The sequence below is a fragment of the Thermobia domestica genome, chromosome 10, assembly GCF_964235325.1.
Source record: "Thermobia domestica chromosome 10, izTheDome1.hap1.1, whole genome shotgun sequence".
NCBI lineage: Eukaryota > Metazoa > Arthropoda > Insecta > Zygentoma > Lepismatidae > Thermobia > Thermobia domestica.
Genome location: NC_137463.1, coordinates 246,486,674 through 246,737,716, shown reverse-complemented (window position 1 = coordinate 246,737,716; position 251,043 = coordinate 246,486,674). Strand labels below are relative to the sequence as shown.

The 251,043-nt window shown below is 35.6% G+C and overlaps 2 protein-coding genes across 8 annotated transcripts; both read left to right on the top strand.

Annotated features, from left to right (window-relative positions):
- Positions 1–13,464: 13,464 nt before the first annotated feature.
- Positions 13,465–56,835, top strand: LOC145662196 (WAP, Kazal, immunoglobulin, Kunitz and NTR domain-containing protein 2-like). Of its 2 annotated transcripts, XM_081727528.1 has the most exons (5): positions 13,487–13,631; positions 28,504–28,788; positions 38,675–38,857; positions 42,930–43,187; positions 56,640–56,835. In XM_081727528.1, exons 1-5 carry the CDS (start codon positions 13,568–13,570, stop codon positions 56,789–56,791), a joined length of 942 nt encoding a protein of 313 aa, XP_081583654.1. In that variant the 5' UTR covers positions 13,487–13,567; the 3' UTR covers positions 56,792–56,835. The 2 variants fall into 2 exon arrangements, with proteins under 2 accessions (XP_081583656.1, XP_081583654.1); XM_081727530.1 differs by lacking the exon at positions 38,675–38,857 and having other exon boundaries at positions 13,465–13,631.
- An 11,285-nt stretch (positions 56,836–68,120) lies between these two features.
- Positions 68,121–215,987, top strand: Dlg5 (MAGUK family member discs large 5). Of its 6 annotated transcripts, none has more exons than XM_081729465.1 (28): positions 68,122–68,369; positions 77,922–78,089; positions 83,981–84,107; positions 92,995–93,121; positions 96,335–96,575; positions 100,864–101,028; positions 108,195–108,356; positions 114,448–114,690; positions 118,979–119,166; positions 120,733–120,887; positions 121,629–121,845; positions 124,469–124,604; positions 129,087–129,217; positions 131,582–131,735; positions 147,448–147,573; positions 152,663–154,189; positions 160,078–160,253; positions 165,128–165,304; positions 169,753–169,894; positions 172,485–172,608; positions 174,369–174,627; positions 179,492–179,653; positions 182,281–182,405; positions 183,467–183,689; positions 187,365–187,603; positions 195,131–195,360; positions 199,699–199,918; positions 201,125–215,987. In XM_081729465.1, the coding sequence occupies exons 2-28, from the start codon at positions 77,952–77,954 to the stop codon at positions 201,229–201,231; spliced, it is 6,021 nt and encodes a 2,006-aa protein (XP_081585591.1). In that variant the 5' UTR covers positions 68,122–68,369; positions 77,922–77,951; the 3' UTR covers positions 201,232–215,987. The 6 variants fall into 6 exon arrangements, with proteins under 6 accessions (XP_081585592.1, XP_081585591.1, XP_081585588.1 ...); XM_081729462.1 differs by having other exon boundaries at positions 179,489–179,653; XM_081729464.1 differs by having other exon boundaries at positions 77,919–78,089; positions 179,489–179,653.
- Positions 215,988–251,043: the final 35,056 nt, after the last annotated feature.

Here is a 251,043-nt window from a genome sequence, read left to right as displayed (position 1 = left end):
AGGCATTGAAGGGTCAAAGATTTCAGTCTGACGCTGAGGTACAGGACGCTGTGCGTAATTGGTTTGATAGTCAGCCGTCCAAATTTTACATGGACGGCATTTGTAAGTTAGTGACACAGTGGGACAAGTGTCTCAACGCTCATGGTGACTTCTTCTGAATAATATTTTTAGTGCACGCTAACCATAGACGCCTCTAGATAGTGTACAAGTTTCCGCTCGAAATTAGATTTATTTTATGAATTATGACCACTGAACGGGTTTCAGTTAATCGCCCCTTATACATATGGGGAACATGTGTGAGGCTAGTAATGCAATTCTAAGAAATATGATTCTCTCCTCTCTCATTGGCTTCGCTTATTGTTTGTGTCTCTGTGTATGACAATGCATTGCACTGAAAGTTAACTACAACGTTTATCAGACTTCAAACGCATCAGAATCACAGGAAAGATAAGCTACATATTTTTCTCATGAAAGATCGTCAAAGTTTAATCAACCTGTAAAACTTATCGTTTAGAACATAAAAGATACAGTTGAGTTCAAACAGTGTTTTGCAAGGTTCAAACAGTGTTCTTTTTGCATAGACTATGTTGAAATACCACGTAGGAAAGATAAGTAAATGTGAAATTAAATTTAAAATATTCGAAACATGTTATCTTGATTAAAAATGTCACGCGGAGAATAAAACAAATAAATGATTCGAACTCAAGCAGTGACCATCGTTCATCAACTATAAATATTCCTCACTAATGGTGCAGAGATGATATTTAAGAGGCTTCGGAGTAGTGTTGTAAAAAAACGGTTTTTTTTCTGTGAAGTTTTTTTTAATAAAAAACATCGTTCTTTTTCGTGTTTTTTTCAAAAGTCTGTTTTTTTCTGGCAACTATTATTTATTGATTTATGTTGCAGATTATTGAAATAATCAACAGAACTTGAGTCGAAGCCCTCGTAACTTACAAATCGTTTGTTTCTTTGCGCCTATACGAGCAAAATTGTGTGATTATTCCATTCGGACCCAGGTCATTTTTGGCGTTTTCCTACATTTCCAGTTAGTGACTTATTGCTCAAAAACCATTTATTCGATTGACATCATTAAGACCTTGTTTTGTAGAAAATGGGTGTGGCTATTTTTTAGTGTAAGTTGCATTGCAGTGTTCCCAATGGGTGGGAAATTATTGAGCGAGATGAAGGGGTGAAAATTTACAAAAAGATCCCTAACCGAATTTCAAATTTTTTTGTATCTAGCACCACTGCTGCTGTATGGGTTCAAGTCACCTAAAAAAAGTTCTTTGGTGTCTTGACAAGATACAGTGAAATCTTGAAGTCGCTACTTCCATTCAAAGAGAGAAAGAAAAATTCTCTGTCGTCATACACAATAAATTTTGACACTTTTTACGCCTCAGAAGCAAAAATCAACAGATGTGCCGGGGCTACAGCTTCTCTAATTATCCTATTGAAACTCCTTATGGTGCGTTCTTAGGGCAAAGAGGAAGCTTTCAGGTAGTGGTACGTTTGTTTCAATGTAGTCAGCAAGAAGGTAATGATAGAGGAAAAAAAGGAAAATTTTCCGAATTTTTAACCTAAAATCAGGAATTAATTGTTTTGGCTGAACAAACTGCAATCAGACAGACAAAAACTATCTGAAAATAAACCTTAGTACTCCAAAAATATATCCTACAAGTACCATGTCGATATCTAACAAAGCAGGCATGAAATTAATATATATATATATATATATATATATATATATATATATATATATATATATATATATATATATATATATATATATATATATATATATATATATATATATATCATTCTACCTCAGAAATTCACCATTTCCAGAACAGGGTTTATTATAAACCTCAACTGTACTTCCCCTAATTATTCTAGTGAAACTTTTTATGGTGCGCTGTGTAGGCTACGGACGAGGCTTTTAGACACTGGTGCGTTTGTTTGAGTGTAGCCAACAAGAGGGAAATAATAGAAACTAAAAAGGGGTTTTTCCAAAATTTGCCCCTAAAATCTGGAATTAAAATTTTCTGTAGCTGGCAACACTGCTATCAGACACACACACACACACAAACTATCTTAAAATAAGCTTTGGTATCCCTCTAATATATCCTACATGTATTGTGACGATATCTAATAAAGTAAATATGTCGATAAAAATATCTCATTCTACCTTTAAAAAATCACAGTTATCTTTCCAATTAGAGAACAAGGTCTACTGTAAACTTCAACTCTACTTCTCCTAATTATCCTATTGAAGCATTCTATAATGCGTTGTGTAGAGCCAAGACGAGACTTCCAGATACTGGTACATTTGTTCCAATGTAGCCAACAAAGAGGGAAATAATAGAGACAAAACAGATAATTTTCCCAAAATTTCCCCCTAAAATCTGGAATGAAAATTTTCTATAGCTGGTAACGCTGGTAACACGAAAACTATCTTAAATTAAACACTGGTACACCACTAATAAATCCTGCAAGTATTATGGTGATATTTAAGGAACAAAGCTTCTAATTACCAAAAATATATTACGGTAAACAGAAAAGTAGGGAAAAGCTACAAAAATCAATGGTTTAGCACCTAAATACGAATTTTTCGTGCGCCCCCTAATTGCCCCATTGTAACGATCTGTACTTGCGTTTGTTAAGTAAGGATAAATGTTCGATTGGCGTAAGTTGACTTGCACTCGGACTTATAGGTACGGATTTATAAACAAAAATTTCGTAACAACAGGCATGATCAACAATCAGAACAACAGGCATGATTATCGTTTTTATATATTTTAAGCTTCAAATTCCTCGACAGAATTCGCGACGACAAGAGATTTTGAACCGAATAGTAACATGAATTCCCTGCTTTTAGTCGACATTTAATTTCTTCGTAAATATCATTTTCGTCTGTTAATATTGATCCTAGATATTTGAAACTATCCACTTTATCAAAAGTATTATTTAATATTTTAACGCGTCCATAATTTGCTGTATTCCGATCACGACGCACTTCCATGTATTTAGTTTTCTCTGCATTTACTTCTAAAAACATCGTTAGATTTTCACTTCATGAAACTTTTTAAGACAATATTTATTGCGGCCAATAAATTTTACGGCTAAACAAAGATGTAGGAATAAATGGAGTATGTTTTTATGAATCGGAAAATATTCATGACTTTTAATAAATTAAAATTTTAAATAATAGAATGGGATATTTGTACTCTACGAACTCGATGTATGTTTTCTGCACTTTGACTACATACACACACACATAGACAAAGAGAGAGAGAGAGGGAGAGGAGTTGAATTGAGATGATTTTGGGTTTAACTTCCCTTTCAGCAGCGAGACTATATAAGAGGGGACCAACTGATTAACGTGGAATCCGAACTACATGAGCTCCCGCTGGGAATCAAAGCCAGGCCTTCCATGCCAAAGGCGCGTATGCTAACCGCTTAGCAACGAAGGAGTTTGCAGAGGAAGAGAGAGAGAGAAACACTGTGTAAAATTTTACTTCCCAACTTGAAATATTAAAAAAATTTCCGGTTCCTGAAAGCTAATTGGAAAATTATAATTTGTTGCTGACTAACTTTCCTCTACAGAAATTCAATTTTGTAGTTCTATGTGTAGTTAAATATAGTGGAAAATTTTCCACCTAACATCACTATACATAATATCCAAAATTGTCCGGATTATGAAAAGTTTTTCCACTTGTTTCTACATCGTGATGAAAATTTTCCGATTCATGACAGTTCCTTTCACTTGTTTCTACAGAACAACAAAACTTTCCGATTCACAAAAATTGTTTTACTTTTTGCTTCAAAATGATGAAAATTTTCCGACTCATAAAAAGTTCTTCAATTTTTCCATACAAGACAGAAAATATTTCTATTCATGAAAAATTGTTTCACTTGTTCCTACATAGTACTGAAAATTGTCTGAGCCGTGAAAATTTTTAGATTCTTTAAACGATCTTTCACTTTTTAACATTTCTATACATGAATTTAATCAATTCTATGATTGCTGAAGTATTGTTACTTGATTACTGATATATTTTTTTTAGAACGGAAAATTTTCCGCAAAAAATAGCGGAAAATTTTAAACCTCACATCCCTATTTCTGACGTCAGAGAAACAAGATAGAGAAAAATGGAGGGAAGCGATCCGTAAAGACTACCACATCTAACTAAGAGGAGAGGTTTTAGAAGAAAAAGAGTGTTCACGCAATATACTGTAGTAGTAGGTTGCCAGATTTGTAAAATCAGAAAGTAGGACACTTTGACTTTAAAAAATCACTAAAAAAATGGGTTTTTACCGAAACTTAAGTTTGATTACAGATTATATCAAACAGCACATTTTAAAGAAAAAGATAAAACATAAAGATAACATTAATACATTATTAAAGTAAACTAATACAAAAAGTGCAACTGCAAAATGATGACTCACTAGGAGACACCAATACTAACGATAATTTTTGTCCGTTTGAGCTGCTTCTATCAATGATTTGTCACGTAAGAACCTATTATACATTATGGCACACAAACATGTTTCAGAATTGCCATCACTGCTATAATTCATACAGATTTGAAGCAGAGATGGAGTGGGTTAGTGGGTCGGTAGGTCAGTGGGACAAGTTTTCTGAGTGGGCCAGTGGGTCGTGGGTCAACAGCATGTGACCCGCTGTGACCCACCACCCACCATGACCCACTGCGACCCACCACCCACCATGACCCATTGCGACCCACCACCCACCGTGACCCACTGCGACCCACCGACTCAGTATGATCTACCGACCCTCTACGGTATCTTCTGAAGACTGGTAAATTTGTCTCCGTTTTACTTTCAAGACCTTCATTTCCCTTCCTTTTCCACTTGTTTCTGTCTACTTACCTGAGGTGAGTATATCTAACCAAGTGAAAAAAGAACTTCAGGCACTTTTGGATATTGATATTTTTAATAGTAATAATAACAATAGGACTTACACTACAACTTGACTTTCGAGACCTGTGAGTTTTTAGAGCTAACTACTGGAAAAAATACATTTTTGAATCACTGTAATATATAAATTATTGTATAAAAAATTGAATCTAACTATGTGTGCCTGATCATCACGGTCAAATTGAAAAGTCAATGAAATTACTTTTGGTATATAGTTAGGCCTTAATCCAAACTGGGATGTTATATTGCTTTTATTATAATGCATAATATCCTAAGGAGGTAGTGAGGATCCGAATTTTTGCGTTAAAAAAATGAGTATCTCGCAAACCGTTAAACTTACGGAGCTGAAATTCATTGTATTAACTCTTTATTGAAAATAAACAGTGTGTGTCCTAGCATTTTTTTAAATTCTCCTTTATGTGTGTGTGGGGGGGGGGCACTTTCTATATATGGAAAATTGGTAGTGAGTTGGTTTGTAAAAATGATCGAAAACGATCGATGTTATTTAAACAAAAAATACAGTGCTTGGCTTCATATATCCATTGCTTTCTGCTATAATAATTGCTGAAGCTTATGTTTACTATATGGAGCGCTTACAGCGCAGGGCAATCAACCCATAAAGTTCTGAGAAAAATAGGCATAAAATTTGTACTGTAAGCTTAATTACACGGAAAGAAGTTTGGATTTTACGCATAATTGTATGGAAAATTTTACACTTTTTTCCCTTTAAGTTGGTCTACCTACTTTGATTTGGAACTTTGAAATTTCATCCTTTTTTTCCACTTAAAAGTATTGATAATTCAACAAGGAAATAATTATAGTATGATAATTTAATTGAAATTCATCATAATTTGGCACATGGCAAACACTAGTGTGGTAATTGAAGTTGAAGAAGGAGGGAAATTCCCATTCACCTCTGAACACTTTCCAGGAACCTCGTTCCCTTTCGCTTTCTAGACGGGGGAGGGAACTTGGTAATGGTATCAAACCTTCATGTGTAATTACAAAAATTAAATTTATAAACAAATAAGAAATCAGTTTATCAGGCTTTAATAGATAATTTATTCACAAGATTTAATGAAGATAGATGAAGTTTCTGTTCTACACGGGTCGACATTGCCAACTGACATGGTCGATATGGAAAAGATGTTGTATGGTGATAGAGAAATGATACTTCTTCAGAAGTATGTCAAACCTGACCAAGAAAAATCGTTATCAGACTTAAGTTTAACAAGTAGATTGTCGATGAGAAGTTGCAGAAATCGGGTAGAAGTATTATCAATTTCCACGACAGAGTGCGAATGGGGATTTCCCCTTATGAATTTACAGATGACTGATATTAGAAATAGACTAAGTGCTCAATCATTGTCTAACTTGTTGCTCATCAATGTTAATGGCCCACCGCTAGACAAGCTCAAAGTAGACGAGCTAGTTATTTCTTGGCTGAAGGATGGACATCATTCCACTGCGGATGATTTACCGCCAAAAAGTTACCAACAGGAAATAAATCCGATTTCAGATTTGTTTTAAGGTGGAAAATTATGAGTTACGGAAAATGTATACTTGTATTACTAATGGCTTATTTGTGTTATTCAACTTTGTACCTAATTTTTAGTAAGTCTCTTCTTTGCTATAGGTAAACTACTTTGAATAAATATTCATAATAATTGCAATTATGCATATTTGTAACTTAAATTTAACGTGGTGTTTTAGTGATTACACAAATTACAATTATGAGCATACTTTATGGAGATGCTCTCACATAGGGTACCCGAGCACCTTTATACCCTATGAACAACTAATTTTTCAAGTCTTTTGTGAGAAAAATACTATGAACTGAGAAACCATAACCTTTTCCATATTGTACAGGGGTATTTTCCTTGCGAATAGAAGTTTCTTGTGGAATGCGTTCAGAAATTAACACGTGCAAGAATACTCTCTTAGTACAAGTATATTTTAGGCACACACTAATTTCCCCCCACCTCGAACTGTTTCAATTTCCTCACTGCCAAACACTTTACCATTTTATATCGTAAAGGTCAGATCCACCGTTATTGTAACAGAGTGGTGCTTGTGCGATTGACTAGAAATTCAAACTCCGATTAGTGACAATTTCACAGTCTTGTTTTGTTACAAGTTTAAACTCTTTAGTCAGTTCAGAAGAGGCCGTGGATCGTGTTCAGAGTTGATGACGATGGATTTTGGTGAGTCAGAGTAGGTCAAAGTGGATGAGAGTGGTTCATGGTGGGTGGTGGGTCAGAGTGGGTCACGGTGGGTGGTGGGTCATGGTGGGTCATGGGTCAGAGTGGGTCACGATGGGTCGTGGGTCATGGTGGGTTGTGGGTCAGTAGGTCGTGGGTCAAGTTTTCATTGACCCACGCCAACTCTGATTTGAAATTCAGCCTTCACAGTATCAACAAAATGGAAGGTCTTACATAATTCTGTAGCCGTAATTGTTTCACTTTCCTGAGAAAACGTTCTAGGAAAAAATGTCTCCAAATTCTTCGAAGTTGAAGCACTGTTCACTTTTAATTTATGATTAGTTGTCTCCGTATGTTTAAAAAAGCCACTCTTTCCTTTGCTGGAAATCTCGATGTCACAATAACAAATAGTAAAATATGCATAACGATTACCTTTTGCACTTTTCCGTACACATGGGAATTCATTTTCAGAATAACTACAAGCTCTTTTTGGCATTTCGTCAAATTCTTTCCGTTTATATTCGATTTCTTGAGCCCTAAAAATATTTCATAATTTATACGGTTTACCAAACATTGTTAGGGCCATTAAGTCTAGGAGGCTCAGGTGAGCAACCCACGTAGCCAGAATGAAAGAAAGTGGAAATGCTTTCAAAATTTTAACTGAAAACTCAATCAGGAAAGGCCATTAGGAAGATCTAGGCGCAGATGGAAAGAAAATAAGATGGATCTTGCAGAAATAAAAATACAAAGTAGAAACAGTATCCAGTTGGCTAAGGTCAGAAGTCAATGGAGGGCTATTATGGATGAGCCTCTGGGTTCCATAGGCCATAGAGTTAGTTGAACACACAAAGTTGTACTCCCTGCAGAAGTCAAATCTAGAACACACACTTGAAAGATATCTATTTTCTAAAACTTTAATTACGCAATATATAATCTTCTAACCAAGTGCGCTAATAAGTATAAGACCGTGTTACAATCGTCTTTTGTCTGTAAAGCACATTGGAAAATTAATTATCTTCCGTTGGTCTTTGGTCTGTATTCGACAATTTCCCTATATTAGGATCAATATTAGGTAAAGAGCTAAAAAGTTGGCATCGGTGAGCCAATGATTGGATTCCATGTCCAAAAAAAAAAAAAAAAAAATCCATGTGAGTCTACAATGCTAAAATGTCTTCAAGCTAACGTTACACCAGCAGGTCATCAGGGAAGCTCTTCCTTACCAAAAAGTCGTCGAGATGCCAAAAGTCGCTGAAGAGACGTCAAGAAAATACGGTGGGTGAGGGTTTCATACTGAAATTCTTGGAGAATATGCACTGTACGGTACCTTGAGCGATATGTGAGGGTGCATTTGCGTGCAACATGAGAACACCACGTCTGATTACCATTGCTGGATGCTTCTGGACAAGCTCAGTGCTGTAACGGTCTGCAGTGATAATTTCGCCGCCAAGGAAACACACACACACACACACACACACACACCATACAATGGATCACCCTTGCCACGGACTACTATTACATCAAAACCTTCTGTGGATAGTGAAGAGGTTTGGGAAACTGTCCTACACCATCCAGCCATTGTCCTGGCCGTTCATGATTGTCTTGACGATTTATTTTTCTCATCAAAAGTGACAATCTAATGCAGGAAACAGAACTCGCTTAGCTTCAGACAGCAATTCTTGTTTGTTGCAGGGGCGTCATTTAGGGAGGGCAGGAGGGGGCAATTGCACCCCCCCAAGAGTATGAGTAATACATATACTTTAATCGATTGCTTACTAATATACTAGTACAAAACGTGAAAGCCTTATGTCGGTGGTGCTCTTGCCCCCCCAAGCGAAGTCTGAAATGACGCCCCTGGTTTGTTGGTGTCAACTCATGTGGCGCCCATGAACCTAATTTTCCCACTTTATCAATTGCACGAAACCACGAAACCACAGTGGAAAGATGTATTCCTAAAAGTCTGCAGTCGCAAGCATACTTATATCCGACAGTCCACTTCCAGGGTGTTTCTGGGAAACTCAACAGAACGTGCTTGGCTTGTAGCTGTGGGGCTCATTTTTCTGTGTCACCGGCTTGAAAGTTTATAAGCTAACGGGAATGGTGCGTTCATTCACCACTACTCTAGTCCAAACGCACTATTCATGATTTTCGCAATTAGGTGCACAGAATACCCAGTTTGAACTTGTAAAGAAAGATGGAAAAAACACTCATAATTGTGTTTTCTATGGTGCATTTTTACAGGACTCTGTTCAACAACACACTGCCTCATGACTAAATGGGCATCCGAGCCTTTTTTCTAAACATATACGGAGTTTGTGTTAACGTACGCGTGATCTCGGTTCACCCATGGTTGCATTACAGAGGGTTTTTTTCTTGCATCCCCAAACGTAGAATTGAACATTTGAACCGCAACGTAAATATATATCACAAAAAAAAAAAAAAAAAAAAAGGAACACTAAGGCGTCTGTAACCGAAAATGTGGTGGAAGAAATTATATTCTGAAAGACGTGAGAAGGGAAAAGAGGGAGGTGAGAAATATTATTATTGCTAACTGATAATACAATGGGTCATTGTGAGCTGAGGGCCATAGTGAGTGGAAGTTTCTCAATTTGTGGCAAGCGATCATTCAATCAGTGTTTCTACTGGCATTGTTACGTTGGGCTTTGATTCTTAATCTTCCCGGATGGTTTGTTGGCTGGATGTCAGTTTAACGACCCTTTCAGCATCGAGGCTATATAAGAGGTAGACCTCAGTTTAACGTGGGATATGAATCACATGAGCTGTATACCTTATACATATCACCACTGTCAATCCATTGGTGGATGTGGTCTCAGCAACACTTTTGCGTAACCATCTATCTTATGCAGTGCGCTTTTCCACGTAATGTAAGTATGTAGTGTCCTGTACTGTAATAGACAGCTTTTAAATAAATATTACGTTTCAAGAAAATGATCTTTTTCTTAAGGGGGCAGACTACTAAATATTTTTGAAAAGCTAACAATTTTTCTTTTGCCAGTTTTTCGTAAGTGGAAAGAGATAATGAAATGTAACTTACCTCAGTAATAGATAATGTTATTCTACACCAGAAAATACGAATCGGAAGAATTTTCGATGTTGCCTTCCATAGAAATTACAGTGTGATCAGAATTTGAATTATCCAAAAATGTAGGTTATGGCAGCGACTAGAAAAATGAACTCAACGGCAATTGATGACTTATCATGCTGTCTGAGTTTATTTTTAATTACTTTTAAATAATATTTGTATTTTAATTACACTGATAATTAAAAATTATTTATTTTGTACTCTTTATTAGAAAATAAATACAGAAATTTTTGTTGGGGCACAGGGCCGAGTTTAAATCATGTGCGGCCCTGGTTCAATGATTGTGGCAGTAAAGTAATACCAGATTTAAAGATTTAAAATAAGTTCTACTACGTTGAAGCAATTCTCAAGTGCACACAAGTACATCGGCAGCCTTAATTTCTTGAAAGGAGTAAGTAGAGGGGCTGTGGAATTCTTTGGGGAGGAGCAGCTATATTTTTGTAGGCCTATATGCTCATATAGGCAAATCTATAAGATCAAAACTAGGGGGACAGCCAGAACCCAGACTATGATAGGTAAAATTATTTTTGTCATTAAAAAAAATTATTAAAGGCCTAGGCCCCCCGGTTCCGGGCTAGATCCGCCACTGCCTATATCGAAAATAATAGTTTTTGTATTACTTGACCTACCTCACAACACAACGTGCTCGAAGGGAGATACAACGCCACGGGGGTGTCCGCACCATTGTCTCCCTTCTAGCATCATCACTATTTGTCATTTCTCCTCTCTCTCTCTCTCTCTCTCTCTATCTATCTATCTATCTATCTATCTATATATATATATATATATATATATATATATATATATATATATATATATATATATATATATATATATATATATATATATATTTCTCTGATTTGAACTGCATTGGTGAACCTGGTTTTCATTGAACTTTCTAAAGGAAGTTATAGTTATTGATCGTTTTTCTATTTATAACCCAATCTTCGACGTGAATAATGATATGCATCTCTTTCAGACACATCAAGAGTAACATGGGATCACTGGGTGCAGGAGACTTGGGTTTGATTCCCAGGCCGGTAGCCAGAACAAAACTGTAGGGGGATTAGAAGTTAGGGGGTGCGATCCAACCATATTATAGTTCACCACATATTATAGTTCATTTGCAATCCTACCGTGAAATTTTAGGGGGGCAGTAAAAATTTAGGGGAGCCGGCCCACCCTAAACCCCCTTAGATACGGGCGTATTGATACCCAAATTAAGCTGTCTCATTTTAGCTCGCTGCTGAAAGAAACACTAAACTTAAGTCCAATCAAGTAAAACGTGACATATAAATCTAACAGTTTTTACGTGTAAAAAATTTTTAAAACGTATGTTAATTTGGATAAAAGAGAACCCAATAGCTTGTTTGATGAAAAGCTGTAACTCGTTTAACAACTCTGAAAATACACCTAAGACAAGTAGATATGAGCGGTCTATGCATATGAACAGGGTCGGCCCTAGGCAATTTACCGCCCTGTGCAATGCCAGCATTTCCCGACCCAAAGAGTAAATCTTAAAAGCCATGATTTTAAGTATTTACCATAGCGTTAATGAAAATATGGAATTCACTGAATAATTATAATCGTAAATTATTAATAAAAAGTGTTCACACTCTGAAAGGCCTAAACACTACAAATACAATCTCGTTGGGTCTTTTTTTTTCTCTAAATAATAATCTGAGATAGAATAAATACGCCTGCAGAGGAAATTATGATAATCCTTTTTTACAGAATTCAATATCAAGCTTCAATCTCAATATATCACTTTGTAATCCCAATGCAACTAGCTCTTTTATATTTATTGCTTAATTTTCCATCTACATCTGTTAAAAAGATTTAACCCATTATTCCGCAGTGTTGCTCTCAAGCAACACCGCATTCTATTGCGTTATCCGCACGAATTATAACTTCAGTGATCATTTAATTGGCATTATTGCTTTCATAATAATATTCGCTATGGTAATAATATTCGTAAACATGATTTGCGGGTCACTTTTTTTTTTTTTTTTTTTTTTTAGATAATTCTATCTTCGTCAACAGCGGACAGTCAAATTTAGTATTGTAGAAGCTTTATCTCCTACGTTCTGAGAAAGTTCTTTATATATTTCAAGGAAACTGTTGGTAATTACTGAGAGTATTCTTATGATATTTTACCATAATAGGGCAATGCTCTGCTCAGTAGCTACACATAAGACCTATTTTATGGCAATGTTGCTTTGAAATAAACACCCTGTGCTTTGTAACCAAAGTACCAAAATACTTTAAAAATTACCAAATTATGATCAGAAAGACATGGTTCAACCCTAAAAGCAAACTAAATATTTTAATAGTAATGCTATGAATGCTTGCTGGCTTCCACCTTCAATGATAAGAAACATGTTTGTGACAAAGACAAGACTAGTTTTCATATCAAAACTGTGACAACTAATTAAATGGAACAGGTGTTCTCTGTTCGAGAATTGAGTTCTTGTATTTGACAACAATCAAGCAATTCATGCTTGATCATTTGCTTTAGCACTGTCATGTCACCTTAAACTAATGCGACCTTAACATGATTTATGAAGGTAGCATTCAAATAGAAAGTCAGCTTAATAAATTTAACTACTATCATCATGAAGTCTGTTTCCAACAAGAAATATTTATTTTAAATAATATAGTTATGAAAGATTTTGCCGCTTCCCTAAACTTGCCATCCCGTGCAAATTCACATATATTGGAGCCGGTCCTGTATATGAGCATACCATACCGGAGGTAGTAGCTAACTCATTACGAATTTGACTTTGCATTAATTCTGGAATAAGATTCGCTGTTACAGAAAGCTATATAGTCTTGCTTCTTCAACACTTAAACAATGCGCCCTTTATAAGACCGGAGGTGTCATTTCGTACCCGACTTCGCAAATATTGCGGAGCATAACGGAATGTAAAATACGCAAAAAATAAATAGATAAATAAACAAATAAATTGTAACTGCTATCTCTATTGTCTCAAACTAAAATGCATATTTTGAATTGCGATGACGCAAATAGTTAATGAATGATCGCACGAGTCTCTCCATATAGCGGTGTTTTGCATTATACTAGTTCCGCCACTGCGATAACTGCTTTGGGCTCTTTTTCCGCAATAAAATTCATCTCTATACTTACACGTGACGTAACATGTAAATATCCCATCGTAAGATCAAAACACAGGTGATCATCATCACAGACAACTTTATATCATAAAAAAGTTGTTCTTGTTATATTGCGCATGCGCCAAGACCACTTAAGTCACGCCTTGTTTTTGTTTCGTCGCATGATCTCGTTACGAGCCAAATAAAATCAGTCATGGAGATCCTTGGATTATTACTTGTGTTAATTTCACCTGCATTATCTGTTGACGCTTCCTCTGGTAAGTAGATGGCGCTTTATTTGATATTCTATCATTTTTCAAACTGTAGCAAATTCTGTTTGGTTAGTAATACTGTTCTTATGATAATATTAATATTAATTTAAAGTTGGATGTTGTATCGTGAATGAACAGAAGTGAAATATTGGTTGAAATTTGGCCAACGACAAGACCAGAAGATGACCCGTTACTTGAGGTCATTAACGCCGTTCGCCCAATTTCAGACCATCATTCCGAGGTTTCAACTTTCAAATAGTGAACTGACAGCTTAACTTCGCTCAGTTGCCAAGAGATGTCGTGCAGGTTTACATTACTAAGGCTTCACTTCAGTAGAACCACAGTTTAAAAAAATAAAGCCAATTTTTGAATAATATTATATATTTATGGAGCTTAATTTTGTATTTTTTAACTAATGTATTTTTCGTCGGGATGTTATTTATTTATTTAAAAATCTTTTATGTCACTGGTCATTCTAAAGTCCGTCCATTTCAAATAGGAGATAATTTTTTTTTAATGTCTCTCTGTTGAATACGTAAGTTCTGATAATTATAATCGTTATAAATTCTTAATTCCTAAATCACGGTTTGCAAAGGCAACGTTCCAACTGTAGCGGGAAAGAAAGGCAAGTGAAAATAATACTGTCCGTTTTCGATGCATTCTGAGCTCAGTGTCCGCCTAACCCAGCGTTTCTCAAACTGTGGTCATCGAGGACTGATCTGTGCTCCCTCGTTGGTATGTGAATAACGTAAGCACGTTTGGCATGGGAAACTCGAATTCGTTACCTGGCGGAAGCTTCTGTGGTTCGGATCACTTTAAGCTATAGGTCCATGTCACATAGCCTCGCTGCTGAATGGATGCTAAATTCAAAAATCAGATCAAATCGAGGACTGAACTTGTTGCTCTCAGTTTGAACAGTAGTCCCGAAATTCTTCATCCGCCCATTCTCGGTACACCCTGGACATAGTTGCACATGGGAAGCCGAATTCCTGCACTACCTCCGAATTCTTTTCTTTTTTGTTTTAGTATGTTTTTAAAAGGCGTTCTTCCCCAACTACTACTCATATTCACCCCGAAAATCCTCGACTAGTTCTCGGGAGTATGTGAGATGTCGTCGTTTCCAGTGTTCGTAAATTTGGTGCTCAAATTTAGTTTTACAACGGTTGTGGAACAAAGAATTGCTAAAAAGATTTCAAAAACTATTTTTTTTTCTTTTCATAATCTTCTGGTTTTTCCCTGACCTTGAAAGAAAACGGTAAAAAAACAGCTTTCTTTTTTTTAAAAAAAAATCCGTTTTCTTCGATCGTTTTCAACATTAGTTGTTATATTATTCGCGACTGTGTAAAAGGTGTAACTGGAAACCTGTACATTTTGTCTCGGACAGGAACGTAAGCAGGAATTCGTTTCGGGGGTGGGTCCTCTTCAATACGTGGATACATTACAATTTGTAAAGTCGCCTGTAAAAGTCGTAATTTCAGGAGTCTAACATCCAGGACCCACCCACTGCGTACGTCCTTGGTTTCGGCAACTTTGTACTACTTCCTATACGGAAACATTTTACTGATACTTGAGTCGCCACTGTAAGTTGTATCAATATGAAAATTTGATGAATCAAACTCACAAATGTACTATTACGTTTGCAATGCTTCTTTCTTGAAACGTAATGTATATTTAAAAGCTGTTTATTATAGTACGGGACACTACATACTTACATTACGTGGAAAAGCGCACTGCATAAGATAGAGGGTTACGCAAAAGTGTTGCTGAGACCACATCCAGCAATGGATTGACAGTGGTGATATGTATAAGGTATACAGCTCATGTGATTCGTATCCCACGTTAAACTGAGGTCTGCATCTCATATAGCCTCGATGCTGAAAGGGTCGTTAAACTGACATCCAGCCAACAAACCATCCGGGAAGATTAAGAATCAAAGCCCTCCGTAAGAATGCCAGTAGAAACACTGATTTAATGATCGCTTCCCACAAATTGAGAAACCTCCGCTCACTACTTCTAAACCCAAACTTCTACAGACATTTAATGACACCCCTTCATCTTTGCTATTGTCTTCATATCATCCACTGTCAGATTCACACCATCAGCCATAACTTGGTGAGTACCATTGACCTCTAAGTCCTGCTTGCTATCTTTGATTTTTCTTATAGTAATTTCTAGAACAAAACTGAATAATAATGGAGACAATGCAACTACAGGGTGCGGCACGTTAAACCGGCCCGTCGTAATATTCTGATATATTGTGTTTTTGGCAACACTTAAATAATCTACCTTCCTACCAAGAGATGGCGTGTCGAGGTCGGGTCGACTTACGTGACCTGCAGCAGTCACGTGCAGCCGCAGCCAGTGAAACTTGTCGAAACCAGTTGAGAAAAAAGGCCTCGTTGTGTTAAGCCGGGTGAGTGTCAATGTGTGATAATGCCGTATTCGATACCCGAGCGTGTTGTCATTGTTGAAGGGTTCATTCTCACTGGATCTTTTGTGAAAACAAAGAATTTGTTTCGGGAGAAATTTCCAGGACGTTCTGTGCCAGCAAAAAGCACCATTCAGGAATTGATTGAAAAATGGCGGCGTACAGGATCGGTTCAAAATGCTCCCAGGAACAGACGACCATCTGTCTGCACACCTGAATTAAAGATGCAGGTGGAGGAGATAATGACAAGAAGTCCTCGAAAGTCAACCAGGAGATTGAGTCAACAGGTTCATGCGAGTGAGAGAAGTTGCAGACGTGTTTTAAGGGGACTGAAGTTAAAACCGTACCGGATAAGTGTTGTGCAAGAACTGAAGGAGCCTGACCTGCAGAAGAGGGTGCATTTCTGTTCATGGCTGTTGAGCAATGTTGCCAGTGGTTTCTTGGATCCACTAATGCTCATCATGAGTGACGAGGCGTGGTTCCACCTGTCTGGGTACGTAAATTCCCAAAACAACCTGTATTGGTCGACAGAAAATCCACACGCAATCCACCAGGTACCCTTGCATGATGAGAAGATTGGTGTTTGGTGTGCCATTTCCGCCACACGCGTTATTGGGTCCATATTCTTTGAGACGACAGTGAACAGTGACGTGTATATGGGAATCCTGGAGGAGTTTTATACACACTTGACCGAAGAGGAGCGTCAGTTATGTTACTTTCAGCAGGACGGTGCAACATGCCACACATCAGCTGCATCATTGTCTCTTGTGCATGAGATGTTTACACCAGAGAGGACAATCAGCAAAGGTTTGTGGCCTCCTCGGTCACCAGACTTATACACGTGTGACTTTTACTTATGGGGACTGTTAAAGGGAAGAGTATACGAAACAAATCCACACACAATTGAAGAACTCAAGACCAGGATCCAGGATGTCACCAATAGCATTACAACACAAGAACTGACAAGGGTATATATGAATCTCCTCAATCGTGCTCACATGTGTGTTGAAGTGGGCGGAGGACACTTTCAGCACCTGCTGTGAAGGCTGCTGTGAAGGTGAGTAGTCATATTCAATACATTACATTTCATTTATGTGTTGTAGTTAATCATATTCAATACATTACATTTCATTTTATATGTTCACTTTACGGGCCGGTTTTACGTGCCGCACCCTGTATTTGTTGCAGGACATTCTCGGTGTGAAAGCTCGAGGACAAGTATTTCCTATTTGAAATTTAATTTGAGATTCACTTAAACATATTTTAATTAATCTAACTAACTTTTTCGGTATTTCAAATTCGATAAAAAAAAAATATCCTTCTAACAGAGTCGTAGATCTTTCTAAAATCAATAAACAATGGTGTATCGTGTGATGTACGGTGGTATTGCATTCCCATTTCTTTTCGTGTATTTGACGAATGGTAAATGCCTGATTGATAATTCATCAATTTAGCCAAAATCCTCCAAATATGATGTTTAATAATTTCATCTGCATATGAATTCAATCTTGCTAACAGTGTATTTGAGAGGATTTTATAGTATTTTGACAAAAGAGAGAGATGCCTTGATAATTACTAAAATCAGTTTTCCCTCCTTTCTTGTGAATTGAGACAATTAATTGATTCTTTCCACTCTTGTGGCAATTCCTCCTTGTTCCAGATTAAAAGAATAAGTTTGGGTATCTCGTTCCACAACTTCACTCCTCCAGCTAAAATTAACTCAGCAGGAATCTCGTCTACACCCGGAGATTTGTATTTCTTTAATTTCTTTATAGCAGTTTCTATTCCTGTTCGGTTAGGCTCTGGAATATAGTTTTCTTGTGTGCATTTTACTTTCTCCACGTACAGTTATGTCCAAAATGCTATTCTGTTGTAGAAACATAATTTGATATCGATTTCTCTCGATATTTCTTATAATGTTATTATGTGTATAATCGGCAAAGACATGCATGTGGTAAAGTTCATGTCAAAAGAGCAATAAGTAAGAACAATATAACAAAAAATAACTTTCTTGTCCATTTAGGAACATTTTGTTTTACTCATTCTAATTTTCGTTTTTATAATTCTTTTCCTATGAAATTTACCACAAGTATACATTTCCCGATTATACTCATAGTAACAGTATTAGAAGCACCCTGCAAAATCACTATCAAATTATACTTCGACAACAAGACAGCTATAGATATGCGACAATCATATCGGGCATGAGTGTACATAATTTTTTAGTTGCATCTTGAGCAAATTGTCAAAAATATTTCCATCTATTCAAAATGCTATCCATATTCGTGAGAATTGTGCCGTCCGCTTTCTTTAATATAGCTGTAGTGCGAGATTGATAACCTTTCTTAAATTCGTTGTTACCTTTATACAAGTCCTGAATATTTTTGTTTTTACTATTATCTTGAAGTTCAACAATTCGAACTTGCAAAAAAAATCACGTTTCTTTGTTCTAAAGGTTTCTGAAGTTTCCCACCTGATATCAACGAAATTTTGTGCAGTTCTATTGTTGGGATTTTGTAGTCAAAGCAGTTTTCATGTTTTCTCTTCCATGCTAATTAGAGTGCATTCGTGGTCGAACCATCGTTTGTTCCTATGTATTTTAGAGATGGCCAGAACCGGTTCCTAGTGGAACCGGTTTTCGGGTCTGAACGGATCCGGTTCTAGAAGATCTGGTTCCGAAACCGGTTCTTCGGATCCAGGTCTGAAACCGGTTCCCAAGATCCGGTTCTGGAACCGTTTTTCGGATCCAGGTCTGGAACCGGTTCCTAAGATCCGGTTCTGGAACCGGGTTTTTGGATCCAGGTCTGGAACCGGTTCCTAAGATCCGGTTCTGAAACTGGGTTTTCGAATCTAGTCCGGAACCGGTTTCAGAACCTGTTCTAAAAACTGGATCTCGCGGAACCGGTTCCGCCGGAACCGGAACTTCGTGGCCATCCCTAATGTACTTTTGCGCGCTCTATTTTTCTTTTTTTTCTTGAAATTTTAATGCTGTCGCTAATTTCAACCTAAGTATTTGTGCATTCTGAACTCTCTAAAACGGAGAATTTATTCGGCACTTCAATTTGGTATTTCGTTCTCGTCTGACCCTCTTCTAATTTCTTTAAATTAAACCTCTCTGTTTCCAGACGCTGAATAATTCTTTTTTTTTTTTCAACGATAATCTTTTTCTTATAATCGCTGCTGTCTGGTAGAGGTCAGTCTCAATCAGCTTCTTTACATGACCTAACATCAATTATACCTTCTTTTATCCACTAAAACGTGATCAATTTGATTTATGTGTTTTTCCGTCTGGTGAGGTCCAAGTATATTTACAAACAGGCCCGTATCCACGGCAGGTAAGGGGAGCAGCTCCCTAAATTTTTACTGCCTCCCTAAAATTTCCACGGAAGGCTTACAAATGAACTACAATATGGCTGGATCGGATCCCTCTAACTTCTACATCCACCCGCTACATTTTGGAGCTGGCTACGGACCTGTTTATAAATGTCACGACGACGTGAGAATTTCGTACTCTTCACAATAAGGGTTTGGACGTTGCAAAGTTCACTTACTTTCCTTATGCAGGCTTTCGATCCCATAATCGGTTTGAAAATAGCTTCTTGTCCTATCTGCGCATTGAAATCCCCTATAGACTGGAATTTTAATATGGTATCAAGGGAGTTGGTGAAACACACGTTCTACTTCGTAAAAACTGCCCTTTATATCGTCATCGTTATCTTCTGTTGCAGCATGTATAGTTAGAAGCATTCTAATATCGCACCACCGACCCTGGAGAATAATAAAGGAAGGTCTATTACCAACAAATTCAATCCGTTTAATTACTGAACGGAAAACCCTGATTCTAATTGGTGATTTTTATTTCCTTCTCCTTAACAAAACATAAAAGTTTCGGCCTGCACCATTAGCTTTCTTTCCCACCTAATTTTCTGTACTCTTATCAGATCTATCCTGTAGTTCTCTAAATTACTTGTTACCGGTACTAATTTTAATGCGCCTGCCCTATAAAGACTTCTTATATTCCATGTTTCATATCTCATATCCATTTTGAATGTTTAACTATCATAATAAATCAATTAAAAAGTCTGAAGCATCATAGATGTTCACAGTCTTTATATCTTGTCGTTAGGATTAGAATTAGGAATTAGATTTCAGGGCTTTCAGCAACTATGGTCATGTTAGGATTAGGATTAGGAATTAGATTTCAGGGCTTTCAGCATCTATGGCCATGTTAGGATTAGGATTAGGAATTAGATTTCAGGGCTTTCAGCATCTATGGCCATGTTAGGATTAGAATTAGAAATTAGATTTCAAGGCTTTCAGCATCTATGGCCATGTTAGGATTAGGATTAGGAATTAGATTTCAGGGCTTTCAGCATCTATGGCCATGTTGGGATTAGGATTAGGAATTAGATTTCAGGGCTTTCAGCATCTATGGCCATGTTGGGATTAGGATTAGGAATTAGATTTCAAGGCTTTCAGCATCTATGGCCATGTTGGGATTAGGATTAGGAATTAGATTTCTGGGCTTTCAGCATCTATGGCCATGTTGGGATTAGGATTAGGAATTAGATTTCTGGGCTTTCAGCATCTATGGCCATGTTGGGATTAGGATTAGGAATTAGATTTCTGGGCTTCTGCACCTATGGCCATGTTAGCTCATTGCGTATGAGGGTTGACGTCCCTTGGCGATAACACTACTCGGAGAATTCGGGAGGAAGAATGGAATGTGTAAGGAAGAAAGCAAACTGGACCTGTAAAAGATTTTACATTTTTTCGACTGAGTATATTCACCGGGAATCGAAGCCGGAACCGCCCACACCAAAGGCGAGAGCGTGAGCGACTACGCTACCCGGGGTTACTTATGCCTCGTCATGTCGCAACAGTTCTGGATGCTCATAGTGAAATCATGTATTACTGATTCCTCTACAAGGTTCTTTCCGTCAGTCACATGACACACGGAGCATGAATATAATCACACTTATACTTTAAGCTATCTCTCTGCCACATTTGGGACAGCTATCTTTTTTCTTCTTGGTGCTGCAGTTGTAATGTTCAGTAGTGTATTATGTTTTGACTACTACATACGGTTGGCAGACGTCCGGCTTTTAGCCGGACCGTCCGGATTTTGGACATAAAAATTGATGTCTGGCTTTGTATCCAAGCCCGATGTGCCTTTGTCCCCCTATTCGGGTTTGAAGACTAATTAGTAAAACAGGTCAACAAAATTTCAAGATGTATAAAATATTGCCAGTACGAAGATAGGACAAATAAGTTATTAGTACCATGACTTTATTAAATACTTGATCGCGAGACACTACAGTACTGTAGTTTGTGAACCCAGAGTGACGATATTGACAAATATTGAATACTATATTGACTGACGATAAACAGTTGATCTGATAACCTGTAATTGTCTCTCAAGCGCGTCTATAAACTATATATGATCCAGAATATAATTTTAGTCCTATTTCTTAATAAGAAGAAAGAAAGAAGATTATGGTCAAGTTTGTGATATATTTTTAGCGCTCAAGAAATCGAATATAAACGGAAAGAATTTGACGAAATGCCAAAAAGAGCTTGTAGTTATTCTGAAAATGAATTCCCATGTGTACGGAAAAGTGCAAAAGGTAATCGTTATGCATATTGTACTATTTGTTATTGTGACATCGAGATTTGCAACAAAGGAAAGGGTGGCTTTTTTATACATACGGAGACAACTAATGATAAATTAAAAGTGAACAGTGCTTCAACTTCAAAGAATTTGGAGACATTTTTTCCTAGAAAGTTTTCTCAGGAAAGTGAAACAATTACGGCTACAGAATTATGTAAGACCTTCCATTTTGTTGATACTCTGAAGGCTGAACTTCAAATCTCTATGAATTATAGCAGTGATGGTGATTCTGAAACATGTTTGTGTGCCACAATATATAATAGGTTCTTATGTGACAAATCATTGATAGAAGCAGCACAAACGGACAAAAATTATCGTTAGTATTGGTGACTGCTAATGAGTCATCATTTTGCAGTTGCACTTTTTGTATTAGTTTACTTTAATAATGTATTAATTTCTATATTATGTTTTTCTTTTTCTTTAAAATGTGCTGTTTGATATAATCTGTAATCAAACTTAAGTTTCGGTAAAACCCCAATTTTTTTTAGTGATTTTTTTAAAGTCAAAGTGTCCTCCTCCTTTCTGATTTTACAAATCTGGCAACTTACTACTACAGTATATTGCTTGAACACTTTTTCTTCTAAACCTTTCCCCTTAGTTAGATATGGTAGCCTTTACGGATCGCTCCCTCCATTTTTCTCTATCTTGTTTCATATCCACCAGGACTGCCGTCAGAAATAGTGATGTGAGGTGGATTCCGTTCCGGAAAATTTTCCGTTCTAAAAAGCAATATCAGTAATCAAGTAACATTCCCCAGCAATCATAAAATTGATTAAATTCATGTATAGAAATGTTAAAAAGTGAAAGATCGTTTAAAGAATCTGAAAATTTTCATGGCTCAGACAATTTTCAGTACTATGTGGGAACAAGTTAAACAATTTTTCATAAATGGAAATATTTTCTCTTATATGTAAAAATTTAAGAACTTTTTATGAGTCTGAAAATTTTCATCATTTTCAGGCAAAAAGTAAAACAATTTTTTATGAATCGGTAAGTTTTATTGCTCTGTAGAAACAACTGAAAGGAATTTTCATGAATCGGAAAATTCTCATCACGATGTAGAAACAAGTGGAAAAAAACTTTTCATAAGCCGGACAATTTTGGATATTATGTATAGTGATTTTAGGTGGAAAATTTTCCACTATATTTAACTGCACATAGAGCTACAAAATTGAATTTCTGTAGAGGAAAGTTAGCAACAAATTATAATTTTCCAATTACCTCTCGGGAACCGGAAAATTTTCTAATATTTCAAGTTGGGAAGTAAAATTTTACACAGTGTTTCTCTCTCTCTCTTCCTCTGCGAGCTCCTTCGTTGCTAAGCGGTTAGCATACGCGCCTTTGGCATGGAAGCCCTGGCTTCGATTCCCAGCGGAAGCTCATGTAGTTCGGATTCCACGTTAATCAGTTGGTCCCCTTTTATATAGTCTCGCTGCTGAAAGGGAAGTTAAACTCAAAATCAACTCAACTCCACTCTCTCTCTCTCTCTCTCTCTCTCTCTCTCTCTCTGTATATATATATATATATATATATATATATATATATCGAGTTCGTAGAGTACAAATATCCCATTCTATTATTTAAAATTTTAATTTATTAAAAGTCATGAATATTTTCCGATTCATAAAAACATACTCCACTTATTTCTGCATCGTTGTTTAGCCGTAAAATTTATTGGTAATACAGTGTCTTAAAAAGTTTCATGAAGTGAAAATCTAACGATTCTTCATTTAAAAAATGTTTCAAAAACTTCAATGCGTTCTTCCCTCAGAATTCACCTTTGATCTTACAATATTAGATTTCGTCAGTTTAATATGCATAAGACCATTTTCTGGAAATAAACATTTATTTATTCATATATTCATTCAGAAGAGAAGTGAAATATAACTAATAAGGAATCTGATTTGTGTAGTTGTTCTTCCAATAAAATAATAAAAGAAACATAAAAAGCTACACTATTAGCGCTGCGTTCTAAAAGCAACAAGTAATTTCATTTTAATTTACAAAATAAAAACATATTTCTTATAGTGTATAGTGTATATATGTGTATATATTTCTTATAGTGTATATATATATACGAGGGCCATCCGGAAAGTGGTATCCGTTTGTGCAATAAAGACACAGTAGTACATGTTAACAAATATACACTTTTCTATTGGAAAGAGCATACTTTACACTACTTCTCCACATAATCACCAAGCAAATTGAAGCATTTGTCATACCGTGTGACGAGTTTTTGTATTCCAGTGTCATAGTCCTCCGCCGCCAGCGTATTGAGAAGTAGTCACGCCTCGTTTAAGTTCTTCATCGCTGTCAAATCTTTTTCCCGCCAGAAAGACTTTTAGCTTCGTAATGAGATGAAAATCCGAACGGGCCAAGTCGGGGCTATACGGAGGATGGTCGAACGTTTTCCACTTGAATTGCTGCAGAAGTTGTTGTGTTTTAGTAGCTGCATGGGGCCTGGCATTGTCATGAAGGAGAATGACGCCTGTAGACAATAGACCGCCGTCGATTTTGTATTGCCTGCCGTAATTTCTTTAATGTTTCACAATACGCATTAGCATTAATTGTGTCTCCACGGGCCATAAAATCAATGAGCAGTACACCTCGTCGATCCCAGAATATGGTTGCTATGAGTTTCCTGGTGGACGGAACTGTCTTGATTTTTTTTTTGGTTTGGTTGGTGAATGAGCATGATGCCACTCCATGGACTGTCGTTTACTCTCAGGTGATGTATAACAAACCCATGTTTCGTCCCCTGTAATGATGCGATTCAGGAAAGAGTTTCCTTCATCGGAATAACGTCCCAGAAACGTCAGTGCTGCAGCCATACGCTTGGTTTTGTGCTCATCTGTGAGCATGCGAGGGACCCACCTTGCACAGATTTTTGAATAATGCAGATGGTCTTTGACAATTTCATGAACAATTGTTCGAGACACATTAGGAAAATGTTCATAGAGTTCATCAATTGTGACGGACCGATCGTTCCTCACGCATTCGTCTACTGACCTCAGCAGTTCGTCTGTAATGACATATGGTCTCCCTGAACGCTCCTCGTCGTGTGTACTCCCCCTCCCCATGTTGAAGTTGCGACACCAGCGCCAAACAGACGACTCGTCCATCACATTGTATCCATACACCTCCTTTAATTGGCGATGAATTTCACAAGGTCGAACGTTTCGTGCATTAAGAAATTTAATCACGGCCCTCACTTCACAACTGGCGGGGTTCTCAATTCGTTTAATCATTATAAACGAGCACAGACACAACACAGGCACTGCTAGCGTCATGCAACCTCGCACAGAGCAGGCAGACAAGCCACTGACGCGGTCTGACCTTGCCCAGCGGCTCCCCGAGTCGTGAGCGCTTCATGCGGCGCAAACGGGTACCACTTTCCGGATGGCCTTCGTGTGTGTATATATATATATGTATGTATATATATGTACTTGTTCTATCAAATCGTCATTATTTATAATACATTTTTACATAATAATAGTAGCTTTACAATACAAATATCTGCTCTAAGATGTTGATTATACAAAATTCCAATATTGAAATTATGATTTACGAGTGTTAAACACAATAAAATCAAAGCATTTTTTCTTATTTTCTGTTACAAAAATAATCTTCATAAGGAACTTTTATGTAGTTATTTCATTATACAGGCAGGCCTACATGTGAAGAAACAGTGGAATTTTGTGTTTCTGACATTCATAAATTCACAAATGTTTATTTTCTATTTCTTGTTACATTTTAAATATTGGAATGGGATACTTGTTCTCTACGAACTAGATGTATGTTCCCCGCACTTTACACACACACACACACACAAACAAACACCCAACTTGAAATATTAGAAAATTTTCTGGTTTCCGAAAGCTAATTGGAAAATGATAATTTGTTGCTGTCTAACTTCACAGGAATTGAATTTTATAGCTGAATGTGCAGTTAAATATAGTGGAAAATTTTCCACCTAACATCACTATACATATCCAAAATTGTCCGGATTATGAAAAGTTTTTTCACTTGTTTCTACATCGTGATGAAAATTTTCCGATTCATGAAAATTCCTTTTACTTGTTTCTACAGAGCAATAAAACTTCCCGATTCACAAAAAGTTGTTTTACTTTTTGCTTGAAAATGATGAAAATTTTCCGACTCATAAAAAGTTCAATTTTTTTCATACAAGACAGAAAATATTTCGATTCATGAAAAATTGTTTAACTTGTTCCTACATAGTACTGAAAATTGTCTGAGATATGAAAATTTTCAGATTCTTTAAACGATCTTTCACTTTTTAACATTTCTATACATGAATTCAATCCATTTTATGAATACTGAGAAATTTTTATTTGATCACTGATATTTGTTAAGAACGGAAAATGTTCCGGAAAAATATAGAAGAAAATTTTCCACCTCACATCACGGCTAAACAACGATGTAGGAATAAGTGGAGTATGTTTTTATGAACTGGAAAATTTTCCGGAAAATTTTCATGACTACAGGACAGACAATTTTTCGATTCATGAAAAATTGTTTCACTTGTTCCTACATTGTTCTGAAAATTGTCTGAGCCATGAAAATTTTCAGATTCTTTAAACGATCTTTCACTTTTTTACATTTCTATACATGAATTCAATCCATTTTATGAATACTGAGGAATTTTTATTTGATCACTGATATTTGTTAAGAACGGAAAATTTTCCGGAAAAATATAGAAGAAAATTTTCCACCTCACATCACGGCTAAACAACGATGTAGGAATAAGTGGTGAATGTTTTTATGAACCGGAAAATTTTCATCACTGGTCAGAAATATCTTCCGTCACAGAACCAAATCACTTCTTCTTTGCTCGGTTTCGCGCTCGTTTCCTATTCAATTTTATATCATCCATCCAATGAATACATGTTAAACAGATCTTCTTCTTAAACGTATAAACCATCGGAATAGATGTCATTTTTTCCATTACTGGTCTCACCTTTACTGCTCTTCGGATCACTTCATTCCTAATTTTGTCCTTTTGTGTTACTCCACACATCCACCGCAGCGTCTTCATGTCCGCAACATTAGACTTCTGTGGTTCAAACACTTAATATCATATCCTTTCAGAACAAAAAGTGATTTTTATGCATATATATCTTAATATACGAAGCATTTCCGAATGTAAGTACCGTTTTGAAAAACACTAAAACAGGTTTGTTCAAGCCAAATTTATTTTTACATAAAAGAGCACGCCTTAAACTACTCTTCGACATGTTTCCACCAATGTTTCAACATTTGTCATAGTGGGTGACTAGCTTGACCAAACCTTCCCCAAAGAAACATCCCGCCAGTGAAGACAACCATAACTCCACAGCAATTTTTTTTTTCGTCGTCATCACTTTCAAAACGCTTACCGCCGAGCTCGCGCTTTAGATGCAGGAACAAGTGGTAGTCACATGGCGCCAGGTTAGGGCTGTACAGCAAATAATCAAACTGCTCCCAACCGAACTGTCGGATTAACGTTTGGATGGCACCAGCAGTATGGGGACGAGCATTGCTATAGAGTAACACAACTCCTTTACTGAGCATTCTTCTTTTTTTGTTTTAAATTTCACGTCGAAGTTTTCTCTGAGTCTCACAGTATCGTTCCACATTGATGGTTTCACTCCTGGGTACGAAATCAACCAGTAAAACCACTTTCCTGTCCCAGAACACTATGCACATGAGTTTTTGTGCTTACATTGCCGTTTATAACTTTTGCTTTGTGGGAAATCCTGTGTACCGTCACTCCATTGTTTGTTGTTTCAATTCTGGGGTGATATGGCGAAACCACGTTTCGTCACAGTCACGATTTGGTTTAAAAAGTCCTCTCCTTCCTCACTGAAACGTGTGAGGAATGTCAAAGCACTGCCAAGTCGTTTGGGTTTGTGGACGTCTATGAGTATTTTCGGAACTCAACGGGAACACAGTTTGCGATAACATAAGCGTTCGTTAACAATCTCATGCAAAACATTTCCCGAAACTTGAAAAAAAAAAACTAATCTGAAAGTATTGTCATTGTACACCGTCTATTTTCACAAATTTTCACATCCACTTTCCTTACCAACTCATCAGTCATAACAGAAAGTCACCCACTTCGTGGACATTTGTCCGCCCTTCGTTGAACTGCCTCACCCATTTTCGCATCATTCCATCACTTATTGCATTTTCACCGTAAGTCTCTAAAACTTGACGATGAATTTCGACAAGCGTTACGTTTCTTGCTTTCAAAAACCGGATAACAGAACGAATATCACAGTCGGCGAGTTCCGCAATTGTTTTAAACGTTATAATGATCACAGAACACCGCACACTCGCGACAACTCAACCTTACTGGCGTCAGTGGAAAGGCAATGAACTAGTGAAACTAGTGCGCATGCGCGGAGCGCCGACGCTAGCCTGCGATGGCGTTCAAACGAAACGGTGCGTACTTGCCGGACACTGTTAGGATGTTTCGTTGAAGAAGGTTTAGAGAAGTTAGTCACCCACTCTGACAAGTGTTTGAACGATGGTGGCAACTATGTCGAAAAATGGTTTAAGGCGTGCTCTTTCATGTAAAAATAAATTTAGCTTTAACAAACCTGTTTTAGTATTTTTTCAAAACGGTACTTACTTTTCGGACACGCTTCGTACTAAATTATTTTTCCTTAATACCTTGCTCGAGATACAGGCTAAGCCCCGAACCCCCTTGCGTACGCCACTGATAGAATGCTTGATATTTTGTTACTTAGTGAAATGTTTTACAATTATATTTTCAGTTCTCAGAGAAGACTTTGCAATCCTTGCTAACTCAGGCTCCAGCATTCAATTTCATTGTCGAGTGAAACAAGAAGTAAAGTTTCCAGGCGACCCTTATTGGTACCACAACGATGACCTTATTGTCAACGATCACCAGGACACCAGGCGAGAGATTTTCCTCTTACCTGTAGGACCTGACACTGTTACCACAAAATTAGTGGTGCATAATATAAGTGACTCCGATTCTGGTAAATATACGTGTGTTGCTGGGGACTCACCATGGATAATGTTAGTAGTTAAAAGTGGTAAGTAATAATTTGTTTCTGTCAATCAGAGCAATTCCTATATCTCGTTGAAAAGTCTTGCAATTAGGTAGGTGTGTAGCTAAAAAAGACCCGAGACTTTTTACTTGAAATTTGATCACATTGTGTTCCTGAGATCCTAAATAATGTTTTCAGAAAATTTTCAGACTGCAGTAACCTCAAAAAGTTGCCCAAAATTACGATGGAATGCACCAACTATGGGCCAGGTACATAAAAGGCCCACGGGTTTTCGATTTAATTTTGATCATAATGAATTCCTGAGATCGCGAAATGTGTTTCCATAAAATTTCACACCGTGGAAACCTAAAAAAATTGCTCAAAATTTCAATAGGATTTAATCTCTATGGGCAGGGTAGATAAAAGGGCCCGCGGCTTTTCCGTTTAAATTGCATCACAAAGTGCAAATCAGGTTTCAAGTAGTGTTTTAGAAGCATTTAAGTAAACAAGTTTAAATTTACAGAAGTTCGTTCAAATGACAACTACAGTTTATGAGATTGCAAAATTTAACGTGTCATACTATCAATAATTTTCCACTGTCCAAAAATTTCTAAAAACGCTGCGATACATCACATACATAATAAGATCAAACTCACCAAAAGAAACGCAGACTTTCTTCATTATCACTTGCCCCATATAAAATGAGGTATGCCCCATATAAAATGAGGTATGCCCCATATAAAATGAGGTATGCCCCATATAAAATGAGGTAGGCCACCCGCAGCAGAAGACAAGGGAGCAGGTTGCTCTTCCTGGATTTTGGAAAGGTGTTCTAGGAATACGCATCAAGACAGGCTAACTTGCTTAGTCACATACTATAGTAGACTCTACTTAATACTATATTAAATACTAGAATTCAATACGTAGTTTAGTGAAGTTAATAAAGATATGTGCCTAACAGTTGAATTATGCCTGTATTATATGCATACATGCTTCAAAGCGTGTGTATGTCTTTTGCCCTCGTTGGTAAATACCCTGCGAGCATCCCTGGAAATACTTAAAATAGATTTTCTGCACTATTTTTTAGGTTTCACGGTTTGATTTTTTTTTTTCGAAAACATTGTAACTATGAAACCTGAGCAACACATTGTGATCAAATTGCAATCGAATGATTCCGGGTCCTTTTACCTATCCGACACGTAGGCGGTAAATTCCATTGTATTTTTGGGCAAACTTCTTGCGTTATCTGCAGTCTGAAATTTCCTGAAAGCAGTACTTGGGTTCTCAGGAACACGTGATAAAATTTGAACCAAGAAACAGTTGGCCATTTTATCTGCCCCACTCCGGTAATTCCATCGTAATTTAGGATATATATATATATATATATATATATATATATATATATATATATATATATATATACAGGGTGGGCCATTTTAATTAATCCACGGAAATATCTGAAAGATGATAAAACATAGAAGAAATTTTTTAAGTACACGTTATATATTGCTAAGGGGGAAAACCAATTCCGCCAAAAGTACCCCTCCCCGCCCCCCGTAAATGGGGGTAACGGGGGGTAACTTTGAAATGTCAAATGGGAACATGGGTCGAGTAACACCTCGTTCGAAAGGTCTTGGAAAACTAAGTAACGCTATACCAAAAGATGTTTCATATTGTGCACCAGTTTCAAAATGGCAGCCATGATATGGTTCGGAAACTCCAGTACCCGTAGTATGAAAACCATGGAAGGTAAATGAGTGGAACAAAATTGAAATACGTAAATATCATAGGACATATCGAGTGGTGTGATCCCTGTGATCCTAGTGGCCTCCCTAAAGGGGTCTTGGGGGCTAACTTCAAAATTTCAAATAGTAACATGAGTCGAGTGGTACCTCGTTCGATAAATCTTGCAAAATCAAACATATTGCAGGAGAAAACGATTGAGGTGAAATGGTAGTGTTCTCAAAAGGCCGCCGAAACATAGTATCCGTGTCAGAGAAAAGGTTTAGTACCCGTAGTATGAAAGCGATTGGAGATAAATCAACAGAAGAAAAACTGGAGTAGCTCCAAGGGCCAACTGATAGGTATCCGGGGCCAACTTGAAAATTTCAAATAGCAGCTTGAAGCGAGTAACATCACGTTACATAGACAAATTAATATCAAACAGCTTCTGTAAGAAAATTTTCGACATGAGACACCGTTTTCAAAATGATCGCAAAGACATGGTGACTGTGTCTAAGAAAACGTCTAGTGCCGATAGTATGAATACGGTTAGAGATAAATGAAAATAACGAAAATTAAATAGGAAAACCACGGAGGCGTTCCAAGGCTCGAGAATAATACAACAGAGATAAAAATATTAGAGTAAAATTGCCATAATGTATAGAGAGAAATCCAAGTCCTGCAAAATAATCTCTCCCTGCGCTCTGTATGTGAGTGGGGTGGAAAATAACAGTGAAAGTTCAAACGAGAACTCTACTTTAATTCGTAAATTAAGGCTAACCTTACAAATAGGTATGGTGTGGTTGAAACATTTGTTTGTAAGGATGACGCTGTAGTGACTAAAAAAACAGAAACTTTTATGCATTGCGTGCTGGTTATTCAGAAAGCATTTCGGGGATATACGTACACACCGTTTCGTCCCTCAAGCTCACAATATGACATGAATGCTAATAGTTAATGAAAATGTAACTGTGGCCATCCGCGTTAACTTAGTGCACCAATTCTATATGCATGAAGTCTGCCTTCCAAACAGCATTGGGTAGGTCAAGCGTACGCCCGAACCGTTGTCCGATCGGACATTGAAATTTTGAAGTTAGCCCACAAGCCCCTTCAGGGAGGCCACTGGGATCACAGGGATTACATCATTCGATATGCCCTATGATATTTACGTATTTCAATTTTGTTCCATTTATTTACCTTCCATGGTTTTCATACTACGGTTACTGGAGTTTCCGAACCATATCATGGCTGCCATTTTGAAACTGGTGCACAATATGAAACATCTTTTGGTACAGCGTTACTTAGTTTTCCAAGACCTTTCGAACGAGGTATTACTCGACCCATGTTCCCATTTGACATTTCAAAGTTACCCCCCGTTACCCCCATTTACGGGGGGCGGGGAGGGGTACTTTTGGCGGAATTGGTTTTCCCCCTTAGCAATATATAACGTGCACTTCAAAAATTTCTTCTATGTTTTATCATTTTTCAGATATTTCCGTGGATTAATTAAAATGGCCCACCCTGTATATATATATATATATATATATATATATATATATATATATATATATATATATATATATATATATATATATATATATATATATATATATATATATATATATACAGGGTGGGCCATTTTAATTAATCCACGGAAATATCTGAAAAATGATAAAACATAGAAGAAATGTTTGAAGTAAACGTTATATATTGCTAAGGGGGAAAACCATTTCCGCCAAAAGTACCCCTCCCCACCCCCCGGAAATGGGGGTAACGGGGGGTAACTTTGAAATGTCAAATAGGAACATGGGTCGAGTAATACCTCGTTCGAAAGGTCTTGGAAAACTAAGTAACGCTGTACCAAAATTTGTTTCATATGGAGCACCAGTTTCAAAATGGCCGCCATGATATAGTTCGGAAACTCCAGTAGCCGTAGTATGAAAACCATGGGAGGTAAATGAATGGAACAAAATTGAAATACGTAAATATCATAGGGCATATCGAATGGTGTGGTCCCTGTGATCCCAGTGGCCTCCCTGAAGGGGTCTTGGGGGCTAACTTCAAGATTTCAAATAGTAACATGAGTCGAGTGGTATCTCGTTCGATAAATCTTGCAAAATCAAACATCTTGCAGGAGAAAACGATTGAGGTGAAATGGTAGTGTTCTCAAAAGGCCGCCGAAACATAGTATCAGTGTCAAAGAAAAGGTTTAGTATCCGTAGTATGAAAGCGATTGGAGATAAATCAACAGAAGAAAAACTGGAGTAGGTAACTGACGTAAGGCACATCGAGAGGTGTTGTCGGGGTGACTCCACTGAAAGGTATCCGGGGCCAACTTGAAAATTTCAAATAGCAACTAGAAGCGAGTAACATCATGTTACATAGACAAATGAATATCAAACAGCTTCTGTAAGAATATTTTCGACATGAGACACCGTTTTCAAAATGATCGCCAAGACATGGTGAATGTGTCTAAGAAAACGGGTAGAGATAATACGGGTAGAGATAAATGAAAATAACGAAAATTAAATAGGAAAACCACGGAGGCGTTCCAAGGCTCGAGAATGATACAACAGAGATAAAAATGTTAGAGTAAAATTGCCATAATGTATAGAGAGATATCCAAGTCCTGCAAAATAATCTTTTCCTGTGCTCTGTATGTGAGTGGGGTGGAAAGTAACAGTGAAAGTACAAATAAGAACTCTACTTTAATTCGCAAATTAAGGCTACCTTACAAATAGGTATGGTATGGTTGAAACATTTGTTTGTAAGAATGACGCTGTAGTGACTAAAAAAAGGTGAAATTTTATTTGAATGGTAACGCATATCTGTATGGCTAAGTATGATTTGATGCGAAAACAGAAGGAACGTTATACGAAAGAAGTTGTCGAATAATGCAGTTGCTGGAACTTACAAACGTGTGAATTTGCTAATCTCCGTCGCCACAGAAACTTTTATGCAATGCCTGCTGGTTATTCGGAAAGCATTTCAGGGATATACGTACACACTGTTTCGTCCCTCAAGCTCACAATATGACATGAGTGCTAATAGTTAATCAAAATGTAACTGTGGCCAAGGGCGCCCATGTTATGGTTTCCAAGGGAGGCAAGAAAAAGCGACATTTCAAATAAAGTTTCAAATTTTGCTGTAGCTATTCTAAAAATTCTATTGAGTTTACGATATTCCGAAGCACAATTTCCTCTAGGGCGGCGGGAGCCCCCTTGCCCCCCTTATGGGCGCCCTTGACTGTGGCCATCTGCATTAACTGAGTGCACTAATTCTCTATCCCTGAAGTCTGCCGTCCAAACAGCATTGGGTAGGTCAAGCGTACGCCCGAACCGTTGTTCGGTCGGACATTGAAATTTTGAAGTTAGCTCACAAGATCCCTTCAGGGAAGCCGCTGGGATCGCAGGGGTCACATCATTCGATATGCCCTATGATATTTACTTATTTCAATTTTGTTCCATTCATTTACCTCCCATGGTTTTCATACTACGGCTACTGGAGTTTCCGAACTATATCATGGCGGCCATTTTGAAACTGGTGCTCCATATGAACGAAATTTTGGTACAGCGTTACTTAGTTTTCCAAGACCTTTCGAACGAGGTATTACTCGACCCATGTTCCCATTTGACATTTCAAAGTTACCCCCCGTTACCCCCATTTTCGGGGGGTGGAGAGGGGTACTTTTGGCGGAAATGGTTTTCCCCCTTAGCAATATATAACATTTACTTCAAACATTTCTTCTATGTTTTATCATTTTTCAGATATTTCCGTGGATTAATTAAAATGGCCCACCCTGTATATATATATATATATAGGTTTCTGCAGTCTGAAATTTTCTGGAAACACTACTTGGGACCTCAGGAACACATTGTGATCAAATTTGAATGAAAAACCGCGGGCCCTTTTATCTACACACCTACCAAATTGCCATATATGAGGAGGTTGCCTAATTCGGGAAGGAGCATGGGAACAAAAGTTCAATGATAATAATTAATTTCACTTTGTTGAGTTGAGTTTGCGTCACTTGAAGTTTGCAGCCTATTCAAGATCGAAATTTTTAATCTTTGAATCGATTTGTAAGTTCAGTTGTACAGTTCTTATATATTTCCTGTTTATTCTTTATTCTTTACATTTAAATTGCAGAACGAAGGATTCCGTTTGGTCCATATAAAAATGTGAATCCCTATTCATTACACTTACTTAAGTTGATGTTAGTTTTGTCATTTAAATTTTGAAGCTGATTCGATATCGAAATGTAACAATTTCAACCAATTTAATCAAAGTGAGTGCAAAGAGCTCCTTTAAAAAGCGTAGAATCACATGTTCAGTTTTGGTCTATATAAAAGCAAGTGAAGCAAATTATAATTTAAATTCGCCGTTGCATTTTCATTTACTGCGTCAAATGTGTTCATATTTGTCACGAATGTTATTATAGAAGGTGTAAAGAATAATTTCAAGGTGGTGGGTATTTTAAGATTCAATATTGTATGTGTTATTCTTGTATCCCAATATTTGAGGATGCCAGTACCCTAATGTGGAGAAAAATGAAAAAAAAATAAAATCTTTGAATGTAACGTTCCACGATTGTGCCTATCAGGCTAAGTGAGACGGATGATTAAGGCAAATGAACAAGGGCGCCCATCAGGGGGGAGCAAGGGGAAGCGCTCGCCCCCTCTAAGAGAAAATCGTACTTGAGAATATCGAAAGCCCAATAGAATTTTTACATTAGTTATAGGAAAATTTGAAACTATATTTGAAATCTCGCTTATATTTGCCCCCCTCTTGGGAAGCACAACATGGGCGCCCTTGCAAGTGAATGATGATGGAAGAATTGGTGGAATGCAAATGTGGCACGAAACAGGAGTTCTCGAGAAAACACATGGACAGGATGTTATCCACCGCAAACTAACTTGGCCGGGGATCCTACGCACCAAAAGTTAGCGCTCTATAATGTGGAGGAAAGGAGTATTTCTGGTTTCTAAGAATTCGTTTACCGAAACTCCTTCATATATATATATATATATATATATATATATATATATATATATATATATATATATATATATATATAATATAGGTTGGTAGGTAACTCAACCGAAAAACTTTGGGAGGCAGTTCCTTATACGAGATGGAAGAAAAAAAGTTCTAATAAACATGGGTCGAAAACCGTCTCCTTTCAGAGTTATGAACTACCGAAAATTCGAAATATCACGTTTCAAAACGCCCTGGCTTAGAAACTATAGGATCTATTCCAAGCGGTTTAAAGAATTACACAGGAACTGGTATACGCTCTATCTAAATATCCATGTTTCAGAATTCACCGACACCAGCGAAACGAACGCATCATTAGTACTTAAAGGAGTATCCCTATACTTCAACTTCCTTTTTACAGTTCCTTTCACCGATAACGGAGGGTGGTAAATCATGGAAATTTAGATAGAGCACATACTAGTTCCTGTGTAATTCCTTAAACCGCTTGGGATAGGTCCTATATTTTCTAAGATAGGGAGTTTTGAAAAGTGATTTTTCGAATTTTCAATGGATCATAACTCTGAAACGAGACGTTTTTCGGCCCATGTTAATTAGAATTTTTTTTTTCGTTTCATATAAGGAATCGCCTCCCAAAGTTTTTCGGTGGAGTTACCTACCACCCTGTAGTCCTGTCCGTTTCCGTGTATCCGTGTGTTCGTTTGGAAGAGAAAAATCTCAAAGGCTATTTGCTGGATCACTACCAATTTAGGTCAGGGTGAAAGGGGACAAAAATTAGGAATCGATTTGATTAATTAATTAAGGTTATAAACGGAAGTGGTAGAAATCTATCGTTTCCGGTTTTAAGGTTAATTATTATAAAGTAAAAAAACGGTAGTAGATAGCAAGCGGTTGCCTGCAATCAATTAAAGATCCCAAGAATACATTCCACCTGCAGTTTAATATCTGTACTGAAACTAGATGTATTAGAAATAAACCAGTTCAGGTTTTAACGTTGATCGCTATAGGGTAAAAACGGTAACAGCTAACGGGGAGCAGATTCTTTTTAAAATCAATTAAGCGTTCATATATTTCCACCTTGACTCTAGTATCTCTATTGAAACCGGAAGTGGCAGAAATCAGCCACTTCCGGTAGTAATTGTGACCAATTTAGAGTACAGAAGGAAATAGAGAGAAGCTGTTTTCTGGAATCAATTAAGCTTCCCAAGAATATATTCCATCTCCACTCTAAGTTCTTCATTAAAACTGGAATTAGTAGAAACCTACTTCAAGTTTCGGTTTCAGTATTAAATGAGAAAATAGCACTCCATACGGACCAAACTCCTTCACGTGAAGTACACGTGACACTGCTACTTTTAAAGAGTACTGTTTACCAAAACTCGTTTACCTAAAGACCTACTTGATGGGTCAGTATCGATTTTGACCAGCGTTGGAGAGTCAATAGTTGGGAATATTGTTCATTGGTCGAGATGATATTCAAACCGGAAGTGGTCGAAATAAAACCATTTCTGGTTTGCACGTGGTCGTTGTACAGCAAAAACGGTAATAGATAGCAAGAAGCAGTTGTCTGCAATCGATTAACATGTCAGAAACACATCTAGCACACACCCTTAACTCTTTACTAAAACAATCCACTACAACTTCTGGTTGTAATACTGATTTACATAGAGATGAAATTCTTCCGGTTAACGTCCCACACTTATGCCCTTTCGTTCAAAAGACTGCATAGTGCATAGTCCGTCACAGTAGGAGATGTGTGTTACAAAGAGGAATAACTTTAGTGAGTAGAGTAACATATAAAGACGTCACTTGTTTACCTCTTCCTTCAACTTTTCTTTGACTCATTCGCATATACAGTGAGACCTCGATAACACGAAGCTGATGGGAATAAACAAAAATTCGAGTAATTAAGATTTGAGTTATCAAGGTGGCGTCAACAAAAATTCGAGATATCGAATTTCTGTGTTCCTCATTAAAAGTGACTATATAAACTATATAACTGGAAGTTCTATTCATTCAACCTCTATAATTCGAAATTTTATTCATTCAATCTCTATAACTCGAAAGTTTATTTGTTCAACCTCTATAATTCGAAGTTTTATTCATTCAATCTCTATAGTTTGAAGTTTTATTCATTCAATCTCTATACCTCCAAATTTTATTCATTCAACCTCTATAACTCGAAATTTTATAAATTCAACCTCTATAACTCGAAATTTTATTCATTCATCCTCTATAACTCGAAATTTTATTCATTCAACCTCTATAACTCGAAGTTTTATTCATTCAATCTCTATAACTCCAAATTTTATTCATTCAACCTCTATAACTCGAAATTTTATTCACTCAATCTCTGTAACTCGAAATTTTATTCATTCAATCTCTATAACTCGAAGTTTTATTCATTCAACCTCTATAACTCGAAATTTTATTCATTCAACGTCTATAACTCGAAATTTTATTCATTCAATCTCTATAACTCGAAGTTTTATTAATTCAACCTCTATAACTCGATATTTTATTAATTCAACCTCTATAACTCGAAATTTTATTCATTCAACCTCTATAACTCCAAATTTTATTCATTCAACCTCTATAACTCCAAATTTTATTCATTCAACCTCTATAACTCGAAATTTTATTCATTCAACCTCTATAACTCAAAGTTGTGATAGTTTCTTAAATTAGATAAGATGACTAGTAAAAATAAAATACTGTAGGCAGGTCTTTCATGTCTAGACATCAGTAAAATACAATTACAGTACACATTACCATCAATGACAGGACTAGCAACAGTGACAATTACGTAAAAGCATAAAGCTATAGTTTCAAGTTGTCGAAGTCACATCAAGAGAAATTCGAATTATAGAGGTAAATTTCGACTCGTACAGGTTCGCAAATACGAAAGCTCGAGTTATCCAGGTTTTTAAATATGATTATGAAACCTTTAAAGATCGACTTATCGAGGTTGTAATTTTTAAACGTTCGACTTACAGAGGTTATTTTAACATTAAGTGTTATGGAGTGTCAAAGACAATATTTTTATTTAAAAAATCGACTTATAGAGGTTCGAGTTACCCTGGTCCAACTGAAGAAGCATTTTATCATAGTTTATAGATTGCTATCACGATTTCAGAGTGCATATCAGGATTTTGCTTACCCTGTACCTATAGGCCTAAGTTAGATTTGACCTTATTGTTTCTCTATTTTGTAGCACATCAGGAAAAGCCTTCGTCAATACCACGACTAAAGCCCCGTGGACAAACATCGACTCGCTTCTTCTTCGACGCTGCTACAAAGAAATGTAAACCTCTTCAGTTTCCAAGTTGTCACAGGAAAAGAGGCACTTTCCGGACACTGTATGCTTGTCAAAGGAAGTGCATACCAAAGAACAAAAGTAAGCAATCATTTATTCATGGTTGATGGATCTCTCTTCTGTGTTTCTCTTACTCATTTTTAGTCCCAATTGCAAATTTACTTCAAGAGCTTGTACTTCTATTTCTGTTCTTGTATTTCTTCTTACAAGGCAGGGTACCCAGGTGTAACACGCCGATTGTGATAAGATTGCACAGACATAAAGAACATCGAAAATGAAGCGACACGTATTTTTTATATCGGCCAACAAGCACATTGAAAGGGTCAAATAGGGGCATAAAAATGGGGTCAAAATGAGATTATGTGGAATATAGCGAGAACGAGAAGAGATATCGGAAAATGTTAAATGTACGAAATACTACCCATAGTCGACGCAATTCAACGAGGTAGAACGCGCCCATGAGAAGAGAGCAGAACATCCGGAAATGGACCAATCACGTGTACAACATGGTCACAATATGTTACGGAAATGAGCGAAAAGGATGATAAGGAGCAGGAAGAAAGAAGAAACGAAAACAGAAATTACGTATTTTTGTTTTGGATGCATATGTTGCCCATATGCGAAAGGGAGGCAGATTTATCTCAATGCCCCAAGATGGGATAACACGCAGGAAGGATTCAAACGCCGTTATATAGACAGCCAGCGAGACAGCACTGCGCAGTAGGTTGCATATATCGCGTAATGAGATCAGCGATGAAATGGATGTTGTAAACGAAAATGTGTGTAAGCAGTAGCAACACAAAAACAAAATTGTTACTAATACTGTTATGTTGTACGCGTATTTTTGTAGTGATATAATGTTGATACTCATGTGTGGTACTGATATTAATGTTGCTATTTATCTTACGTATGTGGACCACCTGCTATTACATTCTACTGTGCTATGAATTTTTGTTCCCATTATCTGATATATGCAACCCACTGCGCAGTACTGTATCGCTGACTGCCTATACAAACGGCGTTTGCATCCTTCCTGCGTGTTATCCCATCTTCGTGCATTGAGATAAATCTGAGTTTTTTTCGCATATGGGTGATGTATGCACCCAAAGCAAAAACACGTATTTTCTGTTTTCGTTTCTTCTTTCTTCCTGCTCCTTATCACCCTTTTCGCTCATTTCCGTAACACATTGTGACAACGTTGTACACATAATTGGTCCATTTCCGGATGTTCTAATCTCTTCTTATGGGCGCGTTCTACCTCATTGAATTGCGTCGACTATGGGTAATATTTCGTACATTTAACCTGTTCCGATATCTCTTCTCGTTCTCGCTATATTCCACATAATCTCATTTTGACCCCATTTTTATGCCCCTATTTGACCCTTTCAATGTGCTTGTTGGCCGATATAAAAAAATACGTGTCGCTTCATTTTCGATGTTCTTTATGTCTGTGCAATCTTATCACAATCGGCGTGTTACACCTGGGTACCCTGCCTTGTTAGTATTAAATGGTTAATCCGTTCTTAAGCATTAACATATCCTATGCTTCCTTCTACTTCCGAATTATCTCGCAAGATATCAACCTGTGGCCTAGGGTTCCAAACTCTGCACAGGAAGTCCAAAAATCCTGAAAATTTTATACACACTTACTATCCCATAAGTTTGTGTGTGTTTTCTTTTATCTCAGATTTACGCGTATATTTCTTGTGAAAAATGCCAAAACTTGGGGGTCACTAATTTGAGACGCTAACATTTCGCGCTAATTAAATTCCTTCAAGGGTATTATCAAAAGAAAATGAAATCTTACGTCCCACGGTTATGCCAATTATTTTTGTCACTGAAAAACGACGGGGTTAGGCCTCCCGGCCCCGGCCTAGATCCACCACTAGTTTTACAGTGATTATTGTAGAAAGAATGGAGTCAATTTAGTACTAATCACACTTAACAGGTGATCAGTGTTGATTCTTTTATTCTTTTCTGTTTTCAACCTAACAAAGCGAAATAAAAGCAGCAACAAAATTATTTGATATTTATGGCGGTGTCCCGGTAGTTTGTGAATGTATTACGAAACAACAAATTACTGTCATTATCTTTTAAGATATTGTTTATCGTCACTGAATTTATAGGCTTATCGTCCTTCAATTATGACGTCATGCAGTGTAATGGATGGTTAAGCAATGCCAATATAAACAATTTAACCATTTTCATGGTACGTCGATATAAGATATATAGTGCATATTCTACTTGTTGCTGAAAAAGGTAATTACTTTAATAAAACATGGTACACACATAGATAGTGAGAAAGGTTTAGTATCAAACAATCATGCATGATTTCGTTGTGAAAGATAGTGGCAAGCAGATAAAGGGTTTTTGGAAGTTATATCGGAATTGGGGCAAAATGGTCCCTTAAAATTGTACTGTACAGGGAACAAAATATCCCGTGTCAAATTGAGCAGGGCAATATATTTTACCCTGTGAATAATATGAAGTCAATGCTGCCTGTGATAGAGTGTGTGTCCTTGTTTTGTCATCTGTTGGCGTGTTAGAGACCTGGTCGAAAATTTTTAATAGCCCCTCTATTCCACTTCGTATTTTCTTTTTCATTTAGTTTTATTTTAGTATTATTTTCGTTTTTATAGTTTTCCACTCATTGTTTTTATAGTTGTAGAACTTATTGTTTCATTAACATTTTCAATGAATAAGGAAACTAGCATTTTCTTATCGAAACAAAACATAATTTTGGTTAATATGTATATGTTCCAAGGATGGGGCCATTTTATCCAAGGGGTTGGGGTAAAACGGTCATTCACAATAGATCCATTTATTTGCACATACAACTTGTTTGGTGAAACTTTCACTTCTTCCACCTATTTACATATATAGAAGAAAGAATAAAGAATATTGTACTGCAAAATCATCGACTTTCTATTCATAGCAACGTTGCTATTTCAATTTCAACCTTTACGGGAGGTGTCTACTATGCCGCCACCTTCCCTATAGTTTTACGAAGTGATATGTTCTTTATAATTATTCTACGAAATTATGAAATTTCAGAATACTTCGTTAGCAAAATGTTGATTTTTTTTGTATATTTGTTTATTCTTATAAATTACTGAAATCACAGAACATTCATGTTTACACAGGTAGTTAAAATTATGATACATATAAGGACCTTATATAGCTCCTAACAAGTCCGAGATTGAAAAAAACGATAAACCAGATGATATGAGTGAAATAAAACCAAAAATAGTTGATATGATAGTATATTTGGACCACTTGGATGCCAAGTAACATATCTCCAAAATTGTAATTTTTCAGAAGACAACTTTCATTATCTCAAGAAAAAATCACACTACTTTTATGATTGCAGCCAAAAACATGATTTTAAGGTTTACTTTCTAATGCTGATAGGGAGCAATAAATACCTAGTACCGTATAGGGTGATTCAAAAAAAGAACGTTAAATTTTCAAAAGTTAAATAATTTCATGAAAACATTTTTTTTTTAATATTTATCTAATTTAATACTAAACTAATGCCATTTTAGAATACATAAAGTACAATTTTAGTAAAAGGTGACCACTGGTTTTGCCAGTGGCCACCAGTTACTATTTGATACCAAAATGATCACCATCCCCTTAGGTATTGATCAACACCAATATAAACTCTCTATGACTTACCGTTCCCGAGATATTGGTTTCGATTTCGGGAGATTTAAGAAGCCACATCTCGGGATAAACCAGTGGTCACCTTTTACTAAAATTGTACTTTATGTATTCTAAAATGGCATTAGTTTTACTATTAAATGAGATAAATAATTTTTAAAAAATGTTCTTATGAAAGTGTTTAATTTTCAAAATTTCCCGTGTATTTTGAATCACCGTGTATTTTGTTGATGCAATTTACACGAGATGTTTAAGTTCAAAGTTCTGTCCTGCAAAATTTCCAATTTGGAGTTACATCTCTTGGCATCGAAACGGTCCATTTGTTACCTTTTCCTGCTCCCACGTTTCTCTTCATCGACCCTTATGTATACCATGTATTATTTTTGTTTCCGTAAGAAAAAAAGGTCAGATTTGTCATTCTGCAGATTGCACCGATTAAGCAAATTGTGCAGTAATATACTATTTTTTATTCTTTTTTTTTAATTTGAAGATGCTGTAGCGAATTGCACTGGTCCATTGAAGGCGAAACGTTGCAAAAATATTCCGAAATACCCTCATTCTTTGCTGTCTTCCGATAGTGAGGGAGAAATCATGGAAAGAGATGACGAGTGCGCAGACTTTGTGAAAGCTGGTTGCAGAGGAAATAAAACCTTAAGACGTCGCTGTAGGAACAAGTGTTTGATAAAAGTCTCAGTGATCAAGAAACAAAGACGACAAGATGAGTCCAGACAAGAGAACAAAACAAAAGGTAAGCTAAATTATTTATTTTTTTAAGTTGGGATATCAGTGTCAGACTCAGTCTTTATCAGCGGCGTAGCGTAAGGGAACGCCGGTATGCCCGGCATCCCCTATTAATAAGAAAAAATACGTATTTCATTGTATATAAATTGTTTGCTTGTAATTATCACAATTATTTCCACTGCAATCTTCTGGATGTGCTCTCTCGCCTTACTTTGATAAGCGGAACCTACGCATGCGCGTCACTCAGATGCACATTTTCTGTCTTTCCTCTTGTCGTATGCTATGTTCCTTGGGCATCCAGGCCTACTGCAAGAAACGGGGTTTTCGTCTGCTTTCTGTGGAGTGCGCATGCGCAACTACTTGCTTCCTTAACTCCCTTCACCCCTTGCAACTCTACATTTTGCTTTAGATATACGCTGGCATATCTTCAAGTATTTCCAACTCCATCTATTTTGAACTAAGCTATAGTTTCTGTACAGAACGTACGAGCGCTAACGTCAAGGAAAGACAACAAAACAGAAATGGATAGTTCAATGCCTTTTTGAAGCATGTCGGTTATGTAAATAATAGTATAAAAATAGTTATACTTTAATCGTAATTAAATGCATCGTAATTGTAATCGTAATTAAAGGCAAACTATTAATCTTCATCATAAATACATAGTATGTCCAGTGGGTGGCCAGAAATTCTTTGAGGGAGCTCACACACACAAGCATAAATATAAAGCATCCTGTAGAATCACGGTCACCGATCTGGTAGACCAATAGAGCCAGCATTCTCGCCCCTCGCAAAGATTGATTGGGCCCTTCAGTCATTAGCACATATCCCGAGGAGATGCGGTGGACATGTCTCCTCCATCCGATTTGAAATTGTGATGATTTGTATCCGAACGCCACAAAGGAAAGTGGGATGAAATTGTTTCCCTTGACTTGTTTCATTTTAAAAAAAGAATCGTGTTTTTTAATATTTCATTATCATTTATTATTGTTAGTCTTGTTTAATTCCTGTAACGATTCCTATAATGCTATTGTGATCATCATAATTTTGCTCAAATAAGAGTATTGTTGCGCCATACATAGTCGATTTTCTTTCATAGTTTTGGGGAAGTCATTATTTATATTATTACAAAACAAGTGTCCTAAAATTTTAATGTGGATCATTGTGGATGCGTAAATAGAAACATATCAATTATAAATATGCATGTATTCAGATTTCAGAATGTGTTCACGACACTTGATACGTATCACAATTTTATCTACATCGCCTGGTATATAATATACAACAGGTTCACCTCAGAAATCAGATTCATCTACCGTAATATGAGTTTCATCACCCCTCCCCCTAGAGTAAGCCTCAAATATGCCCTCCTCCAAATGTTGAAGACAACTCTGATCCTCCACAGCATTGTTTTTCAACTTCATAAATATTTTGAACATCGCTTTAAAAAATGGGAACGGTCTTACCCGTTCCCCGAACGTTGAAGACAGATTTGCGCCCCTGCCTTCAGTATCTGGATATCTGACAACGAAATACATACTCAGAAACAGGCCCCCAGAGCTGGTTTAAGTGTTTTCTATTTACATCTTCAAATGATATACGTATATACTCAGGCCCATATTCACGAATGGGCGTCTGAGTTTCGGACTCAAGATAACAAATTTCTAGGGGTGACTTTTTAAAGAACGAGATTGAAGTATGGTATGCGGAGAAAGAAGCTGCCCACGAGAAAGAAATAAAGGGAACTATACTGGAAACAATGTTCATACAACAGCGGGGCCGAGTTTTCTAGTCACACGGTAGTGGTAAGAAGAAGCTGAGACAATTGCTTATTGGCTTCTGACGTAATCCACGCATTTGCTTCTGTATGTCCCACTAGGCCACCAATTAGGGGGCCTCAACCTAAATTTTTTACAACCCTATATTTCCCATCGGTATAGCTATGTATTGCTGATTTTAGTAGTATTGTATCGCACAAGTGTCTAACTTTGGCATCCCCATTTCGGAATACCACGCTACGCTACTGGTCTTTATTCCTTCACCTCAAAAAAATTCTCAACTTTTCACTTGACAGCTATTTCGGTTCAACTTCCATTAAGCCACCAGAAAAGAAGTACCGGAAGACTTTGCACATTAGGAGTTACTTGGCACAAAATATGAAAATAGTTTCACAGTCCTCTGTCGGTAAAACCATGAACTGTAAAGAGAAAGTTTCAACTGCCACCGTAACATAGAATATGTAACTGTATTTTGGCTATAATATTGGCGGTTAACATCAGTTCTAATTACCGGGAGGGTTCATTGTTGTAGAGGTATAGAAAGTAGTCATTGTAAAGGCCGACAAAATTTGAAAGATATCACCTACAAGAATTTCTGTCAAAGTTAAGTCAGTTTCGTAGAATACTACTGTGTATAATGGGACTTTGATGCAATAGTTGAAATTGAAATGTGAAACGTTTTAAAGTCATAAAAAAGTAAAACTGGGAGAAGGCGGTTTCAGCCTCTACTCGGGGTTACTTTGCACCGATCCAAAACACTTCTTAGGTACGAAATTATTACTACTGGAATCTTCTGCATTCTAAATTTAGGTAAATTTCTTATTTAAGTAGATGCTGGAATGAATTTCTTGTTGGAAAATAAATTATGAATAGTGGCGGATCCAGAAAAATAGTTTAAGAGGGGCTTCACTCACAAAAGCTACGTTTTTTTTTTTTTTTTTTTTTTTTTTAAGAAATCACTAGACTTTTGGGGGGTGGAGGCTTGAAGCTTATACGCATAGTAATGTCTAACATTAGATTAAAAAAAAAGAAAGAAAGAAATCATGCAGTTTGAGTGGGCTTCAGCCTGAAAGTTCCAAACCCCGTAAATCTTCCACTGATTATGGTTGGGATGATATTCTTGGACATAAGGAATAACCAAGACAAATAAGTTCACGGTATTTTTTTTCTGTTCCTGAGTTGGCATTTTTGTGGGACCTATGCTAAACTATGAGAATGCGGTTCCTGTGCTGGTATCAGAAAATACAAAATTTTATTTACAAATAGCGATGGTTCATACTAAGTACTGGTACCAACAGCATCATTCTAATTTCAATGTTTGTAGAATACATGCAGTTTTGTGTAGGAAGTGATATCTACAGGGTAGTCCGGAAGTGAGCGTACCCCCTTTTAATTTCAACAGTATAGTGTTAGTTATGGTAGAATGTCTGTACACAGTGACCTTGAAGTCGTAAGAGTCAAAAACATCGGAATGATCACCATCCATGTCGTAACACAGCTTAATTCTGCGCCAAGTTCTCGCAGATGTTTTGAGGAGATACTCCGGAGTCATAAGGGTGAAGGCGTGTTCTACAGCTGCTCGTAATTCCTGCGTTGTGTGATATCGAGTGTTTCTTGCTTGTTGTTTTACGAAACCCCAGAGAGCATTGGTGACAGACCTAAAGAAGTTAAGGTGACAATACAATACAGTTTAGAATAGTTTCTGTGTCAATCGATGAAACTCATCCAATATTGATCAGATTTTTCTTTTTTTCTTTTTTCTTTTTTTCTTTTTTTTTTTTTTACGATCTTAGTATGCATATGCCCCATTACTGTGTGCAAGTCTTCGGTTCCCTACTTATGGACTATCAAAATTAAGGTTAATCTTTCCGAAACGAAAAGAAAAACCTCTAATTGCTGTTGAGATCAAAAATATGTGCAACAAGCCTATTAAATATTAATATGAACAAGAAAGTAAGTAATGTGATTGGTTAGCCATGTGGTAAACGTAATATGTGCTTATAATGAGGATCTGCTTTTTAAAAAATCAATGGGTGATTTTTTTCCGACTAGGAAAATTTACAACGCAGTTTGTGATGTCTCTATATTGTGATGTCTCTAAATTTAGCATTCATTTATTTCAGTTCACACTTCGTTATATATTTACCCTAAGTTCGGTTTTGATGTAATAAAGAATTACTTAAACATAATTCACTAACTAACTGTTCAAAATGATATAACACAGAATACGATATATGCGAATTTATGTATTTTTCGAAGATACTTTAACATTTACCTTTCCAATTTTTATTAAATATCTTCTTTATAAACGAATATCCACACATTAACAATGGCATACCTTTGATGTTCTAAATTAACTGTAAAAACAAAGGATGTTATAAATAGAGGATCTGTCCATATGTATAGTTATCCTATTAAATCGATGAAGCCAAAAAAACAACCGAGCATCGGCACGTCTGATTGGCTACTCTCGTTTCCATCATCGTCTGATTGGCTACTTTCGTTTCCGCCATGATTGTTGGCTCAAAACATTGCGATCCTATTGGGCGGAGTGGGCAGAGTAGGGGTGGGGAAACTGTGACGTATGGCTTCAAGATTTTGTTGTAAGGGCAGATCCTCTATTTTATAAGATCCTTGGTAAAAATCCTAGATATTCATGTCTGGCCCAAACTAAATAACATAAATAGGCAGATCTGGCCATAGAAGAAAATCATATCATACGTTACGGACCATTGTCCATAGTAACACATACATATTATCTTTATAATATTGATTTGTCGATTACCGTACTATTTATTAGTAGTAAACAATTCCAAAGGGCTCTACGATAGAAGCCACAATAGTAAACTACCAGCTCTCCACAGAGATAGCTGCTGAAGAGATAGTATTAATTTTTAAAAAAGTCCAAATGATCTAGGATCCTTAATCAGCGTTCAAACTCAAACGAACATAAAAGTCATCACAAAGCCAGTAGTAAATGACATTAACAAGGCAAATTTTCGGACTATATTTGAAATGCAGAGTTGCGTCTTCTTCGAGGAATAATAATGTAAAATAAATAGAAATGTTAATCAAAATTACACAAAAGCGTTCCATGAAATAATAAATCATAGAGATAGTAGGCTACCACGTTTTCTAACGTGGATATGATTTCATTAATAGAAAAGTAACAGAAAAGAACATAAATAACTTAAACAGTTTAATAGTTAAATAGAATTGTATAGATAGTTTAAGCCAAAATCATTAAACCATGTAGTGACATATGACGAGGATTTAAGTTCAGACCTTCATTATTTCTTATCTAATATATTTAAAGAAGAAATTAAGCATACCTCGCAAAACATAGCATTCAAGCACACCTAATAAAAAGAAATTTTGCAAAGAAAATTCATTTATGGCATTAAGTGATGACTTTTGACGAAAAACATCACATTTATAGGCACTGGTTTACTACGTGTGTATGCTGCATTGTTCTAAACCTGCACTAATAAAAATATTCTCCAGCCGCATTTTTTTCACGCGCTACCCAAGCCAACTGTCTTAAGTTAGTCACAAGGAAGCGAGTGACGTTAGATTTACATCGAAGTTGCACCACCCGATGTGACGTAATGTCACGTGGTATTATCACGGGGGTCAAGGTGAAAAAATCGAGGCCTGCAGAGCTTCTAGCTTCCTTCACTTGCTGACGCTCGTTCAGCTATGTTTCTAAGTAAATCACTTTTTATGCGTTATATATTAGGTACAAGCACAAATGAGTATTATTTTTTAATCATTTTTTAATGATAAAAGTGTTACGAATTTTTTTTTAAAAAATAAAAAAAAACTTTCTTTGTGCTGGGTTTGAACCCATGCCAAAAGCCTTGTTCAAACCCGTGCCGTGCGCTCGCATGCTCGGCCACGAGGACCAACAGCAGCTGGCGTTTGATTTCTGCTTTATGTATGGTACTTGGTGAGACACACATAACTTCAACCAATCAGAACCGTGTATTTAGCACCTATGGCTAGGATCGAGCGTGATTAAAATATATGCGCTCCAGCCAATAAAATTAAGAATTCACTGTTTGTAGTGTTAAAATAAACTTACAGATGCGCTGAGAAAATTTATCATTTATTAGCTATGAGTGGAAAGAAACCAGAAAAGTGAGTGGTTGGGATGCTGACATGTAATAATCCAGTTAATGTGCACGAGACAGAGGAGTATCCTCTCTTGGTTTCTTACGTGCCAGAAATGGTAGCTCAGCAGAATGTTAGGTTATTCCTGTTAGCAGGGAGTAATCTACACCCCCCTAACACCCCTCCAAATTTCTTTACACACACCTCTGGGTGGAAAAGGAATACTCCCCCAAATCCAATTGTATCAATCAGTATCATATAGGTTATTTATTACATCAAGTTAAAAAAGGTTTAGCGTTTAGGAAAGCAGGCAATATTCTTATTTATTTATTTCACTTCAAAATACGAAGCGACCTCGTTCTCATGTACGGCTTCGAGAACCACACGACCTCATTGTTTCGGGCGGTCTGGGTTCCGCTGTCGTTTCCGAGAAAAGAGATTGATGGACAGATACAGATGACTGAAATTGGCAACGTCTTGAGCGGTCATTCACCTACGTCCTCCTCAATAAGGAAAAATGTGACAATATAGTAATAAGCTTATACCAGATTCAGTTGGTAAGTGCTACTCTCCAACAGGCTCGCAACTAGAGGGGGGTTGGGGAGGGCCTGGCCCTCCCTAAATTTCTCATGTCCCCTCCAGACCTCAATACAAAATGCACAATTTAGGTATTTGTAAGAAAATTTTTAATGCCTTACCCCTCCTAACATATTCATGGCCCTCAAAGCTCTGTGGCTGGTTTAGAGCCTGCTCTGCAAGTGGTGTATCAACGGACGGATGTTAGAAGGGTGTAGTCAAAACGTTTTTAGAAATGAAGAGATCGATTGAAGTAAGAATTATATATATTTTAGACTGAGTCTAGTGTTATGCAGGAACGCATTTGGCGCTAGCTTAATTTTTTGTAAAGTATATTTTTATTCACGTAATTCATTGAGTGAACCAGGGCTCATAGCGAGTCACTTTTTTAACTAAAATTTACTTTTTTCAAGTTGGCCACTAAAAGTTTTTTTTTTTTCAAATTTGTCACTAAAAGTTACTTTTTTGAGAGGTAAAGTGACTTTTTCGTGTGATTTATGTTTTGCATTGGCAGTTTTCTGAGAAAAATATAAAAACAAATGGAAAAAGGCAGAAACTTGTTACTCATTACTCTTCAGAAAGCTTCAGTATGTGAAACAATCAGCTTCATTCTCACTTCAGCTTTTATTCTTTCTAAAGCACAGTGGACGGTTGGTGGATGCTTAAGTTCTCAAGGTGGGGTTGAGAACCCTTCTGTGTCTATTCTTTCTTCTATCATAATAATCTTTTAGTTTTCTCTCGTAATAGTTAACGCTCCGTTCAACGTTTTGTGTGTATGTTTGTGTGGTTCATCATGTTCGTCTTGTGTTATGCTTTTTGTATGTTCTTCTTAAGAGTAGGTGATGAATTTGAATATTTCACGTTTTTGAGAACTCTTAATGTGAAGTTAAATGTAATGCCTGGGATGAAGAAATTCTGAAATAGGCCAGAACTGGTTTCACTTACTCAGAAGCTTTTTATATCTACTAAGTCTGCTTACCGTAACTACAAAGCATATTTTGAAAACCTAAGAAAGGAGGAATCTCAAAAAGAAGAAGTAAAGAAGAAACAAAACAACAAACAAAGAGAGCGAGAAATTGACAAAGGAAAAAAAGGGGCATGATGAGATTTTGTGTGCTTTTGGTCATTTTTTGGTCACTTTTCAACTATTTACAAGAGACCAGACCACTATGTGCCCTGGAATTATTAAAATAAGGGTATATTAAAGAAGACAAAAGAGTAAGATACAAAATATTTGTAAATTGAAAACTGGATTTCTGGAAAACAACTAAATCAATGAATAATTTCTTATGAAAGATATTCAGAGCGAATAACGTAGCCAAGAAGGGCAGGAACGGAGATTAAGAGATCAAATAATATAACAATTAACGTTAACTACAGGGTTAGAATATTAAAATAATGAAATTGGTACTATGTACAGTATTAATTACTAAACGAATGTGATTTCAGCATGGGACGAGGGAATTTTTTCTCAGTTAATATTTTGAAACTAAAACTAAAACTTGCTGGGGGTGAATATGTAATCAATTCACATGTAGGGGAATTATTGGGTAAAATAGTAAAGGTTAATTCCCAATACAGTGAAACCTCTCTTAACGGACATCTCTCAATAATAGACATCTTCATAAGAGGACAAACTTTCTTATTCTTCCATGCCATAAATATATGTGGCGTGGTATTATGAGAGAGAACCCTTCCTTTTAGGGACACCTCTCATTTACAGACAAATAATCGGTTCCACCGATGTCCGTTTTGAGAGGTTTGACTGTATTACTTAGTTTAACAATAATAATAAATGCTCAAATGTGTGAACTTACTTTATTGAACCTACCACTGCGAAGAGCTGATATTATTATTATTATTATTATTATTATTATTATTATTATTATTATTATTATTATTATTATTATTATTATTATTATTATTATTATTATTAGAGGAACTGTTCCAAAAGTGGGCCCCTTTAAATTTAGATAAATTACACAAAGCTAAAACAGTATTGCTTTAAATGAATTACATATTTAAGCTAAAAAAAAACAATATTCTAAACACTGGAGATTCAAATAGAACGAAATACGAATGTTTAAAAGACTTTATTAGAAGAAATTGAAACAAATTCCTAAAAGTAAAGAACAAACTAAAAGTGAACTCAAAACTTAAATATTCCACATTCTACTGGCGGAAATAGCAAATCTAAAATACTTTTTTTTTAACTACAGCACAATTTTTCTATTAAACTAAACTTGAAAACAAACTTCTAAACTGAAATATTCTACAGGTAGAAAAAAGGAATCTAATCATTTCTCTTCCTTCGAGCTGTTCATTTGTCACAAAAAAGAACTATCAAACTTCAGAACCACAACTTCCAAATTAAAACGTGATAAATGAAATGTTTCACATAGTTAAGTTTGCTACTGACAAAAGTCACAAATATAAATGTCTTTGTCTGCCCCAGCACAATCTACATGGGCCCAGTAAGAGCACATGGCACACTGGACCCAGAGTTCACCTCTCGTATCACTCAAAAAATTTTCCGTGCAGAACATGCAGGTAGCATCATCATCTGTGGACGGTGTTTTTCCAGGTGGAACGTTTACAGTTGATGATATTGTTGATACTTCACTTATATCAGATATTGAGTCACAATCAGAATTACCTTCCTTGGTTCCTCCTTTCAACTTCAACGATGTGTTTCCTTTTCCTGGATGACAAGATGTTGATACTGCCTTAACACTACCATGCCCTCGGCCTCGACATTGTGTTGTTGTTGATTTTTTTTTTTGTTTCACTCGTTGGCGTGTTTCCATCGCTTTCTTTAATTCAGACTTATAAGGTGGCGAGGTTAGAACAGCGGTGATGCTTGACTTACGTCCTCTTCTAGATGTTCTCTTCGTGAGTCGCGGCACTGGAGAGATATGGAAAGGGCTAGTTTGGAATGGCTGAACAGTCGTTTGTTCTTCTTGTGATGTAGAACAGGAACTTGGAGCTTGATTTGTCCCAAACGTTTCTGGAGCAGAGGTTGTACATTGATGACAGGTGTGAGAAGGTGATGAAGTCGAGGGTTGCATAAATGGCGAGGTATGGCGATCATTGTGACGACAGTCCTGTGTAGTGAAACCGTTCCCACCGTAATCTGCTTCTCTTTCACCCGGCAAGTCGTAATAGGAAGGCTTGTCCTTACTTTGAGCGTCTTCTAAGAAGTCTGCATCAGTGAAGGTATCCTTATTCATTGGGTATATCCCCGTCACTCGAAACCCATTGATGGCTCGTTCAGCCGTCTGACATTTGATGTAGGCTTTTCCAAACAGCTCCATCACATCATATGCATTAACAAGTCTGTTGCTGTGTTTTAACCACTGTCTGATTTCTTCGTTGTAATACACTTTCAATGGACCCATAAACGTCCTATCTAGGGGTTGTATCTTGTGTGTAGAATGGGGTGGAAGGGAAACAATTGTGATGTGATGTTCCCTGGCCAAGTCAATGATATCAATATTGTGGGTGTGGCTGTAGTGACCATCCAAAATCAGAACTACGGGTTTCTCTTTCGTAGGTTTCACTGTATCTATGAAATGTTGGAACCATTTCGTGAATAGATCGGTTTGTATCCACCCTGATGGATGTACTGTCACAATTGTTCCTGGTGGAGCACCTCTCTCAAGCTGACTGTTCATATTTTTGCGAGGGAAGATAACCATTGGTGGAACATATGACCCTGCTGCATTCATTGCGATAACAATCGTAATAAGAAGCCCACGCTCTGCGGAGGTAAGAGATGCCACCTGTCTTTTACCGCGTAAGCCAATAACTTTTGGTATCTTAGATTGGACAATTGCTATTCCACTTTCATCGACGTTGTATGTTCTGTCCGGCGTATAATGTGCTTTTGCATACACATCTTCAAGAAGTTCATAAAAAAAATTTGTGTTGTTTTTGCTGAAACCCAGTGCCCTAGCATAAGACGTCCCTGTAGGTTTCCTTTCCGAAAGTGTCTTCTTGTGTCGTTTCAGGAAGAGCTTTACCCATTTTCTTCCAGCTATTTCTTTCCCAAAAGGATGTTTCAGGTTATTTCGTTCCGCTAATTGTAGAGCCATACGCGCAAGATCTTCACGGGTAAGCCCAACGTATGCAGCTTCCATGGCTAAACAGTATTTTACAAGCTCTTTTTCTATTTCAGGACCAAGAATTGTTGGTCGACCTAGTTTTGTCGCAGCCGCCATCAGTGGATTTCCATATTTTTCTATGGACAACCTTTGAAGAGTTGCTCTGGGAACTTGAAATGTTTTGCTAGCTTTCTTCCAACCCATAGTTTTCTTTTGTATGGCATCTATGGCCTTAGCCATGTCATTTTGATTCCACATTCTTAGTTTCGTACTTCTTTTGGACATTTTGGTTCCCTTGAAAGCTGCAAATAAATTGCATGAGTCATGAGAATTTGGTACGAAATATATTTTTTACTTGTTGTACACCATAATAGGGGGCTCGCTTTAGGACTGACAAGGGGGCCTACTTTACGACCATACGTGTTTTTACTTTTGCTCCAAATTATTTGTCACCCCTACGTCCAAATTACTAGTTAATTACATAAAAACATACCTCTTACCATTAAGATTAAATAAATAAATAGTTGATTCACTTACCTCTTTACTAGCTTTGGAAAAGAACACTTGCTCGCTGGAGCCCCAAAACTTTTAACTGCGTGAAAACTAGCCACGTGCTGAATACAGAACAAAGGATTGACTGATCAACACAGGAACCAGCGCTGCATGTGGCAGTAACGATAAACTATATCTCAGCGTATTTCTAGCATTCTACGCTAATATCCGGAGCAGTAATCGAGGGGGCCCACTTTATGGACCCGGGCCCGGATTTGGTACAGTTCCTTATTATTATTATTATTATTATTATTATTATTATTATTATTATTATTATTATTATTATTATTATTATTATTATTATTATTATTATTATTAATAGTAGTAATAGTAGTAGTAGTAGTATTGCAATAGTTGCGTAACAAAATATACTGTTTTCTCGTTTGAGTCTGTTTAAAAATTATATCACTATTCTGAGAGCACACCCCCCTTTTATTTTGAACACACCCCCAAGTAAAAATTTCTGGCGTACTTACTGCCTGTTAGTAGCGTGTTACGACATAGCGAGGCCTTTTTACAGGGTCACTCCAACCTAGATTCCACTCGAACTCACCAGGCTTGAAAGTAAGAATTTCAAGGTACTGTTCAGATGGGGATTATCCAGTATCCAAGCACTCTTTACAGAGTTGCCTTAACCTGGATTCTGCAGTATACTCCTTCACTAGGTGACCCACTAACTTTTTATTGGGTTCTACAATTTCTAAGATAACGCTCTGTTAGTACTGTACAGCCAGACTATGTTTATAGGGTTTTCCCATCCTGGACTCCGTGGTGTACACTTCAAGAACAATGTCAAAATCTTAACCCGAAGAATTAACTTCGACTGTTATCTTACTAAGCAGATCAGTAGTTGATGGGCCAAATCTGGGCTGAAGCCAAGCTTCCAGAAACAGGTTTTCAAGTTGAGGCAAACTTTAACCATCAGGTTTTTAAATAGGCCAACAGTTTCTGGGTCGAACTCGGGCAGAGAAAAGGTAAGGAATTATCTTATCTCTGGCTCATAATCGAAGTCATAAAACTGTAGCTCAAGAGCGACTCCAGGAGCAACCATAAGAACGATTAGAAAACTCGTAACACGAGTTTATAAAGGGTTTTATTGGTGGAAGCAGAGATATGCACGAAACCAATTTACTTTCTGGTTGCAAAGGCGTGATGACCGCAGCACAGAAGTGCAGAGGTTGAGCATGCATAGTGTGCAAGGGCTTCGTGTTCGAAGATCATAGACATACCAATCGATATCTTTCACTGAGTACAACAAAATGTTACGCCTCAGTTTAAAAGCTTATGCGAAGTTTTCGAGAAAATCGGGAAACCTAATTATTTTATAAACATATAAATTAATGCTGAACAAGAACCACGCCACCTATTAAGATGAGACTAATCGTGAAATATACCTACATGGAGCTCTTTGTTATGACATTAACAAGATTAGAGTACATAGTATGGTTCATCAGATAAAGTCCAAAATTATGATTAACTCTTGAACTTTATTTTCTATTTTACTAAAATATTGCCCAAAGAAAATACATGTTTCAGTTACTATATCACATCGAGCTTAACCAAAATGACTTGCCTAAGGATAAATTTTGATGCGTAGTTTCCGAGAAAATTGACAACAACGAATTTTTGTTGTTGTTGAGTTTGAGTTTAACGTCCCTTTCAACAGCGAGGCTATATGAGATGGAACCTACTGATTAACGTAGGACACGAACCACATGAGATCACGCCGGGAATCGAACCCGGGTCTCCTACATAACGAACTTTTGTGGCGCTGAAAAGTATTTAGTTCGTTACCAATACTAAATTATAGTTCTGCTGGAACAAATTGCTTATAGCAATATTTACATGTACTGTATATATGTAATCAGAAAACGACTATTAGGAAGACCTAGGCGCAGATGAGAGGACAATATTAAGATAGATCTCGCAGAAATAAGAATATAAAGTAAAAACTGGATTCAGTTGGCTAAGGACGGAAGTCAATGGGGAGCTTTTGTGAACGTGGCATTGAACTTCCGGGTTCCATAAGCCATAGAGTTAGTTTAGTTAGTTAATTACTATATATGTATATTTACACCAGTGGCATACGCAATAGGCGTCGTTTCAGAGTAGAACTCCCCTTTGAACATGACATTATGAAAAGATAAATATTTACTATATTAACTTATATAAGTTATTTCCGAGTGCTTGAACCACCGCTTGATAATAATGTGTGTATGACACTGATTGTTACAACCTAGAGCACTTTCTAAGTTTTTCATATTCCTTGTTTTGAAAAGATGAGTAATTTGTGGTTTTGTCGAAGTAATGAATAATTCTGTTGTTTCTTAACTTTTGCAGATAGAAGATATTGTCCTGTAATTAAACCTCTTAGTCGTATCCAATCAAGATGTCCAGATATGTGTGGCGAAGATGATGATTGTTTTGGGGATAGAATATGTTGTCCAAACGACTGTTTTGGTCACTACTGTTGGAAAGCTACTCAGACTTAATGTACCTTTATTTCAAAATAAATAAAAAAAATCCTCTCTTTGTACATTTATTTATTTATTTATTGTAATGATTCTATTTCGGTGTAGATTTATTTTATACTTTTGGGAGAATGTTACTCGTCAAACGTACAATATTTTTTTCCTTGGGAAATTAACCACTTACCATATTTCTAACGGCTGTTTCTTCAAAAGTGTAGACAGGATAATTTACTAATTTATTTTATTTTGAAGAAAGTTTTAATCAGTGTGCGAATTGGGGGGGATAAAATTAGGCCAAAGGACATAGTCTGGAGGTTCAAATTTCAAAATGAGACAATAAATGCCTTACCCCCCATATATATATATATATATATATATATATATATATATATATATATATATATATATATATATATATATATATATATATATATATATATATATATATATGTGTGTGTGTGTGTGTGTGTGTGTGTGTGTGTGACATCTGTAATAAATAAGAGATTTATTAATTTAATAAATCTGCCGACAATAACTATGCACATATATATATTGTCTGACATACACACACCCCAGTAAACCTTTCTGAACGTGTTTTAATGTTGTACTCACTCTTGTCCCCGTAGCTCTCTAAGGTTTATTTAGTTAATAATTCGGCTTGAGCGATAGCCATGATCACAAGCATATGTTAATTTTTCCACTCATATTGAAAGCTTCCACTTTGCATTAATACATACAGGTTGCGAAAAGAAACCTACTTCAGTCTTGTGAAAACCACTAAAATTATCAGTTAAACCGGACTTTTTTTTTTTTTTTTTAAGAAAATCTAGATATTAGCCTATCAAATAAGAAATGGATTGTTGCTGGTCCCGATTTCTCACATCATGGTCAAATCGAAGGCCAAATATTTAAAATCTCTCAATTCAAATTTCGAGCTTGTGCTTCTACTTCCCGCTAAAGCTGTGCTCATCACGATTTTTTTTTCTCCAAATATCGATTCCGTGATGGGCACGGAAAGTCAACACTTAAAAATTACTTTACTGTTAGGTTGAAGATGAGTTGATTCACTATGCAACGTTATTAAATGCAACGTTATTCAAATAAAGTAAAACATTACACTGAAGTATTTCAGACAACATTAATTGCGTGGACAGCAAACTGTACAGCGAAAAGATGGAAAAATGAAGGATTAACTTTAAAAAAAAAAAACCGCTCCAGTTGAAATGCTTGTACAGACACGGACAATGACACGGAGAACCAGTCGTATTAACAAATGCTGAAACAAATCTTGAATTATTCGCTTATTCACCTAAAAATCACCTTCATTAACATGTCTGCTCACTAGGAGCGTATCCCCCAGCGTGTACGTTAACATATACTTACGAGAGAATACCTATATCTCAGATTTTGAGTACAGTTTCAAAAGTTCATTTCCGTAAACTGTAAAAGCAGTGATTACTATGCTAATTATCACAAATTAAATGCAACTTTTGAGTTGCATACACACAACCTACTAGGGAATGAAGACCATGTGCTAACAAAGAGTACACTGGAAAATGAAATAACATGTTATAACAAAAATTAAAATAAGATGATAATCGATACAAATATAGAGGATGAATAAGACATATCCGAACTTCGCCAAGTATGGTAGAAGAAGCTATTTGTTTACTTCTTCTTGGCCAACCGCTAAGAACATTTATAAATTTATACGTGGCTTTGTTATACGCAATTAGTACATTCAAATTCACAAACGATGACGAACTGAAGGGTACGAAGGTACAGTTGCAAGTAACAACCGTAGTCATAATAAAATAGTTCTACTAAACAACGTTGAAAATAGTGGGTGATTAGGTGGTAAGTAGAAATGACCAAAACTGAACAGTTTACATGGATCATTTCGAAATACAGCTAGAAGATTAAATTTACAAGAAATAACAAAAATCAGTGAAATTTGGAGTTATACTAAGCATAGTTTGAGGGGGAAAGCGAGCATCCCCGGTGGGGATACTTCAGCTGACTTCTTTGGGGGGGAACAAAATGTGATTGAGGGGGAAAATCCCCCTCATCCCCCCCGGTAATTCGCACCCTGGTTTTAATCAACCCAAGAGATTGACACCTATTTGATTTACTGATCACCGTGGATGAAATTGAAAGTGTTTTAAAGAGAGGTAGGGTGGTCAGGACTTTTTGGAAAGGCTGTACGTACTCCTAATTCAAACATAATTCAGCCAGATAAGAAACTACTAGTTGGACAAACCTTCTTCAAGTATTTGATACAAGTATCGTGTTGATGCTGGTAGAGTAGTGAGTAATTAAATAGATAACATCCACATACTCTGGTGTAAGGTGAGTCAGTCATTTGGAAGTAGGCTTGAAAAGGGTCTTATTTTATTTTTGACGACTTAATCACTTCCCTAATTCGATTTTGGTACTTTTTCTTACAATCGCATTTTTGAGTGGGAAATCAGAGTGTATAAGTTATAATGAAAAAGTAATAACATAGTATTAACTAATCTCCGTTCCTCCGTTATTTGTACCAGTTCCAGTTCCTTTAGCCCGTATTTTCTGCATTTTTCTCTTGTACCGAACTTTCCTGCACACTTGTTTTTCTTTCAATAATACGTATCAAAAAATGAACACTTTTGTATGGTTCTCAAATAGTATTGTTCTGAAAAGAATAAAATTTCAGATTATAGAATTGGTTTAACAAATATAGCGTTTATTGAATGAACACATTTTCAATCTATGGTTCCAAAATGCCAACTTACAGTAGTCCTTCATCTGAAGTCGTTTTTATTTTAAGAGCAAATTAGTTGTGCCCATAGATTTAATATGTAAACTAGATGTTGCATAAGTAGCCCAAATGGAACGAGATTTTTTCCGTTACTATCAGAGACGAAGACAGAGTGCAACAGGCCTCGAACTGTACCGTAATTTTAGAACGGATAACAATTTCTAATCAGCCTCATTCCGTAATGAATCGCGTCAACGTAACACAAAATTTGCTATGTTTACAGAGGATTACAATCTATACCTATATTTAGTGTGTAAAGTGGTTGGTGGATGTTGCATGCTCCCTTTGCAACGAAGTGCAGAACAAAAGATGACTGTACCTCATTTTCAAAAAAGAAAAAAAGCTACAGCAATTTGAGAAATGGTATGTAATTTACAACGATATTTACATGTGCTACAACTTGTTTTCCTTTTTTATTAAAAAATATTCACGATTATAACACAAGAATTCTGTCATACTTTAACCGGATAGAGCTCTATTATAGTTTATGGAAAATAAGGATTATTTCCTTCAGCTACTATCGTGTTTTCGAAGATACCATTTGCTTATGATATTGCGTCTTTCTAAACCCCATTCACCCGCAAAATTAGCATTTAATATTGCAATACTCAGAATAGCAACCAGATTTGGGAATTGATGCATCTTTTATGTTACTTTGCGATCCGCAAAGTTTCCGAACACCATTACAGAATGAGTTTCAAACATTGGTTATAAAAACCTAGAGAGAAAAGAAAATTGCACATCAAACTCTATCAAAATGTTAATTAATTCGTCAAATCTTGAAACCGGCTGGAAAGGTAAGAAATACGGAGAAACATCAATCTCCCTTAACCAACCAAAGTAATTATGTAGAGTAAAGTGGGGGAATGTCAATCATTTAAGGGAAAATGTGTGAGAAGGGAAAACTACTTGTTGTAGGGTAGTAATTAATGTTAAAATATATTTATCAAATATTTTGCTACAAATTGCTGCTTCTATATTGTAGCTCACAAGAAAGAGAAAGGTGCAATATCGTTTGTTTTCGGAGGTTGCATTTGATCAGACTTTCCCCGATTTGAGGAAATTCCGATAGCCATTTAGTAAGTATACACAATACAATAATGAACAAAAACAACGCAAAACAAAGTATCATCTTGTGATTAATACACTTTTATGACTACCTGAAGTAAAGAGTTCGTTATCTTTTACACTTTTTTTTGTAATTCATTGTTTTAAGATTATAATTCACAGAGACAGTTCTGGCGGCTAAGAAGTTACAGTATATAATATAGCAAATTTGCAAGTGGATTTATTTACATTGCAATTTGTGGTCATAAAGAAATTATCATTAGAAGACATTATTGTACAAATTAAGTTTTATTTCTTCATCCATCGCAAGTCTTACCCCTTGCCCTATACCTCAACAACCGAATATCGATATCGAAAATTTAGGATGTCGATATATTCACGATATCGAATGTTGATATACGTCAATATCAATATCGACCATATCGATATATAATGACATATCGCACAGGCCTGGATCTGAGAAATGATGCAATAGTAATAATAATAATAATAATAATAATAATAATAATAATAATAATAATAATACGAATTTATAGAGGAAGCTTGAAACATTAATTAAGTAATTTTCGAAATGAACACGAAACTTGATAGTCAAATAAAATACGCAACTTTCGATAGAACTGTAAATCTCCGAGACACATCTAGGATAATGTCAAACGTTTAACACATGCTTTCGGTTGAATATTCGGTAGTGTTCATTGCTTGTACTGATCCGAAATACATTCTAATAAGCCCAATAGGTAGCGTAGGTCATACGTTCCATTTCAGACTACTAATGCAAACTGAACAAAAAGAAGGGAAAGAAAGAGATCTGAAACATCCTATATCAAAAGTCCTAACTGTATCATAATGAAAAGTTACAAGTGTTCAAAAGAAAAATTGGATGTTCTGTATAGATATAGCAGACCTTGCATGTTTCAAATTTCAAATGTGAATAAAACGCATTGAATTATAGAATGGAAACGAATTTTGTGTCAAACTAACAGAAATAAAACTTGTTTTGAAATAACCAAGATTTCTAGTCAAGGGGACATTTTCTAATCATCTCGGAAGATTTATCTGTTTTGAACATCTAGTGTCGATTTCATCTATTGCGGATATAACGTAATTCGCACAGTTGCAGTCATTATTTTATGCGAAAACACTAGCGGGGAATCGAACCATGATTCTCCACATGGAAGTCTTGCACGATAACCTCTACTCCACCGATTGCTTTACCCAAACTTTTTTTTTTTTAAAAAAGAGGTGTAACTTTTTTTTTCTGAGAATGATAACACGAAGAATGTATATTGCAGATCAATGAAGTGTTTTGAATGCCCTGGTAATTTAATTTCCTTGCCTTTTCCCAACCAAGATTCGTAAATCATCTCTATCATGATTCAGATGTTTGCTTCCACATTCTTAAAGATTGCTCGTCTAGTGTGAGAAGTCAATTCTACAAGATCACTTTGTAATAATGAAATAAAATAAAGTAAAAATAGAGCGTGAATAGGATATGATCCTAGGTTAGATAACTGTACTGCTTGTAAGTCCGTTACGTTACCCCTACACTATCATCCCACATGAAACTAAAACACAAATATTACTAACTTCAGCTTTGGAACGAACAGGCTTCTTCCTATAAGGTTATTTACACCAAAATGTATCGTGCCGCACATAAGTCCTTGACCAGGTAGGAGGCGCGGTGGCTCAGTGGTAGAGTGTTCACCTCTGGTGCTTGGGGTCTCGGGTTCGATCCCAGCCCCCGCCAAGAGAACTTTGTGGTGGACAAACACCGTGCTCGTGGGTTTTCTCGGGGTTCTCCCGTTTCCTCCCACTTCCTTCCTTCCACCATTCCACTCATCTCTCATTATCACCGTCTCCTTTAGCCTAACCGGCATAACCGTGGGACGTAAAACTTAAAGATTTCATTTCATTTTTTTCCTTGACCAGGTAATGGCGACTTCTTAGGAACCAAATGCAGAGTATGAGAATTAAATCTGTTATATCTGTAGTTTGGTGTAAAAAAGATACTAAATCGTAAACCAAAGGTTTAAGAAGAACTCAAGTAATTAATATAAACTATGCCAGATTATTGACTTATAGCATCATAAAAAAAAATACGAAAGACGTTTTCAAACGAAGAAACATAACGTATAACTTCGTAAGCGGAGGCAAAGAAACCTAACGTAAACACAGTAAAGACGAATCGTTTAGCGGGTTGTGGTCATGCTTCAGTGGTCAAGGCGCCTTGCCACTAATCTTGAGGTTCTAGGATCGGATCTACATCAGAAAGGTTTTTCCTTTAGGATTTTTGATGGCGATTGAATGGCGATAGTACACGTTTGATTATCTTTAGATATTTGAATACTCGGATGTTTCAATACTTGAACTATCAAATCTTCAGGAAAAATAATAGTAATAATTATAAACTAATAATAATAATAATAATAATAATAATAATAATAATAATAATAATAATAATAATAATAATAATAATAATAATAATAATCTCGTAGAAGATTAAAAGTTAGAAGCTTATTATCGCTCAGATCATACCATTATAAGCAGAAACGTGACTTTTAGCAAAAATATTTCGGTTTTGGTAAATGTTGCCAGCCAGAAGAGAAATTTCTCATCTCGTCTCTAAAACAAAACAAGCAAAATCGAGATGAGAATTAAGATTTTACATTCGAAACGGGACAAGGTTAACTTAAATTATCGTCTCGCTCTGGAGATTAGAATTGAAACGAGACGACAACTATCGTAATCATTTCTCGTCTTATCGTTTTTTCCCATAAAATAATAACTGCAATTCTGCGAATTACAACGTTATATCCGCAATAGATGAAGTCGACACTGGATATTCGGAACAGATAAATCTTCCGAGATGACTACAAAATGTCCCCCCTCTTTGGTTATTTCAAAACAAGATTTTATTTATATTAGTTTGACACAAAATACGTTTCCATTCTATAATTCAATGTGTTTTATTCATATTTGAAACTTGAAACATACAAGGTCTGCTACATCTATACGGAACATCCAATTTTTCTTTCCTTACTTTTTTGTTCAGTTTGCATTAGTAGTCTGAAATGGAAGGTATGACCTACGCTACCTACTGGGCTTATTAGAATGTATTTCGGATCAGTACTTCCAATGAACACTACCGAATATTCAACCGAATGTATGTGTTAAACGTTTGATATCATCCTAGATGTGTCTCGGATATTTACAGTTCTATCGGAAGTTGCGTATTTTATTTCACTATCAAGTTTCGTATTCATTTTGAAAGTGACTTAATGAAGGTTTCAAGCTTCCTCTATAAATTCATATTATTATTATTATTATTATTATTATTATTATTATTATTATTATTATTATTATTATTATTATTATTGCATCATTTCTCAGATCTAGGCCTGTGCGATATGTGGATATATCGATACCGTCGATATTGATATTGACATATATCAACATTCGATATCGCGAATATATCGACATCGATATATCAACATCCTTAATTTTCGATATCGATATTCGGGGGCGAGATTCACTTGCAAATTTGTAATATTATATACTGTAACTTGCCAGAATTTTTCTGTTTCCGAAAAAAAAGAGAAACAAAAAAGCATCTGTCAAAAGCAACTGCTTCGAACTTTGAACTAGAATTTATGTTAAGAAATTTTTTGTTCCTCTCTCTCTCTCTCTCTCTCGGAGTTTTCCATCCCATTTTGGCCTACGGGCCCGCTCATTGACAAAAAGTGCTCACATGACCATTATATGCAGCATGCTCTTAGCCAGAATAAGCGATTTTGAAAAGGGATAGAGTTTTTGTATAATAGTAATAATAACATTATTATTATTATTATTATTATTATTATTATTATTATTATTATTATTATTATTATTATTATTATTATTATTATTATTATTATTATTATTATTATTGCTTATCAAAGTATAAAACAGCTCTCCCAGGCGAGAGAAAAATTTTAAAATTTCTATGTTGCCCACCAACCTATGGTTGATGTGAAAAAGAGGAAGATTATTACATATAACAATTGGGTTTATAACTAGGGTCCCATCTCTTTATCTTGCATGGAAAGGCCGCATATCTGCTACGCCACTAGTGTTCCTTATTCTGTGTTTGTTTCTCTTTCTGTTTAGTGTGGATCTTTATTTTTGTGCTGTTAGGCTTTTAAATTAAGCTTTTACATTATGTAATTTTTTCTTTTTTTTTTACAAGACTCTTTTTGGAAAAAGGAGAGAAACTGCTTTCCTCTGATATGTATTTTTTACCATTCGTCTTGTTTGAACTGCTAAAGTACGAGTAAGAACATTTTGTAACTTTTTATGTCATCCATTGCCATCACGATAAAAAAAGTTGTCATTGTTAACAATTTATTTTGTTCTCTTATCTGCAGTTTGCCACACTGCTATATTTGTAACAAAATTGAGGTTTGATCTAACGCCTTTCTAATTCTCAACCACCCCAACGACCGTGTTTTTTGGGATGGCTACTATTGCAGGAAAGGGAGAATTGCAAGTGGTAATGCACTTTTGGAATCGTGTATACATCTACCAATATATCTGCTTCAATTACGAATGAAAAAGTGCCCAAACCATACTATAGAACAGCATACTATATAAAATTATTGACCTTAAAAATAAACGTTCATGTTAATAGCGTAAATAGAAAGGAACCTGAGGCCCTCGAAACTGACACAGTTGTTATAAAAACTCAGAATATAAACTATTTCATAACACTATGTTTATTTAATGCCTTATTGCATAGCTAGATCTAATTTTATATCTATTTATATATTCCAGAGTCCATAATTAGGCATTTTTCTGTTTCCGGTTGGAACCTGGCTGTCTGTAAACTTAATTTTTCTATTTAAATTTTTCCTTATAAAATTTTCCCCAAGCTGTTGAGGAGAATAGGGCTTATACATGGTGTTTCAAAACAACACCGACAATGTTTGCGAGGTGATTCCTGACACCAAGACAAGACAAAAAGTATATAGACCAACTTGGGTGCACAAATGCTTCCTTTCGGAGTTATAGGCTGCCGAAAACATGAAAAAATGAACTTTAAGTCAATTGCTCCAATAATATGGGACCTACCGTAGTCAAGTCAAGACTTCACGTAGGAACTAATATGTGCCCTATCCAACTATCCATGTTTCAGAATCCTGCGGTACTTCCGCAACGATTTTTATAGACGTAGTTGGTAAGTACTTCAAATTATATGCCCGTAGCTCGGGCGCTGATAACAAGAGGCTGCCGAACGAACAAGAAGAAAGGAAAAGATGTTGGAAATGAGTAACAATACGTCGCCCCGAAAAGATATTGGCGCTCTATTAAATCAATATAGTTTACGGTTTGCAATGAAATAGATTTGGTAAATTTTTTCTTGCTCGCGTCGTTTGCAATCCCAACGTTTTAATGAGAGTCACAACAAGTGTTTACTTATTACTTAAAGGAAGTTATTATATAACTGATATAGAAGGTGCCGAGTAATCACTTACAGTGTACACACCACCGTTTTCAAAATCAGAAGCGGTCAAAGTCTGAAATACGTGTTAGGCGTTTTGATGGTGATAAGTTTGCTTAGTTAATCATGCTTTTCTACCCAATCAGATTAATCACGACGGTGAGAATGAAGGTATGAAAATGAAAGGAGTAAAGGCACGCAAGCTGCTGTTTGCGCGGGAATATTAAATATGAAGGTAAACAAGGGAATAATAACATTTCGAATTTGAACCAGTTGTAGAATAGGGGCTTAAGGGGTCAGAACTTAACCCAACGAATTTCGCCTTTTCCGAAGAATGATCACTACCTGTGACTTTTTTTAAAAATTCTATTGACATATGAAATGTTTCCAATTTGAAGGAATTTATTGGGATCACATCTCCACCAACTACCTGTATTGCCAGGATTTTTTTTGTGCATATGTATCTAGTATGTCATATTTTTATATACATACTAAACATATACACGCATTATATATATATATATATATATATATATATATATATATATATATATATATATATATATATATATATATATATATATGTGTGTGTGTGTGTGTGTGTGTGTGTGTGTTAATGTAATTTTAGTATGTTAATGAGTAATAAGTAACCTTAAATTCAGAACTTTCATTCATTAAGACATTAAGTAATTACTGTAATTTCAAACACATGCAGTAGACAAACTATATTTTGGATTTTAAATACAAACATTAAACATATTCATCTCCATTGATCAATATTTATTAGCTTGCAAAGAAGGCTCCTTCTGAATTTCCATTATATTTCACAAACAAGTCCAAAGTAAGCTCCTTGAAAACAGCTCTTATTTGTAAAAGAATACATAATGATCGCTTTTGGCTTTTAACAACAAAAACTGCTTCTCTCATATGTTTTTTTTTTTTTTTTTTAATGTTAAGGTGAATGTAGAGGGCGCCGAATTCTACTTCGCCCCGGCACTGTAATGCCTAATTACGGCTCTATGGGTAAGCAAGCCAATATACCTGCTTCAGTACTCCTTACATTTTTTTGTTTGTTATATATAAGTTCCGCAGTAATCGGCATTGCAATGGATCAGTTTTCAGCAATCATTCTTCTTTAGCTATATAGATATCCATTGTCTGCAGCAGAAATGTGCGCAATCGATGACTCCTGGATGTTCAGACCGTCCGAAATCCAGACTTTTCTGTAAAGTTATTTAATTTTAGGAATATTTTACATATTTTAATATCATTTATCCTCATATCAAATTTTGCTCCCTTCCCCCCCCCCCCCCGAAATAAATTCCTGTGTGCATGCCTGATCTGAAGACGGTGCAAATATACAGTTTCGCACATTATCTATGTTGGGCAAAGACGGACGTCAAGTGCAGGAACATCTATGACGTGAACCATTTTTTTTTTTTTTTTTTTTTTAGAGTGAGAGAGAGATTTTGGTCAGTATCTCTTCCCTTAACATCTCCAAAAAGCGTTTGAAGAAATATTTTAAGGGACATTTTATAACAGTCTTTATATTTATTTCTGAATTTAATTATTAAATTCTCATTTTAGTGGAAATTTTCATTCTGCTCTTGTTTCGCAAATTTTAAGAGCAAGTGTATTTTTAAATTCATTCTTAGAATTAAATGACTGCTGAAAATACGAGTTCTAAACATACTATAATTAGAGAATCAATTTTATGCTGTTGCGTGCGATAAAAGTTGAAAGATGTGCTTGAAAATAATGCAAAAATGCAATAATAGTAAATGAGGACATGCAACTTGAATTTATTAAAATTGATATTTTAAAAAATTGATAAAAACAACAATCATTTTTATTAATATTATGCTTCATTTTATTATGACATAAACTTCTGTTATCACACAGTTATCCTTAGTTGGCATAAATTTGACGTAAATTGTCGTGCGTAATCGTTTTACCTACAGGGGAAAAAAGTTGTAAGTTGTGTAATTGCCTGCATATTCTTCGTGAAAAAATCATCTGTGGAAGGGCAACATTGCATAGGATGTGCCATGTCGGTGAAAGAGAGATTGTGTGATGGAAATGTAAAGTTTAAGGCATTTTGTATTTAAAGTGACTTTCGTCGGATAAATTATTTATTTAGTTTTAATTACAAGGAGTAAATATCGATTATTTTATATTATATTTAAAAGTAACGTGTTTCAACTTGTTGATGAATTGTCCAAAATGGCGGAAGAAGTCTAGTTTATTATTGACAGGTAGGATGATCATAATCATATGATACTCTGCTGTTTATGTTTTTGGAAAAGACGTGACCTGAGTGTTTACTTCTAAGGTGTAAAATTTAGGTCAAGCCACGCCGCAGCTGGAGAGCACTAACCATGAAACTACTTACTATGTATGTATACATGCAGATAGTACACGTAATAGTTGCTTATATTTAGATGAATACATTTATTTTATTATGTTTTTAACGACAACGCATAAACATAAACAAAAATAACAATAGAGTCTTATGGTTAGTGCTTATGCAGGCGTAAAGTGTGTTTTTCTTCAAGATTGGTTAAACTAATGTACTTTTGCAATTAAGTAGGTGCGTATCGTGCTCTACTTATTTTGAACTAATTGGTGTCTTTGCTTTACTGTAAGGATTTATTATAGATGTTTTCTATCATGTGCTCCAAACATTGTATAATGTTAGCGAGTAGATTGAGTGGAACTGGTGTTTAGTTTCTGTATGTGCAAGGAATCCGTGTTCGTAGCTAGTAGAATGTGTTCCGTGTAATTACTAGAGAAATTTTTTGTGACAAGAATGCGATATTAATCTCGTAATGAGCTTCAAAGCAAAGGTTTTGAAAGTAAGTCTACTTTCTGTAGCTTAAATATTTATCCTTGTACTATACTACGCTTAAGCACTTACTAGGACTAACACTAGAGCTTATATATTTTCCCATGTATGATAAAGGTACAACCTGTCAATAATAATTTATATCTGTAGGAGCAGCTAACATGGCACATTGACATAATCAATTCTCAGTTAACTTAATGTAATCATATCCCTGTCCCGTATTGTATCACCATGGTCTTTCACGTGTACAATATGCTCAAAAGATTTCCTCAAGAATTTCTTGAATGAATTTAAAGTGGGATCATGAACTCAACCAGCTTTTCTTGGCAGGAATAAAACTCAAAAGGGTGTTAAGTGCGGACTGATAGGTGTAAGTTGTAATTACTTACGGCTGATTTTTGTATCTCCCCCAATCTGCATATATAAGATCTCCAGTGTTATTTACTTCACAAAATATAGCTGAGCGAGTGAAGGGGGTTAGAAACCCTTCAGGGTTCGTTGTTTTCTACTTTTATCACAATGTAAACAAAAACAAGGTAGCCTACTCGGTTCTGGAGCCATGAAACGAGTTGGGGGAGATACTAAATGCCATCCGTATGTACTTAAAAAGAGAAAAATTGACGTATTTTTATTAGGAATTGGAAAAGGGTGAGTACCGAGAGCTTAATTGATATTTGAACTGTTTCGACAAATTTAAATTATTCAAGAGTATTAGGTCAGTTATGGGCCTATCGATACTTGTAAACATGTTATCTTCCATTTATGTGGTGCAAGAATAAATAAATTTATAAATTTTACAAGTTAAACTCGTTTACTCTTGCACCTACAAAAATATAAGATATTTCCTCAAGAAGTATATCGATGTTGCTATTCATCGTATAAATATGTCGAAACAGTTTAAGTACAGATTATTCTAGTCGCTGTCGAAGTTCTTGATACTTACAAATTTTCAAATTTTTGGATCTAATTTTGTGCCACTGTTACGAAGAGTTAAGTCACTGTCTATTGTATCCAAGAGGCGCAAGGAGATTGACCTCTACGTTCCTTGAATAATATTGTCCTTAAAACTTGACCTTCGAGAAAAATATTGCAGTGCTCTATAAAATTTACGTAAAGCTATACTGAAATTAGGCCAAAGTTATTGAGTAAAATATAATTTTGTGCGTTTGAATATTTGTGTTGAGATGTTCTCATGAACAGGGCCTTATGATGAAGTTACCCATTTGGTAGATTTATCAAAATTACGTTAATATTTCGAATAATACGGCTATGGACGTCTTTGTAAATCTGTTCTTTATTTTCCTTACTTGGGATGTAACGTCTCTAAAGTGGAAACCGAACCTTTACTCAAATTTTGATTCGATGCAAGCGTCTTTACCAGAGATTTGTCAGTATATAGTATAAATATCTTAAGAGGTAGTTGCCAAATGAGATATCGTGCTAATTAATGTACGAAGTTTTCAGACTTTACTTTTGTTTCTCGGTCAGAAGATCCATCTAGAAGTGCGTAATTTGAAATATTCGCTTCTGTGTTATATTCGTGGAATTCTTAATTACTAACAGACATTCAGTGAAACTTAGAGAGAGCTATGGGAGTTGATTCTAGAATGTTCCTCGTGTGCAAAACATATCAATCCCAAACCTTACGAGCTTCTTGGATAACCTGTATCTCTGAGTTTTTCTTTCTTTCGTGATTTAGTTATATGTAACATTAGTCTTTCATGTATGCTAAATAAGAGCTCTGATTGTATTTCATTCACTGAAAACTGTCGTAATAACCAAATCTAGTATTGAAAAATACCAGCCTTACATGACGTCCAAAAGTACAGCGATGTTCTGCGTATAAAGCATGGTTGGTAAAAACCATGATTTTTATTGAAAAAATCTTTTTTTTTTTTTTTTTTTTTTTTTTTTTTGTTTGTTTAAATAATTTCCTCTATATATTTATATCACATATGGACAGAAATAAGTTTATTTCACCTTGGTGTTATTACGCAACAACCGGCTTATGCTGGAAGGGGTCACACAAGCTTAAAGCGGAGTCCAAACTGTTTCTCGACTTACATCCGAAACAAATTGTCTTCCATTTGAACTCGAAACAGGGATTAATTGGCCACAAATGTGATAAGTTTGCCAACTCACTCACGAAGGACTTCTGATATGTTGTACTGATCTTTACATACTTTTTAATATAATTGTCTAATTGTCAAGAGTCATTTGAGAAGAACAAAAAGATAAACAGTTGCACAAGTGAAACCATTATATAGAATTACATACGGACAATTTTAAAATACTGCATAGTAAGGAAGAACTACATAATTAAGTTCAAGTTAGTTCACTACAACTTTTATTAGTCCCAGTTAAAAAATACGACGACTTAATTTGCATATCAGTACAAGAAAAGTGAATAAAGATAAGAATTATTTGAGTCCACTTGGCTCTAACCCATTTATACATAAATAGATACCAAAGATACTTCTGATTTCAGTAAGTGCCTCTCGTGGGGTTTGTATGACCCCCATCCCACCCTGCAAAAGTACGGCATTTCGATGTATTTTATCAATAGTATACATTATTAAAACGAAACAATATTTAGAATTTTTCTTTGATTGCAATTGCATAACAGTAATAACAAACTATAATAAAATCACAAAAGAAACTTCATAAACTTGTTAAAAAAAAAAAAAAAAAAAGTTGCTTTAGTAGTATAATCTCTTTGAGTAATGAATGGGAAATTTAGGTCCGAATGTAACACGAATAATGTGTGGGAGTGACAATAACCCACAAGTATGTGTTCATCAAGATTTTACGAACACTTACATTTTTATGAACATTTTTCGTTTTTTGGTTTAAACTTTTGTTTCTTTTTCTTTTTTTTTTTTGAAAAAAAAAACAGCTGGCTTAAACCAGCCAACCCTAGTATAAAGGAAAAGATATTTAACACATTTTAATTTTTTTTTTTTTTAATATATCTTTGAACGAAATGTGAGTAAAGAACTTTGGGAAATCTGGCGCTCGAAGATTATTTCGGAGAAAACAAGCTTTTCTCTTATTGGCAGACTTTTTAGTTTCGTACATTGAAAATCAATTACCAGTTACACCTTTTTGGTGCTTTTTCTCGAAAAAATTAAATAAAATTTCATTCAAAAATTTGAAGTGGAAATTAGGTACAATGTACAAATACAGTTTTGAGACTCACCTTAAAGTGTTTATTATTATTATTATTATTATTATTATTATTATATAGCAATTGTACGGCGGTTATTTCAGAGTCTATCCTGGCTTCTTCGTTGCGTCGATGTAAATATAAAAAGATAGATATTGTTAAGATTCTCCGTCATTCCGTTAATATTCACGTGTGTTGTATATATAAAAACAACTCAGCAAATAGAGCACACAAAACGTTTATGTAAACTGAACAGCTATATCACATGAGATATTAATAGAATTTTCGGAGCATAATAGGCTGTTGTAGAACTTTAAGGACACTACCTTTTGTATTTACGTCGACCTGATGAAGAAGGCAAGAGAAATCTTTAAATAATTGTCACAGAACAACAATTCTTCAAAGGCACTTTAAGATAAGGTTCATTTAGAGCTTGCTTTGAGAAAAAAAAGCATCTTCCCAGATTTTTCCACTTAAAAGTCGTAACGAGTCGTCAACTAATAAATACATCCTTAACGTATAAAATACGCTCTTTAGGTTACCGTGTAATCATCTTTATAATTCCAGTTATTATAAGTACATAAAAAGAATCGTGCATCAAGTTAGCAGTAGTATCAATTCTAGTCTTGGGCTAGTATTAATTCCAGCAATACTCCTTCTCCACACCACTGATAGTTATGATCTCATCTCTCAAAACTGTCTTCAAACTCTCTGGGAAACACTCATAACTAATTTGTCAAGAACTGGGAGACGTAAATTTATAATAATATAACTGAGAAAACTAACAGCAATGACCATTCCTGACCAGTCACCGTTGTTAGTTTTTTCAGTTGAATTATTATTTTGTCTCCCAGTTTTTGACATACTGGTTACGAGGGCCTTCTAGACTGATTATGTTGTTTTCATACGACTAAGTTAAAAAATCTGTATATTTAATTTTAACTAGAAGAAATGCAAATTTTGTTAATAGCGTTAATTGTTGCTCCGTTTTTGTGTATTTTTACTGATTACGAATAATAATAACATAAATTAGCATCTTTACATATTGAGTGTCCTCATGTTTTCAAGAAGGTCTGAATCATAGTGCTATTGTTAACTTCAAAACGTATTCAGCATCGAGCAACTTCTTAAACATACTGTCGTATTTCATAATAGTTGCGTGGGTATTTACTAGTTTATTTTTTTTTCTAGTTGTATAGAAGTAAGTAGTGTACATATCTAAATATGAGTATGTATACAAAGGGTGTTTCACAATTCTCTTCCACCGTTTGGAAGGTTGTTCAACCCACAGAAATAAACCGAAAAATGAGTATGTATAAAAATTGAAATACATTTTGTTCCAAAGGTTCAGGCTTCGAAATATGGGTGAAAATCAGCTTTGGGACAAAAGAAGCACAAAAGCCTATGGCATTATAGGAATCGGTATTAAAGATGATAGAGGGAATCGTACTTGAAAACGATGCATGTAACAATATTAAGAAACGAATTGACACTTCAGAACTACGTGAAAATTTGTGTTAGAAAGGGATTGTATGTCACGGTGTTAAGGTCGCAGAGAGAGGGTCTACATGAATATTGTGATGACATCTACAAGCGAACTACTTCTATAGAAAGGGAACAAATAACAGGTAATAAAGCCACCGTGTAACACGTGTGCAAAAGTATTTGTTAACTGAGTTGGAAGGAGCAAATGTAACTTTATGTACAGAAAGTAATTTTCGCTTATGTTGCTTTTACATGCACTTATTTCGTTTCTTTTTTTTTTTTCGTAAACCAGAAGAAAAAAACTGGTTTAAACCGAAAAACGAAAAACGTTCATAAAAGGGTAAGTGTTCGTAATATCTTTATGAACACAGATTTGTGGTTTATCACGTTTCACTCCCGTGTATTATAGTATTATATTCAGACTTAAATTCCCCATTCATTACTAAAAGATATTAAACTACGAAAGCAACTTTTTTTTATATATAAGTTTATGATTTTTTTTTTTTTTGTGATTTTTTATAGTCTGTTATTATTGTTATGCAATGCAATCAAAAGAAAATTCTAAATATTGTTTCGTTCGAAATGCCGTACTTTTTTATTTTTGGGAGGGGGGTCATATAAACCTCACGAGAGGCATTTATTGAAATCAGAAGTATCTTTGGTATCTATGTATAAATTGGTCAGAGCCAAAATGGACTCAAATAATTCGTATCTTTATTCACTTTTCATACTGATATGCAAATTAAATCGTCGTATTTCTTTAACTTGAACTAATAAAAGTCGTAGTGAACTAACTTCGACTAAATTAGTTCTTCTGTATTCTGCAGTATTTTGAAATTGTTCGTATATAATTCTGTATACTGTTTTCACTTCTGCAACTGTTTATTTTTGGTCTTGAAATGATTCTTGATAATTATATTAACAAGTATGTAAAGATTAGTACACCGTATTTTTTTATCAGGATCCTTCATGAGTGAGTCGGCAGACGTATCGCATTTATTCCCAATTAGTCCCGGTTTTGAATTCAAATGGAGAACAATTTCTCTTGGATGTAAGCCGAAAAGCCGTTTGGATTCCGTTTTAAGCTTATGTGACCCCTTCCAGCATAACCTGGCTGTTGCATAATAACACCAAGGCGAGACAAACTTATTTCTGCCCATATGTGATATAAATACACAGATCAAATTATTTAAACCAAAAAACCTGGTTTCTTGATTTTTTCAATAAAAAGCATGGTTTTTGCAAGATTATTCAAGATTCCGTATTTCAGTATTCCCAAATTAGGCATTAATAGTTAATTCATAAACGTAGTGATTTCAACTTCCTGTCACATGGTTAGTTCATAAACACATTGATTTCCGCTTGCTATCACGTAGACATTTTGGCTTGTTCGAACATCATTATTATCTACTAAGCGTTGTAACAGGAGTTGTGGAACACCCTGTAAAATAAGTAACGTGTTAGTATTGGAGTACCTGCAATAAATAATCCTCTTGAACTCCTCGTATGTACTTCAAGCTTTTAGAAAAAGACTTGTAAATTCATACGCTTTATACCACTAACCACCTTATTTAGAAAAGTAACCTTTTAATTGCTTTTTCAGTAGAGTATCTTGCTTCAAAGTAATGCTTCACTGGTGTGTATATTGCAGTAGCTTTTCATTCTAGCTAACATCTGTTTCACCAGTTACTTTAAAACAGTTTTTAAATATTGGACTTTTTAGATTGACTTGACTCTGTGATTAACTGTAAGCAGACACCTCGGTATTAAATACTGTACAGTTTGCAGTTTGTACCAAAATAGTATCTGTTCGCCGTTTGTAGTTTTCCACACTAGTTTGGAGTTTGCTGGATAAGCTGAACACTGGACTTCGTGAAATTTAATTTCAAATCTGAATTAATAGGGCTAATACGCGTACGTAAATTTTTCGCCATCAGCTAAGAATTTGTTTTAAAAGAAAACAATATAAGAGAAGTATATAAGGAGACAATATTCACTTTAAAGTTTCTTCTATATAAAAATATGTTGTAGAAGTTGACTATGATTATAAAACGAGTTTTCATTCTGCGTTTCAAAATACGTAAATATGATTTGGAAACTTACTACATCCACTACCGTAATTCACGCGTATATATCGTGAAAAAATTTCACCAATGAATTTATCAGTTACTAGGACCATATATACCATGTCAGTTATTAAACAAGAACTTTGTATCGTCATAGTTCAGGACTACAGCCAATTAGCTGGTTTGTAGATATGGTCAGCACACCAGCTTTCATAGCCATTTTGTTTAGCTCCCTGAATTGTAGTGCGCTGTTTCTTATTTCAGATTTCTTTCTGTTGGTCGCAAAACAGATCAGCAATCACGCGCGTTATTACACATACGGCCACGTGGTACGAAAAATAGAAGCACATATTACTATATTTATTTTTTAGTTTAACGTCCCATGATTATGCACTGTAGACTGTTATGGGAGACTGTAATAGTGATAATAAAGGAAATTGAGAGATAAAGAAAGTGGGAGAAAACTGCAGAACCCCGAGACAACTCACTCACATGCTGTTTGCCCACCACAAAACCTACTTAGCGCGAGCTGTGATCAAACCAAGGGCCCCCATGCACTAGAGTCAGCGCTCTACCACTTAGACATCACAAGTTCTTGTAATTAAGGGTGCTACTTAGATACACAAATGATAAGAAATAATTTTAAAATTACGAATATCGCAACACAGTTGCTCTTATTTGGTGAGCATAAGTCATCAATTCTGTTGCGTTAAGGCTACCTCCAATTAAATTTAGTTGATTCTTAAGGAAGATATCAAAAGAATGTTTTAAATTTTTGTTATTTCCAGATGCAACCGATCAATGATAGTTGTACGTAACTATTTGTTACTATAAAATTACTAATATTACTCACCAGTACTTCCTGTCATTGTCTTTTCGTTGCCAAAATCATGCACTCCTAAATTGTTTCTTTAAAAAAAAAAAAAAAAAAAAAAAAAAACCGCGTATTCAGTTTACTCATGATAAATAAGGAGATATATTTTGTATACAATTGTTATTATGTAAAATGAATGACGTTGTTGAACGCTTCCGTCGTTGAAATCTGTAACATCGAAATTGATTTGAGAACTTGATTCCCTAATGGTAATAATCTTGGGAATACTTTTAATTTTACTAGCATTTTGAAAGTACTAGAAATTTACGGTACATTACAGTTTTCTGAAAGATTTTGAAAGTGCATGAATAAATAAGGATGAGATCAGCAAAAAGCCTCAGGTATTAATTTTATTTATTTAAAAAAAAAAGTCTTAATTCATGCTGTAATTAAAACATTAATGCATATTTGAAGAACAAAAGAAGAGAGAGGAACGCGAACGTAATCGAGAAACATGTTACTAACTCGTGTGGCTTTTTAAAAAAATGTTTAAGACTTTTGTAGTTCCTAAAGAAGCAGTATTAGCGAAAATGGAATGATTGAGAAACATGTGCTTCTTGTGATTTAAGTCATAAAATACAAAAATTTTAGGAATGATAAAAAAAAAAAAAAAAAAATGGATCAGAAGATTGCGATCTCGGCCAATAATTAGTTTTTGGTTCAGACGCCACAAAATGTTTGAACGGCCCGTACATCGAGTTTTCGTATTTTCTACGGAATAAGCGCATCACACTGAATTGAATGATAGTTTGGGTTTGGCTACACTGTATGTAGTTCTCCAGACATAAGGCGTACATGAAAATTTTTGATTGAAATATATTAGATCTTGGATCAGGGGCCACAGAATTTTTGAACGGTCCCTAAATCGAGTTTTCGTATTTTCTACGGAGTAAGCGCATCATACTGAGTTAAGTGATAGTTTGGGTTTGGCTACACTGTATATAGTTTTCCTGATATAAGGCATACAAGAAAATTTTTGACTAAAATAAATTGGATCTTGGATCTTTTGATCCAAGAAGGCACTCTCATTAATTGAAGTCAGGGGATTCACATTTGTGTTAAATAGCGATGTACTGTAATATAACTCATTAAGCATTGAAGGGCTAAAATTAATCTCGTAAATTCGTTTTAACTATTTTCAAAACCCTTATTTTGAATATCATTCAAAACACTTATTTGTACTAAATTTAATAGAGTTTGTTATCATTACTTCGGCAGGAAAATATTTTGTGTGCTTATTTTAAAGATTAATTCATTCTACTGTTGTTCCTTATTTTAGTTAACAAATGTCGATAAATAAAAATAAAACCAACTTATCTTTTAAAAAACGATTCGTAGGTTGCCACTTATTAAAATTACTTGTTTCAGCAGCATCTTAATAAGATGCATAAATAAAAAATAATGGATGATAGGCGATCGGCAGACAAAGGTTCCTTAGAACGGGTAAGGCCGTTTTCAACCACCAACCCCATCCAACTTATGGCTCACGAATACGATATTCAACAAAGCAATCTAGCGTTGCTCAAGGCCGAATTAAAGGTAAATTATATATATCTTATTCTTCAATTACTTTGTTAACAAAGTTTGTTCTATTAATGAAAGCATGGGTCAAAGATGATTTTGTCTGTAGTGTATTTTTTTTTTTTTTTTAATGTGGGGGGGAGTTTTTCTTTCTTTCTTTGTTCAAAAATTAATTAGCATTATGCAACATTTTAAAGCTCTTAATCATTAATAAAAGCTGTAAATTGAGTTAGGATTCCAGTGTTCAAGTTTTGTATATTGCGACAGCACATATTGTAGCCTTTATTCATCTATCGCTTGTTGCTTGTAGTTTTGAAGTCTTTTTGCTTTGATGTTTATATACTTCTGCATGCATGCACTGTTTTATTTTTTGCTATTGTTTTCTGGATAATTAAATTTTTTATGTGGTTTTGTAATATTATTATCAATACTAGAATCACAATGTGTATTGCATCCGTTGTTCACTTTTTTTTTTTTTTTTTTTTTTTTTTTTTTTTTTTTTTTTTTTTTTTAAGGTAACCTATTTCTGTGCAGTGTGCATCCTCTAATATAATCGAAAATACAGTTAAAACTGCCCGCAAACGTATCAAATTTTCTTTTATTCGATATAAGGTAACGGTATTCAATACCTGTGTCATTTTACCCCATTGATTTGTGTTGGAAGTCTTATAAAATGGCTTTGCCTTCAATCGATTTAACGTCCCAAATGATTCAGCGTTTCATCTCCTCCGTTAACCTTCTGTTGAAACCAGAAGTGGTAAAAATTTCAGCGTTGATTGTTATGGAGAAAAAACTGTAAGAGAGAGCGAGTTTTTTTTTTCTTTTTTTGTCTTACTTGATTTAATGTCTGAAGGAGATACAGTATCTTCGCCTGCATCTCTGTATTACATAGAACCCGAAGTAGTAAAAATTACTACATCTTTCGGTTTCAAAATTGATATCCATATAGGAAAAAAGGTAACACAGAGAAATAGTGACAAGCGAAGCGTCCAACAACAAGTTTTATCTGCTCCGTTAATCCTCTATTCAAACCGAAACTGGTAGAAATTAACAATTTCGTGTCACCGTTGATCTCCAATGAATAAATGCGGTAATAGTGACAAGCCTTTTTTTTTTTTTTCCGATTCAGAGTCTGAAGCAAACACACAATTTTTATCTGAACGTCTTCACTAAAACCAGGAGTGGTAGAATTTCACTATTACGTCCGGTTTTAAAGTTGATCTCCATAGAACAAAAACAAGAGATAACCAATAATGGCTTTCTGATGTGGATGCAGGGTCCGGGGAACAGCTTCTATCTTCGATCTTATCTCTTTGTGGCTACCAAAAGTTGTAGATGTACTACTACAAATGTTAGTGTTGAGCCCACGTGCACTAGTTTTACACTATGAAAAGAAACTGTGGAAATTACACTCGATTTACACTATGAAAAGAAACTCACGTGTTTTCCTGTTTACCTCGAAATGGACTGGATGGGATTTTACTGTTTGCTTCTTCAGATCTATTTAAATACCTCTTACTTCGTGAAAGTTAAATTTTGTTATATGCCTGTATGATTTTTAATGTTCAATAATAGAATTTAATTTAACCCTTTTGGGATTTTTAAGGTAAGTCAAGCTCTTACTGCATCATCACTATTTATCCTAGAATTTTGATTCGTGTCTCATTCTCTTCAGAATAAAGCAACTTTCTAAACGGTACCATTCGCATGTCCATATCATATATACCTGAAAAGGGAAATGCGAGGAAAATGGAAATTTTTCTTTTAAAAAATCACTTTTGAAAAGTTTAGGACCCTGTGGACTGGCCCTCTATAAACGTACAGAGGAAAGGGTAAAACGAAATACACCCAGCACTGCAACAATGGATTCACTCTTCGGATATTGCATTACATAAAGCTACTTCTCGTGGGTCGTTGCAATTTTCTCGTAAACAAACCACAGAGCCGCTGTACACATTGAATGGAACTAATAGGTGGTGGTTTAAAACTTTGAACTTTCCCCTGTCTAGTGATGTATCGTATGTACCTCTAACTATTGTTCATTAGAAATAAGTATTTTAAATCTGCTTCTTTTTAAATAACCCGGTACAGACGGAGAATGGAGATTTCGAGAATTCAGTAGTTAGGGCTTCATTGTATAAACCTTCATTTGCTCGTGTAAATATTCCGCGGACATAAACCAGGTTCTTTGTAGAAGTTTCTGATTATTCATGTGCTGGAAAAAATATGTCATTATAACCTGTTTTTGTCATGATGAATGTCATTGTATAAATAATTATTATGACTAAATACATATGGTACGTAACACAACCACTTTCAGTGTCTAATCTGTTTTCTCTCAGCTGAAGAACATTAGTAGTGGATTATGAGTGTAAAGTATTGTTATACAGACAAGTACAAACTTAGAAGGATTTTTCGTAATTTTTATCGTTTTTACTCCGATGTAAGCCGACTTTTTTTTAAAACTTAGTTCAAAGATTGTCCTTCGGCTTAGAATCAGTATCGTTAACACGACAGGTAAACTAGACATCACCCTTTACCGACGTAGTAGAAAAAAGTTTCGAAAAATAGTCCCAGGAGCCGCGAACGTAAATTTTCGCCAGTGTGTGGACTCAATTATAGTTATATATATATATATATATATATATATATATATATATATATATAAATGCGTTGTTCATGGTCTGAATTTAGTAGAAATGTTAAGGTTTCACAGACTGTGATACGAATGAAATTAAATCTTTCAGTTTTACATCTCATGATTATGCCATGTAATCTAAAGGAGACAGTGACAATGAGAATGAATGAAATTGTGAAATGGAGGAAGTGGAGAAAACGGGAGAACTCCGAGAAAACTCATGAACACAGTGTTCGTAGCAAATGACAGAAATATTCACAGTGACAAAGAATAAAGTGACGATGAATTTGAATAATCTGATAGTGATAACTGGCTGCACATTTGAATAGCAGAAAATCCATTTCGTATCTTCTCTATTGTTCACTAATAAATGAATTTAATAATTTTTTTAGTGTTCGGTTTGATTTATGAAGGGTCGGATTATAATCAAGTAAGTATAGTGTATCGTGTTATAAACAGTTTCCAGATTATAGCGAATACGTAGTTGTTTATCATCACCGCAGTAATAACCGAATGGAAGTGATATTTCACTTCAATTCACATTCTAGTGATTATGGTTAAGATTATGGCTTTCTGATTATGGTTAAGATCTTATCGAAACTAGAAAAACCTTCATTATAATTCCAGAATTTAAATTATTATCTCTGTATCTAGATTTTAAGTTGTTGAAATTTTCAACACACTTATGCGCCCTCGTCAAAAATCACGTGAAAAAGTGAGAAGGGATCGATTACTTTTCGGGCTGACTTTCAGGACAAATAGTTAAACATCAACTGACAATTCAATAAATAATTGTTCCATTGAAAAAACCCATTCTATCTTTCATTCTTAGTAGCCAGTATGTATTGTATCTCTTGAGGACAATTTCGTACTTAATATTAGCCTAATTATATTATATAATCAGGAAACAAAATTTCCGGTCGCTATTGGCGACTAGAAATTTAGAAGTGGTGACTAGTGTTTAGTAGGAATGGTTTCTGCCTAAACTCAAAGGGCTGCGCAGTTTCTATTGTGCACGACAATAATTCTCATAAGTGAGAGAAAACACGGAATGTGGAGTCTTCACAACGGGCATGGAAAGTGAAGTCGCCATAACGTTGTAATTCGGCCCTCCTTTCCCACCCTCATTAACATAGAATCAAACACTGAAAAAGATTTACAGTCAAAAATTCATTACGAAATTGCTTCCAAGTGTCACACTTTGTGCAGCTTTACCTTTGAGTTCTGCTTCATGTGAGAGAGACTTCGGCAGTCTGAACAGAGTTACGAATGCCTACAGGAATTTACTGAAGACTGACACACTGAATGATTTGATGATAATCTCCATTAATAGCCCTTCACTTAAGAACTTTGATCCGAAACTGCAATGGACAACTGGTACATCAGTGCAGAGAGCGAAAGTAACACCAACGTGAAGTCTTAATGAATGATACTTTCTTAACATGAATATGAATTGTTCAATTCAAAATGATTATCCTGGATCTAATTGTCTGGTTTTCAAATTTTATGCCCTGATGTAATTTCTTTGCCAAACCAAAGGCCGGGGGAATGGGGGAGACCTCTAATAATTTGTACGTAAGAGATACTGGCGACCATCATTTTTGGATTGGCGAATGCGTCTGATTTTGAAATTTTGCGCCCTGATATAATTAATGAGTAAAAAGGCTGCAGCCTAACATGCAAACGTAGAAAGATTTCATCGACTGAAAATTACCTAAAAAGAAGGAAGTAAACACAATGAATTTAAATATATTTTCTGCAACATTAGTTGCTTTACTCAAAGAACACTTCTACGAAATTAAGTTTCAAAGTATGAAAATGAAACCTGTAAGAAATCGAGTGTTGGGAAAACTGATTAATTCGTGTTCGCAAAATATATACTTCTACAAAATGTTTCTTGAGGAATCAACATAATTCGTCATTGTCTAACTATTGCAGAATACACATGCCTCCAACTCTTCTTTACAACCATCTTTTTGGACATTTTTTCTTCATGTTGTTGCGCTGTGCTTATTGGTTTCATCTCACCACCTTGTATCACGTTGTTTCCATCGTCTCTAAGTATCCAGTCACTGATTGTTGTCCACCATGTCGTGGGATACTATTAATCTGTTTATGCTCATTGTTTTCCTTTAAGTTTTAGTAGAAATGTTAAATTATCATTCAACGTTTCCAAAGATTCTCAAAATTAGTGTTCGATAAAGAAATAAGAATCATCTGACACATATCTTTAATTATGCGCATTCTTACTTAACATGTTGTAATACTAACTAACTAACTCTATGGCCTATGGAACCCGGAGGTTCAATGCCGCGTTCACAAAAGCTCTCCACTGACTTCTATCCTTAGCTAACTGCATCCAGTTTATACTTTGTATTCCAATCTCTGCGAGATACATCTTAATATTGTCCTCCCATCTGCGCCTAAGTCTTCCTAATGGACGTTTTCCGATTGGTCTTCCTGTCAAGACTTTGAAAGCGTTTCGACTTTCTTCCATTCTAGCTACATGACCCGCCCACCTAAGCCTCCTAGACTTAACGACCCTAACAATGTTGGGTAAACCATATAAATTATGTAGTTCCTCGTTATGAAGTTGTAATACACATATATAATTAAATATTGCAGTTTCAGTTCGATTAAAATTGCTTTAATAACAACCAAAACTTACTACGATAATTATTTCAATAAATTAAACTGTTTTTATTCCTTTTAAACTTTGTATTTCCTTAATACTTATCATTCATTTCGCAGAAATTAAAAATATACTTCAATCACTTATGATTTCTGGCTCCAAATTACCGGAGATTTGTTGTTATATACAACTTGTTACCCTGATTACAATGAATATAATCGTTCAGTAGGGACCAGTAGAGATTTTTAAAAAGTTGGTTACATTTTTCCTTGTAAATGCGAGCAAATTCGTCGTAATTACTTATTTTATTGCATACTTGAAATATATAAACGTAGCCAGTTCTTTGTACTCTTGCCGAAGCACAAAAAGTACAGGAAACTTCGTTGGTTTTGAAATGTATAATCTGATTTTATACAAAATCAAGCAGTGTGTAAATTGTAGTTGGTCATTTAGGCGATGAAACAACTGTGACTACTTAAATAAAGAAAACTATCACAAATAAATTAATAATTACTTAAAACTTAGAATCATAATTTATTGTTTATCGGTAAATTTTATGTTTTTTTAAGTTTTCTTTTCAAAATGTTTATAATCTATCTAAGCCAGGAGTAACTGTAATGTGAATCTATTTGTTTTCAGCTTGCCAGCCATGATCGGGACATGCTCAAGAAAGAACTTAAGCGAGTAGCCAATGAAAGGGATGGAGCATTTAAGCAATTGGCCATGGCGTCAGGAGCATCATCACTTGACAGCACAGGAAGTACAGGTACTATAGATCATTACAGGTTCCATAATAAGAAAGCCACTGGAATTTTGATAATATTTTTATGCGCAGAACTCTGTTTTGTGAGCTAATACAAGCCAGGACAAAAAGCTTCGTCAATTTTTCTCTACCTTAAGTTAAGTGCACGTATGTAAAAAGAATTCTATTAAGCTTTTGAACTAAATATGGCCCACAGTTTCAGTGTTGAAGCACCCATCTCTTATAGAAAGAATCTGTAGTTCGATCTCAGGTCGTGTGTGTTGTAGTCCCCATAGCAGAATATGCTGCGATCTGCGATGTGATCGCAGAAAATTTGCTGCGCCTGTGCAGAAAAATTGCCAGAAGAAAAAATAAATGGCTAACAGAAAAGTATAAAAACATGCCTGCAATGTGCAGAAGTCTTAAATGCACAGGCGACTCGCTTAAATATGGTTTGAACTTTTTTCTACGTCTCGTAAAGCGTATTTTTAACAATCACAAGTGTTTCTTCTGCAGAATTCATGCAGAAAATTTTTGACTTACAAAAGCTCATCGCAAAAAGGCAAATAAAGTTCTGCCATCGGGGTTCTAGTAAACAATCTTGCCCATGTGTTTTCTCTTTATTCTCCCTCCCTCCCCCCAATATTCACATTCTGTCAATTATTACATTATCATTCATTTTCGTAAGTCACCCGTCTCACTTAAAAGACATGGGACGTTAAATTAAAGGCAAAAATTTCATTTCTTGTTACTTCACTTATCTGTCTACAATTTCAGTGACTCAAGACGAGCATTAAATGATGAAAATAAAAAGTAATCTGCGATATACCATCATGCATGTTTAGGTTACGCAAATCGCGTCAGACTGAGGTTATCGCAATAAGCTGTTCCAGGTGCTGATTGAATTGCTCAGTCATTTTTGCCGCATTTGCTTCTATGTCGTTGATATCTTTTTCAGTGCTCAGCGATTTTTGTCACTTAGGCTCTCTCCTGTCCACTACAGGGTGTTCGGGCTAAAATTGAAACTGTACGTTGTTACCTAAATATGTGATGTCGGGATGAATTTGGCAGAGTTTAAATGTGCTTTTCTCTGTGGTTTCCATGATGTCAAAACGAACTGCAATGGAGAGTGGAAACTACCGGAATATTGGAAAAGAGTTACTTGCATCATAATTATTCGTGCTGGGCATCGAATTCTACAATCAAAACAGCTGTTGAATGCTGTTTGAACACCGCAAAAGCGATGCGATGTGAAATACAGAGGTGCAATGGAAACTTCAGGGCCGGTTCTAGACATTTCTTAAGTGTAAGCAAGCAATATTTAGGCGCCCCCCACCTAAATCATAATATAAAAGTAGAAAGTTGTGATGGACAAAAAATCTTCAAATAATTGTTACAATTGTAAAAATCTTCAGATTTGTAGTCTCCCCGTGAATATTGTGACTGTGGATCAGTACCGAACAAAGTTTCAATTTTAATAATTAATAGTAATTTTTTATTAAGTAAGCACAAGCCACAACTAAGATATATACCTAAGATTATTTTAACAAGTACAACTGATACATAAAAGTCGAAACAAAATAAAACTCATAACCTTCAAGTCTAACATTAACATAATATTTGATTTTAACGAAGAGATATGCTCATTTACATAGTATTTTCTAGTGATACGATTATGGTCATTATAACTTCTCGTTTTCCCTGTTACTGAAAAGTGCATGTTACTGTAAAGACGTTTTTCTGGTTTTCAATTTGGCAAAATCTCTTATTATTGCATCCATATCCATTTCATTGAGTATGTCATTTTCAATGCCCATCAAAGCTAGTCCATTTAATCGTTCTTGAGATATACTTGATCTCAAATAATCTTCATTAATTTTAGCTGAAGTTGTTCAATACGTAACAAATGACAAAGTATGTGCCTTAATCGATATGTAATTTGTCTTCGAGCCAGTGGCGGAACTTTAAAATCAGGTACCCCCGCAAAATTTCTTTTCAGGGCCACCTAGCCCTATAAAACAATTCAGTCCTTTCATGTTTCTTTCCAACATGGGCGTTCGAAATCAGGCAATGAATAACACAATGTAAACACACGTAGTGGCACACCCAAGAGTTTTCTTTCGGGTTTGAAGATTTTTTTGGAGTAGCCTACAAAATGCAAATAATTTTGTGTATTTGTCCCCTGAAATTGTACTAATTTTCTTAAAAATTAAAAGTTTTGGGGGTTCCAGACTCTCGGACTACCTGTCGGCGCATCCTTGAATGCAAGTAACTAATAATCAAAACTCTGCTTTGCATTAGGACTATTACTAAATATTTAAAAATATCGCTTCATCTAAATACAAGAGAATGGATTGATAATGATTATTACACTGTTATAAAACAATGAGCATATGTATACACTGCTGTGATTGACAATGAGAGTTAAAAAAAAATAGTGTTACTTATAATGAAATTTCGATTACAGTTACCCTTTCGAGTTAAATACGCATATACTGCGTGAAAACTAATTGTATTCAAACAAATTTTGAAATACGACCCATAACTCAATTAACTCAGACCCGTAACCGAAGACGCCGTATTCCATTTTATTTAACAATTAAATTACTACAGTCAAGTAAAATAAACTTACAGTTTCAAAAGTTTGTCGACTTCCAAATGCTTCGTTAACAGTAACTGGTATTGACAATTCCACACTTCTACATTTGTATGATCATCACTTCTGAAATTTTGTCCAGAACTCAAAAGTAACTTTATTAGAGCCTTTGCTTGCCTCTCATCTTTTGTCAAGTTTCGTAGCTTTCTTTTCCGATAAAATGCTCACTTAGCTTTTATCGTTGACTATTATTATATGAAAAACAAAGTACTATTGAAAAGTAAAAACAAACTTCATTATATATATATATATATACAGGCGCGAATCCAATGGGAGGGCTATAGGGACTACACGCTCAGGTATACACTGAATAAAGTGGGCTTCAATTCTACTTTCTTTAAACTGGATAAAGCGGAAAACTATGGTTTAGCCCCTCCTTTGATAATATCCTGGATCCGCGGATATATATATAATATAAAACCCGAAACGACTCAAGATAGAAACGAAATGTTGACGAATGTCAAAAATAGACGTTAACAAAGTGAGTATTAAGCAGGGGCAGCAATTGGGAGTCATTGATATTAGGAATTTTAAGTTATGAGAGTGGATCAAATATAAACGGGATTTTATTTTTTATTTAAATTTATTTATTGAATATCAGAAGGCACTTACAATTTATTTTTCCATATAGTTTCCTTCTTTGGAAATACATTTGTCCCAGCATACGAGAGTGGGGTGAAAAATTCTCGACCTGACAATGAAAGACTGCGAATTTCAGTTCAAAAATAATTTTATTTTTCGACATAATCTCCCGTAACTTCAATACACTTGATCCAGCGTTTCTCCAACATTAGTATTCCTTCCCGGAAGTGAGAGTCTGGAAGGTTGTGAAAATAGTCATCCATGTCCCTCTCAACCTCTTCATCCCATGTGAATCGCTTCCCAAAAACAAATTTCTTCAAGTTTGCCAAATCAGGAGAATATGGGGGATGGCCGAGCAAATCGTACCCCAAATCCTGTTGTTTTCCCATCGCCAACGCACCCTTGTGCACAGGTGCATTGACCTGGTGAAAGATGATGATCTTCAATCCAGGCCTCTTCCCGCGAATTTTCGCATTTAGCTGGTCAAGAAGGTTGGAGTAATATTTGCCTGTAATTGTTCTCCCTTTCGCATCCCAAAACACACTGGCCATGACCTTTCCGTTCGATACGATCGTCTTCGCTTTCTTCGGCGCTGCACCACCGCTTCCACCCACTGCTTGGACTGCTGTTTCATTTCTGGCGTGTAGTGGTGAGCCCATGTCTCATCCATCGTCACAAATCGCCGCACAAAATCGGTCGGATCCCTTGTAAATCGGTCCAAAGATTGTTGCGAAAATCGTTTTCTCATTTGCTTTTTTTTGGCAGTCAGCAAATGCAGCACCCATCTAGCGCAGAGCTTTCGCATCCCTAGTTCTTTGTGCAAGATGTTTCGCACCCGTTCCTCCGATATCCTTACACTCTCATCTATCTCACTCAGCTTCACTCGCCTGTCGTCCAACACTTTTTCTATTGTTTCCGGTGTGGTTGCGGTTTTCGGCTCATCTTCGAGGGATGTGCGACCACGTTTAAATTCAGCTGCCTACTTTCTAACGGTTTACATGGAAGGAGCAGAGTCCCCGTAAACTTTCGTCAACTTCGGATGAATTTCCGTAGGGTTAATCCATCCAAAACGAAAAATTTTATTACCGCACGATATTCAAGTTTATCCATTTTCACAACTAATATGCAAGACGTCTCACTACAACAATGCCTGCAAACAAACTACTTGAGAGAACAAGTTGACACTTGTTATACGAACAACTGAAAAGCGCCCCAGGCAAGAACAATAAAATTTTGCTGATTGGAATGCCATCTCTGGGTCAGGCCGAGAACTTTTCACCCCGCCCTTGTATGGGCTGCTTTTTGATGCGCTCATCGTAAAAAGAACAGGGTCGTGTCACCAGCCAGTTGCGCACGAACTCTTCTACACTCTCGTCATCTTCAAATCGTTGCCCTCCTAGAGCTTCTTTAAGCGGTCCGAACAAATGGAAATCGCAGGGCGATAAGCCCGGGCTGTAAGGAGGATGTTCAAGTGTAGTCCAGTGTATTTCCTGTAGCTTCGAGACAGTTCAAGCTGGAGTATGCAGGAGAATCCACTGCAGGAGGAGAATCTGTCTAATCGATTGGTCTTTTTTTGCGGCGATATGCAACTCTCGCGTTGTTCAACAGCTCGCAGTAGTATTCAGCATTTATTGTGCGTCCCTCATGTAAAAAGTCAATCAGCAAAATGCCTCGCCGATCGAAAAAAACGGTTGAAAGAACCTTGCCAGCTGACAGTCGAGTCTTGGCTTTCACTGGTGCTGCCTCCCCTTTCCTCCGCCACTCCTTACTGGCTTATTTGGATTCTGGAGTGTAGTGGTGAACCCGTGTTTCGTCTCAGGTGACGATCCGACTAAAATTGCATCACTTTCTTCCGCAAACCTTGCTTTAAGCCCCTGACAGACCTCCAAATGTCTCAACTTCAGATTTTCGGTCAGAAGGTGAAGGACCCATCTGGAACACACTTTATGGAACTGTAGGTCGTTTTTGATGATTGCTTGACAACTCCCTTAGCTGATTCTGACTTGTTCTGCAATTTCTGATACTGTTACTCGTCGATCGTCGTCAATAATGCCTTTTACCACACGAATGTTGTTGTCCGTAATGCTGGTCCGAGGACGGCGATCGTATTGCTGATTTTCCACACGTTCTCGTCCTTTCTTGAACTTTTTATGCCAGGCATACACACGCGTCCTTGACAATGTTTTATCCCCGAAATGTGCAGTCAATCTCTGGCAAATTTCTGCCGCTGTAACTCCTTCACCAACAAGAAATTTTATAATTATGCGTAGCGCAGTGGAGGGGTGCACCTGTTGCTCCGACATCGTGAGCGGTACTGACGAAATAGCGGGAAATATGTAAGAGCACGCTCTCTCCACTTCCAGCGGTCCCGCCTAAACATAGCAGAAGCGCGCGGCCAGTCCTGCCAATTGTTGATGTTCAGGAACAAAAATCCCGTTTATATTTGATCCCCCCCCCTCGTAAAATTTTCCTCAGAAATGATAAAAAATTCCATTCGTAACGCCCATCTTTTCTTAGTATTCGCCCCCCCCCTCCCTGGACCAATGCACAAGAAAAGCCTAGACACTTGAACTTCGATAATGTCTATTTCATTTACTCTGACTTTTTCAACCCTTAACTGTGGTCATTTTGAACCGAAGCATTATGCGGGGACACTGTTTATGACAGGGCGGAATACTTTTCAAGACATTCCTACTGTGATAATACCACTCAATCCACAAGCAACACGTGCAGTCGACTTCTTCTTATTTGTGGATCCATTTCCATTTCAATGACATATTTGTCAATATTCTCTAGCAAGGTCGCACAAAGGTTGTTGGGAGAGGAATGAAGTCTCTTATATTTGTATTTTGTACATATGGTGGAATTGCGGAAAGAAGGCCGCTGTCTTGTGTCGTACAGCCGTAACACTTTAATATAGCATCTATTGAAAAAGCTAAATTTTCCTACATTTTATATCATATTCATAAAATCTCCCTTTCCCCCTCTCTTTAAAATGCTTCTCCTAAATCTTCCTGCGCCGCGGGAAATTTTCCTCAAACTAGCATCAGCTGTGTGTGGGGCATTGGCGCCAATTAATGTACGAGTCCATTTCAATTGTAAAGAGGTGTTTTACATCCAACCACGCAAAATTACTGTCCTTTTGATGTGTTTTATCAGTATCTCAGTCTGTACAATTATTTGAAGCTATTTGGAAAATTTTTCATCGTAACATTTTCCCTAAGAAATGTTCACATTTGAAACACAAAATTCATTTTCCAGTTTGGCGTCCTCTTCAACTGGCGCCTCCTGCGAACGCATAATTCGAAGAATTCTAGATCCGGCCCTGGGAAACTACGAAACCGTGGCTGGTAGGAAACCACACAGACGACGTTTAAATTAGCGCGAAATACCAGAATTCATCAAGTAATTGCAGGAGAAACTGACGGAAGACACAGGCAAGGAAATGTGAGCTCTTAAGCGGAAAATAAGTGTTGTAGCATCCGCCGTGAAGGTAACAATTACAGGAGAAAGTGACCGAAGATCTAGGCAAGGAAATAAGCTCTAGCGCCGGAAATAGATATTGCGTCGTCCACCGTGAAGCTAGTGAATGACCGTCCGGTGTCATTCCTGCAAAAGGCGTAAAGACCAACTCCTGACAGAAAGAACTCGGTGCAAACCGGCAGATCAAGACAAAGAAACTGTTTTTAACAAAGTGGAACATCCCGTTGAATCAGAAACAATATAGTTCACTTCTGATTTAAAAAAAAAAAAAATAAATAAATAAATCTTTCAGGATCAAATACACAACTCCAGAACAACATATGGCTTACCTACAATCCATCAGACATTTCTTGTGTCATGCATAGTAAATTTCCCCCGAAACGTTATGGTGTTTAGATGTGTCTCTAGTAAGAGTGATGTGATACCTCCACACGCCAGGAAAATTTAGAAGTCATTGTCACATAATTTTTACGATTTCACTAATCCTAACGTGTGGCCCCTGTCCCCAGTTATAGCAGTACTGTACATTATGTGTAGGATGTGGTTGAGTCTGTGTCACTAAGACCAAGTTGATCGATAGGATTCAGGTGGAGATTCTTCCTTGCGAGACCATGCGTGGTACATATACTTGATTTCGAAGCCTGTTCAATGCAGTGAGGGTGCGGAGGGTGTTTTTTAAGTAGTTTCATCTTCTTGTAGCTTTCATATTTCCAATATAGCTATTTTGTTTTGACTGAGATGTTCCTTGTAGTCTTTTTCACCAGCAACTGTCAAATTTTTTATTACCCTGTATTACTCTTCGCCAATGTTGTCATCATCACCTCTGACATTGTTCCTTGCAACCCACCTAACACATTAGTCATCTCAGATACACTTGCAGACGAAACCGCCAATAATAATTTGACCTATGAAATTTAGAGAGAGATGTCCCATTTTCATCCATCACCGTCTGCCCTTTTGAAACACACATCCGTTCGACCCCGCATGATGTACTACAGATGATGGATGATCTAACGACCACTAACAGCGGTCAGGTGCTGTACACACAACGCCAGCATTACCACGTCTCATCTTAGGTGTTGCAAACGACAGGTGTTTCCATTGTTTTGATGATCATCTGTGTATATATGAAGAAAATAACAATAATTAATAAATGGTATCAATTAAAAATAATAAGTGGGATAATGCAGAATAAAAATTGCAGTGTATTATGTGGAGAAAATAATAATGAAGTACAGAAATGAGCTGACCCAAGTTAATACTGAAAATAGTTATCATTATTAATAATAATGATTATAATAACTCATAGATGTATTTGCTCAAAGAAATGTATATAAATATGACATTTTATTGTTTAATCGAGGTCTGTAAGTATATTTGCATAGCTTAAAAGAATGCATATTTAATAGTGGAATACTAACCTGGAATTCCACTTAAACACACGCTATATTAATTTAATAGTATACGTTTCGATGTCTCCTTGTCATAATCGCCAATGATCATAAATAATTTTTAGATTGGTTCATAGACAGAGATAATGGTATAAGTCCTAAAGCATGTCCATTATAGACATAGGATTAAATTAAGTTGGTTATTCGTTCCGCGAATTATTTTTACCAAAGACTTAAACAAGAGACCACGTATTGTAGGACGGTGAAGTTCTTCAGGTCTTGAAGTAGTTTATTAAGAGTAAAAATTTTCAGTTGTGCTTTTTGCTCTTAACGAAGTATAATAGTGTTTTTTATGTAAGAATTGAAACTTTACCATTATAATGTATAAGTCCACGAACCAATATAAAAACTCTTTATCAGTCACGTATCGATGAAGATAACAAAGTCTTTGAAACATATACAGTTAAATCAATAAAATATATACGTAAGTAGAGTACAATGTTAGTATTTCATTATGAAATTTGCATAGCATCTCGTAGCAAATTGTATATTGTGTGATATATATGTGCTTTCCTTTATTTAGAAACAAGTTGGTAAGAAACGGCCAGAACGTCGAAACATCATTAGGAATTAATCCTTAAAATAAAATGCATTCTTGATGGTAATTCTACTTAGTAGGTGGTGAGATATCAAACAGTTTATAGCGTTTGTTTGCGTGGGGTGTCTTTAACGTATTATAGTGTAAAAATATTTTAATACTATACTTGTATTTTATAATCACTATTATTATTCCTTGCAGGTACTCTATCTCCTAGTTATACCGTGTCCAGCAGTGACCGAAGTCTTTCATCTGCGTCTGCAAGAGACTATGACGGCCTAAAACAACAATGTGAAAGAGCCATGAATGAATTGCAGTCACTAAGACGGTAAACAAATTATTTCCGTGGGTATAATCATTTAGTAAAATAAATGTTTTGCTCAGTTTTTTTTTAAATCAGAATTTTGTAAAGGATGTAAAGAATGGAAGGACGGGTATAGGATGTAAAGAATGGAAAGACGGGTTCCTTACAAAGTAAAGCTGTTAACAAATTCTTTTGCTGTTTACAAGATGAAAGGATAGTCTTTAAAATAATACAGACTTATTCTCTCACTAATAATAAAATGCACAACTTTTTTTTTTTTTTTTTTTTTTTTTTTTTTTTTTTTTTTTTTTTTTAAGCATTAATTCTTTCATGTAAACCTATAATTTCTAATTATCCATTCACTCATGTTAATGACATGCATTTACATCAGGGATGCAAATAACCATTCGCCCGGGGCGAGTATTTAATATCATACAGAAGGTAAGTAAATAATTTCTATTGTGAGATGTGGGCTAATAGCTTAATACTTGGGCGAGTAAAATTTCGTTGCTTATTTGCATCCCTGATTTACATAATACGAGATGAGAAAGTATTTGAACTGCCAAAAGACTATATCTAGAGGCACGAGTTTTTCGCAATGCGGGATAAAACGAAATGTGTCAGAATTAAATAATTTTCAGTTTCTTGACATTTTATGACATTCTGTGTGTATTTTCATTGGTTTCCGTTGCGCGACGAAACGCGAAATTTCTAACAATACGCGAAATAACGCGAAATTTTAAAAATACGTTTTCATTGATTCTTCCTCCTCCAGTTTTCCTCTGATGGAACGGTAGAACTTGGCATGAACGGTGCATTTTGGGTGATTCGGACACGGCTATAGGGAACATGTTCAGCGTTGGCTATCACCATCGCAAACTTTCCTACTCATAGTATGTTTAGTTACTGATTTTCCTTCAGTTTGATTTTAAAAATATAATTTTTCTATAAGTGAAATTTACAATGTCAAGTGAAATATTCAGTCAATTTTGTTATTAGGTAATTAGTAATAGGAATTATTTCTATAATGATCTATGAATTAAAGGAATAATTTTAAAAATGTCAGGGAATATCTTTTCCACCAAGAGCTACAAAATGAGAAACTTCATTTGGAAAATGCGACAAAACGCGAAATGTGAAAAACGAGACGCGAAATTTTCAAATTAGTGCGAAAAACTCGTGCCCCTAACTATATTTTATAACCTATTTTTATATCACACTAATTTCTTTATAGTATGAATTCAATGTCATACAAAGAGCGTAAAAATACACAACTGAACCAAGAATCAGATCTTAGTCTCCGGCTTTCTATGCCGATACCTTAACCGATAATACACGTTGTTTATCTGGAATTGTTTGTATTATAGATTACCGAATACCGTAGCAGATAATAAGATTGAGATGTCTAAGGTGGATGGGACATGTCCCTTCAGTATCAGTTATACGAACGGAAAGTGTAGTGTTGTAAGAACAGCTTGCTGGCCTGTTTACACAGGGTTGTTATGAAGTCCTTGTGAAACAAATGCTTATAACTTTCATTAAAATAATGATTTTGCAGTGAAATAAGATCTTTATTGAGACTTGTATTTTGTATCATCATCCATAGATACACCGCCGCCATCATTGCCACACCTCCAGCTGAACTCCCTTAACATCCATGCATTTCTACAACCTCTGGCGAAATCCGTGAGTGCTTTTTCGTCTGGCGTCGTCAGAAGTGTCATGGATCACTTCACTAATCTTAGCTTTCAGGCCCTACAAGTCCTTTGGTTTTTCCTCATACACCTGTGTTAACGTGAACCCATAACCAAAAATCACGGTTTCAAGTCGGGGGGCCAAGGGGTGGGCTCTCTGCACACAATCTACCTGTCAGGTAGCTTACGGTCACGATAGTCCCTGACGACTTGTGCAAAATGTGGGAGGCCTCCGTCTTGCTGGTAGTGGATGCAATCCTTGATTCCCAACCTAAGCAATTCGGACATCAGAAAATTTGTAAGTATTTGACGGTATGTCTCTCCTGTCACAGTGTTATCGTCGAAGAAAAACGGACTATGAGGTGGTCCATTGATACAGCACACCACACACGTTCAGTTTCTGTCAGTCTCTTTCGTGTGTTTCATATTCATGAGGGTTTTCAGTTCCCCAGACAAGACAGTTGTGCCTCTTTTCCCTCCCTGAAACATGGAAAGTTGCCTCATTTGAGAACATGAGTAACTGCAGAAGTTTCCTGTCATCATACAGTCATTTCAACATCAGTTCACAGAACTCTGTCACCAATGTTGCCAACCTCATTGTGATAGTGTTGCCAATCAAAAATTTACAGATCATCACACAATTTAAAATGTATATCATTGTAATATTATTATTATTATTATTATTTAAATTATAAGCAGTTGTTTTATAGCAAGGACTTTATAACAACCCTCTACGTGCCTATAATTAAATTCATTGTTGAAATTTCGGCAGCCTACCTTCTGTTTTTATTATACATAGTTTTAAGATTTCCAAAGTCCTAAGTTGGAAAGCCTTTGAACAGACTTTTGAATATATATGTGTATGTGTAAAAGAAAAAACAAACAAGGTATTTAAAAGATGGGTAATAGTAGTCCTGATGCGTACTATATTAGCAAACTTTTTGTTTCTCTAGCGGTAAAGTGGGTTACTTACGTGGTAGAGCCAGTTAACAACTGCTGAATTCTGTGCTAGTCAGGACTAGCATATTCACAATATGATGAAAAACTAATGTATTAGCTTCCAGCGTACGCATATGGGGGTTTATAGTTTCATTACAGGTATATATATATATATATATATATATATATATATATATATATATATATATATATATATAGGGGTACTTTATTTGTGAGTAAATACTGGCCGGATCTAAATTAAATTTCGTGGCCAAATAGAAGTAGCTCATGGTCTAAAGAATACAAATGGCTATATTTGATGGCCTGGCTCGGCCAGAAGCAGGCTCAGCTCGCGTTGTATGTGGTACTTTATTTCTCGGTAACTACTAGTCAGATCTGAACGAAATTTCGTGGGTAAGTAGCCCATCGTGTAAGAAATTAAGCTCGCTAAATTTTGTGGCTGAATTTGGCCAGGAACAGGCTCCGTTCGTGAACAGAGCCTGTTGTTCCACAGTTTTGCATGCCGGGAGCTTCTGAATTCGGTTCATTTGTGCTTGTTATTGTTAATAAATGTATCTGAGTGTATTTTTTCTGATCTTTGTAGGCAGCATAGTGAAACCATCAAACGATGCGACCAGGCTGTGAAAGAATCCGAATATTATCGGAATCAACATCGAGCAGCTGTAGCTCAACTTGAACTGGCAACTCAAGAAGCAACAACCATACGGGCTAAATACAGCGACCTTTTGTCAGAGAATAAAAGGCTAGATCAAGAGGTGCAAAGTCTCAAGAAGTTTTTAGAAGAACATAGAAAAGAAAATTCGGAACTTCGCAGTCAGCAGCAGGTAAGAACTTTATTATTTATTGTGATTGTTTCCAAAAGTAACAGCAAATTAAAGGCTTACAAGAAGGCTCCAAGCTGTTTCAAACTCAAGCGAAGAAAAAGTGCATGATTTGAGGTGTTGAGACTTCCTAACAGATAGCGACATTCGCATTATAAAACAGCATAGAGCAGTTACGAGGTTTTTGTGGTTTAAGAGGCCATGAAACCTCAAGAAATTTAGAAGGATGTTGACAAAATACGAGGAATAGCTGCATTAGCGAGAGAAGAGTGTACTAGTGGATAGTGGCGTTAAAAGTGGACGTACGCCAATTGTTGGTGAGCAATACCGTAGACGTCTAAGCATGCCTTTATTATTAATGACAATGTGCGAAATGTTGACATCATGATTGGCTGAAACAAGCGTATTTCTGTACAAGGTGTCTGTCGGTCACGAAATCAGAAAACGGTCATGAAAGTCAAGAAATTTAGCTTTCGGGTCACGATTATATAACTAGAGACTGGAAAATTTTGTTCTGTAAAACATCAAAATTCACCGCCAAAAATGTCTATGATCGGCTTTAGACGCAGCCAAATTAGCTGTTACGATTGTCCTTCAGCTGGCATTATTGTACAGTGGTTGTGAGTATTTGCTGTAGATAAGTTATCGAACAAATCAGGCTATATACAGCGAATATATTGAAAGTGATGAGAAGATACCAAGTTTTTATCACTCCAGGGAACAACCTCTGAAAGTAGAAGTAGATAAAGATAAGTGTTAAAGAATATTGGTACTGTTATTAGTTTTGAATGTTAAGAAATTTTATGGTTTGGTAAAGAAAAGGTTACGAAATTTGATTTTGGAATTTTAGTAGACACCCTGCGGTTTAGAAATGTCGGCCCTTGAATAAAAGAGAGTAAAAGGAGACGTTCCCGTCGGAAGGTTGAGACTGAGCTTCTTAACTGGAGATGTGTGCCGCCATTCTGAAGACTGCTACTGGCTCGTAGTGTTCCACCCAGGTTTCGTCCCTGTGCCAAGAAGTCGTCTGTGTTGTTATATCGCGTGAAAAAGGATGTGGAAATGTGCAGAAACATTCTTACCAATAACAGCTGTACTTGGAATCCAAAGCGTTGTTCATCAACGATTAACATACACCTGTTAAGTACATTTATCCATTTGTACACTTTTTTTCTCGCTAACGTAGCTATCCCTCGTACTTTGCCAACATTATTCTGTGAATTTTACGAAATTTCCCAGCCTCTCTCCACTTTTTTTAATGGTGCAAACAGCTAAGGGTATACGAAATGCCTGGACTTATTCCCTTCGTGTAATAGTATGAATTTGCTGTTACCTTTGAAACATCATATTATTGTTATTAGTAGAAAATTTTCATTTGTGGATGAATTGTCGTGAACGACTAGACCAGTAGTTCGTATTTCTATTATTATTCTAATTATTATTATTTATGTTGAAAGAAACAAAGTGATATGCATGTTAGTGCAATAATGTGTCGTTTATATATATATATAAAATCTCGGGTATTCTAAAAAATGGCCTCCAGAGCACTATTCTATAAGTCAAAACGAAAATAATTGTATACCTTTCGGGTCCTCGTCTAGAGACGAGAATTTCACTATGTGGCAACGTCGCAAATAAAGAACCATACAGAAGATATCAATCCATGAAATAGTCACATCGATTCTTTCCAAGTGGGGGCGCGGTAGCTCAGTGGTAGAGCGTTCACCTCCGGTGCTTGGGGTCCGTGGTTCGATTCCAGCTTGCGCCGTATGGACTTTGTGGTGGACAAACACCGTATTCGTGGGTTTTCTCGGAATTCTCCAGTTTCGTCCCACTTTCTTCATTCCACCATTTCATTCATTTCTTATCATCATCATCGTCGTTAGCCTAACCGGCATAACCGTGGTACGTAAAACTTAAAGATTTCATTTCATTTCGATTCTTTCCAGGTGACAGTTAAAGTCAACAGACATTGACGCTAGCACCACTTATTAGAATAAGAATTGGCGTAACCGCTTGATGGATTCGTAGAGCAACGCTAATGGTTTCAAGTTAATCTGCAACGTTGCCGCATAGTGAGATTTTGATTCCCTATAGCGACTGAAGGAGGCTCCGGAGTGTATATCATTACTGAAGAAAGAGCGCTCTGTTGTCCGTGGGCGCCATTTTTAGAACATTTGTATTGAAGTCTTTATCATAGGTTCGATTCCTGGTGGGAGTGCACTTCGTTAAGAACTTTAAACTGCAGATCCTCGTCGCATAGCCTCAGTATTAAAATGCAAATAACCACACAATTTTATAAAATTATGGAAGTTGTGCTTAATGATGTACGACTTCTTACTCTGTCATAAAGCTCCTGCCTGAAATTCCTTATTTCCAACTTATATATATATAAAAGCTTCATATTTAAGCGATAAAGCACAGAGAGGAGTTAAGAAGAAAAAGACTTGGTAGAAAAATAAATAAGTGAAAAAATTATTTATTCGTTAGCGTGTACCGCATTATCCTTCTCAGAAACATGATTATAGTATTTCAGTTATTACTCAAGGAAGAATTTGTTTTTATTTTGCACTACTTGTGAAAACAAATTTAAACTAAGTACTTTAACTGACAAGTAAATGTTTGGGTAAATCGAGTTGCTGCCCGAGACACATGTGACAGTCCAAAACATAGGAGAGAAGTCTTATACCTATTATTTCCTCGAAACTAGATTATGTTCGTGTTTCCAGCATGATTAAGTGATGAAACACATGGAGAAAGTTATTAGTTTTGCAAATCCGAAGTGATTTTGTTATTGCAAAGAAAAGTTAGCAGTTCAGAAAAGAGTGTATGCCTCGCACAAATACTCTACTCACAATGAGCAAACCTGACAAATGCAGTCGAGTCGCACTTGAAACATTTGTTGTTCACAATTCTGTCAAAGCCGTAATCGTAAGGAGCGATCGAACTTTCAGGCTCCTCATTCAAGTATCTAGCCTTATGGAAAGCGAATCGAATTATGTTGCGAAAACAAGGAGCACTGAACTGGTGAATTGAAAACGATTGAAGTTATATGAACCTGTCACGATGCCAAATATTCACGTCACTTCCTGTTATTGTTATATCACTGATGAAACGAAAAAAAGGCTTTGTATGGACGGAACAAGTGAACATCCAGAGGCTGAATTATGTCAGTACATCCTACAGGTATGAGCCGTTTGATCAGTTCAAAGCCTTCTGACACACACATTGACGGAAGATTGTCGTCTTTGTTTGCAGACCACGAATCAAGTAACAGGAGGACTTTATCTTCTTATCACTTGAAATGATTTTCCACATGACATCCGAATAGAAACAGTTGATGTCGTCACACCTTCTAATGGCTCTATCTCCTAAACCCTTTGAGCTTTGCACCTAAAACTTCTCCGACTACTCTATCACATGTGTCTCGTGCAACAACTCTATTCACCCAAACGTAACGTTTACTTGTGAGAACACTTAAACACCGACATTTTGTTGGTCCAAGAATGGTAATAAAGCACTATCAAGCTTTTCTATAGCCATGCCTTTGGAACACGACGTCTCGCATTCGATTCGTAGTGGAAGAGCATCGAACGCATTACAATTGTTCTCGTCTAAAGATTGTCAATCAATCAATCAATAAATTAAAAAAAAATTACAAACTTACGTATGCTAGTAACTTTCTTTTGCATTGTAGCTGTTTTAGTTCTCTCTTTTTAAATTAATACTGAATGACGAATGCTATAGATTTCCTTACATTAAAAGGCCCCATCACGGCGAAATTAAAATACCGCTAATTTTACAGTAATTATGTGATATCTTCAAATAGATAGATGATCAAAAAGTGGAACAAGAGCTCGCTATGGGGTACCGTTATTACGACTCATTTATCTGCTTTCGATTTCCAGCCATTTAAAAAATCGGCATTTATTTTCGCGTTTTTAAATGGGTGCAAACGGATAGCAACTAGGTGACTCGTGGTCACGATACCGCATGCAAAATAATATTGTCTAGCCAGCTCTTGTTCCACGTTTCGATTGTCTTTTATCTATTTGAAGATATCACATAATTACTATAAAATTAGCGGTATTTTAATTTTGCAGTGATTAAGCCTCTTAAGTATATTTATTTAATTTGCATTTTTTTCTTCTAATCATTTGCTTCGGAATATCTAAATACTTTTTAAAAATTAATATAGTACTTCTATATGTGTTTGTAACTGCTTTGCTTATTTGTTTAATTTTTCTTTTATTTTTGCATGTTTTTTGTATTATTTTTACTTTTTTTTCTGTAGGAGGTAATAAACACAGAAAACGCAAATGACGCATTAAACCAACATTACACAACAGCCTTAAGAAAATATGAAGCTATTAAAGACGATTATGATTCTCTCAGGAAGAGATATGATGACCTTATTAATTCTCATTCCGCTGCAGTACATAAATTGGAGTTGGCGCAGGTTGGTTTCTCATATCATTTAGTTGTGTTAACATTTGTTGGGCTTGTTTTCAGTGCAAGAAACACAGGGTTAGAGGATACAAAAGTGTCTTCCATTTCTATTAAGATCATGAAGTTCTTTCAACTTTAAATTGTGTTGTTTTTTTTTCATTCTCAAAATTGCCGCTGAAAAGTATAGTCACGCCAAAAGGTACAATTCCTCTGATTTGTTATTCACAGTGTGTTTATTCAATAACAGCACCCTAGACACAGTCGAGGACCATTTGCTGGGAAAGTGAACCGTTTTGGGGACCTTTACACTAGAATCGTTAAATGAACTGAGCGTAGGGATAGTTAAGGAAGTAAAACGTGTATGACTTATATATTAAAGGTACTGTCTCGGCCTTTGCCTAGTAAAACTGAGAGAAAACCAGTTAGGATGGGGGGCCGCGTTGGCTCAGTGGTAGAGCGTTCACCTCTGGTGCATGGAGCCCCTGGTTCGATCCCAGCTTGCGCCAAGTGAACTTTGTGGTGGACAAACACGACACACCGTGTGCGTGGGTTTCCTCCTACTTTCTTCATTTCACCATTTCATTTATTTCTCATCGTCACCGTTTCCTTTAGCCTAGCTGGCATAATCGTGGGACGTAAAACTCAAAAATTTCATTTTTCGCTGTTTTTTGGTTAGGGTGGCTTCCGCCACCAGATTCGTACCTCTTATCTGCCAATTAGTTGATAACCTACCGGTTAGTTTGAGTATCTACTCCAAGAGTGGATTCATGTGTGGCTGGTCATTGAGTGGACTGGGTTTTTCAATGCGCCGGCAAGTTGAGCACTTACTTCAAGAGTGTATGAGTCTGTTCAGGAAACAGACTGAGTAGCTTTGTTGTAAACAGGCGCAGATACAACGGGGGAGCTATAGCCCCCCTCTTGACGCTCAGGTATACACTGGATAAAATAGGCTTCAATCCTGTTTTACAGGCGTGGGAGGCCCGGGTTCGGTTCCCGGCGGGAGCTCATGTGGTTCGGATTCCACGTTAATCAGTAGGTCCACGTCCCATATAGCCTCGCTGCTGAACGGGACGTTAAACTCAAAATCAACTCAATCCTGTTTTACACTGGATAAAGCTGCAAACTATGGTTTAGCTCCTCCCTGATCATATCCTGGATCCGCCACTGACTGTAAACGGCACAGTAAATCGGCCCGGGTTCGATTCTCTGTCCAGTTGTGGATTTTTCCATGCTTTGAACATCGTAAAGCAGTGGTATTATCTAACGATCCAAACGCCTGTCTCTAGAGCACATGATTTCGTATTAGATACCTGGCGTGGTAAGGACAGATTTCGTTATCGGTCACAGTTACAAATAAATAAATCATGTGATACATTAATATAAAACTAACTGAACGTAACAAACGTTGAAGAGAATTCGTGACTAAACTAAGTCCGTAATAGTAAGAAAACAATTCTTTCCCATTATCACAATGAGGAACCACACGAAAATTTAATTAATAACTGACTTTTTAAATAAATAATAATATATGATCCCAGACGGTTTGATCTTTAAAGAAAACCTTTTGCCATTTTCATTCGCAGTGCGAAATATACATATACTAACATTCATTAAGAATTCTGGTAATTAAACTTTTTAGTGATATTTCTTACAATTTTGTAATACACTTTTGAAGCATTTTAATTTGTAGCCCCGCGTAGCGTAGTCGCTAACGCTCTTTTTTGGTGCCAACGGTCTCGGGTTTCATTCCCGATGGGGACACTGTCGATAAGGTGTAAGAGTTTTTTCATGCCAGCTATCTTCAATGAGGTTTTTCCTGAGTTTTCCTTATTTATACGAGACAAATACCGGGATGATACCTCACGTACAGGCCGCTTCCTTCATTCTTTTCCCACTTCCTCAATAGTGGAGTCGCCGAGGGATGTCATTCCTCGTACGTGATGGACTTACAAACATATATGCCGGCAATGTCCAGAAATATGTATAAATAATGAAGCATGTAAAGATAAAAACTACACGAAGAATTTGGAGACACTCTGTTACGAAATCGATTAATGTGTTTGTAGGTTACTAGATGATGATTTGTCAGAGGGAGTCAACTTCTCAGCCCAACTGTATTAAGCACGAGTGATTAACCAGAAACTTACGTTTTCAGCAAGTGTAAAGAACAGTGTGTCTTACAGGTATACTTGGAGACAGTGTGAACTGTATGGAGGCTTATTCTTTTGTTTTAACGGTGTTGAGTGCAATGTTTGTTTTTAACCAAATTATCTCAATGTTTTTTTTTCTTTCTTTTTTTTTTCACCGGAATTTTAATTAAACACAAACTATTTGTTGAACAAAATATTATATTCACATTAAAAACTACATACGTGTGACAGTTTCGCCAACTAACACTTTGGCCTCATCAGACACAGGAGACAGTATCTGATGATGTGTCTGATGAAGCCAAAGTGTTAGTTGGCGAAACTGTCATACGTATGTAGTTTTTAATGTGAATATATTGTTTTACTCAGCAAATTGTTTGTGTTTAATTATACAAAGCAAAGTTTCTACTTACAGAAAATATTATGGAATTTTAATGATTTCATTTTACTGGTTTGTTCTTCATGTCCCTACGCCATGGACTTTAAATTTCGTTACATAAGCACCTCGGAAAAAAGATTGCGAAGTGCTTACTTTATTGGTCAGTAAGCCGTTACATCACCACGGGCGCGGATTACAGCTTTGATTTTCTATGGTCTTCTGTCAGTGTGCGAGAGGATGACGTTCAAGTCCAGTTCGGCTCTTTCCTGGAACAACTGGTCCCGCAAAGCGGCCAACGTGGGAGGATATTGATATCTCCTCTTCACTGCTCGTTCCAACATGTCCTAAATTTTCACGATAACGTTGAGATCAGGTGAATTCGCGGACCAGGTGAGATGTCGACCTCATGTTCAGCAAACCATTCCCTCACAATACTGGCGCGATGAACGGTGCAGTTTTCGTCTTAATAGTGGGACGTGACCATCTCGCAGAAACTGAATAAACAACAACACTTCATTATTCAGTATGGATAAGTAATCCACAGGCTTCACGCGATTGGGAACCTCTATCAAGGAACCCACATCAACACTCGAAATACATGACACTACCACCTTGCTTCTGTACAATCCTTTGCACACACTCAGCTTTGTAGACTTCGCCGGCCCGCCTCATCACCCTAGAGCGGCTGTCATTGAAATAGAATGAGGGATTCATCTGACCAGAGGATCCATCGCCACTGGTATTCCCTCGCCCACGAAAGACAAGTTTACTTTCGTATGACAGGCTGGGACGTACCCTGGCAGCGCGACTGAATATGCTTACATTATACAGTTCTTGTCGCAGGGTTTGCTCAGAGACTTGACGACTGGGTCTTGTAGCAGTTCCTGCCTTCCTGTCGGGTTTGGTATCGTTTAGAGGTCGCTAATCTCCCCCAGACGTCTATGATCACGCTCGGAACTAATTGTTTTGTACCATTGTTGCTCGGAGACGATTTTTTTTTTCTTTGCCAGACGTCCTCCACTCTACGTGGACAGTACTGACCGTGAATTCGAACACGTCAACGAACTGTGGAGCACGGTAGAGCGCTACCTCTGGTGCCTGGGGTCCCTGGTTCGATCCCCGCCCAAGTAAGTTTGTGATGGACAACATCGTGCTCGTGGGTTTTTCAGGATACTCCTGTTTCCTTCCACATTCTTATTCCACAAATTCTTCCGTCATCATTCACTTGCCTTAATCATCTCTCCCTTAGCCTAAAAGGCATAATTGTTGGACGTTAAGCAAAAAGATTTAATTACGTCAGCGAACTGCGCCACCTCCCGCAGGGTATGTCGATGTTCACGCTCGAAGACAGTGGCTCCCTTTTACCACTCGGTCACATCCTATGGTTCAGCTATATTGCTATACCAGACCACTTTTCACAAGACCCCTAGAGTGTCCACGCTTCGTAATATTTTGTCCGGAGTGCTTATAATTTAATTATTTTAATCAAATTTAATCTACAAATTCATTTTGAAAGTGCACGGGACATTAATGAGACTCAAAGAAGAAATCTGTAAATCTCTTTATTAAAATTCTAGTTCATTTCAAAGAAAACAAAAATAGTTCCCCATATAAATCAATGGACTAAAAAACAAAGATGGCGTAAGTTATTCAACACTGTTAATATTTGTAATACTTGTGATTTTGTTGGCTATCATCAACAGGAATTGACTTTTTTTAAAAAAAAAAAATTATTGGAAGAAACTGCAGAACTAATGAAGAGGTTGGCTGTACGGCTTTCTGCGCTCATAAGCCAGTGTATTGCACCATTGTCTTTGCTTGTCATACCGCATTGTTTCAGCGGTATGACTTCAGTTCGCTTTGTGCTGTTGCGAGTTAAACATAGCTGCGCCACTTTTCTGTTTGCACCATAGGACTTCTGTCTGAAGGTGTACCACGAGCTGAAATCCATAAAGGCTTTTAGGACAATACGGAGCAATATTTTACGACGGCAAAATGCTTACTATTACATTGAAATCTTCAAATACAGTCTGCTTTTTCCTCGTCCTTTTCGCTTGTTCGACCATCCTTTGAACTTTTTAATTCACTACTAGACATTTCAACATAGTAAAACATCACTACCATATTGTGCTGGATTTCAGCTCGTGATACACTTTCAGATTAAAAAAAAAAAAAAAAAAAAAAATCTTGTTTTCCTGTGGTGCAAATGGATAGTGGTGCAGCCATATTTATTTCGCAACAGCGCAAAGCTAAGTAAAGTGATAACTCTGAAACCTGCCATAAGTAAAGACAATGTTGTTGTCGGCTTGCGAACGTAAAAAGCCGCACGACCAACTAATTTACAGACGGTTAGAACAAGAATGCACATACTTATTGACTTGCCCTTGTATGTGTATACTTTTTTTCTTTTTTTTTCACCGAGAATGGGCAGATCATTGTTGCCAGAGATATAACGATCTGGTTTTTTAGTGTTCTTTCTAGGAAATGTGATAAACTTCCAGTTCTGATTTTCTGACTCAAGTTCTATAGTATGTAACTTATATTATTTATGTCAACTGTCTAGGAGGTGTCTGACATTACTCTAGAAAAGAAAAGAGAAAAATAATAGAACAATAATGAAGTGAGTGACAAACAGTTGAGGCCTTATGGACCTGTTCCTGTTATCTTTACACTTTCACATCACACTCAAATAGAAAAGATGTTACCTTATATCCGGGGAATTAAAATTCTATCAGACGGTTTCGATGTTCGTTGACATCTTTGTCAGTGACTTATATAATTGCTGCTAAGCTGGTGACATATCAGTAAGTTCCTGGCTTTCTGTTGAACCCTTCGGAGAGGAAATTCTCAGTTTTCAAACTCTAATGAACTTAGCTTCTTGAAAAAACCACATTCGTTTCTCACAGCTGAAGTTAATTTTTCCTCAATTTTTTTCTCTCGATCAACTTAGAACCATTAATCAACATCTGAGCTTAGGAAATCATCTTCGATTTGGTTGTTCCAAACCACATGAGTTCTACAGGGAATAGAATCCGGGTCTTCCGCACCAGAAACACGTACGCTAACCATATACCCACGAGGGAGGCCTGTCCCGTCTTCTAGCGCAGTCCATTTTTTGATAATGAAATAGGAAATACTGGGTTGAATCATATAAATATATCAGCCCTAGACCGCAATACTGAATATACATGGTCAGGACTTGTGAAATGTGTTTATGATGAATTACACATTTTTATAAATATGTTTATTATAAATACAACTAAATGGGCTAGAATTGATGTATTTCGTTGGTCGAGGATTCTGTTATGTTTCTTTATAATAACTAGCCTTTTGTCATAGAACCATGTCATATCATTTCCAGCAAATACTGGAAGTCTATGATGTAAAGTCTATTCTGCCAGTACTTTATATTTTAAAATACAAGACTGGATAATGTTCCGAAATTGATATTAAATCTGTCAGACGGTAGTACCGATTTTTAAGCACAGTAGTTTCTTTCAATATAACTATTCATAGCAGATTCGGTGATGCTGAGACTTGTATCATTTTAGCAAAAAGACTGTTGAGACAGATTATATCAACGATGAAAAATACAAACAAACAATTGATCCAAATGGCAAACATAATATAGATCAATGGCAAGACGTTCATTGTAACTACTGCAAGTCAAAAATTTTTCATTGCGATTACCGGTAATATCGAAAAGGTTGAAAATTAAGATATACATATATATATATATATATATATATATATATATATATATATATATATATATATGAAAGCATAGTTTTGCTTGTTTCTGTATGTGCAGAAGTGGGACGTAACACGCACAAAGGTTTACGGTTTTCAAAGTTTTGAGGAAAATATTTTCTAGCTCAAAAGAGTCGATAAATAAATGGGGGAAAATATAACGTCTTAGTAGGTACACGCCATTGAACATCTTGCGCCATATTGTGACTGGGAATAGAAGTTGGTCATTTAGATATTAGACTGTAACGAATACACTGTTGACCGAATGTCGAACCAAGAGCAGTCCGATGAGAACCGTAAATTGTCCACAGTAAACTCATTGAACTTCGTCTCTGTCTATGAGAGTCATTTGTTCGGCGTCTCTTTCCAATTTCATAGCGTCGCTTCTCTGCAAAGTACTCAGGTGTGAGAAATCGTGTAAGTTGCGGTTTCCATCGATTGTTGCTTACAGAAATTGCTGACCATGGTTGAGTGGCTGAATCAGCGATTGGGTGGCCCCGTTTACTTAAAAGACGAGGTAGCCGGATGAGTCTTTAAAGTCTAGACATTAAATATGATGCAACTTAAATACTCACTACCAGTCAGTCAGGATTTCTTTTATAGAAAGAGATTATAGAGATATAAAGATTGATATTTTATGTAATTGATTTTATGCTCTTGACTTAAGTTATTTTTTCTTCTTTGCTTAAAAAATATTAGAAAGAGGGTTGTTTACAATATTATCTGAACACTTTTTCCTAAAGTTCTTGAAAAAGAACAGTTATTATACATATATTTTACTCTTGCTCTGCGACGACTGAATTTAACTTTGCGGATACCAAATCTCTCTCCTTTGTGTGTATGTGTGTGTGCGTGTGTGTGTTATTTGTTGTTACCTTGGCATATATATTTGCTTATTAGGAGGAAATGGAAAGAATTAAGAAGCAATGTGAAGAGGTGATTCAAGAGAGAAATGTAGCCATTAGAGAACGTAATGGACTCAAGCAGCAATGTACGGCAGCTATACGCCAGTGGGATATGGCCCTCAGGGAAAGAAACGAATACAGAGAGGCTTTAACAAAGGTAATGCGGTTTTTGAGTAATTCATATTCGTAGCAATGTATTCATAGCGCACGTGGAGGGGACAAGCATGCACGCTTTGGAATATTCCTTCTGTCTTTAACTACTTCTTGGTTGTGGTGAGCAGACTAACATTTTAGCTATCTGCTGTGCAAAATTTTTTTCTGCAGCGAAACATCACAAAAGATGGTGATGAGTCGATCTGTATTCTATTATCTTTTTCATGTGTAAAGTGTAGAAGCATGATATATATATATTAGATTATTATGCATGGCTAGATCTTTGTCTTGCGCGAACGTAAATATATGCGTATATTATTTTTGCATGTTTTTGTGCAAACAGCTTGTGCAGAATTCATCTACTACATTTAACTTTTCAAGTTTTATTCAAGAACATAAAAATATATTGGATTTAAATGGATCTGTTACAATATTGTGGAAAAATGTGCAACGCAATCAAGTTGTCTTTATATATATCTTGAAAAATTTTATAAATGATGTTTATATGAAGTGTATTCTAGGTTGTAGTATGTATATATCTGAAAGAATAAATTGCAATTTCTATGTTTCGGTTGTGATTTTTTCTTTCTTTCTTACCATAAGCAGTGCAGTTGTTAATGTTTTTTATTTACGCCATTTGTAAGCAGCGAGACTAATATTGACGAGACCTATAGTTTAAAGTGGATCTGAACTACTTTAGTGCGTTTGATGCTTTCCCACCGGAAGGGCAATTTGATGCTTGTGTAATGTGGTATTTACAGGTATTAGTTTGCACTTTGCATGCTTTAGAAATTTGGTATACAGAATGTAGTAAAATTTTTGTATAGGGTGTTCATTATTAGAGATTCGTAAATAGTTGATATTTCTAATTTATTGAGTAAATTCATTAGGAAATCTATTAGATTATGTGTGAGTACTGTATAGAATGTTTCAAAGATTAGTTAATCAAAAACCTCAACTTCGTCATATGCGTAGGCTGATCAGTGTTTATGAGGTGAATACAACAGCAAGGCACAGAAAATGAAACACGTCTGTGTAGTGGAAGAAGTGACTAATAGATCGAGCAAGTTTGAAAACTATGACGTCAGGAATGTGATCTTGGCAGCCGTTCAAGCATACGTAGTTTCAGTTTCGTATAAGGCAACATGGAAGTGGCACACGAAGAACAGTACAGAAATTATGTTGACTATCTTGCAAAGATCCGTGTGTACCCAATCCTCCATATAGCCCTGATTTAGCCCCTTACGATCTCTTCCCAATTTTGAAGAAACGCCTCCGGGGACGCTGTTTCACATTTTCAGGGGTCAGTGGTGAAAGCTGCGGAGGCAATTTTCAAGAGTGTCTAACAATGGCTTCCGACATGTCTTTGATAACTGGCAGAAACGTTGGGAAAAGTGCATTGCATGTAATGGGGACTAGTTTGAAAAAGATCATCAACATTTGGAGGATTCGTACAGGTAGCTAGTTATGTTGTATTCATTTATGATCATTCTTTATTGGTCAATCCTCGTTTTTCCTACGTTTGTGTCTGATTTGTATTTATACCCTTGCTGATGAATGCTGTAGGATACTTATTAAGGTTGGTTAAAGGGACAAGTTTTGCCGATAGATGGCACTACAGTCTTCGTATCTCTCCCATATATTTTTTATCTTTCACGAAAATTCACGATTTCTCTTACAAATTTCAACCTACAGACTTCAAATTTCTAGAAAAGGAACTTAATAATCTATCGAAGGCAGTAATCCGTGCCGATTTTTTATTTAGAATTTTCTTCATTGTTGAAATGGATATCCAAATCTTTAACAATGAAGCTGTTTCAACAATGAGGAAAATTCTAAATTAAAAAATCGGCACGGACTGTTTCCTTTAATAGCTTATGAAGTTCCTTCTCTAAAAATTTGAAGTCTCTACGTTGAAATTTATAAAAGAAATTGTAAATTTTCGTAAAAGGTAAAAAAAAAATACATGGGAGAGATAGGAAGACTGTAGTGACATCTATCGGCAAAACTTGTCCCTTTACACTAACCTTAATAAATTAAATTAGCTTATCTCTGTGTATCTTGTGAACAATTTCGGACCTTAGCGGGTCCTCTTCCAGCATCTTCCACGGCTACAAACTTAAATTATCAACTACACACAAAGGATGAAGAAGTAAATGACTGGACTGGGATTTCCAACATACTGTGCTGATGCGTTAACCACTTTTTCACTCTTTGTGTGTTATTGAATTCGCACCTACGAGGATCTGGTGTGTAAAAAATTAAGAAAAAAATCGCTTGTTTCCTTCTTTACTAACATATATTAAATGATCAATTTCATTTTTAACTACTGCCTTATTAAAAATTATAAAAGAGATTTGAGATATTACATCACTTAGCATATCTTGAATATTTCTCGAAACTCTCCCACTGTTTTCTGTAAGAAATCGTAGTTGAAATTTTTATCCACATCCTTCTGTGTTAATGTTGAAAGATGGAAAGAAAAAAAAAGTCAGCTAGCAGCCGAATTTAGAAATCAGATAAATTCAAATTTGTGTCATAAGGAAATTAAAGACTATTATGTTCTTTCCAACCAATTTTATTTAATATTAAAAGTTACTACCAGTGCACAAGATCTATTTTCCAAACCGTCCCTCTTACTTCACGCTATTTCTGAAGCTGTTAGTGAACTACAGATACAACCTTATTACACTGGCTTTAAAAAAATGTACGTGTAATATTATGATTTAGAACAGTGATGGCAAACTGCGGTCGAAGTTATTGTATTGTGTAATGATTCACCGATCTTGAGAGACATTGTATATTACACAGTAGAGTATCTGTCGATAATTTGAGTCTCAATAATCTGCCACTCAAAAAGATCTGAGCACCAAGGAACAGAAATTCCTTTGAAGTAAGTTACGTTGTTATACGAGGTGTGTTAGATAAGTAATGAGATTGATTTTTTTGTTAACGATGAATTGTATTTTACAAATTAAGGTACTCTCCTTCAAAATAGTCCCCGTGGGCAGCTACACAGCAATGGAGGTGTTATTTCGTTTTCGTAACAACTACTAGAACCTTTCAACTCGTCAATTACACTCTCGTGGATATTATTCAAAGTACCAAAATGGAATCCTTTTAAGTGGTTTCTGAGTAAGAGGAATAAAAACAAAGTCACAAAGGCTGAAAATGCTTCTTTCTGTCAAAAATTCATTGATGTAAAGCGCCGTGTGACATAGTGCGTGATCATGGTGCATAAGTGCGGACAATGCCTGGTTGCATACGTATCACGTTTTTCCTGAGTCTTTGAAGGACTTCTCGATAAAAGAAAAGTTTTATTGACAGTTTGTCCTAGTGGAATACATTCCTTGTGAACGATCTCCCGACTTAGAAGAATTAATGAGCATCAATGTGATTTTGGATTTTCTCATTCTTGCTTGAATTTGTCCTCGACCTTCCTAAAACAGATTTGTGCTCTGGAGAGAGAATGTTCACCATAAACCTTTTGTAATTTTCTGGAGTCAAAGTAGCGGATTCACCAAGCTTTACTCAAAATTTGACGGCACAATGTTGCTCAAACTTTTGCCGATCCATTTTTGTAACGCACCTCACAAACATAATTTCATTTGACACATCCTCAACAATCTTGTAGCGACTGGAACAAGTTCAAACTTGTATTGAGTCAGCGGTAAGGATTAACTTAATTGGCGTGTGAAGATAGAAGTAGCAGCGTTGTTAGTTTGTGCACAGTTGGCAGTCATAATACCTAGTATATTCTAACAGCGATAGGTAGTCACGTACGTAGTACAGTAATTGAACACAAGTCGAATTTTAACGGTTTCTAAGACATTTGTTCCGTTTTTGGTTTATATTGCAGTAAGTTTTAGTCCAAGTATTTGATTTAAAAAAATAATAAAATAAATAAATAAACAAATAAGAATGTTAAATAATAAAGGAAGTTATTATTCAGTAAAAATATTTTATATATATATAGGGGCACTCCGGAGACCAAACATAGAAAACATTCCTTCATAATAAGGTAACCATAACCATAGGAGACTGGTAGCGAGATAGGGGCAAAATAGAACACCTTTAATCTAAGCAATCTTTGGAGGACCTGATACACAGTTGTATAGTAGTAGTAATGTAGCGCTGTGTTATGAATTAGTCGTAAGAATAAGTTAGTTTAAAAATAAAGGCAGAGTAGTTTATGTATACCAGGCTTTCTCAACCTATTACATATGACGGTTCCCTCTCTTGCTAGCAACCCCAATAAGTAATTTCCGGTTCGTTCTAAGCCTTTCGATTATTTCTGGATATCGTTTACAGTTTTTTTATGTGTGTTAGACCTACGCACACATGCAACTCTTCGAAGAGTAACGAGAAATACCAAACGAAATCAATCCCTTTCCAGTTGTCGACGAAATCGTTTCTCCAGTATTGATTCATCCAAAAACACAACAACTATTGCAAATTAGTGCTTACCCTGTATAATTCCTTCGGCATCACCGAAAAAATAATCAGTTACTCCGTTTATCTTAGCTTCTGCTGTTTTATTCCTTTTTTCTAGTATATATGGTTTGTTTGATATTCTTCGCTGTATTCAACATCAAAATAATATGTAAGAAATACAAAATAATATGTAAAAAAGAAATATTTTTCTGCTACTAGGTCGTAATTGTATGTACCTTTTTCATCTCCATTCACAACCCCCATATATTCCTCTCGCGAACTCCAAGTTGAGAAAGGCCGATCTATACTGTATTGTACGTATACAAAATCTATAAAAAATATATATATATATATATATATATATATATATATATATATATATAGCCTCATTTTCCGTATAATACGGGGTAACCTTTGTCCCCTCTAGCTGGAATTTACCGAGATTATTCTTCTATAAGGGGCGATATACTGTAACCCGTTCGTTCCATGTTTATTGGTATAGTGCGTAGGAGGATATTGTTTGTTTAATAGTGTGTAATGGCTAATGTTCCTGTGTGTTGGGTCCCGTTTTGCAGGTATAACAAGTGAAAGATGGCATTCAAGATTCCCAATCCGTCCAAACAGGACCAGCGTTTCTGAGTGCCGAAGGTTGTCAACCAGCTGAAGTGTTTCGGCGTATGAAAGACGTGTATGGTGATGATGCATGCGTCTCCAAAACAACAATGGTGGACTGGGCCAGAATGTTTCGGAAAGGGGGTGAACAAACCACTGATTATCCCCGTCCTGGTCAAGCCCATGTTGTTCGATTCAAGTGGGAAATGTTGCGACACCCGCCCTCAGCCCTGACCTTTCACCTTGTGACTTTCACATCTTTGGGCCTCTAAAGAAGGCAGTGAAAGGTCAAAGATTTCAGTTTGACGCTGAGGTTCAGGACGCTGTGCGTTATTGGTTTGATAGTCAGCCGTCCAAATTTTACATGGACGGCATTTGTAAGTTAATGACACAGTGGGACAAGTGTCTCAACGCTCATGGTGACTTCTTCAGAATAATATTTTTACTGCACGCTAACCATAGACGCCTCTAGATAGTGTACAAGTTTCCGCTCGAAATAAAATTTATTTCATGAATTATGACCACTGAACGGGTTTCAGTTGATTGCCCTTTATAGTATCTGTAATTAAAGCTTTTTAGAGAAATACATTATTCTAATTTTTCAGTGACAGATCCTGTTTTTCTGGATTTTTTTGTATATAAACAAAATTACTTCATTATATTCCATCTTTTGAAATGAAAAAAGGAAAATTAAATAAATGTTACTAAACTGAAAAAAGAAACGAGTATATAAACTGAGTTTTTCTCCTTAAAAATTAAATGACACAATTTATAAACAAAAAACTTATATGTACATAAGCACTTATATGTACATGTTATTTCTTTATTTTCAATTTCTGGTAGAGCATATTCCTGACGCATTCTTTCTTGAGCTATGCTATCGAACGTCGACTGGTCCTTAAAACATTTGATTATATTCCATAGACTCGTTATAAAAGACATAAAACACGTCTATAATTTAAAAAAAAAAAAATATCTGAGAACAGAAGTTTTACATACGTCCATAATATCGTGCTTCATCATAAACTAATACATTCTTTATAATTTAGGTACAACAGCAGCATGAAGAAGCCGTGAAAGAGATCAACCAAGCGATGGCAGTTCGGATGAAAGCTAGCAAAGATTTGAAACGTTTGACTGAAGAACGAAATGCTGCAATGCAAGAGTATTCCCTCATTATGAGCGAACGGGACACTGTTCATAAAGAGATTGAGAAACTCACGGATGATTTGACCCAGGCTTCCAAGAAAATTAAAGGCCTCGAGTTGGAGAACAAAGATGTTGTAGAAGAGGTAATTCAAATATTTATTATTTTAAGCTATTTTATCCAGTGTGGGGTTTTGTGTATTCCAGTGATAAGCGCGTGTGCTTTTGGAACCACTGTTGCCAGATTGAACTACAAGTAGCGCGATTTTTTAAAGTGCTCTCGCTACCAAAATGTCATATTGGGCGACACGCTACTTTTAATTATCTGGAGGCTGTAACTCTTAAGGGTCTTCACTACAGCAAAATTAAACTACCGCTAATTTTAGAGTTTTTCTGCAATATCTTCAAAACAAATAAAAATATTCGAAAAGGAGAAACGAAGTGAACTAGACAATATGATTTTGCATGTGATACCGTTACCACAACTTATCTATGTGCCTTCGATTTGCAACTGTAGCAATTTTTACGGGTTCTATAAATAGCGGCATACCAAAAGCAAATAGGTGAATTGTGGTATAAGTATCATATGCAAAATCATATTGTCTAGTTCACAACGTTTCTGCTTTTCGAATATTTTTATTTGTTTTAAAGATATTACAGAAAAACTCTAAAATTAGCGGTAGTTTAATTTCGCTGTAGTGAAGACCCTTAACAATGCGCTGCTTTTTTATTTGTATATATGAAAAAACTAACATGTTCGATACTAGTTCAATTCTTGTTTTAATACTTTTTTCTAATCTCCAGATCTGACAACACTAGACTTTTGTTAAGTTTACGTTGTTGCAGTATCACTATGTTGTTGCCTCAGTTAATAATATGAAGAGCTGTGTAAACATGAACATCTCAAATTTAATTGTCTTATTGTATTGTCCATATTAACATAATCCGTAAATAGAGTTACAATAAGTCTTCGAAAATTCATGGCTCCCAGAATAAGAAATTAGTAAATAAATTTAAAAAGTGAGGAATAACAATGGAACATACTGTAAACGTTGTAAAGTGTGTTTCAGAGCCCACAAAACTGGCTTAAGCAAGCATATCTCCTTGAAAATCAGGAAAGTCGCCCATTTTATATTATCACCGCCTGCCCGTCCATTGCACACCGCAGTTATAGTGTAGCTGACGTAGTATGGAGTTTGCCCTACACCACCACCAACAGTCCGAAACTGCGATCGCCGCCTGACCATTGCCAACCCAGATCTCTGCCATATTTATGTTTGGGCTACAAATAGTTCAAATCTGCTACTTTTGGAGCTCAACGTCACTACATTAATCTTCAGATTTGGCAACACTGGTTTGAACTGTTTATTTTATTTTACTTTATTTTATTTTTCAATCGTGAGGGGACTACAGAACTAGTTGAATATAAATTAGCGACCTACAGTCTAGAAAAATCCGAAGTGATGGCGTTTGGAATTATACTCTGACCACGTATCAGGCAGTTGAGTGTGTGTCGTTCTAGTTGCCCATAACCTCTACGGGCTGTGACATAAGCGTCAGTTTATTATTCTAATTAATATTTATTGAGTTAGGTAGAAAAAGGGCAAGTATGTATGATTTTGCACTGGTTCCGATAAAAACAAAAGTACTTTCTTTAGTAAAATTTCCCAACAGAAACGCATTTTCATGCCATGTAAAGGACAATAAGAATTATGCAGGAAAATTCTCTCTCGTTCCCTTTCTGATTAATACCATAATAAAGAATTTTACTGAACTCTTTAATATTCGTAAGCAGATAAATATTGTTTCAAAGGTTCTCGATAGTTGGAATACGTTCATCCAAAGTCCAGTGTGTATTTTGCTATATCTTGGCATTTTCGTTCCGCAATGTTAAAGAATAAACTGTATATTTACTGTTTTTACGTTATTTTCAAAGATGAAAATTACATTAATTATAGACTCCATCAAACTAATGATGTGAACATTTAATGATTTTTAGGTTCCTACTTGGTTGTAGAATTATTAGGTTACTTACTTGTGGTCTTCCATTATTTCGTGTGAGAACTCTTTTTTAAATGCATTGAATTATTTAAGGTAAAAGAAATAAAATAATGTTTGCTAATTTTGATCCGAACATAGTATCATAAACTAATCAAGAGAAAATTTCTTACTTTGTGTTGAATTTTAACATCCCTTTAATTCAATAACATCTGAGACTATCAAGGGAACCTCCCTTCCTGAATTATTGTGGGTTACGCTTTAATAGATTAACTTTTTCATTAAGAGAGTATCATACCTAAAGAAAAGGAACTCGAAATAAGAAACTGAATTTTAGCGGACATGTACTTAAGCAATAATATGAAACTCATTAATCAGTGATCGCAATAAATTGGATTATGACAGAGAAATGTGTAACTCCATTTGTGACATCAGAATTTTATTGCCGGTAAATTGTTGAGTTGAGAAGTAATATCCGATAGTTTTTTATTGCAAATTGTGTACATATTTTACTTCCGTTTCTTGCTTACGAGTAAACTGTTAGGACAATCTAAGTAAAATTCAACATAAAATTTCTAAATCAACACAAATTCTCCTTCTACAGAGAAAGTGAAATTGGTTGGCTGACTTTTGGAAAAAATCTCTGTTTTACTGAAGCATTGTACCTAAAATTTATTTAAAATTTAGCTAAATTAAATAGAAAATGATTGAGTAACATAATACATAAAGTATAAAAGATTAAGAATTGCAATATAATTGCAATTAAGAATTTTCACAGTCGTTGAAAGATTGTCATAACAGAGCACTTTCTTTGTAAGCTGATTCCATTTTCTGATTAATTCAGTTGCTGTATCTGATGTTTGTAATTTTGAGTATTATTACTCAGACTTTTGTCTGGTGTGTGTCTAAAGCTATTTCTTTAATTGTTATTTCGACATTAGTGAATAAGACCCCAATTGAAGCCGAAAGAAAAGAGAAAAAAAAGCATAGTTTTCTGTGTAAAAGATCGTTGCTGAAACGTACCTAAGTTCTACAAAATGATTATACAATACATTAATTTAATTTGAACAGTAGATTATAACAGTGCCGTGTCGTGGAAGATTAGCGCCCGGGGCGAGAGTATACGACGGCGCCTCCGTTCATATGAGTGAGGTCGATAGACCAGTCGCGAAGCGCCACAATGGTTGGTGCGAAGCGTAAAAAAAATTTCAAAAATAAACTGTTTTTCCCTGATTTTGAGCACTTCTTTCCTTCCATTTTATATATGTGCACATGCATTTTCCTAACATGAGTGACATTATAGGACCATTTTCTAAAGCAGGAAGAGGATTTAAGTACTTACTGGTAATATTCCAAGTAATTTTTCCTCCGAAATTTGCGCCATCCTTACTTCGGCGCCTGGGGCCTAGGGGGATTGAAGGGGGGAAATTCCCAGGCACCTCCCAACACTTCCCCGGAACCTTGTTTCCTTTGCGCTTTCTAGGGGAGGGACTTGGTAATGACATCAAACTTTCATGTTAATTACAAAGATTAACAATGTTTCAACTTACTACGAAGGAATCTGTATCGAAATTGAATCTACTCCGAGAAGACAAAGTGTGAGTACAGTGAGTTATCCGAAACGCTGAAAAGTAACATCTGAACAGTGAACAGATTGAGGTGTATTGCAGTCTCTCAGGTTTGGTTCTGTATTTCTTTGAAAACTATTTTACTGCGAACAATGGATATGAGACAGTTTTCCAAGCGCAAAAGAGATCATGATGAAAAACCGAAAAAAATCTAGCAGAGATGAAGAAAATCATGACTCGGAATTTTCAAAGAATACGCCAGGAGTTCTATGTAATTCGATGACAACCAGTGATGTTCTCATACCAGAAATATGTAGCTCAACGCAATTCAAGAACTGGCAAACAAAACGAAAACGGTGAAGTACAATTAAACATGGTAGTGGAGAAGTGAGGATAATTTGTAAAAGTTGCAGTGATTTTAAGTTCCATATTGTACAGAGGTATTTTCCTGCAAGTAAGAGTTTCTGTTGGAATGCGTTCAGAAATTACACTTAGTCTGTAAGAGTACTCTCCTAGTACAAGTATATTTAGGCACACATTAACTTCCCTCCAGCTCGAACTGCTTCAATTTCCACACTGCCGGGACCTTCCCCCCTCCCCCCATGGCACGGCACTGGATCGTAGCTCTAAATTTCAGTCTTGTAATCACAAGAGAAAGTTGTAAATACGCTGTATGCGTAAATAAACTAAGGTGATATCTGTTCTATCTCATGTTTCTACGATATGCACTTTATTATTATTATTTATTTTTCTTAATTGATCTCTAACTCAGAGTTTTATTTTTATTTATTTATTTATTTATTTTTTAATTTTTGAACACACATTCTTATATCGTAACTAATTGAATTTGTTCGGCGTTTCTTTTCAGAAAAAAGCCTTGTCATACCAGATTGAAACTCTAAAGAGAGAAATTGCCTCCGCGTTGCATGATAGAGACAAGGCTCTAAAGGAGTGTAATGATTTAAGGGAAAAGTTTGGAGGATTTAGCGCCAAAGAAGAATCTAATAGGGAAAGCTTTAAGAGTAGATTTGAGTACGATATTTATAATAGAGAAAGGTAAGATTCTTATTAAAATAGAGGGATGAATTTCAATAATACGAAGCCTATCTAGAAAGTAACACGTTTTAAATCTTTTTAAAAAAAAGTAACAATGAACAAACCAAATTGTATTATATAGATTTGAAAGGTAACCCTTAAAGTATTTTTTCACATAATCGCCATGCAAATTAAGGCACTTATCATACCGTGGCACAAGTGTTTTAATACCATCGCGGTAGAAATCTGTAACCTGCGATTTCAACCATTGGCTTACACCGGCATGCAGTTCGGCGTCAGCATCAAAGCGTTGTGTAGCGAGCCATGTCTTCATCGCTGGGAAGAGAAAGTAGGCGCTCGGCGCCAAATCAGGGCTATATGGTGGGTGATCGAACCACTCTCGTCCAAAACCATCTAAGAGCTCTCGGGTACGCTTGGCCGTATGTGCACCATTGTCTCACTTGGCCTTCACTCATTATTCCATGTCCGTACACTTCACACAGTTGGCGATGGATTTCAATCGGTTTGTGGCTTTTGCCAACAAAATCTAATCACTAAACGCACCTCACAAGAGGCGGAATTTTCTGTTGCAGCGCACACTGTAACACGTCATAGAAAGCACAGTAAGAGCATCCTTGCTCTACCACAGTTGGATGCGTACTGGGTGTGGCAACGATCTGACACCAAGATAGCGACTCTAGCCCTCCCACTGGTACTTTCTGTACAGCCCTTGTATGTAGCAGGAACATTTAAATGAATGATTAGAAAATTCAGCATCAACATTCTGTTCAGCTCCAAAAGTAATGTGTATTTTTGAGAAAAATGTTCTGTTAATTATATATAAAAAAAAAAAAAAAAAAAAAACTGTGTATCCTTCTGTTAGATAACTAAATATTCTCCAGACGTATCGGAACAACAAGCTAGTTTCCTCTTCAGTGGTAAAGTAACAAGAATAAAAATGGATCAGAGAAATATGGTATGGGAACAGGAATACATACCGCCAAATGAGCGTATTTTTCATCATGTACAAACAGTAAAACGTCATCGGCATAACGATAATATTTAATATACTTAAATGTATTTTGTTTAAAATAATTGCTTGTGCCTGATTTAAAACAATATTTGACAATATCAGAAATAGTGTGTTCCCCATAGCTAGTGGGAAAAGTAATTATTTTCAAATTGAAATATGTCCCTTACTTCGTGAAAATTATTTTTGTGATATTTAAGTTTATGTTTAATAATCAAATTTAATTTAAGTGGTATTAAATTGATATATAAGCAAAGAACATTTAACTGCACTTGAAGAAGAAACCAATAAAATAAAACCATCAAACTTCCTGTTTATCTAAGGAAAACAAAAATATGGGCTACAAAGATGGCGTAGGTACTGAACGCCGTTAAGTTTTTTAAATAAACAAATCTGAGCTGTAAGAAGCAGTACCAACTAGAATCGACACTCTGATCAGGTTTTTCAATTATCTTTAAAATGATCTTTTTAAATGTTGAAAATTTTTTTCTTATTTCTTTCTTAAATTTATATTCCGTATTACGTACTGAACTGGTGTTTACGTTGTCTTTTTGCAGAGATACATCGAGAAGAGAAAAGGCTGAAGTGTCCACTAGCACTCGAGATATTTATGGAAAGTCACAGAAGGAAAGAATGGACAATTTAGATCAAGCAAATCAAGAAATAGATAGGTTGAGAAAACAAGTGGACAAACTGCAAGCAGAATTACAAGGTAATATGTTTGCTGTCATCAAAATACATTTGTAACATTAATCGTATTCAACAGAAGAAGTAAACGTTTGAAACTTGGGTTAAATAACTATCTGTGTGTGGATCACAAAAAAATGAATGTGATTGCCTGATTTGGTGAGAACTTGGAGCTTGATACTCCGCTGCCATATGGATTTCTTACCAGTTAAACTATCAGCGACATGACTAGTTTATTGCGTTTTAGATGCTTGTTTCAAATATAATAATCAGTTTCTTTTTCTTTATGTTAGAGCATTAATTTAAAAAAAAAAAAAAAAATACATCGTAGTAAATACTTTCAGAAATAATTGCGAGCAGATGTTGAGTAGTTGTGGCTTAATTCGTAAGGCATCTGTTCGTCTCAGGAAAGTATGCGTATCATGATAGCTCAATTGGTAAAGGATGTGTCCACCAAGAGAAAAATTGAGCTTCGAATCATCCCAGACCAGTGATGTTGTTGTAATTCCAGCAGGTGTAAACCAGCCAACTCTGGAACCTAACCCCAAAAAGTCTGTGAAGGGAGAGAGAGAGAGAAAAAAAAAAGTTGAAAATTTTATATTTTATAGATAGCATCAATGTAGAAAAGTTTCAGTTACTCACCATGTATTCTATAGCATCTGTTAACAATTATTCGAAATAAACAGTTTGAATCTTAAAAGGTGTATAAAATAAAACGTCTTTGTGTATTCTTAATTAATATTTATTTTCTTCTTCCAAATTCCAGAGGCCGTACAGGAAGCGGAAGTATCCAAACGACGGCGCGACTGGGCTTTCAGTGAACGAGATAAAATAGTTCTGGAGAGGGAGAGCATACGAACGCTCTGTGATCGACTAAGGAAAGAGAGGGATCGAGCCGTTTCGGACCTTGCTGAAGCTTTGAGGGATTCCGATGACATCAAAAAACAGAGGAATGAGGCTTCCAAAGAACTTAAGGAACTCAAGTATGTGGAGAGATCTGTACACATGTATATATCCTAAAATGCCTATACAGCTTTATACTCATTTTAACTTTTTTTTAACTCAAACTTTTAGACAGTTCTGCAAAATCAATATTATATATAATAGGACGAGAGTATAGTACACATGGCTTAGTGGTAGTGTCAACACCCAGATGATAGACTATAGATTTGAAACATGACTTTTGGTTCTCCTGGGAATTCTATAGTAGAGCGTAACATGTACGTAGATTTTCACAGAATATTTGATTGCAATATTGTTCTATTTGGCTTTGTCATTCTTCTTTTCTAGACTAAAAGAGAAACTAGAAAAAAAAAAAAAAAAACTAGTGGTAAACGTACTCATCATTGATATGCATGGATCTTGGTCTTTTTATAGGAATCCAGTCTTCTTTACTTTAGCGTAATAATGAATTGTAAAACTAAGTCTCTTAGCACAGAAGGCATACATAACTTGATGTTCACTTTCATTCATTAAACAATTTTGGAAACAAGGTTATCACTAATGCAGTTTAATTTTGAGGTTAATAACTAAGTAAATTTCTTAATATTTCTCGTAAACATGTAGTATGATAGATGTACAGAAAAGTTGAAGACGGAAATTCATTTTAACACCACCACAATGGGCATAAGAATGCTACGAGACACATCTCTATGATAGAAGACCAGTTAAACACTTTAGTAAGCCGTGAACTTTGAACCTTGTTTGTTGTTATGGAGGGCTTACACATTTATATGAGAGCTCCGTCGTTGCTAAGCGGTTAGCGTACGCGCCTTTGGCGTGGGAGATCCGGAGTCGATTCCCGGTGGGAGCTCATGGTTCGGATTCCAGGTTAATCAATAGGTCGACGTCTCATATAACCTCAGTGCTGAACGGGACGTTAAACACAAAATCAATTTAACTCAACATTTATATGAAAAGTGTATGTTCACATACCAAATCCGGGTGTTACATAAAGGATGTGTTTGCTGTGCCACGCCATGTATAAAATGATGTCTAGAATGTTGTCTGTCGTATTATACAGTTTACTTTTTAGCCACTGTAGCGAGGAAAGTATTAACATAAATACTATAATTCATAGAGTACAATATAAACTTGTATGTGCTGGGAAATAAATGGAAATGGTGTAGTAACAAAAATTGAAATACTGTCAGCGTATCACAGTTCATCAACCTAATTAGAGTAATTCAATTAAAAAATCAAAACCACTTAGATCCATGAATATCCAAATGGAGTTTTCTTTGTCAAATATATACGTAGGTATATATACAGTAAAATCTGTCTTTAGCGGAATCGAACAGGACTCGGAAAAATTTCCGTTAATGATAGATTGCCGGTTAACTAAGGTAGACCTATGCCAAAATAAATAAATAAAATAATAATAATAATAAATATATTGAGATAAGATCCTGTACTATCTTAGTCAATTTCTAGTATTTATTACTACCACGAATTAATACACGCAAAACTTACAATCAACAGAAAAATACTATACACACATTAGCTTAATTTTTCCAATAGTCAAGGAGGGTTTTCTACGAGAGTCATTGCAAAAGTCATAGCAACTGTTTTCTCGAAAATGGTAATGAATAAAAAAATTCTGAAATATACAAATGGAATGTTAGTTTATATGTAAACATTACATGTAGGGCGATGAATGAACACACACACCACCATAAAGATATAGCACAAGAAAAAAAGGCGAAAAAATTTTGTCCGTCCAAAAGTGTTTCTGTCAATTGCAACTGTATAAATAGTACATTACAAACTACGTGCATTCCGTGGCATCAGAAGTTTCCCCAAGAATCCATCATCATTACACGTGTTCCTGTCCTGTATTATTATGTACTTTTGCAATTGACAGTAAAACAAGTTTGAAACGACAATTTTTTTTTCATCTTTTTTGTCGTGCTATATCTTTATAGTAGTGTGTATGTTCATCCATTTTTTTTTTTTTTATTCGGTACCATTTTCGAGGAAAAAAATAGTTGCAATGACCCTCGTGTATACATCGCTGCTTTTCTGCTCAACTTTACACGAAGACTTTAGCCTGAGAAACCACACTAAGCATATCTGTCATTTCAACGTAAGGCAAATGTTGCAGTTCCTTTACACTTTTGTCAGAATCTTAATAAGTCTTTAGCGTACACTCTTCTTCCAACTCAATGCCTTATTTCTCTTCTTCCTCCACATTTTTTTCTCCTTGTAGACTATCTGTATTATTCTCAACAAAATCATGGATATCCGTCGTGTCTGTTTCGGTTTGCACATCACTGTCTGTTTTGCTAAAAATATATCTAACTTCTCATATGATGTCTGATAACTTTCTAAATGCTGCACTCTGAAGCTTTCAATTTTCCGTTAAGTATCATTTCTTGATTTCCATTGTCCGCATAATACAGTTTTCGTTTAATGAAGGGAATTTAATACGATTTTCGCCAGTAAATTTGGGACCGTGAAATATTTCCGTTTAACACAAGTGTCCGTTTAATAAATTGTCCGTTCAAGACAGGTTTTACAGTATATATAGCCGTTTCAGTATTTTCAGATTTGTGCTGTAGTAGTTTGTTAATTTCCACCTATTACATTTAATTGTTTATTTTGTAGAGAAAAGATGGAAGCTCATATAGAGAAGGAAACGCGAATGAAACAGCTGCATGCAGTTGGCCACAATCACAGCCGAGACTCAGCCATCGATGCTGATCTTCAAGAATGGGAAACGGAAAATTTAGACTTTGATCTGGTAAGTAGAATTTTTATCTTTAAGGTTATTATATGTTTTAAGTTATATCGAAAATATCAATGTTAGATAAACTTCCGAAAATTAGCTCGTCATGTAATTATGATACATTCATTCAATATTGTAAAACTTCTTGGTAGGTAGAGCTAGATTTAATAAAATCAGAGAGTCCGGAATCGATTCCACTATCGGTTTATTTATAAAATCTTGTAATTAACAACAGTATTTACAGAAAATACTATGGTACACTTTCTCTAATTCTAAAGTAGAAATTAGGCGGCCCAGGACTGTGCGGTCATGGACGGGATTTCTAGAGAGCCCCGAAGCAAACTAAGCAAGTGGCGTAGGAAACCCCAGAGCTCCGAATCAAGCAGAGAGGGGAATAAAAATCACAGAGTCCCGCAGCAGGCCAAGCCATTGAAAAAGGAATAGCCAAGTCCCGAAGCAGATTAGAAGCTTTGAGAGTAGATTACTCCTTGGGCCCAAGCAAGCAAGAGGAGGGAGACCAGAAAACTACTGCCGGTCCACTGGTTGCTGTCCAATGTATAGTGTCCCAAAGCGGCGGTGGCACCACTGTTGTCCTGTCATCACGTGATTTGTAGAGGGTGTTGGTGATCCGTCGTCTGCTAGTCATAGTAATTCCACGTGGTGTGTAGTACTTCGACGTAAATCCATGTGGTAATGTTTACAAATAGGAGCATATGACATTGTTTGTACACAGAAGCACATGTTACATTACAATATAAAACTCATTTGGAAGTGAATCTTCGAACTGGAATATTTATTGATCTATCTAGTATGTTTCTTTCGTTATTGTTTTCAGCTCAAAACCGATTGCTTCCGATACGGTACCCAGTTAGGACCCATTATCCACTAAACTGATGGTGGTGGTGTAGTTTTCTGAAGAATATATGAGTTTCATACAGGCTTGGTGGTGAAAGAACGTTAAACTTCGATGTATTTAAGTCTTATCGTACAGAATCTAACAAGTTGATTGTAAAATCAGCGTTTGAGTATTTGAAGGGTCTATCAAGTTAACTCCAGAAAGAACAAGGGGGAAGGGGGAGGTCAATTTTGCGCGCGAGTTCTTTTTTATTTAGTTTATGTGGATTACTGTGTATTCAGGATTCTCTGTTTTTGTTATTGTTCCTTTCAATAATGGTTCATTTTCGTTTTTTTTTTTTTTTTCAACCGGAATATACTGAATAATTTATGTGGCGCGAGCCGATTTGACCCCCTTCCCTTGGCCATAGGTGCTACCCATCTTCGTTTTCCCCAAAATTCCTTTCATTAGTTTATATATATATATATATATATATATATATATATATATATATATATATATGTAACTTGTATTACTTTTTAAAAATGTTATTTTTCTCCTTTATATAAACACTTAGGCTTTCATAGAACTTGTCGTCGACTGTTAGTTATAATACTGGTTTTCTGCATAGTATTGCAGGAAATTTGGTATAATATATAAACAGTTTTACGCACTGTATTTAGCCAATTTTTAACAAATAAAAAGGACAATTCTTTCAAAAATTTCTTTTTTGAAGTTTAGTTAAACACGTTAACTCTTGCATAAATATACCCTGAAAGCTACTTAAAACTAGCGCGAGCAAATTTGACTCTCACCCCCTTCCCCATGGTGCTTCACGTAGCAGATGCGAGCACTGACTTTCTAGGGATAATGGTTATGAAGGGGCAGAAAGTATATATAAAATATAAAAAAGTTTCTTTCCTTTTTTCCCCCCTTTTGAAATTAACGAATTTTCATAAATTCTTACGCTCCATTTCTTAATCCATCGTTACAAATGTGTGTTCTTGTTATATTTTCACCGAATTGCAAATGGTAGAACTGTATGTTTTCCATTTATTTGATTCGTTCCGAAATGAAATTATTTTCGATATGACACATGTGACAAGAAAACGAATGGAACTGGAACTTAGACGTGAGTAGAAGTGATTTCTATTGGTTCAAGTGGATGAAGGCTCTTAAATTAACGCTTAAAAACTTCTTGCTATTCCTTATTATTTTTCTCCTATGTAGATCAATATTAAAACTGAAAGTTGTGGTGGGTTTCTGCCACTTCCAGTTTTAGTAAAGAGTTAAGGATAGAGATGAAATATATTGTTTGGACGCTTAATCGATTGTAGAAAACATCTTATCTCTATCTATTATAGTTTTTGCTCTACTGTGATCAAATGTAAAAACTGAAATTGTTGATTTCTGCCACTTTTCGGTTCGAATATCGCCTCCGAAAGCTAATTCTAATCCTAACTTTAGGCCCTCTTCATTCTGACCAAATTTGTTGTCGATCTGTTAAGTAATTGTTGAGATTTTTCTTCCAAACGGACGGATACGGACAGGATAAATATATCAAGTAGTTTCGGTAAACCAAACTCCTTAAAAATTCATTGTCATATTGTATCTGTTGTTTATCTCCTTTTGATGATGGTACCCATACTCCTAACAGTAACACACATACTACAGTATGCGGCAAAACAAACAGTACTGGAATCACATTGTTGACATTTATTTATTGTACAACACAAAAAACATAAGAAATATCAAATGGATGTCAACTAAATATTGCTCAGCACATATTGTAAATTTAAGAGGAATCACGACTTTACATCATGTGTTCAAAATGTTGACCATTATGTTGCAAACACTCTTCATAGCGATCCTGTAGATCGATGAGCCTGTTAGTGAACACAAGTTGCTGGAACGGCAAAACAAATGACCGAATCTTCTCTCTTAACTCTGGTATAGCGGTAGGAGGTTATCTGTTTGGAAAATTGCTTCCTTCAGCATACTCCGTATGTGGGCATCTAGAGCCGTGAGGTCAGGAAAGTGGAAAGGATGTGGAAAATACGTTCCACGGGAAATCAAACGATGGCTAAACTTTAGTCGGCAGAAGGACAAATGTCTCACTTGCAGTGTGGCCAGTAGCTCCGTCTTGCTGCATTCATTGTTGTTCTAACGACAGATTTTTGGTGTGGCAGAAACCGTGCAAATCATACAAGAATGGTTCAATAATCAACTGTCGATTGACGTAGCGATCAAGGTACACATGGTTTTCATCATTGCACCATACGTTGCTGATGGAATTTTCATCTTCATATGCCATAACACCAGAACAATACAGTAGACGTGCGCGCCCAACTCCTGCAGTGAGATGCTGCCCCAACTGTATGAACAGAAATAGTGCCCGACAATAAACGCCTTCTTTGTTGTGAGCAACATTATCTTCGCGCCAACTGCACACTACGCTAGTTCACACACAACTAAACACACACATGGTGCTCACAGCTCATACCACATTGCACCTGCGTTCCATGCGTACGTGAATTTCATTTTTTTTTTCCTATACTACTTGTAAGTATATACCATAAGGAAATTGAAAGAAAAATAGAATTGATTATCTAAACATTTATTGATTGATAAATATTAACTCTAGCTCCAGAAATATTTGTTTATTATCAACTTGTAGTTATATTGTAATAACGTTGGAAAAAAGTAATTATCTTGAAATCTACATCCAAAGATCTGTCTTTTTGTGACGGGGACAAACAGTCTCGGAACTGACTTTTCCATTAAATACCGTAATCAGGCAATCAGTTCATTGTTAATTGGCAACAATTCAATATATATATATATATATATATATATATATATATATATATATATTAATTCTAAATTCCAACAGTAGTTACACTATCCCATTTAATGTTAGCATTGTATTCAACCACTCATATATATATATATATATATATATATATATAATTGTATACCTTTCTGGTTCTTGTCTGTAGACGAAGATTGCACTATGTGGTAACGTCGCAGATAAAGAACACACAGAACTACCAATCCATCGAATAGTTACATCGATTCCTTCCAGCTGGCAGTTCAAGTCGATAGGCGTTGACACTAGCACCACTTATTAGTAGATATATCTGATTGATCGATTCGTACGTTCTGATTTAAACTGCGACATTCCCATATTGTGAAATTTTAATTCCCATTAGCGGCTGAAGAAAGCGCCGGAGGGTAGTCCACTATATAGCATTTTTGCTTCATTTTGACCTGAAGAATAGCTCTCTGTTGTCCGTGGGCGCCATTTTTAGAACACCCGATATATAAATTTCTTTTTTTTTTTTTTTAATTTCCAATCAAATCAAATCAAATCAACTTTAAAAAGTTGGAGTTATTCATTTTTTTCTATTTTGTGTGATTGGATGGACACATAAGTTGCATGTCATTTTCTTTACGCCCACATTAAGAAGAAACTCATTGAAGAAGACTCAGCTAAAACAACGAGTGTAGTTTATAAAGAAATATTTCACCAATTGATTTTTACATTCACTTTTTTTATATTTTATAATATTTTTTAGTTTGGTTTAAATTGGATCTAGTTTTAATTACAAATCTTTCTTACTCTTCTGCTATAGTTATATAGAAATCCTTCTGTTTTCTAGGGTGGTTTAACATCTGAAGATGACCTAGGGTTTGAACTCAGTGGTGGGAGAGACGATCCTCATTATCCAAACGACAGTGGGGTGTACGTTACCTCTGTTTCTAAAGGCAGTGTGGTAGACGGGAAACTCAAGTAAGTTTAAAGCAATATGTTCACCTCCTTAATAACAAACAGTAATAACTAGCCTCGACTGACAGAGGTTTTTAGTTACAGTAATAATAATCTAGCGAAAGATAGTTGTTCTGATGTAGGTATTCGTCAGACGATTCTTTTTAGAGGTCTTGCATATCTAATACTATATTGGCCCAGATGTAGTATGATCTAGTATAAAAAGTTTCGGGAAAAACATACATGTATTATAATTACAGCCTAGCCCCTTACATTTAAAAAAAAAAAAAAAAAAATCCTTATCATGCACGTAGTAGCGAACGTCTGTGCTGTTGCATGACTCGTTAAGGTCAGACGTATTATAGAAAATGAGAATGGTAACGATTCATTTTATGGTTCGATTTCATTGATATCTAAAATATGTTACTAATGTTCACAGTGCCACCAGAGTAATGTATACAATCTGAGTGTCGCACTGATTTCTGAACATATGATTCAACCAGATATACAGCCAGAGGTTTGAATACGAAGTAATACGATTTAACTAGTTTAACGTCCCATGATTATGCCCTTTAGGTGAAGGAAGAGATACGAAGTAACGAATACAATTTCAGTATACCATTACAGTGTCGAATACAGAGTAATGAATACACTCTGAATATACCGCCAGAATACCGAATACAAAGTAATGAATACACTCTGAACATGTCACCAAAGTGCTGAATACTTGGTAATGAATAGAATCTGAATATATCACTAAAATGCTGAATATTTAGTAATGGATACAGTCTAAGTATATTACAGTGTGTTAAATATGTAGTAATGAATGCAATCTTGAGTATACAACCAGTGTGCTAAATACGGAGTAATGAATACAATCTGTATGTACACCCTAGTACTGAATACGGAGTAATGTATACAATCTGGGTATACCATCAAACTGTTGAATATGGAGTAATGAATACACAGAATATTCCATCAGAGTAATGAATACAAAGTAATAACAATCTGAGTATACCACCAGAGTAATGAACACACTCTGAGCCAAAATGGAAGAAAGTAGAAACGCTTTTAAAGTTTTAACGAAATTCGAATCGGAATCGAAATCGGAATTAGGAAGACCTAGACGCAGATGGGAGGACAGAAGATCTGAAGATTGGATCTCACAGAAATAGGAATACACAGTAGAAACTGGATCTAGTTGGCTAACAATAGAAGTTCATGGAGAGCTTTTGTGAAACGCAGCATTGAACCTCCGGGTTCCATAGGGTTAGGGGGTTGTCATTTGCAAAGAAGACCCTGAGGTGTTATCTAGCCTTTATCAGTATTCGTACTCTTCGTAAAAAATGATGGAAGGAGTGTATCACGATGGTTGATTGATACTCGTCATTTTGGTCGAAGAGTTCCCTGTTCGGTCCAAAGCCATGTACTTATGGCGATTTATATTTGTTAGTGGTTTTTATCGTAATTCTTTGTTGCTTCACTTCTTTTCTCAATTGTTAAACATGTGACTTCTTTCATCTACACGAGGACATAAGCGTTGGATCTTAGACATTTTATACGAGGGAGGATCAGAAACTAAGGTTACAATGTCGATATTTCTGGAGTTTCGTCTGTTATAGAGAAATGAGGAGTGTGCGGTAATTTTAATACATGGAGTTGGCAACTATGCAGAGTTTCAGCCACCCGCTACCTACGGCGCTAGTTGTATGTAAACACAAATGGCGGCTCGTTTGGAAAACTGGTCTCGAGAAGTCCGCTCAGTTATTCGATTGCAGTGGGCGAAACCATGGGTGTAACCATGTCTGAAATTCACTGGCAGCTGTTAGAGGTTTCCGGAGAGACTGTAATGTCTCGTTAGCATATCGCAGAGTGGTATCTAAAGTGTGCGGCTGGTAGAGAAAACGTTACCAACGAGAAGCGCAGTGGCCGACCCAGAATGGCATCAACAGATTTGAACACAGCTCGCTTGGAGGAGCTGATTCAGGACAACAGGAGGATCACGTTACGGCATCTGATGGCAGAATTAGGAATGTCGTTTGGAAGCATTCGCTTCCTTCAGGCCGTAGCTTCGCTTCAGACGAGGAGATAAAACACTTCGTGACAACGTGGCTAAACATGCAAGGACAGAATTTTTTACCAGGATTGTATCTTGCAAACTCTTGCCACGATGCGACAAGTGCCTCAAATGATATGGAGACTATGTCGAAAAATAACCTAATGTATGTATTATCTATTGGCTGTATTGGTTGTGTGAAATAATTTATACGCGTTTCACGACAGGCTTTGTAACCTTACTCTTTGATCACTCCTCGTATTCAAAACTTTATTGTACCTCTCAGTGTAGCACGACAGATAACAAAGATTTTAAAATTTCTCTTTGTATAGGGTAAATGATTGTATAATGAGGGTGAATAGCCTAGAGTGCACAAACGTGGATAAAAGAGCTGTATTTGATGCATTTCGTGCGAGCGGTGGAACTGTCAGCATGGTAGTTCGCAGACGGAGAGCTGTCGGAGGGCGTTGTTTATATACCACCCAGGTATGTAAGAGGACTACATATTTGAATATATATATTTGTTTGAGTATCATATTTCAGAAAAAAAGTAATTTATCTATAAGTTGCTTAGCTTGATGTTACTTGTACTGAAAGTTAATATTAATAAATTTGGTAAATGGAATGTATATGTATTTATCGTAGGTAGAGAATAGATCCTTTGAAAAGCTTATGCTACACTGATTTGTATTTAGATAATTTGATGTGCTACATTTTGACAAATAAGTAAGAGTTTTATATACATATATATATATAGGGTGTTTCAAAACAACACTGACAACGTTTGGGAGATGATTCCTGACTCCAACATAAAACAAATAGACCAACCTAGATGGACAAATACTCCCTTTCGGAGTTATAGGTTGTCGAAAACATGAAAAAATGAATTTTAAAGGTCCATTGCTCCAAAACTATGGGACCTACCGTAGTCGAGTCAAGACTTCACTTAGGAAGTAGTATGTGCCTTATCCAAATATTTAAGTTTCAGAATCCTGCGGTACTTCCGCAACAATTTTTAAAGAGGTAGTTGGTGAGTGCTTCAAATTGTATGCTCGTAGCCAAACTCCCTCTATAAAAGTTGTTGTGTAAGTACCTTAGAATTCTGAGACGTGTATTTTTGGATAGCGCACATATTAGTTCCTAAGTGAAGACTTGACCCGACTACGAAAGTCCCATAGTTTTGGAGCTATGGACGTTTAAAATTCATTTCTTTCATGTTTTTGGCAGCCTAGAACTCCGAAAAGAAGTATTTGTGTACCCAGGTTTGTCTATACTTTTTTCTTATCTTGGTGTTAGGAATCACTTCCCAAACGTTGTCTGTGTTTTGAAACACCCTGTATATGTATAAAAAAGCTGTGCAAACTGTAATATTCTATAGATATAAGATTTTTCTGAAATAGTTTATGAAAAAATATTACTATGAAATTTTTTAATGACATGAGAAAGACATAGTCAAAGTTCCTAACGTACCTCATTGTTCCCAAGTTCCAGAAATATGTATATTATTTTTTTGCGGTATTTTGGGGCTAAAAATGTAGATCGCTTGTTCTTTGAAATATCACAAAAGATAATACACAATTTCTGAAATTCGGAAAGAAAGATATAAGCTTAAAATTACTATGGTAAGCTGTTCGCAAGATTTTACACACTCCTCTAGAAGCATTTGTTGTTCGAATACATGATTATATCTTAAATGCAGGGTAATTCATAATTCTCTCCGAGGTTTCGGAAATCCCCAATGCACGAATTAAAATAATTTTTTGGGAAAAGATACCAATGAAAGAAGTATGTACAAAGGATGAGGCTCATTTGCCATAGGCCATGTCCCTAGCAGATAATCGAATGAATCTCTTATATGTTAAAGTACTACGTGAGTTATGGTAATACGGAAAACCATATTAGTGTAGGCAAAGATCAGAGGCGCGAAAATTGAATTGTGAATCACATTGTCATCTCTGGGAAAGTCCAAAGTAGACATTAATGTTCTTTATCTCGAATTTCCTTGCGAATAGGCTAATTTAAATACTTTTGTTCATTGTCCAGAAAGAATTTTCCCTTCGTGAGTTATATATATATATCTTTCAAGTCGTACATCCGACTGTCATGTCGTACAAGATAACCGGTGGGAAGTGAATTGTTATGATGGAAATAATATTGAAATACCAATTTTAAATTCGAGGGGAAGCTCATATCCGTGATTGGTACGTCTTACGCTTACCAGAGCCGCGCATCATCAATTGTGGCGCTCGCCTTCGTATCAAAAGGAGTAACTTAGATTGAAATATTTATTGAAGTTTAGCATTCCTTGTTAGCATCGAAATTACATGAGACGGCTCATAGTGCTTAAAGTAAGATCTGAACTACTACGTTGTCAAGGAGCCGATCAAAGATGCATCCCGAGATTATGTGCACAGAAGGGTTTCCTTAATATTAGAGGAATTATTCTGTTTTTGTTGCGGATACACGTTAGGTACGTAACAAGGAAAATACATTAATTGGTATTCGTTTTAAATTTGTAAGTAAAGAAACATATATATATGAGTGAGTATGCACTTTCTGTCACGGCTGTACAGTCTTAATTCTGGAACTACAGTATTAAGTTACTTCGTATGTGTAGGCTACTTGTTGTGGAGGGTTTGCTGTAATATTAAGTAATATTTAGGTTTTTTTTTTTTTTCTGTTTGGAACAGTTTTTCCTGTTCGTGTTCAATCGTAAAGCGGTTTGTACGTCTTTATGAACTGTCTCGGAGTTTTCTTCTTTGAAAGCAATGGAATAAAGTTTCACTTGCAATTAACATAACGTTACAAAAAATTAATAGATGCGGCAAGAAAATAAATTAATAGGTTTATGATTTTACTGTTAGCTTTCAACTTATCTTGAAAAATATCAGACAGCTTCATCTACTACGTGCTCATGGCCCTTTTAGTCACTCTGCTACATCTTTTCCTCGACTCATGTTAACGAGTGGTTGCGATTTTAACCGTCAAGCACGCTCATTTCATTTACTTGCAATAGTGATGTGTCACTAATAAATAATGTACACGTAGTTACATGGTAGCAGTGAAACACCATTTCTAACGATAGAAAACGAACGAAAGGTAGAGAGAGGACTACTTATTGTCCGAACCATATAGTTCAATAATAAAGTGGTTCATACCTTGTTAAATATCTGATTCTTTGTACATATGTTTCTCTACAGACAAACACATTGCTTTTGTTAATATCATTTTGTAGGAAGATCTTCCTTTTGTGGTGTATAAATACATTCATTTCCTATGATGTAAATGTGTTAACTGTAAGTGTACAGTGCGTACAGAAAACGGCTGATAATGCAATAGAAATGTCTTTTTACCTCTAAAAAAAATATTTCATTGTACAGTACGTATGTATTACTTAAACCTCAGTTACAAATATTGTGTGTTCTATTGAAGAATAAAGTTGACGGGGTAGTATCTTAAAACGCATTTCTATGTTAAGGCTATATAGCAGATAAGCGCAGAAATAAACTGTTTTTAAAGAGAGTAACCATTGAAATTATCTAAAACAAGAAGGCTAGAAACGTTAAACTGAAATATTTCTTTTTTTGAGAGATCAATATGCTTTTGAAATTCCATTTGTGTTCGTAATGGAGATAATCTTTGAAGATAGTTTCGTTAGCTGTCTTCTGGAGGGTTATATTCGAAATAAACTGGCGATTCGCCGGTGTCTCTGTAAATTTAGTATTTTTATTATCTTAATTAGAAATTTGTCATACAGAAGTTATTTCTTTGTTATTTTCAAGTCTTTATTCCAAGTCTATGTATCTAAATATGTGTGCGGATGCATTAGTGAAGATTTCTTTAAAGAAAGGTGGGTTGCTTTTGTCAAAAAATTGGATATTCTCACAAATTGTTCAAAGTGAAATAGGGAAGTATTTTTAATGCAACAAGTGCATGCGTCTTTTCTTGAGCACTGTTTCAAATAATCCTGTTATTCACGGTTCCTTTATAGAGGTAATTGAATTGAGATTCCGTTGCACATAACTTTAATTTCACATACCTGGGATAGGCTGCTGACAGCACACAATGCATTTCTGCAGTACGAACTTGCACACGATTGCTTTTCAGCACATCTGAATTAATATACGAAGGTTATCTAATAAATAATGTCTCTATAGTAATAGACACACTCTAACTGTGCGAAATTTTATTTACACACAAACTTACGTTATTTTCTCGTTTGTGTAACTGGGGGTGGTCACTTACTGGTAAAGCTCTGACTTTTAATTCGGAAAATCCTTGGTTGGATCACAAGCTACCAGGCTTTGTGAGTTTGTGGTGGGCAGAATTATACCAATGGGTATTTATGTGATTCTCCAGCTTCCTTTAACTTTCTTTAATCCGCCAGTTGTAACATTACCGTTCCATCACTGTGTCTTTTAGCTTAATAGGACACTCGTGAGATATAATTCACTGTATACGATGACCGACTGGAAAGTTTCTGCCCTGACAAGGAAGGCGTCGTGGTGGCGAGCTGAATTTTATATGCATTCTGCATGATCTCTTTGTACTTGAATCCAGTTTCCTAGAGGTGCTCCAGTTTCTCTGACTTACTATATATATATAAAGGGTGTATGACTAGCATTTACAGCAGCATCTATTACCGCCTTTTCAGGCGTGTTTTCATGGCAGGGAGTAAATGATAATCTGTACGGGTAAATATAGATCCATTCAAAGTCATAGATATACGGGCAGTTGCTGGTTTTAATGCTGCATGTATCATACGCTCCAAAGTACCACTATTCAAATGCATGTTCATCCTTTTCTGTAATCAGATTTTAATGTTCTATTACCAGTCATTTCCAGCTCGTCGGCGTATGACGTAGGAGCAGACTTTCACGATCAGTTAGGAGAAAGAGAACAGGTTGAGTAAAGAAAAGAGAGGGAACTAATTAGGTGGAATGGAATAAAACAAGTATTCACAGTGTTCGATTAGTCATAAATCCACAAGTAGTGTATCTGCCAACAGTTGACTACACCTTGATTGTGCCTGTCACCACTGCCTTCTATTATGGTAGGTTTCCTGTCTTCTCTGTGCTGTCTGTGTATGGATTACTAATACGCGAGCAGCTAACTGTGACGTCACAAAAAAATTTAGTTGGAAATGACTGTCGTATAGAATTGGCTAAACACAGACCGTGTCGCCGATAACTCGGCGTGGAATCGTGTCTTGTGACGACAGTGCCACAACTAATAGCATATACACGTCTACATAGGGTGTTACGATATTTTGAAAACATCAAAATAAGAAAAAAAAAAAAAAGTTCATATAGACCTGTGCTCAAAAGTGGGTAGTTTCGGATTTCTAGGGTGCCAAAAACGTGAAACAAGCGAATTTTAGAAGTTCATAGCTCTACTACAATGGGACCTTAGTCGGGTCAAGACATTAGTGAGGAATTGGTATGTAAACTGTCCAAATATCCATGTTTAAGAATGCTCCAGTACATACACACCAATTTTTAGAGAGGTAGGTGGAGAGTGTTCAAGTACTCCCAAACAGCCTCTCTAAAAATGAGTGTGCAAGTACCGGAGGTTCTGAAAGATGGATATTTGGATAGTTAACGCACTAATTCCTCAGTGATGTCTTGACCCGACTACGATTGGTCCTATAGTAGCGGAACTATGGACCTTTAACCCTTTCCCCTCGAATGCGGCGAGAGCCCCGCCATTCGAAACTTTCCTTTCCGCTCGTATGTCGGGGCTACCCCGCACTAATTTTGACGCTTTAATTACTTGCATGTCGACAGAGCCCCGCTTGTATAATTTAGTCGACAACTTCTGCCATCTTTTGGCCGTCTATTCAACTCTTTACTCGGCCGTTCCTCAGTTTTATGCGTAAATCGGTGAAATGATGGAGAAAGTTATTTTTCTGGCTATTAGAGGTAGCAATTGTGAGTAGTTTTTTATTATTCAACACGCAGAGACAAATGAATCAAAATCCAAGAGTTGCCCATATTGACTTCAGAAAAAAAGTTGATCACTCAGCTGGTAGGCAATGTCCGAAATACACAACGCAAGCGAGGGAGGCCGTCGTCTACAGATACGGAAGAAAGACTGAATGGTGCACCACATTTTATATATTCCAATCCAAAGAGCGATTTCAAAGACTGTGCAGTGTGCAGTGATAGAAAAGTAAAAGGTGGGAGGAGAGAGACTATATTTTTGTAATACGTGCTCCAGAAAACCTGGATTGCACCCAGGTGAATGTTTCGAAAAATATCACACACAGCGCAAATATAGGTAACAGATATGTAAAAGGGCAGATTATTCTTCATTTCTGATGTATTTTTAAATAAAACAAAGGTATTGTATGTAATGTAGTTGCTTATTTTTATTGAAATGGTAGTAAGCAGAAATTACTGAAATTATCTCAAAATAAATCCGAACTGTACAGTTTGCTGTGTCAAAACAAACTCGAGGGGGAAGGGTTAAAGTTCATTTTTTCACGTTTTCGGCACGCAATAACTACGAAACTATGCACTTCCGATCACAGGTTCATATGAACTTTTTCTTTTCTTACTTTGATGTGAGGAAACTATTTCCATAATATTGCGACAAATTCTTTTGTAACACCCTGTATAATAGAGGTGGATACGAAAAATGGTTTTTCAGTTTTTAAAGAAACAGAAATCGGTTTTTGAAAACTTTGGAAAACCAGATCGGTTATCTATCAAAAATCAGTTTCGGTTTTGAAAAACTGGATTGGTTTTGTATCAAACTCTTGTTTCCGTCTTGAAACCAGCTCGGTTTACTATCAACAATCGCTTTTTTTAAAAATCTGTCCAATTTCTATCAAAATCGGTTTCGATTAAAAAAAAAAAAGACTGGTTTTGAAGAAAACCAGCATGTCAGTTTTTCTACAAACTTTCATTTTCTTATACAAGAACTTTTTTTTTTCATCCCCACTATATAATACTGATCACTTGCAAAGCAACAGCAAGGTCGTTCAGAGCAAAATTTCGCCTGAGATGCTGTTACTGTCGACTGATAACAAGGAAAGTTTACTAATCAGATTTTATAATTGCTATCATTGTTGTAATTTAATATCAAAAAAGTATTCATATTTAAATAAGTAGGTGAGTTCAAAGCAGAAAATTAGGAACACTAAATTAGTTTTAAAGCACACTTTATTCTAAAGTTCTCGAATATATGATAAGGATTGAGTGTATGATTTGAACTGCGGGATTGCAGTATATTCATTGATGAAGAGTTAGATTCTGCAGGGAATCCGATAATTGCTGATGCGAGCCACTGTAAGACGCCTCCTGGTTGAGAAGAACTGTCAGGAATTTGCGTTAAAAAAATAAAAGGATAGAACCTTAAGTACCTATATAAACACAGATGTGGATTTTTTTTTTTTTTTTTTTTAATAGAAAAATCTTTAGAGACTTATTTATTGCATAACCTTCGTAACTTTCATAGTGCATGGGTTTTGGGAAACAGGAAACTATATTTTTTCAATTTGAAATACACACACAGATTTCAGTCGTACGTTCATGATTAGTGAAGAAACGTTATCCACATGACCAACGACATTTTCAAATTACTCAGAGAAATAAATAGATGTTTGAGGAAAATCTTCGACATGTCATTGCAGTTGTAAAAAAAAAATAAAAAAAAAATAAATAATAAATAAAAATCGAGTATGAATGGTTTTGAAAGCAATATCTGTGACGGAAGTGTTTTGAATAGTACATTTAATGATATTTAAATTTGTAGGCAATGGAAGTAGTATTTCATATTTTAGATCAAGGTTTCTCAAATGGTGGTCCGCAGATTGTTTGTGGTCCTCAAGGAATGTCCTTGTCTTCGATTCAACATTAGTCCAAAAAGAAAAATTAAAATTCAGTGAATTGCATGTCACATATTATAGTTGAGAATCTCAAAACAAATTTACCTGAATGCAAATTAAACTTCCCCAACATCTCTTCTTTTTACTTTATTCAGGATACACACAATCATCTTCTAGTATGGAAAAGTAAGGCTAATGGTTATGTAATCATGACACTAGTATGCTTGCTTTTTCTCAGGTAATGCAACTATTTTAACATCTAGGGAATTTTTCGGCCATTCTCCACTCAGATAGACCTTGTTAATAAGTGAATACAGTACTTTCATTGAATTTTCTCCTAATCCCTTGAGCATATTTGCTGGTATGTCATTGTCTCTAGAGGCTTTCCTCCTCCACATTCTTTTGTTAGCTCTCCCTTCCAACTCCTGTGCTTTGTGATACATCAATAATATCTAGCACTGCGTTCAAGTTCCACTATTTCTTCACATGGCTCTTCCATGTATCTACAACATATCTTTTCTCTATTTCTTATTCACCCGTCTGTATTTTTGATATCCATTGTTTTCTTTCTTCTGCGTTCCTCCCTCATTTGAAGTATTCTTCAGTTCATTTTCCTGATGCTCTTTCCATCTTGCCAATGTTGTTGAGTGATCTAGCAGAATCTGCTTAACTTTTCTCCAGCTCTTTTCTATCCTGTCTATTATATTGTCTGTTGCATAGAATATATTTTTCTCTCATATTATTATTAACACTTCTTAGTTGTTCTAAATTCCATCTGTGATTTCTTCTTCCATTTTTCTTGATTGACTTTAACGAGATTTGCACTCCAACCAGTAGGAGATTGTTGTCCGCTTCTTTTAGTGTCTTCAGGTCACATATACTGAAATACAGCTTGACAAGAATGTAATCGATTTGGTAGTATGTTTTTTTTATAATCTCCTGAACTTCAACCATCGTACTCGCAATTCCGTCTCTCATACACGGTTGAAGTCTCCCATTATTAACGTACACTGAAAACAAAACAAAAAGATAAATGTGCTTTCGAAGGAGACAAAGAATGAGATACCGCGTAGAACATTCTAACTAATAAAATTGGTTCCTACGAGAATAAGATTTGAGAATCGTTGTTCTAAATTATTGATTTACACCAAAAAATATTTTTAAAATATTGAAACGAAATATCTGTAGACTCCATTTTAACGTCTTACTTTATAGTAAATTCATTTTTTAAATAAGTTTGATGATTCAAAAACTGTTTCTAATATGAAATCCAACTTTAAAAATAATTCAGTTTTACAAAGTAATAAATATTAAGCGGGAAAATTATATTAGTAAAATCTAATTGTATTTCAATTTTTAAATAGTAAAAAGAAAGATAATTTCAGTGTGTAAATCAGTTGAAGAGAAACTCCAAGATAATATCATTTAGCCTCCCACGGCGTTAAGAATGTTCATCTTCGCTGATCCACTCTCATATCAGATCTGTTTTCTATTCTTAATTTCTTTTAAATATTTCAGAATAAAAAAGTCAAGTACCAAGTACTTATGTAATGCTGAAATTAAGTTAACTCCATTATAGCACAGGAAAGGCTGTAGCTTACTTTTAATTGGATAATTACGTGGTCAGCACATTGACCTTGTCACTGTTATTTCTGGCTTTCTAGGTACTACTACAGATAGCTCCCCAATTACTCTATGATTATGGGCAATACTGAATATTCTAAGCCTTTACCGGGAGTCAAATCAGGGACCAAGCGTACTAACGATTCAGATATTGCATAAGAAAATAGTAATTTTTGGCTTTCATTGTTGAACAGTATCACGTCATAATTTCCTAGATGCCTGTCAACAGTGAAATACCTTGAAAATACTAGGAATTTTATTTAGAAAACATTATTGAAATAAAATCTGAAATGGTGGGGTCTCCAACCCTGAACTGTTGCTTGGTAGTCATGTACTCTACTAATTGAGTAGAGCTCCTCCGTGGCTAAGTGGTTAGCGTACGCGCCATAGGCGCGGGAGACCCTGGTTCGATTTCCGGGGGAGCTCGTGGTTCGGATTCCACGTTAATCAGTAGGTCCACGTCTCATATAGCCTCGCTGCTGAATGGGACGTTAAACTCAAAATCAACTCAACTCTATTAATTGAGTAGATGTTCGTGTATTTTTGATGCTTTATTTTTAAAATGAAAAACCAAAAATTGAAAGTGATGGAACATATGTGTAAAATTACATTTTTTATTTGTCTACTTTTAAATTATTAAAAAGAAGAAATACTAGTGTTAGACCAGTGAATACATGAAAGCTCTTTTCTAGACATCTTCCCAAAGGTACGCGATGTTTCATGTACGATACAATAACTCACATTTATTATTAGTGAAATATTAATAAACTTTTAAAAATGTGTAATATGTATATATATATATATATATATATATATAGTGCAGATTCATAACTTATATACCATTTGTTATAAGTAAACTGCGGAATTTTAGGTTCTAAAATGTAAGATATAGGTTCTTAAAATTATTCAAAGCTCCAAATTCAGGTTCTTAGAATTAAGCTCCTAAAATAAACCTAAAAACTGCACGTTAAATATATATACGTTGTAATATACTATCCCTCTTCCAGATGGGTATCTTCTTACTTTTGGAATTAGGGATGAAAAGTACGGAAGTAGAGGTTTTTACAGCCAGTTTTTTCTTCGTTATACGCTAGTTTTTAAGATTTTGTTTTCTTTCTTGCTTGAAAGTTTCAGTAAAATTGTCATAGGCATTTTCAGGCTAAATGAAGTAGACAATCCTGATCGGAAAGCAAAAGTTTTAGCCTAAGCTTCCGCAGTTAGTTTATAAGGTAAAATCTAAAATAAGGTTGAGTGATATATTTTCTTGTAGATTCTGTATCCTGTGTTACACTTTTCAATTTTCTTTGAAAACTTTATATTATAATAGTAGGTTGTGCATGATCATATTTGCGTAAGTTGAAGTGGGGAAAGCCGAGACTTGGGTTTCTGTCTGTATACAAGCACTGTTGTAAATATATTCTGCATGGGTTTCATTGTTTATTAGTCTTAAAACTGTATTTTCGAAATAGACAGGAAAAAACAGTCATGAGTTGAGTCATATCAAGTGAACACAGCTCAGTTTTAATTTTGCGTTTCGTGTTTTTGTTTTTGTAGATTACGTCACTTGTAGAGATCTTCTGTTGGATTGCTTCGAGACGAATAGAGCACAAACTGAAGTTTATTTGTTTCTTTTATGTGGCGAACTGAAATAAGTAAATAAAAGATGATGATTTGCTTATATGCATGTAAAATTGAAGTGACGCTGATACACAAAGAGTGAAAAAGTGGATGACTAGATCGGAACTTGAACTCTGAATCTTTGCCGTACTAGCGTTAACCAGTACGCTATCCAGTCCGCTTTCCAGAACTGCCATCACTGTCTCACTCTTGAAGTTAGTGCAGTGCTCTCCACTTAGACGGGATGTCCCTTACCCCGTGAAAATTAAATTTTGCTATATATAAACTTAATATTTATAAATACATTTAAATAGTTATATTTATATGTAACGCAGATTCATTTTTAACAAGTAAGCGACATTTAAATTTGTAGACTTGAAGAATAAATCAGTAGTAATTCCCGAAGATAAATCAATTGGATAAAAACAAAATGACACATGTACTCAACAGGGTCACTTCAACATATAAGGATGTTACGTAAATCACACGTCACAATATTTTGGAAACAGATTCCTCACACGAAAATAAGGGGGAAAAAAAGTTCATATGGACCTGTGTTCAAAAGTGGATAATTTCGGAGTTATAGGATGCCGAAAACGTGAAATAAGTGAATTTTAAAAGTTCATAGCTCCATTACTATGGGACCTATCGTAGTCGGGTCGAGTCAAGACATCACTGAGGAACTGGTATGTGAACTACCCAAATATCAATGTTTATGAATACACCAGTACTTGCACCACTATTTTAAGAGAAATAGGTGGAGAGTAATCAAGTACTCCTAAACAGCCTCTTAAAAAAATGATTGTGCAAGTACCGGAGGTTCTGAAAGATGGATATTTGGATAGTTAACTCACCAATTCCTCAGTGATGTCTTGACCCGACTACGATAGGTCCTATAGTAGTGGAGCTATAAACTTTTAAAATTCACTTATTTCACGTTTTCGGCATCCTATAACTCCGAAATTACCCACTTTTGAACACAGGTCCATATGAACTTTTTTTAGTGTGAGAAATCTGTTTCCAAAATATTGTGACGTGTGATTTACGTAACACCCTTATATGTTGAAGTGATCCTGTTGAGTACATGTGTCATTTTGTTTTTATCCAATTGATTTATCTTCGGGAATTACTACTGATTTATTCTTCAAGTCTACAAATTTGAATGTCGCTTGCTTGTTAAAAATGAATTTGCGTTACATATAAATATAACTATTTAAATGTGTTTATAAATATTAAGTTTATGTATAGCAAAATTTAACTTTCACGGGGTAAGGGACATCTACATAAATTTGAAGAAAAAATCAGTAAAATGCTCCTTCGTTTCAGAGAAAATAGTTCCCATATATATCAATGAAAAACAAAAACAAAAAATAACAAAAACTCAAAAGAGTTGCATCTATCATTGAGACTCGTATTTTCGAAGTCTTCCGTTATGTGAGTGTTCTGACGAGTCAGGTAGTAGCCAATCTTAACCAGGTGGGATCACCAAGCCAGTAGAAGAAAGGATAAGATGGACAGTTAGGATATCTGAAAAAAAAAAAAAAAAAACGTAGGAAATTGTAATAAAAGAATAAACTAAAAATTAGGGATATTACATATACGAAAAATGAATAATAACGGTTTCATTACACAAAATCATCTGCACACGCCAGTAAGGATTCCGCCAATATTAGAACTTTGACTTTTGACCGTGTCTTGGAAGACAAACCCTTGATTATCTTCATTGAGACCTATAGCCTAGTTGTATAATCCAGCTTTTTTGGACACAAGATAGTTGCCGGAAAAGAGTCTGTCCTATTCAAAAATATTTTTTTTAGATAACAATACTACTACTATTATGAGAAGTAAGATGTTTAATACTTACAAAATGTTATTAAATGAACAAACAACTTGTTTCCATATTTCATATAATTCAGAAACTTGAGTGCCCGATAATTGTCACGTCGTGAACTGTACAGTCATCTTTTTTTTTTTTCCAGAGATAATTACAGTAGATGGCATACTTCTTAATTCTTTGATATTCGTAATTGTTTTTGCGAAATTATTAAAGTAAGAACATTTGTGCAGTCTGTCTTTAAATATTCAAGAAAAAGGTAGAAGAAAATAGCGGGAGAAAGTGGACATATCCTAGTAGATGGGGAAACTGGTAGTTTTTTGTGATATTTTCCTGGTCTATCTTCTTTTCTAATATCTGAGGATGACCTGTTTTGTTTTTGGATTGGCACTCTCTTGGCTGATTTAATGCGATTTTCCATTCTTCCCTATCTTAAGTATCCGTATCCTTATCCGTATCTTCCGTAACTTTTCATTTCCTTGTACGTTTTCTTTCCTGTACCTTGTACATTATTTGATTTGGCTCGTATGTTTCATTCGTGACTTTCATATCGGCATTTTTCTTTCTGCGGTTCAGCCCATAGCCAATAGCGTGATTTCTCAATGTCTCACAATCCGTCTATTCATTTTATCTCTTCATTTTGACATAGACATCATGACATAGTCATACTAATGTCGCCTTCTACCATTTCTGAAGCTCTTTCATTTGATACCGTATCCAGCCATCTATTTTAAGCATTCGTGTAGCATCACATTTAGAATGCTTTCATCCTTCGTTTCTCGTCGTGCGTATGCTTTCATCAGGCTTTTTTCTGTTCTGTGATTATAATTTTTAGTCAGAAGAGATGTTCTTCAAACGCCTTCTTCGCCTGAGCTATTCTGGTTTTTACGAGTTCGATTCCCGATGGGGACACTCGGTTGAAAAAGTGTAAAAAGCTTTTTCAGGCCAGCCATTCTCAGTGAGGTTTCCTGGGTTTTCCTCTTTCACACCAGGCAAATGTCAGGGTGGTACATAACTTAAAGGTCCCAGGCCGCTTCCTTCCCTTTCTCCGGATAGTGTGCTTGCCGAGAGACGTCATCCCTCGGAGCGAAATGGCCATAAATACCGAAAGCCTACAGATTTAAATCCTACTATTCTGGTTTTTACGTCCTATTATCGCGTCTTTATTACTTCCTAAATAACATAACTCCTGCATCTTTTACACAGGTGATTTACTATTTTGATATTAATTTTCTTGTTTCTTTTCATGCGCATAACTTTTGTTTTGCTCTTGTCAATCTTCGTGATCAATTTTCTGCTAAGCATATGTCGCATTCCATTTAGACCTGCTTCTAATTCGTCTTTGTTCGTTAACAGCGCAATATTTTCTACAAATGTAACAGTGTTTACTGTTTGTCCATGAGCAGTTATTCCTTGGCTGTGGGTGCCGTTGATTTTTTTGATGGCTTCTTCAGTGTAGAGATTAAGGAAAATTGGTGACAGATTTCTTTCTCAATTGTTGGTAATCATCATCATCCTCCTACTGCGATTCTTATTTTCTCTCTTCCGTTGTTCAAGCCATATATTATTCTTCGCTCCGTATAATTTATTCCCGACTCATTGAGAAACTTAAATATTTTGTTTCATTTTAAATTATCAAATGCTTTCTGTTTTCTGTTTTTCTCTCTTTCTGTTTTCTTTCTCTCTTTCTTGTCGGTCTTTCTAATATAAGTATTGCTTCCCACATTTCGTAAGACGATCTCTAAATTATTATTAGTATTTTGTATTTTTTTAAATTGTAATTTTGAGGCAGATCATGCAAGTACAGTATATTCTATTTTATAAACGTTACCACAAATATGCTGTAAGTACCTAAAAGTTTTCCACATGTCCTTCGTATTTAGAATAAATTTCGCTGTAGCAATTAGCGTGTCTGGCATGTCGCTTTGAAACAACGTCAAACAAGGACAAATAGACGATTATGGGTTATTAATTATTTCCTCATTAAATTTAACCATCGCTAACTTACATATACAGCACTACTCAGAATGTGTACCGTACAGAACAAATAAAAAAACATGAATTATTGAAAAATAGTGATAGATTATAAAGTAGTTCTAAATAAAGCAAAATCAGGTAGATGGCGATATCAGTATTTCCTCAAGATATTCTTCTTTCCGTAAGCCTGATCATCGTGATCCTCTCATTAACAGATTCTAATTTCGCTACTTTCTCTTTTAGACACTTTCTGAAAATTACTCCGACATCGTTATTGCCGCTTTTGTTATTACTTGAATACAATATGTTACACGCTGAAGGTAGCTATTACCTTCTTATCTAACTTTACGTACTTCTGTCAAATGAGGGGCCATGGTAGCTCAGTGGTAAAGAATTCACCTCTGGTGCATGGGGTCCTTGGTTCGATCCCAGCTCGCGCCAAGTGAGCTTTTTGGTGGACCGCATGCGTGGGTTTTCTCGAGGTTGTCCCGGTTCCTCCCACTTTCTTGATTCATTTCTCATCATCACCGTCTCCTTTAGCCTAGCCGGCACAATCGTGGGACGAAAGACTTAAAGCTTTCATTTATTTTCTGTCAAATATATTTTTCGATCTACTGTCAAATTTGTAATTTGCCTTGATGATACAAAATATTATGCATATGATAAGTTTCTTTCCCACGTCTTTTCGACGCAAGACATTCCGAAGATATTTACCTCTCGAAGATCAGAATGATGGAATATTTTATCTCCGAATTTATATATATATATATTTCCATTTCTTATTTGTGGCAAATTAGGGAAAATAGTGTGGTAGTTTTGCAAATATTTTCTACTCGAGTTTAACCACGCCTGAAATTAACGTCGAGTTTGCCTCATCAATCATATAATTTATGCCAACTTTGCTGAAAGAATTGCTACTTTGTCCCAGAGCACTTTTCATTTCTATATCCCTTTAGACCAATTCGGTATGGATGACCCTTCTGGTAATAAACAGTAAGTGACTTAACTGTATAAAATTTCATTGTAGCACACAATCCTCGCCTGCCAACACATAAAAATGTGTTTAAAGGTAATGAAAGAGTAGAGTGAGTGGAGATTGCAGGAAATTGTTTTCGCCCAGTCATTGAGACCTTGTGAACGTACATCAGCAGTCCTAACTAGATTATTTCGAAGTTTTCTCAGTTTCGTAGAAATCCTTCGTCCGATGTTTATACCATCATCAGCGTACATTACATGCAGCGCTAGTTTTTCCTGTCTATTTCCAAGTAGTTGTATAGGTATTTGCAAGTGTAACTATTTGGTGTGGTTTGATTCAGTTGCAGTTAAGTATGAACTCTGAACATGGGCTCACTTTAGAGACTGGTATTTACATATGCAAGATCAACCCAGGATCCTTAGCGGCTAAGGAGGGAAATTTGGCTGTAGGGGACAGAGTGTTAAGTGTAAGTATGGATTACTTAGGAAAAACAAATACCATCATACTATTGTTTTGCTGTTCTAATTATTTTTTTCACATGTCTTTCTTTTTATAATCGAGATTTGTGTGTTTAATATCTACTTACATTCAGTGTGTTTTGTGCATAACATAACTGTTTCTTTTTGCTAAGAGACTTGGTCATGGAATAATAACTATGGAGAGACGAATACATTCTATTAACTTCATGCCGAATTCAGCATGCATGGGAAACCCCTGCAGGGAACCGTTCATATAAAAAGCATAAAGATTGGTTTCCTTGGGTCCTTCTTCTTTCCAAAACATAGTGTTTGATATGTCTATAAATCTTACTGCTGGGAAGGGACGAACAAAGAAAGAAATGGGGAAGCATGAAAATGGGAAAATTTGCACCCGGCCCCTTACCCACCCTCTAGCAAACATATTAGAAAAAAGAAAGAAAATGAAAAGAATTTTTAGAAAAACAAAAATCTTGCATTGCTCTCTTTCTTTCTGCAATTTTCCTTTACTTTTTTCTGATTTCTTCTTTCTATTGTCTTCTTCCTTTCCTTTCTCTTACCTTTTCTTCTCATCCCATCCCCTCTTTTCCTCATCTTGCCCTTTCCATTGTCTTCTGAGCCGCGGTGGCTCAGTGGTAGAGTGTTCATCACTGGTGCATGGGTTCCTTGGTTCGATCCCAGTTCGCGCCAGGTGAGCTTTGTGGTGGACAAACACTGTGTGCATGGGTTTTTCTCGCGGTTCTCCCATTTCCTTCATTTCTTATCATCATCGTCTCCTTTAGCCTAGCCGGCGTAACCTTATGACGTAAATCCTGAAGATATCAGGGTGGGGAAATTAAAAAAAAAAAAACATTCTTGTTGATTTTTTTATTTAAATCAAATCTTTCTCCTCGTACAATACAAGACGCGAACTGAAGAAAAACATTAGGAATTAGTATTAAATGTTAATTATGCCATTTAAGTAAAAGTATTGGAGTTGAATTTTGAGTTAATCCCCGATCGTTAACCTATTTCAATCCCATACAATGTTTCTTAAGCTTTAAGGAAAAAGTACAGTAATCTTTATCAACATAACACTTTTTTTCGCAAAAGTTACTGATAATTGGCAGGGGTACATTTTTAAAACCTCGGAACTAGCTTGCGGCACGAAATACGTATAAAATACATAAATTTTGCCTAAAGTTATAAAATCTAAAAAAATTCTAAGTTTCGGAGAGGATCGAACCCCTCTATCTTCGAACACCGATACACCCCTTTTATTTTCGAACAAACAAACAGACGCGCACACAAAAGAATTTTCCTCTTAAATGTCGATGGTGATTTCCACGTTGAAATAGTTTCGAATGCACCCAGTGGATACTGCGTAAGTCTTTGCATCAGAATATTGGCAGTTTCCAAGTTCATTGTAAAATGTAAAGTTACTGTAAGCATTCATCGTCATTAACATAAGTAATCAAAACTGAAAGAGTGTAATGTGTTTCTGACTTACTATAAAATCCATACAATAATATGAAAATAAGTTACCAAGACAGGAAACGAGTGCTAGTGCAGAGGTAGCCTCAATTCGCAAAACCATAAGCACGAAATAGCTTACATTAAAAAAATAAGAAAAGGAAAACGTAAAAGTCAGAAATGATACAGAGGTTGATTCATTTATATTGAGCCGAAGTCACTGTGCAACTGTACCGCGTACGTACAACCTATTGACGTGAGACTGCCACGAGACAACAAGAATATTAGTTAGTCTCACAGTAGAGCAGTATGGTCTATCACAGTCTGATACTGCCGAAACTGAACAGAACTTGGGACTCATTATGGCTCTTTCCAACGCTAAGTTAACATCGTCGTTCATCGTAGAAATGTATAAAGTGCGTAATCTTCGTGTAGGTCGTGCCAGTGTGAATCATATTATACAGAAATATACGACAAAGAGTCCTGGACCCACCACACTGACGCGAGCAGCGAAAACCCGGCCTTCCATGAAAAGGACCTCGCCGCTATTCCGTGTGGTTCGGCATATTCCGTGTGGAACCTCCAACCCCCTCTAACCCGACACACACACACACACAGCGTGTGATAGCCAGCAAATGCAGCACATCACAGGCGACAATCAACCGCGCAATTCACAGAGATTTTCGCCTCACAGTCATTTGCAAGAGCAGTATACACGCTCTGAAAGTGTGTTATGTGGCTGAGCAAAAACTAACTGCAGCAGGCTGTATGAACGTCAACTCGCGGGTAATCAGTGAAAATTTGTTGTTACCATTTGATGCGTGGATTTACCTCACAGACTGTGGTAATGTGCGTGCTGTTAGATGTAGACCTGTTGACGCCAAGGACCGAAGCACGTTCTTCCACAAGCACGCAGAGAGTTTCTCAAAAGGATTAATGATTGTGACCGGTTTCTCGCACAGGGATAAACTGCGTCTCCGGAAGATGGAGTGTGACTTAAAAATCTATGTTGGCTACTACCCGACTCATGTCCTGACTGAAATGTACCAGAATGATAATCTCAGCATTGTACGGACAAGACGTGAACCAGGTTGAACTGCACCGAGACAAGGCTTCCAGCCACACGTCGAAAACATTGATGGAATTCTATCGCCGCGATGGCTCAGTGGTAGAGCGTTCACCTCCAGTGCTTGGGTTCCCTGGTTCGATCCCAACTCGCGCCGTGTGGACTTTGTGGTAGACAAACACCGTGCTCGGGGTGGGTTTTCTCGGGATTCTTCCGTTTCCTCCCACTTTCTTCATTCCACCATTTCACTCATCTCTCATCACCGTATCCTTTAGCCTAATCGGCATAACCGCGGGACGTAAAACTTAGAGTTCATTTCATTCTTTCATTCACTTTCTCTAATCATTCGTCTTCTTTAGAATACAGACGTAATCATAGGACATTAAAATAGAAATTTCGTTTCCTTTAAAGTTAATCTTATTACACTTATCCCTTTGGTCAGTAATTCCTGTGTAACTATGTCCTGTATTTTCCTTCATAAAATATTGTAAATATTCAGGAACTCTTTGTGTGTTGAGAATTTGTTTAAAATGTTGGCTTGAGAGCCTGACATCTGAAAATAATACAAAATTTACCATTTTTCTTTTGCTTGTTTTTCATAAATAAAAAAAGATAATGAAATGCGACTTACCACAATCATAGATAATATTATTCTACAACAGAAAATATAAACCTGAGGCATTTTCAGTGTTGCCATCCATAGAAATTACAGTGTAGCCATTACCCCAAAATCAAAGTTGAAACAGCGACAAGAAGAACGAACTCAACTGCATTTGATTACGTATCATGTCTTCTTGGAACCTTGTGAACTATTATTATTTAAAAAAAAAAATATTTATAAATGTATGTTAAAACTATTTTGTTTATTACAAACCAAATACAACTCTTATTACATTGTTATTCTGGCAACACTGTAAATTCTGAGGATGGCAACACTAAAAAATTCTTCAGATTCATATTTTCTGTTGTAGAATAACATTATCTATGATTATGGTAAGTTGCATTTCATTACCTCTTTTCGCTTATGAAAACAAACAAAAGGAAAATAGTAAATTTTGTATTATTTTTAGTATTTAGGCTCTTAACCTTTTGATCCATGTCACTCCACAGTTTTTATTTATTTCTTTTTTTTAATTTTATTTGTTTACTTATTTATTTATTGCATATACTGTATATAGTCAAGATAATCTTTTGTTCTATTTTGCATAGGAAAATTAACATCTGCAGAAAGATTTTGCTCCTCATTTTCTATACCTTGTATATATTTCTTGCATCTTATTTGGTAATTGAGAAAAAGGAAAATTGTTTTAAAATCTTTCAATGTGAGGCGATATGAAAGGAGGGGAAAATTAAACTTACGAAAACAAGTTCCGTGGAAGTTAAGTCTTCGTGCTTGTCTGCTTGAAGATAGCTTTTTAACTGAAAAAAATAATTCTGTTATGCTATCAATGTGGAATCTTTGCTTATTTAAAATTGTATGCTGTTGTTTTTGTACCTAGTGGCTGACAAGTAACACTTTAGACCTTTGCTTGCTCAGTCTTTGCGCTTTTTCTGTTGCACTCTGCAGTTTTATTTTTTTCTTTCTTTAGAAAATGAACATACTACATAGACATTTCAGGTAGTCTTCAGAGCTTCAACATATCAGAGTTATTCTATTACTCTGTTGATGTACAGCGTGAGCGAAAACTTCCTTTATAATGAGAAATAGAGAAACATGTCGTCTTAAGATATTGTTTAGAAACGAATTTTATATTGTACTAATTTACTTCCAAACAACTCGATTTTTATTCTAAAAATCTTCAAAGGCTCTTGTATATTAGTAAGCATTCATATAATCATTTCCATGACTAAGAATTACTTTATGTTTGATAAAATTTATTTTTAAGAATTATTCCAGCAAAAATTTGCAGCAAGTAACTATAAGACAAAATACGAAATAGAAATCTGGAACATAGGATCGTAGAACTTGGAAAGTGCTCTGAAATGTAACATTCATAGGGGAAGTTTACTCTGAGTAGTACGTTATCATATGACCAGATGAAGGTCTTGACATATTTCTTAACTTGTAAATAATATATCCAAAGACCTTACTACTCGTTCAGAGTAGTTTTTGAATTGTAGAGTGTTACATTCTCCAAATTTTAATTTTCCTTTCTTGTTTTAGACAATACTTTATTTTGTAATGACTTTCAAAAACGGAAGTAAGTAAATAGTTAATATTCTGCATCCGATCAGGAAGTTCTGAGCTTGCCATCCAGACTGGGATTTTCCAGAGTTTTCTGTCAGTTCTTCCACTCCAATGTCAGAGTACCATTTTTAAATATAAAATTTCTTCCCTTGTAATTGTTTGTAATTTTTTCTCATGCAAAAAAGGCTTTGGATAGTGTATCTGAAACTTCATGAAATAATTAATTAATAAAGAAATCAAACATTTGTCTTAAAAAAATACGAGACCATAATAAGAAAATATTCAAATGTGAAATTAGTTCTTCAGTGTTAACTTAAGATTTTAACTCGATTTGGTTAACAGTTTGTTGATATTTGTGTATTTTTGTTTGCAGATTAACAGCAAAATGATGGATGGCCAGAATGCTCGAGAAGCCATGACGGTGTTGGATGAGCCTGGGGATATTCTGACAATTACCACCTTAAAAGGTATGGCTTCTCCTAGTGCCCCGTTGAGTTCGAGTTCCAGTGGTCACAACATAACCACCGAAGATGAGAAGGGAATGTGTGGAAGCAATAGCACACATGTTGGCTGCAGTGGAGGGAAGGATGATGGAAGATCAAGCTCCCGGAAATTGGTGAGCAGTGCAGCGCAGACTGAAGATGACTCAAGATATTTATCCAACAGTTCCGCGCAGACGGAAGACAGTGCTTCAGATAGAAAATACGTGGGGAATACGTTCGGAAGTGGGGAGCGCGCTGTGTATAAAGTGAGCAAATCGGGAAGCAGTGAGAAGAGTGGCAATACCCACTCTGGTGCGTGGGAGATGATACGAGAAAAGATCGATATTGTGCGAGGACGGAGACATAGTAAAGAAAGAAATCGGGACAGAACAGATGATAAGAAAAGACATCGAAATATGTCACCAACGTCATTTGAACAAGAACAGGACGACGCCATTGCTGAGTTAGATTCCGTTATTGAGAGTTACCATCGTCGACCAGGGGGAAGTGCAGTGAAACGAACCAAACGACGTGATAAGGAAATCGAGAAAAATGGCGGAACTTGGCCTAAATGTCGAACAGGTCCTATAATAGAACATAGTACAGGAACAATTTTACATCCTCGGAAACATAAAGAGAGACTACCCCTATCTGTTTTACTAACTAATCCTCCAAAGTACCCGCCAGAGAACATGCGAAATCACCTGGATAAAGATTCCGACTTAACGTTTCCGGTGTCGCAAGATCGAAAAGTTCCGTGTTCTGTGTACAAGTCTCTAGAAGGCAACACAGTAGTTCATTGTACCAAATCAGGGCAGTTAATATCTAGTCATAAATCGTTTAGTCCTTCTCCGATCAGAGATTTAAGTACAGATAGAAAGTCAAACGGTGACTTAGACCACGGAAGGGAAAGATTAAGTATGCTAGTTCCCTCCGACACTAGCATTGATTTCTCTGTGAAGTCAGGCAATATAGGCAAAGAAGTGCTCGAGTATTATGTAAAGAAAAAAGGCAGCAAATACTCCCAAAGTGATAGTGAAAGCAACATGAGTCCCATGGATTCGATACCATTGTCATCACTTAATGTTCCTTCGTATTCGTCGAAATCTATTCCTGTGGACCGTGTTCCTTCGCATAGTCAAATACAGTCACAGCTTTACGGGTCTCCGACGAGTGTGCATCCTTCTCTGATGAGGTCGCCTCTATCCTTTCCCCATTACTCGTTTACGCCTTTCACAATGGCTCATCCGCATCCCCATCCACATGCCACTGGAACCTCGCATTCGGCAGCAGCATCACCCAGATATTCATCACCAACGCATCTTCCGTCGTCGCATAGTGGGGAGTCGATTTTATCATCACCTATTCCAGATGCCAGATCCTACTCTTTCGAGCCGCCGTACAGTCCATCGCCACAGGTAAGTCTCTTTATCAATGTTTTCAGAAGTTTAATTTGTTTTTGAAGTTGTAATTGTCTTTTCTTTTGTACAAAAGTAAAACATAATATGTAGATTGGATCGAGATGCAGTTATTAAATTCAACTAGATCGTACGACCATGATAATTAAGAGACGCGCAAATCTGCCTTCAATTGGTGGGAGGGAGTAAGACCGTTCCCTTATATATATATATATTTTAAGCGATGTTCAAAATATTTATGAAGTTCGAAAACAATGCTATAAAGGATCAGGGGAGCAGAGTTGCTTTCAACATTGGGAGGCGAGCAGATTTGAGGCTTATCCTGCGGGGGGAGGGGGATAGATGAGACACATTACGATGGATGAATCTCATTTCTGAGGTAAACCTATTGTATATTATATATCAGGCGATATAGATAAAGTACCTATCAGTATTGCAAATCAGTGCTGTGAACACATTCTGAAATCTGAATACATTCATATTTATAATTGGTATGTTTGCACAACGATCCTCATCCACAATGTAAATGAAAACCGGATTTCAAATCAAGATTATTGGGGAGGACAGTCCTTTCCAGGTCCAAGATTTTGGGGACATGTCACCCTCATGCCCCCAGGATTTGCTCCAGTGATAATTAACTTAAAATGACAGAAGTTCTTAAAATTTGCTACCAAAGTCAGTGATGCTATCCTTGATAATTCAACTTTGTTGAAGACGAAATAGTATGCTGGGGAACGGTCTATCTGAGAGAATTGATTTTGGATAATGATTTATGCAGCCGCCAACTGCACCAGATTAAATCCTGGTCGTAGTTTGGTGCCCCCATTAAAGTAGGTCACGTCCTTTATAACCTTCTTACTGCGTAAGGACTCAAAACGCAATTTGCTTCAGCCTGCTGGGTGCTCGAGTGGTCTACGCATTAGACTGCCCATCACATGATTTATTGTTGCTCCAGTATTCATTTCATTAACATTTCGTTCTCATAGTCTCCTTTAGCCGTAAAACTCAAAAGTAATTACATAATGAATTGAATTTTAAAAAATGTCAAAAATAGCTCTTTATTGTACATTTCCTTTTTGTCTGTTTAGAAAAACCTGTACGTTAAATGATAGCCGTGATCGGTCAGTTTGATGTTGGCAACTCCCTTTACTTTCTGTTCAATAGCTTTTTGACGTGGGAGACTGCCGGCGGGAGCGTATGTGGTTCGAATTCTACGTTATGGTGTAGGTCTATGTCTCGTATGGCCTCGTCGCTGAAAGGGACGTTAAACATAAATCAAATAGATGTATTCAATAACTTTCTCACAATGGGATTTCACTAGAACGAAACTAATGTGATGCCAAACACGCTTAGTATTCCTTGTTAGATTCCAAAGTGTTGGAAATCCTATTGAATGGCGGTGTCCGTCCGTCTGTCTGTCATGTATCAGAGCAAAAATGGCAAGATATATCGAAGTGCAGTTCTTCGCAATCGATTTAGCATGCCAAGAAACTATCTCCTCCGTTAATCTTTTATTCAAACTGAAAGTAGTTCAGATTAGGCCTCTTCCGGTTCAAAGTTTACAGCCATAACAAAACGGTAATAGATAGCGAGAAGCTGTATTTTGCAAACGACGAAGCGCCTTAGGGCAACTATCCACAACACACTACAAAACCGGAAGTGGTTCAGTTTTACTATTACTTCATGTTTTAATACCAATTTCTGTGGAGCAAAAATTGTAAGAGAAATCGAAATGCGCTTTTTGTAATTGGTTTAGCGTCCCAAAAATAGTTTTTCTCTGTTCCGCTAATCCACTATACAAACAAGAAATGGTTCAAATTAACCTTGCGGTTTCGCTGTTGATCCTCATAGATCAAAAATGGTAATAATTACAAGCGATGTTCTGCAGTCGATTCCAGGGTCTTAAGAGAACATCATCACAATCCTCGACTCTAGTAAAACTATAGTAATACACATTTACTACTACGAATTTTAATACTGATTGTCATAGTGCAAAAACGGTAAGAAAAGAGATCGTTTCCAGTTGATTCAGCGTCCCAAAAGTAAGTTCCATTTTCCTCCGTTAAACCTCTCTACTGTAGTGTAATATGACTAAAGCATTTTGGTGAAGGGCGATTAATAAAGCGTGATATCAAATAGTATCCAGCATTGTACTCACCCAGATTTTAACAAATGAAGATTTTGAGAGGTAGATCCTTTTAGTCAGATGGTCACTTCAAAACTCTCTCGAGTTCCCTACTCTTTTTGTTCACCTACCTTTACTTCCTAGTTTTGGTAGCGTCTATTCTTCCGCTTACCATTATATTTTTAGAATTACCTCATAACGTGAAGTAGGAAGTGTTATTATTTCCTTAATACATTGCTACATAACATAATTTTATATTTCCTATTTAAAAGAATGTTTTAACTGGACATAGTTTTAAATTATTATGAGACTTCCTTAATTTCTTTGCACTGTGAATGACCTACAGCACCAGACTGGGAATTGAATTTTATTTACATTTAAAATAAAAAGGTTTACAAAATATTGAAGCCAAAACCAATTAAATATTAATTGCCCTTCACCAAAATGCTTTAGTCATATTACAGTAGATGTTTGAAATTAACCATTTTCAGTGTCAACATTTACCGCCCTAGAACAGAAACGGGTAACGGATAGTGACAGATGGTTTTCTGTAATCGATTCAACGTCTCGAGAATATATCATTACAATCCGTAACACTCTACGGAAACCGAAATTGGTTGAAATTTCCTAGTACTTCCGGTTTCAAATTTGATTTCCGTAGAGTAAAACCAGTAAGAGGTAGCAAATAGGTTTAATGGCTTTTAAGTATGGATTCAGCGTTCGAAGAACAGGTTATATCTTCTGTCTTATTCTTTTGTTGCAACCAGTACTTACAGATTTACTACTTGAAGTTTGAATATTGAATTTACATAATTTGGGAGTCTACCGTAGTTTCGCACTGTGAGACGAAACTCACTTGTTTATATAAGTATTATAGGAGTAAAATATAGAAAAGGAGCCAAAAACTTTCGATCAGTGCAAAAAGGCGCAACCAAAACACAGTCAGGATTGAAATGTTTTCTGTGTAAGACGAGCTAATTTGGACATCCACATTTGAATATTTCTCCTGTAAAATTAGTTCATTTTCAAAGTTCTAGTTCTTGAGAAAGCGACACTGTCCTTTTGTGATGACAGTTTCATATGCTTTGAAAATAACACTTTTTTCTTAATAATAATGCATTAAAGATGTTACAAAGAAAAAAAAGTTCTTTTATTTCTTGAATAATTTCTGATCAGTTGGCTCTTTTCTGAAAGTAGGTTCTGTAATAAAATGAATATTGCAGAATTACGTACCATCTAAAAGAAAAATTTTTGATTTATATGTGTAATGGTTGTTTTTCTATATCATTGATTTTATTTTTTTTGTAAAAGACTCTGTTATAAATGTGCTGGAGCATAATGTAATAAGGTCTTTCAAGTAACCTAGTGGCAAGTACCTTAGGTCATATCTATTAATGTTATAACATTAAAACCGTATGTTTGACAACCTGAAAATATTTGAAATTTTCTAAGAAATTACGGAATACGAGCTTTGACATTTTCTTCCAATACGTTATACAGTATAATGATATATATTTAGTATAGCTTTTTTTTATAAGTATTATTTATTTCGTGAATATATTGATTTAAAATAGTAATAGATTTTCAGTAATCAACACCACATTGGTTATGGATAATAGTTTGTAGCTATAGTACTGGTAATTCCTCTCGAACTGTAAAATGGAGGAGAAAATATGTTTCAGTTATCTTCGGAAGCGTAAAGAAAAGTTTTAAGGAAAATTAAAAAATGTATGTTATTTACTTGTATGTTAAATGTAATGTTTAAAAATATTTGTTCTACAAGATACTATGAAGTATCTCACATCATAAAACTTCGTGAATATGAAAGTTAATGTTGTCTGATAGGCCAGTAATCAAGTGGTTTCTAGTACAGGATATTGTACTTCATAATTTTGTTGAATAAAATATCTTCATCATGTCCATTTTAGTCTTTTCTTGAAAAAAAAAAAAAATGGCATGAAAGAAATAGTATTCGTTTCGTATTGCAAGTTTGAATTGATAAACAACACAGCTACACACAAAAAATAAAAGTTTTGTCCAGTGGATTTCAGGGTATGTATTCGATGTATTTTGTTCCACAGAATCCAAATTTCAAAACCCCAAGAGGGTTGAACAAGTCAATTCCTTTTTCTTAGCGAAAAACTTAAACGATTTTGAATAGGGAAGATACACGTAATAGGCTACAGCTATGTAAAGAAACAAAAGTTCTGTGTGCCCCGGACCCCAAGGTATAGATTCGATCTATTTTGTTACACAGAATTCAAATTTTGTAACCCCAGGAAGGTCGATCATGTCAATTTTTTGTTACGGGCGAAAAACTTGAGCGATATTGGATAGGGAGGACACATATTTCTCGCGCCCATAAAACAATGTTACAATTTTGCTCGGTCAATCGCGATGAGGTTTCGAAATTTGGATTCTGTGTAACAAAATACGTCGAATCCATAACCTGGGGTCCGCTGCAAAGAAGTTTTTTTTTTAGGGGGGGGGGGTATGGCTATGTAATTCTTGTTTGTGTGAAAGAAAAATATAATGTATTTTCACCACATTGATAAAAGGAAATGAAATTTGAAAGTAAAGATTTAGTAGAGAAACGCTAAACATAAAGAATGTGCACAATACAGAATTTATTTACCAGCTTCATTTTTTTGCAGAATGAAAGTTTAGGATTCTTATAAGTCAATTAATATAATTAACTACAAGGTAATAAAGTTATAAAGTTTTATATTATAAATAAAGTATTATATTACGTAATGATATTTTGATATTACATTATGAGTGCGTACAATCAAAACGAAAACTTTAACATTTTATTTGAGTTAGTTGATATTGTATTTATATGTATCTAGTTGGAAGATGTTGATGTAGAGAATATCTGTTTTTATTTTAAATTATATTCATTGATATTTACTAGCGTCGTAAATATATTCGTAAATGACAAATAAGCATCCGTGGAAACAAATTTTGTCAGCTTTGTTCTTATTTGAATATATGAGGACTGTTCAGAATGTAACAGAAGTCTTGAAACAACAAAGTAACAGAATAAACAAACCAAATTTTATTATATACATTTGAAAGCTATTTTTCCACATACTCACCGTGCAAATTAAAGCACTTATGCACAAGTTTTTCAATACCGTCGCGGTAGAAATCTGCCGCTTGCGATTTCAACCACTGGCTTATGCAGTTCGGCGTCAGTATCAAAGCGTTGTGTAGCGAGCCATGTCTTCATCGCTGGGAAGAGGTGGTAGTTGCTCGGCGCCAAATCCGGTTTGTATGATGGGTGATCGAACACCTCCCATCCAAAACCATCCAAGAGCTCTCGGGTACGCTTGGCCGTGTGTGGACCATTGCCTCACTCAGCCTTCACTCATTATTCCATGTCCGTTCATTTCACACAGTTGGCGATGGATTTCAGTTGGCTTGTGGTTTTTTGCCTAGAAAAACCTAATCACAGAACGCACCTCACAAAAGGCGGGATTTTCTATTGCAATGCACATTGTAACACGTCACAGAAAGCACAGTAAGAGTATCACAGTTCTCACGCTACCATAGCTGGATACGTACTGAGTGTGGCAACGTTCTAATACCAAGATGGCAACTCTAGCCCCGCCCACTGCTGCAATAGGCCAAAACGTCTTTTACTTTCTGGATAGCCCTCGTATATTCACAAATGAAATGAACTTCTGTAACCGATTATGCCTATAATAATTGTATTTCTTTTTTTATTGTACCTTCATCTCTAATTTATATTCTTTTACAGTCTTTCAATCATTCGCACTCTCCGTCAGTGGATCTACATTACCATAAACCTCGACCAGTGTTACCAGCTCACTCTCATCCGGGTTACCGAGGCAATGATGATGTCATTACTGTAGCCCCTTACCATGGGTACGAAGGTGGCACATTTCCAAGGAAAAAGGAAAATCAGAGGATAAGGTATATTCAGTTTATGTATTTACATTATTTAAGTTTTTTTTTTTTTTTTATACGCAGAGGATGATTGAAGTATAATTATATATATATATATATATATATATATATATATATATATCAGAATAGCTCAATGTTAACATTGAAATGTATTATTAAGTCACCATAATATTTTCATCTCTTGAATCACAGACATTATCAGTGCCATTTATTTAAGAAGATATTGTGGGAAATTACGTAATACAGGATTATTTATATTTAAAAAAATGATGCAAAACTAAAACATATTTATTATGAATTGAAACAACATGTAATAACAGAATTGGTCGAAGGTTGTAAGTTAAGTTTAATAGTCTGTATTTGTAGTACTAGTTGGCACCTATTAATTTTTACAGTTATTTTACTTACATTACATGTTTGGTTTGTTTGTTAAAATAGATAATATTCCAAAGTATCGCCTAAAATAATATGACACTAATGATATTCAACAGGTAAAATTATTATGGTAATGTAATCAAACATTTTCATATTGAAAGATCATTAGATTATTTTTGTGTCAGTGAAACTTAATTTTAGTTAATTCTGAAATACTTTTTTGTATGTATTTTCCTATATAGATTATTTGTCAAGAATTTCATTTTAAAAGTGGCTTGTTTGATGTGAGAGCACCTTGGTGCTTAAGCGGTTAGCGTACGCGCCTTTGGTGTGGGAGACCCGGGTTCGATTTCCAGCGGGAGCTCATTTGGTTCGGATTCCACGTTAATCAGTAGGTCCACGTCTCATATAGCCTCGCTGCTGAAAGGGACTTTAAATCAACTCAACTGTTTTATGTGACTTGGCAAATTTATTATATAGAAGTGTAGTCGATGAACGATGTAGCAATTACCCATCATATGCATCATTCAGGATTGCCAATTCTAGGCTGTGACCTATTGAAGGGGTTATTTTAAACGAGGAAATATGTAGATATTTTTCCTCTTCTCGAGAAACTCATTTTAGGTAAGGTTCAAAATCATCCTGGTGAAGTTTTCAACTATGAAACTTGAAACTCTATTCTCCTCTTTCATTTTATTTATTTATTTATTTATTTATTTATTTATTTGATTTAATACAAGACATAAAATGTCCTTCACTTTGCTGAAAGTACTTAGCATGACATTGAATTTCCTAAGGTAATTCTGCAATGTCTAGTAAAGAGAGTAATAATTCTTTTCTTAACTCGCGACTAAAATGCTTTTCAAATAAAAAAGAATTATAGTGAAAAGATATTATAATAATAATTTATCAGGTTCAGAAAAGGTTCCGAATTACACAAAAAGATTTATTCGGCAAAATAAAGGTCATCATTCTTAAAATCTTGTGCCATTACATCGATCAACAAGCATCCTGATATGAATAAAGTACTATTCCTTGAAGCTCTGGAACATTAAATTGAAAAATTTCATTTCAACTTACTTAAATGACTTGAGAGCCGCGCTGGCTCAGTGGTAGAGCGTTCACCTCTGGTGCGTGGAATCCTGGTTCATTCCCAGCTCACGCCAAGTGATGTTTTTGGTCGACGAACACCATGTGCGACTTTTCTCGTTTTTTTTTTCGTTTCCTTCCACTATCTTCATTTCACTATTTCATTCATTTCTCATCCTCACTATCTCCTTTAGCTCACACGGCATAACCGTGGGACGTAAAACTTCAAGATTTCATTTCCTTGTATTTTAAACGATTTGAAGCAAGGTGCGACCACACGAGAAGTGCTGGGTGAATAAAACAAGCCGTAGGCGAAATATGTAACATAGGTACTGAGAGCATAGTGTCGCATAACCTCGATGACGTTCAGCCATCTGTTAGTCTACGTGACAGTGTAAGATTTGTCTTTTTCCTGCAGAAACAGAGAACGCTTTCGACGAACTCGGACTGGTACTTCATTTGAACTTGTCGACTTGTTCCAGTTGCTGATATGACACGATCATTTGACACAAATTAAAAGTGCATTTGACACAAAAGGATGCCCTCTATGGTCCACCAAACACAGATTATCACCTCAACGAACCGATCTTTAGCCGAAGAGTTGCATAATCTGTAGAACACATTGTAATGCTTTTGGTCAATGCGGCCGTAGCGCTCGTAGCAACATGATCCTTAAACAAAAAACCAAATGAGAATCTGCTTTATGCACTGCAGCTACATCTCATCCGAAGATAAATGATTGAAGTAATTGCAGGAAAGGTGCACAATATTCAGCAGGGTACCTACTGATACTGGAAATACTTGAATTATACTGAAATTTAATTTTGATACTGGAAATACTGGAGATATACTGGAATTTTGATCCACATACTGAAAAAATCATGAAACTGGTAATTCGTCAACCACCCTTTTTTTGTAATTGTTTTAATAGTCTTAGAAACAATTTTGTATTCATTGAGACTGTAAATTTTTCCGAAGCAAGAGTTGTATACATTTTGTAATTAGACATTTAAAGCAATGGGGAGTTGGGAGGCCCTTTTAAAAATGTTAAAAATTATTGTATTTCAGAAAATAAAGGCTAACTAAATTTATTAAAAATTCTTTTGATGGTAAAACACTTACTAACCTGAAATCATCAAGAGTGTGATTATTCCTAAAGAACTTTAAAAACTCATTATATTACGTATTGAAATTTTGCTGATAATTATATTGAATATACTGGAATTTTGAAAATGAAACTCAGTACACCCTGTTCAGAAACCTCAGGAGAATAAAAGGGTATTTCTCAGACAATACAACTTTAAAATAACAAGGTACGATGATCATTCCGTGTAATCAACAAATAGTTTGTTTTCATGTAGTCAGTCGTTTTTCCTTCGTATACGATTCATTCATCGGTTAATAACAGTGATCCATATTCTCTTTATTCCATACATACATAGACTCATGTCATAGTTTCACCAGAATTTTAAAATATATAACATTTACTTCATTTACATATAAGCCGCATATACTGACGTAGCGATTCAAGCTAATACTCAGGTTCATCGCTTATATTGGCAATAATGTCAAATTATCGAGATCTGAACAGAAACTCTATGCATGGTTACTTAATAGACATCTTCCATAATGCATTTGTATTAACAAAATCTTCACATTTACTAATCATGTGAACAGTCAAACTTAATTACATATAGAGAAACAAGAATCAATTTATCAACGGTACGAATACTTTTTTTAAAGCAGACATGTTTATCTTTCCCATCCCATATATTAGATCTATATCAGGAAATAAGCTGTTAAATATAAAGAAAATACCATGTAAAGATACCCACTGCACAAATTAAGCTAATTTTGGCTATTTTAGGTTGATTTCGTCATATGCTTTATAACATAAAACTCGAAGAGAATCATGGGGCCGCGGTGGCTCAGTGGTAGAGCGTTCACCTCTGGTGCATGGGGTCCTTGGTTCGATCCCAGCTCGTGCCAAGTAAGCTTTGTGGTGGACCGTATGCGTGGGTTTTCTAGGGGTTCTTCAGTTTCCTCCCACTTTCTTCATTTCACCATTTCATTTATTTCTCATAATCATCGTCTCCTTTAGCGTAGCCGGCATAATAGTGGGACGTAAAAGTTAAAGATGTCTTTTAATTTTCATTTTTTCGAATACAATCATGCTTTAGATCATATCAAGAAGTTAGAAGATAAAGACAGCTAGGTATAAAAGCCACGGCCAATTTCACTACTTCTCAAACATTATGCAAGAATCAAGAATTTAATGTCACATGAGAAATATATATTGCAGGGTTATCCCTGATAAATGAAGCTAAAAGCATTGCAAACTCCAGCTGCTCAGGTACAATATATATAGGAAATCCAAATAACATTTCAATGTAACTAACAAACATTAGTGCTGCAGAGAGTGCAGATTAGGTTTATATAAGCCAAATAAAGATAAACGAAATATATGTAACGATTTGGGTCGTTACAACGTAGCTTTTTGAAATTGTAGTTGACCAAATAAACGTACTTTGTTTCAGAACTTGTCGTTCAATGGATTGTTGAGCACTCAGCGACAGATCTCTACTCACTTTTAGACTTTTGCTTCGATGAGTTAGTGTAGATCCTGCCGAGATTTTTGTGCACAAAACCCAGCTGTTCGAGTCTGACATCTGGTCGATGCTAAATCATCACTGCTTGATGACGACTTATCTTCCAGATCGCTCGCCAGCTGTTCATCGCCCAACTTCCATGATCGCCTGGAACAGGGTTGATCTGGGAGATGAGGTTACTAGCCTCAAAACACCTACACTGTTTCCAGACTTTGACTAACTTATCATCTCTTGTCCTTCAGCTTCACAAATGTATTTTACCACATCTCTCGATGACATTTGTTGTTTCCAAAAATAACCGTTCACAACTCGCATTTCAGTTTCGTTCAACACCACTTGTAACCTGCAAATGAGACATCTTTTTAATGGCAGTTTACTTAACTATAACAACAAAACAAAAAACAACAAATGCACGTAAATACACTACCGTGAGTGAGTCAATGCTTCTCCTTGAGCTGTTAATAATAATAATAATACCTCTGGTGTTCTCGTTGATGAAGGTGTTTAGCCAACCGATGGCACACACTTACAGATATACGCACCTGCATGTTCAGTAAATCCACTGCAAACATCATTTCTTAGCTCTCATAGTCCGCTATTTCTTAATTCAAATAGCTCCCGCCGGGAATCGAACGGGGGAGTATGCAATTGAATGACATACTCGTAAACCATTCTACAACACAAGAGGCTAAACTGATTTAAAAATAAGCTTTTTAAAAGAAAAAATATCACTCCACATACGTATGTATTATGTATAGTTAGTTGTAATCTTTTGTGGTTTGATTGTGACTTGATTTATATTTTCAGGATTCCCTCCAACCAAAGTGTGACTAGTAAAAGTAGCACGGGAAAAGTCTCCACAGGAAGCATTGAGAGAGCTTCGGAACGCAGTAGTCCTATGCCAACATTTCATGTAGAAGTACTGAACCCTGGACGCCGAGACAATAATAGAAATTCTCTTCAGGAGTGCAGTTGGGTTAAAAGGTAGGTATTCTGATGTTTTCTTGGGGTAAAAGGTAGACATCCTAATAATTGCTTTTGGTTGCAACAAATATGACATATTTTACGTAAATGACTTTCATTGGGTATAAATCAAATTAGTATTTCAAAAATCTTGAGTGTGGATTAACCTTATATTTATTTTAAACCTAGAAGCAGTTAATGATGGAAATTACTGTAGTGTTTTATTATAGAATAAAAAAGTATTTGATTTTGGTGAGAAGAAGAGAAAGTCAAAGAAAGCATCAAACTACAGTCTAAAGGCAAGGAAAATTTTACAATCCCATTTCGCTAATGCGGCTCGGAATATTTTTATTTTTTTAATATTGAGTGTCGTGAAACTGTAGGTAACTACTTGTCCTACAAATTCTCTATGCCGTAAGCGTTTAATTGTTAAAGGCTATAGTTTGCATTCAGGTTAATCTTCGGGGATTTCTTTGTTATTGGTACAGATGATATCTCAGACTTTGAATAGGAGAGTTGTGCAGTTGTCAGCAAAAGTGGGTGACAACTTCAATATTTGACCTGCTACGTTGTATATATATATATATATATATATATATATATATATATATATATATTAGGGATATGACTTTTTAACTTCTTACAAGATTTTAATTTTCCTGATGTTGTATTTAATGAACTTTTGCCTATACTTCAGTTCTCTGGTGTTATTTTCGTTCGGGGTTGGAAAAACGTCCCGCACCTAATCTATTGTCATATGCAAGCTAAATGAAAAAATAATATACGATAAGAATTCGCAAAACATGATAATGAAAAGAAGTCTGGCAACTAAGAATGGTTCAATGGACATTTGTATAATATACATTGTAATGTAATTTATTTATAGTATATTTACAATCAAAATGTACAGATCTTTGTCTGCATATCAACCTATCAGGTACGCAGAAACGCAAAGATTCCTATACAAATAGCACACTATGTTTTGTTGTAAGTTATAAGTAAGCAATATAGATACAAGTTATTTTCCAAATTTTAATTTATACTATGCACATTAAACACTTCTGCAAATCACTTTTATTGTATTGCAAGCCTAGTAGGTTGATTTGCCGGTAATACAACTTTAATATTCTTTGCTTTCATATGTATTTGCAACAGTGCTTCCCTCAATTGTCTTTCTAATTGTGATCTCTTCTATTTTCAAATTGAAAAATGTCATTCAAAACCAAAAGATCAAAATCATCAGTTGAATCAGCTGAAAGAACATGGGCACAGAATTTAACGACATGTAGAAAACGCCGTCTCAGCATACCAGAAATAAAAACAGACATGAGTGAAATGTGTAAAATGCCTAAAAACAGAAACAGAGTTGGTAGATATTTGGGGTTGTATGATGAACTGAAAGGGCAGTCGGACAGAGTAAAGAAGATCTCTCAAGAACTGTGTAGACTTTGGGAAAAACTGAACTTTCCTTTGCTTTCTAAGCAGCAAATTTCAGCAAAAGCTGACGATCTGATACAGTTGATTGTAAAATATAGAAAAAGGAGGAATGAGGTATTTGAAAATTTTCTCATTAGTATCTTTGATATTAAAAAATAAAAGGATACTGATATTGCAGTGAAGACAAAGAATTGTATAGAAAACAACTTGAATCTAAAGGCCAAGTCGGATACACTACAGAGAAAGTTGTCTCTATATCATCGATCGATCCTTCAAAAATGCGAAGTACCTAATTGGTCCTTTACAAGCCAAGTGCAACATATGAGTATCAGTGATACTGAAGAAGTTAAGATCAGCAGTGACTCTGAATTTTCAGAAGCGCTTCCCCTCTGAAACGCAAGTATCAAGGAACCAAAACTGCAGCCAAGTTCACGTCAAAACTGTCTCTGTCAAAAAGAAAAGCAGCGAAAGTTCTTCAGAACTTGGCTGAGGAAGAGATAAATGTACCTACACCTTCACAATCGGGGATTTGGCGTCGAGTGATCAAGGAAGCTGCAAAAATGAAGAACCGGCTGAAAGAAATTTTCGGTGAAGAAGAATTCTGCTTGCATTTTGATGGGGAGAGAATAGGAAGTAAAAATTATCAAGTAGTCTGTCTGCAGAATTGTGCAAGAAGTCTTAGCTTGGAGTTTTGGTTTGTGAAAGCGGATTTGCCGAGGACCTATATTTTACTGCAAGCCTTGTTGGATGAGTGTAATACATGGATGAGTATTAAAATGATCATTTCTGACACCGCAGCAGTGAATATAGGGCACAAAAGTGTTGTTGTTGTTGTTAGACTCCAAAGACATTTTTAACAAATGTGTCTCGATGAGCCACAGTTTATAGGATGTCAGAACCATATTCTTCACCTGGTTTTGCGACACTGGATGAATTCAGTGTTCCCAATAAAATCATGGTCACCCAGCTTCAACTACCAATTCAATGAAGATGTTATGACTGGGGAAAACTATTCAGGCACAGGAAAGGTACCGCCACGTGAAAATCCAGAATGGAGAAACGATTTCCGGTTTCTATTTGGACTTTGTGAAGGATATAATTTCTACAAGAAGGAGAACAAGTGGCCTCGGTTGAACTGGCAGAAGCTACTTTCACTCAACAATGGTAGGTGGAATTCACGTTCAATTTAGGAACTGTTTGCCTTTTTCTCCTTCCAAAATGGAGAGATCAGCTATAACATATTTTCGACTTCATCTTAACTACATGGGCAAAGGTATGGTTTTCAAATCAGCACTGTACAGAGGGCATGATCTGCATGCTGCTATCTCCGACATAAAGTGGCCTAAAGCTTTAAAGTGTTTTTCCGCTCACTGGGTAAAAGAACGTTCTATTCTAGATGTGCCTCGCTCAAATATGGTGGCCGAACGAGCTGTGAAAGTGATGAAAGAGATTCACAACACTAGCAAAAGTGACAAATATCTCAATAGCAAGTTCATTAACAATAATTCACAAATTTAGAACCCTTTTGCTAACGTACTATATACAATATTCAGTGCCAAATGCAGACTGTGTAAGTAGACGAATTTTCTTTTAACGCTAAAACATCATCAATGTAGGTGCGGGAACTTTTTCTACAATTAAACAAAATCAAAGACATTTTTGAGGTTTGGAGCCAAATGTTCATTGTTTGCCACCCCAGGCTTTTCAATTTAAAAAAAGTCATATACCTAAATATATATATATATATATATATATATATATATATATATATATATATATATATATATATATATATATAAAGATCAGTCATTTACCTTCAAAATTTTATCTTTTGTATACGAACATATGAACCACCAGACTCTTTTGACCTCCTTTCAGTGAGTGAGAAGACGAGATTTGGTAAAAATAAATAAATAATAAAAAAAAATAACAAGGAAAACTGACGTGTGTAAGAAATAAATCAATATCAGCAAATACATTTTGCAGCTGGCATCTTATTGAAAAACGAACAAACTGTAGTTTGTGGCATTGCATTAGTTTCCTATATACTGAAATATACATATTGTTAATTTTTAAAAGCTGTCATTTTTTCCGGTCATTAAATATCCATAAAAAAGGTTGTTCGCTTGTTTGAGACGCTATTTAATTGTAGAAAACCTCTGATTATTCATGTGCGCATTATCTGGTTTGTGGGTTATTCGTGTAGAGTATTTTTTAATATTATAATTTTATTTATTTATTTATTTTTACTGCGCTAAAGATGTCGGAAGATTGAAATGAGGAGGCATTTTAAATACGTGTCAACTGATTTCGCACAAATTAACAAAAAAAAAAAAAAAAAATGTTTACTTTCCAATATATCCTCCTGTGGAAAAACTAAATATTCTCCAGACGTATAGAAACAGTAAGCTAGTTATGTCTTCAGTGGGAAGGTAATCAGGATAAAAATGGATAAGAGAAATATGGTGTAGGAGCAGGAATACATACCACCAATGAGCGTAACTTGAAAAAGAGTAGTAAAAAGAACAAGCAGAACACAATGGAAGAAAGAAGGGGTTAACTTCGAAAGAAACGTGGTGTCTTTTATTCTATTCCTGTTCCCATTTCATTTTTAACCTTCTTACCATACCACTGAAAGCGGAACTAGTTTGTTGTTCTGATACGTTTGGAGAATATTTAATTTTCCCACAGGAGGATATATTGGTAAGTAACCAGCGTTTTGTTAATAAAGAAATAATATTGTTGTGTACAACAAACTATAGATATGAATATATACGTGTATTTAGCTTATAAGAAATCAAGATAAGGAAGCACTTGAATTAATGAGTATTTATAAACTTAAAACATGTGTTCTGTTCAATATGTGTTCTTCTAACAACTTAGTTATTGTATGAACCATGTGAAGTATGTGAAAATTAGGGCTGGATCCTTATTGGGACGATACAATATTCCCTATATTACAATGTTGATGGTTAGGGAGAAAATAATGCAGTCTGAAATATTTTATTATTCTATTGATGTTTCTCTTTCAGACCTGTTCCAGGTGAGTTAAGGCGAGTGCACATAGATAAATCCGTGGAGCCACTAGGAATACAAATATCATGTCTAGAGAGCGGAGGAGTGTTTGTGTCCACTGTTAGTGAGCATAGCCTAGCAGCTCAAGTCGGATTGCAGGTTTGTACAATATTGATCCCTTAACTCTATGTAATGTCATTCATATCATATCTGTAATACTTTAATGTTACACGTCTTCGAAAACGTGGTCTAATTATGTATTATGTCTGTTGTCACAGAATTATACTTTATTAGTATTCTTAACTTCGTCCTACAAGTTTTCATGTATATTGTTACGCGAACTCTCAGAGTTACGTAAAGCCAGTCATGTTCCTGGCGTGTTCCAGATCAAGTTCAAGATCTGAGGATTTTATGGTTAATTTAAGGTAGTTTCATTGGAAAGAGACAACTATCTGTATATACCTGTAAATACTCGAACCCCGTCTCGCGCTTGTCGTGAAAACACTCTTATCAATCGAACTACCAGCTTTACAAACAGGTCTGCATTCTGTCTTATTCCAACATACATACTGGTATACAAATGCATATAAGTAAAGAAATAAACATCACGGAGTCCGCACTGACCTTGAAAGTCAGAGGAAGTTAGTAAAAATAAAATGAGTGAGGGAAATAACATACAAAGAGTGAACAAGTAATTGAGTCGGTGCTCCCCGCTCAGACCACATGACTTGTACCACAGCCTAGCTGCTGTGCTTTAACAATCCAGTGTCCATATATTCTGAGAACACCTTTTGACAGTTGTGATTTCCATGTTATCTGAATGGAGAGCACCGACTACGGAGTGAGAGAGTGTTTAGCTATTGTAGGAAGCGAACTGGGAGGCGTAGTGTTTAACGCATCGGTACTGTATGCTGGGGATCCCGGGTTCGAGTTCGCACCTACAAAGGATTTGATGGGGAAAGATAAGTTTAAATTGGTTATTTTCTCCTTTTATTAATATATGAGTCAGGGAAATTTTCAAAATATGCCGGAAGTCAGGGAAATCTTCTGTAGTACACAGAAGAATCAGGGGATTTTTTCTTAGCTTGCCACAGAAGACAGGAAGTATACCTCAAAGAATCAAGGCAGAGTCAAAAGGAAAATCACAAGGAAAAGGCTGAAGAAAGAAAACTACCTTCAGAAGTGATGCTTGATGGGCGCCGAAAGGTGTTAAAACTTTTAAGTTTTTAAAGAAAAACAAGAAATTAAAAGAATATTCAAATACAACAGAAAAAAAGTTGTTCGTTTATTGTAAATAATCAGAGAGAAAAGTCAAATTATGATACATATTTGCGTATTTATAAGTGTAGTCAGAGAGCAAAGATATCAAAGTTATCCTAACTTATAAGTAGTATTGTTTGGTATTAGTGTTCTATTGTATTCCAAGTACAGAAAGTTGGACATATAATAAGTATTTACAATAAGAAAGTAAGCTTATAGTGTTATTTAAAAAATAAAAAAAGATAATGTTAGACAGCTATGGGAATTGTAAAGATCAATTAACAATTTTTTTTTTTTTTTAACTTAACTTAACTTAACTATAAATGATAGTGTTTGCAGTGTCGCGACTTTAAGTTTCTAGAGAGTAGTACATTTTCTAATTATGAGAATTTCTTACTCAGTCATGGAAAGTCAGGGAAATCAATGCGAGAATTTTAGTGTAAACTCTGCATTAGGATATATATGGGATAATGAGAGATTGACTATTTTCCTAAGACTATATTTTCCACATGTGCTGATTCAACAAGAAACAAAATAAAATAATAAAAAGTCAGTATTACTGTAATTTGATCATTTCCCTTGTTCGAGCATCAGAAGTCTAAATTCTGTAAGTTCTAAAAGGGGATTGCCTGTTGTTCTGTATGGTTGCGATACATAATCGCTTACTTTGACAGAAGAACGCAGACTGAAAGTATTTGACAATAAAACCTTGATGCGAATATTTGGACCCAAGATGGGCGGGAATGGGAAATGGCGGAATGGCGGAAGCTTTATAACGAGAAACTATGCATAACATTGTTTGGATAATTAAACGTAGGAGACTCATGTGACCAGGTCATATATAGCCAAAATAGAAGGAAGTAGGAACTCTTTAAAAGTTTTAACTTGAAAACACAATCGGATAACAAGATCTAGGTGTAGATGAGAGACTAATATTGAGGATCTCGTAGACAGGGGTGCCCACAAAGGAGGGCTATGACGCAAACTGCGTCATTGAAATATTTGGGGGGTTAAAAATCTATATAAATAAGTTTGAGGAGCTGTAAAAATTAATCGAAAAGATTTTTTTTTCATGGAAGAACACCTACGGATATACAATTGGGGGGTGCGTCATGGACATAAGGGAGGGTGAGCACCACTGTCGTAGAAATAGGAATACAAAGTAGAAACTGGATGCAGCTGGTTAAGAACAGATGTCAGTGGATAGCTTTTGTGATTGAGGCATTAAACCGTCAGATTCCATCGACCACAGAGTGAGTTAGATTTCACTGTTAAGATTGTTAGTGGAACGAAAGGCTGCAGAAGTTTCGGTATTTCCGTACTTTACTTAAATAAAGAAATTTTAAAAAAAAATGAAAGTAAGATTAAAATTGTGTACTTTCATAAATCGTACCAACAAAAACAAAAATGCAAGTAAAGTTTTAACTATAAATCAATATTTATCGTATCAAATTGTAATGAAACATCATCTTGCTTTCCTTTTTTCTAGGTTGGTGACCAGTTGTTAGAAGTCTGTGGTATTAATATGAGAAGTGCTACTTACCAACAAGCTGCACACGTACTTAGGCAGTGGGGTAATTCGATTACCATGCTGGTTCAATATAATCCTGATAGTAAGTATCATTTTTGACTTTGTACTAGTAATAAGAGATACATTTTAAGTACATTAAGTTATACAGGGTGATCCAAAACAACCTCCCGCATTTGAAAGACGAATAGAACAAAAATTATAGGAGATAGAAAATTGTTTATTACAAAATATAAAATGCTATTGAAAACAGTTTTTTTATTATTCTGTTCTATTGTGTGTGGAAATTACACAGCAATTTCTTAATCTGCTGTAGCGTGTTCAATGGAGGGGTAAGAGGAGTGGAAGTTATCGCGTCCGCTCCCTCTCCTGCCCTTTTCAGTCATTATTATGATTTGACCAGGAGCTCGTCGCGTGTACGCTTTTTTTTTTCTTTTTTTTCAGTAATTTTGTGATTACAGTGCAAAGAGCTCGTCACTAAAAGTTTATTATTCCACGCAATAAAAATGTTCTTGATCGAACCATTATCTTGCACTGGGTCGAGAACTTCCGAACAACAGGTTCACCGTTCCAATATCGAGGCTGTGAGACAGTCAGTTTTGTTCTACAAGGGACCATGGTGCAGCTGTTGGGCATCCAAGGGACAATGTAAAAACAGAACAAATCAGAGCAAATTAATTACAAAGTGTTTTCAGTAATATTTTATATTTTTTAATAAACAACTTTCTATCTGCAGTACTTTTCGTTTTATTCGCCTTTCAAATGTAGAAGGTTATTTTGGGTCACCCTATATATAGGGTGGACCATTTATCTTGATACGCCGTTGTAACTTTTAAACTAATGGACAAAACATCCTGTAGTTTTGTACCACGCAAATCGGCAGGAGCTTGTTTGCCATGCTCTGTAATACCATAAGGCTAACAGTGTAGCCGACTCAATGTAAAGTTGATTTTTTTTCCAAATGACATTTCGTCCGGTTATTACATATTTCAAATCTGCATGTAAAAGAAAAACATACAATATCACACTTGTAATGCAGTGTTGCAAACTAAAGATTCTATAGTATTACATGCATTTAAATTTGGTGACCTCCATAGCAGTAATAAGAGAAATGGGACAGACGGGATAGTGTACATCCAGAGTACTTTAGTGTCTAATACTATAATCGTGATATGAAAGATTTCGAATGAATATGAACAAAGTTACAAGGGATTTAAAATTTTAATTTTATCAAAAGCATTTATTTTGAAAAACTTGTTAGATAAGTACCTCGTCCAATTGCATAGAGCTTTTCAGTAGACTTGAAGATCACAATGCCGTTTACAGCAATTTGATACCTCAAACTGTTATGGAGGTATGATAAAACTGTTATAGTTCGCAACACTGCTTTAAATTACGTAATTTCTAGAACTTACTGTACTAACACCTACCAGAAAGTGTTTTTGTAATGTTATAGAAGTAAGATAAATAAAAAATTGTTTTAGAAAGTTCCCTCAAATACGGCATTTTAAGCAATATATCAAATTTTATTTTTTATTTTTTATTTTATTTATTTATTTATTTTTTTTATTTTTTTTTTTTAATATCTCCCAAATGGTCTGAGGTATCAAATTGCCGTTTACGAGATTATGATCTTTATATCTATTGAAAACCATCTACGGAAATCGATGTAATACTTAACTTAAACATTTTTTCGAAATAAAATCCTTCGAAAAAAGTCAAATTTTCAGTTCCTTGTAACTTGAGTTTCGATCGTGTTCAAGTTAAGACATGGTGAAACAGATCAAGCGTAATGTTAATGAAAATATGTAAATAATAATTAACATGTATTTTTCTTTTTTTCAGAATATCAAGAGCTTGAGGGATCAGCCAGTACAAGTAGTGACGAGGGCGCTTCCAGATCTGGATCTCCTACGCCGTGCAATTCACCAAAATCGAACAGAAACCCTCTTCCACTTCATTTAGAAGAAATTTCTCCGTCAGCCACGTCAACTCTTCGGGGAGGAATGGGGGATGCGAATTTACCCCCATCGTCGCATAATACTTTGACTCGACACCAGATCTCGCAAGCCGTATCCACACTAACCAGGCAAAATGCTTTAAGGTAAGTACAAAAGGATTTCTTGACCAAAAATAAAGTAAAATAACTGAATTAGAAAAAAAATAATAAACAAGATCTTTCCAATAGTAAATAAAAATGCTCATACGTTAAAACGTGTAAAAAACCCAATATATGCGGACTGTTTCGAGATATTCCTCACGTCTTTCCCAGCACATCTAAAGGAAACGCCGTTCGTATGAGAACTTTGGTTTAATGTTATTATGGATATACATCATTTCCAGTCTGCATTAAAATATTTGATATGGTTGGGGTTTCATCCTAGTAGGTAAAGTATAACTCCAGTTTTACGTTAAATTTAACGAAATATTAATTTGATTCCAGAAAATAACTCTATATTCATGCATTTAAAATTCACATTTAAGGGTAACCATATTAGTAAGGTTTCCTCAGTTAACGTTGTGTAGAAGAAAAAATATCATTAATAATGTATAATATATTGATATACGTGCGTCATGGCACGCCATATTTACTAGAATCGGTAAACACATGATCTGTAAGTATTTCGATAATTATCGATAAAAACTTAGTTTTTACTTTGATGAGTTGCTCTGGATTTCAGTACAGTATTTTTTAGTCTTGTAGGGGGCACGGTGGCTCAATGATAGAGCACTTACCTCTGGTCTGTGGAGTCCGTGAATCGATCCCCGGTCAAGGACGTTTGTAGTGGATAACATCGTGTCTGTAGTTTTCTCGGTTTCCTCCCACTTTTTCATTCCACCAATTAGCCCATTATCATTCACTTGCTTTAGTCATCGTCTCCTTTAACCTAAAGGGCATAATCGTGGGACGTTAAACTGAGTTTTATATATAGGGTGTTTCAGAACAACACCGACAGCGTTTGGGAGGTGATTCCTGACACCAAAATAAGACGAAAAGTATAGACCAAACTGGGTGCACAAATGCTTCCTTTCGGAGTTATAGGCTGCCGAAAACGTGAAAAAATTAACTTTAAAGGTCCATAGCTCCAAAACTATGGAGCCTACCGTAGTCGGGTCAAGACTTTACAAAGCAACTAATAGTGCTCTATCCAAAAATACATGCTTCACAATCCTGCAGTATTTCCGCAACAGTTTTTATAGAGGTAGTTAGTGAGTACTTCAGATTAATTATATGCCCGTAACCAAACTGCCTGTACAAAAATTCTTGCGTGAGTACCTTAGGATTCTGAAACATGTATTTTTGGATAGAGCACATATTAGTTGCTTTGTAAAGTCTTGACCCTACTACGGTAGGCTCCATAGTTTTGGAGCTATGGACCTTTAAAGTTCATTTTTTCACGTTTTCGACAGCCTATAACTCCGAAAGGAAGCATTTGTGCACCCAGGTTGGTCTATATTTTTCGTCTTATTTTTATGTCAGGAATCACCTCCCAAACGTTGTCAGTGTTGTTCTGAAACACCATGTATATATATATATATATATATATATATATAAAATCTTGGAAAAGTGTGAACACTGAAAGTGTACTTAGAATATTCTTTAAAAACAGTAGGTTAGATTCAGTAGTTTGTCATGTAACAACTTGCTTAAAGCAAGATGTTTTCTGTGGATAAATGTGTTAATTTTGAAATCGTCTTAAATGAACAATCCTTAAAAATGAAATCAGAATCGTTCAGGTCCATTGTTTCAAAACAAAATGTGTTGACATATTATACTTCTTAATGTAGTTTTTTAATTATGCTCACGTCTTTTATATCAAACTCCTATTTAGTAAATACTTCCATTTAAGGGGGAAGTCCCCAGGTAACTTATTAATTTGGGGTTATACTGTAAAATGAATTAAAACTAAGTATAAGCAAAGAAAAGAAAGGAGCTGCTTGAAAACTCAGTTTATGAATGCAAAGTTATCATTGAGCATGACTAAAAGAAATTGTGTGTATCTATATGCATAGCCTATGCACAGGCATCCCTGTAAATCTATATTATGCCGTACATAGCCATCAATAATTACGCCATTTAATGTAGAAATTCAATACTTACTACTGTTCTTGCCATTTGAAAAAGGGAAAAAAAAACTCTCGATATTACTGCGATTCACCTATTGTTCACTTGTGTAAATTCAGCTTGTTTTAGAAATCTCAGGATTTGTTTATTCATGTACTGTTTTGCGAGTCAAGTTTAGATTGTCCATATATGTTTGCAAGTGACAATATGGCAGAAATAGATTGAAGCACATTAATTAAATAGAGTTACATTGAATACTTTAATCCAAATTTTAATTATCAATAATAGTTAGCAACTGATAAGTTTTTTCTTTTCTTTATTACATATATACATAATATATATATATATAACGGATGTTTTAAAAATGACGCCCACGTTCGATTCCCGGTGGGGCCACTCGGTCGAAAAAGTGTAAAACGCTTTTTCAGGCCCGCCACCTTGAATGAGGTTTTTCCTGGGTTTTCCTCATTCCCACCAGGCAAATGCCGGGGTGGTACCTACCTTATAGGTCCCAGGCCACCTCCTTCCTTCCCCAATCCTTTCTTCCTTCCCTTTCCCCGGATTGTGTGCTCGCCGAGGGACGTCATCCCTCAAAAACGTGAAGGGCTAAATGGCCTTAGATGCCGAAAGCCCACAAATCTAAAATCCTATCCTATCCTATGATGCCCACGGACTACAGAGCGCTATTCTACAAGTCAAAATAAAACGAAAGATACATACACCCCGTATTTGCGCGAATATAAGCCGCGTGCGAATATAGGCCGCACCTAAACTTTTGACACGAGATTATAGAAAAAACTAAATCTCGAACATAGGCCGCAGTACTAAATTTACGAGAAAGTTCAATTAGACAGTACTTTGAAATGTATCTTTCTCTCCCTCTCCTTCTTTAACTCTCTCATAATTTAGGATGATTCATGAAGATGACCTTCTTTGTGATAGTGACTCTGACCAGCATTCTGAATCGTCTAGCGAGGGTGAAGAATCAGACACTGGTGATGCTAAAATGGTGGAAGGTGATTAGGCTTGATTTGAGTGGGTACAAACAAGTTTGACACATTTTTGCGAAACAAAGTTGCTTTTCTTTTTCCAAGAACAGTTACTATACATAAACATTCCGTATATATTATATATATTTTACTGAATAACAAAGATACGTATTCCTGTTAATAAAAGTATTAAGTGTACAAGTGTTTTTTATGCCAGTGTAAGGTGTTACCGGTAACCAATGAAAGTGGCAGTTTTTGCGAACAAGGTAAGTTTTTCTGCTATTTTCTTAAGTCCGTGATGGTTTACAAAAGTAACTGCAGAAACTTGTAATGGTATTCATTTCGACCCACAAGATACGTGTACATGTCATTTTTTAAATTAACGATTTATGATCTGAAGGGAAAAATCTCGATTATAGGTCGCATCATGATTTTTGAAGCCAAAATTAGGGAAAAAAGAGCGGCCTATATTCGCGCAAATACGGTAATTGTGTATCTTTCGGGTCCCCGTCTGGAAACGCGAATTGCACTATATGGCAATGTCGAAGATAATCACAGAGAAGATCTGCCAGTTTATCAAATAGTTACATCGATTCTTTAAGGATGAAAGTTGAAGTCGATATACGTTGACACTAGCATAACAATCGATTTTATTGCTTGATGAATTCATAGATCACTGCTAATGGTCCAGGTGCCATTATACAATGTTTTCACATTATTTTGACCTGAAATAGCGCTCTGTTGTTCGTGAGTGCCACTTTTAAAACACCCTGTATATAACAGTAAACCCCGAGTAATAAAACGAACTTCATTTAAATCTAATTTACAATAATCATATATTACGTTATATTAAACATTACTTTTATTTTAGCAAAATTGGAATAGTTTCATTCAGCAAATTCCACGCCGAATACTAACAGGTGCTTGAACAATATTAACCAATGGTAATGCACCTGTTGATGACGCGTGAATAAAAACTGCATAATTTGAGCCTTTAGAGAGTATGATTTTTTAGTAATAAAGCGCTGAGTTCGAGAGAAATTTCACTGAGACATTTTAACTGCTGTGTCTTAGGTACCTACTACCGGGATTTTTCTACAATCTGAACTAATTTCTATAAATGATCTATCCAATAAAGAAAATCCTGTAGTCAATATTTATAATGTGTTAAAATATTGAAGAGGACAATTTTTCGTTTCATAATTTTTTAACGTACAGTGTTGGATATAAATATAACAGGTTCTTGTGTTACACAGATAACATTACTCACTTTCACATATTTATGTTGTGTCTAGTACAGTATATTTTTCACCAGTCATTGCAGATATATTTACACTATTTTACTTTTTATCACACATATACATAGTACAGTAGAACCTCTCTCGTCCGCCCTCGGCTGGTCCGCCACTTCGGTTGTTCCGACTGATCCGTGCTCGAGCCGAACTTGTCCCGTCTCGTAACTCACGAGGCCCATTGTTGTTTATTGCCGTCGCGGCATTGTTGTTTACTTCCTGTTACCGCATATTCGCTTTAGTGCTTCGTTATCTCTTGTATCATTTCTTTCGTTGTGCGTGTTTTCTGTACTGTACTTTGCAGCTTTTAGTGTTTACTGTTCATTTGTTTTTACTATAGAGAACAGTACAGTCGTGTTTGAGTTCGGAGATTGCGTATTTTACTGTAAATCCGTATTTTTCTGTATTTTGTGATAATCCGACCTTTTTGGCGTTTTGACCATACCCCCCAGTCCCAAACGTGACGGAGAGGGGTTCTTCTGTACATGTATTTCATTATTACTTTGCAGTAAACACACCTCAGTTTCATTGGCATTGTTTTGACTAATGGGTTATCATGAAAGATTGTTTTTTCGGTATCTTCCCTCCTTATTTTCCGTAATTTTTTGTTCATTTCAGTAGTCCAGACGATCCAAACAAGTCTCCAGTGAGTGAGCCACGATTTGTCTTCCTAGAAACTAAGAAGTCCAGCAACTTAGGTATTAGCCTAGTAGGTGGAAACGCTGTTGGGATTTTTATTCACAGTGTTCAGCCAGATTCACCAGCTTATAAAGCTGGACTTAGGTAAGATGTTACAAGTCATTATATATTTATATTTTGTTGAATGAATATAACCCTTAAGTACGTAGTAACCATAGAATATCGAAGTTTGCTTTCCCTTACTCGTTTTACATTATCTGAAGTTGTTGGAATGATTAGTTAGATGGTCACTTTTCCTAACTTAATTGCTTTAGAATATACCAGACTGGTTCAATAGATAATTATTAAAGTAAGCACAGCGAGTTTCTACCATTCGACACCACAGTTTGGGATTAAAATCTGCCAAACACGAATCGATAACCGTTTAAAAACTGTGTTCAAAGATAAGTTTCCTGAAAGAAATGTTTAATTTTGGTTTATAATGTCATACATTTTCCTTGATGCTTCCCTCTGCATGGAGTTAAAATCCCTAAAGTATAAAATAGTGAATTGACTCTCACCCCCCCCCCCCCAAGCACTTAGAATTAAAATTAATAAAGAATGAGCTATGAATTTAGCACCCTAATGTAACATGGATTCTCAAGATTTAAAATCAATGGACAATGAGAAGGGAAACTTATCTGACCCCTTCCTAAAGTAAGTCATGATTATAACCGTTAATTTAAACCCAGGAGTACATATAATACAGTATTTATTAATTAACGAAATTTTTAATAGGAAGTCCCACTTTCGTAAGTGTTTTTTTTAAGCACATACTGCTGGTTTAATCACATCCTATGGCTTTCATTATATAGTGAGAAAACATTGCCAGTATTGTCAATCTTACATGTAACGTTCTGAAAACCAAAATACGAGGACCGTTCGGAAAGTAACCTCCGATTGGTTCAAAAAGAAACACCAGAGTATATAAGAAGAATTTATTATATACATCCTTGCTCTGTTTTTCAATATAGTTTCCATAAACATTCAAGCACTTATCATTTCTCTGCACTAGCTTAGAAATTCCATCAGCATAAAAATCCCCTGCCTGTGCCTTGAGCTACAGTGCGTCCTGTAGCCTAACCTCTGTTGTCATTACGTCATATAACATAGTCCTGGAAATTTGTGGAAATTCATCAGTAAACTCCGAGATTGTGAAACGTCTGTTTTCACGAACTGTTCCATTAATTTTCTGTACGAGTTCATCAGTGACCGCTGATGGCCTGCCACTCCTCTCTTCGTCATGAATGTTTGTTCGTCCACTTTTAAATGAACGAAACCATTCACGAACAACTTCACTCATCACACTTGGTCCATACAAGGCACAAACTTCCCGTTGAATAGCTGTAGAATATTGTTTTGCCATAAGAAAGCGTATAACAGTTCGCATCTCACACTTAGCAGGGTTTTCCACTGCAGCATACATTTTGAGACGCTACAAAAGTGGAACTAGTGATCAGACAACCTTCACTCTACCACTGCTGGATGCAGACTGATCTACTGCGCACGTCTACTGCGTCCACTACTTCACGCACACTGACCAATCGGAGGTTACTTTCCGAACGCGCTTCATATATAATTCAGATTATAATGGATAATTTATAACAAATACAATGGCTTCAAATATACTAATGTTCCTGTTTCATTCACTTAACTGTGGCTTGAATTTTATCGTGAAAAATTTTACCGGTAAAGTTGTCTTTGCCAATAACATGCTGAAAAAACTAAATAGTATTTTTAAATAAATGAATAATGTAATAATTATAGAAGGTTTAATACACAAATAATGTCACTTTCAGTATTTGTTAGGAATAATAGGTTATCCTGCTTAGAACTTGTCGATCTGAGGAGATTCTGTATGCCGTGGTACTCTTGATATGATAATTTGTAAATGTTGAACTCACTTGATAAGTTTATCAGAAATGTACAGGTGTACTGCGTCTTCTTTAATTGAACTGTAAGAAACTAACCTAGATAGATAATATATAGCAAGTGAAAAAGTGAATGACTGAATCGAGACTCGAACCCGGGATTTTCGGCGTACCGTGTCGATGCGTTAACCACTACGCTACCCAGTCCGATCCCAAAACGGCCATACACTCCCACTCTGTGGTGCTTTTCTACTCAGACCACGTGACTAGCTGTTGTGCTTGGGAAAATCCAGTGTATGTGTTCAGAACATTGCTAACAGTTGTATTATCATTATATTAATGAAAGTAGGAAACAGCTGATTTAAACTTACTTCACTCACTTGATCTGAGTGGAAGAGCACCGAAGAATGGGAGAGCGTATGGCTGTTCTGGGTAGCAGAGTGGTTAAAATTTCGGCACGGTACGCTGAAGGGATCCCGAGTTCGAGTGCCGGTTCAGTTATGCACTGTTTCACTCTTTGTGTATTGTGTATAGAGGATTTGATGTATAAAAATAGATTTAAATTAGTTGTGTCCTCTTTTCATTAATATAATCTAGATAGAACTCATTTAAACTATGCTTGTGTTGATAATGATGTACTACTTAAGATACCAGAACTTCTGAAACCTTTTTCAGTAATTCTGTGTTTCCAGGTGACTAACAATAGTTGTTTCCATCTTTTGTCCAAATTTCGTCATTAATAAATTTGTAAGCGCATTCCTGAGTTTAAGTTAATAATCAGTTATATATTCTGAGCCTTCTAAGTTATGTATAAGATGATGTTATCATGTACATAGACTGTTATAAAGTATTTTTCCGCAGAACTGGAGACCAAATCTTAGAATATAACGGGACTGACCTTCGGCAAGCAACAGCAGAAGAAGCAGCTTACGAACTAGCAAAACCAGCTGATAAAGTCACCCTTCTTGCTCAATACAGCATGGAACGTAAGTGTTAACATATGTTGTTTGAGTACTACGTACTGTGCAGTAAGAATATTGCGTTTTTTTTTTTTTTTTTTTTTTTTTTTTTTTTTTTTTTTTTTTTTTTTTTTTTTTTTTTTTTTTTTTTTTAACGCTTCGAACCATTCTTTTGAATTCTGGTGAAAACAAAGCAGGACCATGGAAATAAAAGGAATCTTATTTTGTGCTAATCTAACCCAGTCAGCTTCTCGATCAAATTTGCTGTTTATTGTTTTGTTTTTTTTTTTGTATGTGTATATAGCTCAGAAGTAGGTATACACCCCTGCATTGATCAAGTTATGGATTTATTTGCTTCGACTGTTCCGGGCTTAAGTTATAAGTAAAAAGACGTTAAGAACAAATAATAAAGAAACTAGGTCTACTTGTTTGATAACAATAAGAATACAGGAAGCTGATCAGTACGGGATAGTATACTTACTTTTGGGCCACCCTGTATATATATTCAAAGGTCATTTACTCGAGATTTTCATCTTTACTTTTGAGCAACAATAGCGAAGAACAAAGTATGGTAATTGTGAAAAAAAAATCGAATTCGAGATCCAGTGGATTTTACACGTTTCATGACTCCTACGTGATTTTTTAAGTTTTGGTGTCTGTTCCTCTGTCCGTCCCAATATAAAGATGTTCATTCGCCTAGAGGCCATACCGTTCAACGTATTGGGATCAAATTATAAACTTCTTTATATATATATAAAATTCTCTAGTTGCTTTTTCCGAATTTTCTTTCTACCTCAATAATAAGGCTTCTTTACTGAAGAATGAAAACAAAAGATTTTGATTTTGATGGTGGTGACTACATCGAAGGACAATAAGTTTAATAGTGGTACCTCTGTTGTAGCATTTGTCAATAAATTGTTGAACTATTAAAGTTCCAACCATCGTAATTCGATAATTGATAATACAGAGGATTTTTGAAGTAAATTTGTTTTTACGATTTTACATTTTCAGTACGATTTAAGATAGGTCTGTTAAAGCATGTTGAAGTTCAATATTAAATTGATATTAAAGGTTGTTTTCTGTTGCAGGCTACAATGACATAAAGGACAAACCAGGTGATAGTTTTTACATTCGTGCTCTGTTTGATCGAAAGGGAGACGTATCGGACTCTCTGCAGCTACACTTTCAAAAAGAAGATATTCTTTATGTTGACAACACCATGTTCAACGGTGTTCCCGGAAACTGGAGGGCATGGCTCGTCGACGAGGATGGGCATCATAGACAATGTGGAATTATACCAAGCAAATACAAGTGAGTGACGAATCTCTCTAGTATTCAAATGTTAATTCTTGTATCAGTAATGCTTGTTTTGCTCTCTATGGTTTACTTTTGTCTTTATTTTAGACACCTGTTTGTGCTTGAGCATTCATCATTAGACTTTGTACTACATTGAGATCACGTAGAGGAAGTTCTTATCGTAAGATTTTAAACATAACCGCGTTGTTGAAGAATAGTGGCAGAAAAGATGTTCCATATATTTATTACTAGCAGAATACCCGTTCTTTGCACGGGAAGAATAGGTTTCGTTCTGGAGATAAAGGGCTGAATTTGAGTTTAAACTGCATCGGAAGTGTCACTTTTCGTCTCAGCGACCCCGAAAAGTATGGATTCGATACTAATATCGGTCATTTTCGATTATTTTGATATATCTCCTCCCTCCCCCAAGTTGCGAGGTTGGATTTGGATTTAAATGGCATCGGAAGTGTCACTGTTCATCTCAACGATCCCGAAAACTATGGATTCGACACTAATATCGGACATTTTCTATCATTTTTATTTATCTTCCCCTCCCCCAAATTGTGAGACTGAATTTGGATTTAAACGGCATTGGAAGTATCACTTTTCGTCGCAGCGACCGCGAAAACTATAGATTCGACACAAATATAGGTCGTTTTCGATCATTTTTTTACATCACCCCCTAACTCTCCCTTACCTTGTACGGTCAAAGTAAAATGATAAAAAAAAAAAAAACATTCCAGGCCCGAACCTCATCTATGTTGAATATTTGCTCCAGATCGGTCGGGTGATTCGAGAGTTATGAAGTCACAAACATAGTCACTTTCACTTTTATTTATATATATTGGAATGTAGTTTTGTTGAAAAAAAAATCGTGGCCACCTACCTCTTTCTAAAAGACTCTGCACCCTTACCCACATTTGAAATTGTATCTCAAACAAATATGGGTTTTCTTCAGCCATTGAAATCTTTATTCAGAGTCAATGTAGAACTCCCTCATGACCAAGGGGCCGCGGTGGCTCAGTGGTAGAGCGTTCACCTCTGGTGCTTGGGGTCCCGGGTTCGATCCCAGCCCCCGCCAAGTGAACTTTGTGGTGGACAAACACCGTGTGCGTGGGTTTTCTCGGGGTTCTCCCGTTTCCTCCCACTTTCTTCATTCCACCATTTCATTCATCACTCATCATCACCGTCTCCTTTAGCCTAACCGGCATAACCGTGGGACGTAAAACTCAAAGATTTCATTTCATTTTTTTCCCTCATGACCAAAGGTACTTTGGCGTGGTTCGATTCCCGGTAGGAGCTAATGTGGTTCGGATTCCACATTAAGCTGTAGGTCCACGTCTCATATAGCCTGGCTGCTGAAAGGGACGGTAAACTGAAAGTCAAATTAAAATCAGAGCCAATGTAACAGAATTTCCAGCGTACACTTACCAGAATACGGTATTTTAAAGCAAAGAGGGTGGCCAAGATTTTTTAAATAAGACTGCACATGTTGAAAATATGAGGAGAAAAGATTTAAAAAAATAATAAAGTTTAATTATTCAGTGCTTGAAAAAATTCATGTGTGCAGATGGAATCCTAAATTCAAACGAATAAATTTTTATTTTAATCTTAATTTCTTCTTATCTTGTTCAGTTTTAATTTGTCGTAATGACAAAAGCAGAACTTTGTCACTTATCCAATGTTAATGGAAAAATAATTTTACTTATGCTAAATAATAAGAAGAAGAAGCGAAAGAAGAAAAATAAAAATTACTTCCATGTTGGATCACGTAAGAAAGACCTTTGAGATATGTTATTAAGAGAATTATTAAGTGTAGAAGTCCGGTCAGGATCAGAGAATTTATCGTAGGAATAGAGTGGCAGTTCTAGAGGAAGACACGTATCAAGTAGTTTATACTCTGTAGAGATGGGAGAAATTACTCCCTGTAGTAAGAGGAAACTTTCAGTGTAGAAACTTCAAGATGTTTAGAGTGGGGGTTTTAGAGGCCTTTGGCTCGGACGACGTAGGAACGATAAAATTCCACCAAGATAAGACTAAAAGCAAATTAAGATTAAAATACAATTTGTTTGCTAGATTCAGAATTTCACCTGAACACGTGATGGTTTCAAACATTGAATAATTGAACTGTACTTTTTTTTTTTTTTTTTAAATCCTTTGCCCCTATATTTGAAACATACTATGAGATAATTCAGCATTTTGTCACAAGTGTTACGGGCTCAGATGGGCTAGTCTGGGCCTGTAACACAAGAGAACAGTCCTTGTGGCAACGACGTGTGTTAAGTGTCTTGATGTAAAGTCTAAACTAAGACTAAAATTGCAGTCTGTCTACCGTGTTGGAAAACTTTTTTTTTTTAAACGGAGAAATTGGGATATAAGCCTGGAATTTTCGAAGTTAGTATTACCGATGGTAAGTAAGGTGAGTTAAATATGAACGAGTAGAAAAGGATTGCAAGAATTATTGGTTCTGGTAGTGCAAGTGGTACTTCAGCGCCAATCTAAGGTAGGCAGCCCCTCCGTGGTTTCCAGGGCTTCGACTCTGCCCAGTTGTGACCATACCGTGGGATTCAGTTCCTTGCTATGTCAAAACCTCTTCCTACTAACCAGACCACACTATCACTCCGGATCTTTATTCGCAGCAGTTGCAAGGGTGCAACACTCGTTGCAGCAGAAGGTGCCAGCGTTGGCTAATCGCAAGGGTGTTATCAATATACGAGACTACACGTGGCAAGGACGACCAAGAATATCATTCAGCGACTTGGCTGGAAGACACTGGGAGACATGACCACCTACTCGGCGGACTTAGCGCCATCAGATTACTCCCTGTTCCATTCGCTGGACAACCGCATACATGCAAAATCTTTCGATAATGAGGCAGACTGTGGCACGCACTCATGGATTTCTTGGCACCCAAGATCCCTGAGTTTTATTGCTAGGCCATTGTACAGCTCCAGGAATGTTGGAAAAAGGTGCCGGTGGAGATTACTTCAAGAGTAACGCTGAGTACCGTGCGCTGAGTGTGTGTGTGTCTTGTTTTTGACGACCACGAATGGCGTGAGCTATCTTGGTTATCTTGATCTTTTGGTTCCATACAATTAACCCTTATTTCTGATATATGTAAATAACATTTACCGTGTTTACTCGCGTAATAGTCACCTTCGCATAATACTCACACCTTAAGTTTGATATAAAAACATTCACCAAAAAAATTCCCCACATAAAAGTCTCTGTCTGCGGGATTTTAGTTTCCCGATTATGTAAATATGTCGTTCTTTTGTGCCAATTCCAAGGAGACTTGCTTTTTTCCTTTATTCTATTTTATTTTATTTTTTATTTTTTTGTCTCCCACGAATTGTTAAGTTAATAGTTAAATTTTTACAAGTTTTAATATTTTACCGTATGTAAGCTATAGTTTATTTTTTATGTTAACAATTATGTATGTATTCGAAATTTAAAATTGTTTTGATCATAACGATAATTGAATGGGAACTTCCGTCGCGTAATAGTCGCAGCTGGATTTTTGTATTTAAAAATTGGCACAAAAAGTGGGACTATAATGCGAGTAAAAACGGTAATATAGATCAACATGTTATGTACACACAAAACACATATTGCCATTGACTTACTAATTATTTCCACAGCTGTCGCGTGTGTGTAAGTCCTAATTATTCAGTTTTGTATTCTTCACAGAGTGGAAGAAGAACTACTGTTGCGTCGTAGTCTGGGAGACCTTGAAGGCGATGCGAGGCGAGGATCCACGTCGGCAAGGCGGAGTTTTTTTCGTCGGAAAAAGCACCAAAGAAGTTCTTCCAGGGATTCAAAGGAACTCGCTAGTTTTTCAGACATTAGTCTAGGCTGGTACAGCGACTCTGGAACTCTGAATGAAGAAAATGCTCTCTGCTCGTATCAACGAGTAGAGAGGTTAGACTGTAAGTATTCATTTTAGGTTTGTGATAGTAAATTGTAGTTCCCAGTTGTGTTTTGACAAGTTTAGTTTTAGTATTGCAACAATAGATCAAAGTTTGTATTTGAAATATTGTCTGAGGAATCAATTTGGAAAATTGCGAGATGTGTGACAATAATGGACTAGGAATGGTTTTCTTAAAATTTAATTTCATATAATCCAGTAGCGGTTCGTGGTCTGTAGAAGCACCGGTTGCAATGTTGCAATATCAAAGGTATGTAGGTATGCGCAAGTGTTCCCCTTCCCCAGCATTCTTGAGTCTTATCCAAAAAATATTCAGGAAATATGAAGAGGAAAGTCCTTTTAAGCCCCATTTGTATATTTATTGACTAAAGTGTATTCTCTAATATTGATTTAACCCTTAATTAGTCGCATGCGGAATTTTGTTCCGCACTTTTACATTTCTCTTTTTGTTTTCCTTACTTTCCATCGTATGCTTTTGAACTTTTGTCTAGCTGTCTTTTAAAGTTTCACGATTAAACAACAATACATATTTGAATTGTTGCCCAAGCCACTGGTGAATATTTTGTTATTTATTTTGGAGTGATGCAGTTTGCGGAGCAAAGTTCCGCGCGCGACTAAATAAGTTACCCTTTTTTTCTTCTACAAATTCTACGCTTTCTTTCAGTTTATTGTTTTTAGCCGAAAACAATTAAGCGGTTCGGTAACTACGAAACATATCACAAGCAAACGCCACCACCACTATTTTTTAAAATTTATTTTACAAAAATATATTTTCAGGTACAGTTCATTTGTAAGCAACTGAAGTTATAAGCGGTTTATATGTGCATTGTGCGCTCTGAAAATAAATACATAAAGAAGAGAGTTAGTCTTTTCTTTCAAAATGGATCATGTGGGCAGAATTAGAAACATGTTGCTGGAAGTTCTGGCTGAAGACGACAATTTAGTTGTTCCGGATATGGAAGATGGTGATGAAGAAGATATCATTGAAGAAAGCGACCATATCTCTGCCAGTAAAGAATCAGCAGATGAAGGTGAAGTGTTGCCACAAGCAGATCATGTGGAATCACTTTCAAATACTACTGCACGGGGACCATATCTTCTAGGAAAGGACAATGTCACTAAATGGTACGCACATGCTCCACGGCAAAATATACGAAGAAGTCAGAATATTTTGACCCATTTACCAGGAGTCAAAGGACATGCTAAAGAAGCGAAAACGTCGAGCGAATTTTGGAGTTTGTTCTTTAGTACGTATATGCTGGAGAGAATCGTTGAATTTACAAACCAGTTATTTGAAACACATAGGGACGCTTATAGCAGAGAAAGAGATGCTCAAAATACTAATATAACAGAAGTAAAGGCCTTGCTCTGCCTTCTGTATCTTGCAGGAGGACTGAACTTGCAGGAGGAGAATAATTAGTCAATAGCATAAAATAACTTAAGACGACTATTAAAACAAATATTTTAACCTAAATTTAAATAAAAATTTAAAAAAAAAACAAATATTACACGAGTTTTACTATGTAGTTATTATGCGGAACAAAATTCCGCACGCGACTAATTAAGTAACTTTTTTCACGCGACTAGTTAAGGGTTAATATATAAGGTATTTCCTTTTTTCCAAACAACCACTATCAATGTACGTTTATACACTATTTATATACTAAACTTCTACGTTCATGTTATTGAACAAGAGATAAATCGAGTTGAGTTGATTTTAGTTCAGCGTCCCTTTCAGCAGCGAGGCTATATGAGACGTGCACCTACTGATTAACATAGAATCAGAACCATTTGAGCTCCCGCCGGGAAGAGATAAATCGAATATATAGCATGTGCTGTAAGCCATTAATGATATCGTTAACCCAAAAAGAAGAAAAAAAGCAAGAAAATTGCATATATTCATGCACGCAATTAAACAGAATTATTTAAGTAAACTATGCATTATTTTAAAATGGAAAGTCTTTCTTTGTTCTTTTCGAGCTTCAGATCTTTCTATGACCTCATTGAAATCTAAAATTGTGCTCACCAAGTTTTTTCTGAATAGAAAGCATCGCTACTGCAAATATTTTCTGCTTTATTTTCTTTAGGGTACAGAAACACCTCTCTCCTCCGACAATATGCATTTTGTTAGCATTTCTTTGTATGAATATAAGTGACAGAAGGTCCATTTTCAGTAACCACTTATTTTTGTCTGCTGTTCCACTATAAAAAAGCATGAAATATAAGATTTTTCCTTCGAAAATAAAACAAAAATAATATTTTAACATTCCAGCAATTTAGGCTGAATAAGCCAGATGAGTATTGAAAGTGAATGATTTGAGATAAATATTTTATGCTTTCCTGCTAGAAATCGAACACGGGATCTGTGCCACGAAAGACACAGAGCTAGGAATTAGGGAATTAGACCAATGGTAAGACATTTTCTTCTTCGAGACTCGATCCCTCCCTCCTTCCCCCAGAATAGGATATTTTTTTTATTTTAAAAATTATCCCAAGAATTTTCACCTTTATATTATAAACGTAAAATAAAATCTATTGACTTCGAACGACCTCCCTCCCCCAAACATTCAGCCTGGAACCGCCCCTGCTACCACCAGACGCGTATTTGTTCTTTGCGAGTTTCTGTTTTGTGAATAATTTCCTTCTTCCAAGCGTCTATATCTCACTCACCCTATCAATTGAGTCAAGCGCTGCCAAGCGGAGGAATTCGTAACTACTACAGAAGCTGACTATATACCAGTTGCGGACGAAGGTGCAGCTGGAAGAGGGCAATACGGGAGGATAACAGCGATGCAAGAATAAATCCACTTCCTCATGTTAAGAGATAGGAGCTCGCTGTCATATGCTCAGTGTTACTGCTTCCAGTGGTAACACTCGTTGCGACTGGAAATGTAAATCACTCTCTCTATCTTTTAGTTTTTTTTTAATTGAATTTTTTTTAGAAATGCATCAATACTGTTTTGCGCTCAAAAGCAGTTTATTTTTTACTAATACACTACTTTAATGCGTAAAAATATCTATAGTATTTAAAAAAATATCCGGTTGCACAACCATGCAACATATAGTACCAGTCGCCGCTGATATAATCTTATCCAATCCTTAAATGTGCCCACTTTCGGTCTTCTATGTTAGCGAAACATTTAATAATTCCTCTGTGCATCTTCATCAACAATTACCGATCTGTCAAAACGTTCAGATTCGTCACCCGCGTGGTTTGAAACAGCCCATTAAAACACTACATTCCATCTCAACTTCCGCTTCAATATCCTCAGAATCCTTCCGTCTAAACTTTAACACGTATCTCAGAAAGAGGGAACACACATACATCGCCATCCTAGCGACCTGTGGTCTTAACCACCATCATGCATATGCACTATATATATATATAAAATATACTTTTTTTTTAATGCATATTTCTTCTTGTTTCTTTATTCTTAATATTGTTACTACAGTATTACGAAACTCATAATATGTGTCCTGCATTGTTCATAATCCATTTTTACTTGCCATTTTCTTGCCTCATAGTTCACATTGCATCTCAGCGTATCACGTCTTGCTTTAATATTGTTTTTATTACCCCTACTTATTTCATATTTATTTTTACAAGAAAAGATATTTCTTTCGGGGGCACGATGGCTCAGTGGTAGTACGCAGGGTATCTACTGATACTGGAAATACTGGAATTTAATTTTGATACTGGAAATTCTGGAAATATACTTGAATTTCGTTCCACATACTGGAAAAATCATGAAACTGGTAATTTATAACAATACTTTTTTGTAATTGTTTTAATAGTCTTAGAAACAATTTTGTATCCATTGAGATTGTGATTTTTTTCCAAAGCAAGAGTTGTATACATTTTGTAATTAGACATTTAAAGCAGTGGATGGAGTAGAGGGCTGTGAGGGGAGTTGAGATATCCTTTTAAAAATGTTAAAAAATCATTGTATTTTAAAAAAATAAAGATTAACTAAATTTATTAAAAATAAAATATTCTTTTGTTGGTAAAACAATTACAAACCTGAAATCATCAAGAGTATGATTATTCCTAAAGAACTTTAAAAAAATCATTGTATTAGGTATACAGGAATTTTGCTAATAGTTATACTGAATATACTGAAAGTATACTGGAATTTTGAAAATGAAACTCAGTAGACACCCTGAGAGCACTTACCTCTGGTGCGTGGGGTTCCTGGTTCGATCTCCGCCCGGTTACTCCCGTTTCCTACCACATTCTCATTCCACCAATTCTTCCATCATCATTCACTTGCCTTAATTATCGTCTCCCTTAGCCTAAAGGGCGTAAACGTGGGACGTTAAACAAAGATTTCATTTTTTATGGAAAGATATTTCTGATCAACCCGTTCTTTAAGTTTTTGTCAGCCTATTTTGAACTCTCTCTCTTTCCGTTCTCTGTCAGTACTACCACGTAATCCTAGTATCTTCATGAGGTTGCTTATACCACTATATTTCGTTGGCCTTGTAGGTGTTCCTCTCATTCTGATGAAGCATAAGGGAAAACCCGTACCAAGTTCTTTCTAATGCTAGTGTCAAATCAAACAAAATTTATAACTATATTAACAGTCTATTTCAATCCCTTTTCTGTAAATCTCATTAATATGACTACGGTTGTGAGTAGATAACCTTTAGAAGATAGATGTAATATGTAGAACATGCTATACAATAAATCTACTATTCGTAATCAACCATGAATTACTGCGTTCGTATGTTATACTTTTCACAGATCTTCCGGCAAGATTACCAACTAATTTAGCAGATAAGAATAAAATTACTGAAGAACCCCTTGCGATGTTTATTCTTACGTTCTTTGTTCTTACTTCTTTTTATATCATTTGTCTGTACAATGTGATATAATGTGAATAACACATAGTGAAAAAGTGACCGACTGGACCGCAACTTGAACCGGGGACCTCCGGCGTACCGTGCCGATTCGTTAACCACTACGCGACCCAGTCCACTCCCCAGAACAGGTACTCACTCTCGAGGTCGGTGCTCTCATCTCGGACAACGTGAGTTGCACCACAGACTCCTGCTGTGATTGGATAATCCTGTATCCATATGACGGTTGTAATTTCATATATACTAATGAAAGAAGGAAACAACCATTTTATTTTTATTTTTTAATTTTTACACACCAGATCCCCTATAGGTGCGAATTCTATAACACACAAAGAGTGAAAAGAACGACCGCATCGGCGCGGTATGGCGGAGGTCTCGGGTTCAAATCACGGCCCAGTGGGTCGTCTTTTCACTCTTTGTGTCTTGTAAAATTCGTACCTACAGAGAATCTGGTGTAAAAAAAAAAAAAAAAAAAAAAAACTTTCCTTCTTTCATTAGTATATATGAAATCACAAACCGTCATGAGGTGCTCGTGCTCAGTATATGGACACAGGATTGTCCAATCACAGCAGGGCTCTGTAGTATGACCCACGTGGTTCAAGATAAGAGCATCGACTACGAGAGTGAGAGAGAGAGAGAGTGAGTGCTGTTCTGGGAAGCGGACTAGGTGGCACAGTGATTTAACAAATCGGTTCGATATGCCGGAGGTTTCGGTTCAGTCGTTCACTTTTTTCTCTCTTTGTGTGTTATAGAATTGATTCAATTTCGCGTGCAAATTTGATCGTAGTTTAAAGATTGGCAAACTTCCGAAATACATCAAGGCATATTGATCGATGATACTGGTTTGTTAGTCTGAAGTATGTAGGAAATAATGTTAGAAATATATTATCTTAGCAATGGCATCGGAGGGGAACCCTAGTCATTGTCCCTTGTGGACACCTGGCTAATGTGCATGCTTTCTGAGCTCGTGGTTCGGAGTCGATCTCCGATGGGAGTACAAAGCATTAAATACAAATCTGTGTATTTGTTTGTATCCCACTTTGGTAGGTCCCATCTCATACAGTCCGGTGTTCAAAAAGAACTTTATTTAAACTCGTACTAACTAATCAGTCGAACACTGGGCAATAAATTATGTGCTCGGAAAAACAGACCGTGTTCTTTACGTCGCAATGTAGCTATTAGAATTTATTTTTCAAATTAGTTACTTGATCACCTTTTTACGTGCATCCTCATATTTACGCTTTTTTGTTTAAGTAATAATATCTAAGATTAATTCCTTCGTTTCTCTCTCTCTCTCTCTCTCTCTCTCTTAGTGGTTATTCAGGTTATTTAAGAGGGAGAGACCTTCGCATTCCAATTGTATATGTTAAGAATATGGACTTCATTTGTATGGATAAATAGGGGGAAGTTATCGAATATTCCTAAGATAGAACACGTTTACACATAGTAAAAATTATGACTTACCCCTGGTCAAAACTGTGTGTGAGAAGATGGAAGAAATATACCCTGTAACCGTGATATTCTTGCATTAACAATCCATTTGAAGTATAAGCTAAGACTTACCTCGGTTTCCAACGGTGACTTTTAAGTACCGTGCAGTCTCAATAGAAGGTTGCTGTATATTCACTAATAGACACAGGATACATATCACATACATAAACGATATACCTACGTCTGTAGCCTGTGATAATTTTCATGCTTATATACTAATATGAGGTTCAAAAATTATTCGGTTTACCCATGAAAATGAAATGAAATGAAATTTTTTAATTTAACATTTCACGATTATGCCCTTAAGGCTAAGGGAGACAAATGGTCAAAGCAAGTGAATAATAATGGAAGAATTGGTGAAACGATACTGTGAGATGAAATGGGACTACCGTGACAAAATCCATGAGTACGATGTTGTTCACCACAAATTTACCTGGCCGGAGATCCAACCAGAAACCCCATGCACCGGACGTGAGCGCTATATCACTGAACCATCGTGCTCCCCAGATTTACCTATGATTTCTACCATTGTTTTCGATATAGCTTTAGAGGGCAATAGTTTACAATTCATTTAAAAGGTTTATGTCTATCTTTTTGAATGGTAGTGGTGAAGCGTTCACCTCTGGTGTGTGGGGTCGTAAAACTGAAATATTTAATTTAATTTTCATTTTTTGAACGATGGTAGTGAGACAAAAGCCTTCTGTTGACACTGTACAGTAATTACAAAGATATTGACGCAAACTAACGTCTTTTTTTTCTCTCTCTCTAAAATTGCAATTGTTTTTTCTCTTTTTTCTTCCTGTCTCCCGCTCGTTTTTCATCCTTCCTCCTCTTTTTGTTTCTCCCTTTCGTTTCTTTCTTTCCTTCTCAAGGCTTGTGAATTTTTATTTCTTATTTAGTACGATTTTACTTCTTGGTTTCTCCGTTGTAACACTCAAAATTTCTAACCGTGACACACAGTTTTATCTCCTTTCTACTCTTGGTTTAATCTTCCAATGTTTGAAAGTCAGGCAATGTCTTCAGCGTGCTTTTGTTTTCTTTGAAACTTTCGTGAGTACCTTTCGATTTGATTTCATATTGTTACCATGAAAATCATTTGTTCTAACCGTATTTTTCAGAAAATAAGCTATACATTTGTTATTTCAACCTTTTTTTACTTTGTTTTGTTTTATTTCAGATCCTGTTTTTAGACCAGTGCTTATTATGGGACCTTTAGCTGATTGTGTGATAGAAAAACTTGTTCAAGATTTTCCTGATAAGTTTTCTCGATGTTTCCCAGAAGTAATGCATCGTTCCCAAAGTGTAATGGAGAAAGGAATAGCGGAAAACATTTTCGTCGACTACCGAAGGAAAGGAAGTCATTTTGAATGTACAACTGTATCAGCAGTGAAAGAAATCTGCGATAAGGTATGTGGCTTACTTCAAGTTTTGAGTCTTCTTATTCAATAAATAAAATAAAATAAAAATAAAAATTCGTTTGACTAGATGAGTCAGTACTTACAGATGGTCCCGTACATTTCGGTTGTACTACTATAAATGCTTGACCTTATTGATGAAATTATTTTAACTCACGTTTGCAGTTTAATATAATTGTTCTGCTAGAAGGTATTAAGCTCTCAATCTATGTTGCATCCGGAATTTTTTTTTCTTACTCTTGGCTGATAGTGATTTATGACCGCGAGCAGTTTTCCCTAGTATTCTTTCATTTTATCCTCATCTTTTTCTGCATTTCTATGATGAGCCGTACTGTCTGGAAAGCCAAGTATCTGTATTGTTTTCTCTATTAATTGCCATATAAAAGTATTTTATTTTGACCGCTGTATGATGGCAACATGCGAAGAATATGTAGGAGAGCCCGATAAAAGAAAATTACATGATGGATTATTGGAGGGGAAAATTAAGTAGCAACTATAAAATAAATCCCTTAATACTTTGGGAAGAATATGAGAAAATGCACTTGCAGCGGACCATATTCCAGGAAAACTGTTACAGATAATGGAACATAAAGCAAAGACGTTTATTCAACTGGGGAAAATACTGAAAGAATTCGAAGAAACACGCTTGATTCCCCTACCCCAATAGAAAGTTACACGAAAGTATATAACGGTTCTTTAATTATTGAGCCATTAAAATACATCAATTTATCTTTTTGCACACTTAGTTTAATAAATATATAAGAGAAGTGTACATTTTTACTTATACACACTTTTTCAAGATGTCTACATGCTTAACTGAATAATTCTATTTATTATATGTTGTCATGACGATGACATCAGGATTAGATTACCAAAAAACTTTTGAATATCTTTTTATATTAACATTATAACTATATTATTTCTTTTTCTTTCTCTTCTAATAGCCGATTCAGCCTAGTACCTATTTAAACATACTGTTGTATATTATGGCGCTCGATGGACTTTTCTTCTTATTACATTATTCAATAAAAAGAAAAAGAACTCGGGACCGTTAACTTCTGGACTTCTTAAGTGCCCGTCATATATACAACATCTCTCATATCATCGTATACAAGTATTTCCTTATTTTTACACAAAAAAAATATTATTAATAATTACATTCCTTTATAATTAATTCCATAGTCGACGATTACATGGCACATTAAAAAAATACGGTCAATATCCTAATTCAAGTCCATTATAGGCCATAAAGAGATTAAATCATTAACTTTGGGCATAATAAATGAAGGTATTAATATACATGTATTTTAGGCATTTGTAATAAAAAAAATAAAAAAAAAACTTGAAATGCACACAATTTCATTATTTTAAACAGAAAGTAATTACAACGTGAATATATGAATGAAAGTAAAACTTAAGACTGAATTCGTTATAACATTTAAAGTCAAAGTTCTTTGGAAAACATATAAATTTGATTTTCATTACCCGTAACTCTTCCATAAAATGCTTGACATCAATTTTGTATACCTGTCATTACTTTCACATGTTTACATTAAAAATATCTTCTTTTATTCTTTAACATTTATGTTATTGACGTAAAATTCGAATAGGACGAGAACATAAAAGCAAGAATTGTTTAAAATACGAAGTCCTTATAGAAAACATGAATTATTAACTTCAATATATATTCTCGCGTTACAAAATTGCTTTCAAATATACCCTATAACATGAAACACGAATAATACGATTAATATTGTGTTTTGCAATCATAGGAAAACACATGAATAGTATAAAATACAAATATCGAATAAAACATAACTTCTATTTATCAATCCAAACACTATACGAGTATATTCGTATTAATAAACGGTATTTGTATCTAAAGTTTTTAAATCAGTTTCGTAATCAGAAAATTGATTGGAAGTATTTAACGCTGACGTGGATTCAACCCCTTCCACATCAGCACAATCTAGTTTAAATTACTTTGACTTATAATTTCGGTTAAATTACATTGTGTTCCATAATCTTGAGTACTTTCTTGGCGATTATGCACTGTTACAGCATTCGGATTTCTATGCGTGTAATTACTGCCATCTGTAAATCGATTTTGTGAGAACAGGCGAGGATTATTGTTCCTATTGAAATTCCGATTACTATTTCTCATATTCCTGTTTCCATTTCTACGATTAGGTTGCGTCTGGTTATCGGTAACATTGTGATTATTTATTCTACTATTAAAACGATATGAGTTAGAAGTATTTTCAGGTTGTACATTTAAGTTGCGAACAGGAGGATACTGTATATGGTTACGACCAGAATTACCTTGACTTCTATCCTGCCCTCTATTACCATTTTGTACTGTAGATTGACTCTCATAATTTTGAATAAGCATAATCAAATGATTGAAATTGATACACTGTGCAGACATTAATAGCTGTTGTAACCTGAAAGGTAATAGAATTCGAATAGAAGCAATGATTCGTAATTCAGGATGACTTGAATTTAATGATCTTAACTCATTATAGGTAGAAACCACAAATTCAGTAATGCTTCTATGAACCTTAGGATTAAATGGTTTCGTTCTCAATAAAGCATCCCTATTTGCAATCATAAAATCATTCTCATAGTTGGATAATAAGGCATTCTTAAAATCAGAATAGGTATGAAGACTACTCCTAATGGCCTTGAACCATGTTAAACAAGGTGGCAATAGTATATGTGGTAACAACTTTAAAAATTGAGACTCGTCTACGCCCATTATTTCACACTCGTCCTCAGATTTTTCAAGAAACCCTCTCGGGGGTATACCTTCCGGTACACCACTAAATTTAGTAAGTGCTTTTACTTCACTAAACCGTAATGATTTACCTGTGTTGGCCTTCAAATACCTGTAGTGATTACGTTTCTGCCTAGATGATTGCCTCGTTCTCCTTCGGTACTATCTTCATTACAGCTTGAAGATTCATTACATTCAAAAGTTGCTCTGGGATGACGTGTAGATTCCCAACCGATGGATGTAGGGTGTACAGTATTCGTGTGCCCACCATTTCACACCACTCTCGTGAATACACTTTTCTTTAATAAAGTTCATTCATCCTGCAACTGCTTAATTTGATTGGCATGTTCATTTACCGCTGTTTCTACAATATCTAGAGAGTCCTGAACCTCGGTGCATCTCTGTACTATCTTCTCCATATCTTCATCATAACGTCCAAATTTGGCTGCAATTTGCTGGATCACCTGATTTAGTTGTTCTTGTATTTGGTCCCATTTGCCGTCGTTACGTTGCTGCAATTTCTCTAGCTTTTCATTAAAATGTTGTGCTTGTAGACCAGTTTTTAGTCTAACTTTTCTGCTTGTAGATTCATTTTTTGTCTAACTTCTCAAACTGTTCATCACTTCTTCGAGCTAGATCTCGAGCTTGGTCCTTAATTTGTTGTGATATCTCTCTTAAGACGTCTGTCAGGTTCTCTGGAGAATTTCTTTCAGTCTGGACAGTGTGATTATCAGTCGCTTCACTATCCGTAGCACTCATGATATTTCTGTTTATTATTTTGCCACTTCTCAAAATAGTGAAATTGATGTTGGGCTCAATGTTGATCGTTTTACTATTCTTCTAAACGATACAACTTCTTTTCTCACTCTCGATGTTTCGGCACCAATTTATAACGGTATTGTTATGGTTCTTGAATCCTATATATATTGAACCATTAAAATACATCAGTTTATCTTTTTGCACACTTAGTTTAATAAATATATAAGAGAAGTGTACATTTTTACTTATACACACTTTTTCAAGATGTCTACATGCTTAACTGAATAATTCTATTTATTATATGTTGTCATGACGATGACATCAGGATTAGATTACCAAAAAACATTTGAATATCTTTTTATATTAACATTATAACTATATTATTTCTTTTTCTTTCTCTTCCTCTAATAGCCGATTCAGCCTAGTACCTATTTAAAAATGCATTATGGCCCAAATTTACAAGTAAATAATAATTTACAAGTAAAAATATACAACATACTGTTGTAAGTATGAGGAACTTACAGAGTTGAACGCTGTAACGAAGATCTCAGAGTATTTACGAGAATAAGTAGGTAACTAATAAACTCATCTCTGTATCCTGTGAATAACGTTTTTGCTTATAAATATTATAATAGTTTTGGTTATCTAGGCAGCCTCACTATCTCTAAGGAAAACTGTAAAAAAGGAATAGTATGTGAGTTGTACAAAGTTCTGGCAGCATAATACACACATTGTACTGAACGGACTTTGACAATCACATTAAAATATTAATATTTTGCTATTTTTATTTTGCAGAACTGTCACTGTATATTAGACATTAGTGTGTCGTCTGTAGAAAGGCTGCATCGACACCAAATCTATCCAATAGTGTTGCTAATTAAGTTCAAATCAACCAAACAAATCCGTGAGGTTAAAGACACCCGGTATCCTATGGAGAAGGTTTCTGCGAAAACTGCAAAAGAGATGTACGAACATGCTCTCAAGTTGGAATCCGAATATAAGCATTTAATTTCAGGTAAGTGCAACGTAGTACAGCGGGGGACACTTCTAAATGGTACACCTTAGCCGTAAATCTCCATATGGCTGTACCATTTAGAAGTGTCCCCCGCTGTACAAGTTAAATATAGAGCTTAATTGAATTTATTTTTTGTGTGTTTTCGGTTGAATATCTACATGTTATGCAGTACTTTGGGACCAAACAGGTGATGCACGTAAACTAGATTTATTCCCGGCTGATGTTAATCCAGCATTTTGAGTTAATTGAGAAATTCATGAATATGCAGAACAATTTCCACTTTGGAAAAATTTACTATCACCATCGATGGGTATGCCAAATAAGGAATTCTGTATATGCGGTAGTAACTAATCTTTCTTGTGCCGCAATATTTAATAATGTGATATTTCAAGAGTTGCTCCTGCTCGTTTCGTCGGACACTTGAAAGATGTAACATAAAGGAAAAAAAACTAATTGTTATTTATCCTTTTCAAAGAGTGCACTGTAATATGGATTGTTTTTTTAAGAAACTTGAACTTACGCATGATCATAACTATTAACTTAAACTGGAGAACACTTCTAAATATTAATGCTGAATTTTCCATGAAAACCATGATGATTATGATGATGGTGATTATTATTATATTATCATCTCTGGTGCATGGGGTCCGTGGTTCGATCCCCGGAAAGTAAGTTTGTAGTGGATAGCATCATGCCGTGGGTTTCCTTGGGTTACTCCTACTTTCTCCTATAATTTCACTCCACACTAATTCTTCCATCATTATTCACTTCCCTTAATCGTCCGTCTCCTTTAGCCTAAGGGCCATAATTGTGAAACAGTAAACTTAAATTTCATTTTGTTCATTTTAATAAACTTCACATTTAGTGTACTGCGAAGTATAAATGTGTTTGCTTTTTTTATTGTTGTTGTTTTACTATTATGTCCATTCATTGGAGTTTTCCATTGCTGGATAAATGAAAAAAGGAAATAATTATATACATGTGTATGTCATTTATAGTATGATTCGGACTTTATTTATTTCGTTTTTCTTTTCTTTCATTCATATTCTCTCTCTCTCTCTCTCTCTCTCTTCTCTTTCAGTCCCTCTTGGTAAGTGAACTTGAAGATGTGAAGTTTTCAAATATTGTAATATTATTAAAACTAAATTATATAATATTGAGGAACTGATCATAAGAAATATAAATAATATTTTCATTCCATTGCAGCTGTAATTCCAGCTGGCGTCAACGTTGCCTACATGTGTACACAGATCAAGGCCGCTGTAGACTCTGAACAGAACAAGACCCTCTGGGTACCAAGCGGAAGTATATGACAGTCAGCGTCATTCCCAGATCGTTCTGGGAAGGCCCTCTCTGACGCTAGCCACAGATGGAGATCGCTCTGAACGATTGAAATAGATTATTAACAAAAGCAATTCGAGTAAGTAATATTTAAGAATGTATGAACTCTTTGAAAATGGGATAATGCGTAGACGAAGCAATTTATATTTATGTATGTGAACAATTCAGGGCCCATGAAATAACGATATATATATATATATATATGTCTGTTGAACTGTTTCATACAAACGAAGATACATTTTTGTCATTGATATGTATAAATACATATGTATGTGCGCTTGTAATATTTGTCGTGAAGACAAAACAGTGGCAACGTTAGTTCCTATTCTCGGCATAAAAGTATTTAAGTGAAATGTCTTTCCATAGATGTTACAGGGCATATATTTAAATGTAGCTAATGACTCCATAGGAATTGCTCAAAAGGAAACTTTTAACATGTACGAAGATCTTCGTGTACAGTTTTTATTATGCTATCGTGAAATCGGATCACCCAGGTGTGACCTGTGTGTGTTATATAATTAGATATCTCCTTGGTAAACGTTAAGTATATTCGTAAGTATTTGTGTGTAGTAAATTTGTCGGGAATTAATATATAGTAGCACAATGCAAGTTTGAGTCAAAAAGAGCCCAGCAATGTTAGCAAAAAGTAATACCTAAATAAACATTTATGTGATTTATTGGTATAATCTACTAGACATGGTTGAGTTTCTTAAAGTTATTAATGTGGAAAAAATATGTCTTTAGTTCTGGGTTCAAGAAGATTAATAAGCAGTGTTTTGTACTACTGTCTGCCTATAAATCCAATACCCCTAGTTGGCAGAGCGCTAAGTACATTCTATTTATATTAAAGGGAACAAATGTGCGTAGTCTTCTAATGTATAACATGCCTGATCTCCAGTTTTCTTGACGAATTGATCTACTTCTGCTATACGCAGAAACGTCGAGGGTGGGTCAGATTTATAGTCAAAACGTGCGGCTAACACTAATACAATAAGCCGAAAAATAATTTCTTTTTAAAGGAAGATGTTTAATTTGATTTAGATTTCCCACGATAAGCGAAAAAATGTATATAATATGATCGTTGTTATGAATGAATTACCTAGTTGATATCAGGTAATAGTTTTATTTGGCAGTGAGCCATTATATCGTTAGAATAATTCCCGTTATACAATAAAAAGTGAGGAGCTTATACTTATTAATTTATATATTAAAAGAAGAAAGTAATAACTATTTGATACTTAGATATTTTCAAAGCGCCAGTACAATTTCTCCCATTTTCAGAGACTCATACTTAGGCAGTCTTTCAAAGAATAATTATGTTGCAGTTCTATACAGAATCATTTGTTTAATAACAAGATAAATGTTATTTCCAGGTCATTTGTATGAAACTGCAAGTGTATTTTATAATGTACAGCTTATACAAGTTCATTTTAGCATAATAATAATCTTTCTTAGGTGAAATTTTTCTTCAGAAAATTTTCTGAAGTTTGTAATGTATTTAATATTTAATTACGTTGTAAGAGCTTATACTTATAGAAGCATATTATTCTGTATTATTATTATTATTTTTCTTATTTCGTGTTGCAACTTGACTGCACCGTCAAATTATTGGCGTCTTTAAATGTCCTATTTATCAAGTTCAGTTTAGTATAATGTTACTGATCACTTGAGAGAATATCGAAAAGAAGTAATTTCCTTCTGTATTGATTTTTGTTATATGTGTACACTTAAATGAAATTGTTCAGTAATCGTATGAAGATTGAACGCTGCTATATAGGGTGTAAAAGTACAAGACTATTGTTAACACTTTCTAGTTTGTTGTTTCTATACGTTTTTTTCATTATTTCTGTGAGAGAAAAAAAATCAAGGCAAAAGAAAATGAAATGAATTTTCTTTTCCGTCTCTAGAGCTATCCAGAAAGTAACACGTTTTGAAATAAAAAAGTAACAGAATGAACAAACCAAATGTATTTTATACATTTGAAAGGTACACTCTTAAGTTGTTTTTCCACATAATCGCCATACAAATTAATGCACTTACCATACCGTGGCACAAGTTTTTCAATACCGTCGCAGTAGAAATCTGTCGTGTGTGATTTCAACCACTGGCTTAAATCGGCATGCACTTCGGCAACAGTATTAAAGCGTTGTGTAGTGAACCATATCTTCATCGCTAGGAAGAGAAAGGAATCGCCTGGCGCCAAATCTGGGCTGTATGTTGGGTGATCGAACACGTCTCATCCAAAACCATCCAAGAGCTCTCGGGTACGCTTGACCGTGTATGGACGTGCGTTGTCTTGAAACAACAACACATTCGCGTTAAGTTACACCTCACACAGTTGGCGATGGATTCAATTGGCTTGTTTGCCAACAAAACACCTAATCACAGAACGCACCTCACAACATGTGGGATTTTCTATTGCAGCTCACATTTTAACACGTCACAGAGAACATAGTAAAAGTGCAACAGTCCTCACGCTACCACAACTGGATGCGTACTGAGTGTGGCAACGTTCTAACACCAAAATGGCGACTCTAGCGCCGCCCACTGCCGCGATAAGCCAAAACGTCTGGTACTTTCTGGACAGCCCTCGTATATTCACAAACGAAATGCTTCTTGAATGAATTAAATAAACTAAGAAGTACTTAGAAATGCATTTCGTGTGTATGATGTAGCAAGTTACTTTCGATGATTTGAAAGCTTCTATCTTCTATGAGGCAATATTAAAAGGTTGATCATTAGCATACCAGTCTCCATCCTCCAATATTACTCCGTAAAAGGTAGTAGTTTTCGACAGTAAGTAGCCGAAGTATGAGGCAGGAAAATTTTTAACTATTTCATAGTTGATAATGATGTGTTGATTGCATAATTAATGAATTATTTCAAAATATTTTGTGTTGTATATTTATTGAATCTTATTTCTATTGATGTCAGTACAGTTGTTCTGAAAAGTACATACCTTGTGACAAAATGTATTGTGCTGAAACGCGGCATGAATTGTTAGATTCGAGTGGAGTTAACCTCATCTTTAAAAATCATGAATTTAGAAAATGCTCATTATCATAACAGTTTAGCAAAGGTGTTTGCATTGTTTACACAGTTGACTTTCAGAAATACACAGTCTCAGCAGAGCCTAGGTTGGTCTTAACCATCTTTTGATTGCCTGAACTTACGGTGAGTTTAGTTGAATGTATAGTGGTGGTTTAATCAGATTGATCTGTAATCTTATTTAAGTTTCTTTGTTCATTGATATGGTAGTGCATAATTATACAGTAATACATTAAGAGCATATTCTTCTTGTATTCTTATTTATTAAAGCCATTAGATGCTTATAACAACTGAACTGAACTTGATAAATTTGGCATTAGTCTATTTAGCAAGCTTTTAAATATGTTCTTTATTTATTATAAACGCTAAGTTTCAGGAGCCTTAAGTGCTTCCATTAATTGTTGTGATATACATTATATATATATATATATAGAAATATATCTATTTGATTAATGAATCAGACCAAAGGAGTGCTGTATGTTACTGAGCTTCCATTAGACCTATCCTGACCAGATAAAACACATCTGGTGGTTTATTCTGAAAGCAAAATAATGACATTGTTTTTATTAATGATTTCCTGTTATTGTGCTTCCAGTTAAACAACGTAACTTAATAAAACAAGTAGTTACTTTTCATACGTTATAGAAATTCGCTACGAAATAGAAGTAATTTTCTCCCAATAGCATGCATAATTGACAGGAATATTGAAGTAATCTATATTTCTGTTAAGAAGCTAAAGACCGGTAAAATTTGGTATTTTTGTAAAACACAATAATATAAATAACAGAAGAAGCATAATAAATATTGTTTGTGGATTAACTACAGTGTTATTAATTGGAATCATGCAATGATTGCAAAGAAACTTGGACTGACTGACTTATATGTTCGGAAGCAGCTCGTTTAAATTTCACCGAACGCATAATTTTGTATGGTCTACTATCCTGCACAGGAATATACCTCAATTTGTGTGACCTTCAACACTGCTGCTTTTATCATTAAATACATTGTTTTACCATAATTGTTATTTGTTAGAATAGTACAGTTTAAAAGTAGAAGCAAACACAATTAAAATACCTAAATACAGTGTAAACTGTAAACTCTTTGCACAACATAATTTCTTCAGAATGACATTTCGTGATTATTCTTATGTCAATTTTCGATATTTATAAACATGAATTTTTCCTGTCTCTTAATATCACATGTGAAAATCGTGACAGTTCACATTTTGGTCTTAGATACGGTTTGTCAGATCGTGTGTGGTTCATCGCTAAAGGTATACTCTGAAAAATGGATTCATTACATCATCCGGTTTATAAGATTAATTTGAATCTAACGTAAATTGGAGAAACATGTTATCTATCTTTTTCGCAAAGGCTAGTTTATGATCTTCGAAACCTATAGATTACCATACAAATGTAGAAGTGTATGTTTGTTTTACAGACTTTTTAAGTAATAAAAACTCATTCTTATTTGTATGGTAGTAATTGTTTAACATTTAGGAAAAAAAAAAATATTTATCTATTCTTTCAAAGATCAAGCCTACAATAAGATACCTTGAATTTGTAAGAGATCATATAAATTAAGGCGATTTGATCCCTAACCAATTAGTGTTTTTTTAATAATTATTTTCCTCAGTAAAGAATCGAAAATCGTATTATAGGATAAATTTGCTACTCCTGAACGATCTCTCCTCAGCTTAGTACAGTCTGACAAATGCTTTAAAAGAATTCGATACTCTTCTGAATCCTTAAAGAACTACGAATGCAAAGAATTTGTAATAGCACTATATCCATTGCATTTTTACAAGACTTTCCAGTTTGTTGCACCATATTCTTTTTTATGACTTCTTCACTTACCTGGTCATTTTTAGCGTATATTACAAAACAAGTGGGATGTTAAAATATTCAGATTCATTGTTTCACTAACTAAAGAATGTTCAAATCGTTAAACAACTAGAAGTTAGTAGCAGCAAAATTTTTATTCATAAAACTTAAAGAAAAGAAAGGAAAACTAATAATTTTAAAAAATAATCTTCGCCTAATCGTGTAGCATTAAAACTTTTTAGTCAAGATATTTTGTCGGACCAAGAACTAAGATAACCTACATATATAAACCTGTATCAATTCCAATAGTCAATAATATTAATATGAGAACACTTGTCTGTCCACTTAATTTGCACTTAATTACAGAAAAATATTTTAAAATAATATATGAAAATAATGTACAGTGGAAACCAAGCCATTGAAAAGAACTTAAGAAAAGTAAAGAAAAAAATATGTACTCATGGAAGGAGGAAACTACTAATATTTTTACACGCCAAAATCCTCTCTAGCTGCGAATTCCATAATATACAAAGAATGAAAATATGACCGAATGGACCGGGACTCGAATCTGAGACCTCCGGCATATCGTGCCGATGCGTTAAGCACTACGCTACTCAGTTCAGTTCCCAGAACCCCGACCTCGAGAGTGGGACAGTGTGTGGCTGTTCTGGGAAGTGTAGTGGTTAACACACCGGTACGGTATGCTGGAGGTTCCTGGGTTCGATTCGTGGTCCAGTCGGTCACTTTCTCACCCTTCGTATGTTGTAAAAAAAAAAAATAGTTACTTCTGATGTAAAGTATAACATAAATCAATAATATATATATGGGATAATTAATATTTGTATTAACAGTAAAAAAATCAGAGACTTTTTGGTAATGAGAGAAGATTCTCAAATCATTTTTCCAGTTAATGTGTTGATTAAATTTACCCTATACTGAGTTTTTTTACAAGAGAAATATATATAAGTAAAGATGATGGAAAAATGTACAAGAAAAAGCTTCGTTTCTCTTATCTCCATCTCACTGGTTTGCCTCACTATGTCAAAGCTTGATCTTTAAATGAATACTTATTGTTACCCAGTATTTAAATTTTATTCTAGTTCATGAGATTACTAGTAGAATGAGAGGAGACAGGACGTAATGATTCTGCCTTTCCGCGCTTGAGCCAACTAGGAAATGAGAGCATCGTTATTGTATCGTATTCGCAAGAAAATGACCAGATGAACTAGCAGAGTCACCCTTTCTGGGTGTGTTGTTTTGTTAGTTAACTTGAAGAAAACTGACGAATTTGAATCTTTTATTTTAGGAAGAGAAGGTAATTCTCTGTTGGGTGCCAAAAACAGGAATCAAATTGTCCACTCCGTTACAAAATGAAATAATAAAAGAATTACAAGATAGACACGTACGTTTGCTAGCGATTACTCGTATGGTAATACTGAGCGTTCTTTGTCATTCGTTTTTTTAAGTGTAATTATAATAATCAAATTCAAGCTACGAAAATTGAGTAGATTTGTCAATATTACGAGAACCTTTTGAACAAATTCTTGACATATTTGTTTAGCGGATCAAGTGCTGATTGTAGTGGGACGCAGAACTTCGAGACAGATGTCCAAAATTTTAGATTTGTTTTTACATTTTCTTTCCCTTCTTTTTTCTGAATTTTCAGACAATATGACACTTTTGGAAAGAAGGCTTTAATAGTTTTATAATAACGTAAATAATATAGTAGTTTTCAAACCCTTTCTTGTCGAGCACGAATTCGTATATCGGGCAGTTATAACGCATATTTAAGTATTGTCTATTAATTTTATTTTAACTAGCGGCTCACTGTGTAAATTTCTGTTTCTCGTCAGTTTTTCGTCTTTTCGAAAACATTAAAGAGAGCAGAAATGTGAGTCATCGTCGTCATCATCACCATTATCATAGGTATTCTGCCATTATTGGCAGGTCGACTTGCTGCAACTGCAAAGCTTCCATGCTCCACGATCTTCCGCTAACCTCTTCGTTTTCACGTACTATTTCTCTGTTTTGATATCGACCATTAATTGTACTCTCCTTCGCCCCCTCCCTCTCTTTCTTGCCACCATAGCTTCTAAAACGTCCCTCATGATACAGTTACTTCTTAGCTAATGTCTCAACTAGTTTCTCTTCTTCTTCTTAACACTATCTAAAATTGTTCTTTTCTTCTCCACCATTTCTAACATCTCATTCTTTTCTTACTCGACCCAGCTAGTTCTCTCCATTCTGCTCACCCACATTTCGAAAGCTTCCAGCCGTTTTTCAACCATTTTTGCGTAATGTCCATGTTTCTGACCCATACAGCACAATACTCTATATGAAGCACTTGAGTCTTTCTCACAACTCTCTTGTTCAAGGTCCCACAAAATAGTGTTTTCTTTCTCCATTCCTATCCTTGCTTTTATTTCACATTTACACTTCATATCATTACTAATACTACTACCCAGGTTTCAAAAACTAGTTTTACCTGTTCTATTTTCTCCCCTCTTACTTCTATATTTGAGACCGACCGACCTCTTCGTCCTAATCACCATGGCTTTTGTTTTTCTAACATCTATTTTCATCCCATGTTCTTCACAGCTCTTCCTCACGTTTTCTAATATAGCTTTGATTTTGTCTTCAGATTCTGCAACAAGCGCCATATCATCTGCAAACCGTGAAATGTAAGTAGTTCACGAAAATTAGAAAATCATACTAGTGAGTCTTAAAGGACTTGACCTGATGATTCTAATTTATACGCTTATTACACTTTGCACTGTCACGTGAATTATCATGACCTATTGATTTGATACTCATATTCTACACGAGAGATTGTTCAAAGGGTGAACGCGTGTAGTAGATGAAAGAGGAACGAAACTGTAATTATGGAAACAAAATGTTCATGCTGAGCCTTTTTAAATATATAAATATATATATATATATATATATATATGCAGTTACTATATCAAGGTGGCCTTTATTTTTCCGCTAGCCCAGTTTGTCAGTATTGGTTTAAAGTAAACATACAGGTTCATTCTGTAAATGTTAGTAGTGTACATTCTCCCTATCCTTTTTTATTTGCGTGAACAGAGGTCTTGAGATTCCAAAATATTAGACTATGTTATGTATCACACTTATATATGACAGAATCCCTAATCATGTGCAAGAAATAGCGGAGATTTTCCATAACAAGAACCAAACTTTTTCGATCCACTATTTTCGTATCATTTAAATGATAAAATGAGCTATAATATAACGATATTTGAAAACAATGAAGATTTATACATACTAATTAACATCGTGTGTGAGTAATCATGTGTGCTTCCAATTATTACTATTATTATTATTATTGATAAAACGTTACGAGGCTTTAACATACATCACATATGTAGTATACATACATATTCACACACAGAAGACTGATTTCAATTTTTGCAGATTTTAATACAGTTTTCAAATACATCTTAAAACGATAAATATGCTTCACTTCCAATAAGTCAGTGATTTTTATATAATATAACACTACTTTGGCCTCAAAACATCTTTTATTTATGTCCTTCAGAAACACAGACTGGAATCTAGCTTCGAAATAAGTATATAAAGCGAAAATGTATAATATTTTAAAGGGAAGCTCAATATTTATAATTTTTTTAGATTTAGGATTATACCTTAGGAAGTAATAGATGTGTGTATTACTTCTATAATATTGTGTGTGTTGTCGGCAAAGTGGGAAAGAATTTTGTAAGTTTGGCTTAAATCTTATGCTAAGCAGGGTAAACTGGTTTAAAATAAAGAATAATATAGGTACTTGTTAATAATAGAAATAGTTCCGTTATATAATGCTGTAACTTAAGCTCATCTATCGTACCTTACTGTGTTAATCAGAGAAACAATGGATGCTTGTACAGTGAAACGCAGAATTCAAATATTTAAGGGAAGCAGCTTATAGATGGCGCTACTGAGTCCTGGTCATTTTAGCGTCGCAACCACACTTAACTTTCATAATAAAATCAAATTTGACAAAAGCAAACACTTACCGTTACTAATACATAATATTTGCTGATATTTAAGCAGTAACCTTAGATTGTACTTTCATACTGTGTCTGATGAAGTCACTTATGTGTTGTCGATACAGTAACATAGATATTAGTAATAGTGTCTTCTTTCGTTAAGTTGTATATTATTTAAGATAGCATTAATGGAAAATCAACTGTAAAGTAATGACAAATGACATTTTTCTGAAGATATGACTGTGACCTAAACGGTGGCGGCTCTGGTGGGAAGTAATATCAGTAAAAAAAAAAAAATCAATTTATCGCTACAGTAACTAACTCTATGGCCTATGGAACTCAGAGATAAATGCCGCGTTCACAAAAGCTCGCCACTTACTTCTGTCCTTAGCCAACTGGATCTAGTTTCTATTTTGTAGTCCTGTTTGTGCGAGATCCATCTTAATATTATCCTTCCATCTGCGCCTAGTCTTCCTAATGGACGTTTTCTAAGTGAATTTCCAGTGAAAACTGTGAAAGCGTTCCTACTTTTTTCCATTCTGGCTGCATGACCTGCCCACCTGAGCCTCCTAAACTTGATGACCCTAACAATGTTTGGTAAACATTTTAAATTATGTTGTTCCTCGTTAGGAAGTTTCCGTCATTTCACATTTCTTGTACTCTTGGGTCCGAATATTCGTCTCAGGATTTTATTCTGAAATACTTTCAGCTAAGAGAAGTTTCCTAATGTACTAAAGTCTATTGGCTTGATTTGATTACCCCCTCCCCTATTTTGACAAATTATGACAATGAAAGAAAGTAATTTGATGAATTTATGCCTTCAAAATTTCGATTTTATGTTACTCTCCCTTCCTTTTTTACTTCAATTTTTTTCTTCCTTCAAAATTTCCTAGACTAGAGTATTTTTGAATGTCTCTTAATAAGAAAATGGAACTTTTCTAGTATTCTCTAAATAGTACTGTTCTAAACGACTCTTATTATCAGGTTCAGAAAATTTTGTCCGGATAGGAGGAGTAAAATCGGAGTGCATTGGTACACTGAGTTAGCTAGAGGGCGTCCATTGCATAAGAGTGACATCGCAGTTGAATTTATTTTAGCTCCGGGAAAGGGAGCCTTCTTCCTGAATATTGCCTGGTAGAAACATGGACCATTGTTCCATATTATTATGGTTTTCAAATATAGTGTTAACACAGTAAATTCAAACTCCCAGCACGGTAAAAAAAAAAAAAAAAAATCCTTTTGTCGATTATATTCGACACTCATGAGTGCCTTTATCAACCTTTTTAATATATAAATATAACATATTTGTGGAAGAGGGTACATTTTTGATAGAGCCCGGATTTCCATGCACAATCAAACCCCGAGAGATGCATGCAAATATGCACGAAAAATATTCATTAAAAAAATTTAACGTATGCACTGAAATATATACTAAGAAAATAAAATTTCATTTTCTTACAAAAAATATCTTACCTTAATGATCTCTGTTGCAGTGAATTAAGAACGTCTTCCTTAGGTTTTCTTATATAAACCCTCAGCGTTTATCAGTGAGAAACGTTTTGTAGATCGAAAAGTTCATTTCTACTTGTGTGAAGCACTAAATGTCTTCCTGTATTAGGTCCTCTTCAGTTACTGTCCTGTGATATACTCTGAAATATGCTATTATGCAGGAATAAAATTCGGAAATTTGCAGCATCCTGCAAAGTTTACGAAATATGCATGCATATTGAAATTCACTCAAAATATGGACTTATCATGCGCTATCATATGCATTCCAAACGAATCCTTCCACGTCCGTCGGAAAGGAAATAAAACTTGCCATACGTTTCTGCTTGCTACTATAAACCTGCATTTTACATATAAATCCGGACTGTATTAATTAAATATGTACCTTGAACAGTCTAATATACAACTCTATCAATTGAAAATGGCATTTTATCAATATTTCTTTCTCTGATATCTGGAGTTATTTCCCCTTCAGTTACTTAAAGACAGAAATGGATTCATTTTTAAGCAAATTATTAAAAAGATAAGTGAAAATACGAACTCCACTGATTACATTTTGAAAAGTTTTTCGTGTACTGTTTCGACCGTTTAATCTGTAGAGTTGTTCACTGGGTTTCACACACATGAAGATTGAATCACTTGATGATAAGTACATATGGCACTTTTGGTGCAAGAGTTCTAAAATTGAAATATTCTCTTGATAAACTTGTTTATATTTACGGCGATTTCTTTAAGAAAGAACTAACAATTCCTCTGGATATATTAGCAATATGAAGATTTCTCTCAACAATAACAATAGGCGAGTCTCTCTCAGGCACTATTTTGTCTTCTTTCTATGTAAGTTTATATACTTTAAAACATTCGTGCAAGAATAATATAATTTGTAGTATAAGAAATTATTAGGTATGTAACCGTTAGATTGCACTAAAACTCAAAGTTCTTTAACATTTTTATAGAAATAGTCAATGAAGTTAGCGTTTTCACTTATATCCTTTTAAAGAGCTCTTTCGTGGCAAAGCACTTAGCGCACGCGCCTTTGGCGTAGGAGACCCGGGTTCGATTCCCGGCGGGAGCTTATGTGGTTCGGATTCCACGTTAATCACTAGGTCCCATCTCATATAGCCTTGCTGCTAAAAGGGACGTTAAACTCAAAATCAACTCAACTCAATTATATCTTTTTAATAATTTATTTTCTCGTTATTTTAAAATTGTTTCGCAGTGTTGCCTGTACACATTTTATGTTCTTTTGGTCATATTCTTAAAATCATTAGAAAATTTTAACTTTCGTTTCCTAATTATAATGACCTGTTTTGTTTTTATATATTTATTTAACAATCGCCAGATACAGCTCAGATGCCATTTTATGCTGGATATCTAACAACAACAACAACAACAACAACAATGGAAAGGATTTGGGAAGGTATCGGCCAGGGCCTGTTTTAGTAGGTGCCATCCCGGCATTTGCCTGGTAGAACTGAGGAAAACCCCAGTCAGGATGGTCGGCAGCGGGAATCGAACCCACGACCTCCCGAATGCGAATCTAACGCTCTACCACTTGAGCTACTTCGCTCGGTTTCATTTATACTAGAACAAGTCAGTTTTCCAGATATTACTTAAATTCTGAATTTCATTGTTCAAGTTGCAGTTGTTTCTCTAGATTCTTTGTTCTTTTATCTAACGAAGCTCATTCTTAATTTAACATAATCTAGTGAAGTAATAAAACTTTCAATACAATTACTTCCCACTTTGCCAGCAGCAAACACATATATAAAAAACGTACCGATTATATATATACATATGCATGTGTGTGTTTAAACAATGTACCTTATCATCAAAATGATAAGCAAATTGATTAAGAGAGAAATGAAAAAAACAGAAGCAAACACCAGTATAATATGGCACAATGTGTTTATATGTGAACAGAATAATTTGTACAGCAGATTATATTTTAAATAGTTTGCAATCAATGCAAGAAAAGATATGTTTCTAGAGAGAGAAAAGAAGCTTGTAGATTAAATATTATTGTATATTGTATGTATATATATATATATAAAGAATTATAAATAGTGTGTTTGTAAACATGTGTGCAAGTATATTTGTGTGTGTGTATAAGTGGAAAGAGAGCATGAATGATTTATATAAATATATATATCGGTAAGACTGTAAGTTGTTAAGATGTATACATATATTTAATTTAGTTCTCAACTACCAATTCAGTTCCAAAAATTTTAAAAAGAAAAATCTTGGAAATTTAATTTTTTTCTTTTATTAGTTAGCTTTTAAATAAATATCTTCTTGCACAGTGGGACTTGCAATATTTTTACATAAAATTCGTATATTATATGTAATTTTAAGAAGAAAAAATAGTGTATTTCGCAATTAATTATGCGTTTTGTGTTCGTTTGTGAGATTCGCAGTAACAAATTAAGAAAATTGTTGTATTTATCGAAGCACTTGTTGGTTATTGTAGTGTTATAAAAAACATTTTCACATCATTTAGGTATGCTACTTAAATTTGAACACACCCACTGCATGTGGAATTCACTCAAAGGGAAATGCAATATGTTTTTTTTTTGTATAGTGTTATATAAGAATGAATTCCGTATTTTCGACGAGAACCGAGTAATGGTTTAGATTTTGTTATAAGTAGTATCCTCGATACCGGAAAGTAACACTGAGCTTCTCCAAGTAATGAAATAAATGTCATCGAATTCCATCAGTTGCGTTTGTGACAATTGGCGTAACCCATGTTTCATATCACGGCTTGTCTTTTATCACATCCTCTAGCCGGCGAGCCCCGTGTAATTTCAGGTTTATACGAGGGATGATCAGAAAGTAAGGTTACAAAGCCTGCAGTGAAACGTGCGTATATTATTTCATTCAACTAATACAGCCAACAAATAGTACATACATTAGGTTATTTTTCGACATAGTCTCTACATCGGTTGAAGTACTTGTCGCATCGTGGGATGAGTTTGAAGACTCCCTCCTGGGAAAAATCCTCTCCTTGCGTGTTCAGGCACGTTATCACGAAGTGTTTCACCTTCTCGTCTGAAGCGAAGCGACGGCGCCCTAGGTGCTCTTTAAAGAGCGGGAACAGGTGAAATTCGCTTGGAGTGAGGTCCGGGCTGCAGGGAGGGTGGTCAATGATGTCCCAGCAAAACTGCTTCAACAGCGCTCCTCGTTGGTGATGTTTTCTCTACCAGCCGTAAACTTTCGACACCATTCTACGATGTACTAACAAGACTTTTACAGTCTCTCCGTAAATCTCTGCCAGCTGTCGGTGAATTTCAACTGCGGTTACATGTTTCACACACAAATCGAATAACTGAGCGGACTTCTTCGCGAGACCAGTTTTCCAAACGAGTCGCCATTTTATTTACCTACTAGCGCCGTAGGTGATGGGTAGATGCAACTAGATTTTGCAGAATGCCAAATACGTGAGAAAATCATGAATTGAACAAATGAAAGTATTGATTGCTTACTCGTACAGCCTGTGAAACTGCCTATGGGTCAGGCGATTGACATATTTCGTAGAACATACACCTCTATTTTGGGTCAATACAGTAATAAGTTAGTACTGCCCTGGTTGTTATTACTTCTAATCGATTGTCAAATTATATACTTCCATTACATTTTCTGTATACTGTAAAATGTAAGACCTGTTGTAATTTTGGACGGAAAGGAGAAGAGATAGGTTACTGTGGCTCTCAACCTTTCAGCTACAGTTGCTTTCTGGCTTGTACGGATTTCATTATTTCTTTATATAGCAGTTTGTTTATTAAGAGGTTAATTGATTTTAATGTAATGTCCATTTTTAGAACAACTTTTAATTAATACGTATTTCAGTGCCTTCAGTTTTATCCGTAATCTTAAAATAACCATTACGACGAACGCAACGAATAAAAGGGTGGAATTCTTCTTCGAGGTATAACGGTATGAAGCCAATATTTGAATCCAGTTATAATTAATTACTTGTAACAGTGAGTGTGTTCAAGATTTAGTATAGAATACATACACAATGCACAACTTTTTGTAAAGCAGTACTTTTGTATTAGGGAAGTTTTATGCATATCTGTCTGTTATTGTTCTTCTTTATGTTTAAAAAATTCATTTATAACTTTTTTTTTTTTTTTGGTACAATGTATTTGATTGAGATGTTTGACAAAGTAGATTGTTTTATTGAAATAATAACAGTGTAATACGAAAGAATGTTTTATGAGTATAAAAGATTTGACAGTTCTAGAAAGAGAAATAGTGTCCCCAAGCATATTTTTGCTCAGAAATTTTAGTAATTATGCATGAAATGCGTCATTCTTAAATAATAAAGAGATTTGGAAGATATGTGTTTTTTTGCTATGTCTGTTTTTACTTCTTGCAGTTGGCCGCCAACGCAGATTCGTCAGCAGGTAGATTGAAATTGGGATTTATTGAAACTATATATATATATATAAAGTTCGTATCAGTACAATTGACAGTAAATACCGTTTAGCAATCTTTTCCGTAAATCTAATAAATTTATAAATAATATATAACTGTGGAACTGGAATTCATAAATACAAAATAATAATAATAGCATGTTTAGTGTATGAATTAACCGTCACTATTAAAGAATGCTAATGTTCTCGAATCCATTAACCTGAAATTGTAATCGAGGAAGATATTTTATGTGTTCCAGTTCCAATGTTACCTTTTGATAATCTCTACCAGGCCGATTCCTCGACCAATTCACACAGCGTTGACCAATAATGCGCCACGCTCGACCTCGAGCAGAAAAAACGCATAATACCAAAGATCAGCGACAAGATGGCCAAAACAAAATCAGTACATTCTTGTCTATTAGATAGGATTTGTTTTGTCATGGAACATGCATAAAACATACAGGCATTATGAATATCCAACGGGCATTAAGTTCCAAAATAAAATTGACCAACAGCGAAGCGTATCGGATAATCTAAAAAGTGTTGAGTCTTTTGCGCACGAGGTAACGTTAGTGTCCCAAATCTCACTGAGTGAGTGAGTTACAGCGGATCATGCCTAACATGATTTGACAGGTGGCAGTTAAAGCTGTTAGACGTACAAAAAGTATTTAATTCTTATAAGCAGATGTAAGGTATTGCGCCGCGAAGATGAGTGAATGTTGCGGCAATTTTATTTCGATCAACGTGCTCAAATACTGCGCTGGCCCGTAAAGAATGGCTGTTTATGGGCAACATACGTTATCAAAAGCACAGCGAAAAGATGATTTCAGTTTCTCTTTTTCTGAAAATTTGGATGTTCAAGATGCTCCTCGAAGGTGTCTATCGGTCACGAAAAAGTCACGTAATGAGAAAACGGTCATGAAAGTCAAGAAAAAGTCACGAAATTTAGCTTTTGGGTCACGATTTTTTTTATCTGTACAAATATACGCACAGACTGGAAACTTTTGTTCTACAAAACATCAAAATTCACCACCAAAGATGTCTATGGTCGGCTTTAGACGCTACCAAATCGCATGCATGAAAATTCGGCCTAATTTGCATCCAACTTCGCTCTTGAGAATGTTCCGAAATTTTATGGTTTGATAAAGAAAATGTCACGAAAAAATCACGAAATTTCATTTTGGAATTTTAGTAGTCACCCTCGTAGTGGGCGACCAATCACAACAAAAGTTAATGCTATTCTATTAAAAGCCAAACAAGATTAGCATGTAAGTGTCATGAGATCGCCAATGTTAAATCATTTCGTGAAAGCTGGCTACAAAAAGAAGCTCGGCATTTGGATGCCACATGAACTGACTTACTCGATTGAATTTCTATCTGCCACTTTCCACTGAAACATAAGGAGTACGAGCCATTTCTGAAGCAGTTGATCACGAGTGATGAAAAGTAGATAACCAATAACAACAATGTGCGAAAAACATCGTTGCTGAAGCGAGAAACAGCACCACAACCTATGGCAAAGCCCACGAGATTGGAAGGGCATCGTGCATCACGAGCTGCTGCCACTGGCCAGACTTACACTGTTGACAACTGGCGCGAATACACTCAGCAATTCGAAACAAGCGGCCGGAACTGGTCAACGACAATAGTTTCGTATACCACGATGTCGATATTAGACTGCATACATCTTTAACTACCTGTTAGAAATTAAGGAAATTTGACCGGGAATAAATACTGGTAATACTAATAAATTTTGTATCGCGGGGCCGCCATCTGCAGGAGTTAACCCTACTGTTCAAGTAATATTTTAAAAAAAAAGAAAGAAATTAATGATAATAAAAGTAAAAACATTATGAAGTAATGATAAAAGATAAGCAAATAAGAAATATATACAGGTATACACTAATGCTATGTTGGGTATAACATATTCTTATTACTGATACATATAGCAAGTTTACTAGGGAGTACATTATTCACATTAAATCTGCAAACATCTTATAAAGGCTATGGATAACTCATCATTATGGATTTTCATCTTGTGGTCTTATGGTACCGTATATTGAAAGTTTGATCCTAACAGTATACGGTGTATGAAATAATTAATTCTAAAATGTTCGCGCGAAGTAACTATGTACAAGCAAATGATTATAAGTTGTTACTTGCCGCATAAAAAATGTCATTATCGGATATGAACGCAAGAACTTTCCAATTGAATATTCGATGTTCTGTTTTGGTGTATTGATATTGCATTCGTACATCAAATACAATTACCTCTCAAGTTACGAATTGACGTCATTGTGTTGTATTTTCAAGACAATAATTATTGCTATTAGAATTAAAAACTGATAGTGCAAATACGTTAACCGGATAAGTTTTGAATTACTACAGACCTCCCAAATGTAATAATCATTTTCCGTTCTATACAATCGATTTCTTTACTTCAAATCTGTAATTTTCCTTGTTTGATATATAAGGAATGGCTACTATGTTCATAAACTGGGCCGATAATGGGCTTTAGTTTCTTTATGTGTACCGGAACATCTCGACGAGGGACGATATCAAGTTGCGTATGACTCCCATCTAGTAGTATGAATCTTGTTTTGGTTTGTGTTGTTTGTATGAAAAAAAAAAAGCGGTACCGAACATAACATCTTACACAATTCGATAGCTACACGACATTTCAGGAACGTGAACGATGACAGAAGGCAAAGAGTATCACAGTTTTCTTATATCAAGACTCTCATCCAAGATCGTAATTGGCGAAGAACAAGAGGAGTAATACAGTTTTGTGGCGAACTTGACTGGGGTCTTTAACTACCGGTTAGAAATTAAGGGAGGTTTTGATCATCCACCATATATCCGGACCTGGCACCGTCAGACTAGCATTTGTTTCTGTGTCTGTGTGCTGAACAGAGTTGGTTACCATGTTTACGTAGAATTATCAAACACAGCATAATTAATAATACAAATGGCGCATATTAAGATATTTTGTTATCTCAACCTCAGAACGTACAGCTTGGCTAAACTTTTTACAGGAAAGAAAAGAACACGATACTTTATAAACCTTCTCTATATACTTTTAGAAGCAACAATCTGTTCCAAGATCTTTAAGTCACATGAATATAGGCTACAGAAATTTTAAGAATTCATGCTTTAAGAAGAATCGATATTAAATCTTTGTCAGTTCCCGGAATATTATTTTAAAATGCGTCAAGGTTATTTGAATATTATGAAACATCAGTATTCTTACATTTAAAAAAATTAAATTACTCCTCCTGCGAGAAAGTAGTGTTGTTACGAAACTTAGCTTTCTTATTGTTCCTATAAATATCCTTCGAGGCCAAGGAAGTAGATGATGATAATGAAGAAGGTAGGGGGAAACGGGAGAATCTCGAGAAAACCCACACAGACGGTGTTAGTCCACTATAAAGCTCTCAGTGCGCAAGCTGGGATCGAACCAGGCAGTGATGACCAGACGATTTCTCCCTGGGAAAATTTCAAAACGCAAAGGATTAAATTAGTACTGCGTAAATACTGATAGGGCCTTATGCAGAGTCGTTTTGACGTGATTAGTGCCATACTAAAGAGTTCGACTAACATATATTTCCTGCAGTAGTCAGGTCTTTAGTATGATGCTAATCATACGTCAAAAGGACTCTGCATAGGGCGGATAAACTTATTAAGCACGATATGAGATTTGCCTCAAGTGGAGTAGAGTTGATTTTGAGTTTAACGTCCCTTTCAGTAGCGAGGCTATGTGACACGGAACCTACTGATTAACGTGGAATCCGAACCACATATACTCCGTCCGGGAGTCGAACCCTGGTCTCCCACGCCAAAGGCGCGTACGCTAGTCACGGAGCTTTTGCCTCGAGGGTAATTTCGCAGCTCCATGGGGGGAATTTTCCTCAGGCAGCTCCCTGGAATCATCACTGGAACCAGGGATCCGCACCAGGTATGTTTTGTGCCACTGTGTGCTCCTTAAAATAGTAAATTGAGATCTATCTAATATAAATAAAATAAATAGTTTGTTTGTCTGTCTGTGTGTGGCCTGGAGACCAAATGAGTGGACCGAGAGATACTAAATTTTGGTCAGGGGTCCAGGCCCCAGACCAAGACGAAGCTTTAAAAAAAATCGACCCGGGGGGGGGGGCGTTTACCGTGCCATGTAAAAGTATTGAAAACTGCAGGACCGGCTCGTCCATATAGACAACCTAGGTGACTGCCTAGGGCAGAAACATTTAGGGGCGGAATGGTAGGCTTTTTTTAACGTGTTGATTTATCAACATTATCCAGAAGGTACGTGCGACAGTTCCCTACACATTAAGAAAGAGAAAGTTTATGAAAAGTAGGGCTACCCAAGATCAATTACTACTCACCTATATGGAGCGAAAGAACATCTATCTGCCCATAGTACGTTTCCGTGTTCTACTGTTCGTTCTATGACTTGAAGATTTCCTGCATTATCTGAATATCCAGACTCTGGATGCTCGCAAAAATATCACTGACCTACAGTTTCTACATAAGGCAGTCAATGGAAACATAAGATCTGAAGTCCTACTTCAAGAATTATACCTTATCACTTGGGAGTTTGGATTCTAACTACACCCCACACGTTAGTCACACAGAGCAAATGACTATGATCATTAGATTCGTGCAAATAATTTCTTCTGAGGAAACGCCCAAAAGCGAATCTGACTTGAATCAAGTTCTGGTGAAAGAATACTTTTTGGGATTTATGCCCCTGCAAGAAAGTATTGGGGCGTCTATGACTTGAGGTAATTCTTGAAAAGTTAAAAGGTGCCATTACCTGTTAAGAATATTCGAGGGCAAGGTTACGATAATGGCAGTAATATGAAAGGAAACTGGTGTTCTGAAAAGGATTTTGGATATTAATCCGCGTTCGTTCTATGTTTCATGTTGCTCGCATATTCTAAATCTCGTGGTCAATGATACCGCTTCATGCTGCTTGGAAGTAATATCCTTTTTAATGTGGTCCAACGAATTCATGTGTTCTTTTCAGTATCGACACATTGATGGGAGATTTTACGCTGTCACGTGCTATCTTCAACTGTAAAACTCCTGAGTGATACACGATGGTCCACTCGAATTGATGCACTTACGCCTCTGCGTTATCAGTTGTCAAGTATATGTGATGCTTTGGAACACAATATCTGAAGATATCTCTCTTACAGGCTCCAGTAGCATTACAACAAAGGCAGAAGCACTTGGATTACTTAAAAACTTCTCAGACAAGTTTGTAGTTGCTCTTGTCATAACATTTTGTTTCAAGTCAATTTAGCAAGTAACATACTACAAGAAAAGGATTTCTCTCTTCAAAGAGCAGTCACCTGAAAAGAGCAGAACAGTATTTAATCAGTGCTAGAAGTGATTTAGAATTCGAGAGAACTCTGGCTGATTTTCGTGAAGTAACAAAAGAAGTTTGAATATAAACTTTAAAAAAAAAAAAAAGCAAGAGAAGGTCCGCATAAGAAGACAATGTTTGATTATGAATCAATAGATGAATCTGCAAATACAGCTGACCCCGCGGAAAATTTCAAGATTCATTTTTATTTTGCTGTTTTAGACCTATGAATGCAGTCAAAGAAAGTTTTTTCCTGTTAAATTATTTATGCGTTATCTTCGGATTTTTGTACAACATTCATGATCTCAAAAACGAAAACGCAGCGGAGATCACTGTTCTGTGAAAACTTGGAAGAGGTCTTAACAGTTGAAAATAAAGAAGGTGTGAAGGAATGTAATATTGGCGCTTTAGGAATTTGCCATCATCTTAATGACTCAGTATTAACCTCTGAAGAAGTTCTAAGCTTCATTTATCACCATGGTCTTGAAAATGGATTTCCTAACGTATGTGTAACTCTTCGTATTTTGCTGACGTTGCCAGTGTCCGTGGCTAGTGCAGAACGAAGTTTTTCCAAATTAAAACGTATTAAAACATACCTTCGTTTGAAAACGGAAAAAGAAAAAAAAGAAACAACGCTCCGCTCGTAACAAAAGAGGGGGAAGCCCTATATCGTGCAAATGAGATACATGGGAATAAGTCGTGAGTGGGAACCCTCCACCCCTGGTGGGGATATTCATGAAGCTATCGGATTATGTCTAATTATATATGAATATATTATCCATTTCTTAATTTCGAACATACTAGGTTCGACCAAAATGAGAAAACTTTTATATCGGACTTCTGAAGAAAATAAAATAAATACAAGACCGTGTTTATTATATATAAAATTCCCAGTCACGACCCTCTTTTCAGTTTTATTAAAAATAGAAGAAGAAGTAAAGAAAAGGAAGATAGGATAGGAGGAGAGGAAAAGAGGGAAAATAAGAAGGTGAGAAAAGAGGGAAACTGTTACTGGATATTTTTTTGAGAAATATGGTAAAGGAAAGTGAATAATTATCGAATTGGGATTATTTCCAAGAGCTATTGGGTGAGTATTTGGTACTAAGGTGATCAAAGGTAGACACATGTTAACCCATACCCCCCAGACCTAGATCCATTTAACCCCAACTACCTAATTATCCCAGTCTAGCTCTGAGATAGATGAGAAAGTTTAATTTAACAGTTTATTCAATGTTTCCGACAGTTCTTGGCTAGTATCCAGTACTTCAAGTATAAATGATGAAGTTAACGGCATGAAGAACAAAAAAAATCAAAGTAACACACATGTTTGTCGAAGATTTTGACTTTCGAAGTTCTCCCATGATGATCGTTCGTTCAGGCTATTTCTGTCCCTTTTACTTCCTTTATAGAGCCAAATTAAATTGAGTTAGTATTGACTTCTCAATGACTTTAATTGTTAACTACCGTTAATTACAGTAAGTCACACATATATGTCGAAAGAATTGGTGCACTTAATACTAAACCTACATTTCACTCACATTCATACAGGACAATGTATACTTCGGGTTGCATTTAGTTGAATTAGACTAACCTAACTACATTTCTCTAGACATTTATTACATTTCAAGAAAACGTAATTTGACAGAACAGGAAACATTTCGATACATGAAAAGAAAATAATAATAGTAATAATATGGTTCATAGGCATGCACAGAAATTTGTTACTTTTCAACAATATCGAATAACACATTTCTTTTTGTAGATACCTTAAGAGTTGGACTACGTTACAAAAAATCGACAAAACGAAAGAAGAAGAGGGAAAAGAAAAAAGGTCAACATTGAACATATTTAAGATTCAGTACGAACGAATACATATCAATGTGAAAGAAGACAGGAAATATATATATAATCATTTGGAAAAAAACTTGGGCAGCATTTTTATTGAGTCTCTATCCCAAAAGGGGAGATTTCGAGAATTTTGTGAGTCCTTTTCTCACATCGATAATAACTCCTTTATCAACTCTCTTTATGCACTATGATTGGCGTCCATGAGAGTAGTTAGTCGTTTTTCTTAACTACAGACAAAATAGTTGCTTCACATTATATATATTTTTCCCTTTAGTAGCTTAACGCACTTAGTATGAAAATTCCAAATTTCTTGAGATTTAAAATAGTGAATTTAGTTCCAAACATTGGGAACATATTTCCATTATACGATGTTTTAACGGAGCTAGGTCTCTGGACCTATCCTAGGTCCTGTATTTACATTACGAAATTATTAGCCACATTCAGCTCAATTTAAGATCACTAAATTTTATTTCTGGTCTAGCTCGTGGAGTCGAGATTCTAGTCACTGAACTGGCGGATGACAAATAGTTATGTTTCCAGTCGTAGGGGAAGGATTTGGGGCACACTGTTTCATAATTCACTGATTTCGTTATTGTTTCACAAAATAACTTTAGATACGGATTAGGGTTATTTTTTACGACATGTTACTTGTTCCATTTACATGCAACATTTAACATTGTATAAAAAATTTAATAGTTACGAACATTACTAACTAATCAGTAAGGTGTTATTTCTTACAAGTTACGCGGTAATACTCTACAATCACAACTAGTTGGTCAAAATCGGGTGTCAAAAATCAATGGCAACCTAAAACAACCAGGATATATACCGAGCCCTTTACATACATATTCGCTCATATATATATATATATATATATATATATATATATATATATATATATATATATATATATATTCATATTACTCAATATAATAAATTTTATTCTAATATCAATCTTAGTATTTCGTCGGCACTTATTTTTCTACATAATCTTTTCATATTCAATAAGTATTTACATTTTCTTGGCTCAAAACAAAACAAAAACCCTGACTAACAAAATTCTTTACTTTTAATAAGGTTGCAACATTGAAATGTATATATAAACCCGATAATCAATAATAATACCATTTACTAAGATCCGCGTATAGAGATATGGTTGATATTATTTAATATGTTGACACAAGAAGTGGAAATACAACAAATAGAACAGGCACGTAACTTTTCAAACTATGTAAGCATACATATATAAATGTATATACAGAGAAAGAAGAAAAATCAAGATTTTTTGAAATGAGTAGGCCCAAACTACTAATACATACACACCATATAACCAATCAATAGAAAGAAACCAGAAGTCAGTAATCAATGGGTATAGTTTGTACGATCGATGAACAGTAATCAAGCTTCTGGAAATCTGAAATCGTAGTGTACCCTCTCGTCAGTCCCTTCCATGGTAGGTTGAGTATCGTGAAAGACGGTCCCGAGTTGTTCTGTAATACCGGAAATACCTCCACGAATTGTATCCCTCGATGTCTTAGTCAGTACATACGATCAAAATAGGTGATATGAACATTGTGTACTTTCATGAGTTTCAGAACCCGGGGGGTTCAAGAAATTTAAAAACAAAAAATCTTGAAGTAAGAAGGAGACAAGATAAAGTGGCGCCAACGAACACAGACGAGTGATCGAATTTAAATATATAACAACTCACAGCCAAGAATGTTCACATATGCCGAAAGAGGGTGGTTTACTTAAATACGTAAACTCAAAAGTTATCTCCAAAACCACAACGAGTCCGTGCCCACAAGGGAATTTTCAAAAAGGCGAAAGATTTAAGGAAATTCCCCTCCTCGCTGTATCCGGTTGAGTTCTTGGAGAGCCCGGCCATACCGGAAGGTTGGTGCAGAATCTTAATTTGGAATTTCAAAAAAAATCATCCGACCTCTCAGAAAACTAAGAAAGTTCAGAATAGTAATGAAACTAGAGTAAATAATAGCTAAGATATCCCTAACTAGTAATTTGCCAAAATTAAAAAAATTAAATAAACTAAATTGTGGATCGGTGATTTCAGTGACCAAACATCACCGATGGCTACCCTGCGCAGACATTCCAAGGTCTGGGATGTCAGTCAATTTCCATCATCTAATTAAATTAAGAAAAGAAACGAAAATACTTAACAGGGTCAGGGGTCGACATCCGGGTACTCAATGGACCTAGATATTAATTTAGTAGCGGTTGATTTAATTGGATAGTCCCATCCGATCTATTAGCTATATAAAAACTTACGGCAAGTAATGTAAGCAACGTAGAAAAAATCTCGGAGAGTCAATGAATGTTAAAGGTACAAATGACCAAACTTTCCGATTATCACAGGACATAGCAGTTATTTTTCTTAATTATCATTTTTGTAAACCTTCAAAGGCAATTCCTACATGATGCTACCCTATCTGATGAAATTCTTAAGAACCGGAGCTGTTAATATGAGATACTTAAATGTGAAGTAACATATAATTCCCAACTACACACTACTATTCAACAGCAAACTCGGTTGGATGAATGTATCGGTGTAGAAGTCAAAACGCGAGAGATTTTTAGTAAACATATTCATATTCTCAATATATAATATACATTGGGCCTATCCATTTGAGTACAGGTGTCCTATCATCTCATTCATTTTATATCATAATCGTATTATTACTATATCATTACATTTATTCATTATTTACTAATTTCCACGCGAAGTAATATTTTACAGACACCCTATTACATACATTTACACGCAGGCCATACACATATTTCATTATACACTAATAAATTTATAATTATCACAATCCGTCACGCTTAAACTGCTACACGATAACAATCATCGAACCACGGACTCTGTTCCGAAACACCAAAATTATATTTACTTCGCAGTTTAAAAAATTCATACGTGTATTCACTAAAAGTTAAATTGTCAACGATTATTTTATTTCCGATTTGCTGATCGAACTAAAGCAACAATGAAATCTCTCTACAGCAACGGAGAAGAGAATTTAATATTGCATTTCGAAACAAACAGTAACATCATGTAGGCTTACTTCTATTAAGAAAATATGCATTCTTGATTTCGGCGGATATTTAGGTTTCTAATTGAGATAACGAGCTGTAATTATCAATACTACAAGATCTCATGCTATTTCATCGAAACGTATACGCATATGAACCGAAAACCATGTCCACTGGATGTAATTTGAGAATAAGGGGCCAAAATCAAACAACCTAGATCGCTAACTCATGCAATGACGTAATGTCAACAAACAACTGATTACCGAAAACGGACACGATGGCGATGTAGTAGAGAAATAATTTACTGTGTATTAAAATATACCCTTACACTTATTAATCAGAACTCTAATATTTACTCTTGTTTAGTGTACTTCGAATTAGTCACATGGTATTAAATTAACACATAGTAAATACACTGTCCTCGCAGTAGAATCACGCACTCACACAATACTACTAACTACATACAACACTATAAATACTACACATAAAACTACTAACTAAACAAGCACCATTTATTATATGCATATTAAAGGCAAGTACCTGATATATTAGACTTAAAACACATTACTCCCTTGTTGGTATATAAAGTTGGCTCTATTGAACTTTAGGGGGACAAAATGAGAAGAGTAACCCTAGGTGCAATTGACCTGGCCAATTATTTAAGACATATTTACTAGAATTCGATGCCCTGGGGGCACCTTAACAAGGTTTATAGAGGGACATTTCCCCTGAGAGGGGAAAAAGGCCCTAATCACAAATATTATCTAACCCTTTCCCCCGCTAGAAATGGTTCAATTCGGAAAGTGAATAGGAGACCTTTTAGTTAAATTGAGCTGTCATTCTGATGATTAATATTACAGCCATGAAACCTACTATGTACATGCACTTACTGAATAATAGAAAAAATCACATCTACCAAATACATGAACGAAATGTACAAAACAGGTCGTATTTTCCCTAATCCCTAACTGAATTTTATGGTTTGAAAGAAAAGGAAAGTAAAATCACACTTCCATTCTGTTTGTACTAGCTTGGCAGCAACATGGCGTCCTGTAAACCGGAATCTGATATTTTACTAAATTATTGTTTCTTTAATTAAAAAATTGCAGTTTTTGGGCTCCTACGTCGTCTTCAATTTTTAAGTATAAAATTAAATTGGATTTTTACCTTGATTCTATTAAAATCTCAGTCCTTTCCAGCAGAAAGATGGTAATCAATTTTACTGGTTGTGCTCACATAAGCTTCCACGGTGAGAAATGATAACATTGCGCCGAAAACGACAGGGACAAGAGGATTCCACCAATCAGGGCGGAGTCTTTCAGCCGCGGAAATTACAAAGCAAATAGAAATTGGTGAAATCCAGATATAACCGGATCTGAAAGTGACTATGGACTAGTGAGAGGGGGTGAGGGAAGGTTGTTACCTGGCCAATTCTACATTGGTATGAAATTAAGAAAATTTATATCCAATGACGGAACTATGTTTCGGTATGACGTCAGAATGGTAAACCTTGTAACTATTCAACTTGTATATGCGAAAATGGAATTTACAATTAATCAAAATATAAATAAATGTTATTCCGCGAAAATATGATTCCTAATGAGACCTTTCGATTCATTACATTAATTTGAAGTAAAGAGAATAAATACATCGTGTAATTAAACCGAAATCGAATTTTAAAAAATTTCACTAGGTATTTTTCTATAGGGTGAGTAAAAAAAATTGCCATTACTCTCAACTGTAATGGTACATTACACGTTCTAGCCACAATTTCTATTGAAAGTGAGTTAGCAAGAAAAAATAGAGCCGATAGTCCAAGTGAATGAGTTTGCAAGTATAAAAGTAAGGAAAATACTGTTAAGATTATAAATGCTGTTGCTCAATTTATCTCAAACAGTGAGTGAGAGACTTACGTAAATATTAAAATGCACTAATTACCTCAACATCACGAACTTTTTTACACTGATGCAAATAGAACTGATTTTTCTGTAATATTTGTTGAATGTAGCCTAGAAAAAGCTACTCCAATCAAAAATTATATGTAAGTATAAACTTTCTATTACTAGTTTAGACCAATTATTAACGTATAAATTGTTCAAAACACAAAGTTGTTTATATTATACTTCTTAACTTTTGATTTCCTTAAACAGGCAACAATTAAATTTTTGGACACAGTGCAATCACTAAACAAGTTTTCTGTGGAATCTTTTCAGAAAGAATTACGACCATCTTTTGTTTTATATTTACAATGGACATCGACATGGTTTACATTACACTAAAACTTTAATTTCCTGTTGCCCTGTGGTTACATTAGTAAAATTTCATTCCAAATGCCACAGTAATAAAAAAGTTTTAAAAATAATTTGTTTATAGATTACTTATTAATATCATAGAGAGAGGCACTATTTTATTTAATGCTTAAACAACTGGTAACAATGTGATGATGTGGCGAAAACGTCAGGGGTGACAAGGCTTCACTTCGGTTTGGTGTTGGGGAAGAAGATTATGTGGGGCGCAGACATGTTTTTCGCCTAGAGTATAAAATATCCTAGAGCCGCCCCTGAGAAAATGACCGATATTAGTGTCGAATTCATAGTTTTCGCGGTCGCTGAGATCAATCCCATTAACTTCCAAATTCACCTCATTTGGCTGTGGGTCGGGGGGAGGATACCGAGACATGTAAAAATAACCCAACATGTCAGATATTAGTGTCAAATCAATGGTTTTCGCGTTCGCTAAGATGAATTGTGATACTCCCACAGGCGTTAATTCCAAATGTAGTTCCCATTGTATACGGGGGGTGGGTTACCGAGACATGTAAAAGTAGTAGAAAATGACCGATATTTTTTTCTTTCGTTGTTCAGTTTGTTTGCATAGATATTTGACCATGTGAAGAATGGGTATTTGAGCTAGTTTAAAAATAGATGTAAGAAATATTTTGTATTTATAACAGATTCGTTTTAAGTACTACCATTTGTTAAACAAGTTTGGGATAGAGTGCCGTATGAAGTATCGCTTTCGTGCTCGCCTCCCAACTGCAAAATCTCGGTTCGATTCGCTAACAGAAGACAAACGTGCTTACAGTGATAATCAGTTTCTCCAACCTCAGATTTTCGATTATCGATTTTCGTCTTTAAAATTATCGTGTATTACAAAAAGTTATCGTATATTCGTTATGCACATAATTATTATGAAAACAAATATAATACTACTAATAATAGCAATAGGCCTAGTATATAATAAACTTAGGCTATCTAAGAATCTTGAGTTTCGAACTCCAAATTGGCATCACTTTCTCATCATTTTTTAGTTTTACTAAAACTACTGTGAACAACATATCCACTCCTTTATAAACGCAATTTACTTTACAAATGGATATAGAGTTTGCATTTGCCACTTCTCAGATTGTTATTGTTTTATTTTTAGCGGGAATGACTGTTAAAAAACTTAGTATGTGCGTTTTATAATTAACTACTGCACATCTAGAATTTATTTCCACATTCAAAAACTGTAGAATAAAGGGTGCGATCTGAAGTTATCGTATATTCGCTTACTATCGCATGGACGTTATCGCATGTGGTATTAAGGTTTAAATTATAATATATCATGATAAATTATCGTATGGTTGGCAAGCCTGATAATAGATGCCGGCTCAGTTAAACGTAAAATCCTCACTCTCTTGTAATACTAAAACTTAGTAAAAGAAAAGAAAGGAAATAAACTACAACATATATTCTTTAATATGATACTTATTCACTAACAAAAATCTGCGATAATTACTACACATCATTTGCATACTATAACCATTGTGAGTCAGTGAAACCAGTTTCCAGAGCTCTTGAGACTCAGACCAGAATACATGTTGTAGTGATCCGTCATTGCCTACACTACAACTAAAATTTTCTACAATATAATGTATCTTACTAAAATGTTAATTCTTTATTTTTATTCAATTTATTCAATGTTTATATGTTATTATTTCAATATTCTTTTCATTATTTATTAAGATTTCATGAACTAAAAGCGAATGGCGCTATGGAAATAAATTGCGACACAAGAAGAAGAAGAAAAATAATATAGCATCGAAAATATAAACCATCTTGATATTGAATTTAAAATTATAAAACGAAAAACGTAAAAAGTGAAGGTAAGAATTTAACCAAAATTCTGAGGAATTTACATGTATTTTGCAGTCAGACAGTCTACTATTGTTTGAATTTGTATATGTATATCCAGAGGGCTAAACATTAGACAGCTGTTGAAAGTAAAATCAACTTCAAGGTATATTCAATGTTACTCATTGTTATTCATATATTTAGTGAGATGATGATAACAAAAATTATGTATCATTGAAGAAGTCACCGGTTCGGGGAGTGGAATCTTCATTCCCTCCTCTTATCTGCTATCCACTCGTAAAATGAGGTAAATTATATACTTATCTCGATCAACAGATCAACTAAATTTGCTGTGACTGAATACCTCGTTCAATCCTGTTACTTATTCACATTTATTTGATTCTTACTGTTTAGTATAATCTGCAGTTAAAAAATGATGGCACTGACAAAGATTGTGGCATACAAATTTAGCTAATTTCTGTTGTTTGATTACTATAATATGCACGTAGCAATTGCAATCTAAATACGCATTAGAGCGATAATAATCAATATATCTGCTTCTTATGTACATTTCTGTCGACTTCTTACTTCTGTCTTCTGTAGTTACATCATTCTTACTTCAGCGTATCACCTGAGTTAGCTGCGTTAACCTGTAACACGACATTAAGAAATTGAATTAATAAAAGGATACGGCGAGATATAAATAAATAAATAAATAAATAAAGGAATATATACATATATGTAATTAAGTACGGCGAAGATATATAAAATACAATTGATAATAATAAATGAGTTGATAAAAGTAAAATAATAGAATATAAATAAAAGAAAGGATATAAATGGTAAATAAATAAAAAGAATACTTACAAGTCGTGGTTAAACAGCATAGTATGTTGAGGATGGGATACCTGAAACGAAGATGAGACATAACAAATGTGGTTACAAATATATAATATTCGCAGAAGATACTATATTTACTACTAATTGTACATAAACTACGTGAAGCATCTAGCATTACTATATACTTAATATCCTACGCTACTGTGCAAATATGCGTTAACATACTATAGCTAAATCGAAGCACATTAAATAAAGAAAAATGCTACTGCGTGCAATAAGCCCACAATCTGTCCTATTTAGCCATATTTATATATATAAATTACTGTTGTCAATTACCTGCTCCTTACTGCAATACTTACTTCGTTAGACATGATATTAATCTTGTGTGTTTCATGTTTTATTATGTTCATGAATAATCGAAAGCAATATAAAATTTCATAAAATTCACAGTCATATTATTTTAATAGTAATTGTATGTTATTGTTTTACTTTTGAATTAATTAGCTAATAAATAACATATGATAAATTTATCTGTATGAAGTAATCCAAATATGTTCACTGTCGGCATTTATCTTCGCGACTACGTTCCCGGACAACATATTTTTAATTTTCCGTAGCGATTGCTGCGGTGGCGACTAAGAACACTGGGCCAAATTAGATTAGTTTCACCTTAAGTCCACGCTATGGACAGGTAAACTGGAAGAAAATGAAATGTCAACGTTGCGCGAAGGATTTAGTACAAATGGCGACGACCAGCCAGGATACAGGTTGAAGCCAATTGGGAAATAATACTTCGAAATTATTATAGGGCGTCAAGTTTAAGTTCCACCATTTTGTTTAGAAGAAACCGAATGGTAAAATCAAGAGAAAACAGGAATAATGAACTGAAATAAGGAAAACTTTCGATGCGATTTCCATAGAAATTGTATTTATGAGAATACGGGTTCACACGTACCTGACCGCACCGGATAAAACTTAAAAGATAGAAATCGCAATTTCTGTATATCTTTTAGCTGTTTAGAGTTACGAAAGAGATAAAGTACATGAACAAGAAGAAAATGACACTCTGTAAGTAAGAAATTTCGAAGAAACACCATGGCTGCCGAAGATTATATGTGGATTGTGAATGTAGGATAACATATTATGTTATTGTGTTGGGAGCGAATAAAATAGTAAATTTAACTTGTGTTAATAAACTTTAAAAAATCAACCTTTGGTTTATTTATATTATTGTGTACGTCGAATGGTAGGCATTGAGGACGAAGGAAGATGAAACTCTCCGAATCAATTTAATGAAAATATAATGTCCAGAACTGAAGTACACACATTTAAGTGTAAGTGTTGTAATGAAAGTGTTGTGCTGACTGAAAAATCAGCCAAACGAAAGACTGATATAAAAGAAAGGATTATTGCTTGTGATCTGTGCAATGGATGGTTCCATTTCAGATGTATTGGACTAGAAGATGAACAGTACACGTATTTGAGTGGGAAGAAAGTACACTGGATGTGCCCAAGGTGTCAAAAAGAGAAAAATAACCCAAGACATAGTGACATTCAAGACTTGACAGAAGAAGAAGTGTATATTGCCGTCGAAAATGGCGACGAAAGCGAGTTAAACGATGTGCCTGAAACTCCGGTACAGGAGACGGAAACAGAACCTAAGCAGATGATGGAAGTAGAACCTCATGGTAATGGAAAGCAAATGGAAGAAGCATTGGAAACTGAAAATGAGACAGATCGACGGAATCCTGAAGAGGAAATTAGTATATTGATGGAGAGTGTGACCAATGAAGGAACCCAGAGTGAAATAGGTGGACATATAGGTAATATTGGAAATAATAAGAATGCCGAATTAACAAACGCTAGTGGAACTACTGAGACGGCAACTAACAATAATAATGGCACCGAAAAAGAAATGGGTGGTAACAATGGAGGAATATCAAATGATATGATCCAGATGATAGTAAAACAAATAGCTCAACTAGAGTTAAACATGAATAAAAACATGGATAACATGAATCAAGACATGAAAAGAATTTCGAGTGATATTACGACGTTAGCAAATAATATGACTCGAGAAATGGAAACTCTAAAACAAGAAGTCAAGAAGGACGTGAAATTGGTTACAGATAGGTTGGACAAAAAGACCGAAATCACATGTGAAAGTTACAAATTAGAAAACCTGGAAAATTCTATAGGTGAATTTAAAATGAAATATGGAGAAACGGAGAAAGACACAGTCATGTTTACGACCCAAACCCAGAAGAACCAGAAAAATATGGGAGAAGTTGGTAAACAAATCAATGACCATTTAGACAAACAATTAAGCAAAACTACATTAGATGAAGCACAATTTGATGAAAAGGTTGATAGTAAGTCAAAAGAAGATATGGGTGTTGAAGAAGTAAATTGTGACAGGAAATCAAATTTTGACGAAGATGACATCTTGACAAAGAAAGAGGTTGACACCCGAAAGGAAACAAAAACAGATGAAGCAGAAAAATATAAGTCGAAGGAAACAGATGTTTACAAAAAGAATAAACAAAAGAGAATAATGAACCGGAAAACAAGAAATAACCTAAAAGAAAACAAAGAAAGAAAGTCCTCGTATAGAACAAGAAAGAAATCCATAGTACAGAAGAGAAAGAAATATATAGAGAGGAAATGTAATAGTATCAAGACAATGACCTGGCTATGGTTGCTATCACACAGGAAGAAGAAGAGATGGAAAACAAAAAGTGCGAGGTGCTATATCACAAGAAGTGTTACCAGTCAAGATGAAACGATGTGATCAAGTGAAGAAAGTACGGAAGAAAAATGAGGATAAAATCCGACAGATAGAAATGCGTAAAAGAAAGAAAAGGAAAAGCTACTTACCTAATGATCAAGTAAAGAAACTACGTAGAAAAGATGAGGATAAAATCCGAAAGACAGGAATGCGTAAAAGAAAGAAAAAGAAAGTTTGCTTACCTACTGAGACGGAAAGACAGAAATTGGAAGATGGTTTGGAGTGCGAGTTGAGAAAAGAACGAGTGAATAAAGACAAATTAAGGTTGATGCATCGTAAACGAAAGAAAAAGAAGATAGATCGATACATTACCTGAAAAAAATGCAGGCCAGTTTACGCTGTTTTCTTGTTTACCAATTATCAAAACAACAAGAACGTTTCTCGAAATGAGTTATTAATTGTTCATTATCGTTTATCTGTTTGCTGTGTCGGGAAAGGAAAATTTTGTCGCTGATACACTTAGTCGTTATCCTCCTAAATCTGAGGATATATCTTCGCAGCATCTTACTATTAATGAAGTGAACAATCTTCTTAATGATGAAGTACCAAATACTGTGACTGATGATGATATGGACTTATAAATACTTACCGTTATATATTCAGTGATAAAATTTTATTGCAAATAAAATTTTATTTGCGACGGCGGGCAAAGTTGTAGTGATCCGTCATTGCCTACACTACAACTAAAATTTTCTACAATATAATGTATCTTACTAAAATGTTAATTCTTTATTTTTATTCAATTTATTCAATGTTTATATGTTATTATTTCAATATTCTTTTCATTATTTATTAAGATTTCATGAACTAAAAGCGAATGGCGCTATGGAAATAAATTGCGACACAAGAAGAAGAAGAAAAATAATATAGCATCGAAAATATAAACCATCTTGATATTGAATTTAAAATTATAAAACGAAAAACGTAAAAAGTGAAGGTAAGAATTTAACCAAAATTCTGAGGAATTTACATGTATTTTGCAGTCAGACAGTCTACTATTGTTTGAATTTGTATATGTATATCCAGAGGGCTAAACATTAGACAGCTGTTGAAAGTAAAATCAACTTCAAGGTATATTCAATGTTACTCATTGTTATTCATATATTTAGTGAGATGATGATAACAAAAATTATGTATCATTGAAGAAGTCACCGGTTCGGGGAGTGGAATCTTCATTCCCTCCTCTTATCTGCTATCCACTCGTAAAATGAGGTAAATTATATACTTATCTCGATCAACAGATCAACTAAATTTGCTGTGACTGAATACCTCGTTCAATCCTGTTACTTATTCACATTTATTTGATTCTTACTGTTTAGTATAATCTGCAGTTAAAAAATGATGGCACTGACAAAGATTGTGGCATACAAATTTAGCTAATTTCTGTTGTTTGATTACTATAATATGCACGTAGCAATTGCAATCTAAATACGCATTAGAGCGATAATAATCAATATATCTGCTTCTTATGTACATTTCTGTCGACTTCTTACTTCTGTCTTCTGTAGTTACATCATTCTTACTTCAGCGTATCACCTGAGTTAGCTGCGTTAACCTGTAACACGACATTAAGAAATTGAATTAATAAAAGGATACGGCGAGATATAAATAAATAAATAAATAAATAAAGGAATATATACATATATGTAATTAAGTACGGCGAAGATATATAAAATACAATTGATAATAATAAATGAGTTGATAAAAGTAAAATAATAGAATATAAATAAAAGAAAGGATATAAATGGTAAATAAATAAAAAGAATACTTACAAGTCGTGGTTAAACAGCATAGTATGTTGAGGATGGGATACCTGAAACGAAGATGAGACATAACAAATGTGGTTACAAATATATAATATTCGCAGAAGATACTATATTTACTACTAATTGTACATAAACTACGTGAAGCATCTAGCATTACTATATACTTAATATCCTACGCTACTGTGCAAATATGCGTTAACATACTATAGCTAAATCGAAGCACATTAAATAAAGAAAAATGCTACTGCGTGCAATAAGCCCACAATCTGTCCTATTTAGCCATATTTATATATATAAATTACTGTTGTCAATTACCTGCTCCTTACTGCAATACTTACTTCGTTAGACATGATATTAATCTTGTGTGTTTCATGTTTTATTATGTTCATGAATAATCGAAAGCAATATAAAATTTCATAAAATTCACAGTCATATTATTTTAATAGTAATTGTATGTTATTGTTTTACTTTTGAATTAATTAGCTAATAAATAACATATGATAAATTTATCTGTATGAAGTAATCCAAATATGTTCACTGTCGGCATTTATCTTCGCGACTACGTTCCCGGACAACATATTTTTAATTTTCCGTAGCGATTGCTGCGGTGGCGACTAAGAACACTGGGCCAAATTAGATTAGTTTCACCTTAAGTCCACGCTATGGACAGGTAAACTGGAAGAAAATGAAATGTCAACGTTGCGCGAAGGATTTAGTACAATGTATTCCTTTCTGTGGATTGATAAGTAAGAAGATGAGATATCCTGAGATATATTTAATTACCTTGAAATTTGCAGAGAAAATGCTATAGAAAAACCTCATAAAGTGGATATAATAATAGTTTAAATTGGCGTCCTTCACACGGTATGAAATGTTTATGGACTCTATTTGAACTCCTTTTTCCCCATTTTGATATACATTGGAATTAAAGTGAAAAGAAGGGAACTGCTTGACTCAAGTGTTAACTGTATTCAAAAATACATTTTAGATGGTGCTGCCATTACCTTCGAGGAAAATTTAAACATTTGTTTTTATCCCTTAGGGCACACATTACCATTACCATTACCTTGTGCGTATCTATATAAAGTTATCTTGTTTACCGTAAGTAACAAACACTTATTTATTGAAAACAGTCCATAAATACAATACTCGATTCGTTAATAATTTGCATGTTATCCCCCAAAATTTCTCGTTTTTTCAAAAAAGTGTATATATTAACTGTACAAAAATTTTCAATAAGTTACCTGACTTTCTAAAACAAAACAAATCATATTCTATGTTTAAATCGGATCTTCACGAGTTCTTAGTAGATAAATGTTACTACTCGGTTAATGAGTTTTTTGAAGATAATGTATAAATGTTTTTTTTTTCTGTTAATTATATTATGATTGTATAAGCTTATAAAAGTCATAGTTATGTATGTATTATTTTATCTAAGTTTTTTCTATACCATATATGTAATTATTTTGTAATTTTGACAACTGTATGTGTGCTCGAGAATACTCTCATTTGTATACAAAACAGGCAAATAAATAAATAAATATCCTGGCTCTCGCCCATTCAAATTTCTGTCTGCCCATTGAATTGAAATAATTCAAAGTTGCTTGTTTTCACAAGAATGCAAGCAAGCGGGAAAACTACAGAGGTGTTTTCACAAACAGCATCTCCAGTAACTCCCTAGTACTTTCTTGACCGGTGAGTACCAGGGTCGATATGGGTACGTACAGAACCGGTAGGTCTGTAGGTCACGAATACATTGGTCTCGATATCGGAAAATGAGGCATGTTCGAACAGGAGTCATTTCTCGGGTCACCGTGCGCCACTGGAGAGGCTTTCGGCGGCGATATATGGGTCTATTATCATCTGACTGCTGCGTAATTCTATGCCGCACATTATCCATGAAACTACAGAGATTCAGCTGGATCCTCAAAAGAAGTTATGAGAACCGGCCCAAAAGCACGGATTGTTTTACACGTGGGGGCGCCAACGGTTCCCTCGGGCAATGTGCGTATGGAGAGTAGGGATGCGCATGAGACGAGTCGAGACAGGATTTTCCTGACAAAATTCGAGTCAAGACATGGCTTTCCAATAGAGAAATATACATTTTTCGAGTCGAGGCCACTTTTACAGCACATTTTGGAGATGAGACAGACACAAATCTTGTCTCGTGCGCATCCCTAATGGAGAGAACACGCAGACACGCTATTAATATACCACATTGACTTGATCTCTATCCTTTCGTTGCAAGCGCTGCTATCGGCTGAAGGAATTCCACTCGCTTTCTCTCGCTTAGCAACAGCTGAACCCTTATTGGCTCAACGCGTGGGTGTGTGAGGGTGTGAGCTTTAGTTCGCATTTTTGCCACAGCTCAAGACATTTTGGCAGCACAATAGTTTCCGAATTTGCAAACTCCGATGTTACATTTGAAGTTGTTCCTGTGCCACGACCCAAAACAACCATACACTGCTGATCGCTCCCGGCTATTTCGACCCACGTCAGGTGAGTTTGGGTTGCGTGTGTGTGGGGGGGGGGGTGTTCGTGTGTCAGGGAGCAAATCGAACTGTGCCTTCCCCATAACACACTCCTAGCTACGGGCCTGCTGGGTATCACAACCAAGCCCAACAATGGATTTCAACTGAAACCAAACCAAGCTCAGCTAACACGTGGCTCGAAATAGCAGAGAGGGATCAGCAGTGTCTGGACATTTTGAGCCCTGGCACTGGAGCAAATTCAAATGAGACATCGGGGTTTCCATATTCGAAAACAAGCAAGTCTGTCCATTCTCCCTATACCCACATTGCCCGAGGGGCTCGTCGGTCACAGAAGATATGCAGCCCCACAAGTAGACAGTCCGTGCTTCTGGTTCGGTTCTTGTCGCTTCCCGTGAGAGTCCTGCTGCATCTCTGTGGTTTCATAGGTAGTGTGCGACATAGAATTACGCAGCAGAGTCAGGAGATGAGGATAGACCGAAAGATCTCCACCAGAAGTGTACGGCGTACGGTGACCCGAAAAGTGACTACTACACTGTCGGGACCGTCGATCGGTCTTTCGACTCCTGTTCGAACACACCTCACTTTGCGACATTGAAACCAACGTATTCGTGACCTACAGACCTACTGGTTGTCTACATACCCATATTGACCCTGGTACTCGGTACTCACAGGTCAAGAAAGTAGGGAGTCAGCAATGCATTGAGTGAAGATTACTTTTGTTTGGCTTCTTTCTTTCACTCTTGGTTGAGCTATGCGTTATATATAGGGGAGATCGTTATACCAAGAGCCATTTCCGATATCTCAGAAGGTGGTGCTTTCTGATAATCCAACACCGAAGTACAGTCTTCTTCGATGTGAAATTGTCCACCAATGCGAGTCTGGATGTGTTTCAGAAAGTGTTGTTTATGTGAGGAGAGAAAAACAATTTGCTACGGTCAAAGCGTGCGACGTAAAACTTAAAAAAAGATTTCCGTCCATTTCAAATTCGTATGACAAGTAAATAGAAGAGAGAATCATATGGAAGCAGGCGCGTACCCAGTTTTTTTTTTTTTTTTTTTTTTTTTTGTGGGGGCCACTACGTCTATGTAGTATCGAACGGTTATTATTCTACATCCAAAGAGACGATAAGCAATTATAAAATACTTTCACATGTTTTCAGAAAAAAACTATAGAGCCAGATTGTTTTCATAAGAGAAAGTGTACAAATAGGCTATATGTTGACTTAGGAAGTTTTGGGGACGTTCGGATCCTGTGGAATCCCCGTAATGCTCCCCTGTGCGGAAGACAATACACATTACTAATAATTTGGTATTCAGTAGGACAGTAGATGTTGCATCTCTTCACTTTCACGACAGAGTTTGTTTATGATCACATTGTTATCAAGTGATGTGATTTTTCCTCAGAGTGCTTCGTGAATAGAGCCTCTTAAGTTTTCTCCAGCCACTGAAGAGCGAAGCCGAGTTTTCACTAGTTTTAGCTTTGAAAAAAGTTTCTCGCAACTTACTTGAAATCTCTAAGTTTAACGTCCCTTGTTTATGCTTGTTAGGCTTAATGAGACGATGATTAAAGCAAGTGAATGATGGTGGAAGAATTGGTGGAATGAGAAAGTGGGAGGAAACGGGAGTGCCCCGAGAAGAATCACGAGCACGATGTTGTCACCACAAACTTACTTGGCCAGAGATCGAACCAAGGGCCTTACGCATCTAAGGTAAGCGCTCTACCACTGAGCAACCGTTCTCCCCTCGCAACTTACTTGAGTAAGAGGGATAGTCAAGAGGTATTCATTAGCTTTGTTTAGCTTGCTATACAATACACAATACATATTGCACTCGTCAGTAGCGTAGCCAGGAGGTGTGTTTGGGGGGGGGGGCAAGTGCTGTTATAGGTACATATAGAAAAATTACAAACAAAAAAATATATAAACATAAAAATATATAAAAAATTACATACATCAAAGTACTAAAGTACATTGTCGGACCTCTTTGGAGGGGCCCGGCCCCTCCGGGCCCCCCCTTCCCTACGCCACTGGCACTCGTAAATCAAGTTATAGAAACATTTGATGCATAACTTGTATGACAGTTTCACCGATTCCCAAAACAAATGATCGTGTAAAAGTGTCACAACATTTTGAGAGCTGACTGGAGGAGCAGAGCGAGCTCTATTTGAAAAGGCACATCGGCTGTGGGGTCAGTAAGGGACTGGGGGGAGGAGATTTAAATATTTTACATACAACTATTCTCTTCGTGCAAAGAACGGATATTTCACCTAATACTTCATAACTATTTCAGTAATTAGCTGCAACAGAACTGAATAAAAGCGAAAAACCTTAGTGCGATTGGCTAAACTTTTTTTATTTTAATCATCTTCAGGCAGGGATGAATTTAGGGGGTAGCCCGGGGGAATCTCCCCCCGAAAAGAATTCATCCCCCGCCCGGAGAAACTCCCAAAATTTCAGTCACAAAATGTAGAAGTTATTTCACCCAATTACACTCTGTAAAGAAAAAATAGCGACACTTGCTCTAATATGGTTTTCTCAACATACTTTAATCAATATGAATTTTTACATGAATTCCTGATAATATTACAAGGCATATTCCTAATGAGCAGTTCATTCTTAATACTTGCGCCAGAGTTTCAGGCTTTTGACATGAATTTGGTGAATTTATATGCATATATAAGTAGCTATGTGTGTTTTGAGCAAAATCGTTTGTAGGAAGAGTAATTCATAAAACTGAAAAAGATCAACAACAATAGCAGAAAACAAGAAATGGAATTTCTTTAGGGTAAAACATATTGTGTGCAAACATCTAGAAGTACGATACACCAAACTAGTATTTTGTATGTGCACCATGGGCTTCCCGCATTGGTAACAAAGCTATTGCAAAATGCAACTTCGATATCACGGAATAACACCCGGATTATCTGTTCCTTGAATTCCATTCTATTTGAGATAGTTGTCTATTGAAATTTCTACTCATATTGATCCACAAATTTTCAACTGGATTCATGTCGGGTGAGTTTGTAGGCCACACGAGTCTCTAAATAGTCATATTCTTGAACCACGTATTAACAATTTTGGCTCGGTGACATGAAGCATTATCGTCCTGGGAAAGGAAGTAGTCCATATCTTCTTCAGAAAAGTCATCTTTAGCTGTTGTAAGAACTTTACGTGCCAGAATTTGATGATATTTTCGTGCATCAAACGATCCTTCACATATATCCGTCGTTCTGACGTCTTTAACGGTGAACCATGCCCATATCATCACTCAGTAACTGAATATTTGAATCTCTTAAACAAAATCCTTGTCAAGTTCCTTGCTTGTTCGTATCCACAACTTCACACCACTATCGTTTCCCACTATTCTAAACTTCTTTTCAATGAAGAAAACGACATGCTTTGAGTTGTCATAAGTCCAAGTTGTATATCGACTCACAAAACTACATGTTGAAGTCCTCTGTGTTTTGTCAGTTTCGACTTTCTACGCGGTTTTTTCTTTGTAATATCCTCTTCATACAGTCAAGACAATACAGTTGTACAAGTAACTGCAGTTCCAAGATCATGTCAAACTACAAAAGCGATTTTTTGGGAAATCACTCATTAAATCTGCGGTGCTATCGATTTCATTTAGCAATCTGCTCTGGGTGATGCTTTCTTTTTTCTTTCACACTGTTGACGAAGGGACGATTTGTTATGCTGTTTGCACTTGTGAATTACTCTTCCTGCCGTAGAATGATTGATTTTCAGAATTCCATCTATTCTTTTAGAGATTTGCCACAACTCACATTTCTTACCCATCTTATTTGTTTACAGTACACATGTAGCAACAATATCACACACAAACAACACTGCACAACAAAAATTTTGCCACTTGACACACTGTCCAAACAATGAGAAAGCAAAGAACAATCATAAAATGCTATTTACCTCAGCCTACACATTACAAATGCAATGCAGAATTCTTACTACAATAATTTACGAGACGCACTCAGTGCCATCTATCGAAAATACTAGTGATACACAAACAATTGACAAGCGATGTCCTACACCACAGGTGTCACAGATAACGCAAATGAACTATCCCACTCTTCATTTCCTTCTATTCCTCTTCTAACGGGCTGCAACTATGGTTTTCTGTGTAAGTTAGTTAAAGAATTGAGGTGTCGCTATTTTTTCTTTACAGAGTGTATTTGCTTTTCTTTCCGTGCACGTGCAGACGAAATCCGATCTCTCAATATACATATAAATGACGCAGACCCAGTCTATATAAATATTAAACGTAACATCTAAGATAGAATACCAAATAGTCAATAAAACCTGTATTTCTCAACGCTATGACCGAGTTTGGGAGAACATGAAATTGTCAACTGTTGAAGAAAGGTTTGTATTTTAGTAGGTGTAGCACTAGCACAGATTGAGATAGGAAAGGAAAGATAGGGAAGATCTTTCGATCATTCCATATGATCTCTGGTGTCAGCAGACTTCAGTTCTTGAAAATGTACAGTTCTTGCATTATCTGAAATAAAGCGCCTAAATCCCATTTCTCGCATCGGAAGTAACAGACGTAAATGTGTTTAATGATTATTAAAGTAAATACACCTTTCTTTAATTAAAAATAAGAGTTAAAGGGTGAGATTCAGAGGGCGTCATTTAGAGGGATCAGGGAGGAACAGTTATCCCTCCTGGGTTAGAGATTTATATAGAATTTACCAATATAATAGTAGTATATAAGTGAAAGATTGCTATTGAAGGTGACGAAGGAGGGGCAACCGGGGCGACGGCCCCGGGCACCGAAGTAAGGGGCGCACGATTCGAGATGGAAAAAGAAAAGAAAAGAAGGAAAAAAGAGGTGCACATGTGGGCATGTGCACATATATAAAATGAAAGAAAAAAAAGTAATAAAAAGTGCTCAAAATAAAGGAAAAGCAGGGTTTACTTTTTGAAATTTTCTCACCTTTCGCAGCTGGTCTGTCGACCTCACTCATATGTACGGGAGTGTCCTCGTATACTCTCGCTCCAAGCGGTGATTTTCCACGACACGGCACTAATCCTACTGAAGATTTCGTAAACTAAACTATTGATGTGTATCCAGTGAAGAAACCAAGGCTAATATACTTGATTTAGAATCAGAAGTGTGAGAAAGAATGATTACATTTTGTTAAGATATTCCTATGCATGTTTGTTTTAGGACAAAAAATATTTGAGTTAATTTAAATCTTTTTAAAAGTTTCTACATTAGTAACAAACAGTAATAACTGAATATAGGAAAAAATAACTAAAATAGCTATTGTAAATAGCAGTTAAAGTTTAGTCTAAAATATTTTTGCCAGTCTTTATTTAATGTTTTAGATAAAATTAAACGATTGTTTTATTATTATTATTATTATAATCTCACATTGAATATTTATCAGCAACTAGTCTCAATATTAGCTAAGATATGTGTTAAATATGCTGCTTTCTTGCAAACATACAGAAAAACAACCCTCCTCTCCGAGGTATTCACATCACCCCCCCCCCCCCGGGTGAAAATGTCTGAATGCAACACTACTTTCGGTCTGTTCCAGAAGTTGAAAATCCACATTATTTCAACAGAGGTGGAAGGGAACTTAAGTGAATTGCTGATATCTTATAATTACCAAACATAGGACCATACAAGGTAAAGAAACCAATGCATTATGTTCAACAAGTTATAACTTACATAATCATTATATTTTACTTGACAAAAAGATTAAATACTTTTAAAACGCAAGAAGATTAGCAGGTGTAAAATGACCTCGATAGTCTGTACGTGTAGAAGTAATAAATAAGACGATTTATTAAAAAGAAAGAAAAAAAAAACACTTGCTAGTCTGTGACCTATTTTATAAGTCACAGACTATCACCTGCTAGCTTCCAGACAGGCTTCGTTTGTATTCTGTGTGCACGTTTCACAAAAATAAAAGTTACGCAAAACTAGACAAACTTTTGAATTCTGTTTGATTTTCGTTTAATATATTTTTATAAACTCATTTATGTTGCCAGATATTTGTTCTTATAATGGTGTATATATATATATATATATATATATATATATATATATATATATATATATATATATATATATATATATATATATATATATATATAGTGTCCCTTATTCTGGGTAATTTCGTGTTGCAGTACGCAGCGCACACCCTCCAAATGTATTCTATGTGACCATAAACACACATTAGTGAAATAGCACCTCTCTACGAGAACGTTAACCCGTGCCGACTTAACGACAGTCATGAAATGACGTTTTCACATTATAATTTAATTTAGATTGTCCAACCGTGATAACGCAGAAACTAAAGGAGACAGAGAAGCGAAACTTTGCACGAAGCAACTAGATAAAGGGCGACATCTGCTCGTGTATTGGCAAACAGCACCGGATGAACAGTGTTGCCAACACAAAAGAAAGTTGTGTTTTTGTAAATGGAATGACCTAAATTGAATATCATCATTGGAAGCAGCAATAAAAGTATAGACAAAAGAGATGGTAAACGCAAATCAGTGTTGCAAACTTCTCAAGAAATAACATGTAATATGTGTTGGCGCACACAGGGAGTGAGGTACTAACGTTCTGTACACGTTAAATCAGATATTGACAAGGACTGTTTGCGCTGACTCTAAGTCTAGAAGGATTCGATGAACAGTGTTTCCATCAACAAAAGAGAAAAATTGAGTTTGGAAAACATACAATAACTCGGAAAAGGTCACTAGTGCTGTATGCTTTAAAATTTATAATGCAGGGCGGTAGAGCATGAGGAGTAAAACCGTGGTTATGTGAGATCGATAACTGGTCGAGATATACGATATCTTGTAAAAGTTTACAAATAAGGTTTGTGAAAGGTTGGAACGCTGCACAGCGGTTTGGAATCCCAACAACCTGGTTAAGATATGAAAACAGCGTTCAATTTGCATGGGTTTATGTACTCGTAGGCTTTTGAGGACTCTGATAACCATGATGACCAAGAGAAAAAAGCCGCCGCTATGCAGCGTTGCCATCTTTCACAAACCTTAGTTCTCTGCTTTAATAAGATACCGAATATATCTGTCAGTACGTGAGTTATCAATCTCACATAACCACAGTTTTACTCCTCATGCTTTACCGCCTTGCATTATAGGTTTAAAGCATACAGCACTACTGACCTTTTCCGAGTTATTGTATGTTTTCCAAACTCAATTTTTCTCTTCTGTTGATGGCAACACTGCTCAGCGAATCCTTCTAGAATTAGAGGCAAAGCAAACAATTTTTGTCAATATCTGATTTAAGTGTACAAAACGTTAATACATCACTCCCTGTGTGCGCCAACACATATTACACATTATTTCTCGAGAAGTTTGCAACACTGATCTGCGTTTACCATCTCTTTTATCTTTATTTTTATTATTGCTTACAATAATGGTATTCAATTTAGGTCATTCTATTTACAAAAACACAACTTTCTCTTGGGTTGGCAACACTGTTCATCCGGTGCTGTTTGCCAATACATGAGCAGATGTCGCCCTCTCTCTAGTTGCTTCGTGCAAAGTTTCGTTTCTTTGTCTCTTTTAATTTTTCCGTTATCACGGTTGGTTAACGTTCTCGTAGAGAGTTGCTATTTCACTAATGCGTGTTTATGGTCACATATAATACATTTGGGGGGGGGTGCGTATCGCAACGCGAAATTACCCAAAATAAGGGACACGCTAATATATATATAGGGTGTTTCAAAGCAACACCGGAAACGTTTGAGAGATGATTCCTGACACAAAGATAAAATGAAAAGTATAAACGAACCTGGGTGCACAAATGCTTCCTTTCGGAGTTATAGACTGCCGAAAACATGTCTAAATGAATTTTAAACATCTATTGCTCCAAAACTATGGGGCCTACCATAGTCGGGTCAAGACTTCGCTTAGGAACTACTATGTGCCCTATTTAAATATCCATGTTTCAGAATCCTATAGGACTTCTGCAAAAATTTTTACAGATGCATTTTGTAAGTATTCCAAATTATATGCCCGTACTCCTTCTAAAAAAATGTTTTGGAAGTACCTCAAGATTCTGAAGCGGTGGCTCAGTGGTAGAGCGTTCACCTCTGGTGCTAGGGGTCTCGGGTTCAAACCCTGCTCCGGCCAAGTGAACTTTGTGGTGGACAAACACCGTGTGGGTGAGTTTTCTCGGGGTTCTCCCGTTTCCTCCCACTTTATTCATTCCACCATTTCATTCATTACTCATCATCACCGTCTCCTTTAGCCTAACCGGCATAATCGTGGGACGTAAAACTCAAAAATTTTATTTCATTTTCATTTTTTTAGGAGTTATATGATGCCGAAACCATGAAAGAATGAACTTTAAAAATCATAACTCCAAAACTATGGGGCCTACCATAGTCGGGTGTAGACTTCACTTAGGAACTAGTATGTACCCTATCCAAATATCCATGTTTCACAATCGGTATAATCTGCGGTACTTTCGCAACAACTTTATAGAGGTAGTTGGTGAGTACTTCAGTATGTCCGCAGCCATACTCCTTCTACAAAAATTGTTACGTGAGTACCTTACAATTCTGAAACATATATTTTTGGATAGTGGACATATTATTTCCTAAGTGAAGTCTTGACACGACTACGGTAGGTCCCATCGGTTTGGAGCTATGGCTCTTTAAAGTTCATTTTTTCATGTTTTCGGCAGCCTATTACTCCGAAAGGAAGCATTTGTGCACCCAGGTTGGTGTATACTTTTCGTCTTATTTTGGTGTCAGGAATCACCTCGCGAACGTTGTCGGTGTTGTTTTGAAACACCTTATATTTATCTATCTATCTATCTATCTATCTATCTATCTATCTATCTATATATATATATATATATATATATATATATATATATATATACACGAATAATATAAAAATGATAATGGTATCCAACGCCAAGGTATTTTCGATATATATTATCTTGTCCATCTCCGTTGTGATGCATGTGATACTATACACATCTTTGATGTTTGTGATACTATAATATCGTTAGTTGGTAACACTGAATAATAAGTGTAGTATTTTAAATTTTCGTTTGACATGTTGATTTGAAATTTGTAATAATCTGAGGTAGTGCTATTTGAAAAAAAAAATATTTTATATTGGGTTGGCAATACTGTTCATCCGCTGTTGTTACAAAGTACCTAGGACGTTGTTTTCCCTTCTCGTATTTTCTTGGTGCAAAATTTCACTTCTCTACCGTTTACGATTTCTGAGATATTTACTACTATCATTATAAATGGACCATCCTGTATATGTAAGATATATATATATCATTTCCTTTAATATTGATAATGAAAATTATACATTGAGAACATTAAATTCAAAATGTCATTAGATACGTTTCCTTCTTCTTTATTTATGTAATTGGACGAACATTTTAAATATTAAAAATATTCTTGGCTTGTTTACTTTCTGCATCTCTTTGCTCAACTCATAAAAAAAAAAAAAAAGTATACTCTTCCTTTACCTAGTTCTAATAAATATTATTATTAGTGTGGAGCAGGTGTGCTCCAAGAATTTTTTGTTTGGAAGTGTCCAAATTTTGTGGACGGGGGAAATACTACAAGCCACTATGTGTATGTAGTACTAAGTGGGTATTATTGTGATGAAAGGTAACCCGAAAACATGATAAGTAATTGTAAAATATTTACACGTGTATTTTCAGGGGGAAAAAAATTATATAACTAGATAGTTTCTATAAGAGGAAGAGTACAGATGAAGTGTAAGAAAAAATTTTCATGTTACATTAGTCATTTCCCTGTTAAACAAATATAGTTTTGTTGAGAAAGTATTCAAATGTATGTTGAGTTAGGAAGTTTTGATGGGTTTCAGACCTGGTGACCCCCACCCTGTAGTGCGCCCCTGGTGTAGAATTTGGTTAAAAGTTTGCGTTTTGCTCTTCGCTGTTGGAAACCCGTATCTGTTCCCGATGGCAGCGTATATACTATATAGTAAGAATTTCATGTGAACTGTAGACCCCAAGTCTAATGTAACCTGGGAAGGATGTCTGTCTTACATGACCATGCAGCAACCCCTAAATTTACATATCCAGCAAAATTTGCCATTCTTTCCTCCAAATTTACACAGTAAAAAATGATTGTGTTAATTTAACGCAATTTTGACACAGAGCAGTGGTTCCAGAGGTGACTACCACTATGCAGTGTTAATTCAACTGCAGGCTGTGTGTCATTTCAACTACCGGTATTTGACACACAGTTTCAAATGGAGAGTGAGTTATTCTAACCATCTGTTTGGGTTATATTTTAACACAATCGTGTTAACACATAGGCATGTCGTTGAAATAACACAACAATTTTTTACAGTGTAGTATTCTCCCTTAAATTTATCATTTCCCGCAAATTTACCATTCTTTTTTCTAAATTTACTATTTTCCCTAAAATTTATAAATTCCCCCTCCAAATTTACCATTCTTTTCTCCAAATTTACTATTTTTCCTAAAATTTATCATTTCCACCAAATTTGCCATTCTTTTCTCCAAATTTAATTTTCTTCGCTAAAATTTATCATTTTCCCACAAATTTACCATTCTTTCCTCAAATTTACTATTCTTCACTAAAATTTATAATTTCTCCCAAATTTACTATTTTTTCCTCCAAATTTACTATTTTCCTCTAAAATTTATATTTTCTCCCCAAATTTACCATTTTTCTCCAAATTTACTATTCTCCACTAAAGTTTATCACTTCCCTCCTCCAAATTTACCATTCTTTTCTCTAAATGTACTAGTCTTTCGTAAAATTTATCATTTTCTCCCAAATTTATATCATTCTGCCCCCAAAATTTGATTCTTCCCCCCAGAATTTACAACTTTTCCAAAATGTGCTTTTTCTACCCCTAAATAATTTCATGAAACTTACACAATAAAGCCAACCTGTAACCTGTGTGTTAAAATGGAACGTTAACCCCAAGAAACAGGCAGTTTGATTAAAAAAAAAAAAACTGAGAAAAGATAATTCTGTAAAAATACATCTGTTCGATTAGGATTTGCTATTTCTTTTAAATTGAATGCTCGCCCTGAACTGATGTTTTTACTTCAGTCACGATGTAAAACTTCTTTCTATTCAACACGTGGTTGACATATTTTAGTTGCTGTTGTTGTTTTGTTCTTTTTTGTGCGATATGCATTATATATATGTTGCTTTTTTTTTTCTGTGAATTGCGGTGATCTGTTCCCATGCAGACGAATGGCTATTGATACGTGCTGTCGATGTGGTTTCCGCTTTGTTTGACCGGAATAACAATCTTATGTATTTCACTGTCTAATTTGCATTTCTGAACTCATGGTGGATATGAAATGGTGAATAAGGGCTGTAAACCGCAAGAGTGATGAGCGCAAGAGTCTTGGTCTTGCAGTTTTTGCAAGAGTCTTGCATGCAAGACCAAGACCAAGACCAGGAATCCCGATGCAAGACCAAGACCAAGATCAAGGGTGTAAGACCAAGACCAAAATCAGGAATCCCGATGCAAGACCAAGACCAAAACCAAGGGGTCCAAGACCAAGACTAAGACCAAGACTCTTGCGCAAGAGTCTTGCACAAGTACCGGTACTACTTGATTTTTTATAGAATTTAAAAAAAGGGAAAAAAGTCATTACATCTTTTACTTGAATTTCTTGGCTTCAGTAAAAATATCGCTGGAGTGAATGTGTTCCCAGTAGTTTATGCAATCCGTGTAATTCGATCTGCCCCTGTAGCATATAGCTACAGTATGTCATTTTCTGAATTGGTAGTTCGCGTTTTCTGTAGATATTACTCGTTTCTAAGTCACACAGGTGTCATCTTGTTCCATGTGAGCTTTTTTGGTGGACAAACACCGTGTGCGTGGGTTTTCTCGGTGTATTTCCGTTTTCCCCAACTTTCTTCATTCCATCATTTCAGTCATTTTTCATCATCACTGTCTCCCTTAGCCTTGGTGCATAATAGTTGGACGTTAAACTAGATACTTCATTTCATTACGAAGCATATTAGTGGTGTTCTTCTTCCAAGACTAAAGAGAAATGTAGTATTGAACATCGGTAATTCTGTACACACAGATACCGACTACATGGGTATGGCCTTGGCTCCGAGACTCAAACATCTGTTGGAAATTTTTAATGTGTGCTCATAAAATTAATATCGAAATAACATTTTTCATGACACTGACAAAAACTTGCATGTGCATGTGACCGCAAGTTTGATTTCATGGGCGAATGCTTATACGTTGAATAATTGTTTATTAATATAACTTTTAGCCTCCTTAGGTATACGGCACATCGAGGATTGAGCGATATAGCATTATACTACAACAATAAATCTATATTATAAAATTGAAAGTGATTATGTTTGTGACTCCTAATCTCTTGAACCACCCGACTGATCGAAAATGACCGATATTAAAGTGGAATCTATAGTTTTGTGGGTGGCTGAGATGAACAGTGACACTTCCGATGCTGTTTAAATCCAAATTCAGCCCCTTAGTTTGGTGGAGAGGAGGGATATATACATAAAAATGAACGAAAATGACGAATGTTAGAGTGGAATCCATAGTTGTCAAGGTCGCTGAGTTGAATATTGACACTTCTGATACCACTTACGACCAAAGTCAGCCCCGTAACTTGGGAGAGGAGGAGATACATAAAAATTATCAGAAATGTCCAAATGTTAGTGTCGAATCCATAG

What these genes read in the sequence shown, in the direction of transcription:
- Dlg5 (XM_081729462.1), top strand. Translation starts at nt 77,952, where the DNA reads ATGGATGATAGGCGATCGGCAGACAAAGGTTCCTTAGAACGGGTAAGG. An exon ending in GATATTTATAATAGAGAAAG is followed by an intron (nt 119,167 to 120,732) that starts GTAAGATTCTTA and finishes GTCTTTTTGCAG; the next exon opens with AGATACATCGAGAAGAGAAA. An exon ending in ACCAGGCAAAATGCTTTAAG is followed by an intron (nt 174,628 to 179,488) that starts GTAAGTACAAAA and finishes TGTTCATTTCAG; the next exon opens with TAGTCCAGACGATCCAAACA.
- LOC145662196 (XM_081727528.1), top strand. Translation starts at nt 13,568, where the DNA reads ATGGAGATCCTTGGATTATTACTTGTGTTAATTTCACCTGCATTATCT. An exon ending in ATCTGTTGACGCTTCCTCTG is followed by an intron (nt 13,632 to 28,503) that starts GTAAGTAGATGG and finishes TTATATTTTCAG; the next exon opens with TTCTCAGAGAAGACTTTGCA. An exon ending in AATGTTAGTAGTTAAAAGTG is followed by an intron (nt 28,789 to 38,674) that starts GTAAGTAATAAT and finishes TCTATTTTGTAG; the next exon opens with CACATCAGGAAAAGCCTTCG.